Here is a 288,358-nt window from a genome sequence, read left to right on the forward strand (position 1 = left end):
GCCATAATGCCAGGTCTTCTAGTTCCCCCTTCTTGTGTCATTTTCTCTCAATTGTGTGAACATGTCCTGACTTTAAATCTCTTAGACCCACTTCATGCAAATGAACGAGTAACTTTGAGTACAGGGAGTCCCTTCTCTCATCGCACGGTTCCATTATGCCATATGCAAAACCTGACCAAGGTGCAAGGGGTCTGCATCCCTATATTTGCCCCTATATGTGCCCAGCTTGAGATTGAAATCTCCACCAAGGATCGGTCTGGAAGCATGATCCCCTGTATTCTCGAGGAGGGGTGTATTGCATCCTTAAAACTTCCCAAAGGGTAGATCTATCTTTAATGCTGGACTTTGGACTTCACTATGGGCCTCATCACGAGTTGGGGGGTATCCTCGGCTGTATTACCGCCGGGGCTATTAGCGTTACCGCCAAACCCTCCGGCGCTATTAGCGCAGGATCACGGTTTGGCAGAACGTTAAGTCCCCATTGGGTCCATTGAGGAATTTGCAGCGGTAATACTTCCGGCGGTATTAGTGCGCGGTAATAGCACCAAAAATCAGCAAAATCACGGCGGATTTGCCCCCAGCTCAGAGCTGGGGCTAAATCCTGTCGAACCCGTGATTTGGCAGACCCTTAAATGCAGCAGTAATAGCGTTACAGCCACATTTAAGGGCTACCGCCAAACTCGTGATGACCCCCTTTGAGTTTGGATATATTTTCTCTGAAAATACTGCCAAACGCATTTACCGTTACCACAGGCAGTAAGCATGCAGTTACCAGGAAGGGGCCGCATGATTTGAAATCATGCAGACCTACCAGTTATTCCCCATTTTTGAGTTCCATGGGGAAGTACCATCTTACTGAATGCGGGATGACGGCTTGCTGTGATATTGCATGCTGCAACGCTGTTGTTCTGGAGGAAATGTCCTCCACACAAAAGCAGACATAAGTAAAAAGTTCTGCCAACATACCTCAGTTTGGAAGAGCCGCAAACCATGCAGATATTTAAAAAAACAGATGTTTTAGCCATTACGCTACACTTGCAATCACCCCCTGTGTTTTATAGAAATGAATAGCAATTACAGAGGGATCCTCATTATATAGTAAGTTTCACTAAAAGCAGAGAACTGATGGTCAGTAATGTGGTTAGCTCTGTAACATCTAATTTAATTGACACCCACATATGTAGTCCACCCTGTTTCTGGCCTACGAATGGTTTTAATTTCAAGCTATTGTAGATCAATGTGAAGTTAAAACTTCCACCACTCTGTGGCAAATTATCTACTCTGGATATTCTGTCAAAGTAAGAATTCAATCTTTGGCGCTGTTGTGTGGTCTCAAACTTCGGGCGAATACTGGGGTACTTGTTGAAGAGGCTTAAAGTTGGCTTCAATTTTTTTTCATGTTTTTACATTATTGTCTTCTCTTTTGTTTACACACATAAGTTATTCTATGTATGTTGTGATTCCCTTTTTGTTTGTAATGTAAGATGATTTTGCAAATGTATTTATTAATATTGTAAAGTTGATATTTTTCAGCTGTCAATAAAAAAAAAGGTTTTAATTTCCTAGCATTACCCCTCCTAACGGGCATTTCTGAATGTATGTTATAATTTGTTATTTTGGCCGTGCTTTTCCAAATGCATGTTGCCTTTCCTTCAGTGACACTACTGTAACGCTCCATGCACTTTTACTAGGAGAAATGCTGCTAGGCTGAGGCAAGTATTTCTGTTACATCATTCGGAAACTGGAAGGCCTAAGAATGATTACTGCATTCCCTTGCTCCCTTCCCGCCTTGTAGCACTTAGAAGCACTCCACTTGTGTATAAGCGCTGTATAAATAAACAATTACAAAATCAGCAGACACTGCTTTTACTGCAATGACATCACACTACGACTAGGTATCGGTTTTCATTCGGTAACAGCATACTGGAAGCTGCACTTACCGCAGAGGCATCACAGGAAGCTGCATCGAACCGGTTGCCACACTTACTGCAGTCGTATCACACAGGGAGCCATATTTTCTCCTGTGACATCACCCGTACATTGGCATCACAGAGGGCGATTTCTTCTTTTGCAGTGGCATCATTGCAATGGGAGCTGCCATGACTCAGTAACACGAAACAGGTCTGGTAAATGTGACGTCACAACGGAAGCTCTGGTCACTGTTGTCACAGCATTTTAGCTACTAATGAGAGTTCTTGGGAAGAGGGAAAATTATAAAAACACGCGGGGCTTCATTACATGGTAGGCGGTAACCATGGCGCTATTAGCGCCATGGTTGCCACCGGTATTTTACTGTGTCCGCCTTAGTGGATGGCGGAATTACCGCCCTACTCCAAGGTGAGCGGGGGCGGTAATTCCCCATTCACCAAGGCACTTCCCCATTCCCATTTTTGCCCCCATAGGGCATAATGTGAATGGGGAAGGCGCTAATTACGGTACCACAAATTGCAGTACCGTAATTAGCACCAAGGTCCCTTTGCGGCACCCTACTTTAACGGCTGGTAAAACCAGCCATTAAGGTCGGGTCCCGCAAAGGGAACTCGTAGTAAGGCGGTAAGGGTTTACTGGTACCGGTGCCCTTACCGGTACCGGTAAACCCTTACCGCCTACCGTGTAATGAGGCCCATGGTTACAAAAATGAATTTCAATACTTCACTTCATAGATGGAAAGTATGCAGACTGGAAATAAAGCAAAACAAAGACTAACCACTGGAAGATATTTTGCATAGAATAGCTTATCCAGCTGAAAGGCCCTGAAAGAATGCTTGGATTCCAATGTTGCGGTTCTGAGTCATGTATCCCTCCGGGGTAGGGCTGACACTGTGTACCTCAGCCAGCAGAGGTTTGAGGCATGTGTGGTTGTGCAAATATGACAAAGCTGGTATGTTCCAATGCGATGGCGGCGGACACTGCAGGCATCCAGCCAACCAAACACATCAAGAACAGACTCGCCCAAAGGAGACAAGAGTACAAAGAGGAGTTTAGTTGCGACATATTTCACAATGGTTCATGTGTTTTCAACATGTGGCAACCTGATAAAGCATTGATCATTCATGCATATCTCCTGCTCTTGGGAGGAAGAGAGCTTTCCTATAGGGGCCACATGGATGCATTTTTGAAGGCTTCTCCTATTGTGACATACTAAGGACATGTTGCTGAGGAAATGCACAATGGTAATCTCAACGCTGTGACTTAGAATCAGCAGATTTACCTGAAAGCCGAGCCTGACAGTCAACCTGGGCGAAGGTCCTGAAAAACCATTGGTAAATCTCCAAAGGATTAGTTGCCGGCCGCATCTTTCAGAAGCCCACTGGCAAATTAATATTGGGAACCTCTCCCCAGATTGAGAGCTCACTGGAGGATTTGTATGAGATCGTGAAGTCCATGTGGGATTCAATGATTTACGCAAGGATTTGGGCACGTTCAGAACGTGGATTCAACCTATACAACGAACATGCAACTTCCAGTTTCCTTCGTAGGGTGGGTTTGGCTGCAGGGAGGTGAGGTGGGACTGATTCACAGTAGTAGAATCTCAAGAGTATTTGGACGTAGACTAGGCAGCCATTCGATTTGCGCATGTGTGTGTATGTGCGCGCCCGCGTGCGTGTGTGTTTGTGAGTCCTTTTTGTAGCGAAAACTTTTTTTGAGCTGGGAAAGCCATTTTGTTTTGTGATGCCAGTTTGGTTCCGATGCCCCGTTGTTATGGGAAGCCATTTTTTATTTTGATAGTTAAAAGGAAGGAAATGGCAGGGTGGGAGACCAAAGTTATATTGCTGTCCATCAGTGAATACATCACTCTTGATCGGGGGAGGGGAGAGCTGGACATGGAACTGTTGTCCTCCTACCTTTATTCTAAAGGTGGGAGGCACATACAATCTGCTTCCTCCACTTTCTACGGTTGATGGTTGCACTGGTGGTGACACTGGTGTTGTTGGTGTGGCTGGAAATGATTGTGAAAATGACGTTGCTGATGATAAGGGGGAAGAGGAGGAAGGAAGGAAGCAGAACATGGAGGTGTGAGGGTGGTGGCACCTTGTGCCAGGTGCCCATAAGGAGGGGTGGGATCTCAGCCACCAATTTATTGAGTACTGTACCACAGACATTGCTGGCACAGAAAAGTATGACACAGTCCACACCTCAACCCCTAACAAGTGAGTAGGATTAGGCTGACAACTGCCGGGATGCTAAAACACAACCTCACCATTGTAAGTAAAAGAGTGTCCCTCCAGTGAGTGAGGACTATTCCTACAGGATTAGGGCGGCACCCACACACAAAAGGCCCAGACCCATTCAAGGCAGCGTCTCTCAGCATGTACAGGTTTTTGAGTCAGTGTCCCAGAGAGCAGGGACATGCTCAGCTTTGGCCTCTGCAGCTCGGGACATGCTGCCTAATGTGCGGACACGTTATTAGCCTTCCCATAATCTCATTCCCTTCCTTCCTCATTAAAATTAAAAATTCGTAATCAAAAAGATCAAAATGTACAAAAAATATAAAAATGAAAACATGAGTGTTTGGCAGAGTGTTCGGCAGGAGTGGAGATCTCCTGTCGCAAGCAGCTAATTCACGAACTCTATCACAAGAACAGGTAAGGCATCTATATCTTATCCCTCCCCCCTAGCGCTGGAATTGCAGCGTGGCGATAACACACACACACATTTGTACAGCTGCATTGTAATGATAAGTGTTGATTCAGCCAGTGCAATGCATTAAAGCACCAACTTTACCTGTGCGACCGCATAGAAACAGTCTTGCCGAAACCTCCTAAATACACAGACTCGCAGAATGAACAGAACACGAGTAAATGAGATAGCTGTTGAACCCATAACATCTTGGAGATCTAGACAGCGATATTAGAGTCTGTTCATTCCTGTGTAACTCTGCAGTGGACAAGTGCCAGTGTGCAATGGAGCAATAGCGAGGATTGTCCTATGAGCTCCGCTGCTCAACGACATAGTAGTCGCTGTGAACAGCTAACATCCCAAAGGCTCCGAAAAGGCGATAAAAACCATTTACATACATGAGGACACTTCCAACTGCAATCGAAGCGTCTGAGGCGAAATAGTACGTCTAGCCTTAATTACATCTAGAGACACTGCGCACGGGAGCTCTGGAGGAAACGGAAACCAAAAGAAATATATAATAAACAACTAGCCAGAGACTTGTCTCACACGCAACACCCTGTGAATAAATTAAGAAAAAGAATCCATAGAGAGCTGACCTATATTACACCAATAGTGTAACCGAGCGTGAGAGCTCTGGGGCGACTACAGACTCCGCTGCCCGCGATCCTCAGGACACTACTCTTAACGGATTACACAACAATCAGAAAAGTGATCAAGCATAACGGAAAACGAAGACTCTGGGGGGACTGCGGGCACTTTTGCCTTTGACCCCCAGATCTCTAAAATCTCATCGGATTCTACACTAATTAGAAAAGTGAGTGACCATACCACGAAAGCACAACGGAAACGAAGACGCTGGGGAGACTGCTGGCATTCCTGCCTTTAATCCACAGAATTTAACAAATCACAGAAATATGAATTTTGAAGTGGGACTTAACCGCTATTCAGGGCTGTGTGTAAACACGTGTTTGAATTGTAATTTTGATTCCAAGTGGACTTGTGAAATCCTATAATATCCCACAAGGACATTTCATTCCGCCCAGAAAGAAGATAGGAGAAGATAAATCAACAAAATCAACACACATCATTACAGTGGCATCAACTGGACCAAAGACTTGCCACCAGACGAAGAAAAGTAGGAAATCAGATATACTACATAATACCTCGATACTTCCTCACATAATTAAGATGAAAAAACAAACTGGGCAGAATGATATGGAAGTAACAGGAAACCTCAGACAAAATACAATTCTGGAGCAAAAGAAGGGTACCCCACGGAAGACTCAAGAAAGTGAAAAACTGGAATCTGATGGCAGATTAAAAGAGGCCGACGGGAAGGTTGCAATACCTATCCGAGGTGTAAGAAATCAGAAAACAATAAAAATCAATCTCCTGACAAATTAGTAATACAGAAGTCAACAAATAGGAAACCCCCTTTGAGACCTCTTCAGATGGCCATGCAAGAAATGGTTGATGATACCTTCATAGAATACAAGACGACTATCGATGAAGATAAATCAAATCAAAAAGGTGAACATACCAATCTACAATTATCAAAAAATATGGTAACCCCCACTGGTGACATTGAAATTAAGAGTGGAACGTGCCAAACATATATGACAACATAAACGTAATACACTAAATAGCGAAAGAAAAAGAATTTCGCCCAGTTTACAACCGGAAATGAAAAAAATGGCGAGACTGTCTCTGGACATAACAGAAATCGAATCTCTCATGGCGAATCATAAAAAGAGATCTCCACTTTTTGGCCCTAATCCGTTAAATTATGTACTCATTAAGTTAAGAGACATCACTTCTACACCAGCTTGCAAAGACCCCAAACTTATAGAAACAAATATAACAGCACAGCTGAAAAAAGACAAACTGATTCCACGTAAGTAGGCAGACATAGTAACTACAAAGCAAATGAATAAGGAAACAAAACAAGAATGTATAGAAAGGTATAACCATATAAAAATGGAAAGACAAGATCAGCATACAAAAAACGTTGCGAGAAGAGGAAAGAGAAGCAAAACGTATTGTAGCTCTGCACTGCGACTGTAATACTGAGTCTAACATGCCAACACAACCCATACCAACTACGATACTAGATCTTCAAAATTCATTAATGGCGGCAGCTACTCATGCATTAGTGCCATTTTTAAAATTACTGGAAACTCACACAGACACTATGAAAGATCAAGCTACTCTACTCGCACTTATCCACACAAAACAGATCAATCTAGAGGCATTAGTAATTTGCATACAAGAGAGACTGGACAAAGAGGCAGAGTCCTCGGCACAATGGCCAGACACTTCGACATTGCCAGAGCTGATAGAAATGACAAGAATGACTTTACATCAGCCCTTAATAACGTGGTGAAACACATGGGAAATAATGCTCAAAGGAAAAACTGTAATAAACAAGAGAATGAAATAAGACCACAAAACCAACAAGAATTGCACATAGGTAAGACCACTAACAACATGGTATCAACAGGAAATGAAGACGAACAGAGATCGACGGAGTTAAGACCACCAACCTTCCCAATATTTGAAGGCCCTCAAAAGGGAGTAAAACAACAAGAAAAGTCAAAACATCAAGCCCATGGGCTAAAAGAAAAGAATAAACCTTCTAAACTCAAAGGTTCCATGAAAGGATTGCAGGCCTTCTTACGAAAAATAAGGATCCTGCAACAAGTGACAAGGAAAGCAAGAAAAAAAGAAAGATGAACAAAATCATGCACAAAAGTTTCTATTGAAGAGTCCAAAACGAGCTCAATCGAAGACAGCAGTAAACAAGAGGAAATTCTGATGAACTTATCGACATACACCATTGATGGTGGAGAAGAAGCTGTAATAATGCTAGATGAAGAATATATAGTTATTGATGAAGCCAGCTCACCAGGAGAATCAACTCAATCTGGAAATGAAAGCACAAACAATAACAAACACTCCATCAACCAATACCTGGCAACTCTCGCTCACTGCGTTGCCATTTTCTGCTCAAATTTCCAGTGATACGCTGATGACACTCAACTCATTTTCCGGCTGCCCTCGGCCACCGCCTCTCCCTCTCTCATCTCTAACTGCCTAACTGCCATTCAAGATTGGTGTGCCGCCAATGATCTTTGAATGCCAGCAAGACAGAGATCCTCCTCATCGGCACACCTTCTCTATCCTATTCCCTCACTCTCTGGCCAGCCTCCCTTGGCCCTCCTCCTACCCCTACCTGCGAGGCTAAGAACCTTAACATCATCTTTGACTCCACACTTTCCTTCTCGGCCCATATCTCTGATGTCTCTAAAAAGTCAAACTTCCGACTGCACCTCCTCAGAGGTATTCTGCCTTTCCTCTCCTTCCCCCAGAAGCTCATGGTATCCCAAGCTCTGGTTCTCTCTAGCTTGGACTATTGTAACAGCCTCTTTCTAAATCTACCTGCCTCTACTCTCCGCCCTCTACAACTTATCCAGAACAGGACTGCAAGACTTGTCCTTGGCCTCAAGCCCTGGGATCGTATCTCTCCAGCTTTGAAATCTCTCCATTGGCTCCCAGTGGATGCAAGGATTAAATTCAAAACCCTCTGCATTGCCCAAAAGGCTTTCTGGGGCCTGGGTCCAAAATACCTTCAGCTATCCCTCTGCAAATACCTCCCCCCCTTGAGCTCTTCACTCCTCTAAGTCAGAGGGTCAGTCGTTTTGCAAAGAAACGAGCTGGGGGTAGATCTCTATCTTCGGCTGGGGCCTCCCTCTGGAACAGCCTCCCTGCCACTCTAAAATTTGAGGAGAACCATCTCTGGTTCTTGAAGCACCTCAAAACGTTCCTCTTTGCTTCTGCCTTCGCTCCCCTTCTCCCCTGCTGATCTGCTCTCTTGGCACTGTGCACCTGGCCACCCTCTGTCCCCTGGGCCCAGGTACCTGCTCACCCTGCCACCTTCCTGCACTGCCTCCTCGCCACCCCTTGTACTGGGCACTGTATCTGTACCCATACAGCCCCCCCCACATTTTTCTTCTTTTCTGCACTTATTCAGACTTACCCAGTCTGCTGCCTTAAACACAGCACGTGCCACTTGCTGGCTGCACTACCACAGTTTGCCTCAATTTTCTATTTATTTTATTTATCTGCGCTCCTCGGCTTCTGCACTTTCCACTCTCGCCCTTCCATGCACTTTTTCCCTTTTCCCTTTCCCATGCACTTGCGCGTTCTCAATGTCACTGGGCCTAGTAAGATCGTTTTTTATGTTGTGCTGTGTCCTCCCTTGTTCCCATCCCTTGCCTAGTCGCGCTCTGAAACACTTGTGTTTACGAGTGCCATACAAATAAAATATCCTATCATATCTTAACGTGCAAAGATATCTCAGATACAGAACTGACAATCTTCACAGAACCAGAATTAAGTTTTACAAAAAAAGAAAGACAACACAAACAAGATCTACAACATCCGATTCACAGAGAACTGAAAGACTAAAAGATACAAGTTCCCCAGCTTTGAAGATCTAAGAGGATCGTACTCAGACAAAATTATCACTATCAAAACAAAATGGCAGGGACACAACAATATTGTCATGAGTAGAACAAACATAATAAAGCTACTCGATGCAATTCCTAATTTAAAAACGATTGAATCGAAGGATATTCGAACAATTGAATTTCTACACGAACAACGTACTAACAATGTAGCTGTACACTTGCAGTCAAGGAATGTTGCAAACACTGTAACAGATATGGCAAGAGAATTAGACACCCTGGGTTTTGGAATTGTAACTAAAGAAACCACAAACAACACAACAATCAAAGAAACCCAACATCAAAGGAAAAGCATCTCTCCTAGTAGCATATCATAACAAGAGATTAAGAAAGTGGAAGCCGCCTGGAAAATATGCTGCTGTAACACTCGTGGCCCAAGAGCTCTTTTCAGGGGAGACAACCGGATTATCAAAAATTGTGATATATTATGTTTACAAGAAACGTGCATCAGTAAGCAACCATCCTGCGATGGATTTATAAAATACATGAACCCCGGTATCAAGAGAGAAAAAGGTCAACCGTCTTCGGACCTTTTCACTATGATAAGATCGGGACTGAAGACACAGATCATCAAATCTTGCAATCTGAATCCATCTACACAACGTACCATAATAGAACACCCATCTATTGAACAAAGATCTAGAAGGAATAGTAGAGAATTAAAGACAAGGATAATCTGCATATGTAATGTCTACTGGAAACAAGTGCCATTAACGACAATGTATTCATTGCCACCCTATGTACGAAAGTGGACGAATTGAAGATAATATATCCAAAAATGGAGACGATTACATGTGGTGACTTCAATATCCATCTCTTCACAAAAGTAGGAAAGAAATCACCCTTAACAAAGTTACGAAGAAAGCCCATCTGTGGCATAATGAATGCGCAATGAGAGATTTAATCCTGGTTAGTGGCCTGATAAAAGGAGGACCCACTGAGACCAACTTGGGGTAAAGGAAATACAGTCAGCTACCTGGATTATATCATTGGGCCTCATTAGGAGTTTGGAGGTAACCATGGCGCTATTAGCGACATGGCTGCCTCCAAATCCTTACCTGACTCCGCCCTGGTGAATGGAGCTATTGCCGCCCCATTCCAAGGCTGGTGGGGGCAGTAATTCCCCATTCACCAGGGCCCTTCCCCATTCCCATTTGAGCACCCAAAAGGCTCAATGGGAATGGGGAAGGTGCTAATAACGGTACTGCAAATTGCCTTACCGTTATTAGCACCAAAGTCCCTTTGCGGGTACCGACCTTAACGCCTGGTAAAACCAGGCGTTAAGGGAGGACCCGCAAAGGGAACTCGTAATAGGGTGGTAAGGAATTATCGTACCGGTGCCCTTACCGGTACCGGTAATCCCTTACGGCCCGGGTCGTAATGAGGCCCATTGTCTCCAGTTCACTGGTGAAAGAACTTGAATCACTAGAGATCACGGATAAGATCACAAGCAACCACAACATACTTACCCTAACATGGACGGTCACTCTAACTCGCCCCACATCAATACAAAAGCTCCATTAGAAGTGAACCAAGGATTGAACCAATTATGTATATCTGATATGCAGATACAACAACTACCGACGATCTTTGAGAACACCGATATGATGGACAAAAACAAAATTGACCATGAATGGTTATTTCATGAACAAAAAGGTCAGAGATCAAAACAAAGACTGCAATCGGTAGGGCGTACTCATGCATATAATCAGGAAACAGCTACTAAGAAAAAGACACTTAGATTTAAGATCTGAATGGCCCAAAAATTGAATCATGAGGAAAGAAAAATAACCATCCAAAAGCTGAAACAACAGTATAGAAATTGGCAGAGGAATTCAAGAGCGATACATATGCAACGTGATGATGAAACAATGCTGGCAACATTGAACCAACGTAACATCAGAGAGATGTGGAAATTGCTAAATAACAACCATTCAACCAAAGCGCTAGTAACAGCCGATGTACCTGAGACAGCATGGTCAACACATTTTCCAAAAACCTATGGAAAAAAGAAGTGATGAAAAAATGACATCAGAAAAATACAAAAATACAACAGCTCACTCATGGGAATTTGAATGCTCTTATGATGAAATCTGAAAGATCATACATCAACTCAATTACTCCAGGGCCCCTCGCCCAGATGGGTTAAGTAACTTAATCTTGAAGAAAAACCCAGAGGTCTGGTCAAGACTATATGTGAACACTTGTTCCACCTCATTATAAAAAATAAACAAATTCCGAATACCTGGAAAAGCGCTACACTAATTCCAATCTATAAAAAGGGCAACCGAGATCAACCAATCAACTACCAACCTATAGCTCTGTTGGATCCTCTGGAGAATATTTTTTCCACTATACTGCAACGACAGCTGACAAAATGGGCAACGAACAATCAAAGATTTGATGTAAGACAAACGGGCTTTGTAAAAGGAGTTGGAACCAATATCAACTTTTTCACCTTGAACCTATTAAAGCTCAAAGCAATGAGGCCAAAGGTAAAGGTACTTGCATATTCATTGATTTACAAATGGCTTTCGATAGCGTTAACAGGCAGAAATTGTGGAATAAATTGAGAGATTGGAAATGTCCTTCAAATATTCTGGAACCCATAATAGCGCTGTACTCATCCACTAATGTCTGCATTAGACTGTCTCAAGCTGGAGCAGTAGCAGACGTAATTAAAACTTGGAACGGCCTAAAGCAAGGGTGCCCACAGGCGGCTGCTACACTGTTCAGTCTTTACCTGGCTGACTTTGAAGAACATCAAAAAGCTATAATAACGAATCCACCAATCGTGAATGGAACACCCATCAAATGGATGCTGTATGCAGATGATATAGTGCTGCTAGATAAGACCCGAATCGGCATTCAGAAGATGGTGAACGCTCTTTCAAATTATGCAGAAAAGAATGACTTAAGTTTCAACTTAGAAAAAAACAAATTGATGTGCCTAACCAGGAACGGGGAAAAGGAAAGAAAGAACTGGCAATCTATCTTCAACAGACAAAACTTGAAACAGTGACATCAACAAAATACGTTGGACTTTGGATCGATCAAAGCATGAATGGAAATCTATGGAAAGAACATTTATTGACTAAAATCGACTCCCTCGCACGACAAGGGGCGATATTACAGATATTACATAGAAAATACGGCACATTCTCCTGTAAACCCTTGACAATGTTCTACAGACAAAAAGTAACTGCAATAGTTAAATATGGAAGTGAAACCATCCTAAATCTGTCATGGGCAACGTGGGACACGACAGAAGGAAGGTTTTCGAGTAAAGTTTTAGCTTTACCACCCTCTTTCCCAGTACTTCATTTTGAACTTGTCTTACAGTCCCTGGAATCCATGGTAATATTGAAAACATTAGACTTATACAAGAAGATAGTGAACAACAACGACATTCCAGCGACACGGTTCCTGCAGACTCATCCCAATTCCAGTAACTACAAAATATTGAATACATGGAAAGAAAACTGCAAAAATTGATGCAATACAAGAACATCACAGAAGACACATTAACCTGTAGACCAATGGAAGCAAAAAGAAAAATCCAAAGAGCAGATTGGATAAATAATATAGAAAAAAAAAGATTAATACCATCTATCACTCTAATGCATGATAGACTGTCGAAAACTTAATCAGATGCCAGGATATCTAGATCTCTTCCCCTGTCGACGGACACAAGATACATTCCTCAGGCTTTGGCTGAATTTGTTACCGACTAGAGAGATATCCGCAAAAACTAAACAAATCCCAAATGATCAAAAATTCTGTCGATTCTGCAACAACATCGAGCAAATTGAAACATCCTATCATATTTTTATGGAGTGTGAATCCTTGAAGGCAGAAAGAAAAAATGTGCTGCAATGTTACCGACATATCTCTGTCTCAAAACGCGAGAAAAAAGGTGGGAAATTATATTAATAGTCAACTACAAGAGCCTGATTTTTAGAATCGTGCAATTCTGGAACCATATTAGCGAAAAATGAAAAGCAAAGCCTTAAGAAAGAAAGGACAAAACAAGGATTGCATATGACTTCATGGAAACGTGGCTGTAATGAGAGATTCCATACATTTTAAAGAAACTTGATAGTATAAAACTAATGAATTCAAAGACAATGGGTTGAGTGGAAATGTAAAAGTTATAATGCTAATAACTAAATACATTTAAAAAAAGAATTAAAAAAAGACATTTTCAACTTTAGTCAATGTAGTTTGGTGTAATGTTTTGGAGGTTTGGGTCTATTTTACCTAAAACATTTGACCTAATCACATTTGATCAAATTTATTTGACCATTTTCAGTCTAAAATGCAGGGGGAAGACACCCCGCAACTCCCCCCACTCCGCCTCAACCTACTATATACCCTTAACCACCTACATGTAGATATTTCAGTAAATTTGACCATAAAAAAGGTCAAAAAAATGAGATAAAATGTTTAGGTCCAATGCTTTTAGGTCAATTATGCTAATGCCGTTTTGGATATTTAAGAATAAAGATTCAAGTGACGTTATGCTATGTTTACTGTTTTTGCAAAGCACATTTTCACCCTCAAAAGGCGTTTTAGCACTATGTGGAGTCAGCATGTAAAAATAAGTAAACGACTCATTACTGATTGATTGTACCAAGCTCAAAGGGAGGTCTTTAGGTCGCAATTTGCATTTTTCAATGATTTTATTTTCCTAAGCGCAGGATGATGAGAGTTTCATAGATGCAAGACTGGATTGCAAGAGGCCCTGCCGCCCAATCAGAGTTCCTTACTGTTGATTGTGAACGCCAGATGTTGGCTAGAAGATCCTAGGTGGTAAGAAAGTTTGCAGTGTGGCACCTTGTTCTGAATGGACACATGTCCTTGTCCATTGATTACTCGATGAACTGTGCAAAGGGATTCAAACTCCAATCCTGATGATGCTGGAAGCCAATAAAGGCCTCAGAGAATCCCTGTCAGATGATCCAATTGAATGAGGTGTGGAATGTGTTGAGCTGCTGCGTTCTGCATAGGCTGTTCGACCTCAAGTATAAAGCATTAGCACAATCGAGCTGGGAACTAAGGCTATGATGGCGGATGTCCCATTAGAATGGTCCAGAAAAGGGAAGAAATGTTTTAAAGAATGGAGGTAAAATACAATTTTGTGAAACCAATGCCACTTAGGCAGCCAGGGAACAGGGATGTCATTTCACCAAAATGCCTGTGGTAGCGGAAGTGACATCACACGACCCTTGACCTCTGATGATATCACAGGAAGTGATGTCATTTGACCCCACCCCAAAGGAAGCGATGGAACACAATCTTTCACCCCATGACAAAACAGGAAGCGGCATCACATAGCATTGTTTCTAAGTACACTATGAAACATATGGTTACAATATCACTGTAAAGTGATATACATTTCATACAAGAATGGATCCCCATATGTATCATTAATATCAGCGCGTATAGTCCCATATTATCAAATTACTGTGAATGCAAGCAGACGTTCAAGGCCAAACGATAAAGATGTGTTATTATATAGCACTTACGCTTAAGCGCTTTATATAGAACAAATACACATACAATATTACCCAACCTCTGTTGGTACTCATTTATCAACTTCAACAGTATGAAAGGCTGAGTTGACCTTGCCGAAAGTCGAATCTGCAACCTGCATATCACAGACACATTGCAGCAGCGTGCACTCAACCCACTGAGATATCTTACCGGCTATAGCTATCAGAAAACCAGCTATTCCAGAAACAAAGAGCCATGCTGCTGGCCGCAGCCCAGGAGCCTGAAATGTAAAAAAAATAAAAAAATAACATGTTTTTCTTTTTTTAAGGGTAGCAAGGGAGACCACAAGGGTAGCAAGGGAGACCTCGGGGGTCACAGGTGTGACCCCTGGCAACCTCTAAATGACGTCCCTGCCAGGGAAAGTGTCTGATATAACGTTACTCCCAGATGTCTTACTTCCTTTACTGGTGATGGGTGATGTCCCAGGTCTCCTAGCCAGTATTTGCATGTCAAAGATGCACTTCCAGGCTGACTACTAAGATTTCTGCCTTTAAGGGGTTACGTTTAAACAGATTGTCATGCATGGATTAGTTACCATCCAAAAGGTATGATTGAATTGTTATGTAATAGATGCTGGCAAATTCGTACTTTTAAAGAGTGGCTGTGTATCATCCCCACAGCTATATTAATCAACCCCAAAGGTTTTAATAATCAGCATAAGGGTGCGATGTAAACATTAAAAAGCAGGGGTGACAGGGTGAGGCCTTTGGCAGGGACTTCATATGTCTTATATTGGAATGATGAATGATAAGGGGGTAGGAAAATAGCAACAGATTCTCTTAGCCAGAAAAGAGGCCAGACTGTGAAGTAAAATTCCAGAGGGACAAATTTGCCTTGACCCATCAAGCAGAATGTAAGCATCAGCCATATTGAATTCCATTGTTAAATCCAGCAGTACTAATGCTGTGGTCTGGCCTTACTCCAAGTGGGATCTGAAATCATCTGGAGTTGATACTAAAACACACACGGTGTTGTGTTCCGGCCTGATGCTAGATTGTTTTATAGCTAAGACATTGTAGTAATGGATCTGACCAGTCATGGCTCCCTCCAATAACTTAGCCGCAAAAGGTAAGATGAAAAATGGGGTTCTTGCTTATTAAGATACTGCAAATCAGCCCCAGTTTTTTTCAGAAAGATGGATATTTGAAAAGCAGTTGTTCAAATGGGGAGTTAGAGTCCTGTGGATAAGTGTCATATCTATTCAATCCCTGTGTGTGTGTGTGCTGTGCTGTGCGTGCAATGACAGTCATTATTCTAAATAGAACGTTAGCGCGCACGCAGCAAACAAATCTTCAGTTGACAGTTGCTTGGCACTTCAGCACGGTTTGGTGTTGGGGTCTTTTTGCAAATACTTCTATGTATGGACATTGATTACTCACGGATACGACAATAAGCAAGAGGATAGGCCAGGGTAAATCCCACTCCCAAAAACCGGAGAGACCAAAAATGTGACAGACGCCTGTTTTATTGAACAAAACCCATATAAAACAGAGACAGCATGAACATTAGGCAAATCTCTGCTGCTCTCACTTGACTGCAAACGTGACAGTACCTTAAAAAGGCTTATGACATCACAATTGATGTTTCCTTTCACAAAATCCTAAAACGGAAAGGGATTGGTTAGACGAATCAACTATGTATGCATCGTATAGGGGTTAGTACATTCATTGGTCAGGCACTATCTACTAACTCTGCCTGAGACCACTTTCTAAGTTGCTACAGGTGAAGACATGCAAGCTCTACAATATTCCATTGGCTGTTGCAACACTGTGTAGGGCAATGTAGATGGGAGACAGGCATTGGTCAGTGGTGGCTTTCTCAGCCTTTCCTAGCCAGTCGGGATGTTCGCGTCATCGGTATCTGGGAGCATGGATGTCTCGCTATGGTGCAACACAATCTGTGAGTGGGGCGTTTTCCTAAAGAGAAGAAACTGCCCATTTCTCTACAGCCCAGAGATGCATTGTATGGATGCCGTACAAACGCTTTGAAGTTAGACCATCACATCTCGAAGGGTGAACAAATAAACTTCCTAGATCTTACCAGTCTATACCCCACTGCGAACAATGACAAACCATAACCTGTAGGGCACCCTGAGATAATCTGCGAATATTTTGGGGCAATAGACCAGTATTTTGGGCTGATCAGGTGCAAGGTCTACCCACCGTGTGGCCTTTACTTACCCATGTTGCCCTATAGATGCAACGGTAAGCTAATGTTTCCACTTTGTCATACATGCGTTGAGACAAACAGGCAGGGTGTAAGAACAGGGATGAGGAACAAAGGCTGACAGGTGCTTGGTGTACAATTAAATTACAGGTCGCTTTGAAAGAGGGCTAGCGCCTGGGGCACATACACGAGATATGGCAGTTTAAAACAATCACCCTCCAGCTCCTCTGAGGCTTTATTCAGATGTTCCTGCAACAGAAACATGAAGCCTCAGGCTTCCTGGCACGATGTGTAGACGATGCCTCTAAATAGGCCTGCGTAGATGATTCTTTTAAATATCAGGGCATATGCTTGCGTACAGAACACATTGAGGACAACCCCGCTCGGCGGCTGGTGGCAAAACGGTATTACCCAACTTGGTCATTTCAAATTGACCATATGGTACAACTGGCCACCATTTGGTTGTTTTGAAACGACCAATTTGGGTAATCACTACCAAACCTGGGGAGCAGGGGTTGTGGGGGTGTCCCCCGCTCCCCATGTTTGGTAGTGAATGCCTTTGGGGGCAACAGGGTTTTCCCCCGCTTCTGGAGATCCGGAGACGGGGGACCAAAAAAAAAGAAAAGCGGACCCTGCAGCGTAAGATCCAACCCGCGTAGGAGCGTAGGAGGGACGGATCTGACGCTGCAGGGTACAAAAATGCACGAATGGCAAAAAAGTTAAGTAGTGGGTCGATAGGGGTCTGTGTGGGGTAGGAGGGGGGGTTTAATTAGGGCCGTTTTGGCCGTGGCAAAATTGGCTTTGTGGCCGAATTGACCACCGTGAATTTGGCCACAAACAATTGTGCCACGGCCAAAACGTATACATCCCAAAGGGTGCCAGAATAAAGTCACTCGTCTGACTAGATGCAGATATCGCTGCTGGGTCATTTCAACTCCTGTGCTTGCTTTACTCGTGCTCCCGCAGACATTCACAGCACTGCTTGCCCTACTCTCCGCCTGACTCATCATCGAAGATTAGCCACAGCATGAAATGCACTGTTCTCAGCACAGATGCCCCGAAATGACGATGCATCCTGGAACTAACTCGGCCTCTCTTCACATAAATGCATTCTGTCTTGTTAACCCAAATGGGCTGACAGAGAACTGCATGACCCAGAATCCCTTGTGCCTGTGTTTCGCCTGCAAGAATCCAAGTTCCAGAAAGCACTATTTCTAAAACATAGTGCCCAAAACAGGACTAACTTCAAGAATTTAAGTTAGCCGGGACAAGCCCCGGCAGTCTCCAAAAAGTGCTCTGGTTGTTCCTTGAAAAAGCGCTAATCGCGTAACGCTTGTCGTGTGTCAGCTCTCCTGATGCTCCCATTTCCCCTTTTCAATGTTGCTCAAAGTTTATGAATACTCTGCCACTTTAGAACAACCTTTTAATGTTATGAGGCTTTTCTTTACATTATTTTCTTGATATTAATAAATGTATGTAGCTAAAAAATCATTGGTCGCAGTACATGGTAATAATCACATTTTTGGGATCACTTGAAAAACAACCAACAAGGGGAGCAGAAAAATATGCCACCCCACCCAATATCTTCGTGAGCAGCACGGGGTGGGGCGTGGGGCAAGGCACCATGCTGCAAACCAAATTCTGCAGTCTCTTCAGCATCGTTGCCATCTGATGGTGTGAGTAGCTCATTCTGCCCTCTTTTGTGCATTCTGGGACTTGCAGTCCTGCAGATTTTACATGAAAAGCCAGACTACAAGTAACACAATACAAAGAATGTTGCCGGATCTACTCACGTCTGACATGGGATACCTGGAGAGATCTGCACACAAAGCCCACTTAGACAGAGACATACAAAGAACCACATAGACACGCCCACAAAAGCATCTGTGGACAGACCCGACAGTTAGGCAGACACATGCACATATTGAGAAACACAGAGATAAAAGAGAGAGAGAGAGAGAGAGAGAGTCAGAGAAGAAGTTGAGGTTACACGAGAGTGGACGGAAACCCCCTACAATTTTTGGAGGAGGCACTCTGACCACCTTAGGCGGGGCAAAAGCGAAGGAAGAGATCGTCTTTAAGTGTGAGTATGCCTCAGCAGTATCTCATGCTGGTCTACAATTCCTTGTAATCACACCAGCGGTACTTGTTCTGGGTAACATTCATTATCTACACATCTACCCTTTAAAGCCAAATACTGCCCACAACTGGCGTCTCGATATTTACCTGCAATCAAGAAAATAAATCAAATTTAACCTCATCATGCATAACAGCCAGCCCCTGGCCTGTGTTAAAAAAAATGACTACAAGCAGGTGACTATCACACAGGCACCTTTGGAGTGAGTCTAGAATCTTTAAATCAGTAGGTTTACAGAGATTTCAAGTTATCCTTTGTCAGGTGTAGGTTGTTCAGCTGGCCCATCCTATAAAGCACACGTCACTTTGTGTTCTGGTATTTGTAGTGTGTGCATAAAGGGAGAATAACACTACACCTACATCACAGGAAATCAACATACTGTAGAGTAAAATCCAGGGCTCCCAGACCATCACTTGTAAGATCTATATTTTTCATAAATAAGTGTGAATGATAAATGAGTGACATTAGTTGGGAAAAGTGGGCAGTAGTTTGTCAACCTGACTGGATTTACTGGGATCCCGCATATCCTTCTCAGCAGTTACCCGCCAGGCTGATTGCTATGGTGTGTCACATGAGACGTGTTCGACAGCCAATCACGTGAATGCAGCCCATGCTGCCAGGTGCACACGCATTTAATAAACGGTGCTGGCCTTCTTTTGCTCTGACTTTTTGCCCTTTGCCATCGATTTCTGTGACTTTGATAATTACCCCTCCACCGCCCAATATATTGTGTTAGGCGTTGTGGTCTAATAAATAGACCAAAAAAGTCCTATGGTGATCAAACGCTGTGAGATGTAATGCTCTGCCCCCGGGTCCCAACATGTATTTGACTTTTAAATCACTTCTCCGTTTTGCTAAAAGGGTGGATTGTGCATTGATATGTGGAAACACAAGGCTGAAAGAAGAGGACTCATAGGTTTTGCCTGCCCTCTTGTGGCCATTAAGAAAAGTTCTACCTAATCACATTTACCGGGTCCCTGTAAGACCGCCATAGAGCCCGAAGACGTTGGGGTCTCCTTCGGAGCACCCTGTTGATTTTAAAGGTTAACATCTAGGCATTTCGAAAACACTCTTAAGGAATATTTCGCAAACATACGTTTAAATCGTTTTTCTCAAGTCCTAAATAAATACGGGCAGCATATCCCCTGAGAATTTACAAACCCAAGAAAGCCCTTCGATAAAAAGACGTTTTTTTAGTCCCAAGTGTAAAAATCAAAATACGTTTTGTTTTTAGCTGATGCAAAAGATAGGCGACTATTGCTTAAAACAGCCGTACTGGTTTTAATACTGAGATACGTTTGTACGGAGTCATGTTGTGTAGAAATAAAGCAGTTTCCCAGCGTGGTGTAGCACCCCGGGGTATAGTGGGTATCCGCCTGCAGGTATACATTTAATGTAGGCAGCAAAGACGATTCTTCATGTCATCTGAAAACTTGCTCCATGTTACTGAAACGTCCAATATATGTACAGTGAGCAATGCAAACTATTGGCCTACATGGGAGACCCCTTCTTGTATTTCAGTCCTTTTGTTGTGCGACACTGGTGGAGGCCGACATTGGCTTTGGAGGGCTTAAGCCATACCACATTCAGGAATTTGATGGCTAAAGGCAGCACTCTGCCTCAGTGCTCAGCGAGGGGCGCCTTTGGGAGAGGGGCGCCTTTGGGAAAGGGACGGTACATCAAGAGCCCGTCACATTTCTGACCCAGGCAGCAGAGTGTTTAAGCAATCATTAACAGGCAGCAGCAGCCCTGCAGTGGCAGAAGACAGAAGCCTGCTCCTCCCATATCTTTCCACCCCCACCCTATGAAGAAACAAAAGACTTTCACCGGTCTGCTCAGCCCACACAGTGTTTAGCACCTCTTTGGGAAACGAATTAGCCTCAATATTGGGGCGAAAGATGGATCTAATGGTTCAAAGGAGGTGTAATAGACACTCAGCCGCCTGGTCTCTGTGGCAAGGGGGGAGGGGTGGACAGTGCAGTGGGTTAATACACCTACTGCAGCTCTGTGTTACCTGCAGGAAACCCATCCAGATCCTGGTGAGATACTGATGCCAATACTGAAACAGGTGTGCTTGCTAGGCTGGTACCTGGAGTACCACGCATCACCCCGAGAAGGTGCCTCGCTTGATTTCCAGCACAAGTAACTTGTCCACAATGATCCCTAGACCTTACTATTTTCCCTCAATTTGCCTTACATTTGGGAGCAGAGAGACAGCTTATGTAAGAGGGTTATCAATGCCGGAGCGCACAAAGCAAAGGCACAGCTGATATTTATTTATTTTATTTATTGGACATTTGTATGGCCCCTACACAGCAGAAAGTGTTTGAGGCGCCACAAGCAAGGGAGGAGGTAGAGGAGGGCAGCTTGCAGGAAAGCTGTGTGTCATCCACATAACACTGGAAATGAGTAGAGAAGGTGGAAATCAACTGGGCAAGAGGGGCAAGGTATATGTTGAAAAGCCACTGCGAGAGGAACAATCCTGGGGAACGTTGCTGGTAGAGGAGAGAAAGGGGCCCATTTGAACCTGGGAGGGCCGATTCAAAAGGAAAGAGGTCAACCAGGCCAGTGCCAGGTCTGTGATGCCCAGAGTATTGCGGAGACGATTTAAGAGGGTGGTATGATTGACAGTGTCAAAGGCAGAGGATAGATCAAGGAGGATGAGAACAGAAGGAGAGCAAGAGTCGAGATTACAGAGCAAGTTGTTGCGGGTGTTCAGGAGAGTAGTTACCGTGCCTCTGGCTGCTCTGAAGCCAGACTGGTGGTTGTGGCGACAGCCAACAGCTTCATTGTAGTGGGTTACTTGGGAGATAGCCCACTTCTACAATAGTTTGCCCAAGAAGGGGGTAGTGGAAATAGGGTGGTAGTTAACCAGGCAGGAAGTGACCGCAGATGGCTTTTTTAAGAAGAGGTGCACAAAGGAGTGCTTAAGTGGTTGTGGGAAGGAGCCAGTGGCAAAAGAGTGGTTGCAGAACTCAGCCAAAGAGGGAGCGAGGGTGGCAATATTGTCCTTGATAGTTCTAGAGGAGCTGGGAAGCACCTGTTTGGAGGAGACTTTCATAGGGAAACATTCGTGGTGTCCTCATTCTGTGCTATTGGTGACTAGCTACCCACCTCTAACACACCCAAGGGGAAGGCTACTTATCAGAAATTATCCTCACAGTGGAATTTTCATACAATTCTGTCTACCACCACGGTCAAAAAGTTATCTTAAACATATTTTAATCAATATTTACTCCAAACATAACAGTAAAAACAACATAAAAAGCCATATACAGTGTTCATCATTTACGAAAGCCGTAATGGACAAGATGGAGAGAAAACAACACTTCACACTTATGGCTGTAGTTCACATCACAATGTTTACAATCTATCAACATAACTAATGACGCCATTATACCATATTTGTGTATAATAGTTATGTGATTCAGTCACACTATTCAGTCACACTATTACTAACATCACGCTAAATAACCAATGTTGATAGATTGTAAACATTGTGATGTGAACTACAGCCATATTGTGAAGTGTTGTTTTCTCTCCATCTTGTCCATTACGGCTTTCGTAAATGATGAACACTGTATATGGCTTTTTATGTTGTTTTTACTGTTATGTTTGGAGTAAATATTGATTAAAATATGTTTAAGATAACTTTTTGACCGTGGTGGTAGACAGAATTGTATGAAAATTCCACTGTGAGGATAATTTCTGATAAATAGCCTTCCCCTTGGGTGTGTTAGAGGTGGGTAGATAGTGGTTAATGTACTCGCTTGTTTGATGTATCCTTCCTCATATACCACAGCCCCCTTTACAAAAAAATTGAGGAACCTTGTGTGCTCACGACATTTGTTTACCTGTGCTATTGGTGAGAAGGAGCAGAGTAGGAGGGAGGGGGAGAGAGGGGCCAAAGGAGGCCTGAATGCAAGTGGAGGAGAATGGGGAGAGGAGAGTGAGGACAGGATGTTTTTAATTTTGGTTGTGAAGTGGGAGGCCAAGGCCGTGCAGAGGGAGTGGGGTGGGAGGAGTGAAGTAAAGACTGCTATAGGGTTGGCAAGTTCCTTACAGAGTTCAACCGTGCTGTCGGTGGCCCCTGAGATGCGGGCTTGGATATGGGCCCAGTTCTTGGACTGGGTGGAGATTCGGTAGTGCCTTTGGAGCAGGCGGCAGGCCAGTTTGTCAGAGGGTGTGCAAGAAGCCAACCACTTTCATACTAGAAACTCTGCACTTGCTCTTCAGCGAGGTCCGAAGGGCAGGTACCTGGAAGGGCATTCAATACTCATGGCCCCACTTGTGACCTGCATTTTAAAATCTGCCCCCAGATCCAGATCCCACTCCCACAAAATGTTGAGGTTGGCTTCACCCATGTTTTGCAATAACAATATCAAGGGTTTTCCCTTCATTTTTCGTGCAGGATTCCTCCATCTTATAAGCACTGCAATAATAGTTGTTACTATTAACAATGTACTGGTACTGTTTCTAAGTCCTTTTCTGTGTGGGTTCTGTCATGTTAGTCCCAGTTTGGTGTTGAAGGCGCACCTGTGGTGTAGTCCTAGTATCCACTGACCAACTCTAATCCTACTTCTATGTTGCTGCCCTGTCCCATTTTCTGATTTTGGAAATCCAGTCACCCTAGAAAGAGGTGAATGGGAGAAACAATCATGACTTGTTAACTGAGCATCCACACTGTCAGTTTGCACTCAGGCACAGCCAGGACTGCAGTGCAAAGTGAGTAAATGCGGCCTGGCATGTGAGCACCGCGTGCATGGCAAGCATGTCGGGGAGGGGTTCATTTCAGCTAGGCACGCTGCTTACCATGCTTGCATGTCAGGGAGCGTGTACAAGGAGTCCCTGTGGGGTCCACCTGCTGTATGCTGGTGTCTGTGTTTCTGTCCAACAGTCACTGATTTCCTCTCTTTGAAGCCTGGCCATGCTTCAAGACCAAGCACAGGAGTCTGAAAAGCAGTTCTGTTCAAGACATCTCTTTAAGTTGATCACTGATTACTTTTGGTGCTCTCCGGACAACAACCTAGTGGCACTCAAAGCACTCTTGCCGTACCTAGCCCGGCTGGCTCACTCCACTGCACATACAGGTAAAAGAGCTATGACATCCCGAGTGAATGATAATTGGTACACCCCTACCTTTGCTAGGGTAGCTCACGCTAACCGTGAAAATTGGGCTGTATGTTTATCTCATAATGTGGGGCAGGCAGGGAGAACCGGGTGATCTGCACATCCTTTGCCTGAAGGTCAATTTCCGAATGTGCAAGTTGACTTTTTCCAGCTCCCCCTTTGTATGGATTCTGAATACTGTTGTACCCTGGTAGACATTTTCTCGGGCTGGATAGAAGCCTACCCTCGCCGAAAGGCATATGTGATCACGGTTGCAAAGGCATTTCTGGCTGAGTTATTCCTCTCCTCATTGACAGTGACAGAGGAACCCACTTTACTGGACAGGTTATCGGGAAGGTGTGCAAAGCACTTGGAATTTCCCAACGGTTTCACTGTGCCTACCTCCTCAGTCTAGCAGCGCGGTAGAACAATGAAACGCAATTTGAAGCTCAGGCTCTCTAAGGTGTGTCAAGTAACTAGGTTGAGATGGCCTCAGGCACTATCCCTTGTCCTGCTCCACACGTTCAATCCGCCGCACCGCAAGCATGGGTTGGCCCAGGTAAGATCCTAGCAGGTTGCCTAATGCGACAGGTATCACCCTGCATGTAGTCCCTCAACACTTGAACTTGCACCTGGAAGATGAGACTGCTCTTACTTATTGTCATGCACTAGTCAAGACTGCTCTATCTCTCCACTATCAGATCCAAGTACCAGAGCCAGTGACTGAGTCCAGCCACTCCTGCAGCCAGCATGCATCGGTGGAAGTCAGCCTCCAGCCCCACTGACGTGGACCGTAATATGTCCTGCTCACAACCCAGACCACCGTAAAGTGCACAGGCACCACCTCCTGGATGCATGCTGCCCAGTACCCGAAGGTACCAGCCCTAGCAGCCAGACCGAGAACCTCCCCTAGATCAACAATCCCTAAAATGTTGTTTGTGGGTACCGCCATTCATCCCTGAATCTGCCAATGGGCCAGAGAGGCCCCTCCCGATGTGGTAGTACACTGGAAAATATGAACACCATGTCTGCCAACATGCCCTTTCCCGGGGAATCAGATCCTTTTATTTTCACCTGGGAGTCATTCTCTTTGTGCTGATGACCTCTATGTTTCTGTGGCTTTGGTGCTATGCCTATCGCTGATTCTGTGGCCGTGGTCCGTGCTCCCTGTAGCTCTGGCCACAGGAGCTGTCACTAACTTGTGAATTCAATCTTTTGCACTGAACTTCACTCTTTTCCCTCCCTAGAAGAGCCTGCTTTGTTGTGACTTTTACAAACATTTGTTTTCCCTTGTGTATTGAACCATCGACCCTTTCTTTAAAATTGGTGCTTTCGAAGTGACAATCCAGCTTGAGAACCACTGGATGCATGGGTGGTGTGACCGGTGCACCATGTACCACCACATGTCTGCAGCCATCTTTGTCATTCAGCCCACTGCAATTGCTGCCCCCAGAACCATGTTTCCTGAGTACGACTCCCAAGACGCCGTCCCTGGACTCACAATGAGGCAGTGGTCGAAGTGTGCGTAAAGAAGTACTGGAACCAGGTTCACTGCTGGCCTGCCCCAGCGATGCACAAGCCTCATCGCCATGCCCCCTCCCACGTGCAATACAAACCCACAAAGGAATGCATCTGCTGTTTAAGGGAATGTTCAGTGCAGTGCACTGAAGTGCATGTTTCAACTTCTTCCTACACTTTTAATTTAAAACAAAATAATTCTGGAGGAGTTTCTATTAAAAATAAAAGTATAGGAAGGGTACAACCTAATTAAAAAAGTAAAAGAGCACTGTTCCCCACCGCTCCCTCCGCCTTCGACCACTGCAGTGAGAACACTCTCCCACACCGCAAGTGGCAGTATGACTGTTTAACAAATGCACCCGATTGTTGGATCTGTGCTCATCTTACACATGATTTAACATCTGGGTTCCATATAGGTCATGTTCCCTTCAACTGTGGAGATGTCTGCCTGGATCTCCAGCTGGTCATCCAGTCCCAAGGTCCCGGACCATCTGGTAGTCATGATTCCCAGATGGGTTTTACTAGTTCTCTACATTTTTCTACCCAAGGCTAAATATCAAGGAAACCAACTGCACTTCACCTTTCCTCTCTAGTGGCCTTGTACACTTTGTCAACTAAGGTACACTATTCATCGGAAGCAGTAAATGTCAAGGGCACCTTTCAATCAATAGCAGTGTGATTATAAACAATGTTACCTTTGCATTGTCCCCTTGGTTATCATTTTCAGAATCTGGTTTGCCACATATCGAGGGACTAACTATATCTGTGGGAACAGTGCTTAGTCCTGTTTGCCCAGGGACTGAGGAGGGAGCTGTTACATGGGCTATGTCCTGTCAGCCATCCAACACTCCCATACATTCTTGTTCCACTCTCACCGGAACAGGGCCTCAGGTTGGGTAATGTTCATCATTGACATGGGTTATCTCATCCCCGGACTAGGTGAAAAGCTAAACCGGGAAAGACTGTCCCGACTCATAGAAGATGTTGCAAATGCCACCGCCACGTCCCGGTCCCTCCGGTACTGTAAGCAGGCTGCTACCCGCTCCATGGAATTACAACATGATGTGGCGCTGGACACCCCCTTAGGATCAAAAGGAGGCATGTGCGCTCCCATGAAGAGTGAATGTTGCACTTACATGCCAAATTATGATGGTAATATCACTGATACCGTTGCTCACATTCATCAGACTGTAGCTGACCTCCACGAGAATATTAATCCTGAATGGGCTGTTGGTCCTGGATTACTCATCTCCTAGGTTCTTTAGTTACTTCTGTGATCCAAGTCACTCTCATGATAGTCGTGCTCGTTTTGAGCCTGTATTGTTTCATGCTGGTATGTAAATGAGTTTGCGCCTGTATCTGCACTCAATGTGAAAAGCCTCCCAGAATGATACAAATACTGTATTGAAATACTTCTACAGAGGTACACTGCCATGATATGCCATTAGTGTATGTCGCAGTTTTGCAGGGTGAAACGTTGTATGTTTTCCGACTTGGATTTTGATCTGTGAGCTGGAACAGAGAAGTGACTCTTCGCTGTTTACTACCTGGAGGTGTGCCTGGAGGTGTGCGTAGGTCCATTAAAAACAGAAACACAGTGCAGAGACATGTGTTTCGCAGTTTGGCAGGAGAGGAGAGGGGAGTGCCTCGTATTATCATCTTGCAGCTCCCACCCCAAAAAGGGTGAGTGCACAACCCTCTTTCTTATGTCTGTCCGCTTTCCCAGATACAAGGTGGGTTTATATGCGAACATTGATCAATTATATAAAGCATAAAGCTCGTCCAGGAGTGTGGGGTGTTTTCAAATAACCCCATTGCCTGCATGAGCGAACACTCAATAACTGCAGTGAATACTTCTTCAGGAGGGTGTGGCAGTCATAGAAAAGTCTCATAGCCCGGGTTGAAGTTTTTCCATAGCGATCTGTCTCTGGAGTTTTGCTATCTGACGCTAATGTACGACTTGAGCAGTGATAAAGCCTGCAGGCTCATCCAACTCACCTTCGCTGAAATTTCTGACACAGATATGCTGCAGGCGGTTAATCTGCAATTGCCACCTTCACCGGCACCAAAAAAAGCCTGTGAACATGCTATTAACCCCTTGTATGGGAACTTAAGGGAGCACTTGGGGTTAGAATCACCCCTGGCCGAACCAGTGGAAACTATCTCCTTGATGAAACAAAAAAACGCTGTGATCACCTCATACTTCTTTCCACAAGAAAAGCTTAATGTGGCAACTGACTTACTAGCCAACCCGGAAAATCTTGGAATATCTATAACATCTTGTAACGATACAAAACGATTGTTTTGCGTCTATAAAGATGACCAGATCTCGCTGTGTGACTCAGATCACTTAATGAACATGAGTGTTTATGATGAAGCCCATAACGGATCTATAAGAATGGGGCATGACTCTGATTGTTCCTTTTTTTTGGGGCTCGCCGCCGCCTTTGGATCCATTGAGACCTGTCAACTTCAGGAACACATTTTCGATGGTCTCTCCCCACTAGTCAATCGCTTACCAAAATTAATCAAGTATTATGTATTTTGGTTAAACTTTATGAGCGGTTCAAAATGGATGTCAAGGCCAACACAGATCTAGTTGAAAAATTGCTAGTGAAAGCGGGGATAGTACATGATCTATGTGTGTTAAGGATTCCAATTGGGCATCACGCACCAGACCAGGAATCTTGCCACCAGCCTAAGATGCAGCGCACAATTCGAATATTTTTGCTTTATTTCCTAGAGTGTGGATTGAGCTGACACCCAACCTGTCTCACACCCCTTTTTACAAATACCCAGGGTCACAATGGACCATGAACCAGGCTGCTGGGTGGTAATACAATATTTATTTATTTTAAATTCAAAGAAAATCACACAAATTTAATATTGGTCAGCAATCACCAATGGGGTGATAATTACATTGTAGAATTATAGAATACACTTAATTTGACCTTCTACTATAACATATCCAAAGCACAACTGAATGGGAGCAATTTTACTGTTCGAGTAGATAGCACCTGAGTTAAGATTTCCTGATGCAAAGCTCCCTCTAACACCTAATGAATTTGAGTGGATAGAAAGAAGCAGGAAGGAGTCAGGTATACTAGGCAGCAAATAACCTTCCCCCACGAAATGAGAGGCAAAATCGGATTCAACAACCTTTGCATTTGCATAATAACACTCGAAACTGCTAAATATTTAATTTAACTGTGCAGTTAAATGAATGAGGTAAGTATGAATTATAACAGTATCAGGGATGTAGGAACACTAGGAACTACAAGGCAAGGTACCCACAAAGGGCACACAGTTCAAAAACCAACTTTGAAGTGACAACACAGTGCAGCCAAAATCACACGCATAGAAATTGCACTTTCTTACTTTCACGTGTTTAAATGTCAAAACGGTTTGAAAAACGGGTGAAATAGACAGAATTGAAACGCGTTTTTTATGCTGGATGACAGATGCACATCACAGGGATAATCTGCAAGTGAAGGAGTGACTCTAACTTAATGAAAGGATGAGATTCTCAAGGGAGAAGTAAATTTGGTTTTAAAAATAAAAGCAGTTAACAGAGAAAATCGGTTTGGAAAGGAAAAGACCAGTTTCACTTACACTGGATTTTAGTGGCTAGAAAAGAGAAACGCCACCAGTGAATAGAAAAGTTACACTGCAGTTGTAACCCTTCATGCAGTGTGCCTCTTTTTAGGGAGAATTAATGTATTTAATCAAAATATTAATAAGGACTTACAAATGACAGAAATTAGTGGAAGAATGGCGCTAACACTAGGAAATCAAGGACAGGATGCACAGAGAATTTTGATAGTTCTAAACAAGTTATCGGGGTACTGATGGGATTACTGAGAGAGTGGAACCAAGACAAGTTATCAAGATGGGGTATGCTATGTGTTGCTATCGGATGGGGTGATACTCACATCAGCACTTTAGTTTGGGGTTTGGGTCAGCCACCTGGGTTTCTGGACACCAAGGCAATATCTGGTCACTGATCACCGTGGCAGGGCTCTCCTAGAAAGAAACAGCTGGGCCTGTCTGGTCATTGGGTAACGAGAGTACAGCGGCATGCAGGTAGTGGGGCAAGAAGCCGGTCTGGTCACAGGATACACTCAAAAAGGGTACCACAGCTTTTCCCCCTTTCTCCCTGAGTTATTGGAATTTTCAGGGGGGTTTCTTTTTGGATCAGTGGTCCTGCGAGGATAGGGTCAGCTATGCTCTGGCCTGGCAGTGGGATCTGGAATCTGGCAGGATGAATATGGAATATCAGGATACGCAGGAGCTGGAAAATTCAGAAGAGTGTGTCCTTTGTCTCAGTGAGCCTCTCCCTTTTATAAGGCAGGGGACATCACAGGATTTATTGTTGGGCAGAACTAAGCTAGACCTATGCTTAAGAATTGGATAGGTCAGCCTATGTTATGTCACCTGCTCCTTAGAAGCAGATGGGACTCAAGGAGGGCACTCATTTTTATGGGGTTGTGTTTTTATGAGGCACAGAGCCATCCCACAGTCATTTCTTGCCAAAAATCAGTCAGGACACAAATCACACCTTTTTACAGTTGTGGCACTTTTGAAAACCACATAGGCAAATTACAAATTCCACACAGAGCATAACATCCCAACTCCCAGGTCTGTACGACATTGTTTCGTCCTTCTCATAATCTTTCACCATTTTTGGTGGGAAATATTTCACCTAAAATTCTATAACTTTATACATCTGTACATATTATCATACAGCATATTTGCATTAATTTTTAAAGTTCCACCATGGATACTTTTCCCATGATTTACCTTTTTCTGCTGTTGGCGTCCCCTAAATCCTAGGGAAAGCTACAATGTCTTGTTTTAATTCCCCCAAAATTATATTTAAACTGTTAAACTTTTGCATTACTGCGTTTTCCGGTTGCAGAAATAAAAGTCCAAAGTTTATTAATTCAGAACAGTCTTTTGCCCCAAATGGGCTAGCTTTTGTCTCCCATATAAGGACATACTTCCAAATGTTGCTCTGGAGTGGCCTTTGAGGCACCACAGTTTAAGTTGAGGGGAGGTGTTTCTAACAAAGTTGTACCTATGTGTCCCAGAATCTATTGTATCAGGTTGAAGCACTGCCAAAGAGTCTGATGAGCGTGTTACATTCTTCCTCTTGGTCCATTCATAGTTTCCAAGAGGCTGGCCTCCTTGAGGGAAAGCAGATCCTGTTCCCAGAAAGCAAATATCCCTTGAGCCAGGCCAGTAAACCTGTTTTGTGGTTTCAGCACAGTAAATTAATTTATTTATTTATTCATTATTTTTTTTCTGAAGCAGAAAACAAATCTGTTGAAATTAAATATCCCATATATATATTTACCAACAAACCCCCCTCACATTATGTGCAAAGACAGGACCTTAACTCAACATTTCACTTTTAAACAGCATTTACTTTACTTGTCAAAAGCACATTTTACATGTGGGTTAATTCTGCTGGGCTGTCACTTTGAAATGCGGCCTTCTCACATTCATTTCCTGAATCTTTTCAAAGCCCCAGTCATGTTTCCAATGCACAGGTATCTGTCCAAATAAAGATCCCTTGAAACTGACATGAGCTAGGAGAGAGAAAGACCTTTTTTTTTTATAAAGAACTTAGTTATGATATTTTGTTGCAAAGTAAAGGGTTTTGCACACGGCTTGAAGTGAAGTTTTTTTGTTATTTCGCAGATCTTACCTGACACAGCCTGTCATTCAGTGATAAACGTTTTCTTTTGCTGGAGCACAACCGGAATATGGCTGGGCATAGCTGGGTCTTACTGTAACCAACTGTGTACTAGTGAACAGATGAAAAAGTACATCAAGCGCAGTCACTTTAAATGTAAAATATTTCCTTTTTCAATGGGAAATTTTGAGCTAGCAGCAAAGCAGCACTTCTTTTCAATTCTTTTCTTTGATGCACATAAGGAAAACAATAGCAGCCTTCCATGTTCCATCTCGACCAATAGGTTCTTGGCAAAGACAGTGCAGCCATTATTTTTGTCGCTGCAAAACACAGTTTTGATGCAAGGCAAGAGTGCTCAAAGGAGCCAGTGGAGCCATTCTGCTGGTACTGCTGAATTGCAGCTTTTTGATGGAGGGGAATTCTGCTGGGTTGGTAAATGTACCCCACACATACCCTCCCTGACTCTCCCGAGACATCTTGTTGGGGGAAAGTAGGGCAAAGTGGGGTTCATCAGGTGTTCTTCTTCCATCAGGGAGTGGTACACCACGATCCTCCAGTTGTCTTTCGTTGGGGTGTGGAGCGACCCTCCCAGATTTTCCTTCGGTCTTTCCTTGGAGTGTGGAGTGACCCCCCAGATTTCCCTTTGGTCTTTCATTTCCAGGTCCCCGGGGAAGTCTTCCTTGGCCTATGAAGGAGCGGAATCAGTACTAATCTAGTGAATAAATAAAGACAGGTTACAACATTTTGCCGCTGACTGTCTTCCTGGAAGGTTGACAGCAGTAGGACACACATACATTACAGTTATTAAAGCACTCAAACAGTAACAGCAGATAATTCCTTACAAGATACAGATGACTATTGATAATTACACCAGGTTTTTGTGATATCTTTTTGCACTGACAATGAAGAAAAGTACTCCCTGTTAGATAGATTTACCTATGGACCTACCGGTTCCCTCCTGGTTCTTCTTTTTCTTGTTCTCATTCTCCAGATGGCTCCTCTACTTGACTTTCTCTTGGCTCTTCAATCAGCTGCAAAGTGTCTGGGGTGACAACTCTTTAGCTGATTAATGTGGACCCATTTCTCTTCTGCCAGCTCTCCTTTGGGGATGCGGATTCTGTAGGCGACATGTGAAATTTTATCTACAATTTCAAAAGGACCACGCCAGATAGGGAGACATTTCTGCTCCTTAGTCTGGTTCCTTTGAAAATTGTACAAGTGGACCCTGTCTCCTACTTGGTACTCTTTTTGGTTGTTTTTAAATCATATTGAGCCTTGATCCCCTCGGCCGATCTTTCCAGATTCCGCTGAGCGTACGCAAAAGCATGCTGAAGGTGTTTTCTTAGATTCTCAACATATTCATATGTTGTGGAGGTGTTTATCACTGTCTGCTCTTGTGTTCTATAGAGCAGATGATGACGTAGCACCATCCTTCGCCCAGTCATTAGCTCAAATGGAGACATCTTGGTCGCAGAAGATGGTGTAGATCTGATGGCCATGAGGTCAAGCGTTAATCGGACGTCCCAACTTGGCCCAGAATCTGCCACAAACTATTTTAGAATGCTCACAATTGTTTTATTGTACCTCTCAACTCCCCCACTAGAGGACTTCCGGTATACAATGTAAAGTTTCCTTTTTACCCTAAGTATCTCCCACATCTTTGTCATCACTTTGCTGGTGAAGTGACTTCCTCAGTATAACTCAATCCTTTGGGGAAGGCCAAACACAAGAAGATGTGGTTGATCATCAGGGCAGCTGCTGTTTCTGCCTTGCAATTTGGGGCCGGGAGACATTCCAGCCATTTGGTAAACAAGCATGTTACTGTTAACATGTACTTGTTCCCCCCAGAGGAGCGAATCATGGGCCCGATGAAATAAACTTGTAAATCTGACCAAGACAGTGTCATCCCCCTCTTCTGGAGGGGAGCTCAGTGTGTGAGTGAACTTGGCTGAAATTGTTCACACACAAGACACCCCTTCAAATATTGGTCGAGGTCCTACCCCATGTGTGGCCAGTATGCAACCTCCCGCAAGATTTCTAGAATAGTATGAAACCCCTGATGACCGGCTTTGGCAGTGTCATGGGCGTGACTTAGCATCAGGCTTCGGATTGAGGTAGGTACCACCCACTGGTCACAACCAGAGATGAAACTCCTTACCAACAAACCGTCTTGTATTTGGAACATTTTGGGACACTTCATCAACACCCTGAGGTCCTCTTTCCCAATGTAATCTGTATCGGTCAGAGGAAAGTTCTCTGGGTCCTCAATGTGTTGATAACATTTCCCAATAATTGGATCCCCTTTTTGTGCCATGATTAAATCAGCATCTGAGGTCTCCTTACTCCACTGGGCAGTTGAGGGCTCATTGTGAGCATTTGTCTGAGACCTAGTGACAGCAGTGACCTGGATTTCCCCCAACACGGAATCAATCTCAAGGAGATCCCCCTGGATGGCTCTGGTTTTGGCCAGTTGATCAGCTAGGTCGTTTCCAGTTTTGTCTGGCCCCTCTATTCTGAATGACCCTTAATCTTCTTCCAATAGATGGTCATCCCATTAGAGGTGACCAGATCATCAATATTTTGTATTAGCTTGCCATGTTTAAGGGGTTTGTTATTAGCACACAGAATGCCTCTGGTTTTCCAATTTACCAAGTGCTCCTTGACCCCATTCCAGACATAATCTGAATCGGTGATTAGGACCAGTTCGTGGAGTTGGTGTTAGACGGCAGTGAGGATGGCCTGATGAACTTCCATCAACTCTGCCACCTGACTACTACACGGACCCAGCTGAGGGTTCAGGGGCATTATTCACCCAGGCTTTCCCAACGCCGGCCACCAGTTCCTTTTCCCCATTGTTGTCAACATGGTAGGAGCACCCATCCACATAAACTGTGGGCATTCCCTGGCACTTGTCTTCTTCATAGACTTTGTGCAGGGAATTCAGGTAGGCCTCCATGTTGTCATGGGTTTTGAGACTTTCATACTCGAGACAGTTTTCTCTCTGCACAATCATGCAAGTCAGCCAGACCTTGCGCGAGGAGACTCTTCTAGTTTTGGCCTCATCTTACCTCCCTCTGAATCCAGGAAGTAATTCTGGAATTATTCACATTTCCAGCACGGATTCTGTCGCTTTGGAGGTATTGCAACGGCTGGTGTGGAGTCTCCACTATGATGTGTTCCCCCTGGATGAAGGGGCGGTAATTTTTCAATGCCCACACCATTGCCATGAGTGCCTTCTCACAATCGTTACATTTGTCTTCCACAGAGGATAAAGTCATGCTTGCATAGGAGATTACCTTATTGACCTTGTCATGCTTTTGATATATTACTGCTGTCAAGCATGTATTCGAGAACCCTGTCTCCAAGAAGAACTCCTTGTTTTTGACAGGGTAAGCTAGATAGGGCGCTTGTGAGAGACTTCTTTTGAGTTGCTTTACTACCTCAGCTTGTTCTGGACCCCACTCCCACTTAACCCCCACCCTTCAACAGATGAATCAGGGGTCTTGTGACCTATGTGTAATCCTCAATGAACTTCCTACTGTAATTAGTCAGTCCAAGGAGACATCTTAGCTCATGCAGAGTTGTGGGGTCTTTTAGTTTTAGGAGTGCCTCCACTTTCTTCTCCTAGGGACAGAGACCCTCAGGAGTTATGTCATGTCCCAAGAAGTTGACATGGGTCCTGCACTACTGTGCCTTCTGGAAGGACAGTTTTGCTCCGGCAACCCTCAACTGGGTCAGAACATAAAGGATTGCCACTATGTGTCCCTCCACAGTTGAGTTTTTTATCAAGACATCATCCTCATAGGCCAGGTTACCCCTTTCACCCAAGTCGAGCATGGCCTTATGTTGGAAGATGTTGAATTTGTTGCTGGAGTTTATGTATCCGAAGGCAGTCCGGGTCCATGTGTACTGCTGCTCCCGTAGTTAAAGGCCAGCTTGTATTGGCCTCCATACTGACGGGCACGGTCCAATATCCATTTGTCAGGTCAATAGCGGTGTATATCTTTGACCCCTGGATCTGGGCCAGCCTTTGGTCAATATAGGGAAGAGTCCATCGGGACATGTGGACCCGTTTGTTCAGCTCCCTCAGATCTGTGCAAAGTCTCCATTGGCCATTTGGTTTTAAAATCCCCAGCACCGGATTATTAAAGGTGCTGTGGACTGGATGAATTATCCCACGGGACTCTAGATTTTTAATTATTTCCGTCAGGGACTCCATAGATGCGAGAGGCAAGTGATATTGCTTCACAAATACTGGAGTAATTCCAGGGCCCATGGGAACTGTGGAAAATGGATCTCGGTGTGACCAAAGTCATACGAGTCCACAGCAAAGATATTGTGGAAATCTAAGAAAACCTGTTTCATCTTTTGCTCCTCATTCTCACAGGCATCAGCTAGGTTGACCCGCTCTTCAACTATTTGCCTGAAGCCTGGGAAGACTTCGGGTTTCGCTATCTCAGCGGCTTCCTCCAATTGTGTGGAGAGGTCTCTGGTTAAAGTGTTGACCTGGACAGAGGGTTTCAGGTAGGAGAGGCAGTCATTGTGGACCTGGAAGATCACCTCATCCTGCCTGATGTCACAGGTCACTTCTTCCTTCCCATAAGGGCAGGAAGAGTACACCAGGAAATTCCCCCCTTGACGGGTGCAGATCCTGTCTGGTGGTATGTCATTGTCATTGTTAAAGCAGTGCTGGGGAATGGGTCCTATCAGTTCATTTCCTAGATCCATGGAAAAATGACAGTCATCAACCGCCATTCCAATAATGGTGCTTGCGCCCAGAGTGATACTCCTGGGGTCGCTGTTATCCATCAATATTGGAATGGTGTTGTGTTCAACATTCACTAATGGTGTTGGGTTTAACCCCAACCCCTGCTGTTGGAGATGGGCATTGAGATGTGCGTAGGTGTCAGGATTTTGCAGTTTGTCCTCTTTTAATTTTTAATTCAAGTGGGAATTGTAGGGTCCGTCCTGGGATAGTGACCTCCTCTCCAATTTGAACTTCAACCACATACGGCAGCAATTGGGCTGACCAAAATGCTTTCTCAGAATCATCAGAGCCCATAGGATTGCCCCCTAGTTGGGACCAGTCCTTGGGCCTCATTACGACCCTTGCGGAAATGGAAAAATGATGGCGGAAATGCAATACCGCCATCGAACACCGCTCGTTGCGATCATGACCCGTCACCGTAAAGTACGATGCCATTAGCGACACCGCAGTGAACGGCAACGCTAACTGCACCAAGTACGCGCACGCGCGCCTTGCAAAACCGGAATCACCGCCATGGCGCAACGGTACGCGAATTCTGACCCTAGCGGACATGTACTGAACGCCATCAAGCACGTCGTAAAGTACCATTCCGCCATGGCGAGAAATACGGCAACGCGAACCAACCGTAAATGGCCCACTGAGTGCCTGTACTCCACTCCCTGGCCTCATTGCACAACTCCTGGCAGGCGCAATGTACTCACACTATGCAACCAGTGAAATCCACAATTCACCCATGCATGCCAACGTAGAAAAGCATGCAGTGGCTCAAAGCGCCCCGTGAGTGGGCATCCATGTACGGCATGTCACCATAGCCGTACTGACGCAGCACAGGCATGTGAAGGTACAACACATCAAAATGAAAATCAAGAACACATGACACAAAACAACAGTAGTCCCCCATCGCTTGCCACCAGCGCAAGGCAACATCCACAACAGCATCCTGAGGGGGATTGCACCAGCCCTGTACTCATGCCAGTAAACAAACCAACCATCAGCAGAAGCATGTACCACACAAGTCGGCAGAGTGACTGAGCAGCCAGGCTCATCCCAAGAGGGGCCGATGGGAGCTGCAGGGCACAGATGGCATCAATACAGAAGCAATTCCAATGGACATGACCCCAGTCCCCCTCCAACAAACGCACGCAAACACAGCCACCTGTGACCAGCCACATTCTGAACAACCCATCATTCCACCAATCGACCTGGCTGACAGGCACCAGTCGGCCAAAAGCCAATCCCCCGCCCCTGAACAGCACATCATGTAAACAGTCACAATGGCAGCCTCTATCCGTGACCATACTGTGCTACGTAGGCAAACGCGGCCAGTACTGTACCACACAACTCAACTCAGAAGGCGGAACACAAAGCAGATCATCACGCAATACATACCGCCACAAAGCGAAAATCGCCACATCACCTGCAAAGAACAACGCAACACGACAAATATCGGAATACAATTTAAATGCACATCCAAATGACAAAGGCCCCACAGCAATTTGCAAAATACCACCAAAACAACCATCATCACCGAGGGCTGCATCTGCAATAATTGACCGGCTTCCACTTGTGTGACGCCCTGTACCATCATGGCACACAGGGCTTACATCAACGTTCCAAAAGGCAACATGGAAGCGGCAAGAACCGCAGGTCCGTCCCATGAGGCAGGCACTAGTCGAGCTGAAAGGCCGAAATGTTGCACCTAGCCACCAGTACAGCGTAAGGGCATGTGGCCCATTGGCGATCGTCCCATATGATCGAAATGGTGCTCCACTGATTCACCCGAAGCTGCAGGAGTCGAGAGTAAAAACCATCTGGAGGAGTGGCGTAGAGATGGCATCTGCAATAGGGCAGGAGATACCTGTCACCCAAAAGAAACACAAATCAACCGATTGCATTACGGGACTCATGATGCATTACAATCTTCATTCAACACACCAAATCCACACCCATATGCATGCTAGCCCACTCCAAAGGAATATACACACCCCTAATTCAGTATCGAATCACAACGAAACCAATCGAGCTAAATACACCATTGGCAACGTCGGTTACTGTGCATGCGTCCGTCAAGATAGAACCCATGACATGGGATTAGTAACGTGCCTAGACACAAGTGTATGAAGGCGCGTCGAGACAGGGAGGATCCGACAAGGGCAGATAGACGTATGTCCCACTATGGCAGCCTTGCATCACATAACGCAGGGGAAGGGGAGTGAACCAAAAAACCCATGTACATGGCAGACCCTAAACGGATTCATCAGTCCATGCATCCACACATCATTCCCTCATCCCGCAATGAAAACGCATGAATATTCACTCACATAATATGTGAAACTTCCATCGCGTCTGTGCGTAATGCAGTCCGCAAAAACCACTGTGCCCCTGGCCGGATCTGTAGTGTTGTGAAGCAAGATGGATTTGGGAACGTCCTGCCTCATCGTCCACTACGCTATTGCGCATCCCATTCAATTCATATCATTCATTGCCTGCTCGTTATGGGCCATGTCCCAAGGACATTCTACAATAGAACGTTACATTTCCAGCCAGACCTGTGGGCGTATCCTCGCCGCTACTTCAAAACCCAAAATGCTGGCCTTCGAATTCCTCACTTGCAACATTACGTCGAAAAGGCTTCTGTGAACGCTTGCATTCACAATTACATCAATGTAGTGCGGCTGTGTGTCATGATGCTAACTGGCTGCAATCACAAATGGTACGCCACGCCCGTCGGTGAATTACGTTACTGTGCTGCATGAGGGTCGCCCATCGATCGAGCCCTACATACCACTGACTCTTCACAGGTATGTAAGCGGCTGCAATCATAGCATGTGTAACAATGGGAGCATAGCATGAAGATCAGTCAAAGTACATCACACTGCCATCGGGATTAGATACATGATTCAAATCCCAAGATGCCATGCGGCCAAATGCAGCCTTACGTGCGGGCCGTGCTCGACCAGAAGGGATTGCATCTGCCACAGATTCATTCAATCAGCACAGGTGGAGGCCATACAGGCCGACAGCACATATATTGCAGACCCAAACCCCTCCCACAACCACTCCCACTCCAAAATGCTACCGGCAGGACTAGCGATGTTGGGCCTGGGGTACCAGATAGCACTGCAAGTGCTACAACTACAAGAAGACGACGAACAACAACAGGTACAACAACCGGGCGCACAGGGGAGACGGAGGAGAAGGAGGAGGAGGAGGGCAAGGCAGGGTCAGCAAGGCCCACAAGCACTGCCACTACCACCACGCAGGCGGCCCGCAATCCCACGCCTCCGAGCCGATCCGTTCAACCTCACTGCTGAGCAGATCCACACCCTCTACCGTTTGGACCGGGACACCATAATCGCCATTGTGGACATGACACATGCTGACCTCGTGAGCATGATAGATAGCCCAACCGCCATCCCACCCCTACTGAAGGTGGTGTCTGCACTCCACTTCCTGGCCACAGGCACCTACCAGCACACAGTGGGACAGTTGCATGGCATTTCACAGCCACTGTTCTCACGGACACTCTTCCAAGTGCACGATGCCCTCCTGAAGCACGCCGACGACCACATCACACTACCACGCACGTACCAGGAGATTACCAACGCTAAAGTGGGATTCCATGCACTTGGCGGCATCCCGGGTTGCATTGGTGCCATCGACTGCACCCATGTTGAATTGGTTGTCCCACATGCCATGGAGGTCCAGTACCGCAACCGGAAACAATTTCATTCAATCAATGTGCAAATGGTGTGTGACTCCAACAAGATATTTACGCATTGTTGTGCCAGATTTCCAGGATCTACCCATGATTCTATGGTCCTGAGGAACACAAGAATACCACGCTACATGGAGCGACACGCAGGGCACAGATCCTGGCTACTCGGTGAGTCTCATTCCATGCATGACATCGTGGCCCATTTGATGCGTCAATGACCTTGCAGGGGGGGGGGGGGCTACTTAGCACTATCATTCCACTGACACCCTTTATTCGTCTCATACAGGTGATGCCGGGTATCCACTGAAGAGATGGCTCCTTACACCAATCCGGAACCCACAGAACGAGCATGAGGAGGACTACAACCATGCCCACTCACGTACCCGTGTGGTCATTGAACAGGCATTCGGCCTACTGAAGGCTCGTTTCCGCAGCCTCAGCAGGTCTGGCGGGGCACTCATATACAGCCATGAGAAGGTTTCTAAGATGGTCATGGCATGTGTCATGCTGCACAACATGTGCATACGTAGGAATGTGCCCATGCCCCCTGACGCTGTACTGCATGCACCTGAAGATGATGATGATGATGAGGGTGGGGATGTGGAGGCACCTCAAGGAGTCCATGAGGCACAGGATGCACGTGCAATCCGACAGAGCATCATAGATGCATGCTTCTAGCAACCACGCATGGTGCCTATTACACGGAAAGGGGACCTGTGGCACTGTGTGTGTGTAGTACAGGCACATTGTGGACTGTACGCCTATGAAGGCCTCGTACGCAAATATCAATGTCCACACATGTCATTGGATGATAATGAGGTGCTGTATTGTTAATGTGATTTGATTTATACACCCTATGGACCCGCCACCCAGTGAAGCCCAACACACCCCCTCCACCCTACTACCTCCCCCCCCAACACCAGTGTCCAAATATGCATGCTGTCCGTGGGTAGACGCTATTGCAAGCCCCCTCTACGGGTATCAGGGGCACCCCTGCCCGTGGAGCGCAGGTTCCTGCCAGATCTGCGTTGGGGGCTGCCCTGGACGGAACTTGCCACGGATGAGGTCTCTGCCTGCTCGCGTCCATGCATGTCTCTGAGGGTTTGTGAGAGCTCCGAGAGCACACGGCGCACAGCAGCAAGTTCAGCACAAACGTCTTTGGACGTCGCATGCAGTTCCCCCCTCAGGCTCTCGGTGCTTTTCTCCATTTGTGCTCTCAGGCTCTCGGTGCTTCTCTCCATTTCTCCCCTGAGGCTCTCACTACTTTTCTCTATTTGTGCCCTGAGTGTCTCGGTGGATGTTTCCATGGCTGCCCTGGAACCCCCGCATTCATTTGCATGGTCCTTGAGTAGCGTGGACGCTTCCTGCTGTTGCTCGATCAGCAGGTCGAGGGACTGTTGCCTCTGCTGGGCCATGGACATTTGCGGTGGTGTGACAGGGGGGCTGCTCAACACATGTTGCCTTGGCACAGGACTTGTGGGGGTTGGCCAGTCGTCGTCTTCAGGGTGCCCCTGCGTGGTTTCGTCATGGTGTAGGGGATGGAACATGCAGGGGGATTGGGAAAGGTCATGGATGGTACCTACGTCGCCAGCACTGTTTTCCGTGTCGGAGCATGCTGGCATGACAGCTGTGTCACCTATGGTGCTGCTACCACCAGAGGCAGTGCCATCAGATACGTTCTTTGGGGGGACCTGTGGTGCTGGGGTTGTGGACTTGCTGGCTGCTGGGGTGCCTGTTGCAGTCCCCTCCAGTGTGCTGCCACTTGATTCCTGCTGCTGCCGTGTCTTGATCCTTGCACCTGAGGTGGAGGCTCTTGGGACGTTGGTCCTGGCCCTCTTTGCAGGCGTGCTGGTAGGGGTGTCCTGCAGCTCGTCGTTGGTATCGGACCCTGTGGTGGAGTAAAGAGGGGCGAGCGTTAGTTATGGGTCTGTCGGATTTGGAATGGCAACGTATCAAATGCATTGGGGTGGTACATGAGGCTGATTTGGGACTGGGCCTTGGAGGTGGTCTCAATTTCGTGTGGATTGAGGATGCATTCATTTGGCTGCCTGCAGTTAGGGGGTGCATGCTGCACATGTAGGGGTTGTTTATGGCTTCTTGATTGATTTGTTTGTTCATTCTGACTTTTAGAGGGCGCTGTCAGGGCTAAGTATGTATTGCACTATGGGGTCACATGGTACTGCACATGTTCGTGGTTTGTGGATTTCGCATTGTTTCTCTTGGCCAACCTACCTGATTCTCCGGATGTCGGCACTCCTTTCTCCATCCCTCCGACTCCCTCTATGCTCTCCATTCCTATGGTGGAGGCGCAGATTTCCTCCCAGGGGGTCAACTTGATGGGCGACTCTGAACCCCCACCGGTAGCTGTGGCGATGTTCCTGTTCGCAGAAAGTATGCTGCGTACGCGGATCCGCAGGTCGTCCCACCGCTTGCGACATTGCTGTGGCGTGCGGGGTGTTGTCCCCACCGCACTTACGCGCTGTGCCACCAGGGCCCATATGGCCTTCTTGTTGGCAAGGGCCGTCCTGGTCATTTGACTGGAGAAGACGACGGCGGAATTTTCCTGTAGGGTCTCGGTGAGCACGGTCAGTTCCTCTCGGGAGAAGTGTACCTGCCGCTTGCGGTCACACGCTTTCTTGGCTACCTTTCCCATATTTATTTTTTTAACTGGGGTTGCTAACGGGTTGGGATGTGTGTCAGGGTCGGATTTTTTATGGTTGTGTTGGGATTCGGATTTTATAGTTGTGCGGCGTGCTGTTTCCCGTTCCGGCCACATGCTTTTACTTCCGTTTCCGTATATTTACGGTGGCCGTAATTTGCGGTGCACGCTCGTTACGGTGACCGCTCATTACGGTGACCGCTAAGATGGGTGGCGGTATTGCACCTGGTGCAGCGTACGGCGGCGGTAAGGGCCGTTTTGGGGTCATTTCCGCCATCGCAGCCTTTCGGATTCCGCCATGGCGTAATGCTCGTGCCCGATGGGTCGTGATTGGCCGCACTTTGCTCCTTCGTGCAATGGCGGAAACGCTATTTACGCTGTTGCGGTCCGGTCAGTCACTTTCCGCCAGGGTCGTAATGAGGGCCCTTGTAATTTATAAGGTCCAAATTAATTGCAAACCGATTGAGAATGTCACTGCCTGAATAGAATGCAGCAGGGACATCTTGCACGACCCAACAATTATGCTCTATGCTTATGTCACCTATACAAATTTTGAGCATACACCTGCTAGGCAGGATATGTTTTCAATTGGGAGTTTCCAGGCCCATTTCCCACTCATTGATCAATTAAAATGTGGGAATGGTTGGATCTTTTATGAGCTTTCTGAACATGACTTCGCTGATGAAGCTCTTTCCGTTGTTCACACACACTCGGGTGAGAACAGACTCCTTCCCCTTATTAGAATAGGGAGGAACAACTGTTCTCTAATTTTCTGACTGTCAGCTAAACTTTGAGCTGGTTTCTCATCACCTTTGACTATAGAATTGGGATTTTCAGATTGTGAATCAGTATAACATTTCAAAGTATTTCCTTACAGTGTGGAATGCCATTTAAAACTGGAAGGAAGGTGATTTACAGGAATGGAGAGGAGGTCCCATCACCAGTTTGTTGTCCTACAGCAATTACTGTAACGTCAAGTATTTAATTATTTTGGAAATGAAACTCAATAGGATCAGATTTTTGTTCAACCATGTGGCATGTGCTATTTAACCTAAAATGGTTGATACTCTGTTTTAATTTTATTGGCCGGTTAGTCTGAGTCCAGAGGACCTTGTTCACACAGTCTATTAGGGGAGACAACCTGCAAAGGATGTCATTCCCTAATAGGCAGGGGGATCCCTCTGGAGTCACGACTATGACCGGGTGCTTCACCTTATGTCACCCAATTTTTATTTCCGGATCCGCAACCCCCTTAACAGGAATTTTATTCCTGTCGAAGTTCTGGAGTGGTCCAGGAAGAGGGGTGAGAGTAATCTGGTGTCACTCCCCCTCCTGAATTTACCTGCTCAATTGGCCATTTTGACAGAAGACTGGCTTGGGATCCAGTGTCCACCAGTGTTGAAAATGCACATTGCCCTTCCACTCGAAAGGGGGGAATAGTGCATCTAATTGGGTCGCTTGTTCTGAATTATTTTGTTGTTGTAGAACCAAGTTCTTTTTAGCTGTTTAATGTAATTTCCAGATTCTACCTCAGAATCTTGGCTCATTTTCAATTTTTCTTCCACTAATTGTAATTCAGTCTGGATTTGGTTTAAGAGCCCGGACTGGTTTTGCACCAGGCTTCTGTTTTCTTCATGTTTTGCCTGCATCACTCCCATATGGAGATACATGTAGGCTGTGATTCTGACAATTTTAACCTGCTACACTTTAATTTTCGGAGTCATGTACAACTCGCTCAAAGCTTGATTTAATGGGCCACCGTCCTGCCACATATCCATGTCCATGGCGGTGACCTGTTGCATCATTTCTTCTAGCCAGACTGCCTCATCTTGCTCTGCCCATTTCCATCTGACAAATTACTTGTGCAGAAGGTGCTCTCTACCCATGTTGATCTCTACTGTGGTGATTTTGGAAAGTGTTCTTTCTTTATTCATTTATTTATATAAGGGTAACCTGTATTCTGTTGCTTTTGTCTAATTTGAGGTTGCTTTTGCTTTAGTTTTACACACAGGCCTGGTACTTGGGGTTTATGTTTTGGGGAGGCGCTTTCTACAGTGTAACACAACTCCCTAGCCACACACATTATCGCTACCTTGAAGGTTAGCTTGCTGTGTTAAGCTGCAACGGGCAGCAACCCTTGTCTAAAATCCCAGACAAGCCCCCAATCTGTTAAGGATTCCAATCGGGCATCACACACCAGACCAGGACTCTTGCCACCAGTCTAAGATGCGGTACACAATTAGAATACTTTTGCTTTATTTTCTACAGTTCGGATTGAGCTGGGACCAAACCCGTCTCACAACCCCTTATAATAATACCGCAGGTCACAATGGACCATGAACCAGGCTTGTGGGTGGTAATATAATATTTATTTATTTTAAATTCAAAGAAAATCACACACATTTAATATTGGGCAGCAATCACCAATGGGGGGATAATTACACTGTACAATGATAGAATACACTTAATTTGACCTTTTACTATAACATATCCAAAGCACAAATGATTGGGAGCAATTTTACTGTTCGGATAAATAGCACCCGAGTTAAGATTTCCCCCTGCAATGCTCCCTCAAACCCCTATTAATCGAGTTTTGAGTGGATAGAAAGGAGCAGCATACTAGGTATCAAGTATACTAGGCAGCAAACAGATTTACAATAAGACCTTCCCCCACAAAATGAGAGGCATAATCAGATTCAACACCCTTTGCAATTGCATAAATTACACTCCGAATTACTAAATATTTAATTTAACTGTGCAGTTAAATGAATGAGGTAAATATGAGTTATAACAGTATAAGGGATGTAGGAACACTAGCAACTACAAGGCACGGTACCCACAAAGGGCATACAGTTCAAAAATCAACTTTGAAGTGACAACACAGTGCAGCCAAAATCATACGCATAGAAATTGCACTTTCTTACTTTCACGAGTCTAAATGTCAAAACTGTTTGAAAAACGGGTGAAATAGACAGAATTGGAACACAGTTTTTATGCTGGATGATAGATCCACATCACAGGGATAATCTGCAAGTGAAAGAGTGACTCTAACTTAATGACAGGATGAGATTCTCAAGGGGAAAGTAAATTTGGTTTTAAAAATAAAAGCAGTTAACAGAGAAAATCGGTTTGGAAAGGAAAGGACCAGTTTCACTTACACTAGATCTTAGTGGCTAGAGAAGAGGAACGCCACCCGTGAATAGAAATGTTACACTGCAGTTGTAACCCTTTACGCAGTGGGCCTCTTTTTAGGGAGAATTAATGTATTTAATCAAAATATTATTAAGGACTTAAAAATGACAGAAATGAGTGGAAGAATGGCGCTAACACTAGGAAATCAAGGACAGGAGGCACAGAGAATTTTGACAGTTCTAAACAAGTTATCAGGGTATTGATGGGATTACTTAGAGAGTGGAACCAAGACAAGGTATCAAGATGGGGTATGCTATGTGTTGCTATCGGATGGGGTGATACTCACATCAGCACTTTAGTTTGGGATTAGGGACAGCCAACTTGGTTTCTGGACACCAAAGCAATATCTGGTCACTGATCACCGCGGCAGGCCTTTCCTAGAAGGAAACAGCTGGGCCTGTCTGGTCATTGGGTAGCGAGGGTACAGCTAGCATGCAGGTTGTGAGGCAAGAAACCTCTCTGGTCACAAGATACTCTCAAAAAGGGTACCACAGGTTTCCCCCTTTTTCCCTGAGTTATTGGGATTTTTAGTGGGGGTTCTTTTTGGATCAGTGATCCTGCCTGGATAGGGCCAGCTATGCTCTGGCCTGCCTGGCAGTGGGATCTGGAATCTGGCAGGATGAATATGGAATATCAGGATACGCAGGAGCTGGAAAATTCAGAAGAGTGTGTCCTTTGTCTCAATGAGCCACTATCTTTTATAAGGTGGGTGACATCACAGGATTTATTGTTGGGCAGAACTAAGTTAGACCTACCCATAAGAATCAGAGAGGCCAGCCTATGATATGTCACATCCTCCTTAGAAGCAGATGGCACTGAAGGAGGGGACTCAGTTTTATGGGGTTGTGTTTATATGAGGTACAGAGCCATCCTACGGTCATTTTTGCCAAAAATAAGTCAGGACACAAATCACACATTTTTACAGTTGTGGCACTTTTGAAAACCACATAGGCAAATTACAAATTCCACACAGAGCATAACATCCCAACTCCCAGGTCTGTACGACATTGTTTCGTCCTTCTCATAATCTTTTGCCATTTTTGGTGGGAAATATTTCACCTAAAATTGTATAACTTTATACATGTGTACATATTATCATAGAGCATATTTGCATTAATTTTTAACGTTCCAACATGGATACTTTTCCCATGATTTACCTTTTTCTGCTGTTTGCGTCCCCTAGATCCTAGGGAAAGCTACAATGTCTTGTTTTAATGCCCCCAAAATCACATTTAAACTGTTAAACTTTCGCATTACTGCATTGTCTGGTTGCAGAAATAAAAGTCCAAAGTTTATTAATTCAGAACAGTCTTTCTCCCAAAATGGGCTAGCTTTTGTCTCCCATATAAGGACATACTTCCAAATGTTGCTCTGGAGTGGCCTTTGAGGCTCCCCAGTTTAAGTTGAGGGGAGGTGTTACTAACAAATTCACACCTACGTGTCCCAGAATCTATTGTATCGGGTTGAAGCACTGCCACAGAGACTGATGAGATTGTTACATTCTTCCTCTTGGTTCATTCATAGTTTCCAAGGGGCTGGCCCCCTTGGGGGAATGCAGACCCTGTTCCCTAAAAGCAAATGTCCTTTGAAGCTAGGCCAGGAAACCTGTTCTGTGTCTACAGCACAGTAAATGCATTTGTTTATTAATTGATTAATTCATTTATTTATTATTATTTTCTTTCTGAACCAGAAAACAAATCTGTTGGAATTAAATATCCCATATATGTTTACCAACAAACCCCCCTTACATTCTGTGCAAAGATAGGGCCTTATCTCAACATTTCACTTTTAAACAGCATTTTCTTTGTTTGTCAAAAGCACATTTTACAGGTGGGTTAAATCTGCTGGGCTGTCACTTTCAAATGCAGCCTTCTCACATTCATTTCCTGAATCTTTCCAAAGCCCCTGTCATGTTTCCAATGCACAGGCATCTGTCCAAATAAAGATCTGTTGAAACTGACATGAGCTAGAAGAGAGAGAGCGTTTTTATAAAGAACTTAGTTGTGATATTTTGTTGCAAAGTAAAGTGTTTTGCGCACAGCTTGAAGTGAAGTTTCTTTGTTATTTCTCAGATCTTGCCTGACACCGCCTGTCATTCAGTAATAAATGCTTTCTTTTGCTGCAGCACAACCTGAATATGGCTGGGTCTCACTGCAACCAACTGTGTACTGTTGAACAGATGAAAAAAAGCATCACGCGCAGTCACTTTAAATGTAAAATATTTTCTTTTTCAATGGGAAATTTTGAGCTAGCAGCAAAGCAGCGCTGATTTTCAATAATTTTCTTTGTTGCACATAAGGAAAACACTGGCAGCCTTCCATGTTCCATCTCACCCAATAGGTGCTTGGCAAAGTCAGTGCAGCTATCATTTTTGTAGCTGCAAAACGCCGTTTTGATGCGAGCCAATGGTGCTCAAAGGAGCCAGCGCAGCCATTCTGCTGGTACTGCTGAATTGCAGCTTGGTGATGGAGGGGAATTCTGCTGCGTTGGTAACTGTACCCCATATGTGTTAGTAATCAAGGGGTGAAAAAGATCTCTGTATCGAGTCTCCTAAAATTTCCTTTAAAAATCAATGAAAAGGTGTGACTAATGTTCTTTAGGGAAGTGCTATTGTCTCCAACTGAAATGATCTAAGTACTTGTAGAGAAGGTCCCAAATACAACCTGCACTCCATTTGCCCATTTTGAAGCACCAGGAATGTTCACATCAAGATATGTGACGTATGATGAGCAAATAAACCAGCAGAGAGCCGCACTAGGGCTTTGCCCAGTGCCAATCAGAAGAACAATACCTATTGAAGTGCCAATAACCAGACAACCATGGACAGTAAGGTATCAAATGAGACAACCATACCAGCAAATGACACAAAATGAAGATTGCTTAAACACTGTCCCAGAAGAAACTCAAGAGGCCTTAATTGAAGACGAATGATGACGACACGAGGGCCCAGACAGACGTACAGATGAACGAACGACAACCAAAGGAAGACACACAAAGATGAAAGGTGATAAATAAGGATATCGTGAAATTAGAAGGAGAGATGATGTTGAAACATACAGAAACTTGAACTGCAAAGCAGGAGGAAGATATTTAAACCAACTAACGCCTATACATATGCTTGTAACGCAAGAAGCTAAGAAACCAGTGTGGCTTGCGATGCTTAGAAGAAGAATAGAGCGGCATGCGCCATTATACATAATCTACCTCAACGAAGCACATTATATAAGCGCAAGTCCACTTTATACAAAAAGCAGAACTAACCCAGGTTACTAAGGGTCAAACAGGCCAAGATTCGTGTTCTAGCAAACGGCCAGAAGAGAGGCCTGAACCGAAACTCAGCAAGAAGCAGCTGACGCCTGGAAAGTCGAGGTCAAACCAAGAATGGGAGGCGGATAGTAACTTCGGAAAATCGAAACTTAAGGAGCAGAGCAGCCTGCCCCGTGAAGGTCGAGATAAGGAGGCCCAGGCAGGTGGCAGCCGAAAGTATGAATTAAATGCACAAATAGAAGGAAAACAAAGCAAATTCACGGTGTGCTAACACGTGACCAGCCAAGAGCGAAGAGGTACCAACGTCTGATGTCACCCAAAGCCGAAGATACCATAACTTTGCTTGACAAGAAGCTACAGTTTCGAGGCCAACCACAGCCAACCAATTGACACATAGCCATTCGAGTACTAATTGATGGAAGGGAGGCTGTGTGAATCTTGGGGCATCCTGTATCTGGGTGTTTTATGCTTGGGGTTGGAGCCAACCCAATCACAATGGACCAAATAATCTAGGGTCCTATAGCTAGTAGAACCAATGAGACGTCGTACTTGTAGTGATGTTTTACATGAGTAATGTTAGAGGGAAGGGCGTAGATGCCCACCTGATAAGGGTTATCCAATCCTCACACTCTATTAACATATAGAGATATAGCACCTATATGTAAGTTACCTTTTCCAACCAATAGAATTGCATGACAAACTTTTGAGTGTTATACGTCAATGATGACGAGTTTTGAGTATAAATGTTACAACTTGTATGAAGATTGTGGGAGTTGAAGCGAGACAGACCATTGCATCATTGTTGATCTCCATGTTTCCCTGTTTCTTGTACTTGTCATTAAACGGACTCCCCTTTGCCAAACCATTGAGTTGTCCTTATTGATTGATGTTGAAGTAAGAAACCTGCACCCCCATCTACCTCAAGGTGCAGCTATCTCGACTTAAAGTATTCGAGAGCGAGCTCTGATTCTATGGGCCAATCAGTGGTCAATCGCACTGGTTTACACACTGAACACCTGTGTGATAGTAGCAACGGTGTGGAAAAAAGTACTGTGCCAAATGAGTTAAAGCGCTCCTCAATAAATGCACAAAAATGCACTGACCATCGGGTTGACGAAATCAACTGTTCCTTGTCGTAATCAGGGAATGTCGGAATCTGTGAATGTGTCACGGGAGGAGAAAGCCCCTGCAAACGATGATGATGTCATATGTGTGAGATCCTGGCTGTCTCCTTCAACAGAGTCAATCAAAAGGGACACTGTGTCTGTGTCTGTTAATGCCCAAGCTTGTGTGCCAACAATTGTTACACATGTCTCCCGGAAAAAGATCAAGACTGAAGTACAGATTCCTTTACCAACCCAAAAATCAAAAAAGTGCAGAGTTGAAAAAATAAAAACACAACAGACCAAGCAATTCCTATGCAGTTTCTTTAGACAACCCACTGTAAGAAAGGAAGTAGCCCGAAACTATAGTAGGGATACAAATACTAAGGGGGGCTCTGGAGAGAAGAATTCAAAGAATCATTAATCCCTGAAGGAAAAACCATAAACATCCCATGGAATAAAAGCGAGGTTCCCAAGGTTGGAGAGATGGTAGTCAAGCATGGGGCCTCAATAGTGAGATCTCTCCTCCTGGAGGTACAAGGTTCAAAATTAGGGTTATCAGTTACGGCTGAATCCGGAGCACAAATCCTAACAAAACCCTCTTGAAAAAAGACAGAATAATCCTGGGGGGCCCACCGAATGTAAATACTATGTGGTGTGCTGGGAAGGGAAAATGTACTACAATCTTGTGTTCTGTTGTGGAGGAAAAGGGGCTTATTCAACAGGGTTTGGCCAAATCTCAACATTTGACCCCTATCTATTCCCGATGTGTTCCCCCATTACTAGCCAATAGAAGCCTGGGGGCACAAAAGACAGCACAGCCAGAGGGTGTTCCCCCGTCAATGGCTAACAGATGCATGGGTGTACAAAAGAAACTGCTGTCAGAGCGGAACCTTCACTACTCGAATAGTGGGGAGGCGAGCCCTCTGGTCTCTCATAATATAAGAATAAATGAAGTGAGTGGTCGGCAAAGTGGGGAACTACCTGACAGATTTCCAAGGGTTCCTTTACACTCCCAGAAAAAAAATGAATTTGGATCTAATGGTATGAGTAGCGGTCGGCGGCTGCAGAATCGTTCCTGGATTAATCTGGTTAAGAGCGTCATTCCAGAAAATAAGTCATTTGTAATTAGACGAGTTATGATCCTGCAGCTGTTTGCCGAAATCCCTAATTTGTCTTCAACAGCTTCCTGCATATGCATAGAGTGGATTTTTTGGAACACCGGTATACTGAATAGGCTCTTGTAGTCTTAAAATCAAGATAAGTATTTGACTCCATTCTGAAAGAAAGTGATAGTCTGCGCATGCTGGGGTTTGATGTCTGTCCCTATAAGGAACAAGTAAGGGAGGAAAGTTCCACATGGCCTATGGCTCAAATTTTACATTTAAAAAAATAGTTTGAACTCTCAGAAGCCACTACCGACTGGGGTTGGCTGCTGAATGCGACACAGCAGCAATGACAACGCATATGTATTCCCTTCTGAAGATGCTCAGATTAAGCTGCTCTCATGGAATACAAGGGGTCATAGACATCTGTTTGTTGATTCGGGTACAGGGCATAAACTACAAGACTTTCAAATAATCACTCTGCAGGAAACATGGTTGACTCTTCCCCCGGCATTTGACGGATATAATGTGGGTTTTCAACCAGCTAAGCAAAGTGCTAAGGGACGCCCATCAAGAGGACTCCTTACTCTTATTAGGTCTTCTAGTTTGTGGGAGGTGGTAAACTCATCTGAGATAAACTGGGGAGTGCTGGCTTCCCACATCAGGTTTGAACATGGTACATCCTTAGAGGTGTTAATCTTGAATGTCTATTGGCATGAAGGTATGTATAAGTTGGATTTCCTACTGGAGAGCATCTCTGAGTATGTACTTGACTGGTGTGGGAGTGTTGTGGAGGGATATACTGTGCTGGTTGAAGATCTCAACTCTGACTGTACAGATAACCTGGGAAGAAATTGGGAGTAGGGGGGTGTGGAGCAACAATAAAAGGGGGAATGGAAGGTGATGGTTATCGATTATGGGAGGTCTAGGTTATGAGATTTCTAACTGAGACTTATCATAGCAACGTACCATCCCTCCCAACTTCGACGAATGGTGTGAGTAGCTCACAATCCTAGACTATGTATTTGTCGATGAAGGACTGGGGGTGAAATGTTTCAGATACGTAGTTACCAGCACTCCCATTAGTAATCATGTGATGATCAATGTTGGATTTGATTTCGTATGGAGCTGAAAGAAGCAGGTTTTTCTCTCCTTCAAGGCACAGTGTGTAGATAATCTCTTAACGACCAGTGCCGGTAACCGGGTCCATTGAAACTCTTGGAAAATATTTAAAGTGAATTCCCTATTTGGTCGATAACTTGACTCCACGGACCAGAGCTGGAGATTTAATACCTTTACATCCTCTAACTTTGGCACCTTTACAGGATAATTACTACAACAGGGTGCTGCCTCTGATAAGGGCTCTAATGAGAGGCTAAATAAGAATCACATTCTTGGTACAATGGAGGAAGGAAATGCATCGAAAGATTGAGCAGCTAAAAAGATCTGGCTGCCATTCGAACTCTGACATAAGACAGGGAATAAGAAAAATTGAACAGGTCTACAGAAATTGGGTACTTCAATCAAAAGCCAGCAGAATCCAACTAGACGCAGAAGCTATACTTCTGTGTATTATGGATAAAAACTCACAGGCGTTTTGGCAATTTATCAATAATACTGAAGCTCCTCTGGCCCTGGCATAAATTAATGGAGTAGTGGAGGCAGAATGGGTATGGCATTATAGGGAGATCTATGCAGATCCAAACACACTAGGATGCGATGATCAGTGTGTGAAATGGGAAACCCCTGAGCTAACTCCAGATGATTTTGGGGAAAAGATGTTTTTTAGGGTACTCACTGCCATCAGTTCTTCCTGAGCCCCTGGGCCAAGACTTTATCCATACTTTTTGTTAATATTCTAGCGACTGGTATTTTAACATCAACCTGGTCCATGGCATGCATTGTCCCTATTTATAAAAAAGGGAACCAAGCCATTCCTGCCTGCTACCGCCCAATAGCGCTACTCGACGCGGAAAGCAAAGTAGTTGCGTTGACTCTTTTATCTCATTTGGAAGAATGGGTAGTTGGTACAGGAAGAAACCCGAAATGGCAAACTGGTTTTAAGCGTAAGATTAGGACAATGGTCAAAATGTTAGTGATAAACAGTGTCCAGAACTTGGCCTGGGAGGGGAAGTATGACATGATATATGGCGCCTCGTTAGACCTGACCGTGGCTTTTGATTCTTTGGATCATGGTAGGCTTTGGAAAAAACGATTAGCCTGGGGCATTCCCTTAGGGCTTCTTAGCTTGATTATTGGTCTCTATTCAGGAACTGAAATTCAAGTCTGATTGAACAAGTCGGGAGCCCCATAAAGAAAAATGTTAACTGCTCAGGGGTCAGACAGGGATGTGTTTTTACCCCTTGTCTTTTCAATTTACATCTCTCGGATATTGAGGATGTCTTACTGCCTGCCTCATTTATTTCCCCTAGACTGCAGCACTTACAATTTCATTGGTTGGCCTATGCGGACGACTTCTCTCTTTTTGATGTCACTGGTATTGCACTGCAACATCTCATGAAACAATTTGCTTAACACATGGAAGAACATGCCCTAATGATCAATCCAGTGAAGTCTAAGGTGATACAGTTCAGGAGGACAAGAAAGAGGTGTACATTCCAATGGCTTATTGGGAATACAGTGGTCTGAAGTGTTGAATCGATGATCTACTTGGGATTCTTTGTCAACACCAGGCCTTTTGTGAGTAGCATCTGTACATGGTTCAATCATCGTGCCTTTAAGTTGGCAGTGCAAACGAAAAGGATTGACTCAAAATGTGTACAGTTCTCTCTAATACCAGCGATTAGATGCTATGAGACCAAGGTTATTCCCAAACTGCTTTATGGTATTAAAATGTACCCACTTGCCATGTTGGATCACTTATTGGTCCTGGAAGGAAAAATGTGGAGAAGAATTCTGATTCTGCCAACGAGTTTTCCGGTGGCTGCAATAAGATACGACCTTGGTATTGCATCTCTTAGAGCTAGAGTGCACTGGAAAACGCATACAATGTAATGTCCTTTAGAGGAATTCCAACACAGGGATTTCAAGACGATCTATGCAGAAAAGTGTTGTAGTAGGCAAAAATCTATTCAGGATACTTGTAATACCATTTTAGAATCTATAAGTTGTTCTACCGTGGACCTGATTGAGTACCAAGCTGTGGGAAAATAATATCAACTGTTATCTCAGAGCTCAGAAGCCTGCAGGCTCGTAGCACTATATAAAACTAGATATTATTATTATTGTATATGATAGACTGCCCGTGAAGAGTGGATATTCTTTAATACCAACACGATTGGCTTTTAACTATGGATGTATTACACTCATATCCATCCTTAATTCATTTGAGAAATGATTACAAAAGGAATGTTGTTCTGGCACCGTTCCTTGGTATTTATCCTGACAAGCCCACACAAACGCTCTTCTTATGTTTCAGATGGAACCTGCTGCACTCAAAACAAGTCCTGCTAAGATATGGCAGGATCTCGTCTGACCAAAGTATCTGTAGATTATGTAAACTGATAGATTCACTTGAAACCGTTAAACATTGGGTGTTGACATGTGAAGCATTAACGTATTTTTTGTACAGTGTATTTGGGAAAGTTTTTTAAATATAACTCAGAAAACCATCAGGACTTGACCTGGCATCACTGTCTCGTTGGTCGCACTACCTCTAGAGTGATTGGGATTACTAGTTTTATTAGAGCACTGAAATTAGAAGAGTTTTAATGTGATGTATTCTAAGCTATGAGATGATTAAGAAATTTCATTAGAGTATTGAAGGAAGAAGAGTTTTAATGTGAGTTGTTTTAATGATATGAATGTTTATGAAATTGTGTAGTCAACTCTATTTTAAAGTAATGAAATATTTATTGAATTGTGTTCTTAAGATGTTCATGTAATGTTTTCAACCAAGAATACTAAATTAAAAAAGATATGCCATTATGTGCGTATGCTCCCAAGAAGTTGTGAATGGATGAGTCTGCAGTGAAGATCTCATAGGAGGGAGTTATGGTGGAAAAAGTGAAATTGTGACCTCCATTTGTGTAATACTGCAGAGAAGCTGAGATACACTCAATTTTTAGAGTCCAAACCCTCACCTCCAGCATACTGGAAGAACAGCAAGAAAGAACTGTGCATGCCAATACCACATCGAAGGTATGAGAGACGCTATGCGCTCAGACAATCATATCGACTGTATGCTCGAAATGATGTGGTAGACATAAGCCTCTATTGTGGTGAGCCAGTAGCTACATCACTCACCAACTCATTGACTGCACTACGCTTTCAACAATCTGTCACCTCCCCAACACACAACAAAGGCTGCATCCTTGACTGGATTGCTGACCTCAACTGCCATGTCAACATCCTTACTATCGACCCTTGCCCATGGACGGACCACAACATTGTGCACTTTACTATTTCTCCCTCAGCCCACTCCAAACCTACTGCCATCCCCCTACCCCAACCTTAGCTTGTAGCTCTAAGAATATCACCAAATAGCATATCGCCCCAGTGCTTAACTTGTTACTACAGGCCCTCAACCTTATCACAAACTCCAACACCCTTGCTGACCTATACCACAAAACTTTACCAGAAGCCATTGACACCATTGCCCCGCTCAAGCCATGTTAACTCAAACCATCTGCACACAGGAACTCACAGGAAGCAGACTGGAAAAAATCCTGCTCAGAAGCCAAGAAACAAACCTCTCTTGTAACCTCACACTAAAAAAAAGCCATCATCTCCACTAAAGCCACTACCTACAATGCCTGCATCACTAATGCAAAATCCAACACTTGCGAGCTCTTCACCATCATTAGGCATCATTAGGGAACTGGACACCGCCACCAACCTCCCGAAACTATCCTGGAATACGATACCTAGTGCACTCTCCTCCAGAACGCTATGTTACACAAAATCCAAGCTTTCCATCCCATTATGGAGTAACACCACCTTCACCTGTCAAAAGATCTACAAATGTTCCACTTCAGCAATGTCACAGAAACTGATGTCAAATTGATTTTAAAAGGTCTTAAACCTTCCTGTTGTAAAGGAGACATCTGCCCTGCCAGCCTCATAAAAGACTGCGCTGTGATCTTGGCCGCATTCATCGTCTCCTTCATAAATGCCTCTTTTAACACTGGCATTGTCCCATCTAGCCTTAAAGAATGTTGGGTACTCTCACTTATCAAGAAACACTCGCTGGGCACCACAAGTCCCCCAAATACTGACCAATAACCAACTGTCCCCTTCCTTCTAAAAAGTTTGGACCGATCAGCTTCTCTGCAAATTCAAAACTATTTGGAAGAAAATATATTCTTGGCCTGCGCCAGTCTGGATTCGGCCCAGGCCATGGGACTGAATCAGCGCTACTGGATCTAAAAGTCCAGATTGATGAGATTAGAGACAATGAGAAGCCGGCATTACTGCTACTCTTACACTTGCCGGCTGCATTTGACCTGGTGGACCACAAAATCCTAGGACATCACCTCTCATCTGCAGCTAATTTCTCCCTGAAGCCTCATCCTGGATCGACTCCTTCCTAAGCGACAGAGTCATCCGAGTTTTTTCTGAGAGCGCCCCTCCTGCTCCCATAACCTGCAGTGTTCCACAAGGATCCTGCGTATCCCTCACCCTGTATAACATATGCACAAAACCCCTCTTCATCCTCCTTGACTCAATCAACATATCTTACACAAATTATGCCGATGACACTCAGATACTACTTCCCCTCTCAGGAAACTATCTCCAAGACTCCACCACCCTTAATTCCATCTACACCACCATCCAGGCATGGATGGCAACCCACTGCTTGAGCACAAATGATGACAACACAGAAATCTTGCTGGTGGGCACCCCCTCCATGATCAAGAAACTCGATTCACAATATTCCGCCTTTAATAGTGACAGCATCATGATACCAGTCTCACCTTCTGTGAAAACCCTGGGAGTGTACCTAGATGATACGATGTACATCTCTCAGCAAGTAAGTGCCATTGCATCCTCAGGAGCATACACAACAAAATGTATCAATTCTGCCAGACCCTTCCTCTTTCCAGAGAGCTGCCTCACCATAGCTAGGGCCACAATAGAATCAATACTTGATCACTGCAATGCCCTATTTGCAGGTACTTTTGCCTATAACTTTAAAAACTTGCAGATCATACAAAACAATGCACTAAGAGCAGACCTGAATATCACTAAACCTGAGCATATCACAGCTGCAAGAAAACATGCCCACTGGCTCCCCATCCATGAGAGGATCATCTTTAAAACATTCTCCATCACCCACAGATGCCTGTCCAAAGATGCCCCACCCTACCTTGCACAGGAATTCTCAAAAGCCATCTCCTCTAGACCAATGAGAGCGGCTTACACTCATTGCATCATCCAACCCAAAATCAAACGAGCCAAAGTGGGAGGCTCCAGATTCCTTGCCATAGCTGCCAAACACTGGAACCTTCTCTCTCATTCCTGGAGAGCTGAGCACTCATTTTGGACCTTTCGACAATAATTTAAAACTTTGCTATTCACCTAATGGGCCGCTACCTAATGCAGCTTTAACACATGGGCTACGGCCTCCCGGGAAGCAGACTCTGGTTGCCTCGCTACCTGAAATGTACTACTTTGACAACGCATGTGTCACTATGTTTCATATGTTTTATATCTTGTAACAGTGCCTTGATGCCCCCTGGTTTAGCGTGCTTTGTAAAGGTAAATATAAATAAATAAATACATGAACTGGCTGTCAGGGAGGGTCCAGGGTGAAGACCCTGGGGATCGGTGCACGCCTTGCTTGGACTCACCTTCTCCCCCTGCCTCCAATGCCCCTGCACTCCCTGTGCCCTGAACTGGTTGTCCTACCTCTCTGATTCCAGCCGCAGCATGAGCAGCTGCCTGTCCCAGCTCACAGTTGCTAATGGCAGCATGGTGGTGAAAATAGTGTTTGGGGTAGGGGTGTGGCTTATGTAGCCCTCTGGAGTGGATTGGGAACACCTGTGGCTTCATTTCTGACACCTGTGTTCATTTACCTCCAGCCAGAGGCTGGAGGTAGCTGTGCCGTGTTTTCGGCATTATTAGTGCTGGTTTTCGGCGCTATTACCACCATAAATGGACTTGTGATGTGGCTGCGTTTGCGCTTCGTGTGGCCGGCGCAGATACCACTGGCTGTAATACCACCAGCTGTAATAGCGCTGGCTGTAATTGTGCTGGCTGATTTTACGGTCAGCGGTATTTGCGCTGGCTCATGATCCGGCAGAACAGTATTGGCGGTGCTAATTCCATTAGCGCCACTTATAAGGGTTACCACCGGACTCCTGGTGAGGCCCTAAATCTGCTGTGAAACACCAATGGAGAATTTGCCATTGTAAGAAGAAAATCATAGGTCATAGGTCTTGTTTATAACTGAATTTTGATCATAAGAATGCCACAAAGGATAGAACCATAACTGACACTTAGACCATTAAAGAACTTTAACAGATTATGAGACCTTGCAAGAAACACACCAAAGATGTGTTTAATTTTACTTTGCTATTAACAGAAACGTAGTTGCTGAATAGAAAGGAAAATATACGAATGATGTCATGTATTTTTTATTGGAAATATCGATCACTAGCCAGACTTTTTAATAACAGTGGCATACTTCTAAAATCACAAGTAAATACAAATCCTTAAATTACATTAATGTCAACTGTTTTAATTATTTAAGAAATTATATTAGTGAAAAAGAATATTTTTAATAAATTCAGGAAGGCAATGCTAATATGGAATACTAGACAGAGAGTCTTCAGGTATTTGTGTGATGACACATCTTTGCATAAAAAAATGGACAGTACGTTCTTAACCGTCAGATGTAGACGTCAGCAGCAGGGGCGTTTAATCCAGCTCGTACTTTCAGGGATAAGTGCATCAAAATTCAAGTGTTTCGTCAAAAATACACATATAATATACATCGCTATGGGGCACGAAGTGGCTGTAATGTGGACTCATTGAGAAATGTATGGGGCCGACCATTCCTTTAAGTGTGTTTTAGAAATGAATGTTAAAATGCCCCCAGTATCTGAAACAAACTCTAAAGTGGGTCTTCCCTGAGCCAATGTGTATCGAGCTAGGCACAACGGTTGCCCTTTCTCCAATGATGGGCTCCATGTAGCTGGGGTAGCCTTTAAAGGGGTAGTTTACTCAAAAATGTTATGCTTTAAAAATGTTGCCCATAATAAAAAAGATATAGTGGCATGGTTTAAAAAAAGTTCCTATGGAAAATAATGTTTTTAATGACCGTTGAAGCCTTGATTTTGAAGCACTTGGGGGCAGCTATTTTCTAAACTGAAGCAGTTTCCTGTATATTAGTTAATGCTGTGCTCTTGTGGCAGCAATCAGGCAAAAGCCTCCTACCGGGAGCTTTTGCTTATTGCTGCCGGAGAGCAGAGCAGTTTTCAGCAAGCCAGCCAGCAATTTGATTTGGTCCTGCCCATGGGAATTTCTCTGTCACAAATATTAGTCACAGGAAAGAAAGCAAAATTGGAATCTGAAGCTTTCTAGGGTGCCCGGGGGGTTCTTGTGTTTTCCACACTCTGTAAATGGTACCCAAGGGAGGTAAAGTTCCTTGTAGGTTTCGTATGGTAGTAAGGCTTGTGAATGGGAAAGGAGGGAGATGGGCGTCCACAGCTGCCTGCACGGCTAGGTCTGGTTTATAGTGATAACATCGAATGCAAAAGCATCAAAAAAATGCATTGAAAAAAATGCATTTTTTCTCTCTTTTTATGGTGAGTTCCTCCCCAAATCCCTGTTTTTTTACCCGTTAAAACCCATTATAATAAAAATAAAACCTTTACCTTTAAAAAAATGAATTTCTTTGATGCTTTTGCATTCAATGCTTTGTATTCGATGGAATCACTGGATACCCTAGGGCTGCAGTTTCAATAATTAGAAAGTTGGTCTCTGTTTGGATCTGGGCTGTGAGGGGGACTGTGCTGTGTTGAGAGTTTGGTTGGCTTAGGGCCCAGGGACTGGCCTTTGTTAAGCAAACGGCCTGTGTTGTAATCACCAGGGGTATCCCCCTTTAACCTCCTCGTGAGTCAGTCCCCTCAAACTTATGGGAATCAGCGGCCCCCAAGGCTACCACACAAGCAGTCCCTGACGCCAAACAGGGTACTTCATCTCACCCCCATCCTTTAGGGAACCCTCAGAGCTTCACTACAAGCTATCAGCCTCTTACAATGATTGCTACATAGAATGTGTGTATACTTCATGTTCTGGGGCCAAACTCACATAGATAAAAACCCACTTCAATCTCTATCACAAAAAGAAATGCAGGTGTGAAGTGAGTTCTTTTCACTTGAGTGCTCCCCTTAACCACTTTTAAATCCCATTGGCTTGCTCCAGACCTTATCTTCAGATTTAGGCATGTATTGCTTGTTCCTGAAGGCAATATTGTTTAAATAATGAATAGCATATTAATAGAAATCCCACCTTTACAGTTCCTTAGATAATGTCTTCAGTGCACAGTGTATCAGCAAGATTGTGTTTTGGTTAAAGTGTTTGATTGGTTGAGTCTCTACTTCTTTAATGCAATGATAACCCTCTACACCGCCACCTACACCTAATACATAGCACACTCAGTGGATGGAATAAGTTATGTGTATATCAAAACGCCACAACTAGTACTGCTGCCAGGAGCGCCGCGGAAGGTGTCAGAACAGACGGCAGATATCCGAAGAGCCCAGATACGCTGTTGGTGATCGTTGCGTTTGCTGCTGTCATTGTCATTTGTGGGATGGTTTGAATAATCCACTCTGAGTAGGCAGTGACAAGTGTGTAGACACCAGGCCGGTAGGGGGCAGCGCATCCGTCCAGGCCCCAGCTGACAATCCCCGCCAGCAGCCATGTACTGTTCCACTTGCAGACAAGTGGTCCTCCAGAGTCCCCCTACAGAACAGAAGAAGAACAGGGAGTCAGGACTGGCTTTAAAGCAGTTCCCACAAATAGCTAGAGTAACGCATTACATTCCTGACACCAATCATTATAGGCGGTTTACTTATTCTAGAATGGCAGCCCCTTCCTTCACTTTTATATTGTAAAAATAGCTCTTGGTGGTTGAGGTGATTCTTTCCTGAATCCAGACCACCCACCGGGGAACAATTAACTCTTTGTGAAAATGATCATGCCTGACAGCCCCTCCACATCTCTGGAAGGGCAGCCACCTAAAATGACATAAGTACAGCACATCTGCATGAGTATGTAGGGTTCATTTAAGTATTATAGAGCTCTAGCCTAAGGGACGGCATGCTACGTAGGGCACGTTGACCTCCTGTCATTGTTTCAGATGTAATCTGACCCCTGATGTGGGCAGCCTTCACATTCCTTGCCTCTGGGGTAACCAATCGAACTCCCATTTGTGATGGACCCATCGGGCACAGTGCCTTTTGCCATCCCTACTAAGGCACCAGATATATTAGAAATAAGAGGTTGAGGCTTGTGTGATTGCAATCCTACCCATATGGAACCCCTTTACGCCATGGATTGGCGCACTCAGCTTCAGGGGCACTTTGAGGAATCCACCTTCTATCTTGCCAGCCCTTCGCCTCCTCTAACTTCCAGAGAAGAACCCCATACAGCGTTCCTGAATTAATTTCAAACCAACGTTATGGAGCCCCCTCAACACCAGGTGAGTGTGGCAGGCGGGTGTGGTGTTTTATATTTGGCTTGTGGCTGTGGGTGCAGCGGGAGAGGTGTTTGAGACCGTTTGGAAATAGTGGGGTAGACTTCTGAGGGAAACAACCAGGGATTCTGACCTCTGTCCCGATCATTCGACGAAAGCCTGGCAAAAGATCTTAATTGCCTGATGGGCATTGCCCTGATAGGAAAAAGTCCCCAGAAGGCCCTCTCAGCACTGCACTTGAGCAAGTTAGAGTGAAGTTCCATACAGCACTGAGCTGCCCACCAACAAAGGAAGGTGAAGTGAGCGCTTGGGGGTTTCATATCCCGGGCAGCCGTGGCTCTGAAGCAAAGATTCATGCTCCCATAACCCTTAACACTCTTCTTGTAATGAGCAGAGTCCCCAGAATAACCTTTCCCTCAGATGCAAATTCCCAGAAGCTTTCTGCACATGGGGTACAATGTATCTGAGAGTTTGAGGGCCTGATTCTGAGCTTGTGCTAATTATAGTGTTGAAAGCCGACATTCTCCCCTCCAGCTCCCGGCACCACCATTCTGAGGTGGGTGGAAATACTGGAGGGGGAATGGTGCTTCCCAGAAGCAAAAGCTGCATTAAACTACCGTTTACTTAGAAACATGTGCTCCAGGGCACTGGGGGAGTTAACTAAAAGACTGCCACTTTTCTAGTTTAAGAAAGCTTTCTTAAGATTTCATTAAACTAGAAAAGTGGTGCTGCAGTCTCGGAAGAGGCATTTCTATAAAGAAAAGAGTGTGAAGCAGTGTTTAATGTTATCTCACTAGTGTCGTATTTAAACTCCTCTTATTGACGTGCTAAAGCTGTGCTCTTGAGAGCAGAATCCCCTCCCAGTGCCAGCCCTGCATTCCTCATGGTTGCTAAGGCTGTTGTCAAGCAGTAAATCAGGCTCATGCTAAAGTCGTGGCTTTGATGCCAGACCACCACATTAGCACTTTATCAGAATACAGTGCTTTTAAAGAAAGTGTTCATCCTTCATGGATGAATACTTCTTTGTTTTCCATGCACCTAAGAATTAGGCCCTCATGGCCCGATTCATAACTTGGTGCTGTGAACTTGCTAAAGAGCAGGATTCCCTGCGCCAAATGAGGACGGTCAGGCTCCACCAGTATTCTCAAGTGGGCCTGGGGGTGCTCGTAGTGCATGACAGTGCACCTTCAGGATTGCGCCTGTTTTAGTTATAACGGGCGCAATCCTGAAATCTCGGCAGCATTTTTGTAAAATAAAAACATATTCGTTATTTTACAGAAATGCTGCAGAGAACACAGGTGTATATGAACACTTTCTTATACACCAAAGTAAGCAGCTTCAATGTTGAAGGTGCTTACTTTGGTGTATAGGAAAGTGTTCATATACACCTGAGTAAATGAAAGTGTTCATAAATTTACACCAAAGTAAGCAGCTTCAATGTTGAAGGTGCTTACTTTGGTGTATAGGAAAGTGTTCATATACACCTGTGTAAATGAAAGTGTTCATTCATTTACACCAAAGTAAGAAGGTTCAACGTTGCAGACCACGACGTTGAAGCTGCTTGCTTTGGTGTAAATGAAAGTGGTCAGATACACATATACATATACCGGTGTATATGAACACTTTCATATACACCAAACAAGGTTTCTTGTGGCACTCCTCCAGTATAACAGCACCAAAATGGTACTGTATATGTGCGTGATTTTAGCGCACATATTAAACTGCAGGAGTACCACAAGAATACCCTTCTAAAAAGCCAGATAAGGAATGTGGCGGTTGCTAGGTTGGTTTCCAACCCATCCTAGCAACCACCACATGAATTCCGAAAGTGGCGCATTCCTACCGACTTTGGAAGAATGCGGCAACTTCAGAATAGGTCTTAAGTACCGAAAAGGTTGTTAACTCTTTTAACGACCTTTTCGGTACTTAAGGTTGAGAATTGGGCCCCCAGTGTGTGCGAGAGTGGCAAACGGAGAAAGTGCACAGGCCCATGGTAGGGGTGTGGTGGAGAGACCGGTTTATTTTGCTTTGTAAACCCTTTTCATGCTTTGCTATGAACTCTAATGCTTTCTCACATCGTTCAGGCCTTGAATTTATCATCTTATGCCTTGCTATATGTGGTTTGATTGCTTGCGCCCCTCACACACCTGTTCACATTCTACCTTATGCGCTACTGCGCCTCGCATGTCTCACTGTGATTATGCCCACTGGGATTTGCTCTCATGTGTCCCAATTGTAATTTTATTCTTATTTGTTCCACTGTAAATTTGCCAACCTGTGCTTTTTCTTCTGGGTGCCACACTGTAATTGTGACCCTTGGGGCCCCACTGGTGTTTTGCAATGCAATGTGTGGCCTACTGTGCATTTGCACCCCGATTTCGAATGTAATTCCTATGACTGTATCCTAGATATCCTGCTTTAACCTTGTTGGATACTGGGTTGTTTTTAGGAACCCCTCTGGAACTCTCCAACATCCCTACTCTGAACAGTCTTTCAGTAGCTATTCCCACCCAGTCTACTTGATGTCCGCTGCTGCATGCTCCCTGTGCCTTCCACTCCTCTGTATGTTCCCCCACTCACATAAAGACCGGTTTCTGTACAGTGTCCACTGCCAGAGATGCCAGCCCACAGCAGGGTGCTTCAGGAAGTTACCTCACAGGGACCTCGCCTGAAGGGCACCACTACAGAGACATTGGAAAGACCACACCAGGCGAATGCTCCAAGTTGCCCCCTGGGTCCTCCACTAACCTCTCCACACTACCAGCCTGAACGTCAATGCTCAGACACACTATGCGCATGCCAACTAAGCCACTTGCACATGGCAACTGGATCCCCATCCCCACATACATCCTGCAGAAAGCTACATCTCTACGGTCAACTTAAACATCACAGTCTCAGCCAGTTCATCTTAGCACCATGGGTAAATGAGGCTCCCCGCTGGACACAAATGCTTCTATGCTCTCGACACAGGTCACCTAGCAACAGACCTGCATGCAGAGCTCAGGGTGCTTCTGGTCCACACAGATCCACGCAAGAGCAAAGATAGCTTGTGTTTCCCTTACAGCCCCACTAGCCGAAACCCCTTCTTTTTTTTAGGTTCACCAGAGTGCGTGAAGATCATGCAAACAGGAGCGGTGTGTAGTGTAAACAGCAGTAGCATAACATAACCACCGCTTACTTGATGTCTCTATGCACTAACGATAAGGGAGTGTGCGCGCTCGTTGTCACCAACCCTGCAGAACTCACACCATCAGTTTACAAACACAGAAAACGTTTCTTGGCAGAAGAATTCAAGGTGGGGAAAAATAAACATGGAGGCCACAACAATAAAACAGCACACAACTTCAAAAGATGACAAAAGAAGAACTGTGCAGCTGGGGCGGTTTGGGGAAGAAACTCAAAGGCAGACAGGAGACAGGGAAAGAAAGTGAGAAAGGGGTCATGGTGGACTGGGGGTATAGTTGGCTAGGAGAGGTTCTGGAGGAAAAAAGGAAGAGAATGGTGGGATTGACCCCGCCTGATCATTAAATACATCCTAATACGTCTACAAACATCACAAACTAAACATCAATCTCTTTAAAAAGCGTAAAAACATATTTGCATCGACGCACAATGTAATAAATTAGATTAAGATCGATCCCATTTAAAAATGCATCCCACAATTCCAGAAGATTACGATTTCTAACCACATTCGAGTACTGAAGTAAACATTTATATCTTCATGTATGAGTGCTTGATGGATTCAATTACTAGCTCCCCACACAGCCTACAATGTCTTCCAGATCGCAGTATGTTTCTTCGAGCTCCCAAAATGTATTAGTCTTTACTTGTTCCACAGGTTGCTGATCAATAGTCCATTTTGCTTTCCTTATGTGTATGCCCACTGGCTTAAACACCATTATCTTTGTTTTCGTATATATTGATATTAAGTACATTTAGATTTGTGTAATTGCCAAGTGCATGAAGCTTCTTTTGTAGCCTAGTTGGGGTATAATCAATTAAAAGGAGGTCGTCGGCATAGCCGAACCAGGACCAGGCAGCCTACTGACCTTAACGGGATAAAGCTTGTCCAAATCTATTGCTTCATATAGATCAGCCAGATGCATATTGAAAAGGCACAGCGCCAATATACATTGTCGTTTCACGCCTTTCTGTGTCGATATTCAATTCGACACCCTGGCTGTTTCATCCAGTCTCACTCTAACACGGATGTTACTATATAGTTGTTGTATCATGTACTATAGAGTCAATGGATCTGAGTATAACTGCCTCTTGGTGCGCTCTAGCCCTAGTAATATACTGTGTGGCGTGCTGCGCATCTAGTATGATGAGGTTCCACTCTAGACCTCATATGTAGGGTACAGATCAACCAATTATACTCATTAGTCATGCTCTACCCTAAATTAATAAAACATCTGATATGTCTGTAGAAATATAAGGTGTTAAATGATTTGGATTTACTGTGGTCCAATGTTCTTTTGAATACTGTATTACAATACAATATGTGTTGTTTTATTAATTTAGGGGTGAGTGTGACTAACGAGTATAATTGGTTAAACATGTACAATACATCTTTAGGTGCATTCTAACCCATTAGCTTTTTCCATAACCTTCCTCCTAACACTGTGTCGAAATCTGCACTCAGATCTATAGAAGCAGCGTAAACAGATAGGTTTCGTCTGGTATACAGTGTTTATTTCGAATCCTATATATCGAATACCCATATATCAAATCTTTTATCTTGAAAACCCTTATAGTGAATGTATTTAGGGTGGGCTAAAGGGTTAAATAGTTTTGGGAAACGGTCGAGATGGGTTTTTAGCAGCGGGAAACAGGGTTTTTGCGGGTGGACCTCTCAAAAAAAAAAAATCCATTCACTATAAAATTTTCCAAGATATAACATTCGATATATGGGCATTCGTTATAAATGACCTCGATATAAAGACATGTAACCGTTTCGTCTATGTCAGGAGTAGTGAATTAACTCAACTAGCGTCAACGGGTGGGCTAATGTGCTTAACCATCTACGGAATCCTGTCTGATTCACTGGAATGATTCAATGGTTATTATTCCATTCCACAAGCTCAATGAGCAGCACTCTTGCAAACACCTTCGCTGGCATGCCCCGAATGGCCATCATTGCATAGTTTCGGGGATCCTTTCTGCATCCTTTTCTATACACCGGGAGGATAATACCGTCTTTCCATGATTGAGGTACTTTACCGGTGTTAGTAATGGCAATAAGGTGCGAACGCATTGCCTCGGCCCAGAGCATTGGCTCCAATTTTAATAAGGCATTGCACGTCCCGTCCTGTGCACCAGCTCGTGAGGATTCCAGATTTTGTATTATCCCAACCAAAGTCCATTCGTGATATGACACTCCCATTTATCCGTCAGGTAGTGTGCGTACAGCGAGATGTCATTGAAATTAGTATTGAGGGAGAGAATGAGTGAGTACATCAAGAACTGATGAAAGAGAGGGCTGGAAAGAGAGATTGTATAGCAGGAACAGAAGCATGGGCGTAATTTTAGGTGGGGACAGGAGTGTTTGCCCCCCCACCAACTTTCATGGCACACCATTTTGTCCCCATTCATTTGGCTGGGGTACCTTTTTCTTCATGTCATGTACCCCCCAACATTTTCAGCAAAGTTACTCCACTGAACAGAAGAGTTGCAAAAGTGCTTCAAGAAAACTGAAATTAATGATGCAGACTGGTGATTCGGGTGTGGGTGACCCGGACAAATTGAGGTAGGAGGTAAAAAGAGAGGGAAACGGGATGTAAGGGTAATGTGGGGGGCTGTTATAAACCCATGTATATTAATGAGACATCGCTGGTGTTTAGAATTGAGGCTTAAAAAGATGACAGGAGTGTCTGACTGCTGCTTCGGGAATGACTTGGTGACATGCAACTAGTAATGTGATATTGTACATGCATGACCAGCGGAAAGCTCGCTGTACCTCTCTGCTCACCACTGTTGTGTTCTGGTTGTAAGAAACTCAATTAAAAGATGTGTAATAAAAAAGAAAACTGAAACAACAATAATATATTTATAAATGAGATTGTTTTCCCACTATAACATTTGACGGTTAAATTGCAGGCAGTGGGTTCTTCAACAAGAACATTTAAACTAGAGCTAAGAAAAACTTCTATTTACTACATATTTCCAAGAATAGCTAACCTTTGCGAACTCTGGTGTTAATCTCGTAGCATCTGCCTTATGACACGGGTATTACCACTAAGATTTAAAGTTATCTGATGCCAAATATTGCCGGTGGCTGTAACAACAGTTAGCATGCAATGAGAAGTCACTGCGCATGCGTGCGCTCTCTGGGGTTTCTCTATCGTGTATTGCGCATGCGTATTATCTGCTGGCATGGCATTCCACAACCCTGTGCACCATTGCAATCTGTGCAATCTGCGTCTCCTGTACTTGCCATACTCAACGCCGATTCCACACCTCAAATCTAAGGTTAGGGCAGCCGGCAACATGCGTACCAGTGCCTAGAGTTGAGCCAGGGTTGGCATGTGAAACTGCCAGTGCTGACAGGATGTTGTATTCCTCTCACAAGCACTGCGTGTGCAGTGGTGACGGGCAGAGCAGCACTACAGCCGTGTTTAGAGATGTGAGGCAACAGAGCCATCTTAAGCATGACTGAAAACAGAAGGTCCATTAAGCTGTGCGGCTAGGACATTGGCCTCTGCCTGAGGCACATGGGCACGCCAAGTGACGCGTCACGCATGAGGGTGAGGTGTTCTTGCCTGAGAACTGTAATAGGGGTCACGGGGGGGCCAATCACCATGCCCTTCAAGGGTGCAAGATACGCTCGGAAGCTCATTATCACTGTAACCGACTAAGGGGGTAATTCATGGATTATTTGCGCTGAAAAAAACGGGATTTGTGCGCCATTCTGCCTGCAAATCCCCATTTGTTAAACAAGGATTTGCGGGCAGAAAGGCACACAAATCACTTTTTTTTGGCGCAAATAATCCATGAATTACCCCCTAAATGTATGAGGCTAATTTTGTAAAACCCTAAAACAAACCAGAAGACGTCTGTGTTCCCGGGTGCCCGTTTTTGGGGCGGGGATACCCTGTTAGTTTCTCAGAAATCCATCTGATTCTGTTGCTGCTGTCATGTTTTATCGTAGCTGATTCACTGGGCGAGTTTCCACAGAGTTGGTGATCTGTGCATGGATGACTCAATGGCTGAGCAACCTCTCTTTTGCTTTTCATACACTCCAGAATGGAAACGAGGGCCACCTGAAAACAGACAAATAGGGGCTTGGTGGACAGAATAGGAAAATAGGGTCCACGTTTTGTGATACGGTTCTCCGCTAAGCCCTGTCCTCAGAGAATGCAGGGTTGCAGCCAACTCTAATTTTCATGTACATAGTGTTGGGTTGCAATCCCCCACTCCCTGTCCTTTTATTCAGATTTGCGCTTCCCAGGGTACTTTTAGTTTAACAAACTGTCCCATGCAGTGGTATATGTTCAAAACTGTTTATATTTTTAAGGACTTGTAATAGCCAGTAGTCCCATTGTCGCACAGCACACTCTTCTGATCAAGAAACGCCAGTGTAGCGGTGGTCCAGTCTCCTTGTGGTCCTTCCTCGGTCTACTGCCAGTGCTTGCCCTATAAACCCTTGTGCTTTGTGAGTTCGGTGCCATGTATCTTCCAAATGCCTGAAGCTTGTGAGTCGGTGCTCAGAGTGTCAGTGTGCTTGTGTGACATACGTCCCAGTTTTTTGTGGAACTAGCAACATTTTTTCCTCTTAGTTACTTATTTTCCATTGCTGAGAAAGAAACTGCTCTGGCTTATTTGCAGGCTTTAGCCGGTCACATGTTTTATGGAATTGCAGGGGTCCACTCCCATACATGAGCATGGGAAATCTTGCCTCTCTAAAAATAACGCTGACCAGGAAGTGCAACGCCTATGCCTGCAATGATGGTTTGATCCGCTCTAGGGGGGGGTCATCACAAGTTGGGCAATATCCCGGTGGTAAATCTGCCGGGATACCGCCCAACGCCAATATCGTTACCGCAACTCGGTCCAGCTCGGTTAGCGCCGGATCTCAAGTTGTGGCAAGGCGGTAAATCCCAGTTTGTATTGGATCCATTGGACCCAATGGGGCATTTTTGGTGTAATTACCGCAGTGCAAATAACACCAAAAATGGGCAGAAAGTGGCCAGATTTAACTCCAGCTGAAAGCTGGTGGTACATCTTAAATTTCCACCCAAATGCGGGATTGGGCAGAGTGGTAATGTGGAGATATGAGCATTACCGTCACATTTTTACCTCTCTGCCCAACCCCTGATGAGGCCATAGGTCTGCTGATATTCCTTCTGGTCCTAGCACTTCTCATAGTGTAGGCAATTCATACGTCAGTGCTTGTGGACTTGTACGGCTTGGTCTTGTAGGTGTTGCCTCCGGCTCATATGCTTGCTCCAGAAGAGTTCTCATCAGTTGGTAGATTGGGTGTATCTTTGGTACTCTTTTCAATGACTTCTTGTAACTTTTCAAAAAGTCAATCCAGTCCCTTTAGATAATCCAATACACGCCCACTTCCTATTTCTACTCTATTCTTTGTGTTTGCGGTCTGTGATCTGTCATGTTGTCCATTTACCATCTGTAGATGATCTCTAATTCAAATGTGAGTGGAGCAAACGCACTCTGTGACCTTTTTTATTTAGGGCTCCTATCAAATTCTCTGATACAGTAAAAAATCTTGTTTGTATCTGGCAGTCCAGTATGGACTGCAATCTTTATGTTAATCAGACTGCTAAATATGTGCATTACCAACTTAAAATTATAAAACCTGCATTGTCTCTCATTGCTGAAAAGGACTGCCCGATAGTGGTGGGCATTCTCGCAAATTCAAAACTGGAGTATTGCAATGCCCTACTTATGGGTGTCCAAAAATGTCAAACTCAGAGATTGCAAGTTGCACACCTCTGCAATCAGGCTGATCTTCTCATTACCGAGGAAGGCAACTGTTTCACAATATCAGACGAGTCTTCATTGGCTTCCAGTACAGCAGAGAATCATGTTTACGGTTCTAGGTTTAGTTTTCAAGTGTATCCAAGGCCTAGCTCCAGCATATCTGATTTCAGAAAATCCAAACTCATCGGCCAGACCAATCCCTTTGATCTACGGGCCAATGCCTTTTGATAGTTCCATTTGTCAAAATGACAACATGGGGTGATAGGCGTTTCTCTTCCTTTGGACCTCGTTCCTGGAACTCTCTCCCGTTGGACCTCTTTATCCTTCTCAAGGAAGCAACTAAAAACCCACCTCTTCGTGTGATCTGTTGTACCAACTAATACAAGTATCAAGTGATTGCGCAGTGGATTCCATGACTGTTTATTTTAATTTCTGCACCTAGATGCAGTCTCTGCTTTAACCCCATGGGACATGCATTTTATAAATGTTAAAATAAAAATAAAATAAAATCATAGTATGGCATTATTACTTTTTTTTGCTTATTCCTGGTCAAACCCTTTTTCTTCCTTATTTTGGTGGTAGATACACATTTATTGCTGCCTGGTTGGCATGACCCAGAGTTGCAACTTTGTTTTCAGTGTCTTAGCTGGCAGTATTTGGTGTCAGATTCAGTTTCGTTGTAATCAGCGAATGAAGACTGCCAGAGTCTACATCTTCTGTTTTTGGTGCCTGGTGCCATGTTGTGCTTTGGCATTTGTATGTCACCTGCCTGTATATATATCTCAAAAAAGGTAGCAGGCGCTCCTCTCCAGAAAGAACATGGCATGATAACCTGTTCTGAGATGAGAGTTTGCAGCACACACTTGTTGCTCACTGTACCTTTCACAGATGGGAAATATCCATTTGCATATCAGTCTTTGTCCTGCCCACATGGGCGGTCCAGCACCGAAATGCTATGGGAATTCCTCCCTGAACAAGAGTACCAACAGCAACCCCATGCACGTGTTTCAGCCTTGTTGGGCCTCATCAGTGAGGTGAAGCTGTGCCTCTTTGAGCACAGTGAGCAGGAAGTCTACGCCTGGTTGCCCCCAGGTAACTTAGGGTGACCAACCCCAAGTTCCTTGCAAATATTTCACAAAAGGTAGCAGGCGCTCCTCTCCAGAAAGAACATGGCATGGTAACCTGTTCTGAGATGAGTGTTTGCAGCACACGCTTTTTGCTCACTGTACCTGTCACAGATGGGAAACACGTGTATGGAGTTTCTGTTGGTACTCTTGTTCAGAAGGGAATTACCATGTCATTTCGGTGCTGGACTGCCCATTTGGGCGGGACAAAGACTGATATGCAAATGGTTATTTCCCATCTGTGAAAGGTACAGTGAGCAAAAAGCAGGTAGCTGCGAACTCTCAAAGTGGTTAATAACCACTGAACAGGTTATCATGCTGTTTTCTTTCGAGAGAGGGGCACCTGCTACCCTTTTTGTATTTTTGGAAGGAACTTGGGGTTGGTCACCCTAAGTTACCTGGGGGCAACCAGACCTGGACTCCCTGCTCACTGTGCTCAGAGAGGCACAGCTCCATCTCATAGATGAGGCCCAACAAGGCTGAAACATGTGTATGGGGTTGCTGTTGGTACTCTTGTTCAGAAGGGAATTGCCATGGCATTTTGGTGCTGGACTGCCCATGTGGGCGAGACAAAGACTGTTATGCAAATGGCTATTTCCCATCTGTGAAAGGTACAGTGAGCAAAAAGCAGATGGCTGCAAACTCTCAAAGTGGCTAATAATGGTTACCAGACATTTGATCGAAAAAAATTGGTCGACTGGACAAATGGTCGAACCAATTTGGTCGAAAACCAAATGGTCGAATTATTTTTTATTTTATTGTTACCCTTTTTTTGGGGGGGTCCCCCAACCCCCTTTTTTTAAAAAAAACCCTTTTTTACCTAAACTACAACCTTAAAAATATATATAAATAAAAAAAGAAATTCGACCATTTGGTTTTCGACGAAATAACGTCAACCAAATGTCATGTCAACACATTTTTTTCGATGAAATGTCCGAACACCGCTAATAATCACTGAACAGGTTATCATGTCGTGTTCTATCGAGAGAGGGGCGCCAGCTACCTTTTTTGTATTTTTGGAAGGAATTTGGGGTTGGTCACCCTAAGTTACCTGGGGGCAACCAGACGTGGACCCCCTGCTGAGTGTGCTCAGAGAGGAACAGCTCCACCTCACTGATGAGGCCCAACAAGGCCATAGCATCAGTTGCCCAAATACTTCCAGCATTTCAGAAGATGCAGCCTAATTTTCCAACTAGAGTCTCCCATGTCAGGTGCAGATCTGTATACCCAAGTACTCATATGCCAAGGGTGAACCTCGTATATTGAGCTACAATCATATACGCCCAGGCACTGCCATCGTGTCCCAGGTACAAAGTAATATCTCCAAGTGCAGAGTGATATGCTATGATGCAAGCGTGCATGTCCAAATACAACCTCATTTGCCACGGTACACCGTTGCATGCAAAGAAACAATATTGTATGACTAGGTACCGACTAGTTTGCCCAGATACAGGCATGTTAGCCTAAGCACAACCTCATGTGTCAAGTACCATCGTACCTGTCCAGATACAGCCTTATTATGTCAAATACATGCTTCTACGTCAGAGACCTGACATCTACTTTCCCACTCTGCAGTTTAATGACTGAATGTTCCCTTGATAGCTTCCCCTTCCCCCACCTTGCCTACATGGAGTGGTCTTCCCATATTCAGTACTGTCCCCCCTAGACCTCTTTCCCCTCACATCACACTGCACCTTTCCTCAAAAACCCACTGCATTTGTTTTGGTTGGGTAATGTTAATGAATTGCATTTTTTGGGGTTTAAAATGTAATACATTAGCATACGTTTGGAATATTGACAACATTCTTGTGGGGCACAGCCTCATTTGCTGAGGCAAAGCCTCATCTATCCAAGTACATGTGGAGGTGTATATGCCTGTGTGCAAAGTATTATGTCAGGTAAAGACGTCTTTACATAACTGCAGACTCATTCTCCAATGTACAGGCTCAAATGTCGTGTGCAATCTCATGCACCCATGTATTAGCATCATACACTCAGGTGCACACTAGAACCTGTCATGGCCGATACTTTTCACAGGTGCATTCTCATGTGGCAGGGAGGCCTTGTGCACCCAGCTACTGCACCATGTGCCTTTACAGCCTGATTGCCCAAGGTACAGCCATGTTAGCCTAACTGCAGTGCCATGCATCAGGCTAAACTGCATGTGCCAGAGTTACAGCCTCCTATGCCCCGGTGCAGCATCACATGTCAGGTGCAGTCTCATCCTCCAGCCGCAGCTTCATTTAGTACCATGCAGCACCTGTTTCCTAAGTACAGGCTTGTTTGCCCAGGCACAGTCTTCTCATGCACACTGATACCACAACCAGATGCTCAGGATCACATTTATGGCCTCAGATCTTAGATACAGCCCGATTGGCCTGCGTACTGCACCACACGTCAGGCCTAATCCCATTGGCCTAACTAGAGTCTAACATGTCAGGCTGTCGGCGGCAGGGGCAGCCTGATGCAGCACACTGGCTAATGCTGGCCGTGCAGGATGACTCTTAAGAGGAATGTGCAGCAGAGCCTGACCGCAGTTTAGCTTCCAAGCGCTGTTGACTACTCACCACTGTCTGTGTTGTATTGTCAAGAGGGATCCTCAATGCACCTGTTTCTTTTCCTTAAATAAACTGCTTCCCATAAAAAAGGATGTGCGTTGAGAGTTGGGACATAAGATTATGTTGGTATGGCAACCGTTCCATGAATATGTGAAAGATAGGGAAACTCCCTTTTATAAACCAATGCTACTTAAGAATGTACACGTGATTTGACTCTGCAAGAAAGAACTAATGGTAGAGGGGAAGTCCTTGTTGGAAAAGGAGCTCCAGACCTTGAAACGCGGAACAGTAACACTGACACCATACATGTTGGGGTTAGGGAGTGGGGGGGGAGTTACAAGATGTTAACGTGTTAATGTTATATGTTTTGACAATAATATACAAAACCTCATGATCACTACATATTTATGATGAGAAACCAGACAGCTGAAACATACAAACTGTCATGATGCCCGCTCCCGGGGAGCCGGTTCAAGCCCGGCGTCCCCGAAAGCGGACATCCAGTCCCCAAGGAAGGACCCAGCAACCCCATATAGGGGCTCTTTGGACAGTGTCCTGGCGCCTATGGCGCCAGGCTCATAAAAGACATCAGTCCTGGCGCCATAGGCGCCAGGCTCATTATGGGAATGCTTGGGTGCACTTACCTGATGCAGACCATGCTGCAGGATCCCAGCCTCCTTGAGGCCTGAAAGGAACTACTTTACCTGTGGGACTATTTACCATCCGGGCGTGGTCGGGGAAGGATACATACCTGATTGGAGGAAGGATACATACCTGGAACTTCTTCCAAGGCTATTTAAACCCCATCCGAACAGCCACACATGCTTCGCGTTGTTCTGCATCTAGCAGCTGGACGCTCACCGTGTCTGCTCCTGCATCCTGACTTCTGCCACGCCTGCCAGCATCCTGGATCACCTGCAAAGGAAGAGAAGAAGAGAACAGAAGAAGGAAAAGTCCTTACCTGCTAAATCCGCATCCTGGAGACATCTCGCCGACAATCCTGAAAAGGAAGACTTTAATTTAAAAGCTCATCGCGTCGATCGCTGCAGCGCCGCATTCCACTCACCTTTACAGGGCGCCTCCATGTTCAGCAGCGATCATCCGGATTCGCAGTCACGCCCCAGCGCCTAGGGAGAAAAAGACCAGAACAAAAGGTGAGAGAGAGAAGGGAATAAGGAAAGCTAAATCTCCATGTTAAGACTTACCTGTTGATTCATTCCCTCTTCATTTCGGGTCCGCGCCGCATCCTGGCATTTCCGGACCCCGGCCCCTAAAGGGAAAAAGAGACATCAGCGTTAATGAGCGAATGAAAAGACATTACCAAAAAACGCTCATTAAAGACTTACCTGATTTCTACAAGGATTTCACCTCTCATCTCGGGTCGGTGCCTGTTCCCTGGCATTCCGTACCCCGGCCCCTATGGGGAAAAAGACACTAGCATTAGTACATTAATGCATGGACACAAGGGGAACCTCTTATCAAAAAACTTACCTGGAAGCCAAGCAAGTTTGGTTCTCACCAATCCGAAAATCCAGTGAAGTAACTGGATACCAACGCACCCCTGCATCAGAAGCAGGATGGAGAGCTCATCCTTCCAGACCCTAAGGTGAGACGCTACGAGAAATCACAGAAGGGTTTCAAGGAGGGTGAGAGGGGAAAGTGGGGGGCTGATTGCATTACCCCGCAGACAGTTAATCCCCTATTTTCACCTACAGAAGGATACTTCTGCGAGCCAGACAAGCCAGATTTGGGGGCCCGGTCCAGTCCGTCTTGCGAACCCTGCGCATCACCTTAGAAGAGGTCACAGCAGCGCGAACCAGGCCAGCGCCTCCGTGGGAGTCAGGTGAGCGTAACAGAATGCGAAGCCTTCCTACAAATTCCCACCCAGGCGCTATGGAAAGTTCTGAGACTGATCAGTTGGCCCAATTACTGGGGGAATTAGGGGTCGAAGTACATGCCGCTCGTCAAGAGACTAATGCCCTCAGGAAGGAATTAATAATATCAAAGGAAAGAACTGATGACCTGGCCAGACAGCTTTTGCAAGGATAAGCTAGGCAAACTCCTCTACCCGGTTCCGGAGGGAACCCCGCTCCTGTGGTTTCCAGTAACCCTGTGCAGATTAATCTACCTGGAAACATGCCGCTGGCCCCACCCGAACGCTTTGCTGGGGACCCCAAACGATTCGCTGTGTTCATGAATCAGTGTCATTTGCACTTCCTATGCAGACCTGGGGCCTTCCCTAATGATCAGACCAAGGTAGCCTTTGTATTGTCATATCTCAGCGGCTGCGCTGCCGATTGGTCAGTTCCACTGGTTACTCAAGATGACCCGATTCTCCGTGATTTTCAAAGGTTTCAAGCAAGCATGGAAAGGTTATTTGCTCGACACTCTCAGGGGCAGGCTCTGGATGACGAACTTCTATCCCTGCGACAGGGCAATCAGGACCTCCTATCGTATATTGCAACCTTTAATAGACTAATTGTGGAAACGGGATGGCCAGAGGATAAAAGAGTCACGTTGTTTTATCGAGGCCTTCGCGGAGAACTTAAAGATGTCTTGGCCCAAGTTGTAAATCCGCCCCAAGAATGCACAGAGTATATAGACTTAGTGGTCCAATTGGATCACAGACATCAAAACAGAAAAGCAGATCGGTCCAGGTTTGAGACCCGGGTGTTGGTCAAGACCCATGCTAATCCCAAGGGAGTTGATGTCTCTGAGCCTATGAAAATTGGAGGGGTTAAAGGACCCTTAACTCAAAAGGAACGTGAAAGGAGGCGGCAGTTAAAATTATGTCTTTATTGTGGGAATTCTGGACACTTTCTACAAGATTGCCCGGCAAAACCGCCCCGAAAGGCGGTAGGAGCCGCTGATAAAAACCATGAAGACTCTGTTTCGGGAAACGACTCCGCCCAACAAGTGTAGGGGTCCGCTTGCCGAGCTTGAAAACTAACTCTCAGACCTCGCATTTCATTGTGCCAATGGTTCTCGTAGATCCAGAACAGCTTAAGCGGTTGCATGCAATAAAGGCATACATCGATAGTGGGGCTATTGGAAACTATGTGGATCGTGAATTGGTCTCTAGGATTAACCTCCCTCTCCGTCCTAAAACCAGCAAAGATGTCATCACCACAGTCGATGGAACTGAAATTGCCTCTGGACCGGTAACACATTCCACTACTGAGGTGACTCTTATTGGTCCCGACGGCCATCGGGAGGGTGTTGTGTTTGATGTAATCAAGGCTCCACAGTTTCAGGTTATTTTTGGAATCCCTTGGTTAGAGACACATAATCCTCGAATTGATTGGCGAGCTAAGAGAATAACCTTCCCGGATTGTACACAAACCTGCTACCCAGAAAACCTGAAGATTAATCTAGCATCTGTAACCTCTGCCTCCATGCAACTACCTCCGGAATACCAAGACTTTCAGGACGTCTTCCAAAAGGAACAGGCCAACACGTTACCTCCTCACAGATCGTACGATTGCCAAATCGATCTGGTGCCCGGTGCACAACCCCCTTGTAGCAGGATTTATGCCCTTATCGAACCTGAGAATCTGCATTTGAGACAATATTTGGATCAATACCTAGCTAATGGTTTTATTCGCCCGTCAAAGTCCCCGGCATCCTCGGCTTTGTTCTTCGTGCCCAAAAAAGAAGGCGACCTTAGAACTTGTATCGATTACCGCGCATTGAACCAGATAACGGTTAAAAACCGTTATCCTCTGCCTCTGATCACTGAACTCCTTCACCAGGTGAAGGACGCTTGCATATACACCAAGTTAGATCTCCCGGGGGGCTTATCATCTGGTACGAGTTAAAGAAGGCGACGAATGGAAAACTGCCTTCTGTACTAAATACGGATTATTCGAGTACCAGGTGATGCCTTCTGGATTGTGTAACACGCCGGCTGCCTTCCAATACTTCATGAATGATGTCCTTCGGGAACTCATCGATGTTTGTGTTGTCGTATATATCGATGACATTCTGGTGTACTCCTCTTCGGAATCTGATCACAGAAAACACGTCAGGGCAGTACTTGAAAAACTGCGCCAACACAAACTATTTGCTAAATTGGAGAAATGTGTTTTCCATACCACAGAAGTCGAATGTCTAGGTTTCATCCTGACACCCAAAGGAGTCCGAATGGACTCAAGAAAAGTGGATGCCATCCTCAAATGCCCATCACCTAGCTCTGTAAAAGGGGTTCAAAGCATGCTCGGCTTTGCCAATTTCTATCGCAGGTTTATCCCAGAATTTTCACGCGTGGTACAACCCATTACTGCACTCTTGAGGAAAAATAAACATTTTGAATGGTCTGAAGAAGCCGAGCAGGCCTTTCAGGATTTAAAAGCTAAGTTTACCTCCGCACCTATATTGAAACACCCGCGTCCAGATCTCCCTTATGTCGTCGAGACTGACGCATTCAGCCTAGCCATGGGAGCTGTCCTGTCCCAAAGAGATCCCGAAACCAACCAACTGCATCCCGTAGCATTTTGGTCCAGAAAATTCTCGGCACCCGAGGTTAATTATGCAATCACGGACAAAGAAGTGTTAGCCATTAAGTCCGCTTTTAAAGCCTGGCGGCATTATCTGCTTGGCGCTTGACATACCATCACAGTGATCACTGATCACCGGAATTTACAGTATTTAAAAACCGCCAAGGCTCAGTCATCATGGCAGCTCCGATGGGCTTTGTTTTTCGCTGAATTTGATTTCGTGATTACCTATCGACCTGGCTGCAAGAATGGCAAAGCAGACGCCTTATCCCGAATTGGAATGGGAGAATCAGATACAAACTCAGAACCAGTACCAATAATTCCCGAACAGAGGATTCTAGGCATGACTTTGTGACAGACGCTTGAAGACATTCAAGCCAGAGTGAAACAACTCCTGGACCCTACAACCTTACAGGAATGGATACAAAAGGGATCAGACTTTACCATAGATAATGGTTTACCTTATTTCCAAGGACGCTTATTCCTGCCACATAAGGAATTACACAAACTAGTTATTTCCGGTTATCATGATACATTAATAGAGGGACACCCCGGTATTGCCAAGACAGAGGAAAAGGTGAAATGACAATTTTGGTGGCCCTCTTGGCGAAAAGATGTTAAATCTTTTGTGATGTCCTGTGGTGTTTGCGCCCAAAATAAAAGTCAAAAGAAAAGACCAGCCGGTCTCCTTCAACCTCTAGACATACCACCAGCACCGTGGCACACCCTATCAATGGATTTTATTACGGACCTGCCTCCTTGTTCGTGGTACAATACTATTCTGGTAATTGTGGATTTGTTTTCCAAAATGGCCCACTTTATTCCTTTGAAAGGTTTACCTTCAGCTTCTGTCCTAGCCAAAGAATTCCTCAAAAATATTGTTCGGCTACATGGATTCCCATCTACACTAATCTCTGACCGGGGAAGCCAATTAATTTCCCACTTCTGGCGCAAATGTTGTCAAATGGCGCAGATCGACGTAAGATTATCGACCAGTCACCACCCTCATACCGATGGTCAGACCGAGAGGACAAATCAGACCCTTGAACAGTACTTACGGTGTATGTCACAGCAATCTGAAAGCAACTGGAAAGACATTCTTTGGATAGCCGAATACGCATATAATAATTTGGTGCACTGTGGAACTGGCCACAGTCCTTTTTATACTTTGTTTGGGCATCACCCTCAAACCTCAAACCTTGACTCACCTCAGAACCTCGGAATGCCTGCAGTAGAACATCTGCATTCTACAATGACCCAAGCCTTCAAAGAGGCAACTACGCATTTACAACAAGCCAAGAGAAAATACAAGGAGAATGCTGATCTACATCGGAGTGAAGCACCTCCGTATCAGATTGGGGATCAAGTGTGGTTAGCTACCAGACATTTACCACTCAAAGGGCCTCGAACTTTTAACCCAAAATATCTGGGACCTTATTCTATTATGGCAATAATTAACCCAGTGGCTGTTAAACTTGATTTACCAGCTAGTATGCGAATTCACCCTGTTTTTCATGTGTCACTTCTGAAACCAGTGGTACCCGGAACCCGACTACTCAAACCTCCAGAACCTATTCTAATAGATGGGGAGCCCGAATTCGAAGTGAAGAACATTTTAGACTCAAAAATGTTTAGGTCAAAACTGTTCTACCTAATTGATTGGAAGGGGTACGGACCTCAGGAGAGGTCGTGGGAACCCAGCGACCATGTGCATGCACCTCGATTAGTCAGGAAATTCCACCGACTCTTCCCAGACAAACCAAAACCCCCGGAGGGAACAACCTTGGGAGGGGCCTTGGGGGGGAGTGCTGTCATGATGCCCGCTCCCGGGGAGCCGGTTCAAGCCCGGCGTCCCCGAAAGCGGACATCCAGTCCCCAAGGAAGGACCCAGCAACCCCATATAGGGGCCCTTTGGACAGTGTCCTGGCGCCTATGGCGCCAGGCTCATAAAAGACATCAGTCCTGGCGCCATGGGCGCCAGGCTCATTATGGGAATACTTGGGTGCACTTAACTGATGCAGACCATGCTGCAGGATCCCGGCCTCCTTGAGGCCTGAAAGGAACTACTTTACCTGTGGGACTATTTACCATCCGGGCGTGGTCGGGGAAGGATACATACCTGATTGGAGGAAGGATACATACCTGGAACTTCTTCCAAGGCTATTTAAACCCCACCCGAACAGCCACACATGCTTCACGTTGTTCTGCATCTAGCAGCTGGACGCTCACCGTGTCTGCTCCTACATCCTGACTTCTGCTACGCCTGCCAGCATCCTGGATCACCTGCAAAGGAAGAGAAGAAGAGAACAGAAGAAGGAAAAGTCCTTACCTGCTAAATCCGCATCCTGGAGACATCTCGCCGACAATCCTGAAACGGAAGACTTTAATTTAAAAGCTCATCGCGTCGATCGCTGCAGCGCCGCATTCCACTCACCTTTACAGGGCGCCTCCATGTTCAGCAGCGATCATCCGGATTCGCAGTCACGCCCCAGCGCCTAGGGAGAAAAAGACCAGAACAAAAGGTGAGAGAGAGAAGGGAATAAGGAAAGCTAAATCTCCATGTTAAGACTTACCTGTTGATTCATTCCCTCTTCATTTCGGGTCCGCGCCGCATCCTGGCATTTCCGGACCCCGGCCCCTAAGGGGAAAAAGAGACATCAGCGTTAATGAGCGAATGAAAAGACATTACCAAAAAATGCTCATTAAAGACTTACCTGATTTCTACAAGGATTTCACCTCTCATCTCGGGTCGGTGCCTGTTCCCCGGCATTCCGTACCCCGGCCCCGATGGGGAAAAAGACACTGGCATTAGTACATTAATGCATGGACACCAGGGGAACCTCTTATCAAAAAACTTACCTGGAAGCCAAGCAAGTTTGGTTCTCACCAATCCGAAAATCCAGTGAAGTAACTGGATACCAACGCGCCCCTGCATCAGAAGCAGGATGGAGAGCTCATCCTTCCAGACCCTAAGGTAAGACGCTACGAGAAATCACAGAAGGGTTTCAAGGATGGTGAGAGGGGAAAGTGGGAGGCCGATTGCATTACCCCGCAGACAGTTAATCCCCTATTTTCGCCTACAGAAGGATACTTCTGCGAGCCAGACAAGCCAGATTTGGGGGCCCGGTCCAGTTCGTCTTCCGAACCCTGCGCATCACCTTAGACGAGGTCACAGCAGCGCAAACCAGGTCAGCGCCTCCGTGGGAGTCAGGTGACCGTAACACAAACTGCGGAAGCAACAGAAGCAGAACAGTACTGGTTGTAATGTGATTGAAAACTGTCATTATGAGTGAATTAATAAAATATTTTTTAAAAAATGTATAGCCAATGCAGAGGGTATTTAACAGTGTTGTGGACACAGTTTGCCCAGATTTCCCTTCTAATGGCCGGGGCAGCCTAATTATAAGCATCCGCTGCCATCATGTTTTGATCCAACGGAAATGTGATGCTCACTCAATTTAATGACCATATTGTATTATTAATTTCTCCCAGTGCTTTAAGTGGGAAAGCAAATCAGGGGGTGGTGGCTCTGGAAAGGGGCCATGGCCAAATGCTGCTGAGCGTGGCCTAAATGAGGGGCAGGTGGCTTTGACAGGGGCCACCCTGAAAACATATATTTTGGTTCTTTCAGTACTGTCTCGGGTGGGCATGTATGTCTGCATATTGTAGGTAACACGCCCGTTGGTTTCATTTCCAAATAACCTGCTGTCTGCAAGTAAATAAGTCCCTTCCTCACTTTGGATGTAAGCCATCCAATCAGCGGGTAAATCACCTTCATTCTGTGAAGAAATGACCCAGACCCAATCTACTTAATAGCTGTCCTTAAGTGCTCATTTTCGGGGGTTCAGCTCCCCTGCTATCTGCTAGTCCACTGTAGCCATTAACCCCCAAAAGAAAGGGCTAAAAGTATGCATATATTTCCTAGGCAGGCACCAGTCTTTTCAATCTAAAAGCTGTGCCAATTTAAATGTGCCTATTTTGGGCAAATACAGACCTCGGGATGTTAACTTACCCCTAAGATTTTTTACCCTACTTTCAGCTCTTTGGTGTAGAACTGGCTGTTTGCTTATAGGGGAGACTGAAGTACAAGGAGGTTTCTCCAGTGTATTTCAAAGGTCTTTCTTACATAAAATTAACCGTTACTTCAAGGTTTTCAGTGAATTATTTTGTTTTTCAGTGATGCACCCTAACGTATTCACAAGTGGATCTGGCGGCGGATGAAGGTATGAGGAGGGGAACGGTTGATGTGAGGTTGCCTTTGAGTGTGGATGAGGTGAAGGCTGTGGTGGTGAGACGGGTCATGGATGAGTGGCAGGAGAGGTGGGTGAGTGGGGTCAAGGGCAGGTGGATGTTTGGTGTCCGTGGGAAAGTGTCAGTGAAGGTGGATGCGGGAATTCTGGAATGGAGGAGGGGGGAGGAGGTGATGCTGAATCGGTTGATAGGGCATGTGGGGCTAAATGACTGTCTGTATCGAGTGGGGAAGCGTGAGTCAACGGACTGTGCAGTGTGTGGGGTGCCTGAGACTGTGGGACATTTTTTGCTTAGGTATGAGAGACATGTTGTGGAGAGAGAATTGATGAGGGTTTGGTTGTCTGCGCTGGGTGTGGCTGAGATGAGTGGGAAGGCTTTGCTGGGAGGTGACTGGGTGAGAGGCAGGAGGAGGAGCAGTGTGTTGTTGGATTTTGTGAGACAGACGGGGCGGTGGGAGGAGTTGTGAGTTTATGTGGGCTATGTGTTGATTGGTGGGTTGGTGCACATCATCCTATTGGATGGGGAAGCGCATGCGTGGGTCCGTCCACGCATTCCGTAATTAAGAAGAAGAAGAAGAAGAAGGGGGAGTGGCTTGGGAGCCATGGGATAAGTTGTTTCCTATCGTGTCTCCTGCTGATCCTTTAACATCCTGCAGCTTTACGGGTGCACCCGCGCAGCAACAGGACACTACCGGTGCGTGATGGGGCCTGAAATATGAAGATGATATTCATGGACGGATCTGAGGCTTAAATACAGCACTACAGTTAACGGGAGATGCAGAGGAGGAGGCTTGTCTAGGTAGAGCGAAAATGGTGCCCGCTCTGAGACAAAGGACGAGGCAGTGAACTGGGAAAATGGCAAAGGTGATGGGCTGCGGTACGGTATTGAATGTCCGCAGCTATTAGCTCTTAACACAGAAAGAACGTTGCCTAGCGGGGGCACAATCTCTATGATTAGCGATACAGTGTATCAACGTGGAAAGGCTAACGCACAGCCGCTGAGTGCCCCTGTGGTCAGACGCAAAAAAGAGAAGTGAAATGGAGCTTCTGAAACCGGTAAACGAGTACAAGGATTAAAGTACTAACGACCCACGGCAGGCTATTGTAAAAGCACCTAAAAGCACACAAGCGCTCACGGCGTAATGGGACACATGCGGGCTGGCACAGAAGGTTGAGGAAAGCACACCCCAAGGACATAGCGCAGAGGCGCAAGGCTACTGCACAGCTTGGGGCGCTCCCTAGCTCCCAGCGGGAGGAGAAAGGACCACCGGATCTGCACGGCCGTGTACAGCGAACCGTGGAGTGGCCCGGTGAAGCCTGTGTAACAGAAGGAACGGAGCATGGTACGAGAGGCACGGTCAGACACATGGGCATAATTTTAGCGGGGTAACAGGGGTTTTTGTCCCCCCCCCAACTTTCATGGCACACTATTTTCTTTAGATGTCATGTCCTCCCCAAAATTTTCAGCAAAGTTACTCCACTGGTAAGACACCACTATAGTGGCTTGAGTTGGTGCCAGTGGATCATATCACGCTGGTGAACAGGGACAGCAGCACACTTCATGCGAGGCACAAACTACTGTTGAGCTAGCACTGGGGCTGAAGTGTGGCAGATGCGAGTGAAGCCCATGGGAACGTAGACAATGAGACATTGTAAAAAAGAGGTGTGAACGGTTTACGAGGAGATATGACTATACTGGTGGCCCGACAGGTGCAATCGAAAATAGACACATCCCAAGCCTCAGGGTGATTGAAATTGATGAGGATCTGGAGCTCCAGGGAACCCTGCGCACGTTGGAAACAGGGTAAAATACAACACAAACGAGCCCATCGAGGGATCGGGTACACTGCAGATAAAGAGACACAGAATCTGCGTCACTGCTGGGGTGGTGATGCCAAATTGGCCGGAAGAAAGTGCTGCAGCAGAAGAACTGTGACGTGATTTCAGGAGCAAACAATAACGCTTCCCAATATACAGGAGAGCAGGACACGGGCATAGAATTGTGCACAGACCCACCTCGGAGGCCCGGACACTTGAAGTGTCTCGGCACTGCACACCAGGACTAAAACAGCCGGAAACATGAGCATCAGAGGCAGACCAGAACGGCCAATAACAGGATCTGACTAGCACTGAAAGTGTGAAGCGGATTCCCGTCTTCACTGGGCCACAGTAAAATGCTCAATGTGCAAAACGGCCGGAGGGCACCGCAGGACACGCAAACAGTATAAAATCACCCACAGTGCTCGCACAGCAGAAGCTTTGGGTGCTGCAACCCACCTGCGCATGATTGAGAACACTGGGACTGAACAGGCGTGGATGCCAGCTTTTAGGTAATAGACACGAAGCACACTGTGAGCTGTACTCCTTCCTTGGGCACCTCGGAGGCAAGAGAAGGCCTGCATGGTCTACAAGATAGGAAGCAGCGACATAGGAGAGGATGTGGTGTGGAGGGACCTGGCAGAGCTAGAGCCAATTGAGCAGAGATCGTCAGCAGGAGACGTTTGTATCAGCCGCAGGGATTGGAACATTGCCCCCCCCCCGGAAACAACGCAGCTGGAATTAACTGTATATGCAACCCCAATAGGTAAAGCGAGGGAACCCTACACGAGAAGGAAATAGATTATGAAAGTGAGCTGAACTACAGTGGCACTGGCCGCGAACCAGGAGTACGAGGAAGAGAGGAAGCTGGCTAGAAAAGAGGAGAGTCCACTCCCGGAATTGACAAAGCCTGTAAGCTGACTAAAGTAAAGGGGAAGCAGCAAACAATGGAAGAGTTTGCCAAATCGCCACTAACAATGGGGGCTGTTAAAAACAAGGGACAGAATACGCAGGGTGAAGTGATCCCGGCACGAAATGACCAACAGATCCTGGAGGCGATTGAGACTTGAAGGCATCATGGGGATATAAGCTTGCCGCTGCTATAGCTGAACTAAAGACCTCGTTGGAACGTACGATAGATGCTGTAAGTGTGGACGTTAATCTGCTGCAGCAAGATGTGAGGGCGCTGACAGAACGCACAAGCAGATTGGAAACAGAAGTGAAGGCCAACACAGCTACCTGCACTGCGAATACCGAGGAGGTTCATATACTACAACAACAGGTGCGCAACTTGGAGAACAGGGTGGAAGAAGCAGAAGGGCGTGCATGCAGGAACAACGTACGAATTGTGGGGCTCCCGGAGGGAGAAGAAGGAGCAGACCCGACTTACTATGTTGAGACCATGCTGTTACAGGAAATTAAGGGAGAATTGCTCACCCAGGGGTTCGCAGTGGAGAGAGCGCACAGAGCCTTGGTCAGGAAGCCACCACCGGGAGCCCCCCCACGGTCGATCATTGCCAAGATATTGAACAACAGAGACAGAGAGAAGATCTTGGAGCACTTTTGGAAAGGGGGAACAATACACAGAGCGTCTGCGACCATCATAGCGTACCCAGATTACACCTTCTTGGTACAGAGACGGCGACTAACTTATATGGTGGTCAAAAGGCTGCTACGCAAAGCGGGCTCCAAATACATGCTAATGTACCTAGCGAAGATGAAGGTGTTTCACAAGAACAAGGCCCTAGTTTTTGAGACTCCCGAGGATGTAGCAGAGGGGTTGGACGCACAGAACTGTCCAGCAGGAACAGATGACCAGACAGAGGGCAGAATGGATAAGTGAACTTATGATTTACCTGCTGTTATGTTGTGTAGGAAATTGACTCTGGGACTTGAATATAACACAGCATATAATGAGAATAGCGGGAGAGGTGGCACAAGGATGGGGAGAGAGAAAAACTATGCAACATACCGTTAGCTCACCACAGGAGAAACAGGTGCCGCTTAGATAGGCAGCACCAGGAGACATATTATCATCCCCCATTGGTAGTTTAGACGGGGTACTAGTAGTACGGTATCCCCCTGCTGAGCTCCGTGTATCGGTATCACCGGAAAGGGGCTAGATGCGGAGTAGCCTGAGATCCAGGGAGGGAGCTGGGCAACAGTTGGGGAAAGTTTGGGAGGGAGTGTGGGGGAGTTGGGGTAGTTCAGTTTGGGATGGGTCAGGAGGGGGGAGGAGGACACCAATTGGGGACAGGTAGGGGGGGTGGAGGGGCAGTGGGGGAGTCTGAAGAGGTGTTAAAGATTAGGGAGCAAGCTTATACCTATATATCACAGCACATGGGGGATCTTAAGATAGGGACCTGGAATTTCAGGGGGCTCAATAGTTATTTGAAGAGGAATAAGGTCATGATGTATTTGAAGGGACAGAGAATTGACATTGCTTTATTACAAGAAACTCACCTAACGAAAGAAAAACAAGAAGTAGTGGGGAGGAAATGAAGAGGGACCACCATAGGAGCAACATATTCGGCGTACATCAGAGGGGTTATTACATGGATAGCACCACACATCCCCTTTAAGCTGTTACAGTCTACCATAGAGTCAGATGGGAGGATGGTGCTCATAAAGGGATTAGTGGAAAATAGAGAGCTGAGCATTATTAACAAGTACACGCCAAACCAAGATGGTACGGGCTATTTTAGGACCTTATACAACAAGGTCAGCCCATACATTGGTGAGGCAGTTATATGGGGAGGGGTCTTTAATTGCACGTTAGACCCAAGGGTGGACAGATCAGACAAGAAATTGGGAAAGCCTACCCCGGCAGCTAAAGCCCTAGGGACTGTAATGAGAGATTTTAATCTAGTGGATATATAGAGGATGCACCACCCACAAGACAGGCACTATTCTCACTATTCAGCCCCACATAACCTATACACGTGGTTAGGTTACATATTTGCTGCACCGGAGTTGACAGGGGAACTAGTGAGTTCGTAATATAAAGCGAGAGTCCTCTCTGACCACTCGCCACTGGTTATAACATGGCAATACACACCACCCAGAACACGGATCCCGACATGGAAACTTAGGGCTGAAGCTTTGAAAGATACAGTGTTCAGGGAGGATCTGAAAAAGGAAATAGTGGAATACTTTGAACATAACACTGGGAGTGTAGATTCGGCTGGCACATTATGAGAGGTATTTAAGGTAGTAATGAGGGGAGCAGCAATATCTAAATCCAAAGCTCTACAGGGTGGAATAATACAGGAGCTACATGCAGCGGAAAAAAAACTAGAGACAATTATGCGTAAGAGCAGGCATTCCCCTGAGGAAGCTGATGCTATGAAACAATTACAACAGGATTGTGGGGAGTATTGGGAGAGATTATGTAACCTGAACTATAAAAGATACGTGGAATGACAGCATGCAGGGGGAGATAAACCGGGCAGGCAGTTAGCCTGGTTATATAAGAGTGGGACACCCAGGCAAACAATTATAGCAGTACGGGGAATGGATGGACAAATACTGGACACTTAAGAAGGAGTAAACAAAGGCTTCCTAGAGTTTTATCAGCAACTGTACAAGGATGTTGGAGAGGGTGAGGAGATTGATGTGATAGAAACACTGGAAGAGATTGGCCTTCCTAAACTGGGGACTACGGAGAGAGAGAGCCTAGAGGCTTTGATTACGTTATAAGAACTAGAAGCAGTGATCAAGCTTTTGCCTACTAGTAAGGCTCCAGGGGCGGACGGACCTCCTAGAGAGTTTTATAAAACGTACAAAGCGGAGTTCCTCCCCCGCTGTTGGCAATGCTGAATGAAGCGCTGGTAGAGAGGGATGCTGCCGGAATCTCTAAGGGAGGCGATTATAATGCCACTTCTTAAGCCTAACAAACCGTGCACGGACTGTGGGTCATTTAGACCGCTATCCATGCTTAATCAAGATAGCAAGATACTCACGGCGGTGTTGGCAAATAGGCTGAGACAAGTTATCAATAAACGTACACAACCCGATCAGACCGGGTATGTCCTGTGCAGAAGCATATCCGACAATCTTAGAAGGCTCCATCCCGTCATAGGACATATGGAAACAGACCCAAAGGAGGTTGCAATAATTTCACTAGAAGCAGTGAAGGCCTTTGACTCTGTTAAATGGCCTCGGCTGATGGCGGCCTTGAAGGAATATGGGGTTGGGCCCACGTATTTGCGGTCGGTGCAACTGCTGTACAGCGCACCACTGGCCCGAGTTAAGACGGGAGCGACCATCTCAGATCTATGGCAGCTCAGCATGGGTACTAGAAAGGGATGCCCATGGTCCCCGATGCTGTTTATTTTAGCACTAGAACCCCTGGCTATATACCTGAGGCACCAATATGGAGAGCTGGGCATCAGCAAGGAGGGCAACACCTGATATCAATGTATGCTGACGACATGCTGCTGTATTTAAGATACCCCGGAGGAGAACCTACAATATGTTTTCGAAGTACTGAGGAGGTATGCAGTGTTGTCGGGCATAACAGTGAATCCCAATCAATCATGCATATTTCCCCTAGGTAGATATAAAGGGATACCATGGGAGGAACTGCCGTTATTACAAATACAATGGGAGACCAAGACCTTTAGATACCCGGGGATCGATCTATATAATACGGTAGAGGCCGAATATAGACATAACACAGAGAGGGCGGTGGCTAATATTGAAAACAGCATGACGTTCTGGGCCAAGCTCCCTTTGACTATGATGGGGAGAGTGGCATTGTTGATGATAGTGGTGCTGTCTAGGTTATTGCACTTCTTTGTGAATATACCATATATGATACCTGTTATGTTATGTTATGTTAATATATTTGTACCGCGTCAAAGCCCGTAGGCATCCAGACGCCGAGAGCAGAATACTGTAGCAAGAACTACCACGGGATTACTCTAAAAGAAAGAGATAGGTTTTTAGTTGTTTGCGGAAAGTAAGGAGGTCTGAAGTTTTACGCAAGAATGTTGGCAGAGCATTCCATGCTTTAGCTCCTTGGAGGTGGAAGGCTCTACCCGTACCTCGGGTGCGTTTCACTCGATGTTGTATAAGGAGATTGGCGTCTGCTGACCTGAGATTTCTCTTCGGCTGGTAAATGCCAATGATATCTTTAAGGTATGCCGGAGCGCTGCCAAAGATACATTTGTGGCATGTGGTCATCAATTTAAATTGGATTCTATTTTTTACCGGGAGCCAGTGTAATTTTTTTCTGGCTATCGATGTGGGTTCGGAGTACTTCATTTTAAAAATGACGCGAATGGCCTTATTTTGGATTTTTTGTAACTCTTGGATGTCTGCATTGCTTGCTCCACCCAAGAGTGCATTGCAATAATCAATGCGAGGCAAAATAACGTCTCTCACAAGTTTCGTGCGATTCTCGACCGAGACTAGAGGAGCGATTTGCCTAAGCACTTTAAGGTAGTAATTGGTACTGATAGTAATAGCTGCGACATGGGCTTGGCAGTCGACTTCGCTATTCATATATGTACCCAAAGTTTTCACTTTCCGAACCGTATTGATAAAACTACCATCGATAGTGAAACCCACGTACTCTTGTCCCAGCTTAGTTTGTGCCTGTCGTGAGCCAAAAATCATAAGCTCTGTCTTCATAGCGTTCAGGCATAACCAATTGGTGGACATCCATTGTTTTATCGATTGGTAGACTATGTTTATTGCGCCTTGATCTAAGTCATAATCTCCAGTGATGTTAAGAACCAGTTGGAAATCATCTGCGTAGTTACAAAAGAAGGTCTGTAAGAGACCTAAGTCGTAGCAGAGAGGGAAGATGTATATATTAAACAGCAATGGAGATAGACAAGCCCCCTGGGGCACGCCACAAGTAATGGTTTGTGGCCCAGAAGAGCTGTCTCCCCAATGTACCCGTGACTGACGACCCTCAAGAAATGCTCTCAACCAAGTGGTAGCATTCTCAGAAAGACCCCCAACAGACTTCATTCTGTTAAGTAAAATTTTGTGGTCAAGCAAGTCAAAGGCTGCCGATAGGTCTAACAACATCAGCAGCCCTGACTTGCTACTATCCAGTCTTGAGAGCATATGCGTCTGCAAGTCCAGGAGCGCACTTTCAGTGCCGTGGTTGCTTCTGAATCCAGATTGCTTAGGGTGCAAGATGCCAGCCATCTGGACGTGGGCTTGAAGCTGGATAGTAGCTATCTTATCGATAAATTTAAAAAAAAACAGGGTATTTGTGATAGGCCTTAAGTTGGCCGCATCCGTGGGGTCAAGGCCTGCTTTCTTCAGCAGAGGTGAGACTGCTACGTTTTTTATGGTTTTGGGAATTACGCCTGTTCTAAAGGAGGCATTTGCGAATCTACAAAGAAAAGGAGCAAAAAGCTCCTTATATTCCAGGATGAATTTGGACGGGAGTAGTTCGCCGGGGCAATTGGTGGGGTGCATTGACTTCAGAATATTAAGGATATCAGCCACAGAGGATGCTGTGAAGGAAAAATCCAAAGTGGAACCTGATAAAGCATCTCTGCTAGATGTAAAGCTGAACTGAGTTTGGGGTGATTGTGCAGAAGCATAGTATGTCTCGGTGGGCATAGAGGGCGAGGTCACTGATGTCTCGGATTTAATTTTATCTTGGGCTTTCAGAACCTAAGCGATTCTTTGTTAAACTCCAGAGTATATGCAGAGGGTTCATATGGCACAACACTAGAAACAGACTAGCACTATGGAAACTGCAAAACATGTATGACCAAATTGCCCAACTTCAAGATTTACTACCTGGCTAACCAGCTACAATATGTAGTTAGGTTGTTATCGGAAGACTCCACATCAGAGTCCAGATTGTTGAGGGCTGAATGTGTCCCTTTTTTTTTAAAAGAGTGGATATGATAGCCGAAATTACAGCAAGTAGGGAGGACAAGAATGCTAGACCTGGGGTGGGAGATTTGGCAAAGGGCTTGTTGGATCCCATGTTCCCCGCAAATGCCGCTAGTGGCACTGAATGGAGTGGATGAGCAATTGAGGAGGATTATTCGGAAGCATTGGGAACCGATTGGTATAGCAACGCTGGGGGACGTCTGGCAAGAAGGGAAGGCAGTGGAGTTTGACATACTGGTGGAGGACACCAGTCTGCACCGGGGACAGTATATCACTTATACTAGACTGATGCAGAAGATAAAAGACACTTGGTCAGAAATAGAGCTGGAGGGTCCGCCCGACACGGCCATAGAAACATTTTACAACATATCGGACGGAGGTCATGTGGTCTCCCAAATTTACGAACTGCTGATGTCACGGGTGGGGAAGGAAGTGCTCCAACTGAGAAGGGACTGGGAGGAGGAAGTCCGGGAAGCCATAACTGACGGGTTGTGGGTGGGTATCCAGAGATACCACAAAAAAGTGTCCAGGAACACGAGGTTGCAACAAATCCAGCTATATATTACCCATAGGGCGTATATGACCCCTCAGAGGACTGCACGATTCAGGAATGCGGGACCACAAACATGTCCTAAATGTGGGGAGGTGAATGCAGGAATAATACATATGTTCTGGGCATTCCCGGAAATAAGGTGATTCTGTGGGGAGGGAGCCCACCGTTTGACCGAGAAGGGGATTAAGCTGGAGGTGGACTCGCTGTGGGCATGCATGGTGGGGGGTTTTCTAGGCCGCGTAAGCTGGCACAAGTGAGCAAACTCAAAGATCTGGCTTACATACTTGCCAAGTGCAGGATCGCCATGGATTGGAAAGCAAGCAATAGACCAAAGGTAGAAGTTTGGTGGCGCGACCTTCAGAAATGGGTGGATGCAGAAACGGTGGTGTGGAGTGAAGCAGTCACTAGAGGGGGGGGTGAAGAAGCAGTGACATTGATAGCCTGGAGGCACTTAGTGGCAAAACTGTCTGAGTCTGCCCTGACCAGCCCAGAAGACGATGATTCCTTGGAGGGCGCGGAGGGGAGGGCACCCCCAGATAAAGCGGTGGAAAATGGTGAGGTGGTGTAAACTCAGGAAGAGGAAGGGAACGGGACAGCTGTAGATATAATAGGATACTGTTTATAATATTGGAATCTATGATTGATGTTTATTGGAAGGGTGTATTTGGCCGTTTTATTTGTTAAAATCAATAAAAATTGTTCCAAAAAAACAAACATATTCACAGTCCACACTGGGCATTGCCTGCAGGCGGTCTCGGGAAATTGGGCCTGGGGCATAGCCAATGCCATGCACAGCAAACAGAGCCATTGTTTTCATAGGGCATGGCCTGTGACCAAGCCCAGCCTCATTACAAGTTGACTGGTCCAGAAATAAAGTATGAGTAATAAAATATACTGGCATTTTTTGGGACTGGCCAACAACAAGTTTGCCGGTAGGGTGGAGGATTTACCTCCAGCTCTGAGCTGGGGGTATATCCGCCACCCTACTGGCAAATATCTGCAGGTATTACGGCCTGCAAAACCGGTAATACCATTAAATCCCCCATGGAGTTCTAGGCAACTCCATGGAATGTGGATTTGTTTGGCATTTCCGCCACTTGGAATCGGCTGGTAATTCCGTCAAACTAAGTGACAGAAACAATATTGCAGGTTGCCGGGATGCCACCAGTAATACCAGCGAGATACTGGCAAACTCGTGATGAGCCTCTGTGTCCTAGATGTGGCCAATGGAAATACAAAAAATGGCCGCTAACAATTACCGGAGTGCGCTGTTGCTTCCCAGCTTCCCAGCTATTTTCACACTTTATGAATCCCATACATGCATACATACATTGATACAAATGAGGCGGGAAATAGGTTCATTCTGGATAATCGGCATTGACAGAACATGCAGTGTTGTTAGAATGCGGATGGATGTGAGTCACTTACTTGGCAGGAGTCCTTGCCTCCATCTTTGTAGCCAGCGCAGATCATTTCTGGATAAACGATGGTGACGCTCGAGTCCAGAGGAGAGTTGACGTGGTACAGAGAGTCGCACATGGCGCTGTCAATGAGAGGAAGCTGGACCTTCTGAAGCGTCATGGGGGGTGGAAGGTTAACTGCAAAGGCATGGAAGGAACATCAGATATGTGGTGACTGGAACTTTGCAACAGCTCTTTGGTTTTGTGCAGAGAGGGGCTTTGACTTTGAGTTGGCATGAACAGTACAACACAAGCTGTCTCTCTGTTCTCAGGGGCCAGAATGCTGTCGTTCACATGGGGTGCCGTGGCAGCGATAGACAATGCGATTTTAACATGTGTTGGCATTAGAGGTGCTGCTAGCGGGAGGCAGTGAGGGCTATAGCCCCAGGTCTTTTGGTTGTAGACCCGGATAGAAGCTCAGGGGTTACAACCGAAAAGGCTAGCTAGCCCCGAGTCCCGACAGTCCCGACATTGGCGTAGCCCCAGATCTTTTCCAGACCTACCAACACCCCTACGTTGGACGCACAGCTGTACATTTTGTTTTGCAAAGCAGGGCAACCGTAGGGTAGCATCCTTCCCCTGCCAGGGTAAACCTGATATACCCGGGTACTAGGGATGGGCATCAAAATGTTCACACACATTTCCATGCCTACGCACAAGTTCAGAAATGTTGGTTATGGTACATCTCAAGCAGAAGCTTGGTTAATCTTCTAGCATTTTCACTAGAAAGTAATATTAACACAAAGGGCTATGGCAAAATAATAAAGATGGGATTTAAGACACAGGGGTAGTGATGCTACAATTAAAGGAAACAGTGGCAGATAAGCTGAAGTCATTATTTCCTTCCTCAGCCGTCGATGGTCACACCAGCCTACAGTCAGGGTTGCTTGTTTGAACTGTGACATGAACGTCCAGACTACAGGATAGAGGATTACATCACACAGTTGGCCAATAGTTCATCTCTATGATGTAGCTCCGTTTCCTTTTTGTAGCCCCTGTTATGGTAGTGGGCAACGGCCCCAGTATGAGGAGTGGCTGGACTTCCACATCGGAAAGGTGTACCTGTTTAGATGAACAATTGAAACGTGCACTGGAATGTTAATCTGAACCTACACGAACATCTCTCACGACAGTGGCAGGCTGGACAGTCCATCCGGGTGCTTTGTTTGCTTTATTTACAAGGTGGACTGTGTTGCCTGCCTCCGAGCAGGGGCATGTCCCCCAAATATATATATATATATATTTGTTTTATTTTGAATGCTGAGCCCTTAGGGCTACGCAAAATGTATGGCGCGCAATAATGCAAGGCTGGCGCGGCGTAGAAAGTCTGGCCCTGCCACCTCTCGTTATTACACTATTTGCTCAGGGGGATGACTGACAGGAGAGGAGTCCTCTACTCGTTTGTCAGTCAGCGCGCTGTGCGAGGGGTGGCCCACCCGGTCGTGTCTCATGTGGCGGCATGCTGAGGCTGTGAGCAGGAGGTAAGGGAAGTGAAGCTTTCATTTGTATGTGTAATGTGCTTGCATGCGTACATTTACTTTATTTTATTTGTTGATAGGCCCAAACCAGCGGTATCACGGCGCTAGTAGCATGCATGTAAGGGGGGGTTGTCTGACTGAATGTGTGTGAATGTGTCTTCATTTGAATGTGTGTATGTTTGTTTTTAGGTATGCGTGCATGCAAGGAATCGTCTGAGTGCTGTATTAATGTACAGGTGAATGAGTGAATGTATGTTGTATGTATCCGTATGAATGAAAGTGTATGTGATGCATGAGTGTGTGGGCCTGCACTGCATGTGAGGGCGGAAATGGCCAAGGGTCTGTAATTTTAGGGGGACAACTGGAGGTATGGATGTTTTGCTGGGCATTAAGGGTAAAGCAAACATGATAAGTAAAGAAAACACGTGTTATTACGTGGCTAGACAGGCCTACATTGGTGGCACCAGTCTGGCCTTTTATTCTTATTTTGGCATGGCATTTTGTATGGGTACCAAGTCCAAGTGTTGTTACATGGCTAGAATGGCTTACATTGGTGCACCCAGTCTAGTTATGTTTCATTGTTGTGGCATGACATTTTGTACTGGTATGAAAGGTACAGCCAGACTCATGAGTGTTAACACATTGCTAGAGTGGTTTTCATTGGGGCAGTGAGTCTGGATATACATGCTTACTGTAGAATGGTATTATTTACTGGTATAACGGTAAAGCCAGCAAGATGAATGCTATAATATTTCTAGACTGGCCTTCAATTTTGCAGACAGTCTGGATATACTTATTTAATGTGGCATTGCATTGTTTACTGGCACAACATTTTAGGTGTGACCTGGAATGTGTAGGGTTGGAGGGGGGCCTAAATGAGTTGGGCCAGATTGGGGGCTTCAATGTTGTCAATGAGATGACAGCCATGGGGCTAGAGGGGGTGTCAAACGAGATGTTTAGGCCACCAAGAACAGTGAGTGTCGGGTGAGATTGCAGTATTACCAATGCAAAGTCACTCAGGGAGTCTGTATAGGTTATGATATAGCCCAGGGTCTGTACGGGAGTAGGAATCTGAAGGGGAAAGGAGAGGATTGAAATTGAACTAGCAGGGATTCACAGTCATCATTGCAGGGTTGTTTATCCACCTGTAAGGGTGTGAGGTAGGGTTTGTGGAGGATGGCAATACCACCTGCTCTGCTGGCTCTGTTGTGGGTGATAAGGGAGTAGCCTGGGCTGAAGGCCTTGTGTGCAGATGGGAGGAAGTCATCAGAGAACCAGGTTTCCGTGATGAAAAGTATTTCAGGGTTTTCGTTGGAGATAAGGTCAAAAATCATGTGTTTGTTTCTGTTGCCTTATTTGGCGTTGATGGGGATGTAAGAGAGGTGGTTAGGACCCGTGCCTAATGGGTCCCCCTCAGTCAAAAACCTAGGATGGACTTTTAGCTCAGACCTGACCCTCTACCATCACATCAATACATACTCTAGATCGTGCAACTTCCACCTCTGCATCATCAAGCAGATCTTTCCTTATCTCTCCTACTGCCATAGGGTTTCCGCATTCATGGCCATCATTCTGCCGTGCCTAGGTCACTCTAACTCCCTCTACCTAGGCACACCTACATACCAACTGAGAAAGCTCCAACGGATTGAAAATTCTGCAGCAAGGCTCCGCCTCACACTCTCGTCCAGAGAACTCATCTCCCCCGCACTCAGGACACTCCACTTGCTGGCCATCGGCCGTTAATAATGGGCCCGTTGTTAGCATGCTGGACCGCTCGCGGGACCCGCTAAGGATGCCTGGTGAAACCAGGCATTCTTAGCGGGTCCCACGAGTGGAACTCGTAATGAGTCGGTAGGGGGTTAATGGGGCCGGCAGCTCTACCGGCCCCGTTAACCCCCTACTGTCAAGGTCATAATGACCTCCATTGTATTTTTTACAACTAACCAATTTCTACTCTCGTACACCGCACCATAGCAAGTTAGCGGAAGGCACAGGGGGTAATTTTGAAGTAGGAGGTAACCATATCGCTATTAGCGGTATGGCTACCCCCTTACCGGGTACAGGGTCTGGGTTCCTTGAATGAGGAATTACCAGGGCATTCCAACCTTGGAGGGCCCGGTAATTCCTCATTCAAGGAACCCATCCCCATTCCCATTCCAGCCCGCATAGGGTCCTTAGCGGGTCTCGCAAGCAGACTCGTAATGGGCGGTAAGGGGTTGATGGCTCCGGCACCTTTACCGATGCCGTTAATCCCTTAGCGCCTACTTCGTAATGACTCCCACAGTCTCACTCCATACACCATGCGCTCACATATAACACAAACACCATTGCAAATTACCTCTGCCATAGGAATGGAGCTACTTTTAATGATACAAATGTGATCTGTTGCTGCCCACATAAATCTATCTCCTTAAACACAATCCCCCCTTTAGTCCATAGCATACCTGTGCCCAGTGTATACACCTAGACATGGGTGACTACCAGGGTTTACCAGGGTCTTGGCCACCCTCACATAACTTTAAAGGCTGAAATGCACACACATGCGTAATAGCACCTCCCAATTTTGGGCACCGGTTCCTACGAGGGCGTTCAACCCAAAGGGCGCTGGGACATTAAGTATGTTGAAAGGCACTAAACAAATGACAAAATGAATGAATGAATTCCAGCAGGACTACCCAGAGCTAGCACTGCATTTGTGACTTTTCATGTCATCAAGCCCCACATGTCAGGGGAGTATCTTAGCAAGTCTGCCTTTATCTGGCCTGAACCAGGACCGTTGTCACAGTTTTGGGTCGCCAGATCTGTCAAAACCTCACTTTAGGTGAAGGGTTTGAGAACTACCGGAGGACCCAGCCGCCTGCCAAGAACCTTTACCTGCTTCAAGTTGCAACCTTCTCCTAAAGGGTGGGAGGATGAGAATAGACTGAAGAAATGTAGTTGCACCGAGTACCCTCGGAAATTGCAGACTCAACCAAAATGTAGAATTCCAATAGCAATGGGACAGTAATTATATCTTGAGACAATCTATAACCCTCATACGAGGGCCTTTTATGTTAAATTTTGTATAGTATTCCTTTCTTCAGGTGAAGTAGCATGGCGGTGGAATAAAAATGATTTGAGTGTTTGTCTTTGTACTTGCGGTACTTCAATTGAAGCAATTATTCACTTTCTTGTTTAGGCCCATTTTATTGATTTAAAGGAGTAAATAGCTTAAACCCCTACTTAAGGATACTGGTTTTGTTTGCATTAGCCCATTGTATAGGGAGAGGCGGCATTCGGAAGTCGTATCATTCACGGCTTATATTGAGTTAGTAATTGAGGATTTCTGACGACTGCTGGAGGATTGTTGTATTTTCATAATCTTACTCTTGTAAAGGTATTAGAGTGTTGTTTTACTTGTTCGTAAAAGCTGTGACGAATCGCAGGGTTCAGATACTTCTTTCCAGAGGGGAGCCTTTCCTTGTGAGGCTAGGGAGGTGGACATTCCCCCCGGGCCGGCGGTCAGCGGGACCTCACAGGGAGAGTCTCCCATTCTGGGAATAAGAACTCCCATTCCGTTAAGGAACTCCCTAAAACACTCTCTGTTGAACTATCAACAACATTCAGGCTTCAGAGAAGTCCATCAGAACAAACAACTGTTTGTTATTGTAATGTTATTGTAATGTGAGTCAAAGTCCTAACATTCATATTGAAAAAATGCCTGACAAAACCACTGAGACAAATAAGAGGGGTGGGTGAGTGATACAGATGGCATCTGGTCATTGCATCTGATGCCATTCCATCGAAATGTTTGCATCTAAAAAATGTCCATCAAATGCAGATTTTTTTGGGGGTAAAGGGTTAATTCTCGTTTAGGTGCATTATATATGGTAAAATATGGAGGTTGAGGGGGGACCCCCCAAAAAAGACCCCCCCCCCAAAAAAAAGAAAAAAAATGCATTAGATGCAAATTTTTAGATGGAAAAAAATGGATGCAAATGCATGTTGATGCAAGGAATTCGATGCAATGACCATAAACCATACAGGTTACTCTGTCCTCTAAAGTTAATAGAACTGTGATGAAGGGGCCCAGATGAGTAAAAGAGATTACTAATCAAAGAGAGAGAAAATACTTTGATGTTACGCTGGGGAAGACCCAGCACTTAGATATATAAATACAAGAAGGACTGAAGATGGGATGTTGAAACCTGGGAAGAGCTGGGAGCTGCTGAGGACGTAGAGAGCCCTGGTCATGAGAGCTGGCTAGCGGACATACCGGTGAGACACAGGGAAACCAGCGATCCATAATAATAATAATAACTTAGCATTTATATAGCGCTACAAACCCTCAGGCATCAGAGCGCTGCTTATTATTACTCACGGTGTGTGGTGCTCATTTATCGACCTCGGAAGGATAAAAAGCTGAGTTTGGCCCTGCTGGGATACGAACCTGCGTCAGCAAGCTCTGCACAGAAGTCAAAGCGAGTGCTCTACTAGCTGTGCTTTCGGACTGGCATCTTTTGGAGGGGAAAATAGGAGAAAAGAAGAGACATTTGGGTTCCTTTGAAGTGTTGGGGAAAGGGAACCTTATAGAGACAGTTCAAGAGGCAGTAGCCCAAAGGGGTGAACACGTAAATATTGGAAGGAGAACAGGGTCATCTCTAAAAGGAAAGGGGATGCCAGGAGGGTGGAAGAGTACCAAGAAGGATTAATCCAAGAGATGATTTGGAAATCATCTGCTAGGGCTACTAGAGCCTGTCCAGGAGAAGGGAGTCATTCTCCTGGACATTTGTAGTTTCTTTCTTTAATGGTAGGGCCAGAATAGATTTGTTTTGAGAGTGAGGACACACTGTTTACTTTTTGGACGTCACTACTGATGACAATCACATTAGTTGGTTTTGTTGGGTTGGGAAACCCATAGAATAGGGATAGATAGGTCACTTTCTTATTATTTCAATACATCACTTGTTGAATATGAAAAACAAAAATGACTCTGCCTCCTTCTTCGGACCGCCCACAAAGCTCAATTGCTAATGAAATACATTTTAACTTGACTAGACTGCAGAAATGTACCAAGTGCCTTCAACGATGTTTACATCTGGAAAATTCTGACCCGTGGTATTGACAAGGTTACCAACACTGAAAAAAAGAAGCTGCCTTCAGGGATTGCCCACTTTTCTTCCTGCCTTCTCCCCCTCCTCATATTCTATCAAGGCTGTCTAGTCAGGTCTTTATAGATTCAGTCCCATCTATTTCCCTGGTTGAAATGTCAGCCAACATGCCAATGTGCTTGTACTTGGCCTTATGGCATTCATTGTTGGAACAACATGTTTTCCCTCCACTTCCCCATTCCTTCTGGAGATGGACACAGCTCCAGATGCCTGTGGGCAGCTAGAGCCCCATGGGGTGGGCAGCCCTCAGACAGAATCTGCTTGAATGCGGGAAGGCAACCGCTAACCATCAACCCAAATGCTTAGTCGTGGTTGAGTCTTTGCCATTTGAGTGAGCACCTTGAGACGCTAACCCCCAATTCCACTGGTCTAACCAGGGGACGAGTCAAAGGTTGCTCTGGCCCCCACATTGCGGTTTTATGGAGAGGAATGTGATTGAATTCTGCTCTGGGTTTAGACTGTCATATCAACCATCTAACCATCTTCAAAACCTAACGTGAAGAGGTAACTGATCTGACTCACTAAAGATCAACCACAAGCATACTGATGCAGGGGAGTCAGAACACGATCTAGCATTAACCATCCTGAAGCCAGAGGAGAACATTAAAGCACCAAGATCACCCCCATATTGTTGCAGAGCATTATAGTAGCCACAGATCAGGTGAAATGTTGGGCTCATTTGTAAAGTTCATAAATTCTCCTTGATATTAATGCTAGACGCTCTCAGCATTGGCTTCCCACTTCTCAATATGCTATCCTCAAAATTCTAACTCTAGTTTTTAAATGTGTTCATGGTCTATCATCCAAATATTTTTGAAGAAAGATCAAACACTACTCAACATCTCATCTACTGAGATCCTCCAACTATCAATTGCTTTATGTTCAACCAGAGGAGATAGGTGGTTTTCAGTTCTAGGTCCACGCCTTTGGAAGAAACTCCCAATTCAACTTCGCTCCCTGGGCTCCTTATTGTTTGAACAATCTTTTATTTTGGCACCACCACACAAATGTTACATGAACACCAGGGGTTGCTCTTTGATAGGGACATGTTACATAGAGAGGTAGAGAGACATGTGATAGGGGCATGTCAGGTTTTAGAGAAGATGGTTGACTTAAGAAGTTCTCCCGTTGTCACTTTAACCTTTAAAGCAACCTGTCCTGAACAATTCATTTTTGCCGAAATATTGCTACTAAGTTTACATTGTGTAGATGCACTCATTTTGGATTGGCGATTTCCCAGACTGTAAATGGCTGCCACAGAGACGCGCTTCGTTTGGTGGTTTACCTGGATTGGAAGTTTCCAGAAGGGTAATGCAACAGCTAATTTGCTTCTCGCTAATGAGTTAGCCAATTCAAGCAGATTGTGACTGCATGCATACGTGTTTCACTTGGGCTCATTGTGTAAGGCATGTGATTATATCAAAAGCGAGACTCACACAGCCATCTTCAAATCACGTATGCAAAATCACAAAATCTATGCTTACCGCACATTGGGTTACAAGACATAGGCCCTCATTATGACCCTGGCGGAGATCGTGGTGCAATATGCACCATGGAGCACGGCGGAAAGCTGCCGATACCGCCATGGGGGTTGGCGGATTTACCGCCCCATTCCGACCTTGGCGGGGCGGTAAATCCCCATTCCCCATTTTACCCTTCCCCATTCCCATTTTTGCCCCATAGGCTATAATGGGAGTGGGGAAGGCGTTAATTACGCCACCATAAAATACGGTGGCGTAATTAACAACAAGGTCCCGTAGCGCCATGGATTTCTCCGCCCGGAAAAACCAGGCGGAAACCGCTCCATGGCGCTACGGGAACTCGTAGTAGGGCGGAAGGGTCCGCCGCGAATACCGCTGGCGTAAACCCACTCCGCCAGGGTCGTAATGAGGGCCATAGCATTCTATAAAGCACCCACACACACAAACACAGCTTTGTGCCCAATTAACAAATTACCAAAAAAAACAATGCTGCTGTTGTGTGCAGAACTATTGTCGTGATGCAACCACACTAGCACTGACCGCATGGCTCCTGCTGGGTTGTCAATATTAGCAGTGATGTATCCAATCGACCTATAGAAGGAGCCACCGCCTCCCCACCCCCCCCCCGCGCCCTCTGCGTTTGGTAGAGTCTGTCACTGCACCGCCCCAGTACGAGTGCCACCTCGCAGGGTTGATGGGTCCTTCACGTGCCCCTTCCAGAAGACACCCTGGGGATGGCTCTGCAAGTGCCTCACCTCCCGGTTGGCCTCATGCACAGCACACAGCCAGGGCCTAATTGTCAATGTGCATTCTTTGGTAATACAAGGAATGTAGTGGACTGTAGAGGCCTGCTGCAGTTGTCACTTGTGAATGGAAGTATGTGATGCACCTGGAACTTATGATGACCCCCAGATAGCACAACCTCCTCCTACACCTCAAATTCGATTTCTTTTTTATTGTGTTTATGTTCAATATTTGAACTTTTACACATATCCATTACAAAATAGCATTAAAACATAGATAATAAACAATCACATAATTTAAAACACTAAAATACTCATCATTCATAACGCAAACCATACTTTTATCTTCATTTTTCTTAACAAAAATAACAAAATAAAATCAACCCACAATTAATAACTCACTAATAATATAAAAATCTATAAAAGCCAAAAGAAAGAGAGAAAAGAAGAGCGAAAAGAGAGGCCCCTCCTCCGAGTGAACAGGGAGGGACTTCCATGCTGTAGGTATTCTGACAGTGACTTATTTATTTATTTATTTATTTATTTATTGAATTTGTAAAGCGCGCTTACAGCCCATAGGCATCCTCTTACCTCCAGGTCGGATTGAGCCCCAACCAGTGGCCCAGCAGTTCAGACCTGTGGAGAATCTGACAGAGTCCGCGGGCAGGCAGACAGGAAGGATGTAGTCTGTAAAGCTGACTGCTCGATCGAGTTTCACCAAGGCCACATCCCCGCGGAATGTCTGCCAGGTGTACTTGGGGTGTATAACCACCTTCTGCACTGCGATGGACACTGCCGTGGGGACAGAGAGCTGAAAGGCACCAAGAAGCACACCATAATTTGATGTGACCACCGGCCTGAAAGAGAGAAATTGGAGTTGATGCAGCCAGGCGCATGTTAAAGGTCAATCAATATTCTGTGTCACACATGAGCAAACTACTACGGCCAGATAACACTAGCTTCTGATAGCAGTCCATGAAATAATAATAACCCCCATTACATAACAAGCATTAGCAATGCCAAACGTTTTGCCTTTTGTGTAGACCTGGGACAGGCATTTTGCAGGCACTGCCATGATGGTACTAATTGGTCATTAATGGTAGGAGTTGCAAAATAGTGTGAGTACCTGTGCATATAATAGCAGTGCTTGGAAAATGCCTATCTAATGCCTATACACAAACCAAAACTATTGGCTTTGCCAATGCTTGTATGTTACGGGACTTCAATGAAGGCCACAAGCACTGCTTATAATGCAAGTGGCTGAAGGCATATCTTCTTAAGACATTTGTATTACATCAATAGCATGTTTACAGCTCACATTACGTCATTAACTCTCAGAAGACTGCTGTGAAATAACATGAGTAGGTACTTTGACTGTAAAGGTTAATGCTACTGCTTGATAGAGCCAGGTCAAAGAGATCCTAGTAAGATGTGTTTTGGGTAGAGGCAGGAAGTGGGTGGAAATGGCCAAAGGCATTTGCATGTGGGGGAAATTAAGAGCAGTACATTCGTAAACTGTCCCACACCAGGTTGACCTAAAAGGTGCAGATCTGAAAGCACACTGGTGACTGGCAGACAAAATGAGCCGCATTTCATTATCAACTGCAAATATAAAAGGTGTGATTTCAGGAAAGTACTAATTCAGTGTGGCCTGTATACGAAAACCTGAGTACAGTTGGCTAAAACAGAGAGATGCCAGGGTGAAATATGAAATGTGTGTATTTTGCAGCTTGGCAGGAAATGACTAGACTACAGATGAAACTCCACTGCAGAAGTAAATTCAAAGGCAGGCATTACGGAAACTGGTGGCTACAGAAAAACTGTTTTCAAATAAGCTGCGAGAATGAAGATGAAGGAGCAAAAGGCATCTGGTGTGATCAAGACATTGCAGCAGGCATCATGTAATGGAAATAAAAATCAATTTTAAAGCACTTGTTTCTGTTCATCGGAGCACTGAAAACCTGTGTATAAGCCCAAAGAAGCATTCCCCACCTGATTCAAAGGCAAAACAGTGGCCCCTACACTTACCAGGTGCATCTGGGAATTCATATGCAGCTCCCAGAGCCAGGAAGGGGAAGAAGCGTGTGCCGAGGAAGAGTTTTATTGGCAAGAGAGATGACCACTGAGTCAACAAAAACTGCTGCTAATGGATTGTGATTGTGAAAAGCCTCATTTGACGACACTACTCCCCTCACAATGTGAACTTGGGAACCAGAGTTATAATCTAAAATGTGATGGTAGCTTCCCAGAAAAAGTTGCGGAATGGAGAGTCGAGAAGATAGTAGCTTATTGAATTGGATACTTGTCTATCGAATCTTAGGATTCTAAGTTTTATCCTTTTTGAATAAATCACAATAATCGGCCATTCGAACCTGCAAATGCATACAAACATGGAACATAGCGCGTTGCGACCTGCATGATCAGACCAATAAAAAAATATATAGTTTGGGAACCTTATCTATGAATTAAAGAAAAGTGTCATGTTCAAGCTATTTTAACTTCATATCTGTTGTTCAGAAATGTAATTCCAGATGGGTGGAGCCATAACTCCTAGAGATGGAGCCTAGAAACCTAAGTATGAATCAGCGACAGAGGGACTAGGCCTTGTGTAAGGGATAGGACAATAGATATCCAATCCGAATTATGAGCCAATTAACTGGGATAATTAAGAGATTGGGGGCAGGGGGGCTACTAGGGGTTTAAAAGTAGACGTACAACGTGAAAAGGGGACGACTGCTGGGAGGACCAAAATTACGAGGGAGACAGAAAGAGGTGGATGAAACCAGGAGAGAGATAGAAGCTGGGCCATCTATAACCAGAAGGAGTGGCACAAAGAGGGACAGATGCTGGAGGCTATCCATAATGGAGACTGGAGTCTGACCCCCTTCCTATGCTTCCCATGAGATGACCCAGGAATTTTGATGTCTTTTCCTGAGCACGAGACCCAGAGAAATTCCAAGTGATTAATCTTGTCCAACAGAACAAAGTACTGGTGGGAATCTGTTTGAATTAATATCTTCCCCTTATTGATTGCGTAGGCAGACCAAAGTAGATCCCTAGAATTATCTTACTAAATAAGAATTTAGTTAATTCCCACATAGTCAAAGAACGTGGGTGCGACCTCAGGGAAGTTGGAAATCTGTGATCCCTCTTCCAGTGCTGATAATGATGTAGTCTTTTTAAGTAATTGGGGATGCCTATTATCATTTGCGACCCCGAAAAGCCCCTAAAGGGGAGGGGTGCCTTTAAAAATGAAATTTTGACTTGTTCAACAGCCCCCAGACCCTGCATTAAAGAAGAGGGGGTTCCAATGCTAAACTGAATCTCTAGGTTTGTGTTGTGCAGAAAAGTGTCTTCCTGGTTTGACAAAGTGAAACTCACAAGTTAAAAGCACACTCTCTATAGAGTGAACAAGGAACTCTAAATTGAATGAGAACTTTCTCACTGTGTCGTGGCACGGCAAAAGGGGTTCATCATCTCTGGAGAAGAGTCTGTCCCTATACGTTTGTGGTGTTAGAACTTTGCTAGAACTGAAACGTGCGCAGGGAGGTCAGAAATAAAGAGCGATGAGCATGCCGATTCTGTTGCCAAATAGAAAAGCATTACAGTTCATTTTAAGTCTGACCTTTACAATCTTTATAGTAAATCGAAATTGTGAAGTCATGTTTTAAAGCATTTGCATAAATTAACTTTCTATTGAGAGTATTTCTTTTAGTAACACAAATATATGAAATATTCTATAAACCTGTGTTTCTCTTTATAAGTGACAAAGGTGGAAACGAGACCAAGAAGGAAAACTGTATATGTTGTGGGGTTAGAGATTCTGTGATATTTTGTTACTTACCTCATACATACCTCCTATAGAGAACAGCGAGACATTGGTTGGTGGGCTCACCTATCCCTAGCCAGTCTTATTAGGAAGGCCGGTCCTTATCTGATATTGATGAATATTCACATTTACCAAAAAGAAGGGAAGGTGACCGGACCAGTGTGTTGTGGGAGACCAAAAAATGTCATGTGAGTACTTCTAAACCTCTAAATGAATATGATGAGCTTCAGCCTAGGAGGGGCATTTTTAAAGCTTCCACACATTCAGTTGAATTGGTGAATTCCCCCAGTCCGCCTCAAAGGAGCGATAGTGCATATGTTCAACAGTCTGAAGAAGAGACTGTGTATTATCCTGCGCCAAAATGTGACGACAGGGAAAGTGTCGCAGAGAGCTCACAGCGATGCAGGCGAACATAGGAGTCCAGGTCCCATGATTTTGAAAGGCATTACCAATCTCATAGAGATAGGGAGGGCCTAGAAGACAGGGATGGGGGTTCCAACAACAGCACTGATTCTGACAGATAATGGACTTTGCAAAATAGACAACCCCCCCCCCGAATACTCCAGTTTCTTTGCAGCACTAGACGACCAGTATCATTATAAATGGCCCACCTCTACGGTGGCCATTTTGAAGCACTTTAACACATAGAAGCCCACAAGAGGCATGCAAGGATGCCTATAACTTGCAATGTGTGGAAGATCATCCGCCTAGGGAGTTATCACAAGAATTAAAATGTGCCTTTGCGCGCACTTCAAGGCTAGTGAATATAAATAGCAGGGAATTTGTGGTACCGTTAGTTTGAGACACTGGATTGGGTAATAGAACAAGCCACCTGGATTTATGAGGTACAGAAACGCACAGACAATAAAAATAACCCCAAACCGTCAATTCGAATACCACACCTACGTCTGCGAAAGTGGTGGAGGTGAAAATGACCCCTTCTTTGGACTCGGAGATGGGGGGGGCTAATAATACTCCTACAGTTGACAACTAGAGTGAGAGGCAGAGGAGAACCTCTGGCCAGGACCTATCGAGTGGTAGTCAACCAGGGTATCAGAACAATGACCCTTCTGACCCCACCTCCTACATAGGTCCTGATATAAAGGTACTAGGCCCATCCCAGGGTTTGTTTACACACCCCGGCACAACAGGAGGTATTTGATCCAGGTGAGCAATTCTCTGGGGAATTTCCCTTCAGGAAAGAAGTAACACGCCCTCTCCAAACTTGAATTTTTCAAACAGGTACCCTCTAAACCCTAATTTTTTAAACAATCCTTCTCCTTCTCCCCAGTTCCAGGGCAGTAGATCCCTGAACTAAGGAGAAGGGAGAATCAGGACTGAAAATGATGGTGCAAATTGTCCATACCTGAATTACTTCGATAGAATAGAAGGGATAGTTACCCTTTTAGGTAGCAACTGAGGTATCAGCAAAGACCTTACCTACAACCCCGAAGGTAGTGAAAAAGTGACCCTTTTATAGGAGAGGTCCAGCAACTGACGGAAAACCTAGGGCACATACTGAGGGCTTAGTTGAACCCTCAGACCAACCATGTTCCTCAGAATGCCCCAAAATTCTGTCTGCTGCCCCAGAGGTGAAATGACTGGTGGCCAGTCCAGATCATTTACAGGTTCCAGAAGATGAGTCTCCGGTTGAAGGGAGATATAAAGTCCTTGAGGTAGCTTCCTTTATCACGAGAAAAAAAACCCTTGAAACCTCCCAATCTGATAGTGAATCTTCTGCCACCTGGGACCTAGATACTAAAAAACAGAGAATAGATAGAAGAGACCGAAGAAAAAATCATTTTGAGGAGAAACAAAACAAAATAATCCCCTTTGAGAGAGAAGAATCCCCAGAGAGGATTCAGGTATGGCAATCTTCTCTTTCAGGAATGGTGGGGTCTCAAGGAAAAATGGGTCACAAGAGACCCTGAGTCTGACAGTGTAGATATGGATACCGACACAGATAGAGAAACACCTAGAGCCGCAACCATGCAAGCCAGATCATACAAAGACCATAGAGGTGTCCTCCCCGCAAACAGTCCCTGACTACAAATAGCATTACAAAATACAGATTTATTGGTACAGATTCCCAATCTCAGACACTGGAAACTGCTCAAAATCCCACAGTGACGGAGTTCCACAGTAACGATATTGATTGCAGAGCTAGCAACTAACTCACACTTTCTTTGTACACTTGAGGAAAAAGAGGGCAGATTGTATGCCCCTGTCGAGGTACAGGATCAGTGTGAATTATCATCTCTTAAAAAGCGTTTGACCGGTGGCGACATTGTTTGAAACACACAGTGATAGGCGTGACTCCAGAGGGTACTCCCTATTTAATTGGGAACACTTTCCTTCAGAGGTTATCACCTCTGATCGACTGTGTGACCAGGTCCTCTGGACCCAGACTAACCGGCCCATAAAACTGTAGAGAAGCACAAATGATGTGAGCCTGAATGGTACCTGCCATTTGATTGAGCGATGTACTGTGAGAAACCTCTCGGTAATCTCAGTCCTAGGCCGCTTATATCCTCTGAACAGGTGGCCAGATAAAGGCCATCACTCTTGGATCCTGACCCTGGGGGCGGAGAAGCGAGGGAGGATCACCTGGTTGGAGGGTCCTTGGGGACTGGGAGTGGGGAGCCCTTGGACGAAACATGGTGCCCCCCCTTTTTTTGATTGACGACCAACCCAACCCTTCCTCAACCTTCAAAGGTTATTGTAAGTAAGATCCCCTTGTTTCCCTACATGCAACGATTTACATTAGTGGGAGGAAGAAGAGGCAACTAAGAGCAAGAAGACTATGCTTTTTTACCACTCTGGTACTGGGACGGAGAAGTTGCCTGCTAGGAGCTGTGAGGGTTAGGCATGTCCCTTTGATTATGGTCAGGCAGGGCTAATTGGACATTCATACCTACAACCTGTCAAGGGGCTGCGGGTGCATAAAAGGTGATCAGCCCAGCAGTGAAGGGGGTGACAGGAGATGCAACAAGGAGGCAGGTGCAAGCAGCACAGAACCTTATTCGAGCAGGACACCAAGAGCTGGGGCTCCATGGAGCAGACTGTACCTGGTGAAGGGAGCCGTGTGGGAAGACTGCTCCTTTCCCTTATGCTCGAGGTGCTTGTTCCCGTGTCGAGGGGTCAAAACAGGAGTGTCTAAGGGGCAGGAGGTGGAACCATGATCTCAAAAGTCAAAGGCCTTGAGATCCGCGCTGCAGCAAGAACTGTTAAAGCGACCAGTGATTTTCAAATGAATGTGAAAACCGTTGCATGAGTGTGTGAACTCAATCACTAAGGAATACTTTGTATCAGAGTGGTCACATATGTGAGGAAAGACGTTTTCGAAGGTGTCTGAGCACTGGGCAATACATTTAAAGCAAAACAAACAAATATTAAAGCAACAGATAAGGTGAAAATGAGCTACGAACGAAACCCTTAATTATTGAAAACCGAACGGAATCAAAATTTTTCGAACAAAGAGAAATAAAACATTTTTAATCTAAAACTTTGCGAACAGACAGAATTAAGACCTTTTGAATGTAAAAAGGGAACAGCAGCTCAATTTCAAGCAAACCATAGTATGCTGAGTTCTGAAATTAATATAACGTTACAGAGTAAGAAGCCAGTATATGCGAAGTTCTGATGTGAATATACTTTGAAGAATAATCGAAACAAAAGACACTGAAACTTGATTTTCAAATGGAACTTTAAAATTAAACAAGAGAAAGAAGTATTGCTACCAACTTGTGTGAAAGCTATAAACTACACAAATAAATATTTGAAAGCAGAAATAACTGAACTTTGGAATCAAAATTTAGAAGACAAGGATGCTTTCTTTTTAAATGTGTTGTTTAACAAAACTAAATCTTGGTGAAGGGAAACCTTGAGATTTGAAACATTTGCTGACGTGGGGACAGACCCTCAAGGTTACCTTGTGTTTGAACTGTGTTGCTTAGAAATTGGGGAATAGAACCCCGGGTATTGGTTAAGACTATATCACCTTGAATCCAAGGAAGATCATTTTGAGACTTTTTGTGGAACTGTTTTACACTTGGGGAAGGGAGCTGAAAGGAAGCTGCGAGCTGGAAGAATCTCGGAACTTTATGTTGAACACAGTTTTCTTTTGGTTGCTGACATACCTACCCATTGTACAGATTTATTTTTAATGGCAAGTATAGGTTTTGTACAATGACAGATTCTTAAGTTGAACTCTTTGACTCAGACTTTCCTTAGTTTCATTTAGGTAGGGAAACCCCACCTTATTATAGGGCAATTTAGGCATTTTTGCATTCTAACCTTTTAAGGTAATAACGTGTTTTATTTTTAATTCTGAATCTGTTGTCTCTATCTTGCTTCATGATGCCTTCACAGTACTGATCAACTGGAATTTCACTTCCATAGCAACCAAGTCTCAGAAATCACAATCATCGCTGTAGCAGAACAAACTGGCGGTGGGAACTCTTCTCAACTATTGAAAATCAACCTTCCTTCCATTTGTAAGTGGTACTCCACACTGGAAGGGAACATTTTGAGATTTAATACAAATCGAAATCTCGAAGAAACCCCAAGTCCTTTGAATGAGGAAAATGAAAAGCCAGCTCAAAGTCAGACCGATATTCAGAAAAAGGTCAAACACTTGTTTTTCCCCATCCAGACAAATGAGGGGAAGGGGACTGGGCTTGCTAGAGTATTTCTGAATAATGGAACAAGATTAATTAGCAAAGGATTATTCAGGCAACTTCAAAAAGATCAGACCATTCCCACATTTAAATTGATTGATAAATGGGAAGTGGTTTTAAAAACAACACATTATAAGCATTTCCTGCCTAGCAGGTGTATTCTAAACATGCCCGTTGGCAACAAAACTATAGACCATAATTGTTAGGTTTTTAGAGATGTTGCTTCTGACTTTTATTTGTGTCGTCACATCCTCAATCAATTTGCAATTAGCCTAGATCTGATTAACCATAAAAGATGGTCATGACCGGGGATTAACCCCATGGGCTTTGACAACACCGAGAGGGCATTTCAGTCAGCTCAATTGCTGCCTTATGTGGTTGAAGTTCAAGTGGGAGAAGAGGTTACCATTCCAGGACAGGTGTGACAACACACAGTTCCCATGGAAATTAAGCGAGGACAGAACCTCAAATGTCAGGACGCGCACATAAATGTGAACTCTCACCTCCAACAACACGGTCTGTATTTACGTCCAACACCTCTGGTGAATCTAGAAGACCACACCATTCTAATACTGGTGGATAACATCGACCCTCAAAGTATCGCATTGGGCGTGGACACCTATATTGTTATGGCGGTCGATGCCCAACACTACCCCATTGATTTATGGAATTGAATTATAGGACCCATTCCTAACAACTGATATGACACCAGTGACAGTATTCCTCCAGAACAGATTTGTAACCATCATGGGGGGAATTTCTTGGTGTACTCTTTATGTCCTTATCTACCTTGAATTCATGTCCAGGTAAACACCATTAAAAGAGAGAACTGGAGGATACTGCTGAGATCTCTAAGCCCAAGGTTTTCCCAGGTTTCAGGCAGATGGTCGCAGAATGGATCAATCTAGCCGATGCCTGTGAGACTGAGCTGCACAGACATCAGCTGAAACCAGTATTCCTGGACTTCCGGGATATCTTTTCAGTGCTTCCATGTTGTTTTACCACTGACAAAACTCATCAATTCTTTTTTTTTATTTGGGGTTTCCCCTCAACTCTCCCCGTTTACCTATACAAATCCCCACACCCCTTTTAACTCCTTACTCACACCCCCATATAATTTGATTCATTCTTTGGTGGAATTACTTCGAAGTAAATAACTTTGAAGTTATTCCTGTCTGCAAATGGATGTGATACCCTTATCAGTAGATTATTATGACAGTGGATGTACATCTATTCATTCAACTACCATACCCACTGACCCAGAGATGGCTCCAGTTTTTGTGAAACTCTTGTGTCCATGGCGTCACTCACACAGATTATCAAGAAGTTGAAATCCTATGGGATAATTAATCCAATCTACAGTACCTTTAACAACCCGTTACTGGGGATACTAAAACAAATGGGCAATGGAGACTATATGCAGACATGAGGGAGTTAAACAAACAGTCCACATCTACAGATGCCCACTTACCAGCATTTATGATGGGCTGGCACAGATCCAAAGGGGCAAAAGTATACACAGCGATTGATTTGACAAACGGTTACTGGACAGTACCAGTAAGTAGGGAAGACAAGTACACCCTTGCCTTTACCTTTGAGGGGCTAAACACCCTTTAGATATATAAACTTTGGAAATATGTTAAATATATTCCTTCATAAGGCCGTGCCCGACTTGAGTTTGAAAGGGGAAACCTGGCTTATGTAGATGATGCATTGATCAAAAGATCAACAGTGCATGAGCATATTGCAGACATTCGCTATGTTCAGGCCCAGGTGCAGAAAGCCACAGCAAAATTGTCCTTTCAGAAAGCACAATGGTGTAGGGCCAGAGCAAACTTTCTCGGGCAACAAATCACCCCTAAGGGTCTTAACCCCCAGGTGAAGAAAGTAGAAGCATTATTGAGATTAAAAGACCCTACTACTCTGCAAGAATTGAGATGCCTTCTTGGACTCACTAATTGTAGTTAAAAGTTAATTGAAGACTTTGCAGAGTGCACAAGACCCCTGGTCCATTTATTAAAGGCTTTAGTCAAGTGGAAGTGGGATCCGAAACAATCCGAGGCAGTTAAACAACTGAAAAGAAGTCTTTCCCAAGCTCCTTGTTTGGCTGACCCCATTAAAGATAAGGAGTTCTTCTTAGAGACAGGGTTTTCAGATACCTGCCTGACAGCACTACTGTACCAAAAGCACAACAAGGTTAACAAAGTTATCTCTTACTTGAGCAAAATGTTGTCCTCTGTGGAGGAAAAATTCAACAATTGTGAAACAGCACTCCTGGAAATGGTATGGGCATTGAAAATCCACTGCCTGTTTATCCAGGCGGAGAAACTTATTGTGAGACTCCTCACCAACCATTGCAGCATTTACAAAGCGACAGAATACGGGCTGGAAATGTATCTAATTTAAGAATTACTTCCTGGATTCTGTCCACGCAAGGCTTTCCTGGGGAGGTCAGATATGGCCAAAACAAGAAGAGTGCTTTAGCGCAAGGATTGGTGAATTTGCATGACTGTGCTCACGAAAACTGTTTTCAGAATGAAAGTCTAATAACAAAAGACAATATGGAGGCATACCTAGTCTCTCCTCACAAGGTCTATGAAGAAGAAATGTGTCAGGGGAGACCCACAGTTTATGTGGATAGATGCTCCTACCATGTTGTCAACAGCAGGGAAAACAAAACTAGTGGTGCGCATTGGGAATGCCTGAGTAAATGATACCCTGGAGCCCTCTGCTCGTTAGAAAATAGGGCCCCGAAGTAGTGAGTTGTCAGAGTTGATGGCCAGAGAACAAGCCATCCTCACTGTCGTACACCACCAATTCAAAGAACTGGTGATCATCCCCATCTCTGACTATGTCAGGAATGGGTTTGTGGAACACCTGTTTAATTGGAAGAATAAAGGCATGCTTTTTGCTAACAATAAACCCTTAAAACACAGAAATTTGATACAGTACATTGATGATCTGGTGATCTCCAATGAAAGGACCATCTTTTGGAAAAAGATTAGAGGTCATTCCAAAATAGAAGGTCCGGATAAGACTGGTAACGACCTGGCTGACCAGCTGGCTGAAACTGGAGCTCTGCAGGGGGATTTCATTGATATGGAATCCCAGGTCTCAGATTCATGCCAAAAGTGAACTCTCAACTGCTCAGTGGAGTAAGGATATCCCGTATGCAGATTTGATCAATGCACAAAAAGAGGACCCTATTATTGGAAAATTCTGTCAACACATTGAAGACTCAGTGAGTATTCCTCTAACAGAACTCGATGATACCCAAACGAGGATCTCCAGGTGTTGATGAATTGTTCCAAAATGTTCAAATCCAAGACAGTTTTTAGTAAAGAGATCAGTATCTGGATGTGATCAATGGGTGGTTCCCTACTTCATTCCTGTGCCTGATGTTGAATCACACCCATGACACAGCCACTGCCGGTCCTAGGAGTTTTCAAAAGATATTAGAAATCCTGTGAGAGGTTCCATACAGGCCATACATGGGCCAGGGCCTCATATCTAAAGGGGTGTCTCGTGTGTGCTCAATTTCAACCAAATTCCCCTACAAACAGAGCTCCTCTAAATAAAATGAGAATAAAAATGCCATGGTCAGATTTGCAATTCGATTTCATTGGGCCAGCGATTTGCTCCTCTAGGGGAAAGTACATGTCGACTATAAGATGCTTGTTTACAAAGTGGGTGGAATGTCTACCTGCCCCGAATTGTAAGGCAGAGACAGATGTCGTGCTAATTATCAACCACATCTTCTCTCCTCACATTCTCCTGCAAAGGATTGAGTCAGGCAGAGGACGTCATTTTACTAGAGAGGTGATGACCAAGATGTGGGAGATTCTAGGGGTAAAAAGAAAGGTCCACATAGCTTACTGCATGTCATTGACCAGAGGCATTGAGATATATTAAAAGACCATTGTGAGCATTCTAAAGAAGTTTGTGGCTGACTCTGGACTCATTTAGGACATTTGATTACTGCTTGTCCTGATGGCTCTTAGGTCTACACCATCTTAATGTCTCCATTTGAACTTCTGATTAGATGAAAAATGGTGTTACCTCAGCATCTGCTCTATAGAACTCAGAAGCAGATGCTGATTAACATTTGTTAGGAAATATTCCTCTTTACTGCACCTTTCCTTCCATTTCTATGAACCCCACACGTTTTGCTTTTATTTTTGTATCTGACCTGCTCTTAAGCTTCACTACACTGGCTTTTGCTCATCTGTTATGGGGAAACTGACATGTCCTTCTGGCTGTCAGTACTGGGAAACACTCTTTCCCCTAGTTTTGTTACTCTTTTACTACTTTATGTAAGGAAGGCATGGTATAAAGTAGCAGACAAAGACACAATAGATACAAGTTTTGAAAACCTTCATTTGGTATGTTGGTTGAGTTGGTGGAAATCCTAATTTGCCCTAACTCTAGAATGGGAGTAGTCTCAACCATTAAACAAATAATAAAACAAGTGCAAGTCAGTTTAGTCAAAATAAAAAGGCCTATAGTAAAAAAAATTAACGGTGCCCTCCTTTTCAAAATGACAAAAGTGTTAAGGGAATACAAAAGGAAAATAGTGTCTCAAAAGAAATATCAGAATGGGTTAAGTAACAACTCCCTTTCCAACGTTCAGCACTACAGGGCCTTGAGAGTTTCTTAAAAAAGATAGGTGGATGGCACAGTTCTATCAGTCTTGCACACTTTGACTTACTGGTACAATTCAACAGTTCAGGCTTGGGCTTCAAGCTTCTAGTATTTCAATCCCTTCCTTAGGCTTCCTGCACCTTGTCATAAATACACAGTTCTACTTTTCACCTTTACTTTCCCACAATTCAACAAAGGCTTCCCTCCGCCGGGTTTCAGCCTGCCTCTCTTTTTCAGATTCACTTTCTCACCTTATCACAGTTCTGCACAAGCTTCCCACGGCCGGGCTCTTGCCTGTCTATTCACCTTTTCACTTTAGAACACAGTTCTGCACAGGCTTTCCTCTGCCGGGCTCAAGCCTGCCTTTCTCTTGGGGGTTCCCTTACCCACGTTTTGTCCTAGGTGTCTTTTCACTGTCGAAGACTTTTCGAAACTGCAAGGATTTTACGAGGACCTCTGCATGACCACTACAACCTCTATTTAAACAGTTCTACAATCAATAATCTTTCTCATCTGGTACTTATAGTTTCTTATTCTCTTTAGTTTGCCCTATTGGCTCCTTTCAAAGTTCATATGCAACACCAATACTTCTTGGTATCTGTAGTTTCTTATTCTCTTTACTTTGCCCTCTTGGCATCTTTCAAGGTTCATATGCAGCACCAATACTTCTTGGTATTTCTTTCTCTTTGATTTGCCCTCTTGGCTTCTTGGTATTTCTTTCTCTTTGCTTGCCCTCTAGGCCCCTTTCAAAGTTCATATACTTTGCCCTCTTGGCATGTTCAGATTTCCCATACTTTGCTTTTCATATATTCAACTTTCTTTTGCAGTTACTTTCTTGCCTTTTGTTCCCATTGTAATACATTTCAACTCAGAACATTTCACAGAGACTTTCGAATGTGTGATTTCACCTCGCAGAACCACTATGTTACTTTGTATCCTTTCCTTTTACAATTTAGCAATTTTCCTTTCCATTACGTGTTTTATCAGCACACGTGCAACCTTCAACTTTTGGGTTACAGTTACTTTTGCTTTTAGCACAAACCGTGTTTGTCTTGCCTTCGATAACTCATCGGACCTGTTAATTGGTCTTCTTTCATCAACGCATGCATCAGTCAAGGACGTTAGCAATGCCTCCTCTGCTCCTTCCCATCTCTGCCATTCACCCGAGAGGGTCGTGGGCCACTTCCAAGCACCTTGAAGCTTTCTCTCTTCCACTCACTCGGTTTCAGTCTTGGAACGCTTACAGCTTCCTGAAAGTGTGGAATTCTCGCCAGGCTCTCTCTCATTCTTCTCAACTGCCAATCAGCCCCTTGACCTTCCAACTTCCATAGCCTGGTCCGCATCAGCCCAGAAAGAGCTGTTCCTTCTTGTACCCAGCCTCGCTCAGAGTGTGCCTGTGCGCCCCACCTTTTATCCTGATAGGAGTGTTAACAAGTGGCAGGTGTGCATAGTTCGGATTACGTACCTGACCCTGCCTAGCCTCGTTACAGCGACATAGCCACTGCAAGTCAGTACAAGTAATCTTTCTGGCCTCATTCCTCATCTTCCTTGTCTCAGTAGTGTTGTCAATGTAAAGTGGGGAGGAATTATGGTAGCTGTAGTTTCCCATAAAATAAGCCAGAATAGGGGTATAATGGGTTGTGGAAAAAGGGGGATCCTCTGTCTCACCATCGGGTGCTTCTGCCCCAACCCATGAGGATCCCCGACCCAGTTGATCTTCCCACGCTTGTTCACCCCCAGGGTCAGGATCCAGAAGTGATGGTCTTTCACTGGCCACCTGAGTAAGGGGTCCCCGGGGACTAGGTGAAACACCCTCTGGTTTTTCCCATAACCTTCCCCTATGCAATGTGAAGGAATCTGTTTCACATGGGAGCCGTGAAAGGAAATCCATGTTGCTCTGATCCTTACCTTTCCAGCATTCTACTGTGAAACAGTATGGATGTAACTCCAGGAACCATTCCATATACTGTGGATTGGATTCCCTTCGCTGACGTACCCAAATAATGGGAGAATGATCACTTTCAATAAGATGCTCCACCAATTATCCCATAAAAGCCTCTAATAGGTCTTCCTTACCCTTCTTATGCCATGTCTCACCTGAGGTTTTTTGTTTTTGGTACCTATGGACCCCACCCTATTCCACTGGACTCAAGATCCCCTGGGATCAGAGGTGGAAAACCCCCCAGGTTTTCCATATCTTTTCCCCTAAGACTTTGGCTACCCATTCATGGGACATTTGGTCTATTGGATGGATATTTTGACCAATCCCATCTCGGTGCAGTAGGAGAAAAGAAATCTGATTGCCAATTTTTAGCAGAGGGAAATTGAGGGAGTTGTGGTGGTACATCTTGTATTAATGTAGAGAAGTAGGAAAAATCCCTACCAATAATTACCTTTTCCGGAAAGCCTGGTATAATGGCTGCGGGTATGATGATTTGCATTCCTCTAATATTGATAGATACAGGAATCTTGGGATATATCTCATTATCCCCATGTACCCAGGTAACTCTGACAAATTTCTGATTTTCAAGATCTATCTGTGAAATTAGGTCTGCTCTGACTGCTTTTTGCTTGCTTCCTGAGTCTATCAAAGCATTTACTATCCTTCCATTAATGGAAGCCTTTTCATGGGTAAATACAATAGGCGAATGACAAAAACATACATTAACAGGCTTGATATCCTCTTCTGGTTCCTCCCATTCATCTTCCATCAAACATCCTATTTCCATGGGTTCTTCTTTCTGATTCTTGGGGCAGCTTCTAGATATATGACCAACCTCTTTACATGAATAACAGATGATAGGCAATTGGACTTTAGATATTTTTGACTCATCTTTCTTTCCCTCTTCTTTGATTTTAAATTCAGGTTTTTCGAAATTCAGATTTTTCTCTATCCTTTCCTATCCATTCTCTAGTCTTGGGAGGATTTGCCATGCTGTGTGTAAATCCGGCCATTTTAAACTTTGGGTTCTTCGTTTCATTCCTACAGCCAATCATGCCCCGGTGGTTGCTGCCCTGGTCCTCAGCATTTTGGACTATTGCTATTCACTGCATCTGGCCCAACCCGGCTACCTAACTGGGCGCTTGCAGCTGCTCCAAAACACTGCGACAAGATCTATCTTCCGCCCTCTGTTTGGAGTCCATATCACTCCTCTGCTGAGGCAACTGCACCGGCTCCCTGTCACTCACTGGATTATGTTTAAGTCTATGTGCATAGTTCACCGAGCCTTCTATGGCGTCGGAGCAGAACTTCTGCAAGCCAAGTGCTCCCGCTACCTGCCTTATTGTTCTCTTCAATCGCAAGCAGCATTGCGGATAGCGGTGCCCCGTTTCAGGCTAGCCCGAAAAGTTTGACGTGCCTTCTCGGTTGCAGCCGCAAAAGCATGGAATGACTGAACCCTGCCCCTGCGTGAGACTACCGACCACTTTGCCTTCCATCGAAAACTGAAGACCTTACTTTTCTAGTAACAGCAACTAGGAATCACTTCTCACCTTCTCCAGCGCCATGATGCCCTGGGGCGAATGGGCGGTAAACTACAGCTAACATAACGTAACATTTCCCCCCTTGTTCTGATACGAACGGTGTTGGACATGAGGAACCTTTATGATCTTTTATCTCATCAAATATATGTAGAGAGTGCAAAAGTAGTGTCCCCCTGGAGATTAAGTAATTGATGCAATGTTTGTAATTCACCTTTGAGAAATGGTCCCAGGTAACAGATTTTTAAATAATCATCCTACCCAAACTGTACTGCCAATTGTTCGAAGTTGAGGAAAACATTTCCCAAGTCCTCACCTTATAGGTAAGGTTGAATAATACCTTGAGGCAACAGGGGTTTGGCATGAATGGTAATCAGCTGTTCCAAACCAGTCTGAAGGAGAGTTTCTGCTTGTATCTGATGGGCCGCTAATTGGGCTAGTGTGTCTTCAACAGAGGCCATACTTATATGGGGTATGAATGTTCTGTCTGATTCTTCTCCTGACTCTGAGGGGAAAAAGGTGGATCCAACTTCTTCTTCTTCATGATATAGTTTAAAAAATTCAAATTCTTCCGTATCTGAACCAAATTGGAGTATAGCAGATTGAAGGATTAGGTCTGTTACTGGTAAGGCAGAGGTGGAAGGGGAGATACCTGCGAGGAAGAGTTTCCCTTTAAGGTGGGTTTCAGGGCACTAAGTCTAATAAAAGTATGAGATGATCTTATCCTCAGGTATATACAGTCCCATTGTTCAGATTTTCTTTGTGAACTAGTGTTAGGCAGAATCCTGTGCAGTTCCCTTAGGGAGCACTACAGAAGATTAAGACTACAGGTATGAGCAATAAATCCCCTTTGGTATCAGTCTGTACCACAATGATTTAGTTGGTAGCTGTCATGCCTGCGCCATGGGCGCATACATTTACGATCAATATGGACCTTATTTCCCATTTGCGAGACTTTGGTGCTTTTCTATTTTTCCCAACAAACTACACTTACCACAATGCACTTGGCTATAACCATTTTTCCTGGCCATTCCTATTCGCCATCTTCGGAACTACAATCCCCAGAAGCCCTAGGGATTTGCTCTACTTCCACCAGCTCAGGAACAGAGAGGGAGGTGGCCGATTGTCTGCAGGTGTGCTGAGCCAGGTGCAACCAATTAGCCTGCCTCTGTGCTGGGCAGGGCGGTATAAAAGCTGCTGCCTGCAGGGGCTCAGTCTCTTGCATTAAGAGTCCTTCCTGCACCTTTTTGCTTCGAGCTACGGATCTTGTATGCGGTTCCTCCTTACTCCGGCTTTGGATCCAGTGCCCTGCCGGGCTCTCTACATTGTAGCTGATCACGCTCTGCTGCTTTCCAGCCTCCGCCCTTCTCCTGCCGGGCTCTCTGCTTTGCAGCCGATCACGCTCTGCTACCTTCCAGCCTCCGCCTTTGCCCTTCCGGGTTTCTGCCTTGCAGCCGATCACGCTCAGCTGCGACCTTCCGCCCTGGTCTTCCAGGCTCCTGCTCTGAAGCCTGCCTCACTCCGGCTGCCTACAGCCCTTGTCCTCTGGGCTCCCTACCTTGCAGCTTACAGTCCTCTGCAGCCTTCTACAGTCAGCGGCCCTGCTCCTCTGGACTTACTCCTTGCTGCCGGTCCTTCTGGCTCCTTGCCGCGAAGCCCGCTTCTCTCCGCTGCCAACAGCCCTTGTACTCGGCCCTTCCTACCTTGCAGCCGATCACGCTCCGCTGCTTGCTACCTACAGCCTTTGTCCGCTGGGTTCTCAGCCTAGCAGCCCTCTACAGTCCTCTACAGCCTTCTACAGTCAGCGGCCCTGCCCCCCAGGGCTCACTCCTTGTTGCCCGGCCCTTCTGGGCTCCTTGCCGCGCAGCCTGCTTTACTCCACTGCCTTAAGCCTTTTCCCTCTGGGCTCCCTACCTTACAGCCCTGCTCCTGTGGGCTTGCTCATTGCTTTCCTGCTCCTCTGAGCTCTCAACCTTGTTCCATACCGTCCTCTGCTATCCAATCCTGTTATTCAACTTTCCCTTCATTTCCTTCTGCTAGTTTGCTATCAACTTCCTTTTCCTGGATTTGTCTGTAAGTATCTTCACTTGTACTGTTTGTAGACCCTTTTGTACAGAGCTTGTCTGTTGGTTTCCATCAGGCAACCTCTGCCCCTTCCCTCGTCTTGTTTCTATGTTACAGACACCCATAGCTGTTGTTCCAAGCCATGAGCAAACAGCGTGGGCCTCTGTTATAGCAAACTGTGCAGAAGGCTAGAGTTTTTCCTAAGGTCCGTGGAATACTCTTTTCCTATATCTGCATACACCCCTAGAGGGAATCCATTCTGTTGTACCTTATTCCTTGCTACACTTGCCTACTCTTCGTTCTCATTACTTTCAGCTGTGTGTGTACTTATCTGTCCACCTTACTTCGGCACAACCACCCAAACCCTTTCTGGGTGTCCTGTGCCACTCTTAACAGGGTGCCATCCCGTGACAGTAGCTGTGGCTAAGCAGTCAGACTTATCTCAAGTGGGAGATGAGCAATATTCAGGGTTTACACAATAGGGCTATAATACTATGGCACAAGGAAACACTAACCAAAGCTTTGTATTAAAAAGAATATATCTATATATATATATATATATATTTTTTTTTTTTTTTTAAAGATGTTATTACTTGTGTATAATCATTTAGATTTTTACACAGAAGTTTTCATTGGAAAAGTACAGCAGGTGAAAGACGATGAACAGTCTTCCAGTCGACTGTGTTTTCAGGTTGAAATTGTATTGGAGTCCATGTTGCGTTTAATCTTTTCCATTGCGATGTTCAAAAGCTTTGCTGTCGCTGTGGACCATCTGGTCTTGTCCCCTGTAATGAGACGGTTCCACCATGTTTCTTCATTAGCCATGAAAGAGTTTAAGAGCAAGGAGCTGAAGAAAGCTTTCTGTTCTTGCTCAAGAACAGGGCAGGTCATCAGCAGGTGTCTGACTGATTCTATGTTTTCAGGATTTTTGCAAAGTCTACATGCTTTTTCCTTTCTTCCTGTTCTGATTGCTAGGATTTCCTGAGTAGGTAGTAAATTGAGATGTGCTTTCAGTAGGGTTCTCATTAGAGGTTTACTTGGATATTTTTTTCAGTACATCATGGGTTCTTTCAATTTGTTTGTGGTTATTGGGAGATGGGCTAGTAGTTTGTTTGAAGCTGCTTTCTCGTTTGTGATTATCCAGTCTAAACACTCCATTTTTGTTTTAATCCTTAATGGGTTGTTCGCTAGTTCTTCCTCTGTGCAAGCAATCTCCCATAGTTTGTGTTTTTGGGCCTTTACCCAGTCGTTTAGGAAACGGTTGTTTCCTTTAGTAATTTCTTCTGCTATCATTCGATAGATTCGGAGACTCTCGGAATGTTGGATTTTTCTATACAGTTGTATGGTACTTTGGTCCACCACTGCATTTACTGAGAGTAGTCCAAGTTCGTGTCTTATCGCCGCAGGAGATTTGGAATTGGGAAGTCCTAATACCGATCTGCAGATAAAACCTTCAAGTTTTAGCCACAGCAGAGAGGGGATTGTCGGTGTAGCGTCCATCCCGTAGGTCAGAGACGGAATGATCTTAGCCTTGTAGAAATTGATGGCAGGTTGAAGGGAAAATTTGCTGTACTTTCTATGGACTGCTCGTAGTTGGGCAGCTAGGTTCTTAGACTTTGACCAAAGTATTTATTGCATGTTCAAGGCTTTCTTGGTGCTGTCAATTTTGACTCCCAGGTACTTGAAGGATCGAACGGTTTTGATTTTGGTCTCGTGTAGGTACCATTGTAGGGTCTCTTTCTTTTTGTTCCCCGGTTTTTGGAAGATCAGTATTTTAGTTTTCGATTTATTGATCTCAAGGTTGGTTTCTTTGGTGTATTGCATCAAATTATCAAGCTGGCGTTGGATACCGATCTGGGTGAAGTCGAGTAGTATCAGGTCGTCAGCATTTAAGCGTCTTGGGACCGTCTCATTTCCTATGTTGGGTGCAAATGACCTGATCTTGTTTTGACTGTCTTTGAAATCGCTGAGGAAGGATATGAAAAGAGACGGTGCCAGTGGACAACCTTGCTTCACTCTGTGATATGAAGGTATTGATTGGAAAGTAGGCCTTGATGATTTAGGTGGACAGTAACGTTGGTGTTTGAGTGGAGGGCGATTATAGGGTACAAGATTTCTTCTGGGTTGTTCCAGGTCTTTAATTTGGACCATAGTTTTTGCCTGTCCACTCTGTCGAACGCTGGGGACAGGTCGACAAACGCTAGAAAGGCTTGCGGTGCGCCTGACAGGACTCTTTCCTTGAGTATGTTCAAGAGCATTATGTTTGCACTTGTGCTAGCGTTCTTCTGAAATCCTGTTTGAAGGGGATCAGCGCTCGGCAGTGTGTGCGGAAATGGGTCAGAAGTATTGTAGCAAAGACTTTCGCGATGATATGGAGACGGGTTATTGGACAGTAGTTCAAGGGGTCTTCTGTGGGGCCCTTTTTGAAAATCGGAACAATAACAGCTTTGGTCCATGAGTCAGGGATTATTTTTCTTTCTTTACAGTCCTTGAAGATCGAACTGATTAAAATTGACCACTCGCCCGGATGTAGTCAAAGTTTGCGAGGCCGTCAGGGCCTGGGGCTTTCGCCATCTTCAGTTTTAAGATGATTTTTTTTATCTCGTCTTTATCTGACAGGTCCACCCAGTTTGAATCAGTTGGACGCTTGATAACGTGATGGTTCTCTTTCGGAGGTTCGAAAGGTTTCAAGAAGTGCTTGGTCCAGTTTTCTTCTGAGACTGGGTTGATCATTTGGATATTTGAGTGTTTATTTGGTTTGTTGATCAACGACCAAAACTCATAAGATTTTTTATTGATTAGTGCCTTCATCATGGCCTCTGCGTCGGACTGGTATAAGGCAGATCTGGTGTTTTTGAGCGACTGCTTATATTTTCTCGTTTCTGAGTTGAGAGTTTCCCAAAGTGTGGTTAGATTCGTGGTAACTGCCTCTCTTTTTAGTTTCCTCAGGAGTCTTCGTTTAGTTACTAAAGTCGTATTGTACTCATGGTTATGATGAGGGGGGAAGTTGTTGTAACTTTTCTTTGGCTTTTTGAAGACGAGAAGCAGTGGAATGTAGCTGGATCTGAAGGTGGCCTCTTCAGCTACGGTGTCGGTCGTTAGACTTTTGTATTGTTCACAAAGCTTGCGGATATCTGTAGAGGTCATATGGAGACGAGTTTGTTGCAAATTGGTCTCTATAGATGCATCATAGATTTCAAAGTGACGGACGTTAGTACTGCAGATAAGATTCAACAGGTTATGGTCACTGTCCTTGGTTCTGATTACTTCAAAGGACATTATGCTGAGGTACACAGATTCTAACGCGAAAATGTAGTCGAGCGTGGCTGATGACCTGTCGTGCTCCCACGTCGGTATTAGGGTGTGTGCATTGCTAACGGTTGCTGTGTTACGGAGGTTCCTAGATTTCATAAGGGTTGTCCATGCCAATCCCCTGGTTATTGTAGATGTGTTGGTTGACTGTTTCGGTTTAGTGAGGTTGGAGTTAGTGCAGTTCGCATTGAGGTCCCCGCAGATGAGGATGTTGGAAGACTGGTATTTGATTGCAAATTCATCAATGATGTTGGTCGCAGAAATTCACTGTTGATGTTTTTTGGGGATTCCAGTACACATTGATAATAGCTAAGAAGGAGAGGTCTTTTCAACTTGCGTTGACGGAGTCCACGTGGTCAGTACGGCCAAGAGTTCGTAATTTACGCCATTTTCTTTATCATTGATACGCCGGAACCTGTGCGGGTGGCTATCAATAAACCAGATGAAGGGAGGCCCAATGGTCCTTTGGATGCCGGTGATATTTCTATGGTGTAGCCGTCGAGCGCCTGTTTTTTCAGCAACCAGGTTTCCTGGAGGCATAATACATCGTAGGCTCCCAAATCGTGGCTGTCTGGCTTAGTTAGGTGGATGTGGCCTCTGGTGTTCCATGACGCTATACTCAGAGTTGTTTTTAAGTGTTGTTCGTAGTTTTGTCGGGGTGGCTGTGGAGGTAGAGCGACACCCCTTGGTGGTTGCTCTCTTTTGAAACTTGGTGTTAAGACGTTACGGATCCATGTCCGTTTATCTTTCTTTGATGCTTTATCAGGACATGTTGTAATTGACTCTGATGTTCTGATTCGTTCATTTGCGAGGAAGCTCTACAATCTTACTGTCGAGCGCCCAATGGATTTAGGTAAGGTTGCTGTCTTACTCGATCTTGGTCTTTTCAGGCTTCTCCTCTTAGTTCAGTCCTTTCATTATTGGTTAACGTGTGCCTCGATCGGTTTGTTGTGGCTGGCCTTTCTAGTATTGAGGTGTTGTGCCTCTGGCCAGTTTTGCTTGGTGGAAGTGGACTTCTTCTCCTTCTATTAGGTCTGTGTAGCTCCTCTTTTCGTGATTTGTATCTGTCATTTTTATTTGGGGATTTTCTGTAATTTTCTGTTGGTTTGTCGATCGCGGTCGTAAATGGGATCTCGTGAAGGGTGAAACCCAGATGGGCAAGTTCATTGTGCGCTTCTTGCAAGATTTCTTGAAGTGCTCGTTTTTTAATATGAAGGTAGGCTTTAGCTTGATTGTTCCTGTGATAGGGTTCGAGCAGGATAAAGTCATCTGATTTTAAAGTATGAAGGATTTCTACTTTGTTTAATATTCTGAGAACCGTGTTTCTGTTTAGGATCATGTAGTGGTCGTTTGATATTTTTTGTTCTATTTTAAAGAGACAGATCGGTCTTGTTGTCGGACCCTTTGGTTTTCTTTGTTCATCCTTTAAGCATGTCGGAGGGCTTTTCCTCCGATTTGTTCGGTTGGTAGAGGTCGGGCGGTAGGTGGAATTAGCTTATTTTTTTGGGTTTGTTGAGCGTTTTGCAAAAGGTCCAATGTCGGTTTAGTACCTTTGTGATCTAGTTGGCTCGTTTGGGTTGTTAGGCTACTTTCTCCAGCTGGAGAACAATTTGGCGGGCTCGGAACTTGGGTATCCGTTTTTTTTTTAAAGTTTCATGTTGTGATTCCAGGGTCTCAGTTGTGTCCCAGTGTTGAGTTAAGTCCATCAGTGAGCTTTGGGTCATACATTCTTCTGCTATCTTTGGAGAAGTAGAGATGTAAACCACTGAGTTGCTGGGACTTTGTTTTCATTGCAACGATGCACTCTTCTCTTTCGTTACTTCTTTAGGTATTTTTTTTAGGACATCAAAGGGTTGTAGACTGACAATGTTTCTGGGATACAAGTATCTGGATGGGTAGTAGTTGCGACTTTCAACAATGATTGGTTGTTGGTACTCTGCAGTATTTTTTGTTGATTGTCAACTACTCTCATGTGTTTGATGGGTGGTGATACCGGATATAGATGCTTGTCCGCTTGTCTTGTAAATACAGGGTCCAATTCTAGTGGCGGAGATTGTGATTTTGTCTGGGTTTCCTTTTCATGGGTCTTAACTTTGACCGGCATGGCGGGTTTAAGGGACTTTAGTTTGTCTTCTAGAAGGGTCAGCTTTGATTCCCTTAAGTCTCTGGGCTCCTTTCTGATCTAGTGCTGTGATATAGCTTCCCACGAAGATCAGTTTGGTGTGCATCATCACGGTGATAGTGGTGCTATCTTTCCCTGAGTCATTGATGGCTTCATACAACTTCCCAAATGGAGCTAAGGCTATTGTTATTGCCGACATGATAGTTGTGAGGTCTGTTTTCTTTGTAGGTGATTCCTTGTTTCCTGGAGTAGCTATTTTGCTTAATCTTCTGTTTTTGAGAGGAGATCGGGCTCGTGCTGTAGTCGGGAGCGGCGGTAATGGCATGCCGGAGCGCTCTTCTATTTGAGTCTGTCCATCATAGAGGTTCGGCTGGCGTGAGGAGCAGCCTGATGCAAGTTGGGTCAATGGTCTGGTATCTTCAAGGTCGTAGTGACACACGGGTGCTGAAGATGTTTGTTTTTGATGTACGATCGCAGTTTCTTTGGGATTGGTCAAGTTCTCAAGTACAGGGGGACTCCCATCCGTTTTTTATTTAGTTTGCGTCTTGGTTGTGATGGGGTCGCCCGCCTGGTTCACCACTTCTAGGGGCTCTGATTCCTCATTAGCTGCGTCTTCAAGAGGCACCTCGGTGTTGGGTTCGGATAGAATGTTCCAGGTAAAGGGAGCTGACACAGGCGGTATAGGCGCAGTGTTTGTTCCAGTTTGTGGCTTTTGAATTGCTGGTCATAGAGGTGTCTGTTTCAAGGCCGTTGACTTTAATTTTCTTGCTTTACTAGCTGGAGGAAGGATTTGAATAGCCTCCAGGATTTCGGCAGCAGAGAGTTCTTGTGTTTGGTCCAGCTTTCTTTTATATTGCTTGTTGAAAAAGTCTTTGAGAGCGCTGGAAAGAAGTGGTGCTGGAAGAGGTTTTCCCCTGCTTTCTATATTCTGAGTTGTGTGGTTTGGGTTTTACGAGGAACAAGACTTGTATCATTATGCAAGGGTCGTTTTAACCCTTTTTCTCAATGTGTCTGTTTTTTCGTTTTTAATATTTTTTACATTTTTTTTGCAGTTCATGTCTTTGCTCAATTGCCAGATGTTCCGCGATCAGTTGTTCCGGGAGGGTGCTCTGGTATGTTTCTGAATTAAAAGCATGAAGCGGGTCCTTAGGGTTTGGGTGAGTTGCTGTAGCTGCAGCTGGTGTGCTTTCAAGGACAGAGTGGTTTTCTAGATAGATTTTCACCTATTGTCAATGGGAAGGGAGAATCTTTAGTGTTCGGCACAAGTGACTCCATTGCAGCGTGAATTTGTGCTGACACCAGCACTGTCTTTGGGCTCAAGGTAGTCGAGGTAACCCCGTGGAGGTCAACCAGCTCAGGCGACGCTATGTCAGTGTGCTGCGATGGGTGGGGGGAGGGGTCCAGCGTCCGAACAGTGCAAGAGGAACGCAGCACTTCGGGAATCAGGGGAGGGCTGCTTTGCTGTTCGATGCCCATCTCCAGATCTGCAGCGGGACTCTGAGGCAACTCGCTCTGGCCTGTGCGGGCCAACGTGCTTCCACCCTGCGCTGTCAGCACAGGGGCCGAGGTCAGCTGTCCTCCGACAGCCGAAACCAGGGCACCCCTCGCCACAGCAGTGTGGCGGGGAGGCTGAACAGGCTGGGCGAGAGACAGGCCACGAGGCGATGAAGAGCTGATCGTGGACGCGGAAAGTGCCCCTGGCAGTGAGGGCACTGGGGGCTGCTGAAAGGGCTCCGCACCACCGGCCCGTGGCACAGATGAGACGGGTAAGGCAGGAAGCAGAGCCATCTCGATATTGGTACTGGCAAAGCCGTTTTGTGTAATGTCCAAAGATAAATTGGGTGTAACGGTGGAAAACACTTGTGGGTTATCGTCAGAGGAGCTTTCCAGATTGCACAGACTTTTTTTAGTTGTTTTGCTCGGAGAGGAGGTGATGTTAATGTTAAAGTCTGATTTTACCTCCTTCAGTTTTTTAGGAATCGGTGTTGATGCTGGTTTCTGTAATTTCAGTTTGAGTATTTTACAGTTGTTCCGTAGTCTACGGGCGTCTGATGTAGATTCTGGAGGCGAGTTGGCAGGCTGAACTACGGCAGTTATGGCAGGCTCCATGTCTTGGTCCTGCCATGGACTTCTGTAGACTGCTCACCCTCTGCTCACCCTCTGCTCACGCTCCGCTCACCGCTCCGCGGTGTGTCCAGGTGTATGTAGATCCTCCCAGAAAGAAACAGAGTAGAAAGACTGCAGCCTGCTGTAGACTGCTCACCCTCTGGTCACACTCCGCTCACCGCTCCGCGGTGTGTCCAGGTGTATGTCGACCCTTCCAGAAAGAAACAGAGTAGAAAGACTGCAGCCTGCTGTAGACTGCTCACCCTCTGCTCACGCTCCGCTCACCGCTCCGCGGTGTGTCCAGGTGTATGTAGATCCTCCCAGAAAGAAACAGAGTAGAAAGACTGCAGTCTGCTGTAGACTGCTCACCCTCTGCTCACGCTCCGCTCACCGCTCCGCGGTGTGTCCAGATGTATGTAGATCCTCCCAGAAAGAAACAGAGTAGAAAGACTGCAGCCTGCTGTAGACTGCTCACCCTCTGCTCACGCTATATTTATTTTATTTATTTTACACACTTCTAAGTTAACACATTAATCACAGTTATTAAAGCAAGTTAAAATCAGTCAAGAAAAGTATACAAAACTCCCTAGTTAAATTGTAGACAAGTTTGAGCAAGAGTGAAAACGGAGCAAAACGGCACAGTGAAAACCAAACACAAATGGCACTCTAGCATTTTCTCACAAGGGAGGGAAAGCACAAGTTATACAGGAATATATTCTTAGACACCCGAGCAACACTTCCCATAAGTTTGTGAACAAGTTTAGGCACGGCAGTACTTTAGCATATATAATACTCAAATGAAAACCAAGCAAAATGGCACTTCACAAATTTTAAAAGTGGGAAGGAAAAGGTGGTTATAAGATGTAGGTGCACCAACACAGTTCTAGTTGAGAAGCAATCTGGAGAAGGCAGTTCTAACAAATTCAGCCAGAGTCAATAGGCCTGTGCCAGAGTCAGTGGTACAGGGCAAAGAGCCCAGGAGCAAAATGTTCTTGTAGCTGCAGTCAAGTCTTTGTTAAATGAATCTAAAAGATGGATGCAGAAGGTGAAAGACATGGTTAGAGGATGGGACGGCCAACCCAACAGTTAGGTAAAGGTTTTAAAACACCTTTAGCACTACCACACGAAAAGGGAGGCCTGGCAGAACAAAGTACCTTAAAATGTAGAAGAGGCTCCTGTGGTGGCAGTTGTTCCTGGCAGTTCCTGCAGTTTGGGAGATCCAGCAGAGGAAGAGAGACTCTCATCGTGGAGGCAGGTTCGAGTTACTGCACTGCCCAGGGATGAAACCAGCTGCGGTGCTGCCCAACGAATAAAAGGTACGCTCCTTTAAATCGCGGTCCGGATGGACGGGTGCCTGGCTAGATCACTGGCAATTCGACCAAGGCAGGTCCAGAAAGGAGATTGGCAAACTGCTTGGCCCCACCAGCTCAAGGGAAGAAGGCTCTTGCAAATGAAGATCTTCTCTTGTCGTGTGGAGAAAAGTGGTGAGACGCTGCAGCAGGGCTTCACCGGTGGTTCAGTCGTTGCAGATGTCTTAGGCTTCTCTCCTCTTTGGCTTCTTAGTTCCAGTGGCAACGTCTTGCTCTTCCAGTCCTCAGGACCCTGCTTTTATGCAAAAAGATCCCCATTCATACAGTGGAGTAGTCATCCTGGCGGGAGACCCGCTGACCTATCAGGACAGAGTGCGACTTGGGTTGCTGAGGCAACCCTGTCCAGGGGTCCTACTCCCCCTCCCACACAATGGATCCACCCCAGACTCAGTGGCGCCGAAAGGAGGGCTTCTTGGGAGATGCCTGCCAAAAGGACGAACAAAGGATCCGACCTAGGTTAGGAGTTTAGAGAAAGACACGAGAAAGAATGTATATAAAAGTTCTGGCAAATAAAACCTACTAGAGTAAAGTTAATATAGAAATAAACCGGCGGTATGTTAGAGGCTGTCAGTAAATGTGGTAGCCTCGAACAATGGGAAAATCCCATGGGGAAATATTTGCGGTCGAATATTTTTGGTAGTAACCACGGCCACCAGCCAGAAACTTTTGAGAGAGGGATTGTACGGTACCCTCTCGAAAATGAACATAAGGGAAAAATGATTAACCCTTGCCAGTACCTCCATAGTAAGATGGTTTGTACTGGTTTTATTCATAAAGATTGACTAGTAAAGTCAATTGGGACTTTACATGCCCTGGGAGAAAGTAGTCAGTCCCAGGGTATGGAGTCTATGTTTGGGGGTCGCTACGACACTCCTGTGTCACTGCATGGAGGGTCCTGTGCAACACATGTGGATAAAGATGGTTACTATGGAGGTGAAAAAACCCCCATAGACATTAAACACAAAAAAATAGCCTAGAACACACATAGCAAATATGCCTAACAGTGGGAAGAAGAGACACTCTTAGCAGGAGAAAAAAACAAACCCTTCAAATCCAGCAAAGCTGCTGGGGGACTCTATAGGTAAGGGAAATTAGCCATAGAATGAGAATTCTCCCTAACAACTAGAAACTAGTAGGCTGGGTGCAAGTAACCTTCCAACCCCACTTTTTCCGCTTTTGCTTATGCCAGGCACACTACAATTTTCAGAGAAACCAAACCAAGGAGGTGAAGTTTCTTCTGTCTTTGCATGGCAGTTTTGAGGTTGTGGATAAAATATCACCTGTTGCTTATAAGATCTTCAGCCCAAAAGGAGAACAAACGGAAGAGGAATGGGTCTATATCAATCAGTTAACAAGCTTTCATCCCAGACTTGCTTTAAGAGTGATTGAGGAGCCCACTGGAGTTAGAGCCGAGAAACCATCTGAGGAATGAAAGGTAAAATCAAAACCCCAGGATGGAAACTAAACTATATAACAGGGGACTAAAGAAATTAAAAGTTTATCTGAAATGGTTGATGTAAAAACAATTGTTTTAAAAAAAGTATTTTTTTATGGTACAAGTAAAATAGGAAATGTGTTTCATAATTTCATGCAACCTTTTCTGGGGAAATAATGTTTCAACAAAAAACAAATGCAAATTCCTTCCAGCCTGGAGACCGGAAGGAGAGGAGACCAAAGGCGACTCCATAAACTGGGGAAGGAAAGAAAGGAAACCCAAAAGATGGTTGAAAGCAAGGCCTTCCACTATGGCTCAATATAGAGAGAGCAGGACGTTCTCCATTGAATGAAAAGACTTTGTGACTGGAGTAAGACACAAATCAAAACCCCATTCTACTCTGCCTTTTCAAACTAATTTTGATGTGAGAATCAGAACGGGGGGATCTGTGGGGTCCATTCAGCCACCGTACATTAGTGAAATGCCCCTGGCCAGGATGGGGCCCAAGGTGGAAAAATATGAAAGCACACTGGTGACTGGCAGACCAACAGGCCAGCATTTCATTCTCAACTGCCATATAGAAAAGGGCTGATTGCAGGAAACTTGAAATTCAGTGTGACCTGTATTCAAAAGCCTGAGTACAGGTGGATAAAACAGAGAAATGACAGTGAGAAATGTGTGTATTTTGCAGCTTGGAGGGAAATTACTAGACTTTTTTTTTATTAATAGTTGTTTTAGTTGATTAACAACTTTACAACTTATAAAACAGCAATTATTATTACAGAAAAAAAAAAGAAAAAAAAAAGAAAAAAAAAAGATTGGTACATTCATATAAATGACTAGGCTACAGGTGAAACTCCACTGCAGTAAATTCAAATTCAAAGGCACACATTAAAGGAAACCGGTGGCTACAGGAAAATTGTTTTAAAATCAGCAGCGAGAATGAAGATGCAGTAGCAAAAGGCATATCATGGTTTAATATACATTGATAAACAACCATATCCATGTGTTATCTACAGATACACCTCTGGAATTTGAATGATAATCAGAATACGGCAGTATCAGCCCTGAAGAAGGAGTTAATCCGAAATGCGTTGGCATCTTAAACATAACATCATGGACACTGTCCACATACTTGAATCATCTTTAGGCACTAATACAGGACATACAATATTTTGTTGCAAATTGCAATATACATCAGAGACATTTGTGAATTGTCACACTCGATGTGATTATGGAGTGAGAGAGACATTCTCTATGAATTGTATGGCATGACTCGATGAACTATTACTTAGAATTTTGAATTTTGTATTTTGAAATTTCATTAGCCACAAGGAATCATCGGTTTCGAGTACGTTTATTCACGAGAATGTATTTGCGTTATCCATTTTTATTAATTTCTATGTAAATCCTTATGTGAAAAAAGAAAAATTGTTTGTTTATGGAAAAAAAAAATATTGTGTAATGTGGATGTTTTGAAACCCTGTATGGGAGATTGGTTTTGTCTCAATTTTCACTATAAATTAAGTTTGTTTGAAAGATATCAACTGGTTCACAGGGAGTCATTGATATTTCTTTTGAACCATTTAAATGTGTTAATCCTTGTCTTTGTAATTGATGGGAGTCATATCCCATAGGAGTGCACATAGGGACCACCTGTCAGCATATGATAGGTCTTGTTGTTTTTGAAACCAGGAGAGAGGCAGAAGCGGAGCCATCTATAACCAGGAGGAGAGATAATCGAGGCTGCAGTCTGATCAGGTACCTATGCTCCCTGTGAGATGACCCACAAAGCTCGATGGCCTTATCTGACCATGAAAACCAGAGAAATTCTAAATGAGTGAACTTGTCCAACAGAACAAAGTACTGGCGGGGATCTGTTTGAATTAATATTTCCCCTTAGTGATTGGGTGCGCAGACAGAAGTAGATAGCTAGCATTTTCTTACTAAGTAATAATGTAATTAATACACACATAGTCAAAGAACGCAGGTTTGAACTCAGGGAAGGTCAAAATCTCTGATCCCTCTCCCAGCGATAATAATGATATATTCTTTTAAAGTAGTTGGGTATCCCTATACCCAGTTGACAACCCCAAAAAGCCCCTAAAGGGGAGGGGTGCCTTTAAAAACGAAATTTCGACTTGTTAAACAACCCTTAGACCGTGCATTAAAGCAGAGGGGGTTCCAATGGTAAACTGAATCTCTTGGATGGTGTTGTGCAGAACAGTGTCTTCCTGGTAGACAAAGTGAAACTAACAAGTTAAAAGCACACTCTCACTACAGAGTGAACAAAGAACTCTACATTGAATGAGAACTTGTTCATTGTGTAGTGGCAAGGAAAAAGATGTTCATCTCTGGAAAACAGTCTGTCACTATATGTTCGTGGTGTTAGAACTTTGCTAGAACTGAAAAGTGCGCAGGGAGGTCAGAATTAAAGAGCGATGAGCATGCCGATTCTGTTGCCATATAGAAAAGCACTACAGTTCATTTCAAGTTTGACCTTTACAATCTATATGGTAAATCAAAATTGTCAAGTCATGTTTTAAAGCATTTGCAGAAATTAATTTTCTATTTAGAGTATTTTCTGAGTAACCCAAGTATATGAAGTATTCTATAGACCTGTGTTTCGGCTTATAAGTGACAAAGGTGGAAGAGAGTCCAAGAAGGAAAACTGTATATGTTGTGGTGTTAGAGATTCTGTGATATGTTGTTACACTAAACCAACTTGTGTTTTCAATAAGTATGTAAAGTGAAGTGTTAGGAAAAAATAAATGTTTTGCCATGGAGTGAGGTGCTGTGCATTTGATAATTATTGTGTGATAATGATTTTGTCTACTCATTAATAAATATATATTAATTCTGCATACCGGCTTGATTCTTGGCTTGCCTATTGAAAAGGGGTGAGGATAACAGTAGTGGTATACGTATTAAAGACAGTGGGCCGCATTCCGAGATGGGCGGTAGGGGATACCGGGCACCGGTAAGGAGACCGGTACCGGTATTCCCTTACCGCCCGATTCCGAGGTCCCCTTTCGGGACCCGTAAGGTACGTTTGGTCGGACAAACGTACCTTACAGGTCCCGTTAGGGGACCAGGGCGTAAATAACGGGATTGCCATTCGCGAGCCCGTTATTTGCGCTCTCCCCATTCCCATTGAGCCCTGTGGGGACTCAAATGGGAATGGGGAATGGTTTGGTCAGTGGGGACCTACCGGTCCCTCCAAGGTCGGAATAGACCGGTAAGTCCCCATTGACCAACACCGGTGCCGGACCCGTTATTGAGGGCAGTCATGGCGCAAATAGCACCATGACTACCACCAATCTCAGAATGAGGCCCAGTGTCAGTGAAGAACCCAAAAATATTTAGATATTGGTGTGGCACTTTTGATTGGTGGGGGGGAACGAACTCCCTGCATTAATTGCTGCCCCATAAATATCTCCTACAAGCACATTCAAGGGCAGTTAATGGGTAGATAAATAACCAAACAACACCTAGAAGCTTTGTGTCCTTCCTCATATGCCACCTCCTCCTTCCTGGAATCCAATGCAATCATGTTGGCCTATAGGTGGCGCTCAAAACCATAAACATCGCATTTCTCAAGTGGTTTTGGTCGTACCTAGGCAAAGAAAACAAGCATTGGCAAAGCCACGAGTTTTGATGTGTATAACTGTTTATTGCATATCACAGTTAGCATATGAGGAATTTCAGTGTGGAAGGAAATAACTGACAGCAGGAGGGATAATCACAGGGGCTTGAGAGGGAGAAGGAAAGAATAGCAGCACGGGGAATGAATGTGCCACAAAATGCGCCAGAACCAATAACTCTGAATGCACTACACAAATGACCCTACATGGTATCCATCAAGACTGCACTTTAATAATAATTACTGATACTTTTAAATACATTGGTGCCAAATGAAAAGAAACATGTCTCATATGTGCATAGACAAATATTTTGTTGTGCAAGTGAAAAGCTGAGCACGCTGTTGATTCACCAAAGCGCTCACTGGGGATCTGTGTCCAGAGTTGAGTTCCAGAATGTACTCTGCACCTGGACAAAGACAGTTGTGAATAAAGAAGCAGCCAGAGGATGATTTATGCTGAAAGAAATACAGCTATGGATGAACGGATTGATGAATGAATGCAAGTAAAGCTGCAAGTAGTCTCTTCATTTAATGATACATTCTGGTTTCACCATCACCGTCTTGTGGCCAATGCTGGATTTCACTTTTATGGACTTCATTGATTCAGGGTGCATCACCCTTTCTCTCGGTGCCCCTGAATCATGCTGTTCCATCTTCACCTTGTATCCAGACTTGCAACAAGATGTGTTACTACTGACTTCTGCAATTGTATTTGCTCTCCCCTCTTGCTTCTCCATTCTTTTTGACTACTTACTCTCTGTTCTCTCCTCCTCTCCCTTTCTCCCTTTTCCTATGTCCTCCCCTCCTCCCCTTACTTTCTTCTATGCCCTTACTCTATCAGAATTGTCCCTGGACCTAGTATGATAGCAACCTCGTCTGTACCACCAGCACTATCTGAAATGTTGTCAGGCCTAGTATGATAGTCACTTATTTTGTTCCTCCTCTCCTTTTCTGCACCCCTCTCCCTCACCTTTTGATTTCTCCGGCTCTACCAGAAATGTCGTCAGGCCTAGTACAGTAGTCACCTGTCTGTTTCCAATTCCTTCCCACTCTCCCCCTCCCTTCCTTATCTATGTCTTAGCTCTTGCACTATCTGAAATGTCGTCAGGCCGAGTACGATAGTTAATTTCACATCCTTACTGTTCATGACCTGTAAGAACGTTATTGTGTTTTCCCTTGTTCCCTCCCTTTCCTTGATGTGCTTTGAAACACACTGGGCCTCATTGCGGGTACGGCGGTAGGGGGTTAACGGCACCGGTAAGGATGCCGTTGCCGTTAACCCCCTACCGCCGCATTCCGAGCCACTTAGCGGGTCCCACTAGGACCGGCTGGTTTTACCAACCGCCCTTAGCGGGACCCGCTAAGGGACCAGGGAGCTAATAACGGGCCCGCTATTTGCAGGCCGTTATTAGTTCCTTCCCCATTCCCGTTGAGCCTATGGGGGCTTGAATGGGAATGATGGGGAATGTTTTTCAGAATGGGGACTTACCGGGTCCTCCAAGGTTTGAATGACCCGGTAAGTCCCCATTCCGACTACCCGGATACGGGTTTGGAGGCAGCCATAGTGCTATTGCTACCTACAAACTTGTAATGACCCCCATTGTGTATAGGTGCTATATAAATAAACTATCATATCATATCAATGGAACCAACTCAATGCTCAAGACATGCTGAAGGTGATTAATGCAGAAGCCATGGGTTTGATGCTAATGGAAATTGTGATTAAAAGAAGAGTCCATTTTAGGAAGGTTTTGGGTTGGTATGAAATGTAACAGCCAAAAACAAATAATGGCGTATAAACTATGCTCTGCACAAGGGTACTAGTTAATTTCGTTAAAAGGCTTAATGGTCTAATTGAGTAATGCAATTAGTGGCTGATTCAAAGAAGCATTTTATAATGGCGCAATCCCATAGGGAAACGCCCTGCTAAAACAATAATAGGCAGCGCCAATGCTTTTCTGCCCAGCAGCCTCGCCATCATTCCTCCGAGCTGAAGGGCGCCTTATTCCTTGGGCAAGGCGAGAGGCGTGAGGGGGAAGTAACTGCCTCAGACCTGGCTACATTTGAAAATTAACGATGATTCATTGGACGACACAGAACGTTTTCCAATGGGGTTTTGCCATTAAAAAAGGCTTCTGTCAATGATGCCTACAAGCCACACATTAAGGGGCGAGGAGACAGATATCCGGCATATTTTGGCCCCAAAAGGATGCGGGTCTCGTGTTACTGAGATGTGGCGGAGCTAGGCTTTCACAGCACAGTGGACACCGGTGGAGGTCTCCATATTAATGGGAAATATTGATCTAATTGGAGTGTCCCTCTTTCGCGCTCTCCCGCATGCAAGCCCAAGATGGAGATTTTAAGGGCTTCGTTTCATTGCAAATTACATTAGATAACAAAGGGCCACTCCGTGAATTGACTGTAAGGATGGAAAGCCGGCTTACACGCAAGAGCTTCAGGCTTTGGAAAACAAGCCTTGCCATGTAGCAGCCTGGTGGGCTGGGGTTAGCAGAGCGCTTAAGGGGGCCCTGGCAGGGCCCCATCTCAGACAGAATTTTCAGAGCCTCTTGGGGCTTGGTCCCGGCTAGTCCCGGCGCACTTAAAGCCCTGACAAACCCTCTTGCTCTCCCCAACTCGGGCTCTCACCAGTATTCTCCCCTTTTTAGTAGATGATGTGGTTAGGCTCGCACCATATAAATCCCATAAGTACATACAAACATATTTAAATGTTTTCTCTTCTGCCACACAACAGTAATCTGCATGCAAAACAAAGGACTGCACTCTCCCTAAAGGTACTAGTGCAGAAGACACGTCACTGCTCACCTGGCTCAAACATCTACATGATTAGCACACGTGCCTCAATATGCTGAAGAAGAGCTCTCAGGTCATGCTCCCTTCACCCCGGCATTGTCCGTCCATGCCATTTTGCCTTCAAGTAATTTGTTGACATGGGCATGGATTATTTTTTTGGTTTCTTTGCATCACGTGCGTAACATTTGGAGGTGAACAGAAAAAAGTAACACAATGTGTGCACATCAAACGCGCAAATATGCACCCACATCAATTGTCAGGAACACCTTTGAACAGAGCTGTGATGTGCCAGAATGGCAGGCTGAGACCTGACCACTCATGTTCTACACCACTGCATGTTACCACTGCATGCTACCACTCATGTTCTATACCACTGCATGCTACCACTCATGTTCTACAACACTGCATGCTACCATTCATGATCTACACCACTGCATGCTACCACTCATGTTCTACACCACCGCATGCTACCACTCATGTTCTACACCACTGCATGCTACCATTCATGTCCTGCACCACTGCATGCTATCATTCATGATCTACATCATTGCATGCTACCACTCATGTTCTACTCCACTGCATGCTACCACTCAACTTCACCACTGCATGCTACCATTCATATTCTACACCACTGCATGCTACCACTCGTCTACATTACTACACCACTGGATGCTACAATTCTTGTTCTACACCACTGCATGCTACCATTCATGTTCTACACCACTGCATGCTACCACTCATGTTCTACACCACTGCATGCCACCACACATCTACACTACGGCATGCTACCATTCATGTTCTACACCACTGCATGCTACCACTCATGTTCCACACCACTGCATGCTACCACTCATGTTCCACACCACTGCATGCTACCACTCAACTTCACCACTGCATGCTACCATTCATATTCTACACCAATGCATGCTACCATTCATGTTCTACAACACTGCACTCGACCACTCATGTTCTACTTCACTGCATGCTACCATTTTCGTTCTACACCACTGCATGCTACCATTCACATTCCACACCACTGCATGTTATCACTCATGTTCTACACCACTGCATGCTACCACTCATGTTCTACACAACTGCATGCTACCATTCACATTCTACAACACTGCATGCTACCAATCGTCTACACCACTGCATGCTACAATTCATGTTCTACACCACTGCATGCTACCATTCATGTCCTACACCAATGCATGCTACCACTCATGTTCTACACTACTGCATGCTACCACTCATCTACACCACTGCATGTTACCATTCATGTTTTACACCACTGCATGCTACCACTCCTGTTCTACACCACTGCATGCTACCACTCATCTACACCACTGCATGCTACCATTCATGTTCTACACCACTGCATGCTACCACTCATGTTCTACAGCACTGCGTGCTACCATTCACGTTCTACACCACTGTATGCTACCACTCGTCTACACCACTACACCAGTGCATGCTACAATTCTTGTTCTACACCACTGCATGCTACCACTCATCTACACCAAGGCATGCTACCATTCATGTTCTACACCACTGCATGCTACCGCTCATCTACACCACTGCATGCTACCATTGATGTTCTACTCCACTACATGCTACCACTCATGTTCTACACCACTGCATGCTACCACTCATCTACACCGCTGCATGCTACCATTCATGTTCCACACCGCTGGATGCTACCACTCATGCTCTACCCCACTGCATGCTACCACTCATGCTCTACACCACTGCATGCTCACTAACTCAGAAGCAGGACTCAGTAGTAGGCTTAGAACTTTCTGCATATGTCAATCATGCATTTGCAAACATGAAAACCCAATTAAAGGTGCGTCATTATGGAAGAACGAGGAGTGAACCCTACTCCCCAACCTTCACTCTAGTGTCAGAGTGGCATGACTGCACTTACCGGGCAAAGCAGTGAGCTGCTGTTACCACCCACTCGTTGTTCAGCAGGGATCCTCCGCATACGTGCGCGCCGTTCTTACGTAAACTGATCTGCCAAGGCCACTCCCCATTGGTCGCATCCTGTCCGCCGACAATGCGATCCGAAATGACAGGTTTGCCGCATCCTGTAATGCAGAAAGCAAATTGCACTGGTGTAAACCCATCGCGAAATCCGCTGCCAGCCGGGTGATGCCACATGCGAGTACCAGCCCGCCCCACTGAGAGTCACACCACGCATTGCCAGTTCATTGTATTTAGAATGCGCAGTAATAGGGCGGGTAAGTTGAGCAAAAGCAGGCGGTACACATTCCCCGCAAGCTACTCGCCACGCACACAGCTCGAAGCATTCCTATGTTTAGACGTGTTTACGGAGAGATTAGAGCGCAAGCAGCAGTATGCCCACGTTAACTAAGGAAAGCCTAGTAGAGAATGATTTCTTATCTGAGAGACTCCACTCAAAGCGCAGCTGTGTGAGTTTGCCGCAAGACATCTCCCCGGCCTGTCCCCGCAGGATATATTCATACAGCCCAAAGTGCAGTGTCTGTGACGCGCAGGTGTGCCATCCTTACCTGAATAGGCGCGAGTGCTGTTCAGTCCTGAAAAAAGGTAAAAAGATACATGGATGTAAGCACAGCAGTACAGAAACGAGCAGTGCACTCTGAGAACACTGACCAGGCATGCACAACACAAAAATCAGCGCACGGGAACCCGGGTATAGGAGAGAGGGGATGAGTGCATTTGAGCGTCCATGACGTCGACGAAAACGTGGAACTGTCACGTCACCTAAAAGAAAGCAACAGGAAACATGACATGACATGATATGCTATGGCATTTATAACGCGCCCATACACCTCAGTGTTTCAAGGCGCGAGTGTTTCGGGCTGTATACTATAAGGTCACCTTAAGTGGCAATCTGGCCTCTAGGCCTTAGTGAGACTGTTGATTGTATATGAAGTGTGACCTGCAAGAAACCCCAACAACCTGAATTAGAATCCTTCCATGTTGCTCCTGATAGGGCCATCTTCAAGGTTCCCATTGGCCAGACGCAGTCACGTGACCAGACCATGAAACCACTTGGAAAGCAGTATGGGTGGCAAGGAAAGCTCAGAGAGACATATTCTCTGAACTGCAAACATGAAGACGCCTCAGCTCTCCATTAACTTAGTGTATTCAGAATTCAAAAGGACGGGGAAGGGCGACAAGCACTAACTAGTGCTAGTTTAGTTTATTTACCTGTATAGCGCACCCCACCCAAAGGTATCTGGGCGCTTCTGCTTAGGTACATGGTAAGTTACAGTAACACTTTACAGACAAAAATGCCGCTGTTGACGGAAAAACAGAAAGAAAATGGAGGAGGCAGCATGTTAACCGCTGCAGGGTCCTCTCCCAACTTGTTCCCCTCCCCCGGGGAAAGGGAAGGGTGCGGGGGGCGGAACAGCGCCAAAACACCCCGAAGCCCGCGAAGGGCAAAACAAAGGAAAGGGGCAGGGCGAGCCCCTTTATAACCAGCAGGGTCCTATAGCAGAGTCATCCAGCTCCTGCAGTAGGACCCTGCAGACACGTCGTGCTGTGAGGAAGGATTTCATTTTCCACCCACGAAAGGGCAGGGAAGGAGGGTGACACCTGGACGTCGCTGTCGCAGGATGGTCAGGATGGTGTAAGGCGGTGTTTGGGCGACCAAGCACAAATGATAGACTCCGGATGATTCAGAAGGAAACCGGAATGGGTCTTCGCTCTTCCGGACCAGCGCCTCTTGGGGGCCTAACAGCGGGGGCGTCTGGTGGTAACAACTAAGGCTCAGCTTCCCCCAAAAAAGAAACGGTGCTCTCCCCTGCCACGGACACCTGCATGGGCAGGATAGGCTCAGGCACAAAGAGTTGGGGCAGTTGGGGGCCTACTATGGTAACTATACAAAGGTATAGGGGGAAGCAGGTGAGGTCCGACACGGCGCAAGCGCCACACTTACAGACTGGAGTTCACAAAATCTGTACAATAATTCTGTTGTTATGGAAATATAACTGCGGCCAAGTTTGCCCGTTGAAAATACTGTCTCATGCCAATTCATTACTTGTGAAGTAACAATGTGTAGTGAAGGAACGAGCCAAAGAGGGCTTATTGGCAAAGAGGGCAAATGGACAAATGCAGAGGTTAATAACAGGATTCACTAATAATCATTTTCAGCGGATGAGGTGGGTTACAAATCACCTTGCAAACATTCGACGAAAGTGCACATGTTTTTGCTCAGCACAGGCAAACGGGCAGCAGGCACTCTTTAAAGATGTCGTCTATTATCATCCTTTAAGGAGGACGTATTGCCTGTTTGCTTAAATAACGACACTGCAGTCAATGGACGTACAGGGACAAAGGACAGCTGCACCAGAGAAATCCTTGATTCGGTACTGCTATTTCAGCTCTATCTTTCTCTAAGAGCGTTAATCTTAATGTAGCACGTAGAAGGCCGCGATAAGCCTGCTTTTATCTGAGGCAAAAGAGCAAGCATGATTGGACCAAAGAAGTCACTGTTTTGCTTATGCATGGAACCTACGTCATCTGGCCCAGTGAAAGATTGGATTGGTAGCAGTGCTTTAAGTGGGGTAAGGAATTGAGGAGGGGGTGTGTGGCATTTGGGGGGGGTGGCTTGTCTGGTGGGCGTGGCCTAATACTAGAAGGCGTGGCCTAAAGAAGAGCATGTAAAAATGAACAGGGGTTGTCTCGTCTACATAACTAAGCGCATACTGCAACACTGCTGGTACCACCAAAACGTTTTTTTTTCCTGGGCAAATCATTTAATTGCACTGTGTCTTATCTGCAGCACTTAAAAGTCCTGGTGTAGTAAATAGTGACAGAGTGCGATACAATGCTACGGTATACAGCAGTGTAGCCCCGCAGCGTACGCTTGTTTGATGCCAGTGTCCTTGTTCAGTGAAATAACGAAAGACATATCATGAGATTTCAGACCTATGTCCATGTGTGCTGCCTGGGCCTCATGCCCCTGAGCTACACACGAGTTCATGGGCCCTGCTCTCAGCCAGGATATACCTTCATATCCCGAAATGTATGCGCGGGCTAGTTTTACTGTTAGCAGGCATTTCATGGATTATCTTCCCAGCGTTGCTGCACATTGCTTCATTTAATCGAAAATGAGGGTACTTTGTTTAGAAAACACCTCTCAGGCAAGTAGAAGACAAAGGGCCTCATTACGACCCAGGCGGTAAGTTACCGCCTGGGCCGTGACTTTACCACCATGGCGTAAACTGCATTTACGCCATGGTGGTTGGCGGACTTACCGCCCCATTCCGACCCTGGCGGGGCGGTAAGTCCCCAATCCCCATTTACCCTTCCCCATTCCCATTTTTGCCCCATAGGGCATAATGGGAGTGGGGAAGGCGTTAATTACGCCACCGTAAATTACGGTGGCGTAATTAACTCCATGGTCCCTTAGCGCCATGGTTTTTAACACCTGCTAAAAGCAGGTGTTAAATTCGCCATGGCGCTAAGGGACCTCGTACTCAGGCAGTAAGGGTCGGCGCTGTTTACGCTGCCGTAAATGTCAAGCTGATTGGCCCGAGAGGACCGCGTACCTGTAGTCTTGGTGGTTGGTCTCGCAGAGGTCGCCAGTCTGGAGTCCAGGAACTGATGAGATAGCGGCACGAGGAATCAGCCTCTCCACCACCCAAATGAGGAACTGGGTGAAGGATGGACCAACCCCCAATGTCACAAAGGCACTCTCCCAGGTAAGCGTGACAAGAGGATGTAGGCTCAGATGGAGTGAACCATAGTCCAGGTAGAGCTTGTTGTCCAGACCATGAATCTTCCAAGAACCTCAGTGCAGCGACAGTTGATAGATAGACCAGTGTAGCAGAAAGGTATTCGTAGTAGGCAAAGGAGCTTGGCTGGTGCAGATAGTTCCAATGGTACACAGGATGAGATTCGGAGTCAGGCAAGACAGGAAAGAGTGAGGACAGTTGGAACTAGTTGTCTGGCCAATTAGAGAACTGTAGGAACGTGCCCAAGATGGAACAGGGGGAATGCAGGCTAGTGTGGGATAAGTCCCCTCTACACAATGATGACTCAGGACAGAACTCCGGAATGGGCTGAGGGAAGACTGACCCAGGGCAAAACCTAGGTAGTAGCTGGAGGCTGGCTGGCCCAGGGCCGAACCCAGGTGAGGATTGAAGGCAGGCAGGCCCAGGACAGGACCCGGATAAGAACTGGAGTCAGGCTGGCCCAGGGCAGGCCACAGGTAAGGACTGGAGGCAGGCAGGCCCAGGACAGGCCACAGGTAAGGCTGGAGGCAGGCAGGCCCAGGACAGGCCACAGGTAAGGCTGGAGGCAGGCAGGCCCAGAACAGGCCACAGGTAAAGCTGGAGGCAAGCAGGTAGGCCCAGGACAGGCCACAGGTAAGGCTGGAGGCAGGTAGGCCCAGGACAGGCCACAGGTAAGGCTGGAGGCAGGTAGGCCCAGGACAGGCCACAGGTAAGGCTGGAGGCAGGTAGGCCCAGGACAGGCCACAGGTAAGGCTGGGCAGGAACAACGAGGAAAGCGAAGCAAACCGCGTTGAGACGCGGGCAGCTTTGACTAGCGGCCTCTTTTATGGGCCGCCGGCGCCCGAGAGGCCTGGAACGCAAACCGTTCCGTTTCCGGGCGCCGGCGAACCCAGAACGAGGCTTGGAAGGCAAGCCCCCACGGCGCATGCGCGGAACCGAGAGAGAGGACCTCCGCGCATGCGCCGAAGGCCGCCGGCCCTGTAATCCGTTGCTCCCCTCCCGGCGAGTCCCCAGACGCGAACGCGCGGGTAGACTCGCCAGGAGGAAATGGGAGCGGCAGACCCCAGTCTCCCGCGTGACATGACACTATGCCCCCTCCCAGGAAGACCCGGGGCCCCAGGCTTCCAGGGAAACCGTACGTAGAACTCACGTATCAGCCGGGGAGCATGCACGTGCTGGCGCGGTTCCCAGGTACGATCACAGGCCGGGTACCCCTTCCAGTCAACCAAATAGTGGAGCACCCCTCTACGGTACCGGGCATCACAGATCTCGTGTACCTCAAACTCAGGGCCCCCCTGTACCAAAACAGAGGCCGGACGAGGAGAGGTGCGGCCATAATCATCGACCACATAGGGTTTTAACAGGGACACGTGAAAAACGGGATGTACACGCCAGGAAGAGGGTAGGTGAAGACGGAAGGCTACAGAGGACAACCGTTTGGTGATAACAAAGGGTCCCAAATATCGAGGGGCCAGTTTGACGGGCAGATTGCGGAGAGGCAGGTTCTTTGAGGACAACCACACCTTGTCGCCCTCCTGGAAATTAGGTTCTGCACTCCTCTTCCTGTCTGCCTGTCTCTTCATCCGATCCTTGGCTTCACTTAAGATCTTGTGTGCAAGTTCTTGCTGTTCCCGGATGTGTAAGACCAGACCATCAGCAGAGGGAACAGTACTAGACGGAACTGGTTGAAAAGGCATTAACCGAGGATGTAGACCAGTGGAACAGAAGAATGGGCTGACTCCAATGGAGGCATGAACAGTGTTGTTGTAGGATACTTCGGCCAGATCTAGCCCACCTTTCCAATTAGACTGTGTGGCATTGGCAAAACAGCGGAGGTACCCCTCCAAAGTCTGATTGGTCCTTTCGGTTAGCCCATTTGTCTGTGGGTGATAGCCTGAGCTTAGAGCTCTATGTATTCCCAGATGACCACACACCTGTCTCCAAAAGGATGAAAGGAACTGGGTACCTCTATCCGATATGATTTTCTCCGGTAGGCCGTGCAACCGGTAGATGTCGTGCAGAAACGCTGAAGCCATTTGAGTAGCTGTAGGGATTTTCCGGAATGGGATGAAATGGGCCAGTTTGGTGAAGCTGTCCACAACCACCATTATACAGGTGTACCCTTCAGATGGAGGCAAATCCACAATGAAATCGGTGGCGATGGTATGCCATGGATAGGGAGCCACTTCGGTGGGCATTAACAAACCCAATGGTCGTCTTCTGGGAACCTTGCACTGGGCACATATTGGACAGCTGTCAATGTACTTCTGGACCTCGGTCGCCCAACCAGGCCACCAGAACTGTCGGGATATCAACTCTCGAGTGGCTCTGACCCCGCGATGTCCTCCTATGGGTGAATCATGGAATCCGTGTAGAATGCCCCTTCTAATGGCTCCTCTGGGTATGTAGAGTCTTCTTTGAAAAAACAACAGTCCGTCTCGTTCTGATACTAGTTGCCGACTAAGAAGGGACGTTCTTTCTGGATCCGACCGAGTGGCTTCCGCGATGGACTTAAGGTGAGAGGACAAGGCCAGCAGAAAATGGCGAGGAGAAATCAGTGGCTGTTCTGGACAGGGCGTCCCATCTACGTTTTCCAGGGACCTGGAAAGCGCATCCGCTTTCGTATTGGAGGTTCCCGGGATATAAGTAACATGGAACTCAAACGGAGAGAAGAAGAAGGCCCACCGGGCTTGACGAGGAGTCCGACATTGCAGAGAGCGAAGATATTGCAGATTGCGATGGTCTGTCCGCACCTCCACAGAAAAGCGTGCTCCGAGGAGAAAATGTCTCCATTCCTCGAATGCGGTCTTGATGGCTAACAGTTCCCTTTCAATCACCGCGTAGTTTCGTTCGCTGGGACTCAACTTGCGAGAATAATAGGCTACTGGATGTTCTACCAACGTGATAGGATCTTTCTGAAGAAGGACTGCCCCTACAGCAAAGCTGGAAGCATCGGCCTCCACTATGTAAGGCAACTCTTCCTGGGGATGGCGCAGGATCGGGGCAGCCATAAAGGCCGACTTCAATACGTCGAAAGCCCGGGAAGCCACGAGATCCCATTCGAACGTGATCTTGCTGCTGGTTAGCCTGGTGAGGGGCGCCGAGATCTGTGAGAACTGTGGGATAAAGCGCCTGTAAAAGTTTGCGAATCCCAGGAAGCGTTGGAGAGCCTTGATATCGTGTGGATGTCTCCATTCTTGTATGGCTCGCACCTTCTTGGGATCCATCCCAATGCCTTCTTGATTGATAACAAATCCCAAGAATTCAATGCTGGGTTGGTGAAAGCTACATTTCTCCGCTTTGGCGAACAGGTTATTGACGGACAGCCGATGAAGGACCTCACGAACATGTTCCACATGCTCGTCTAAGGATTTAGAGAATATCAATATGTCGTCCAGATAAACCCAAACGGATAACCCTAACAGGTCACCAAAGATGTAGTCCATGAATCGTTGAAAAACAGCGGGAGCATTACATAGGCCGAAAGGCATAACCCTGTATTCAAAATGCCCAAAAGATGTCTTGAAAGCTGTCTTCCACTCGTCCCCACTCCTGATGCGCACCAAATGATAAGCTCCGCGGAGGTCCAATTTGGAGAAGATACGCGCAGTATGCAGGGTTTCAAGGATGCTGCGAATTAAGGGTAAAGGATACCGGTCCTTGGCTGTTATGTCATTCAACTGCCGGTAGTCGACACAGGGTCTCAATGTACCTTCTTTTTTCTTTACAAAAAACAGGGGGAATCCTGCAGGCGATTTCGATGGCACAATGTACCCCTTTTCTAGACTCTCCGACAAATACTCCTGAAGAACTAGCTTCTCGTCACGTGACAAAGCATATAGTTTCCCATGGGGAATAACGTGGTCCGGTAGCAGGTCAATGGAGCAATCAAAAGAACGGTGTGGAGGAAGGGGTATGTTGCCAGGTTCAGAAAACACATGTTTGAATTCGGAATATTCCTGTGGGACCAGAGACGTGGAACATAGATGAACCCCATTGCTGTCCGTTATTAGAGAAGTCGAGACGGTCCTGGTGGGAACGGGTAGCTTGCATTCTTGAGCACACCGTTCGGATGAAAAGGTCAAGGTCTGGGTTCTCCAGTCTATCAAAGGATTGTGGTGTTGCAACCAAGGTAATCCCAAAACCATCTTGTAGTTCGGTGACTTGATAACATCAAAGGCTAGTTCCTCGTAATGATCAGCAATCAGAAGGGCCAGTCCAACTGTGAACTGACTAACGGGTCCAGAAGACAAGGGAGTACCATCAATAAGCTCCACCGACAGAGGCGTGTGTCTGGAAACGAGTGGTATCTTATGTCTGGTGACGAACGTTTCGTCGATGTAATTGCCGGAAGCCCCACAGTCCAGTAGACCGGATACTTCCAGGTTCTTGTCTGGTAGTTTAATTCGGACCTTCAGGGTCTGTAGTACCGCTGGTTGCATGGGCAGACGTATAGAACAAATAACAGAAGGGTCTGAGGAAGGAATGGGACCTGTCGTTGCCCTTCCTGTATACGACAGGTCTCCTAGTTTCCCGACTTCTTCTTCTGCGGACGCAAAGGACACGTACCCAAATAATGTCCAGCTGCTCCACAGTAAAGACACAAACGCAAAGACCTCCTTCGTTTCTTCTCTTCTTCCGTCAAAGGTCCCCTCATGGCTCCTACTTGCATGGGCTCAGGTCCGGACTCGGTCGACCCAAACGAACCAGCAGGTGTGTTGGTTGTCCGGGGACCGCTTCTGTCAAGCCGACGTCTCTCAGCCTTTCGTTCGGCTAGCCTTTGGTCAATACGGAGTACTTGATCGATCAAGAGTTGAAGGCTCTCTGGTTCAGGGATGTGAAGTAACTCATCCTTGTACTCCTCTCTCAGGCCTCGACGAAACAGTGTCTTCTGTGTAATTTCGGGCCACTGGGAGTCAGTAGCCAAAAGTCGGAAACGGCTGATGTAGGTGATGACGTCATTGCTTCCCTGTTTGTAGTCCATCAATTGATTCTGTGCAACGGAGGCCAGGTTCGGCGTCTGAAATACCTCAAGAAAGGCCTTTTCAAAGGCAGCAAAGTCATTCAAAATAGGACTGTTCGTAACCACAAACGGAATTGCCCAAGCTAATGCGTTCCCAGTTAGGTTCCCCAAGATGTAACCAATCTTGGCCCTATCAGTGTTGAAGTAGGTAGACCTGAAGAGAAAGTGTATTCTGCAGTGGTTACAAAACTCCGCCACCCGTCTAGGGTCTCCGTCGAATTTGATGGGTGTTGTATGAGCCAATGATCCCTCTCCTTGAGAGGTACTAGGTGCTCCTTGCGTTATCATTTGTCGTAATGTTTGATTCTCCTGACGCAGGGCGGTCATCTCGGCCCTGAGCGCTAGCAACTCGTTCCTCATGTCCTGCGATTCATCCATCTCTGAATCAGGAGGATGGCGTCTCAATCTGTCAAGCTGATTGGCCCGAGAGGACCGCGTACCTGTAGTCTTGGTGGTTGGTCTCGCAGAGGTCGCCAGTCTGGAGTCCAGGAACTGATGAGATAGCGGCACGAGGAATCAGCCTCTCCACCACCCAAATGAGGAACTGGGTGAAGGATGGACCAACCCCCAATGTCACAAAGGCACTCTCCCAGGTAAGCGTGACAAGAGGATGTAGGCTCAGATGGAGTGAACCATAGTCCAGGTAGAGCTTGTTGTCCAGACCATGAATCTTCCAAGAACCTCAGTGCAGCGACAGTTGATAGATAGACCAGTGTAGCAGAAAGGTATTCGTAGTAGGCAAAGGAGCTTGGCTGGTGCAGATAGTTCCAATGGTACACAGGATGAGATTCGGAGTCAGGCAAGACAGGAAAGAGTGAGGACAGTTGGAACTAGTTGTCTGGCCAATTAGAGAACTGTAGGAACGTGCCCAAGATGGAACAGGGGGAATGCAGGCTAGTGTGGGATAAGTCCCCTCTACACAATGATGACTCAGGACAGAACTCCGGAATGGGCTGAGGGAAGACTGACCCAGGGCAAAACCTAGGTAGTAGCTGGAGGCTGGCTGGCCCAGGGCCGAACCCAGGTGAGGATTGAAGGCAGGCAGGCCCAGGACAGGACCCGGATAAGAACTGGAGTCAGGCTGGCCCAGGGCAGGCCACAGGTAAGGACTGGAGGCAGGCAGGCCCAGGACAGGCCACAGGTAAGGCTGGAGGCAGGCAGGCCCAGGACAGGCCACAGGTAAGGCTGGAGGCAGGCAGGCCCAGAACAGGCCACAGGTAAAGCTGGAGGCAAGCAGGTAGGCCCAGGACAGGCCACAGGTAAGGCTGGAGGCAGGTAGGCCCAGGACAGGCCACAGGTAAGGCTGGAGGCAGGTAGGCCCAGGACAGGCCACAGGTAAGGCTGGAGGCAGGTAGGCCCAGGACAGGCCACAGGTAAGGCTGGGCAGGAACAACGAGGAAAGCGAAGCAAACCGCGTTGAGACGCGGGCAGCTTTGACTAGCGGCCTCTTTTATGGGCCGCCGGCGCCCGAGAGGCCTGGAACGCAAACCGTTCCGTTTCCGGGCGCCGGCGAACCCAGAACGAGGCTTGGAAGGCAAGCCCCCACGGCGCATGCGCGGAACCGAGAGAGAGGACCTCCGCGCATGCGCCGAAGGCCGCCGGCCCTGTAATCCGTTGCTCCCCTCCCGGCGAGTCCCCAGACGCGAACGCGCGGGTAGACTCGCCAGGAGGAAATGGGAGCGGCAGACCCCAGTCTCCCGCGTGACATGACAGTAAACCCCTTACCGCCTGGGTCGTAATGAGGCCCAAAGGCCGAATTGCACGTGTATACACACAACGATAAACACGTCATACTTGCATTTGTGGAAAAAAGCGGTAGTCTGTAAATATGCAACCAGTGTCAAGATTGCGAGCAGTGTAAAGCAGTGTTCTAATGACCCGCAGAGAGTTCAGTTTCCAGATGACTTGGAACTTACAAAGGCAGCGAGCATGTCATCACCAACCTGGTGTGCATGTGACCTGCTGCACCAGGTCATTTGCAAAAGGAAAGAGGTGATGGCAGGGAGGTGATGGCCTTTCCCCCTGAAGTGAAGGCTTTCAGAAGCTAATGTCTCTGCCATGGGGTTAATGGGTCAAACATGAACACCGTTTTGTCTCCACTCCTGTAGTGCCTGTTACAGTGCACGGCTGAAACGGAATTCTTACTCTCAGCCTTACACTGTAAAAGGCACAACAGGGAGTGGAGGCAAAAGGGTGTTAATGGTGGGGACGCCGTGTATTTCCAGAGCTGTGACTAACACAAGTGCCAGCCAGCCGCAGCTTTGTGCTAACTAGTTTGAGGGAAGCTGTGACTGCCCTGCACTTCCGTCAATCACAGCTGCCCGACTTGATGATGGTGGGCTCATCTCCCGTTGCGGCTTTTTGGAGATAGCTGGGTGGATGGACTTATAGATCGAAAGACAGATGTGGCGACGACACTAATGGAGAGGCCGCTGGGTTACAGTCATCTTTTTCTCCTGGCCCGTCCTGGATGTCTCTTTCATGGTCCGCAGGTTCTCCAGAATACGGCTCCCAGGGTGGCCACTGGTACCTTCTTGCGCGTTTCCATCTCTCCTATAGGCCGATCCTGTCATTGGCTCCCGGTTCCTGAATGTGTGGAGTTTATGGCACTTTGCATTGTTCATCGCGCCTTTTATGGCACAGGCCCCGAATCTCTGCCAGTGATATTCCGTCCGTACGTTCTTTCTCGTTCCCTTCACTCCTCTGATGCCTGATTGATTCAGGTCCCTCCCGTCTGTTGCTCCCGGACTGGTGGTCGCGCCTTTTCGGCTGCTGCTACTTGTTATTTTCAGGCTGCACAGAATCACCTTGCATTTCGTCGTTCTTTGAAAACATATCCGTTTTTGGCTTCCTCCGCTCAGAGTTCCTTGTTCTGTTTTTAGTGCCATGATAACCTCGCTGGTGATAGTGGCGCTTTAGAAGTTTGGATAAGACAAGATGAGGATAGATATGGTGATCGGATTGAATAGATAGATATAGAAAGAAAGGAAGGAAAATGTGAAATATGTATATGGATATTTGCATATATTTACACAGGATTAAGGGCTAGAATTAATGTGTTCATAGATGCGATGGAAGTGTACGATAGCTAGAGGAGATGCTGGCAAAGGAGCCATAGATGGAACAGATGCATGTCTAGGATACATAGAAAGGATGGGGTAGATAGAAGAGGCACAGGGATAGAACCAATAGAAAGGATTGGATAGATGGAAAAGATGCATGGCTAGGATACATAGAAAGGATGGGGTAGATCGAAGAGGTGCAGGCATAGAAGAAATAGAAAGGATTGGATAGATGGAAATGATGCATGGCTAGGATACATAGAAAGTATGGGGTACAGAGGTTCAGGGATAGAACCAATAGAAAGGATTGGATAGATGGAAAAGATGCATGGCTAGGATACATAGAAAGGATGGGGTAGATCGAAGAGGTGCAGGGATAGAAGAAATAGAAAGGATTGGATAGATGGAAAAGATGCATGGCTAGGATACATAGAAAGGATGGGGTACAGAGGTTCAGGGATAGAACCAATAGAAAGGATTGGATAGATGGAAAAGATGCATGGCTAGGATACATAGAAAGGATCTGGTAGATAGAAGAGGCGCAGGGATAGAACCAATAGAAAGGATTGGAGAGATGGAAAAGATGCATGGCTAGGATACATAGAAAGGATCTGGTAGATAGAAGAGGTGCAGGGATAGAACCAATAGAAAGGATTGGAGAGATGGAAAAGATGCATGGCTAGGATACATAGAAAGGATCTGGTAGATAGAAGAGGTGCAGGGATAGAACCAATAGAAAGGATTGGAGAGATGGAAAAGATGCATGGCTAGGATACATAGAAAGGATGGGGTACAGAGGTTCAGGGATAGAACCAATAGAAAGGAATGGATAGATGGAAAAGATGCATGGCTAGGATACATAGAAATGATCTGGTAGATAGAAGAGGTGCAGGGATAGAACCAATAGAAAGGATTGGAGAGATGGAAAAGATGCATGGCTAGGATACATAGAAAGGATGGGGTAGATACAGAGGTGCAGGGATAGAACCAATAGAAAGGATTGGATATATGGAAAAAATGCATGGCTAGGATACATAGAAAGGATCTGGTAGATAGAAGAGTTGCAGGGATAGAACCAATAGAAAGGATTGGATAGATGGAAAAGATGCATGGCTAGGATACGTATAAAGGGTGGGGTAGATAGAAGAGGTGCAGGGATAGAAAGGATTGGATAGATGGAAAAGAGAAATGATATCATCCAAAAGCATCTCTCATCCCATCCGAGTTGATGATTTTCGCGTCTAGAAACCCTTGTGTACAGGCGTGTTATAAATGCCATATCATATCATATCCCTGAACACCTTACACGATTTTCTGTTGAAAGAGCCACGGGGCCCTGAAAAGGCCCATCGGATGTTCATCAAGAACGGCATGCCAGCATGCCCAAGAAAGGCATTGCCAGCTGCTGTAGGAGGTTGAGTTGCCACAACATGGCCCGAGTTGGAGATTTTCAGGAAGCATTGCTTGTTTAGGCAGACACAGCAAAACCTGAGGGGGGATTCATCAGGTAAATGGTATGTTTATTGTTTATTTTACTTGTATTTGGGTGCTGTGATGCTCCCACCCATAGGGTCTCGAGCAACTTAAAATGTTCACAAGGGAGGAGCTGAAAAAGAAGTTACAACATTTTCAGGACAAGATAGGAAGACCAAGATAGCCAGAGGATGGCAAGGGAGTGGTCTTTCTAATGTAGGTGTGGGGGGAAAAGCCCATGTTTTGAGACTTTTGAGTCTAGCCTTGTAATAACTCTTATGATGCTTTCTTTATCAAAGAAGCCCAGTAAAAATGCCATGCCTGCACCCTGGTACGCCAGCGCCTCGCACTCACACATAATCACATGGATTATGAATGTGATTATGTGTGTGTGTGAGGCGCTGGGGAACCTAGGGAGCATATTATGTGTGTGAGGCACTGGGGTGGCAAGGGACAGCCAGTGCATTTTATAGTGGGCCCACTGCGCCTCGCAGTCACATATTATCAATTGTCTGAATGTGAGGCACTGGGGGCACAGGCTAGGCCTTTTTTACTGGGCATCTATCATAGATGTCCATTGAAAAATGGCATGCCTTTACCCTATGTCCACCAGCGTCTCACAATGGACAGATCATCAATTATGTGTGCATGCAAGGTGCTGTGGGGCTCTGGGGTTAGACATGGAATTGCATGCAAGGCACTGGGAATCCCAGGGGTCTGGTATGGCAGTCTTCACTGGGCATACTGAGTACAAAATGCCATGCTTGCCTCGTGGGCTGCTGAGCAGCGCAAACACGCACACAATCAATGTGATTATGTGTGTATGTGAGGCGTTTGGAGGCCCAGGGGACAGGCATGGTATTTTTTACTAGACATCTATCATATATGCCCAGTAAAAAAAATGACATATCTGCCCCTGCCCCCCCCCCCAGCACCGCACATGCGCACAATCATTGTTATTATGTGTGTATGTGAGGCGCTGGGAGGCCCAGGGGTCAGTCATGTTATTTTGTACTAGGCATCTATAAAAGATGGCCAGTTAACAAATGACATGCCGTCCCCCTCGTCCCCCAGCACCTTACAGAATTTGATTATGTGTGCATGTGAACTTCTGGGGGGTCCAGGGAGCTGGCATGGAATTGTGTACTAGGCTTCTATCATAGGTGCCCAGTAAGAAAATGCCATGTCTGCCCACTGGACCGACCAGCACCTCACCCGCTCACGATCAATGTGATTATGTGTGTATGTGAGGCGCTTGGGGTTACAGGGGTCAGACACAATCATAAATGGGCAGTAATGAATGACATGCCTAACCCCTGGATCCCCCCATCACCTCGCACGCACACATTCAATGTGATTATATGTATATGTGAGGCGCTGGGGTGCCCAAGGGTCAGGCCTGCTATTTATACTAGTCATCTATCATAGATTGCCAATAAAACAAGCATTGGCAATGCCAACAGTTTGGGCTTTTGTTTAAGCATGGGAAAGGCACTTGCCAGACACTGCTGTAATGGTGGCCCTTGATATTAGCAGGCACTGAATGGTGTGAGTGCTGGGCATCTAATTGCAGTGCTTGGCAAATGCCAATACTTATACACAAGCCAAAACGGTTGGCTTTGTCAATGCTTGTTTTTAACAGGACTTCAGTGATGGAAGGGCATATTGTTTATAAATCAAGTGGCTGATGGCAGACCTGGCTACGAAATGTTTATTATGTCAGTAGAACGTTTACAACTGAAATTACGTCATTGATTCTCAGAAGACTGCTTTGAAAAAACTCTGGCTGGCACTTGAGCGCAGACTTTGATGGTAAGGCTTGAGTGAGCTCAAACAGTTCCCATGAAAAGGTATTTTGGGCATGAACTAGGTGGGACTGGCCATAGGGATTAGCATGGCCATGGGCAGTGAATGGGTGGTCAAATGACCAAGCAACACCTACAAAGCTTTTTGCCCCTCCTCATATGCCATTTCTCCCTATCTGTGTTCTAATACAATAGTTTCGGTTTATAGGTGGCGCTAAAGCACCACCTGATAGTCTAAACTAAAAATGACATGCCCGCTCCCTGGGCCCTCGATCTCCTCACACACACAGACACACACAAAATGAATGTGATTATGTGTGAATGCAAAGTGCTGGGTGGGAAAGGGGGCAGGAATGTTATTTTTTACTAAGCATCAATCATAGATGCCCAGTAAAAAGGAAGGGGAGATGATTTTGACCCATGAGGAGGAGGGTTGTGCAACAAAGGCATTTTTAAAATGCTGTTGTACAACGCCCTCCCTCCCAGCCCCCACTGGGCAAAATCAGATCCCCAGTCAAGCACAAACGCACAGATATACACAACATTCACACACAGCCTGCAGTCACTCATTCACACGTTCACCCATCATCATAAACTCACTAATAACTCAAGCATATAGGCATCCATACACACGTCTCGGTCGTGAAGTTTCCTATCACCGCTCCAGCTCCCACATAACACAAACAGGAAGCAAGCGCTTCCTGGTTCCTGCACAAAGGAGCCAGGGCGCTGATGATGAAGTGACCCTCTTGGTTTGTAGGTGCGGGGAGGCGCAGTAGCACCCCCTTGCACATACAAACATGCAGTTTTCCAGCCAGCAGTCCCAATAGGCCATGCATGAGTAGGGAAGCAAAATGCCCCGCCCTTGTATGGCTCATTGAGTATGCGCAGCTGGGGAACAGAGCTGTCAAAGGGAAATTCTGTTTCCCTTTAACAGTTCAAGCCAGCCCAGGAGTGCTCCCTCAGCTGCAAAAAGCAGCAATGGGAGCGCTCAGTGTTTACACTGGATGGGATCCTCGTCTCCTCCATAATTGGTGGAGGTGCCCTTGGGGTTGGCGCCCCCTCACCCATTATGGAAGAGCCGCCACTGAGAGCAGATAGCATTTCAGTAGTCCTGCTTGGACAGAACTAGTGCCTGGCTATAGTGGGGAAGTCTTCGGGGGGAAGGCTGTGTCTTAGCTTGCAGAGAAGGTGTACATTTAGGTTGCATGCTTTGATGACTGCAGCTATGTGGCCTGGGAAGGAAAGGTGGGGGGATCGATGTTGAACCCTAGGGACTAAACAGATGTGGAAAGGGATATGTTTGGGGAGTTATTTGATACAGTGAGAGGTTGGGCCCAGGTTTCTGCCTGGGGGACAGATGAGGAAGTATTCTGTTCATGATGGGCTGAGTGGAAAGTGGGTGGCCATCCAGGAGGTGATGGTGGCAAGATAGGGTGTGGAGTTGGGGGAGGTGGGAGATTTGGAAGTTTATAGTTCCAATGTATTGTTGGCTGTGTCATAAAGGAAAACAGTGGAATTGGTCTATTAGTTGGTACATTTGAAAGTACTGCAGGGGTGCTTCCGTCACGTTAGGTGTGCCTGGCATATAAATTGCTTAAATGCCTTAAAGAATCCCTAATCTCTTTGTATGTTTCCATTGTGCTTCTGCACAGGGTCACTGTTCAAGCCGAGCCTAGTAAAGGTAGGATTTGTGGCCACAAAAACCCTCTGCATTAGGGTTTAACATAAATAGATTTTACTCAAACAGCATTCATGATATATGTTAATATTTAAACATTATTGTCAAACTGTATCAGAATCGCTATCTGGTGAGGCGACGATTGCCTGAGCTTTTTTGATTTTTATTAACATAAAATAAAGAAGGTCAGTCTGTTTCTGAAAGGTAGGTCTGCTAATCAGAGCCCCCAGACGAAATCCTCTCCTTCTCTGATTCATCTTTTGACACTTAAAGAACAAGAAGAAATCACTGGACCTCTGTTGTAGGCGCAAACCATTTCAAAGTCCTCCACCAGTGAGGTGAAGACAGAAGGCATCCAAAGCAGAGGGGATCTCTGTCCCCTAACCATCTTCAGGAAAGAGTGGGGTAGAACTGCTGCTGGACCAGGGCCACTCTGCTGGCTGCACTGAACCCAGGCTGCTGCTAGCTGGAGATGAAGGATCGCCTGTTGATGCCAACCAAGGCCCCTGCAGTGAGAGTACAGAACAGAAGCACTCACCTTTTTTTACTAGAGCCAATAAACTCCCAGCAACCCAGAAGCTGCTGGAATCCTGTTTCACTGGCGCTAGACATTTTTGAGCCAGATAGGCCGCATGCTTAGGGAACTTTAAAACAGTTGCTGCATGTCGAGTGGGCTGACTTATTTTGACCCAATCGCAGACTCGACCTTGTGGGAGCAACTGACTCAACTTCCGACTCAATGGCTGGAAGCTATCAAACTAACCCATCAAAAAACAACACAGGCATCACAGGGACGTCATTTCACCAAATTGCCTGGGGTAGCGGATGTGACATCATATGACCCTTGACCTCTGATGACATCACAGGAAGTGATGATATTTGACCCCAACCCGAAGTGACATCACAGGAAGCGATGGAACACGACCTTTCAACCATTGCCAAAACAGGAAGTGGCATCACATAGCATTGTTTCCAAGTACACTAAGAAAAATATGGTTATGATATCACTGTAAAGTGATATACATTTCATACAAGAATGGATCACCATAAGTATCATTAATACCAGTGCATATAGGCCCATATTACCAAATTACTGTGAATGCAAGCAGACGTCCAAGGTCAAACGATAATGATGTGTTATTATATAGCACTTATTTAAGCGCTTCACATAGAACAAATATACATACAATATCACCTAACATGTGTTAGAATTAATTTATCAACCTCAGCAGGATGAAAGGCTGGGTTGACCGTGCCGGGAGTTGAACCTGCAGCTCACACACACATTGCAGCAGCCAGTGCTCAACCCGCTGAGCTATCTTACCGCTATAGCTATCCATAAACCAGCCACTCCAGAAATAAAGAGCCACATGCTGCTGGCCACAGTCCATGAGCCTCAATATAAATTTGTTTTTTTAAATTTTTTTAGGGATAGCAAGGGAGACCTCAAGGGTCGCAGTTGCGACCCATGGAAATCCCTAAACAACGCCCATGAGCCATCGTCTCTCCGCCAACTGAACACGGCCCCAAACCTGATTGGAAGCCATTGTCTCACTGTCTTGAAAGCTGACCTGACCATTGGGAGCCTGCTCCATCAAACTAAGTCGACACTGACCAGCCGTGGGAACACATTGACTCAAATATTTCAGCACCAGCTCAACAATGGCAAAAGCTCCTAGGAGCTCAGCTCAATGCTGTCGAGCACCGAAGGCAAGATTTAAGGTACTGCGAAGAGGCCCATACCTCTGGTGCACTTTTGGGACCATAATGAATGTTGCGCCCCATTCTTGACCTATTCTTTGAAGAACATAACTTTGTACATTGATATTCGTGCCTAATCTGAATGCCTGAACACTCCTGCACATCTACACAAAGTGCCCTTTCACACAAGTCTGCATTCTCTGGTGTTCTCTAGAGGGGTGATGTTTTCTACTGATTTTTAATTGATTCTTTGTATTGTATTGTTTGATTAACAGTCTACATCTTTATAGGCACATCTAATCCGATTTAGGGAAACCTGTCTCAAACCCACATCTCATACCGGTCTATTTATCAAACTACATACACTAGATGTGGGGTATATATGCAGCATGTAATTTTCAATTTTATATTACACAAAAAGATTTTTTATCAAAATATTGTTTACATTTAATTCAACTTTATAAGCCACTTATACAATTACAACCACATTCATTATCATATATAAAAACTATACCTACATCGACAGTGCTAGTGCTTAAACTGCTACAGACCTGCTTAAATTGCTACACAATTCGATGGATATTATAATAAATTGTACAATTCATTATACATTCATTAAGAACAATCTGTTAAAAACCACACACTTCATATTGCATATTTTAATATATTCCTTATTGTCTTCCCTTATGAATGCTTCAGACTGTTATATTTTCTAATGTATTCTCATTTATAAGACCTGATGAATTTCCTACGAGATGAAGGTCTGATGATATCCTCAAAATTGAAGGAGGTACTAACCGGACCATGGTCAGAAATAATAATGTTGGAGATGGTAGAGTCAACAATAGTACCTGTTAGAGTTTTAGAAGAAAAAATGTAATCTAGGCAGGATAGTGTGTTATGTGGAGGTGAATGGAAAGTGTAATCGGGTTGTGTGGGATGCGAGAGCCTCCAGGAGTCAATTAGGCCAGTTTCAGAGAGACAACCCAGGAAGGATTTGTGAGATTTAGTGGATTTAAATACACAATCAGATTTCCTGTCCAAAAATGGGTCAATGATCTGGTTGACATCTCCACACATAATAAGGTTATTAAAGTTATTTTTGAGAATCATTTTTTTTAACCGATATCCAGAACTTGGTGTCAGGTTGAGGGGACCATAAATGTTCAGAATCAAAACTTGTGTAGAGTCAATCAGGAGCTTAACCCACACCCAACGTCCTCCAGTGTCAGCATCCTACCAATATCTTAAATGGTAAGCGTTTACTAAACAGTATAGCAACACCATTCCTCTTGGCAACAGCAGGGCTAGCAACAACCTCCTTGACCCATAGGGATTTAAGTTTCATAGCTTCTTTAATGAATACATGTGTTTCTTGTAGGCATGCCACAGATGGTTTAAGTTTATTGAGATGAGAGAGAATTTTACATCTTTTGATGGGGTTGTTACAGCCCTTGCTGTTCCAAGTAACACATTTAAAAATAATTCACTTGAATAATTATTGTTAAAGACATGGTATGCACCAAGAAAGGAGAAAAAAATAAAAATATGCCTAGAGGGGAGAAGACTCATCGGATTAGCCCATTCAACCGATATGAGGATGTAAATTAAAATCCGAATACCAGGGGGAAAACACAAGGTGGAGACACATAAGGAGTCGAGGGAAGGGATAGGAGGTCTGAAAAAAAATCTGTACATGTTGAGGTGTACAAGAAGAAAGAGGCCTAAGGTAAGATAAATCACAAACCTCAAAATACAAGGATACGGGATAAAAAGGGAGATCATACCAGGAAGTGGGGATAAAAAAAGGGAAGAAAAATGTAGCAGGGGAGGTGAACCCCTGCAGGGCTGTCAAACGGAAAAAGACAGCACACAGCAGAAGAGGGGCACCACACCAGCAACCGTCTCACTAAAGTTACGGCATAAAGAAATTCACAGCATTAAGTGTTGCAGATGATGTAGAAGGCGTCGCAGGAGAGGATGTGTCCATACTTTCGATCTTGATGGATTGTATGAAGGCTTTCAATTCAGCAGGATCATCAAACATGATGGAACAACCATTATGTGTGACTTTGAAGGAACATGGGTGATACAAACCATACCAGATGTTGAGTTGCTTCAGAGCCGGATGAAGAGATAAGAATTCTTTCCTACGCAGGGCAGTACTTTTAGCAACATCCTGAGATATATATAGCTTGCTTCTGTGCCAGATAAGAGATGTTCTTTCATAAACTGATGACATAATAAGTTGAAGCTGGGTGAATTCAAATAAATAAAAAATGTGTGCTCTCGGGGAAGTAGGAGATGAGACAAAGACTCTTGGTTGACCAACACGATGAGCTCGCTGTATATTAAGTGGGGTATCAGGGGGTAAGTGAAGAATGGCATGTAGTAGTTTTTGCGGGAAAGCAACTAGAACAGATCCCTTGCAGCCCTCAGGCAGGCCTGATATTCAAAGGTTGGTACGTTGACTCCTGTTTGTGTTTTTTTAAATGGGGGAGGGGAGATTGCATCCTAACAGCCGATCTAACAAACACACAACATATGAACAGGAAAGAGGGACTGAACTTGATTTGAGAGCCTTTCGGTGTATACATGAAAACAAAACACACACAAAATATTGGACTCAAGTGTACGCCCGAGAAAGGGTGAAATTGATTGATTGATTGATATTTATTTCTATCGCGCTTGTACACAAGTGTTTCAGAGCGCGACAAGGCAAGGGAGGGGAACAGGGGAGAACAAAACAGCGATCTTACTAGGCCCAGTGACATTGAGAACGCGCAAGTGCATGGGAGAGGGGGAGGGGAAAAGTGCATGGAAGGGGAGAGAGGTGGAAAGTGCGAATCAGAGGAGAAACAGATAAATAACAATAAATAAATAATAAAGGCAACAAACAGTGGTAATGTAGCCAGCAATTTGCAAGTGCTAGGTTTAAGGCAGCAGACAGGGTAGGTCCGATAAGTGCAGGAAGAAAAAGGGGGAGCTGTATGGGTACAGATACAGACCCCAGTGCAAGGGGTGGCCCGGAGGCGATGCGGAGGGTGACAGGATGAGCAGGTACCTGGGCCCAAAAGACAGAGGGTGGCCAGGTGCACGGTGCCAAGAGAGAACAGATCAGCAGGGGAGAGGGGGAGCGAAGGCAGAAGAAAAGAGGACGGTATTGAGGTGCTTCCGGAACCGGAGATGGTTCTCCTCAAGTTTTAGATTGTCAGGGAGGCTGTTCCAGAGGGAGGCCCCAGCCGAAGACAGAGATCTACCCCCAGCTCGTTTCTTAGAAAAAAGACTTACCCGAGTGAGTTGGAGGTAGAGGAGCGAAGAGCTCGAGAGGGGAGGTATTTGCGGAGGGATAGCTGAAGGTATTTTGGACCCAGGCCCCAGAAAGCCTTGTGGACAATGCAGATGGTTTTGAATTTAATCCTTGCATCCACTGGGAGCCAGTGAAGAGATTTCAGAGCTGGAGAGATACGATCCCAGGGCTTGAGGCCAAGGACAAGTCTTGCAGTCCTGTTCTGGATTAGTTGCAGAGGGCGGAGAGTAGAGATAGGTAGATTTAGAAAGAGGCTGTTACAATAGTCCAAGCTAGAGAGAACCAGAGCTTGAGATACCATGAGCTTCTGGGGGAAGGAGAGAAAAGGCAGAGTACCTCTGAGGAGGTGCAGTTGGAAATTTGACTTTTTAGAGACCTCAGAGATGTGGGCGGAGAAGGAAAGGGTGGAGTCAAAGATGACCCCGAGGTTCTTAGCCTCGCAAGTGGAGGTAGGAGGAGGGCCAAGTGAGGCCGGCCAGAGAGTGAGGGGAAAGGATGGTGAAGGTGTGCCGATGAGGAGGATCTGCGTCTTGCTGGCATTCAGACCAAGATCATTGGCGGCTCACCAATCTTGAATGGCAGTTAGGCAATCAGAGATAAGAGAGGGAGAGGAGGTGGCAGAGGGCAGCCTGAAAATGAGTTGAGTGTCGTCAGCGTAGCACTGGAACTTTGAGCAGAAAATGGCAATGCAGTGGGCGAAAGTTGCCAGGTATTGGTTGAAAAGCCAGGGCGAGAGGTTAGACCCCTGGGGAACACCACAGGTAGAGAGGAAGATAGATGAAAGGAAGGACCCAAGTTGAACCTGGGAGGGTCAATCTGAGAAGATACATCAGTGCAGCAGACTGTTGTTTATGTCTGTCTGCTTACACCTGTTTTTAAGATGGAATATTTAATACAACTTTAAGATGAAGTAGTCATCTGTGGTGCTTTGGAAGAAATCAGTGCTATGAGAAGTGAGGTACAAATCATTGGAGAAACCCAGAAGTATGGAAAAACGTTGTTAAAGGACGTTATAGTTAAGTTGCACTAATAAAAACCTATGAAATTCAGTAAAAAAACTTTGTTAAAGGGATGTTATTGTTACAAGTAAAACGTCCCTTTAACAACGTTTTTTCACTGAATTTCATAGGTTTTTATGAATTAAAATGTTTCATGATGTTACATCACTGTATATAAATTATTAATAATTAATCTTTTTTGGGAAATTTCAGTTTTATTGGTTTTACAGAAGAAAGTTTCACAGGTTTCACGTGAGCAAAAATGCAGAATTATATCATATAACATGGAAGGAACAACATAGGAGTATGACATACAATGTGTTGGTTAGAGAAAAAAAATTGGAAAAACCCCTAACCCCCTCCCGTTCAGTTCATGCCCCCGATGAGAGCAGAGACAGCTTTCTTGACGTATCTCTTTATAGAGTTTATGTGGCGAGATTAGGCACGATTGTTTGAGAACTCTCAGGACAATTTGACAATAGCACATTCATCAAGTAGATTGTTGTGTTTACATTTGCGGCATTATGCACAAGTTCTCTCATGTGATGTATTTTGCATGGAAGTCCGTCCATTCCATTTCAGCAGAGGCACCTTTTCCATGTAGAGCGGCGGTCAGGGCTTCCATTCTGAAGATGGTTCGCGTGACATTCACCCATTCCTCCTTGGTGGGGAGGGATGGTTTCTTCCAGGCCATTGTAAGGCAGGCTCTTGCGGCCATCAGGAGGCCCAAAATCATCTTGTGAGCTTTTAGGATCGTTTCTTCTTCCTCGAAAAGGCCGAAGAGGACCAGTAGGGGGTGTTTCTCCCTTTCTTCCTCGTCGAGGCTGAGAACCTCGTCCCAATAAGCCTGAACTTTATTGCAGCCCCACCACATGTGCCAGTAATTCGCTTCTTGACCACAGCCCCTCCAGCATTGCGGGTTTGCTCCTTGGTACATTTTCGCCAGTCTAAGCGGGTCGTACTGCCACCTGTATACGAGTTTAATTGCATGGAGTTTATATTGGCACGGAATCGATGATTTGGCCGTCTGTCTACATATGCGCAGCCACATGTCATCTTGGAGAGGTCCACCCAAATCAGCTTCCCATCTGTTCCTCAATTTGCTTGTGGGAGCTATGTCTGTCGTTATCAGAGCATTGTACATGGATCTTATCAGGCCTCTAGAACCCACGAAGGTGTCCAGTATTTTTTCAAAGGGCGTGAGGTCCCTCTGTAGTTGGTCTTTCCATTTCTCGCGAGACATCACTCCCTTCAACTTTAGGTATTGGAAGACAGACAGCGGGCCAATGTGAAGTGCGTCCTCAAGTTCTTGCATAGTTATGAAGGTCTTGTTTCTCCATAATTGTCCAGCTCGTCCCAGACCTGCTTCATACCAAGACTGGTAGCTTAGCGGTTCAGATATGTCATCACATATCCCTGGGACCCAGATATGTCCTAGGGGGGAAGGCCAGGTTGTGATCCCTTTCATGGTTTTATTCGTTTTCCAAATTGCCCAGATGGTTCCGAGTATAGGATGATTTCGGATGCTGTGCCGCAGTTGGGGTCCCGGGACCCATAGCCATTCACCAACAGTGTACGGACGGAGGTGGAAATTGTCCAGGGCTATCCAGTGTAAATCCGCTTGCTGTCTCAGGTGTGGGATTATTATGCGTAACTGGGCTGATTTGTAAAATGCTTCCAGATTGGGAAGACCCACTCCTGCGTCGTCTTTCTTGAGGTAATGAAGGGATTTGGGGACTCTTGGTATTTTGCCTTGCCATAAGAAAGCCATCATGGACTTCGTTATCTCAGTAAAGAATTATTTGGGTATCCTTATGGGGAGCATCTGAAACAGGTACAAGATTTTGTGGAGAATCACCGTTTTGATGGCGTTTAGGCGCCCCATCCATGAAATCGTAAGTTTAGCCCATTTTGCCATATCGTTTCGCAGTGTCAATAACATGGGGGGGAGGTTGGCATCATACAGGGTGTTGAGGTCTCGTGTAACGTTGTTGCCCAGTTATAGCAGGGTAGTGAAGCTCACTTTCAATCCTAGTGGGGTGAATCCCTCCACCTGATTGTCTCTGCTTTTGTCGAGCGGGAGGAGGATTGATTTCCCTGTATTGATTTTCAGGCCCGCCATCTGCCCATATTCCTCAATGATATTCAGAGCTGCCGGTATGGATTCAAGTGGGTGAGTGAGATGTAGCAGTATGTCATCGGCGTAGAGGCCTAGTTTGTATTCCTTGTCTCCCACCCTGATCCCCCGGACACCGGTGTCTAGTCTCAGTTGCTGCGCTAAGGGTTCGAGAGATAGGACAAACAAAATGGCAGACAGCGGGCATCCCTGCCTTGTTCCTCTTTCCAGGGGGAACCATCTGGAGTAGCCTCCTTTGACTGAGAATGATGTTCGCTGGGATGTATAGAGTGCTTTTATGGCAAGGCGCAGCTTTGGGCCGAGGCCTACCTCGACGAGGACCTTTTCCAGGAAGTCCCAGTCCAGCCTGTCGAAGGCTTTCTCAGCGTCCAAAGACAGAAGGGCTGGGTCCCCCGGCATTTTCCGAGCCTCGTGAATCAGATGGAGCGTTTTCCTCATGGTGTCAGCATCTTGTCTTCCCATCACAAAACCCACTTGGTCTGGGTTCCCCAATCGTGGTAAGTGGACTTCTATACGGGCTGCTATGACTCTTGCGTATATCCTGGCATCAATATTGAGGAGCGATATGGGGCGATACGATCCACATAGTTTCGGGTCTCTGCCTTCTTTGGGTATGACAGTAAGTAGAGCTTGTTCGAAGGAAGGGGGTGCTTTGCCTGTTTCGAAGATATCATTGAAGAGTGTTGTTAGGAATGGAACAATATACGAGGAGAACGATTTATAGAAGCCTGGGGTGAATCCGTCATCTCCGGGGGACTACCCTGATTTGAGCCGCTTGATAGAGTCGGCGACTACCTCCTCAGTGACAGGAACGTCGAGAGCTTCAGATTCTGCACATGTTAGTGATGGTAGTTTGACGTTTTTGAGGTATGCATCTATGGCATTTGGCGGGGAGGGCGGGTCACACGTGTATAGATCTTCATAGAAGAATGCAAAAGCTTCCTGAATCCCCTGGGGAGAGGTTTCTGTGGTGTCCAGGAGTGTGCCGTCAGTCCTTTCTATGGTTTCCACCCATCTCTCGGCTCTCTGTGCGTGCAGCCTTGCCGCTAGGAGAGCGTCCGTCTTATCACCTTTTTCATAGAATTTTTGCTTTAGGTATTGTAGGGTTTGGGTTATTTTACCGACTTCCTGTATTTTGAGCTCTTCTCTAAGTTCCTTGGCTTCATTGATATATCGTGTTCTTTCAAGCGGTTTTGATTGGGCTTGCTTCTCTGCCAGATTCAGTTTCTTCCTAATGTTTTTTTCGATTAGGGCTCGCTCTCTCTTTTTGTGGGCTCCCTCTCTGATATGGACACCCCTCCAGGTAGCTTTGGCTGCTTCCCACACTGTGATCTTCGAGACCTCCCCTGTATCGTTCAATGTGAAAAATTGTTTGATTTCGTTTTTCAAGGTCGTCTCTGAACACCGTGTCCTTCCATATGGAATCATTGCACCTCCATTTTGTGATTAGGGGAATTCGATTCACCCAGTCTATTTCTGCCAAGACCATGTCATGGTCGGACCATGAGATCGGGTATATGTCTATGGCCGTGGTTTCTCGCACAATGCCTTCGTATAAGAACAAGTAATCAATCCGTGTGAGAATTTCATGTGGGATGGAGCAGAAGGTGAAACCACGGTCCGTGGGGTGGAGATGACACCAACTGTCACTTAAGCCAAATGTTGAAAGAGCCACCTTTATATCAGCTGCGTCATTCGTGTGAGATGGTTTGGGTGTGTCGGTCTTACTTTGCTTGTCTAGAGAACTGTCCACCCACAAGTTGAAATCTCCACCAAGGACCGTGTGTCCTTGTGCCATGTTGAACACGTTTTCCATCGCTTTATGGAGGAACCTCTTCTGGCCCTGATTGGGGGCATAGACTGTAGCTAGAGTGACAGGAGTATCCTGTATGAGCCCCATTATAACCGCCGCTCTACCCTCCGTGTCGACCCAGGTGCTGTGAATCGACATACGAAGGTTCTTCCGTATTAGTATCCCTACCCCTGCCTTTTTTGATATTCCGGAGCTCCACAGGGAATAGCCGATAGCTCCTGTCGGAATAGTTATTTCCATTCCCCTGAGGTAGTGTGTCTCTTGAATGAACAGAATGTCAATTTTGGAGCGCTTGAATTCTATCGCCACCAATGAGTGCTTCGTGGGGGAGTTTAGACCCTTAACGTTAACCGTGCATATGCGTAGACAATCGTTGTTAGGTGTGCTTGCCATCGAGGATTTTTAGGGAACATTTTATTGATCTCTGTGCCTGTCGTGGTGCCTCTGTTAGTCTTCGTGTCCGTAAGTTCAATGTGTGTGCTTCGCCATTAGAAAGAAGCAGAGTCAGTTCAGCATCTTTTCGCACGTAGGCCCTGCATTCTGAGCAGAAAGTCTGTAAAGGTCCAACATTTTCATCCCAACCCTCTCCCCACCCTCCAGGAATAGGGCGGCCCAATATAGGGTCACCCACGCCCATCTCCTCCCGCGGCATCCGATTCTGCTGGGTTGACTTCACCCAACCGATATCGAACCACCAGTACGAACCACACAACAATCGGTCCAATGAACAAGAAAACACAACATAACTTTAACTTTTGAGCCCCCCAATCGTATCACTCGAAACCTGGAAGCAAAAGGCTTTCCATGTCATCAGGCAAGATTATTTCAGCAGTAGCCCCTTGTCCAGGTGTAAACAAGTTCATCAACATTTCCCCCCCTTGACCCCGGCCTGTACCTCATTTCAATGGGTTCACCACAGCATATGTGTCACCCACTGTAGTTCCGCCGTTTGAAATGTCACATTATGGTGGGCGGTCGAGATGATGGAAGCGTCAGTGTTCCATATCCGAGGAAGCATTCATCCTCCTGAATTTCCTAGAGCCCTGCATTCTCCTTCTTCGAGGGCCTTTACTTTGCCATGGGCCTTCAGCATTTTTCTGTGCCGGCACGTCAGCTCCGTCTGCCTGGGGACCTAGTAGATCTGTGATGGCGTTGGCAATGTCTCTTTCAGAGGTTACTTTCATCCCTGTGCCCTCCCATTCGAATGAGAGGGAGAATGGGTAGCCCCATCGGTATCTGATGCCTTTGTCCTTGAGGAGTTTCGTAATCGGTAGGCACTTCTTTCGTAGCGCCAGTGTGAGAGAGGACAGGTCCTGGAAGAAGACAATCGACAACCCCCCCAAGGAGATCTGTGGTGTGAGTCTGGCCTTCTCCAAGATCCGGGCCCTGTCTGCATAATTGTGGAACCGGGCTAGGACCGATCTCGGGCCGCCTGGTTTTCCCCCAGCTCTGTGGATTCTGTCAATTTTTGGCTCGTCTATTCCATCATCTTCAAATAATAGTTTCAAGATCTCATGCAGAGTTTTTTTAAGATGAGTTCCTGTTTCCTCATCTGTTTCAGGGACGCCAAAGACACGTATATTGTTTCGACGCTCTCTATTTTCCAAATCATCGACCTTTAGACAGAGTTCCTCCTCCTTGCTCTCAAGTTCTGCAAGGCGATGATCGATCTGCATTTCCAGTGTGCTTGATGAGGATTGGTTGTGCTCGACCTCCTCAAGCCTCTCCTCCATTTTATCAATTCTGTTTGTGATCTTGTTGATTTTGTTTCCAATGTGTGCCCTCATCCCTTTCATCTTGGAAAGGAGATCAGCAATATCGCCCTTGGTCAGTGCCTCTTCAGCATTCTTGGAAGCCACGTTCGAAGGATCGCGCCGGGGGAATGCTTCCGAGGACTGTACAAACTTGAATTTGGCCAGTTTTAGTTTAATGTTCATGAATTCAAAATGCACCAGCGGTCCATTGAGCAAGACCAATTTAGTACCAGGCCACACCACGGCCGACTGGTAGAAGGGTGGATGAGGATCTGCGACACGGTGGGGACCATATGGGTACGAGGCTTATGTGTCAATTATTTTCCCACCGCATACATGGGGCATGGTTAGCTCAAACAGCTTGGGCATGCTCGATTCACTGGCGGAGTGGGGACAAGGGCCGTGTAATGGATCCACTCTTCGGTACAAGTGGGATTCAGCTTTGGTTTCCGGATGGAGGAGGATGCTTTGCGTGACTGAGGAGGGCACACGCCCCAGGATTTGGAGCCCAACCCTCAGGTTGCCGGGTGTCTTGTGCGTCGATAAGGCTGAGACCACCGCAGAATACGGCCAGGAGGAGGGGGGGTCCAGCCAAAGGATTGATTCTCCTTCCAGTGATGGGGCCCAGAGTGTAATAGCTCAGGGCACTCTGTTAACGGCCTTATTTCAGGCCTCCTGACCAATGGCGTAGCTCAGGGAGAGTCAGATCCCCACCAGGGCTCCGGTTCTCAGGGGAAATTATGTACTCTACTCACGGTTGTGGCCAGTGGGCCCCGGAGGGAGCGAGCATCCTGCTCTGTGCCGGGTGTCTGGGTGGTCCAGGGCTCCACTGCGCTTCGGTGCCGTATTACTTTGGCAGGCCGGACGTGTGTTCAGGGCCACGAGTGTGTCCTTCCGTTCTAGTGGCGAGCCGGAGCCCTGAGGCCTCCACACCAGTCCGAAGTCGAGGTTGATGTACGTGGGGGTGGGAGGGTGCCAGTTCCACGCTGCGCCTCAGCACTCCTCCGCTGTGCGAGGCTGCTCCCGGTTCGATGCAGGACTGTAGCGGAGCTTCGGCTGGGCGGGACTCGAGTTGCGCGCGAAGCTTGGATTCAGGTGCGGGGACGGGGGCCGCCTCAGTTGGTCGTTTTGAAGTGAAGTCTTCACCGATTCGTTCCGGGATTTTTGCCACTGGTGGGGGGGGGCGTTCCTAGAGCTCTGTGCCTGATGTCAGCCATGGGGGGGGTCCTCAAAGCGGGGGCTCAGACCTACTATGAGATCGTTGTGGCGCGAGTTCAAGCTGAGCACGACATCATCCGCGCGCCCCCTGGTGGCCGATCAATAATTAATCTTTTAACATATATCAAAGAACTATAAACCTCCTTTAAAAAAGGAATTTTTTGCAACACATTCAGAGGTGTGTCATTATCAGCAGCATATGCTGGGGAATCAGAGTAGACATTTGTCCTTGCCGAGGGCCAGGCCCACTGCCCAGGCAGCAAAGTTATATCACAATTTGTGTAACTTACTTTTTGACACTTTCAAAAAAGTAAAACACAGGACAGATTTGCAAAAGCATGCTTTCAGGTCTTTGCTGATCCTCGCGCAGGTTTGTTGTAATCTAATGCTGCCCTTGAGGCTGTAGCCACAAGCAGAATATTTTTTCTCATTCAAACCTATCCCAATTTCGAAAAATATGGCTGGGCCCTGGTGACCATGGCTACCTTAACCCTGCTGCTGGTCCCTTGTGGTCATGGCCAGTAGCCAGATGGTCCGGGCCTTGGCCTTTGGCCATGAGTGAACAATCTGGCCACTTCCCATGGCCACAGTCACCAAAGCTATATCACAATTTTGTGTACCTACATTATGACATTTTTCCAAAAATAAAACGCAGACACATTTGCAAAAACCATGCTTTCAGGTCCATGCCAATGCTCCTTGCACGAGTTTGCTGCAAATCCGTCCATGTTTTATTTTTAGAAAAGTGTCAAAATGTGCATACAAACAATAGTCACATCTATGGGAATAGTTGCCCCACATGACCTGCAATCATGAGAATCCCTCTCGATCAAGCTACCACTAAAGGACTCCCAAGCACTTACTATGCATGTAATTTACAGACCCCCTGGGCCCACTGGCACATTTGAAGAGGACCTGCATAACTCAATTGCTACTAATCTCAAACCCACCTCCCAAGTACTGTTGCTTGGTGACTTCAACCTGATCCCTCGGACAAACAGGCCCTGCAAATAGTTAACTCCCTTAATGCATTAGGATTAACACAAAAGGTGCACGCTCCCACCCATATCAAGGGCAGAACCCTGGACTGGGTAGCCGACCACAACTGTATAGCTCCTATTACCTCTATTTCTCCCCTATCCTGGACTGACCATTTCCTCGTGTCCTTGACACTCTCCACTACCAGACAGAGACTCGTAGCTCCCCAAGTAGCGCCACCTTGTCTAACTAGATAAAAAAGAATATAACAGTGGATAGTGTGATCCCCAATATTCTACCCACCCTAAATTCTCTGCCAGACAGCCTTGACCCAAGTACTTTGGTATAGGAATATAATAAGATCATGCTCTCCACTCGGGACAAAGTCGCCCCTCTCAAACTGAGAGCTATTAAAGCAAAATGACACCCTAACAAGTGGTTCACCCCACAACTAAAGGACCCGCGACTGTTAAAAAGAAAATGTGAAACTGACTGTCGGCTTTGCCCCTCCAATGAGAACAAAAAGAAGCTAGCGTCCACTGCATCAGATTATAAAAAAGAAATCTGCCAGGCAAAAAGAAATTCCTACAATGAACGTATAGCCAATTCCAACTCTAGTATGAAAGAATTATTCACAATCCTAAAAGAACTAGAGTGCCCCATCTCCTCACCTGATATCTGCATCAAAGACAAGAACTGGTGCTCAGAGATACAACAAGCACTAACCAATAAAATCATTGCTCTCCAAACCAAAATAAAAAACAAGAAAGACTCCCTGAATTTACCCCAACCAACTCACTATCCCCTACCAAATGTAAGTATCTCTGATCCAAATATCACATTCTGTTTCACTAAAACAACGATCCTTGAAGTGGGAAAAAAGATCCTTTCTCTCAAACCGTCTAACTGTAAAGGAGATGTCTGCCCAGCACACATTATAAAAGAGGCTGCAAGAGACCTTTCCCCTTTCATTTCCAAACTAATTAATGCCTCTTTTTCCTCTGGCACCTCTGGCACCGTCCCAGCCAATCTCAAACAATCCTGGGTACTCCTGCTTCTCAAGAAGCAAACCTTAGACCCAGTTATCGCTACCAATTACCGCCCTATCACAACGGTACCATTTTTACTCAAAATCTTTGATAAATTGCATACTTGCAGATCCAAAAACAGAACAGCACAAACTCCAAACTCCTAGGGGTCCGACAATCAGGAATCCGACCATTACATGGGATGGAAACTGCACTGATAGATCTGAAGACTCAGATCGATGAGTTGAGAGATAAAGGTAAGACAGCATTACTGCTGTTACTTGACCTCTCAGCTGCATTTGACCTGGTCGATCATAAGGTCCTCTGTAGGCATCTTGATACAGCAGCCCATTTCTCCATAGGTGCTGTTAAGGGGATAGAATCTTTCTTGAGCGACAGAACTAGCCGAGTATTCTCACTCTCAGCAGCTGCTGATCCTACCCCTATCATGTGCGGGGTCCCTCAGGGGTCCTGTGTGTCTCCCACTCATACAACATATTCACCAAGCCACTGTTCAATGATTTGGACCTTCTGGGTGTTACCTACACTAACCACACAGATGACACTCAGATTCTCCTCCCACTTTCAGGGGATCATGGCAGGGACTTGGCGTTGGTGAATAGAATCTATCTCATCATTCAGGCATGGATGGCCACTCACGGCCTATGGCTGAATGATGACAAGACAGAGTTGATAATCCTTGGCTACCCCTCCAACATCTCCAAACTAGGTCAAGAATACGCCTCCTTCATCATTGACGGTAATAACACCATTGTCTCTAAGGAGGTAAAAACACTTGGTTTTTACCTAGACGCAACAATGTCCTTTAATAAACAACTGAACTCTTTGGCTTCTACCACAGCCTACACATGCAAGCTTATTAGAGCAGGTAGGCCCTTCCTTTCTAATGACAGCTGCATCATACTGGCCAGAGCATTAATTCTGTCACGATTAGACTACTGTAACGCTCTCTACGGCAGTGCTAATAAAACCATTATCCAAAAACTCCACATACTACAAAACAACGTCATTAGAGCTGCACTAGGCATCAACAAAAGAGTGCACATCTCCGCAATCAGATGCAAATCAGATGCAAATCAGACGCCATCACAACAAAATACAACTAAAAATCGCCTCCCTGACACATAAAGCACTACACAATGTCGCACCTAGTTACCTAATTGACAGAATAACTAGAAGAACTTCCAGTAGACTGTCTAGAATTGTCAATACCAACTGCCTGCTAGTACCCAGATTCAAATCTTCTAAGATCGGCGGCAATAGTTTCCCTTTGAAGGCCGCTAAACTTTGGAACTCCCTGCCACATATGCTGAGAGCTGACCTTCCCTACTCTTTCTTTAGAAAGAACCTCATAACCCACCTCAATCTGACTGAGAATTAGTCTCCTCTGAAACGTTTGTACTCTAGCACGGCCCGCCTCCAGAATGTACATTTTTATACATCCTTATATACTATGATGTAAATAACTCTGCCTTCTGCGCAACTCGAAGATTTGTTTATTGTATATTGTACTTTCTTTTGTGTAATGTGACTATATGTATATTGCTTGTACATTATGTAACTTTTGTAAGCTTTGCATAACCTTGCTGCGCCCTGCTAGTGCCGGGTCTGGTGCGCCTTATAAATTCAATAAACAAACAAACAAACATAATTTGGCCCCCACTTGACAGAATCCATTCAGGCTTTGCACAAATATTCAAAGTTGGGTCTATAATCTGTATGCAAACATTTGTGCAGATTCATCAAACGTCACCAAATGTATAAGTCTTTCATATATTTGTGGCCCCCCTCTAATTTTGCGTCCTCTTGGTGAGACAGCGCCAACCTTTGCATAACCATTCAGGGTCAGGTCTAAAATTATATTGCAAAGTTACATGCAGTTTCATTGAGTGGCGCCAATGTTATAAGCCATCCAAAAACTGCTTTTCACCGACCATGTAATGCAGAAATATGCATGGATATCCCTAAACATCTGAGATGTTCGCGAACATCACTGGAAGATCCCTGAACATCTGAGATGGTTGTGTATATCAGAGAGGAAAAAACACCAGATTTTGGGATTTTTATGGCCATATCCTTCCCATTCTCATAACCCCCACCTCCCTAGAGATAGTTTCATTTGTTTGACAAGTGCAATGTTGTGTTTTTTAAATATGTTTTACTGCGATGTCTCCGGACCACAGGCGCTGTTTGCAAATCCAACATGGCGTCCATTTAAAAAGTTTTGACGCATCTCACGTTTTTAATCGGCCAATCAGTGGGCACATTCAATGTCCACGAATGTCACGCTGCTCTCTGATTGGTCCAGAGGTGTCTGCGGACTCCGAATCAGGAAATGAGTCAGTGGACCAGACCCAGATATCACTAATTATTATTTTGTACCTACTTTTTGCCAATTTATTTTTAAAAAATAACTGGACGGATTTACACCAAATTTACAAAAGGGTGCTTCCGGGACCAAGCCGCCACTCCTGGTGTGAATTTGCTGAAAATCCCTCCAGCGGTTTGGACTGTAGGCACGAGCGCATCTTTTTTTCCATTGAGCCTATAAGGATTTCCACAAATTTTGGGATGCCCCTATAACTTTGCCCCCCCTGGATGGAACCACACCAAACTTCACAAAACCATTCTGAGGGGGCCATATACTTTATTTGCAAAGGGGGGGGGCAAAGTTATGAGTCATCCAAACGTGCTCTTTCTGTGAGTTGAGCAACTTAACTATAACTGCAGGGCCGCTATATATATGTTCGACTGGGAACAATACATTATTAATGTGCAAACGAGGAAAGTGACCTCTTTACAAAAATTTCAAATGAATTTTGTGAAGTGAAAAGCCAGGACCTTCAGCCACTTAAATGTTACACCACATTCACTACGATGCTTAAAAAGGAGTTAACATTACCTTTAAAACTAAGTGAAGTGCTTCAAATGAATAAAAACTTAAACAGCAACGAGTATGTAGACTGAGGGAAGGGTGTTTTATAAACTCCAATCTTTAATGGCCTTTAATATACTAGAGAGGGTGTGTGGGTAGCTATGCAGGAAAGGTGGGTACAGAGTAGTATGTCCCACCTACAGTTGGGAAAGAAGTGTAGTAGGGGACGGCCTCCATTCCATACAGTAGGGAAAGTTACAGAGCAGGGGTTTCTTTTTTGGTGTGCATTTTAATTTGTTACACACTCACAATATTGTTGAAATCTTGTGTCACTGCAGGTATTTTTAAAAAGCACTATGTGAGAATTTGACAATTATATGTTCTTCCACAAAGTGTTTCTTTTTATTATTCACTGCAGGATTTTTTGTCTGCAAGAATATGATATAGAACGTTTAGCTCATCACCTGTCCTGGACATTCCTCTGTACCTGAGGTCTGAAAGAGAGTTAATCACCGGAAGTACTGCTGTGTGACAATTACTACTGAGCAAGTGGAAAATGGAATGATTACTTGGGCATGTGATGTCAGTAGCTGGCAAATGTCTGTCTAAAAACCGTTGTCTTTGACTCTGCTGGATTTTAACAGGACTTCCGTAGATGGAACCGATATGTAGCGGGGTGATCTTCCAATACACCTTATTGGGCGACAGGTGTAGGCTGGGCACCCAATACACAGCTTAACCCTTCACTTATACCTTGACCCGCCTCTTACCTGTTTCCAAACCCTGCTCTCCTGGGTTCAAGATCACCCCAGTGTACCTCACTAGGAAGGTGGTAAGGGTAGGGAAGATCAAGAGGTTAGGGCAGGCCGGTTCCCCCACAACCCCCAAGGAGAAAATGCAAGGTTAGAGTAACTGGAGCACAAAAAGAGAGGCAGACAAAAGGAATGCTGGTGTACAGTACTTTTTAGTTGGTAAACTTACTTATATACTTTTTCGGTACACCAGCAGGGTTGTGCGAGTTTTTACAAAAAGCGGCAGAACACAAAACACTATATACAACTTAAGTTACTCCTAAGCAGCTATGGTACTAAAAAAAGAAAACACAAAAATATAAAAAGAGTCCTTTAAAAATATGAAAGTGTCTTTAAAAATGTATACAAAGTCTATACAGTGCACTATATTAAAAACTATTTATAAAGACCTTACTTGCAAGACAGACTGGCCATGGCTGTCTCAAGGTCTCTGGCTGCTGCTCTCTCGATCTTCTGTCTTCGTGCGCTCCTCTGTGATGGCTGTCGGGGCAGATGACGGCAGCAGACAGAAGCAGACAGCAGCACGGGTGGCAGCAGGCAGCAGCAGTGTGGGGGACCCCAAAAGTCCTTGTTTGGGCTGGGCTGCGTAGCCAGCAGCAGCCCAGCACTTATATTCAGCTTGTGCCCTCCCCCACAACTCCACTCCACCTGGGCCACGTCGGTAAAGTGTGGCCCAGGGAGTTCAGGTGGGGCACCTACAGGGGTGGGCTGGCAAGAGGTTCAAGGGGACAATTGCCCCCCAAGCTGGTTGGGCTGTTGATGCATCGGCCAGAGCTCCAAAATGTAAAAGAAATGATCGAAGAAGAGAAAATTCTTCAGAATCTGGCCTGCCATAAAGGAACCGAGTGCTGCAAAGCCTGCTCAGATTCTCTTTAACTGTGCCAAGGCCTTCATCTGGATTTCAGCAATGATGTAAATGTGCCCGTATGGTCCCCACACATGGGCCTCCACAGAGAGTGATAGGGAGAGGAGTCTAGGCTGAAGAGGCATGTTCATGCCACCCAGGAGCAATGTATGCATTTAAAAAACAGATTCTATGACCCTTAAGGGTAATGTTGGCACCACTGCTCCCCAGACACCATTGGTCTGTGACAATCCGCAGCAGCTTATCACGACTCCTACTTGCCAAGGAAGCAAGGGTCCATGCCTTAGAGTTTGCCCTCAGTCGATTCGATACGAACGCTTCACCTATATTCTGGTGAATTTCTTGATCATCATTGTGTTCATGCAAAGAGAATTTAATAGCACCCTTAATAGCACCCATGGATGTTATTTATATAGTGGTTATAGTAATGGCTGTTGGACTGTTTCGGATACTTACTTTTGTACACAGTTGGAAAACACACATAGAAAGATGTAATATTCAGGCATTAATTATTAGAAGACTACACACTAAGGTGGTCATTCAGAGCTAGGTGGATTTTAAAATACCTCTGAAGAAAATCTCCAGCTCCTACCATGGTATTACTCAGTTTACCATCAGTAGAGGTGGTATTTCTGGAATACCTCAAGTGACATTTCAGAAATGCAACCTCTGATGGCAGCATTGTAAAATGTTTTTTTAAACATTTTCTTTCAGCCATTTTCAGTATCAAGGTGGAGGTAAAAATAGGTGGAGGTTCTGCAAAATGTCTGCCAAAAATACTACAGGCGGTATTCCCATGGAATACCAGTTATGGTAGTTGATCAAACCCTGAATTAGGTGGACAGTAAAATCAACAGTATTTGTCAAACACTGACGATTTTACTGTAACCACCCAACTCTAAATGAGCCCCGGTCTGTGATAGCTTTTCATTGTCTTGTCCAGAACACTCTTCTCTTGTGTGACCACAAAAGACGCCCATGCAGATCAACACCAGATTCAGATATAAAGACGCCCATGCAAATCAACACCAGGTTCAGATATAAAGACGCCCATGCAAATCAACACCAGGTTCAGATATAAAGACGCCCATGCAAATCAACACCAGGTTCAGATATAAAGACGCCCATGCAAATCAACACCAGGTTCAGATATAAAGACGCCCATGCAAATCAACACCAGGTTCAGATATAAAGACGCCCATGCAAATCAACACCAGGTTCAGATATAAAGACGCCCATGCAAATCAACACCAGGTTCAGATATAAAGACGCCCATGCAAATCAACACCAGGTTCAGATATAAAGACGCCCATGCAAATAAACACCAGGTTCAGATATAAAGACGCCCATGCAAATCAACACCAGGTTCAGATATAAAGACGCCCATGCAAATCAACACCAGGTTCAGATATATAGCTACAGAGTCAAATGAACACAGATACATCCTTCCACATATACTTTACTGTCACAAATACTCTCAAACACATTACCCCAGTCACAGAAACTGACACAGACACACATGCACCTTATTGGAAAAAACACATAAATATGATAGGCCCTCTCCATCACCAGGTCCAAGGCGTATTCCCCTCGCAGTTGTCTCTGCTTCTGTGAGTTGGAATATGCAGCCGACTTTCCAAGAAAGTGCAACTTGGGAGCACAGAAAAAGTCCACTCACCGTTTTTCGCTCTGCATTATCCAAGTGCAGGCCCCATTGCCACAATTACCAGCAAGTCCCTTACCACGGCTTCTTGTCGTGTCTGGCAGAGGATGATTGGCAAATCAAGGTGGTCTACTGTCTAACTGAAAGCAAGGCAACAGAAGGTGGTGAGGGGCAAGGAATGGGCTTGGTGTGATGGACAATAAAAGGGCATGGGTGGCAAGGAATCAGTGATTGAGCAATGTGGGCAAGGGAAGGAGGTGCGTACAAGGGAAGGGAAGGGGATTGAGTTAATAGGATGGAGCAAAAGGAGAAACAGGGGGTTAATTGTAAGAAACGCTGTTAATGTGGTGCAAGGGAAGGACACTGGAGGAGGATGGGTAAATGAGACAGAGGAACACATTTGGAATGGTAGGTCAGCAGTTTGACTGTTGCTGAGATCTGTGTTTGACCTACATGCTAATGCAACCGATTGCTGGACTGGCATGACCCCCTTTATTTTTTCTAAGTAATGCACACTTGCTTTTTGAGCATATGTTTCAATTACTACTTTTCTTATATTCTTCAGGTCGCTTTATCATGTGACTTGTTGATTTGAAAGTACATACTAAGATTATAGTGATAGCACATTTTCATTATAATTATAGTCTTAGTCTGTTTCTCATATGTATTTGCCTCAGGATACACATGATTAATAGGCTTCGCTCTTGCAGATACATTGGTGCTTCAAAAATCAGATTTATTGAGCAGTATACTAGTTTAGCCATGGAATAACAACTTTGCAGACGGCATTTTCTTTTGTTTCTAATATTGAGGATGGAACAGGAGTAGATGAAGTCTCTGCTTCTTTCTGAATTGGAAACTTTGGAACCAGGAAGACAGAGCTCAAATCCCACCTTTCACACTTCATCAATTATGTGATCCTGAGCAAATCATGTTTCCTCACTGTGCCTTATTTTCCTTAACTATCTGTAGAGAAAGCCTCACTCATATGGGTTTACACTCTATAGTGTAAGTCTATAAATCTTTTAAACAATGTATGTTAAGCATGCGCGTGAGGAGGCAAGATGACATGAGCTTGTGTTGTAGGGGTTGGGTACAGAGGGTGCAGGAATGGGTTTTATGTTGTGAGCTTGGGAGGCAGAAATCCAGGTGTGGGTATTTTTTCCATGCTAGCTTGTGTTTGATTCTGCCCAAACCCAGACCCCTGCTTCAGCAATGGCTCTGCACAATCAATTAATTCTCTTCTTTACATTGTTCTAAAACTAAATATGAGATGGGATGTAAGGAGGTGTAGCTTGCTGTCAAATTACAAATTGTAAAACATTGAAAACTGGCCTCAAATCCTATCTCTCCTATTTTACCAATTATATAGGTTGGGGAGGTAGCTCAGCGCCAACGCGTTTGTCTTGGAAGCAAGACAACGCATAGCAACACAGGTACAAATCCCGGTCTCCTGCTTAGAAACAGCACTCCTGTATTAAGCGTGTGATACAAGAACGATTATAATCATATTATCCTGGTGAAATAATGTTACTATGTTGGGTATGTGGGAGAATTTCCAATGGTCCGGGTCTGTAAGAAACCACAAACATAACTGAAAAATATGCTGCATACAGGGAAAGTAAAGTCAGTAATGTCGTACTATGTATACTTGAGGTTGTGCGGGAGGGGGAAAGAAGTCGAGGAACCGCGCAAGTGGACGGGGTTGGTCTACTTTTTTCAGAGGGTGGATGCCGCCCTCACACCTTGTGTGTTTAAGAAATAAACAAAATAAAAATAATATTAACGGGCCGCATTCGGGAATCGAATTCTGGCCTTGCCGCAGCAATTGTTGGTCGTGGAGCTGCAAATTGTCTCATATTTACATCTTACTATACAGGACATGTTGTGTTACAGGTTCTCAGATTTAAAAGGTGCATGCATTTTACACTTCACCAGCAAGGTAATATAAAATATGTTATCTTAGCAAATGCTTTTTGTCGTGTGTGATTTTTTTCAATCGTGACAGACACGCCTAAATGAACTGTGCATATTTTACTTTGCCGCCCCCTGACGTAACTTCCCAATGCTTGTCATTTACCACCACTTTTTTGTTTTTAGGACCTGAGGCCTGGCAATGATATTACTTGTTCTGGAAGTTAGGGCTGCTCTACTGGGGGCTCGGAGCATAGCAATATGGGCCAGAATAGTAAGCTTTTCCCCGAGGCCAAATGTTGCCGGTCCTCCCCTGGCCACCTATCAGGGAGAGGTGGCCTTTTGATTTAAAACCAGCCCCATGGGGCTAAAAACACATTTGGCCCTCTCCACCTATGGGGAGCTCCAGTCATCAAAGTGCCTGGGGCACAGCAATCAGTGACCACCTGGGAGGTGGCAGCAGCAGTGTTCACAGTGCTCCCCTAACAGGGGGAGTGCCAGCATCGATGCCCAGGCCTTGGCGGTGTAACGCATACATGCCAACCCCCCCGATTTAGGTGGGAGACTCCCGATTTTTTGATGAAAAATAGTGCTATTTTTTTACTTACTCCTGCCTAAAATAATGAAATCCCCAATACAATCCTATGGGCAAATTCCTGTCTCCCGCTTTCTGTTTCAAAATCTCCCTCCCAGGTGGTCGAGAATGTTGGCATGTATGGTAACGGCACAGAGCACAGTGCCTCTAACCCTTTAGCAGGGTTTTTACGTTATATCTGGCACTCATGCCAGCTTTTTTAAAAAAAAATTCAGAGTAAAGAGACCCTCACATGCACGCGCACACACGAGGGTCCCTTACTCTAGCTTTTCCCTTTAATCCATGGTGTGGCTCTCACGCTGGGGTTCCGATTTGTTTGCTTTTCTTATATGTTGGTGTCCCCGGCATGGCTTTATGGGCCAGGGATCCTTCCTTCAATCCCCCAACCGGGGGTTACAGATATAGCTCAAGCGGCAGAAGGCACACCTGGTTCCACCAGTAACCATTTACAGCTGAAATTAAGCCAGTAACTCCTCTGAGCAAACTGCTTAGAAATACACTGGCAGGCTAAAGTTTGATGTACTGATTTATTTAGAGAGGTCAAAGAGATCCAAGGAGGATGTGTTTTGGGCAGGAAGGGGCAGTTAGTGGGTGGGAAAGGCCATATGGTTGTCATTGCAATGGGCAGTCAATGGGTGCGTAATTAACGAAAAAACACCCACAAGCTCTGTGTCCCACTTCAAATGTCATCTCCCCCCCCCCCATCTGTACTCCAATGCAAAGGTTTCGTTTATAGGTGGTGCTTAAGCGCCATCTAATAGCCTAAACTGAGACTCTTATTCTGGCCATTAGCCTTTCTAACATTCCAGACTCACCCATTATGAGGAACAAGAGGACAGACCGGCGTGAGCAGTGCCCCATGATGTCAGTCTCGGATACTCTTCTGGGGTGTCTTTGTTGGTGAGTCGGCTCAATCCAGCGAAGAAGGCTCCCTTCCTTCCCAGTTTGTGTGCAGGAATGATGGGTCAGCCAAGATGCTGCCAGCCTCTTCTGGAAGATCAGGTCTCGCCCCTCCAGTTTTATCTCCCCTGCCCCTGTTTGCTCCTCCCCTACATCCTCTTTTATGGGTTCTCCTCTCGCCCCTCCACACCCTCACCCTTTTAATCTCCTCATCCGGTGACGGCCAGGCCCTTGTTTTGGGACCAGCCACATAGGTGTAACCGGGCGCAATCGTTTTCCTCCTGGAAACAGGGATGCAGACAGAGGCAGGCCGAGGCCGCCAGAACTCACTTAAACCACTAAGGCAACTCTGGGGGGTACTAGGTTCGGCCAATCGCTCTCTGATAGGGTCCTTTTCGCAGGTATCGTAAATCTGTGCCCGTTTATTTCCTAGTAATGAGCGTTAGGTGTACAATAATTAAATGTACACATAAAAAGTTCAGGTATTTCCAATAACCATTTTCAGGAGGAGATTTCCTGGAGATACAATGCTGGCAACGCCCAGTGGCTCAGACACACACATGACATTAATACACGAAGTAATACAGCAATTAAAACTGAGTGACGGTCACCCAATGGTAAAACGACTTTAAAAGCAGTGACTGATCCTCCAGGACTTTACTAAATCCCAGCTTTGCACACTTCCTTGCTGGTGTGCTCCACGCCTGCCTGTAAAGGATGCCTCACGGGCCACCTGCCCTGTGACATTGCCCCAGTGCAACATGGGTCAGGACTTCCTTAATGACAACACCTGGGCCTCAGCAGTGTCACGTGGGTTAATGCGTGTGCACGTGAGTAACTTTGCCTGACTCCATTGCATACTCTGCGATTGGGACACTCAGTGCAAACCAGTAACTCAAGTAATCATCTGAGCTTTCAATAAATAGATACAACTAGCAAAAACTACCTGTACCCCGCACTGGTTCTGTAGACAGACATCATAACACTCTCATCAACTGCTGAAAATCAATGATCCTATAGGTCACTGTTCGAAGTTGCGTATCTAGTGATGCGCTTTGCACTCTGAAGTAAACTGCACTGAGAAGGGGTGCGTGTGGCTTGCTGACATATCCTGCACGATGCGTGGAGGTGAGAGTAGGCATGCTGCAGCATACTGGGACCTTCTGTGCGTTCTCCCACCTGTCGCCTCACTCTCGCCCCTTGTGGTGCATTGCAGTGCAAATATCTCAGAAACGGTGCATCCTAGAGCCCTGTAGTGTGGTTTTTCGGTCCTTTGAGTTTTGTTCCTCACGTCGAGAAGCTAAAATTAGCCTTGTCTGGTCCTTCGACGACCACATTGATGTTTTACCGATTTCAGGTAACCATCTCATGTGTGAAGCGGTGGAAATCCGGGGAAAGGGGTGGGGTGTCCAAGTGTCAAGTACCCAGTAATGTTCGGAAGGTCCTAACAGCTATTCAACATGTGGTGCAGATTGGTAGAACGGTGTGGAATTGTATAAGGAACAAACAACACATGTTCTGCTTTATAGAGATAGAGATTAGCACATGGAGATCATTAGCGACCTCCTCGCAAACAATGTGAATATTTGAGCGCAGTCAATAACTAATAGTATTGACTGCATTCTGACCATTCCTCTTTGCAAAGCAGATAGGGAAACAACAATGCAATCCGCAAGCATGTTTTCTGTCAACAAGGCACTTCTTTTCTGGGAGGACCTTTTTTCATGGAAACATCCTATTTAATACTCAAAAAAGGAAGCTACAACATGGGAATATGCTCTCACTTTCTGACAGATAAACCATTTACTTTTACATGACATCTCATGCATGTGCGTGTCAAACTCAATTCAGTCTAACCACTTTTTCAATTAATATTCTTAACTTATGAAGACAACCTTCCTATTTAAACCTACGAACTAGAACAACATCCAATTTACTGAGTTTGTCTACTTACTTTACTCACTATAAAAGTAACGTTTTTACCTCCCCTCAAAAACTCTAAAACATGTGTTGCTAAAACCACTATTTGCTTATAGCCAAGCTGAGTGAGGTAGAGAAAACATACTTGTAGTTCCATATATTTGTTGAGGGTAAAAGGTGCTTCACCCAGAAATGCTTTACAAAAGCAAATAGCCAAAGGATGGGCAGTCCTGGGCCAGGTGTCATACATTGGTGAGACAGACAGGGAGCCATTGAAGAGTGGATGTTCGGAAATGAACGGAAGAGCTATCAGGGACAAGACAGACATGATACAGACAGTGGCATGTGGGAGGGCATAATGCAGAATGGAGTAAGAGGTGATAGGAAGGCAGGTAGGGGAAGTATCTTGGGGGTGGGTAGTGTGAGAAACCAGAAGTTGTCTCACCCACTAGTCCCCAGGGATCTGTCATCCAGGTGGCCAGGACACAGCCATCGCTTTTGGATCCAGTTCCTGGGGGTGGACCAGTGCGGGAGGATCACCTGGGTGAGGGGTCTTCAGGGAGTGGGAGTGGGACACCGGATGGTGAGACGTGGTATCCCCTTCCTTGTAACACCTTTACCCCGTCCTACCAGGTAGGATATTTAGGAACTCTACCCCTCACGCCCTTTACAACACAAACACTTTCTCACGGACAGCCTGCTATGAGAGAAAACAGACTAACAACCGAGCAGCATACCTGACGTGTCGCAACACAATGGTCAGATGAGGTCAGGCAATTACTGACCATCGCACACACCTGACTTCCATTACACTTCCGCACACGAATAAAAGGCGGAGCACAAGAGCACACTCTAAGTGAGGCAAAGCACACGAGGAAACAGCAGTTTCAAGACGGCAGCTGAATGAGAGAGGTAAGACAACAAAACAGGAGGGGATCGCAAGGAGGGAAATTCCCTTGACCTTTTTGACAAGGAACTGTTACAAAGAAAGCATAAGACCACGAAACCAGGCTTAAGAATCCTGCATTGTGTGTCGGAGATACCCAAGGGCCTCCCTCATCAGTACTCAAGGTGGGGAGAATCAACAGCTGCCATGGTACCGTCCTTGGGTACAAGAACAAAGCAGCTTCAGTGAAGTCAACACAGCCGGTGAGTTGGGAGACCAATACAAAACTGGTCTGTGTTGAAGCCAAAGTTGCAAGCAGCAACATTTTATGGTGAGCTCCTGAACAAACATTGTTAGAATACGTGTGATAAGAAAAGCCAGTGAAGTTGAACTGCTGATCAGTGATTGAACTTTAAAGCAAGCTGCAATTCCTTTAAGAGAGTAGTCAAGCACTGTGTGGGTGCTCAATCGAAGGTCTCTGTAAGGTATCCATCCGAGAAGTGATAACAGTAGATAAATCTGGTCCGAGGCCGGTTTAGGGAGACCAATTAAAAAAGAACAAATAAATGTGAATCGAAAGTGGTCCTGCGACGGGTCAAGCAAAATCCTGCACACAGTCAAAAGTTTTTGATTTTGATGAAATACAGAAAGTTTGGAAAAGTATATGAATTTGGTCTGAGCCCAGCAGAGGGAGACCAATTGAGGGAACATGGCATTGAAGCAAAAATATAGTGGAGGTTAAAAAGACAAACCTACTATGTCTTGTGATTATTCAGAATGTGCAAGTGCAGAGGGAAGAGTGGAAGTGGGGTAGGTGCTGGGGTGTCCGTGCTCATGGGTGAACAGCAGATGTAAGTGCCTCGTGTTGGTAAGTGCTATGAGACGAGGTGCCACATTAGGTGCGTAAGTGCAAGTCTACAGGATGCAGGCAGGTGGGTGCTGAGGAAAGTGCTGTGAGTAGGCAGAGGCGGGGGAGATTGGGTGTGGAAGGCTGGGACCCCGAAGGACACATAAGGGCCCTGGTCACCAATCACAGCGACTCTGAGATTAAGAGCACCTTGCTTTCTTTCTCTCCAGCATAAATGTGCCGGAAAGAATACACGCTTACTACTGCGAGGTGAGGCTGCCTCCTTGGAGCGGCCATTATAAAGTCTCTTACTGATTATTGTGCTTTTATCTTTATGCTACATTGTTACTTTGTTTTTATTTCACATCTGTTTAGCTAGTTTTGAGAATCTACTATTTTAATATTGCTGGTCCTCTGTGAGGATCTAGTTTTGCTTTGCTCGCATTCTCCCAAGTCCTCTCTCTTTGTCGAGGGTTGCGTGTCCCTCGCCTTACTTTCTTTCTCTCCAGCATAAATGTGCCACAGAGAACACCTGCACAGCAGACGGGCGCAGGGGGCACGCCATCAGCATGCCAAAGGGCGCTTAAGGCAAGCCTGTCTGTGCCCGTCCGTGCACAGACCGGGCCATGGATGCTGCCATCAAGTGGTTCTGTCCCTTCTGTGCAGAGTATATCGCAGGCAGATCCTCTTGGTCTGGCCCCAGCAGACACTATTTTTCCTTTCAATTTTGACAGAAGGTCTGTTCACAGTGTTATTTTAATGAATGACTCGAAGTCCATTATGAACAGTTTCTTGGTCAATGCGCACTCTTTGGCAGCGCATGCTCAAAATTGTAAAAACCTGGTCAAAGACTATCCCCGGGATGTTGTGTTTATTTCAGAAACCTGGCTAGGTCCTCATTCTGAACCTGTTGTGATTCAAACCCTCCCCCCCAACTATGAGCTGTAGCGCTGTGATCGCAGGCCACCACGCCCAGGCGGTGGGGTTGCTGTAATTTTTCATTCAGATTTTAAGGTTCTCCCTATCCAATTTGATCATGCATTAAATATGGATGGGATCCTTAATGTATTACACTTTCAGCTACCAAAACCTTATTTGTTCTTTTGATATACCTCTCTCAGTGCTAAGACCGCATGTTTTGTGATGAGTTTCCTGATGTCGTTGCTAAGTTGCATAAGAAATACTTTAACCTGATTAATGTTGGTATTTTCAATCATCTTACTAATAAATCCTACTGCTATAAAGCTGCTTTATTTTTGGCTACAACGTCTGATCTGGGTCTCTCCCAGCTGGTTACTTATCCTACGCATCACCTGGGGAATACCCTGGACCGTATTTTTGCTACTTGTGCAGCTTTGTCTGTTTTTCCTGCATTTCCTATCATCTGGCCTGATCATATGGTGGTCCCTTTCTCTACGACGGCGGTAGTCTCTCTTCCTCCTCACCCTCTGCAGTTTACCTTGAAGCACGGTTTGCATTCTTTTTCTCCTCAGAATCTTACTTCTCTGATCCTTGAGGACTGCATTAACGCCCCCCTCTGCATTCTTGAGACAGTTTGCCACACGTATGAAGGAATGGTTCGGTCAGAAAATGTTATTGGCCAAAAAGATGGCCAATAATAAAACAAATACCTAAAATATATATTTTTTTAAGTCCCTATGCAAAGTTTTGAGCAAATGAAGCTCAAACTTTAAAATTGCAAACACTAGGGGGCATCCATTTTGTGAAATGGATGGCGCCTGTGCTTGCGTTTGCGGCACTAAAGAAGCAAAAGCCAGCCAGCTGTAGTAAACAAAAGCTACCACTGGGTGGCTTTTGCTTCATTGGTGCCTGACTCGGAGGACGGGGACCAGAGACTACAGGCAGGAAAGCTGCAGCTGCATCTCGGTAAGTGCTATTTTCTTTTAAAAAATAAGCACTAGCTGCGGTTTTTTTTCTAAGTTTTCCGGGCTGGAGGAGCCCGGAAAACTTAGAAATAAGACCACAGCTTTTAAAACGTTGTATTTATGTTTGCGGTAGCTTCAGCTTGGAGCCCTCTGTTCTAGCTGCCATGTTCCACAACAACTGCAGACGCTGGAGCAGATGCTGTGGGATAGCTAAATATAAGGCATTACAGTAATCAATATTACTGATTACCAAGGAAGATGCCATCGGAGCATGGAATTTCAGTGGAATGCAAGGGAGAACTTTCTAAGGGTCCACAATTTGAATAGAGCCTTCTGACAGGAAAGATAAACCTGATCAGCCATGGATATCAAGGCCAAGATTTTGACACCTAGGTCCTTCACCGAAGAGACCAGAGGGGGAAAAGGACCAAGGCTTTCGGGCCAGAACTCATGGGTCCAAAACAGAGAGGGGGGGGGTGGTGCCCACCACCAAGACTTTGGTTTTCTCACAGTTCAATTTGAGCCAATTCAAGGTCATCCAATTGCCAACAGCCTTTAAGCAGCTCCACAGACGACCAGCCGTCTCAGGCTGAGTTAAGTCCAGCAGCACAATAATTTGCGTATTATGCCAAGAAGTGGCTGAATTTACATATTGAACAAGGTGGAAGACAACGAATAGCCCTGAAGGACTCCACACAGCAGTGGAACTGAAGGAGAGCAAATGGGAGGAAGGGACACAGATTGAGAACACCCTGCAAAAAAGGAAGAAAACCAGGCCAACAATTGACCAGAGAAGGCCGCAGAGAAAAGGCGGGCGATCAGGGTAGGATGGTGAATGGTGTCAAATGCCGCTGACAGATTTAACTAAATCAGGGCTCCCACCCCACCCTGGTCTACCAGACGAGCCAAATCATCAACAACTGAAACCAACACGGATTCTGTGCCTCAACCGGGGCAAACCCTGACTGAAAAGGGTCAAAGAAGCCAGATGATTCCATAAAAGCACTAAGGAGAGGGGAAAGCAAAGACTTGAGCAGTTTCATTAAAAAGGGGAGCAAAGAAATGGGGCAAAAGTTGGAAAGGACTGAGGGGTCCAAACCTGGCTTCTTCAACAATGGAATTATAAGGGCATGTTACGGTTATCAGGGATCACCCTGGAGAAAAAAGGAGTAATTGTCAGCACTGGTGAGCCAAGGGGCAATGTCGTCAGAAACACTCTTCAAAACTGAGAACGGAAGGGAATCGCTAGGGGACACTGATTTTAGACTTTTAATGGCTGCCAAAACCTCCTTAACTAAAAACACTGGAAAGGAGGACCAGAGATCAATTGCTTTGCCCAGAGGAGTGGGCGGGCTAGAAAATGGCCCAAACCGCCCCTCTTGACGGCATGTCAGATGAATTGCTTTACAAACAGTGGTTAGCTTATCATCAAAGAAGGACAACAGAGAGTCACAAAGTTCCTGAGAAGAAGGAATAGCAGGCTGAGATTTAGCTTACACAGTTAAAGATTGAACGACCGCAAATAAGGCTGTAGGTTGATCAATGGCCTGTTCAATCTTAGTGCTAAAATTGATTTGTTTAGCTACCACTATTGCTTTTCAGTATTTTATGGTAGCAAGATGATAAAGGACTCTGTCAGAAGGCAAATAAGTCATTCTCCATTTTCTTTCTGCCTGCCTGCTGTCGAGTTTAAGAGTTTTAAGTACTACTATGAACCAGGGTTCAGAGTGATGAGGTTTCACAGGACAGTGTTTATAGGGTGCAAGAGTATCTGCCACTGACTTAAAGGAATGGTTCGGTCAGAAAATATTATTGGCCAAAAAGATGGCCAATAATAAAACTAATACCTAAAATATATATTTTTTTAAGTCCCTATGCAAAGTTTCGAGCAAATGAAGCTCAAACTTTAAAATTGCAAGCAGTAGGGGGCATCCATTTTGTGATTTCAGGCAGCCTCCTCAGCTCTGCCTTTGCAGCACTAAACAAGCAGCAAAAGCCCTCTACTGGGAGCTTTTGCTTACTGCAGCCTAAGCAGAGCTGAGGAGGCTGCCTTCACTTTCATTTTACGTTTTCTGTGCTCCCCAAGCCCAGGGAAGCACAGAAAATGTAAAATGAAGGAAAAAAGCAGAGGCGCACCAATTAAAAATATAACGTTGTTGTATTTGTGATTGCCGTGGTTGGAAAACCACCCAAAGTGATAGCCACGGCAGGCAGAAACAACGCGGTTGTGTTTCAAAAACGCTGCGGTTTTTCTACGGCTTGGAGGAGCGCGAGAAACTTAGAAAGAAAAACTGCAGCAGTTTTGAAACACAACAACGTTGTATTTATGTTTGTGGTAGCTTCAGCTTGGAGCCCATAGTGCGTTAACAGTGCGTTAAATTCAAATCAATGTGTCTGGTTCAGAACGCTTCTATGAAATAGGAGCAGAATACCTTCAAACGAAGTTCTGCTCCTATAAACCCTGCAGGTCACTTCATTCTCATTCTCTGAAAACCATTCAGCCTCCATGGGCTTCTCGGGTCGGGGGCTGTGCTTTCTCAGTGGCCGTGGCAAAGGCCTGGAATTCTCTTCCTCTCTTTCTACGTGCCATTAAGGCTCACTGACCATTTCGCCAGGCTCTGAAAACTTTTCTCTTTTAGTACTTTTGGTCTCCTTTTTGGTTGGTTCCTACCTCTGCAGTTGTGAGCACCATGAAGCCTTTGGGCGAACGTTGCGCTTTATAGGTTCAGATAAGTTAAGATAAGATAAGATAAGATAAGAGAGGAGGGAGGAAGGGAAGGAGGAGGTGAAGAGGAAAGTCTTGAGGAGCTTCCGGAATTTGAGAAGGTCCTGCTCAAGACGGAGAGGGAGGGGGAGGCTGTTCCCTATGAGGGAGCCAGCTGAAGAAAGTGATTGGTCTCTGACCCTCTGAATAAGACCATCTAAAAACAATGCCAATTCAGCCCCTGTTCCTCCCCAAAGGCCGAAAATGTCATCAACATAACAAGTGTAAAAGAGCAAACTCGTTTGGGCTCTGGTGTCTTGTAATATATGGTGGTACTCAAATTAATACATAAACACATTTGCATAAACAAGGAGCCATACTGGCCCCCATTTAAGGAGAAACTATTGCATTGCAGCTATCCCCTCAGCATATGGTATTGAGGTATATGGACTGACTACATCATATGCAAACAGAGTCACATGCGTTAAGTCAATTGTCAAATCATTACGTTTGCATAGAAAGTCATTGGTGTCTTTTAAATAAGTTGGAGTGTTCATAATCAAGGGATGCACAGTAAGGTCAATGTATGGTGCAAGAGGTTCCAAAATTGAGTCAGTAGGGGCCACGAAGTGGCGGCCTGGAGGATTAAGTAATGTTTAATGCTCCTTAGGAAGTGTGTAAAAAATAGGTGTCAATGGATCAAATTTAGTCAGGAAATTCTTGGTGTTGTACGTTATTAGGCCCCCAGATTCCGCTTTGTCACTAACATCTTTAATCAATATCTGTAGCTGCTGGGTAGGATCTGTATCTAATCTCATGTAAGTGTCATTATCATCAAATTGACTAATCCAGCTATACTTACTCATGCCAAAGACCATCCAAGGGGAAAGGAGATGGACAGCATCCTCAAGAAAATTACTCTGCTGAAAAGCTTGACATCCTAGGAGAGCTATCGAAGCCCCATAGCCAGTCCCAGACCGACAGTGTGGAAATTAGCACCTGTAAGGGAATATAATGCAGTCAAAGTCAAGGTAGTCGAAAAATGAGAAAATACATCTTCTTCCTGGGTGCAGAGGCCAGGGAAAACATTTGATAATGGGATGTAGCAGCATGGTGCGCAGAAGTCCCACAGACACAGAGGTTTCCCCAAACAAAGAAGAAGCAATTTATCTGTATCACACCAGTGAGAAAGTTAAGAGATTCCATTCACTACTCTTCACTAGCATTGCGGGAATCACAGGACTGCAAATTGTCTGCGACAAAAATGTAGTAGCAGCAACAGGTAACTCTCCTGACTCACCAGAGGATATCAGGGTTCCAGAAACATAATCGGACAGCACTGCAAGATCCAGATCAACACAGGCAAGTGCGGCAAAGATCCAAGTCAGAGGGAAGCAGACTCCACACAAATTCTTGCCCTCACTAAATTTCAAGATAAGGGCAGGCCCTTAAATAATCTGAGGTCAAACCCCTTCCAATCCTCTTTACTGCCACTTTATGGTACAATAACAAGATAACACAGCTTTGAACACAGGAGTTTCCTCAATACCCTCAAGCACCACTGAGGGGGAGGAAGCTGGCAGTGAGCCTCATCATGAGTTGAGCAGTATCCCGGCTGTAATACCGCCCAACTGTAATAGCTTTAGCGCCCACTGGTCCGGCGGGATTACCGTTGGATCACGGGTTGGACGTTAACGGTAAATCCCCATTCCCCATTGGGTCCATTGAATCCAATGGGGCATTTACGGCACTAATACTGCACGCTAATACAACCACTGGTAATACAGGGCGCTAAATGGGATTTTCACCTCCAGAAAAAAGCTGGAGGTAAAACAGCCCATTTAGCACCCAACTCGTGATAGGGCTGGCCCCTAAATGCAGTGGTAATACCGTTACCGCTGCATTTAAGGGCTACATCACAACTTGTGATGAGGCCCAGTGTGGGAAGCTCAAGTAGGAGTTGAAGGAAGGAGTTGATCAAGGTGTAACGAGAGAGAGGGGTACTGAGGAGAGAGCTTGAGGATGGGGATGCTCTGGAGTGGGTTGGATATAGAGAGAGGGGTCATCAGGAGGAGAGGGGTTACTATAAAATTCAGAGTTGAACCATCAAAAATAGAAAATGAGTTGTGAGGAGGTTGGAAGACACTCAGTACCATTCAGATGCAGAGTGTGCTGGAGAGTAGGGGAAGAACCACCCAGATATCAATTCAGCTGGAGGGGGGAGGAGGTGGAAAGCATCCGTAGCAGAGAGAGAGCGAGGAACAGGAGGGGAAGATACCATAATTATAGATGAGGAGGTGGGAAGCGAAGAACTATCTCTTTTAGGAAACGTGAGCAGGGAGTTTCCAGTTGAACAGGTCAGTTCAGGACAGAAATTAGGAAAGACAGAAGGCGGTATGAGATGGTACCATCTCACCAGGGTCAGGGAGATTTCAGAAGATGTGGTCAGCGAAGAGGTTTCCCAGGGACCAGGACCCTAGAGAAGGAATGTGGATGAATGCCATAAAACATTGCAGGTCCTGCCCCAAGAGCCTGGGAAAGTAAGTCAGTGATGGCCTCTCCCCATGCCTTAATCTCCTCGAGAAGACTTACAAACTGGTCCAAGCAATGAGAGTATACCGTCCACATAAGGCCTGACATCATACTGAACTGATGAAATTTCTGGAACCCTGGAAAAACAGCAATCCAAAGACAAACGCAAGGGATATTGTTTGAGGCGATATGCCCTCGGTGTAGGGCTGACCCTGTAGTTAATAGCCACTGCCCAAGTTAAGGGACACTTGTGAGGGTCCCTTAACGAGGGTGGCAGGCCATTACCTACAGGGTCTGCCCGCCACAGAGGGGCATAATCCCATTAGCACCCTTATAGTTCGCTACACAGGTGCTAATGGTTTATTTATTTTTTTTAAATGGAAAGGATTTTCTCTGTGAATGGGGTGCCTCACAGTATCCCTTTCACAAGGAGAAAATACTAAACCAACATGGCCACCATGGAATTGGAAGATGGGACTCCGTATAGATCCCATGTTCCATTTCCATGGTGGCCAAACGGAGCAGGGACAGGAGCTCCGGGAGCTGCAGGAGCTGTGGTGACGGGTCCTGCCACTGCAGCAATCAGGTAAGTGGAATTGGGGAGTGATAAAAAAGCAGGGTCGGTAAAGGAAGATGGGGGAAGGGGAACCGGCCATCAGGCAGGTTGGAACGCCGGCTAACACTAGAAGCGTCATCCCACATTCAGTGCCTCCTGATTGACTGGCTCCCCCACTGAGGGTGCTAATGATCATTGAAACAGAGGTGGATGGAACCCCTCTTGGCTAGATTATTGTTAGAGACATTCTTTCTAATTTGTGATAGAAAACCATTACTCAATTCCTTTTGGTTATTTTTGTGAAAACAAACCGTCCTATTGGAAATTAATCTTGTCTCAGCCTGTTTGTTCATCCCACATGGCCACTCTGTCACACATAGTGAAATACATTGTAAACTTCTCCTTAATAGAATAATAAATGGCATGGCATTCCTGACACCTTAAGTAATTCCAATATTTTATTCAGTGCACTCTAGAATGGATCCAAAACAGTTGGTTCAATATAATATACAGTATGTAAATAATATTAGATGAAATAATATCTTCTTTAGAGATCTCTCCCAGTGTAAATCATCCGTTAGTTCCAGGTTTAGTTTTCTTTCCCCACACTTCAATGATTGTACAATTATTAGTCATACTTAGCTCTACTGAGCTCTATATTATTATACTAATTTAATATCCGCTCGCCAGTACTCCAAAACATGTTTCTTAATAATTAAAAACTCTCTTCCAACTTACAATGTTTAATTAAGGATATTTGGTGAACTTCTCTGCCTGACTTTGGGGATATCTAGTGGCTGTGCACCTCCCTAAGCTAGCAGATAATGGGTCCAGGTGTGGAATGGGAGACAACCATGGTTACTATTACTTAGTCCCCTTCGTAGGGCAGGGGACAGTCACATGGGCACTAGAAGCACAACTGACCCCTTTAGGAGCACGTAGAAGACTCTCGGGTCTCTGGATTCACAGAGTTCTCTTTTAGGCTTCTCCTCAGCCTATTTGAGTTCCAGCTAATACTGTATTTTCCTTTAGCACTGCTTGCTGCACTGTTGGTTTTCTTCCCAACCTCAGGTATTTCATGCTATCTGATATGTCTCTTCAGGAACTATTGCTGCTTAGCAATCATGACAGGCCTCTCCCAGACCTCTGAGCTTTCCAGTATTCACAATTTTGGTCTCTCATAGACCTCAAGTTTTAAGAATTCAATATTCACTTGCTCAGGTATCTTGTAGCGTTCTGCTTCCTCACTGTTCACTTGGTTAGGCATCTCACATTTCACTTTTTCAGGTCTCTCTTAGACCTCTGGTTTCTCGACATTCATTTATTCAGGTCTCCCCTTGACCATTGCCTTATTGGCATTCAGCATTTTGGTCTTTCCTAGGCCTCTGACAGGCTTCACACCCTTGTATTAGGGTCTGCGTTGCTAGTAGCTATGTCGGCAATGTGGCCATCTTGGACCAAATGGCAGTCTTGCTGTCTCTGCAGGGAACGTCGAAGAACACTCCCTGCTGCTTCCTCTGCTGCGTTCACCACGCTCCTTTATAGTGCCTTGATGGTTTCACATTTGTACAACCCCTTGTGTTTGGCTTATTGGAGCTCTACGAGGTCAGCCCCATCTTGCATTTTCACCCATAGTAGCTCTTTGGACCACAGCATTCTGCATTGCCTCAGGTTTGACAATCTGTTGCATTGTTTCCTGGATCTCTCATTGGGTAATTTTGGGGACTGTTACTATCAGAGTTTGTGGACTCTGAGGGTATACAACTGAACACAGAGCACGTGTTGCCCTTCCTCTGTATAAATACACTAACTGTTCAGGCAAGGTCTGAATGAGTCTGCAAGTTACACTCCTTGTTGGGAGTTGGGGCCTTAAACATCCCTGGTGGGGTAGTACTGCATCTTGGGGGGTTGGCGTGCCTGCAGGATCCCACTCCACCCATCCTATGGGAGGCACATCCAGTCGCGGCTAGACCTACCCAGTCCCTGGTGGCTCACCCGCTTCACATATGAGGATGGGGAATTTATTTTACTGACCACAGGACCAATCTTTCAGGAGATTTGCCAACACTTCACCATAATCTGTGTTGTGTAAGTAATGATGGAGAAGGTTGTCCATACTTCCCCTAAAATTCTGTTTCTGTTAAAGTAAAATCTGCTTATTCAAGAAGATCTATGTACCCATGAACCTTAATTCAGGGCCTTCTTACAGGAATGAAGAAGTAACAGGTAAATACATCAATATGTAAGGAAGACCTTGATTAGTGTACCCATGCCACAGCAGCTCAGGCTAGTCATGTAAGTTCCGCTCTCACCATATTCTACACACTTACTGCTCCATTCACACTTAACTTTTCCCCTTTGGCGCTGGCCTCCGTCCCTGCTCACCCTATCCATCACAGATCATAAACTAACCCCACACCCATACTTGTAATCCCCTATGTACAGGGCTCTGTTGTTTCCCAGCAAGGTTCACCCTTTATAGATCTCATACACACATCCGTACATATATGGCATTAAAACTTTGGTCTTCACAGAGCAGCTCCCAGTCAGGAAAATGAAGACCGAATGTGACACATCTTCCGCCCATATAACTCAGAAGAGACTCAGGGTATTTTAAGGGTTGTAGGTATTGCACCCAAAACAATTTAAGAAACCACAAAAAGATCCCAACTACACTGCACTGTTTGTAACACCAATATACAAATATCTGTGTGAATCGACACAAGTTAGGATGATACTAATAGTTTGACCACCCTAACTTAGTTACAATTCATATCAATATATTCAATCTATATGGGACAATAGGTTATAGAATTGATTTTGTATTCAAGATTAAAGCGTAAAAACGGTTTAGGTATGTTTGCCTGAATTATTTTTGTTTGCAGCAAACTGACCGAAAATTATTTGATCAGGGCCAAATTTAAACACACATGTGTTTTTTTTGTTGGTGTTTTTGTCCCGCCTCCATTTTTAAGGAAGCAGGGGACACCCCTGCAACCCACAAAACGGCAAAATACCAACCATGCGGAGCGGGGGCACCCCCCGCATCCCCTGCTCTCCAGGGTTGGTATTTTGCAAAATATGCGACCAAATTGCCCTGAAGGCCAAATCACCCATGCAAAATTCGATCAAATTGGTCACTAGGTCATTTGTTTTAGGCCAAATTGGCTAATAACGTAAAAAACAGTAAAAATACAATCAATAAATAATTTAAAGTGACTAAAGTGACAAGTGCTTTATAACAACAATTTAATACATATATTTAAAATATTTAAAAAGATAGATAAAAAAGGAAGGAGTTTTTTAGGGAGAACTTTGGTAAGAATTAATTCACTCACCAAAATGTTAGTATTAGAAAAAGTAAGTACCTAGAGGTAAACAGGTGTACTTCACTATAAAGAGCGAGTAGTAAAATGGCAGCCTATTTCAAGGCCCCTCTAAGCATTGATGCAGAATTAGTTTCTACTGCTAGATAATGTAGTAGGCAAAACCCAGCATGTTCCGCTCTTAAATGCGTTTATGTACAGATGAAAGAACTTCTTCAGGGGATTACATTCTTATAACGTCAGGGTTAGTTCTCAGCACTGGACTCTCTTCAAGCAGATGCCCACAACACAAGGTACGGGGGACAGATTCCACAATCCTATGGTGTTACCTCACCTACAAAAACAGTGCAAACAGCTTTAATTAATGCTGTTATCTATTGTGTCAGTCTAGAAAAGAAGACACCCCTCGAACATAAGGCAATGCAGGATAATTGGTTGGCCGAAGACCAACCGCCTCATTTAAAGTATAAAGAATATATGACCATTACTTATTACGTAGCTATTAGTTCAACTAGAGTGCGGCCATTTTAAGGTAACCAGAATCGCCATTTTGTTTTCTCTATGTTTCTCTTTAACATCGCCACTTTTGCCTCATTTAAAACTGCTTTGCTGTAGATATTATTCCGCTTCAATGGTCCAAGGTTATTAAAGACATGTTGAAACATTGCGCGAGGAGCCAGACAGAAAAGCCTGTTTTCCTCCTTCACATATCCTTGGAAGCAGGGAGCAAGGCATTCTTATCAGTACACGGATGTCAGTGAGTCTCCTTAAAAGAATAGCAATGCACGAAACTAATATTAAAGGGTTTGAATTATGTTCTTCTATACGGCCCCCCCTCCTGAGTGCTCTGAGCCGCCGGAGAGCAAGCTGACCTCTAGAGCGTGAATCGAAACCAGGAGATAGTAAGGCCTGGAATGTGCCAGTCCCCCTACACACAGCTTGTCCATGAAAACAGAAGCGCTGTGTTCTCACAAATAAAGAATAGTGTCTGTAACTTCGAGATTGCAAACTGTTACTAAATATGGTGATCTAAAGTGTCATATTGGTCACCATGGTCAATCATCGCCTCCACTTCAAAGGGAATGAATTAGGGGCGGCATCGAATATGTCAAATGTGTCATTACTGATTGTAAGATGCTCATTTTGTATATATGTAACTGATTTATGATTTTTGCTTGTGTCCCCCGAGGTCTGTTAGACACACGTCACGGGGCGTGGGACCATTTGGCCAACTGAGACTATTTGTTTTTGCAATAAACCCTAGATTTTGGGAAAACAACCTTGTGTCTGGCGTATCAGTTCGTGTGTGGTGATTTTGCCTTGTTTCCACATCCGAGGATCCCTCAGGGGCCCCTTCAAGATGGTGCCCGGATAGGGACCCTCTCCAACTTGTTCCATTGTGTACGTTGCAAATTGATGAAGGCGACAAGAACGGCAAGGACGGGAGCGATCGAGCCGGGATCAAGAGGTGTACGGGGCGCCCTGCAAAAGTGATGAGACTCCTTTGCAGATCTGCACACAGCTGATCCCTGATCGACGTGCCTGACCAGCGAATAAGGGGGCGAGGGTCCCGAAACGAGGCAGTGCCGAGATACGCAGACACAACGTCATTGGTTGCGTCAGTATATGGACGAATTGTGTCTTGAAAAGACAAATTGACTAATCAGGTCAGTCGTGCCCCGATTCTTAAGTAATCCTGATATTGGTCGAGAGTTGATTTTGCAAAATCAAACGGCCAGAGTGAGTTTGATTAGCCACGGGTAAGGTTAAAACATGCCTGGGGCATTGTCCACCTTAGCGTCTTTATTCCGCTGCGGCAAACAATCTTTGGAAACTGGCCAGATTGCGCCTCCGGGGGAACGCCGGCTTATGATATGTATGTGAAGTATGGTGTGGGAGCGATAATGTTTTGTGAAATTTGGCATAAGCAAACCAGAAAGCAGGTAGACCTTCAATGGCCGAGGAATGATAGTTTTGAGATGGATCGGATAGATAACCTGGAAAAGGTTTTGATAAGTAAGAAAGCGCGTCCTGCGGCCCTTGATATCCTTAGGGATTGGAGGAGGGAAGCAATGCTCCGATTTAGAAGTAGAGAGAAACATGCGCGGGCATAAGTCAAAAGCAGAGAGAGCGGAGGAAAAAGAGGACGAGGAGTGGAGCAATAGTTTGAGAAAGGCAAATAGACGCAACCAGTTGAATATTGAAAAAATATATCCACAGAGAGAGTTACATTCATCAGATGAATTAATAAACAAAATACTAACCGAGACAAAACAAGGCCCGAGAAGTGAAACTAAGAAGACCACGTCAGTAGCCGCCACCCAACCCCCTCCTATTGCTCAGCCTGTCCCAACTCCAATACAGTCACAGGCAGCGTTAGTAATTGTACCGCCCCCTAGTCAGCCAGCCCCGAGTGTTTTGCAACCATTACAGCCCCAGCAGATCTCTCCCGTACCCACTGCCCCTTCCACACCTTCCGTTCAAGGTGGCATTTCTGTTCCGACTGCGCCCACCATAAGCGAATTAGAACAAAGCGAGTGTGTGAGAGTGACCCGCAGCGCGATCAGCAAGGAGAGAAAGCGTGAGCTGCAAGAGCAGGCGGAAATGTATATAGACGAGAACGATGGGACGGCCACGTTAGCGTCAATACATGACTTCAGGAAGAGCAACGAAAAACAGGTATTGTTGGAATGCATGGGGGAATATTTGTCGGCGCAATGGAAAAAGTTAGTTGGGAAGTTACCACCTCAGCGATTGTTGGATTTGAATACATTGGCCCGTTGTAGAGGTAGAGATGTGGAAATAGAAGAGCATGTGAAGCGAATGTTTGAATTAAAGAATGAACTTGATGAAGAATATTCTGAAATACTTGCCATATTGGGGTATAGGACTAAAGACATTGAGAGGGGTTAGTCAGCAGCGATTCTTGTCACCAGCAGCGGAAATTAGTGCGGAACTAAAAGTATGTATACGAGAGGCACTAAAATGGATTTCAGATCCTAGTACTCCCACAATGGAAATACATGGAATATTTGATGAATACACTCTATCAATGAAAAGGAGAGTGTTACAGACAATGGTTGAATATTTGATAAAGATATAAGCGAGAGAAACGTTAGCCCTCCCTGAGCTGTTGGCGGTATATAAGAGGGCAATGGAACGGGGAACAGGAGAGACAGCTTTATCCCTCGATTTGGGAATATTATTGCATATGAGAGAGGGTGGAGGAACAGTGAGTATGGCATTCCCCATGAGAGAAGTGCCCCTACCTTTGTACCAAAGGTAGAGACTCCCGGGGTCGGCAATGCGCCACCTCAGGTAATTCCAGCACATTACACAGCCCAATATGTGCACGTTCCCTTCTCTAGACAGGAACTAAATAATATAAAACAAACAATCCCTGACTTACGGAAAAATCCATCGGTTTTTATAAAGAAGTAGAGTCTTTATTGCAATCCTCGGTGTTCACTATGAGTGATATAGATCTGATATTGCCCGTGATTCTGCCAGCGGATATATGGAAACGAATAAGGAAGGTAGATGATGAGACGGCCTTTTGCGCCAATTGGGTAAATTTAATACTGGAGAATAGAAATAAAGAGGTGGGTGCACAGCCATGGGCGAATATGTTAGCATTAACGGCACGAATAGTACAAAAGTTAAAAGAATTTGTCCCCGAGAAAAGAATTCAGTGGGATAAAATGACTTTGTGCGTTCAAGGTAAAACGAGCTGGCCACAGATTATTTTAACAGATTCAAATAAGTATTTACAGATTTCAGTGGGCAGGATGTGAGCACGGAAGCAGGAAAATGGTTATTTGTTGATAAATATGTGAGGGGATTAATACTCCCGATTCAAAATTTGATAATGACATCAGAAAGTGCATGGCAAGCAAATACGTTAGGAGCAGTATTACACATGGCCCAATATTATGAGAACCGGGTAAATACTGAGAAAGAAAGAGAAGCGAAGGATAGAACGAACTTGAAAACAAGAGTGTTACTTCAGCAGGTAGCAGGACATAACAGGGGAAGGGGAAATGTGTAGAGCAGGGGCAATTTGAATATGTATGGAGGGCATCTGGGGTTAAACCAATGTGCATATTGTAGAGAGTAAGGACACTGGTGGGCACAATGTCCACACTTGCAAAATAGAGGCGGAAATGGTCAGAGGAGACAGCACAGAGGGCATCCAGGAACAAACGGCCATAATAGAAACCATATACAGCAGCACCAGAATAGTCAAGGGAATGGTGCACAAAATCAGGGCCAGGTGCCGAATCAAAATGCTTTTACGCAGAGTCAAAATCATCAGGCCAATCAAAGTGGAAACAGAGGAAGAGGCGGGAATATTTTTGATACTCAGACATGTGCATACTATAGTAATAGTAGTGATTACACCTCGGATGATGTGTTGTTACCCCAATAGGACAGCCCAGGACAGGGGTCGGAACTAGTATATCCATTCCCGTGAATCAGAAAGGACCCTACGTAGAAATGAAAGTTGGGAATGAAGAGCATAGATTCCTCGTAGACACAGGGGCACAGAGGTGCTCGATAGATCATCACTTGGTTCCAGATATACCTCTGTCAGGGCGACAAAATATCTCAGTAGGGTTCGCAGGCAACCCAGTAATAAATCCCCAGTCCAAATCAGTAGCAGTGAAAATAGGGCCTTTTACTGAACATTGTCCATTTCTATTGACAGAGAATTGTGGGGAAAATCTCCTAGGATTGAATTTATTGAAAAAGCTAAGCGTGGTTATCCACTGCACACCAGATGGGGTATTTTTGACTATTTCTCCTCAGAGTGGGCCAACTTCTCAATTTGTGACAAAATCTTTAACAGGGGAATTGAGTGAGGTGCCAACTTGTATTTGAGTAATGAATGACAATGATATGGGATGCTTGAAAATAGAGCCAGTGGAAATTGTTTTGAAAGAAGGAATGACGTTACCACGTATTCCACAGTATAAAATTTCAGCAGAAGGGGAGAAAGGATTGAAAAGTATTGTTTCTGATTTGATGAAATTGGGAGTGATTGAAGAAATTACAGGCAGTGTATGCAACAGCTCCATTCTTCCAGTGTATAAGAAAGGGGGTAATGAGGTACTGTACCATTTCATAATTGATCTCCGTGCACTAAACAAAGGAGTAGATCCCCAAATTTGCATTAGTGCCAGATGTCACTACGATATTGACAATGACCCCTGCATCGGCAGAATACTTTAGTGTATCGATTTGAAGAACGCTTTCTTTAGCATTCCAGTACACAGAGAAAGCAGGTATTTATTTGCTATCACTTTAGGAGGACGATCATTCACATTCACACAAATTCCACAAGGCTATATTGAAATAACAGCTAGACATGTTAGAATTACCGGCAGACTGTGTGTTGTTGCAATACATTGACGATTTGTTAATCGCTGCTGACACAGAAGAGATTTGTAAAAAAGGTACTGGGCCTCATTACGACACTGGCAGTACGGAGTGAATGGCGCCGTAAAGGGTGCCGGCGCCGTTCACTCCGTACCGCCGCATTACGAGTCCCCCTCGTAATGGCCCGTTGTTTGCTCCCTCTCCCATTCCCATTCAGCCCTGTGGGGCTGAAATGGGAATGGGGAAGGACCGTGTCCGGGTCCTTGGAGGGAGGAATTACCGGGCCTTCCGAACTCGGACTGGCTCGGTAAGTCCTCATTCCGAGGACCCGGACCCCGGCGCGATTTCGGCAGCAGCCATGCCGCCAATAGCGGCATGGTTACCGCCAAACTCGTAATGAGGGCCACTGTCTCATTATTGACCCATCTATCTGTGCATGGCCATAAAGCAAGCTTAAAGAAATAGCAGTAGTGTCAGAAAGAAGTGGCTTATTTGGGTTACCTTGAAAGGAAGGGAGAAGATTAACGCCATAGAGGATAGAGAACATTTCTGGTATGCCTATTCCAAAGACGCAGAAGGAAGTCAGAGCTATAATTGGCATGGCTTCATATTGCCGTCAATGGATTGTGAACTTCACCTTAATTGTAAAACCAATGGTGGAATTGACAAAAAAGGATGCTGTGATGCCTTTGCAGTGTAATGAAAAATGTCAGAAAGCATTTGACTCGCTAAAAACCACTTTGAGTTCTGCTCAAGTTTTGGGCACACCAAATTATGAAAAGGTTTTTAGGCTGTTTGTGCATGAGAGCGAAGGATGTGCGTTGTCTGTCCTAACACAGGAACAAGGTGGAAGAAATAGGCCGTGCGGTTATTTTTCTTCCGTGCTGGACCCTGTAGCGCGCACTACCACGATGTTTGCAAGCTGTTACAGCGGCTGCTGCGTCAGTGAAACAAACAGAAGGGATGGTATTGGGGCACACTTTAATTCTAATGGTGCCACATGCTGTAGATGTTCTACTCAATAGAACGCAGACACAACACATCACCTCTGCTAGATTGACTAGATATGAAATTGTATTGTTCGCCCGCCACATCCAAATCATGAAGTGTAGCGCTTTGAATCCAGCAGAATTAATGCCAATGCCCGGGGAAAACATTGATGAGACTGAATCACCTCCCCATGATTGCTTAATGGTTACTGAGGAAGAAACAAAAGGGAGAATTGATCTACATGATACGCCACTAAAAGAACCAGATGGAGAACTGTTTTGTGATGGATCTTGCTTTAATTTACCTGACAGCACTTCAACCGCTGCATACGCTATCACCACGTTAAAAAGCATTGTGGAGAGTAAAAGAATGCTATACAACTCTGCCCAAGCAGCAGAGATAATTGCCTTAACAAGGGCTTGTGAAATTTCAGAGAACTTGAGCGTAAATATCTACACTGATAGCCTTTGGCGTGGTTCATAACTTCGGCCGACTGTGGGCCGAGAGAGGTTTCCTAACTTCACATGGGACTAGAATTCAACATGGCCCTTTGATTGTACGATTACTGTCTGCACTTACGTGTCCAAAGCACCTGGCGATAGTGAAATGCGAGGCGCATAAAAAGATGACATGCAAAGTGGGAGAAGGAAACGCATTTTCAGACAGAATTGACGAAAACAACCTGCCACTGATTTGAATACAAATATGTTAACAGTACAATCGAAGGAAGTACCCTGTATGTTAGAAAATGAAATTGTAACTGTTAGAGAGATGCAGGCGGAAGCTACCGCCAACGAAATACAGGGATGGGCCAAGGGATCTGCAGAACTAGACTTGGCGGGTTGTTGGGTGGACAAGAAGAGCGGGAATTGGATGTTGCCGAATGCTTATGTAAATGCGATGGTAACAATGGCTCACAGTCCCATCCACATCTGTGCGAAGAAAATAGTCCAACATTTAGCCACGTTCTGGGAAAATCCTCTCATAAAAAAGAATGCCGAAAGGCTAGTACAGAACTGCATAACGTGCCTACAGCACAATGTGGGGAAGGGAACGATGACTCAAACAGGAAGTTTCGGACCTCCCTCTGTGCCATTCGAAGTGATCCACTTTGACTTCATATAAATGGAGAGATGCCAAAACCTGAAGTATGTTCTAGTGATCATATGTGCATTCAGCAAATGGGTGGAAGCGTATCCATTGAAAGACTGCACAGCCATGAGCACGGCGAAAGTAATGCTAAAAGAGTATTTCTCTCGCTTCGGTCTGCCCCGTGTCATATGGTCGGATAATGGTCCGCATTTTGTAGGTTCAGTAATATTGCAGATTTGTGCAGGTCTCCAAATCGATAAGCGATTCCATTGCTCCAGGCATCCCATGAGTGCCGTCATAACGGCATCCTGAAATCCAAAATAAGTAAGATTTGTGCAGGCAGCAAGCTAAGTTGGGTAGATGCATTGCCAATAGCATTACTGTGTATGCGAACATCAGTGCATGCCAGAACTGGGCTCTCCCCATACGAAATCATAATGGGAAGACCGGCGAATATGTGGTGTGCCCCCAGCCGAAAAGAATGAGAGAGGTAGAATACCCTGTACTCAGCATTTATTGTAATCTGTTAGTAAAAAAACTGTGTTTGATTCATCAGCAGGTGCAGGAGGCATTACCGGTGACGTACACTGGTCCAGGACATGCATTGGAGCCTGGAACCTGGGTGCTGATTAGAAATTATGAGCGGAAAACATCGCTCGCACCCAGGTGGCCTGGGCCCTACCAAATCCTTTTGACCACGCAGACAGCGATACGCGTGGATGGGCGGAAAGCGTGGATCCACGCCACACATGCCAAGAAAGTCCCATCGCTATTTGACACTTCGACTGATCGGGACAAAGACCAGAAAGAGACAGCAGCGGCTCCAGAAACAAAAAATGCAATTGCCAGTTCTTTGCCACAAAATCTGCCTGATCCTGAAACAAAGCCTGATGAGATTGCCATAAGAGAGGAAGGGCAAAGGGCGCCCCAACGTTGTCCAGCAGATTCTGCATCACTGCTGGCCGATATCAAGCGTATACCTCTGTGGCGCCCACCATCTCCTGTTGCGCCGCAGCCTGCATCGTCGCCTGGGCTCTCATCATCATCTGCCATTGTGCCCCAGGCTGACTCCAAGCTTGAGACCGAAAGTGCACCCGCACTATTTGTTGACCACACGATACCGGGAGTAAATCGTTATAACCTGCCAAGCAGAAAAAAGGAGTGATCACATCTTCAGCTTTTTGTGATTTTATTGCCTCTGTTTCCTATTCTCGGATGAAGTAGGAACCGGAGGCCTAGAGGAGAATGGCGTGAGAGTTGTGCAAGCTAGACAGCTCAACAAACGCAACTCCTCTGTGTTAAATCCATGTGTCCGGAACCCGAGCGAACAAGCAGGGCGCACATGGTACAAAGGCAACTGCTCTGAAACTCTACAGCAATGTGCAAATGCACGGGAATCTTACCAAACAGATAAGCAATCTAGGCTGAACGAGAACTGGCATGGAAGAACTGTAGACATTTATCGAACTACCTGACATCCCAACAAGCGCATCAGCAGGAGTTATTCACGACGAACACGGCGAGAGCAGAACGACGAGGGAAGATGCCGGAGCCAGCCAACGTCTCCTTCTGCACCAATGCTGATAGCGAGTTAAATGCAGTACATAGACAGGTGAAAAAGGGACATGGTCGAATGAATTGTATGTTGGGTTTAACGATAATAATGTGTATAATGAGTATATTAGCCCCAATATTGACCATATCATTAATATGGTACCTAGAAGAAATGCACCCCCTTGAGGTACTGTTGCCTATTGTGAACATTTCCACGACGGAAAGCCCAGTCCATGTGATTTCCTATACCTTGTCCCCAATGGAAGAGAGACATAGGGAAGGATATGGGAACAACACATTACTATTGATAATGAACGTGACACACTCAATACTAAGAAAGAACAACTGTTGGGTCTGTGCCCACCTGCCGCAGCATGGTGGTAAGGGAATAGGATGGTATGTACATCCCCTGCCATTGACTTCTGCATGTTATGCTTCTCTGAGTGCCTTATATTAAGGGAAATGGAACGAAAGTGAAACTGGTCAACTAGACAAAACAAACATGAATGAATTCGAGGAAGTGATTATGAAACCGGTGGATTTCTCCATATTCCATAAAAGACGATTAATTACACCAGCAATAATGCCACAGGATAGATTGTCTGTACCTTATGAATCTTCTGTGATCACGTTCCACATGAACCCAGAAGGGAATACGGATGCGGAACCCCCTTCATATACAGTGAATTATAACTCTCATTCTGTCCCATTCTGTATAAAGAAAAAGGGTTCTTTCCAGGTAGGAACATTTACCAGATGCAGGAACATAGCATTCCTTGTTAAAGAAGTGGAACCAATATATGTGAGAGATCCTGTGTATCCTTGGTTACCTAGGAACTGGGGAGGCACGTGTTATTTAGGCTTTCTGTTTCCTGGGGTGTTTCTTTTAGAAACATCAGACATAACCAAATTGAGCAGGTCACAACCTCGCCGGAATATTGAAGACGGGTTGATTGTAGGGGACATAGCAAAATCATTCATACCATTTTGGGGCCAGGCGATAAACTCCTATAACATAAGACGACTGTCTAGAATATTGGAAGAAACAATAAATGGAACCACCGACATATTATATAATATGACTCTTGAGGAAAAAGGAATTAGATTGCTGTCGCTGCAAAACAGAATGGCCCTTGATATAATCTTAGTTGATCGCGGCGGTGTTTGCAAAATCGTGGGATCAGCGTGTTGCGTATTTGTAAGTGACTCCTCCCTCACAATTTTCGAGGCGATAAGAAAATTGCATGTATTAAGCTCTGACCTTCACCCTCCTGAGAGTGGTTGGGAGTTAAATATAAGCTCCTGGTTCTGGGAAGTGTTACGGTCCTGGGGATGGAAGCTATTTGCACTTAGTAGCAATTTTAGGAATATTCATGACGTGTTGTTGTTGCATACATTGTCTCCCCATAGTATGCACAGAAATTAGTGAGGAATGTGTTCAAATGGTAGAACGAAAACCCATTACTAGACCAAATGCCCACAATTATAATGAACCCAAAACAATTGAAGAATTCATGGCAATCAATATCGATGATGAAAAGGAGGAATCTGAGAGCGTATATGAGTCAGTGTTGGAATCAGATTCCGAGTCTGATCTAAACACTTACTGGTCGATTCATGGAATTAATGTGCGCCGAAAATTCCAGCGCGGGGGTGCCAAAATGTGCGATTCGCAGTAAAAGTGCGAAAATCACAGTGCAACTGCGAAAATCGCAGGGAAACCAGCGCACATCGATTCATGGAAGTCCGTGCGCGAGAAAAACATTGGATGTGCGCTGAAAAAGTGCGCGGCCACTGCGAAATCGCACATAGCGCGGCGCACATCACAAAAGTAGGCGGAGCACGGGGCATAACACTCGGAATGGGAAACAATGCGTGAAAATATGGGCATCACGGGGGAAGTACAGGAGGCAAGTGCGCGGAACGCCCACACGCTCGCCTACAACACGTATTCATGGAATCAAATAGCGCAAACCAGCGCACGGTGAAAGACGCGCACAGGGCCAAACAAGTATGCTACAAGAAAGCAGGCGGTAGCGTCCCTGCGCCTGAAATAAATGTGCGCCAAAATATGCGCTAACAAAAAGCACCCATATACAACTATGATGAATGGTCCATACAGTGGCCCTCTATGACAAATGAGGTGCAAAGGGGTGCCGACAAACACGGACACCCGCTGTGAGAAAAATAGTGTGTGCGTGTATTACGGGGTTCGTGGGAAGTTCCACACGCGATTCGCCTGGGCACGTGTATTCCGGGGTGCGCGGGAAGTTTCACACGCGAATTTGCAGGGTACGTGTATTACAGGGTTCGCGGGAAGTTCCACAGGCGATTGTCCTGGGTCCGTGTATTTCGGGGTGCGCGGGAAGTTTCACACGCGAATTAGCAGGGTACATGTATTTCGGTGTGCGGGGGAAGTTTCACATGCAAATTAGCAGGGTACGTGTATTTCAGTGTGCGCGTGAAGTTCCACACGCAATTTCAGCAGGGTACGTGTACTCCGGGTGCGCGGCAAATTCCACACGCAAATCCAGCAGCCTACATGTATTTCTGGGGTGCCGGGGAGTCCCACACATGAATTGCCCGTGTGGGTCCTTCCAGCTGTTCCCTCTACACCCTCCACGGCCCCTGCAGGCAGCCCACACCACAGGGGACTACCCTGCACCCCTGCACATGTCCCTCAGGCAGCCCATCCACCATGGCCAGGCCCCCCAGCCAACCCACATGTCACCTTGCACTATTGCCCACCAACGCATGTCTCCCAGCACCTCCATCCCCCTGCATCCAGGGGCACCCTCCACCAGTCCCCCACTCATGACTCCCAGCACCCCACCCCCCGGCATCCAGGGGCACCCTCCACCAGGCCCCCACTCATGTCTCCCTGCACCCCCACCCACCACCAGTCAGGGGCACCCTCCACCAGGCCCCCACTCATGTCCAACACATGTCTCCTTGCACCCCCACCAGTCAGGGGCACCCTCCACCAGGCCCCCACTCATGTCCAACTCATGTCTCCTTGTAACCCCACCCCCCACCAGTCAGGGGCACCCTCCACCAGGCCCCCACTCATGTCTCCCTGCACCCCCACCCCCCACCAGTCAGGGGCACCCTCCACCAGGCTCCCACACATGTCTCCCAGCACCCCCACCCTCCTGCATCCAGGGGCACCCTCCAACAGGCCCCCACTCATGTCCAACTCATGTCTCCTTGCACCCCCACCCCCCACCAGTCAGGGGCACCCTCCACCAGGCCCCCACTCATGTCCAACTCATGTCTCCTTGCACCCCCACCCCCCAACAGTCAGGGGCACCCTCCACCAGGCCCCCACTCATGTCCAACTCATGTCTCCTTGCACCCCCACCCCCCACCAGTCAGGGGCACCCTCCACCAGGCCCACACTCATGTCTCCCAGCACCCCCACCCCCTGCATCCAGGGGCACACTCCACCAGGCCCCCACTCATGTCTCTCAGCACCCCCACCCCCCTGCATCCAGGAGCACCCTCCACCAGGCCCCCACTCATGCCTCCCTGCACCCCCACCCCCCACCAGTCAGGGGCACCCTCCACCAGGCCCCCACTCATGTCCAACTCATGTCTCCTTGCACCCCAACCCCCACCAGTCAGGGGCACCCTCCACCAGGCCCCCACTTATGTCCAACTCATGTCTCTTTGCACCCCCACCCCCCACCAGTCAGGGGCACCCTCCACCAGGCCCCCACTCATGTCTCCCAGCACCCCCACCCCCCTGCATCCAGGGGCACCCTCCACCAGGCCCCCACTCATGTCCCCTTGCACCCCCACCCTCCACCAGTCAGGGGCACCCTCCACCAGGCCCCCACTCATGTCTCCCTGCACCCCCACCCCCCACTAGTCAGGGGCACCCTCCACCAGGCCCCCACTCATGTCCAACTCATGTCTCCTTGCACCCCCACCCCCCACCAGTCAGGGGCACCCTCCACCAGGCCCCCACTCATGTTCCCTGCACCCCCACCCCCCACCAGTCAGGGGCACCCTCCACCAGACCCCCACTCATGTCCAACTCATGTCTCCTTGCACCCTCACCCCCCACCAGTCAGGGGCACCCTCCACCAGGCCCCCGCTCATGTCTCCCAGCACCCCCACCCCCTGCATCCAGGGGCACCCTCCACCAGGCCCCCACTCATGTCTCCCAGCACCCCCACCCCCTGCATCCAGGGGCACCCTCCACCAGGCCCCCACTCATGTCTCCCAGCACCCCCACCCCCCTGCATCCAGGGGCACCCTCCACCAGGCCCCCACACATGTCTCCCTGCACCCCCACCCCCCACCAGTCAGGGGCACCCTCCACCAGGCCCCCACTCATGTCGAACTCATGTCTCCTTGCACCCCAGCCCCCACCAGTCAGGGGCACCCTCCACCAGGCCCCCACTCATGTCTCACAGCACCCCCACCCCCCTGCATCCAGGGGCACCCTCCACCAGGCCCCCACTCAAGTCTCCCAGCACCCCCACCCCCCTGCATCCAGGGGCACCCTCCACCAGGCCCCCACTCATGCCTCCCTGCACCCCCACCCCCACCAGTCAGGGGCACCCTCCACCAGGCCCCCACTCATGTCCAACTCATGTCTCCTTGCACCCCCACCCCCACCAGTCAGGGGCACCCTCCACCAGGCCCCTAGTCATGTCCAACTCATGTCTCCTTGCACCCCCACCAGTCAGGGGCACCCTCCACCAGGCCCCCACTCATGTCTCCCTGCACCCCCACACCCCTGCATCCAGGGACACCCTCCACCAGGCCCCCACTCATGCCTCCCTGCACCCCCACCGCCCACCAGTCAGGGGCACCCTCCACCAGGCCCCCACTCATGTCCAACTCATGTCTCCTTGCACCCCCACCCCCCACCAGTCAGGGGCACCCTCCACCAGGCCCCCACTCATGTCTCCCTGCACCCCACCCCCTGCATCCAGGGGCACCCTCCACCAGGCCCCCACTCATGTCTCCCAGCACCACCACCCCCCTGCATCCAGGGGCACCCTCCACCAGGCCCCCACTCATGTCTCCCTGCACCCCCACCCCCACCAGTCAGGGGCACCCTCCACCAGGCCCCCACTCATGTCTCCCAGCACCCCCACCCCCCTGCATCCAGGGGCACCCTCCACCAGGCCCCCACTCATGTCTCCCTGCACCCCCACCCCCCACCAGTCAGGGGCACCCTCCACCAGGCCCCCACTCTTGTCTCCCTGCACCTCCACCCCCCACCAGTCAGGGGCACCCTCCACCAGGTCCCCACTCATGTCCAACTCATGTCTCCTTGCACCCCCACCCCCCACCAGTCAGGGGCACCCTCCACCAGGCCCCCACTCATGTCTCCCTGCACCCCATCTCCCTGCATCCAGGGGCACCCTCCACCAGGCCCCCACTCATGTCTCCCTGCACCCCCACCCCCCACCAGTCAGGGGCACCCTCCACCAGGCCCCCACTCATGTCTTCCTGCACCCCCACCCCCCACCAGTCAGGGACACCCTCCACCAGGCCCCCACTCATGTCTCCCTGCACCCCCATCCCCCACCAGTCAGGGGCACCCTCCACCAGGCCCCCACTCATGTCCAACTCATGTCGCCTTGCACCCCCACCCCCCACCCGTCAGGGGCACCCTCCACCAGGCCCCCACTCATGTCTCCCTGCACCCCACCACCCTGCATCCAGGGGCACCCCCCACCAGGCCCCCACTCATGTCTCCCAGCACCACCACCCCCCTGCATCCAGGGGCACCCTCCACCAGGCCCCCACTCATGTCTCCCTGCACCCCCACCCCCCCACCAGTCAGGGGCACCCTCCACCAGGCCCCCACTCATGTCTCCCAGCACCCCCACCCCCCTGCATCCAGGGGCACCCTCCACCAGGCCGCCACTCATGTCTCCCTGCACCCCCAGCCCCCACCAGTCAGGGGCACCCTCCACCAGGCCCCCACTCATGTCCAACTCATGTCTCCTTGCACCCCCACCCCCCACCAGTCAGGGGCACCCTCCACCAGGCCCCCACTCATGTCTCCCTGCACCCGACCCCCCTGCATCCAGGGGCACCCTCCACCAGGCCCCCACTCATGTCTCCCAGCACCCTCACCCCCCTGCATCCAGGGGCACCCTCCACCAGGCCCCCACTCATGTCTCCCTGCACCCCCACCCCCCACCAGTCAGGGGCACCCTCCACCAGGCCCCCACTCATGTCCCCCAGCACCCCCACCCCCCTGCATCTAGGGGCACCCTCCACCAGGCCCCCACTCATGTCTCCCTGCACCCCCACCCCCACCAGTCAGGGGCACCCTCCACCAGGCCCCCACTCCTTCCTACCACCCCCCCACCCCCCAGCAGTGCGATTCGCCTGTGTACGTGTATATCAGGGTTGCGCGTGTAGTCTGACACGCAATATCAGCAGGGTACGTGTATTACGGGGTTCGAGGGAAGTTCCACACGCGATTTCAGCAGGGTACGTGTATTTCGGGGTGCGCGGAAAGTTTCACACGCGAATTTGCAGGGTACGTGTATTTCGGTGTGTGCACGTGAAGTTACACACGCGACTGTGCCTGTGAGAGTGGGGTATGTGTATTCCAGGGGTGCGCGGGATTATTTACTCGCGACTGGGCCTGGGAGAGCGTGTTACGTGTATTCCTGGGGTGGGCGGGAAGATTTACACGCTCGCCTACAACGCGCCAAAAAATAAAAGGACCAATCCTGAAACACGTACACCAGCATGAAGCAGGCGCACGTCCCGCACAGCATAAAAGAGTGCGCAAACAACAAACAAGCTCAGACGCCAGGATGAATATACCGTTCCTAGCAGCAGTGGCCCTGGGATACCGCAGGAGGAGGAGAAGGATATTCAGGGCCAGAATCTTCACACCCAGAACCAGCCTATTTGGCATGCCAGATGACCAGGTGTATGGGAGGTACATGTTTCCACCACACATAATATTCGACCTGGTCAGTGAGTGGGAGGATGACCTCACATCACCCACCCTGTGCTCCCAAGCACTCAGCCCCCTGGAGAAGGTCCTCAATGTACTGCACTTCTTGGCTACCGGATCATTTCAGCGGACAAGTGCCATAGTGGGGGGGAGGGGAGGGGTGTCACAGGCCACGCATTCACGGTGCCTACACCAGGTGTTGTCCATCATCACTGCATGCCCATCAGTCCGCAGGCACATATACCTGCCCAGAACACCTGCAGAAAGGCAGGCTGTCAGCCAGGATTTCTACAGGGTGGCACAATTCCCCAAAGTGCTAGGTGCCATTGATTGCACCCATGTGGCTCTACGTCCCCCCAGGGCATCTGAGCACATCTATAGAAACCGCAAGCACTGGCATTCCATCAACGTCCAGGTAGTATGTGATGCCAAGGGAATCATCACCTCAGTATATGCCAACTATCCAGGGTCCACCCACAACAGCTTCATTTACAGGATGTCAACCCTAAACCGGGACATGGAAGCTGGGCGGCATGGTGATGCATGGCTACTTGGTGAGTAGAAATGCCACAGCACACGCATGCATGACAGAAACAGAGTAATGCCAATACCCCACTAATGATCCCCATCACCACCTCCCCAGGGGACAGAGCCAACCCTCTGAGCACACACATGATGACGCCAATTCGGAACCCCATCACCCCTCCCGAGGTAAGATACAACACAGCCCATATTGCAACACGGGGCATAGTGGAGCGCACATTCGGAGTGCTCAAGTCACGCTTTCGCTCCCTTGACCGTTCTGGCGGGCAGCTGTTATACGCTCCCCCAGTAGTGTGCAGGATCATAGTGGCAGCATGTGTCCTGCACAATGTTGCAACACGCCGGGGCCTGGCTGTGGACATGGTGGTGCCGCCACATCCCCAACCACATGCACGCCCGCTGTGCATCGGAGGGGAAAGGGCACGGGGTGAGGCAGCCCGTACGCAGCAGGTGGCTAATTACTTCATATAGAAAGCACACCACTGTGGAGTGCACACAGCCCTGGCACATACCATCTGACAATCAATGATGACTCAATCTGACAATTATGATGAACAAAGGGACAGTCAACTGTCAGAACCATAGCAGCCTGAGATTGTTCATCTGGAAGTGTCACAATGTGTGCATCCCTACCTACACAAACACCACCAATGCAGTGTCATCAAAAGACACACTTCCATGCAGCAGAAATGAATACTCACTTGCAAAATACAACATGAGAACAGTGGCATGTCACCCAACCCCTCCCCGGCACAGCCACACGACACACCATGGCATGTCATGCAATGTGAGAGCAAACAAATGAATCCCCACAACATGCCCCAAGTGTCACCAACTACAGTGTCCCTAATGGAAACTGGCCACACATGAAATGCTCCCAGTAATGCAGGACCAACAACACACATTACCAAATACTTACCAAGAATACCAATCACCTACACAACCTCCAACCTACCATAAACATGACAGTACGGACTTAAAAAATTGGTAGCCTCACTACCTGATAATGGCAGCACTTCGAACACTTCCAAGTATACAGTGTTAGCGCCACGCAAGAGTGTAGGTGCACTGCTCACAACATGGACTCCAGTCCCAAAGTAGACCACCTTGTGAAGACATGAGAAATGGACCTGCAAATTAGGAGGATGAGATGGATGCAGAGGCACATATCAATACACCATGCAGTGTACAATACAACAACAATATGCACTAGGAATGTATACACAGTATTGACTACAGGCTGCCCACACATCAAATGGGAGTCCAACGTCACTGTGTAAGTCAATGTCACTTGGGCACACCCTTTGCAAGCCCATGGAAACGGTAAGCAGGAGGGGTGTGTGTCACACAAACCCAAGCATCTGACCCAAATTCAGGATAAGCCTGCATGTGCACAGCCACAATACAGCGTATGCCCACGGGAGCCACACAAGGCAACACACTGTCCAAAAAATCAAAAATCAAAAATAAAAAAAATAAAAATATCAAAAATGGCCATTAATGGGCCCGGGGGGGGGGGGCGTGGGGGAGGCCACCCAGGAGGTCCGAGACAAGGTGCACACCAAAACCCACCTGTGTGGATCTTGCGAAAAAAAACACCTCCATGGGCTCATGGCCTGCACGGCTACCCTATTGTGGGAGAATCGCTGCTGTCGCTCTCCTCTCCCTCTGCAGCTGCATCAGGAGGTGGTGGCACTATGGGAGGCAGCCCACGCAAAGCCCTAGTCTGGTCCTCCATGGCAGCAAGCATGCGGGTGTGGAAGGTCTGGTTCTGGAGGATAATTGTGCGGAGGTCCCCATGCAACAACTCACGGGATGCCCGGACCTCCGCCCTAGTTGCCTGCATCTCAGCTGAGAGTGTACGTGTGAGCCGCTCCAGCTGCTGTTCTGTCCTCGTGTTAGCTGAAGCCTCAAGCTCAACCAGAGTTGGCCTGAACTGACGGAGTTCCACCCTCAGGGCTTCCCTGTGGCCCTGGGACTCAATGGAAATGGCTTCCCGCAGAGTCTCCACTGCCGCCCGACTGTCCCTGTTGGACGCCAACATGTCCTCCCTGTGTGACTGGCTTATGGAGTCTGTTGCCTGCTGTAGTTGTTCAATTCGCCTTTCTTGGGGGACAATGGAAGTGGCCACCCTATCCATGGCCTGAGCCATCATCTCAGTTGATGCTGCCTGTTGGTTTGCCATACCGTATATGGATTGCTCCCATGCGGTATTGCCAGGTGGCGTACGGCCACCGCGTCGGCGGGCACCACACCTGTCTGGGGCAAGGCGAACTGCGCCTTGCTGTGCCGGCACTGCCTGAGGCTGCAGGACTGCATTCCCCCTCTGATCTGCTGGCCCAGGAACAGGATCAGATGTAGCGGAATGTGACCCTGCATCCGTAACCACCAAAGGCTGACCTACCAACACTGACATCCCCATTGAGGGTTCTACCCCTGGTGCAGGTGGGTTGTACAGTACAGAATCGCTCCCAGAGACACTTACCAGTGACGGCACATAGGTCTCATCATCCGAATCGACACCTGAATAGAGCTCGGGGGAGGTGCACCCAGAGACACCCCTTGAGATGACGGCCTGCAGCAAGTGTGGGTTCTCACCCACCACCACACCACGCCCCTCACTGGTGCCCGGTCGGGCCTGAGACCCCTCCTGGGTCTGCACCATCTCCACAACCCCAGCAGTATCAAGTGCGTCATCCCCTGCAAAGACATGAAAGAAAAGAAATGGGAACAGGCATTAGCAACATGGAACACAATTAGGGCTGAGAAGCAACAGAAACAGTACTTCATTGACAAATGTCCCACATGACTATAACCCTCCCATGCATGCACTGTCACTGCGTATGAAGGGGAGGCAAATGGCACACATTGATGACACCAAGATGGAAGACCAACAAATTTGCTGCATGCTGCCTAGCAATGCCATCACACATTGGCCTGTGATTGGCATGTCCAATACACATACATGACACATGCCATCACACAGATGGCATGTACCCTAGCCATGTCACACATGTGACAGTAGGACTGAGAAATGCCTAGTGAAAGTGGTGGAATGCAGACAATCAGCCTGAATGAACACAGAATAACATGCAACTATGTTGTGGCAAGATGACAATTCAAGGGCAACTGGCGTGAGGTTGGGCTGAATGTCTATTGTTGCCAGAAGGGATACTGCAACACCCAAATCCTGGTGCGCAGAATGTTTTGGATGAAGCACATGGGTGACCCAAACCACTCAGGCACACACCCCCTCACCTGGCACTCAATCAGAAGCACTCACACACACGCCATGCACATGGATGACACACACATGCATGTGCACTCACCGGACAATGCCTCGTAATCTGGCAGGTCTCCCACGCCTTGGATCTGTTCCTCTGTGACGTAGATCCCAGCAACATACTCATGTGGAGTGAGTTCTATGTCCTCTGCCGGAGACCCACCTCCAGTCACTAGAGTTGCGGCATGACTTGAGGCCAGCTTTTTCTTTGCCCTGCGCTTAAAGTCATTCCAGCGCTTGTAGCAATCATTAGCTGTGCGCCTCACGAATCCAAGGGCACTTATGAGTTCCGCAATGGTCTGCCAGTGTGCCTGACGTTGTGCAGGTGTGGTCTTGCATCCTGCAGTAATCACCATTTCGCTGTCATGTGCGGACACATACTCCACACGTGCATCAAGTTCGACCCGATTGAAGCAGGGCTTCCTTGCTGGGCCGGACTGTGCAGCCTTGTCTGGGGCATCAGCCTGTACTGGACGAGCACTCTTCCTCTTCCGCTTGGAAGGTGGTGGTGATACTGAGTGTCCTACGCCGCTCTGGACACTAGGGGCAGGAGCCCCGGTGGACTGTGGACTAGGAGTGTGGGAATGAACACTCACCATGGGAGTTGGTGCAGGCATTAGCTGAAGTGTGATGTGGTCAGGGGGAACGTCAGCAGGATGGACTAGGACCGACACTGTCCTGGCTGGGACACTCAGAGCTGGGGTGGATGGAGCCGCAGCTGCCCCTGCAGCCTCCCCACCCTGCCTACTCGGGGCAGCAGATGACATAGCTGCCCCTGATCCACGTGGGCTGGTGACACCAACATGCACCGCCACACGTGGCCTAGACCTGCTGACCTGGAAGTCAGCCATGGAGTCACCCAGTGCCAGGTCTGGTGCCACAATGGGCTGGTCCAACAAGGGCTGAGCAGGGATGGTGTCAGCCACGTTACCCTCAACCAGGGGGGGGGGGCATGGGTGTCCCTGACTGGTCACCCACACATGGGGGGCTAGGGGCACCCTGCAAGTCCTGGCCACGTCCCCTACCATATCCACCACGGCCACCTCTTGTGGCTCACCCACCTTTGCCACCCTTACCGCGTGCTTGCCTCCCAACCATGGCACTGATGTTGTTGTGCGTATGGGAGTTGCAGTAAACTATTGTCCTGGGCAATTGCGGGTCAAAGGGGTAGGGTACTAGATGGAATTCATACCCTAGTGCTCTAGCAAGGCTGTATGTGACCCCTGGGGGAAGATGACGGGTCACGCAATGCACAGGCACCCCGAAAAAGGGAGATAATGTGCACGCAACCCCTCCTAGACCACGTGCGTGGAAAAAAAAACCTGCACTACGCTGTGGCACCCAGAAACACAAAAATGAACGTATGCGTGTCACACGCAGCCTAGACTGGCCTCTGAATGGTAGGCAACACACGGGGCAAGCACAGATGTCAAATACGTGTGCAACTCACCGTCTGCCAGGAAAAATCGCGTGTAAAATACGCGCGTGTGCGCGTTGGCAACACCCCCGCCAAAAGAAGAATTGTACGCTGCCTGAGGAGGCAGGACAACAGGAGAAGTGAACGCTGTTTGAGGAAATAGGCCCAGGAAAAAAACAAGAAGAGAAAAAGCTGTCAGAGGTAACAGGGAGTACGAACTTGGAACGCCGTGAAGTAAATCGCGTGTGAACCGACAAGAAGTACAGATTTCACCCACTCGCTCTCCACGAAAAGCACGTACAAGGAAATGGCGTTCTACACGTACCTTTTAAACATGCCCACACATCCAGCGTCACTTCCTCCAATTACACGCGCTGACACTCTGACGTGCAGTCATTGGACGTGTAACATGCACCCGTGTACAGGGAAACACCCGTGCACGCACGTCACAGATGCGCATACGCGCTGTTGGCCTTTGGGCCAATGAATTAGCGTACGTGTGCTGACGCGCTTACACGCTAAGGCCCTTTCCATGAATTACACGCAGACGTGCTGGATTTTCACGTGCCAAATCACTCTGTATCAAGCAGGCCACGCGTAAGCACACGGAAGACCACACTCCTGCCCAGAAGGCCGAATTACTGCCCCCCAGAGCCCCGAGCATGCTCCCACCTGCCATCTGCTGCTGCCTGATTGCCTGCTGCCCACATGCCCTGCCATTTGCTGCCTGCACATCAGCCAGGGGTGCTGTTGCTGTGACCACCCCTGCTGGAACCGAAGACTCCCGACTGGGATTCCATCGCTCCACAGCCCAGCCCCAGGACCCAGTTGCCCACCCACTCCTGCCTCTGGGGTTGTCATGTCGGGCACTGCAACATCTGGCACCACTGACAACCCCCGGCCAGAGAGGCAGAGGGGCATCAGCTTCACTGCCACCAAAGTTGGTGTCCTGGTGGAGCAAGTCCTGGGGCAGTATGATGCCCTCTTCGGAAGTTTGTGCGCCGACATGGAAGGACGGACTCGGATCTGGACGGACATCGTGACTGCCATCAACGCGGAGGGGGTGGCAGTCCGCGACTTCCAACATGTCAAGAAGCGCTGGGAGGACTTCAGGTCCAGGACCCTCAACAAGGCCCGGCACCTCTTGAAGGCAGCGGATGCTAAGGGGCGCCGGGGCCACTTGTCGGACGATCAGATGAGGGTCCTGGAACGCATATCCCCAGCGCTCCACGTCCAGGTCCTTGAGAGGCAGACCCGTCTGGAGTCGAGCGGTAAGTGTACATGCATCATGATTGTAAGCTGTGCGTGTGGTGATGTGCCAGTAGTGTGCAGGTTGCACATCTGTTTGTATGGGGCCAGGTATGGGTGGGGGTGTACAGGGCCGTGAGGCTAACACATGCGAGGGCTGTCATGTGTGAGACATGGATGGTGCTTGTGTGTGTAGGCTTGCATGCCAAATGCAGTTGTGTGGGCACACATGTTTGGATGAATGTGTATGTAAGTAGGCATGTTCGTGATGTCACACATGGATGTTGTTTTCAGCTGCATGTATCAGCACTGTGTACATGTGCATGTGTGTGTATTTGACAAGGGTGCAACAGTGATGCAACATGGATGCATGTGACAGCGGGATGTGGAAGCCTGATTGGCAGATGTGACATGGATGCCCATCTGAACACTGCGACAGTTGGCAAAGGTGTACACATGCATGCAAGTGTGGTGGTGTGTGCATGTTTAGTGCACTCCCTGTGTTGTCTGGCTCACCTTTGCCTGCTCATGCTGTTGTATGTGTATGGATGGTGCTGGCAGTTGCGATATGGCTGTGGTATGGCTCATGTGTGCAAGTTGAAATGACATGTGTGTTGACGATTGTGATGCCATGTCTGAGGTTTGCCAATGCCACTCATGTACAACTGTCATGTGTGTATGTGTCCATTGTACAGTGCCCTGATGCCTGTGTTTTATTTCTCCCTGTCTGCAGCGTCAACTGTTGAAGAGGACGGAGAAGGTGCTTTGTAGCACAGCGGCGGGGATCGCACCGCCAGCCGGAGACGCAAGGCCCGGCTCCCCTCCCAGGTTGTGATCTCGTCGGGGAATGAGGAGTCCGGTGCCGCGTCCCAGGCCGCAGCTGCCGGGGGGAGGTGCAAGAGGCAGAGGTCGGAGTTGGACTCCTCGGCAGCAGAAGGGGCAGCTGGGACCCCACAGGGCCCAACGGGGGAAGATGGCACGGAGTCATCCAGGTTGGTGGGGGGTTTGGTGAAGGAGGAGGCCGTGCAAACAACAGAGACGGGGTCTGGAGGTGGGGATTCCACTGGTGATAGTGGTGCAGTGCAGGACCAGGGACAGGAGGCAGCACAGGCCGCCGCGGAGGTGCCTGTGTGCAATCCTGTCCCTGATCCTGTCCCTGCATCATCTTGCACCAGCAGGGATGCCTACGTCCAGACCCATTTTCAGGCAGGGGATGAGCTCACAACAACTGGCCTTCCTCTGCCTGCAGACGTGGCTAATCGGGATCTGGGTTGAGCCTGTCCTGACTGGTGTTGCGTTGCGTCAACGGGCCATGGGAGGTGACCTGCAGTCTTTTCATGAGGAGACTGCACGTCATCTCGAATGGCTCGTTGACCGCGTCGGCCTACTGGGACAGGACACCCAGGCCGGATTCCTCCGTTTGATGGGGCTTGCTCCGACCCCCTCCTCAACTGAACCCCCTATGCGCCAGTCGTCCTCCGTGCCATCTTCCCACCCATTAGTCACCTGGGTGCCCTGTGGAGCTGCCTCTGACGGTGCGGCCAGGCTGGTGGAGGAGGCATCCCTGCCACAGTCGGGAGTCGGACGTCCAGCAGGGGTGGCCACATCAACGACTGCACCCCAGCCAGTGGAGGATGTGCAGGCAGCAGGAGGCAGGGCACCGGCAGAGGTACAGCAGCAGCAGCAACGAGGTGGGAGCCATGATGGCTCGGGGCAGGCATCGGCCGGAGGGCAGGAGGACCCAGGACGGGAAGTGTCTTCCATGTTGCAGTGGTTGGGCCACGCCATAGATGCGGAGCAGCAGCGGGCGGAAGAGGCACGGCTCACGATGGTTAGGGCGGAGAACTCCATGCGGAGGGCCCTGAGGCGGGCCGAGTGCCTCAAGGCAATCCGCAGGGAGTTGGAGGTGAACATGTCGACGGCCCTGCGGACCCTCGGGCCATGGAGGAGGACCTCCTCCGGGACATTGAGCAGGAGTTTGATGATGCCCTGGCCCGGAACATCCCGAAGTGAGCCGTCGGACTAGCCCGCTGCCCTTGTAAATAGTTCTGTAGTTAATGTTAGGTTTCCTTTGGTTTTGCATTTTTTTTGGACCTTTTGGACAATGGGCCACATTTTTGTATATAGTTTTTTTTATTAGGTAGTGTTATTAGATAGGTTTCATTTCTTCTGTTGGGATCATGGACCCTGGATCGTTTATCTGTATATAGTTGACTGTTGGATTTTCATATTTTTTTATGATTTACCCATGGAGCAATGGTTTTCGATTTTAATTTTCCATTGGATTTACTTTTGTGGACTGTGACTTTGGACACCTTTCCTTTGGATTATGATTTGTGGTTTTGCATTATTTCACGGACATGCTGGGTTTTTTTTTTTAATTCCCATTTTTGTTTGTTTATTTTTGATTCAATTTATGTTGCTTTTAATACATATTTTTTCTTCAAACTTCAATGTGTAGTATCATCTCATTGGTTTCATGCATATCATGATATGGGTTTTGACATTCACTGACACCCATTGTGTGTATGTGAGGGAAATGTGTTCATTTCAAAACTTGCAATTGGGGTTCTATCATGTTATTGCCATTTCTAAGTGGGTGGATGCAATACTCGGGTGGGTGTTTGGCATTTGGAGGCTGACCATAAAGGCCAGGGATCTAGATTGTGATGACATGTTGGCTGGGGGACATGTGTGGGGGCCTGGTGGAGGGTGCCCCTGGATGCAGGGGGTGGGGGTGCTGGGAGACATGAGTGGGGGCCTGGTGGAGGGTGCCCCTGGATGCTGGGGGGTGGGGGTGCAGGGAGGCATGAGTGGGGGCCTGGTGGAGGGTGCCCCTGGATGCAGGGGGGTGGGTGTGCTGGGAGACATGAGTTGGACATGAGTGGGGGCCTGGTGGAGGGTGCCCCCGACTGGTGGGGGGTGGGGGTGCTGGGAGACATGAGTGGGGGCCTGGTGGAGGGTGCCCCTGACTGGTGGGGGGTGGGGGTGCAGGGAGGCATGAGTGGGGGCCTGGTGGAGGGTGCCCCTGGATGCAGGGGGGTGGGGGTGCTGGGAGACATGAGTTGGACATGAGTGGGGGCCTGGTGGAGGGTGCCCCTTGATGCTGGGTGGTGGGGGTCCTGGGAGACATGAGTGGGGGCCTGGTGGAGGGTGCCCCTGGATGCAGGGGGTGGGGGTGCTGGGAGACATGAGTGGGGGCCTGGTGGAGGGTGCCCCACAGTGCTGGGGGGTGGGGGTGCAGGGAGACATGAGTTGGACATGAGTGGGGGCCTGGTGGAGGGTGCCCCTGACTGGTGGGGGGTGGTCGTGCAAGGAGACATGAGTGGGGACCTGGTGGAGGGTGTCCCTGGATGCAGGGGGGGTTGGGGTGCTGGGAGACATGAGTTGGACATGTGTGGGGGCCTGGTGGAGGGTGCCCCTGGATGCAGGGGGGTGGGGGTGCTGTGAGACATGAGTTGGACATGTGTGGGGGCCTGGTGGAGGGTGCCCCTGGATGCAGGGGGGTGGGGGTGCTGGGAGACATGAGTGGGGGCCTGGTGGAGGGTGCCCCTGACTGGTGGGGGGGTGCAGGGAGGCATGAGTCGGGGCCTGGTGGAGGGTGCCCCTGGATGCAGGGGGGTGGGGGTGCTGGGAGACATGAGTTGGACATGAGTGGGGGCCTGGTGGAGGGTGCCCCTGGATGCTGGGGTGTGGGGGTGCTGGGAGACATGAGTTGGACATCTGTGGGGGCCTGGTGGAGGGTGCCCCTGACTGGTGGGAGTGGGGGTGCTGGGAGACATGAGTGGGGGCCAGGTGGAGGGTGCCCCTGACTGGTGGGGGGTGGGGGTGCAGGGAGGCATGAGTGGGGGCCTGGTGGAGGGTGCCCCTGGATGCAGGGGGGTGGGGGTGCTGGGAGACATGAGTTGGACATGAGTGGGAGCCTGGTGGAGGCTGCCCCTGGATGCTGGGGGGTGGGGGTGCTGGGAGACATGAGTGGGGGCCTGGTGGAGGGTGCCCCTGGATGCAGGGGGATGGGGGTGCTGGGAGACATGAGTGGGGGGCTGGTGGAGGGTGCCCCTGGATGCAGGGGGGTGGGGGTGCTGGGAGACATGAGTGGGGGCCTGGTGGAGGGTGCCCCACAGTGCTGGGGGGGTGGGGGTGCAGGGAGACATGAGTTGGACATGAGTGGGGGCCTGGTGGAGGGTGCCCCTGACTGGTGGGGGGTGGGGGTGCAAGGAGACATGAGTGGGGGCCTGGTGGAGGGTGCCCCTGGCTGGTGGGGGGTGGGGGTGCTGGGAGACATGAGTGGGGGCCTGGTGGAGGGTGCCCCTGACTGGTGGGGAGTGGGGGTGCAGGGAGGCATGAGTGGGGGCCTGGTGGAGGGTGCCACTGGATGCAGGGGGGTGGGCGTGCTGGGAGACATGAGTTGGACATGAGTAGGGGCCTGGTGGAGGGTGCCCCTGGATGCTGGGGGGTGGGGGTGCTGGGAGACATGAGTGGGGGCCTGGTGGAGGGTGCCCCTGGATGCAGGGGGTGTGGGGGTGCTGGGAGACATGAGTGGGGGCCTGGTGGAGGGTGCCCCTGACTGGTGGGGGGGTGGCGGAAGGCATGAGTCGGGGCCTGGTGGAGGGTGCCCCTGGATGCAGGGGGGTGGAGGTGCAGGGAGACATGAGTTGGACATGAGTGGGGGCCTGGTGGAGGGTGACCCTGACTGGTGGGGGTGCAAGGAGACATGAGTGGGGGCCTGGTGGAGCGTGCCCCTGACTGGTGGGGGGTGGGGGTGCAGGGATGCATGAGTTTGGGCCTGGCGGAGGGTGGCCCTGGATGCAGGGGGTGGGGGTGCTGGGAGACATGAGTTGGACATGTGGTGTGGGGGCCTGGTGGAGGGTTCCCCTGGATGCAGGGGGGTGGGGGTGCTGGGAGACATGAGTGGGGGCCTGGTGGAGGGTGCCCCTGACTGGTGGGGGTGGGGGTGCACGGAGGCGTGAGTGGGGGCCTGGTGGAGGGTGCCCCTGGATGCAGGGGGGTGGGGGTGCTGGGAGACATGAGTTGGACATGAGTGGGGGCCTGGTGGAGGGTGCCCCTGGTTGCTGGGGGGTGGGGGTGCTGGGAGACATGAGTTGGACATGTGTGGAAGCCTGGTGGAGGGTGCCCCTGACTGGTGGGGGTGGGGGTGCTGGGAGACATGAGTGGGAGCCTGGGGGAGTGTGCCCCTGACTGGTGGGGGGTGGGGGTGCAGGGAGGCATGAGTGGGGGCCTGGTTGAGGGTGTCCCTGGATGCAGGGGGTGGGGGTGCTGGGAGACATGAGTTGGACATGAGTGGGGGCCTGGTGGAGGGTGCCCCTGGATGCTGAGGGGTGGGGTGCTGGGAGACATGAGTGGGGGCCTGGTGGAGGGTGCCCCTGGATGCAGGGGGGTGGGGGTGCTGGGAGACATGAGTGGGGGCCTGGTGGAGGGTGCCCCACAGTGCTGGGGGGTGGGGTGCAGGGAGACATGAGTTGGACATGAGTGGAGGCCTGGTGGAGGGTGCCCCTGACTGGTGGGGGGTGGGGGCACAAGGAGACATGAGTGGGGGCCTGGTGGAGGGTGCCCCTGACTGGTGGGGGGTGGGGGTGCGGGGAGGCATGAGTGGGGGCCTGGTGGAGGGTGCCCCTGGATGCAGGGGGGTGGGGGTGCTGGGAGACATGAGTTGGACATGAGTGGGGGCCTGGTCGAGGGTGCCCCTGGATGCTGGGGGCTGGGGGTGCTGTGATACATGAGTGGGGGCCTGGTGGAGGGTGCCCCTGGATGCTGGGGAGTGGGGGTGCTGGGAGACATGAGTTGGATATGTGTGGGGGCCTGGTGGAGGGTGCCCCTGACTGGTGGGGGTTGGGGTGCTGGGAGACATGAGTGGGGGCCTGGTGGAGGGTGCCCCTGACTGGTGGGGGTGGGGGTGCAAGGAGGCATGAGTGGGGGCCTGGTGGAGGGTGCGCCTGGATGCAGGGGGGTGGGGGTGCTGGGAGACATGAGTTGGACATGAGTGGGAGCCTGGTGGAGGGTGCCCCTGGATGCTGGGGGGTGGGGGTGCTGGGAGACATGAGTGGGGGCCCGGTGGAGGGTGCACCTGGATGCAGGGGGATGGGGGTGCTGGGAGACATGAGTGGGGGCCTGGTGGAGGGTGCCCCTGGATGCAGGGGGGTGGGGGTGCTGGGAGACATGAGTGGGGGCCTGGTGGAGGGTGCCCCACAGTGCTGGGGGGTGGGGGTGCAGGGAGACATGAGTTGGACATGAGTGGGGGCCTGGTGGAGGGTGCCCCTGACTGGAGGGGGGTGGGGGTGCAAGGAGACATGAGTGGGGGCCTGGTGGAGGGTGCCCCTGGCTGGTGGGGGGTGGGGGTGCTAGGATACATGAGTGGGGGCCTGGTGGAGGGTGCCCCTGACTGGTGGGGGTGGGGGTGCAGGGAGGCAGGAGTGGGGGCCTGGTGGAGGGTGCCACTGGATGCAGGGGTGTGGGCGTGCTGGGAGACATGAGTTGGACATGAGTAGGGGCCTGGTGGAGGGTGCCCCTGGATGCTGGGGGGTGGGGGTGCTGGGAGACATGAGTGGGGGCCTGGTGGAGGGTGCCCCTGGATGCAGGGGGGTGGGGGTGCTGGGAGACATGAGTTGGACATGAGTGGGGGCCTGGTGGAGGGTGCCCCTGGATGCTGGGGGGTGGGGGTGCTGGGAGACATGAGTTGGACATGTGTGGAGGCCTGGTGGAGGGTGCTCCTGACTGGTGGGGGTGGGGGTGCTGGGAGACATGAGTGGGAGCCTGGGGGAGTGTGCCTCTGACTGGTGGGGGGTGGGGGTGCAGGGAGGCATGAGTGGGGGCCTGGTTGAGGGTGTCCCTGGATGCAGGGGGTGGGGGTGCTGGGAGACATGAGTTGGACATGAGTGGGGGCCTGGTGGAGGGTGCCCCTGGATGCTGGGGGGTGGGGGTGTTGGGAGACATGAGTGGGGGCCTGGTGGAGGGTGCCCCTGGATGCATGGGGGTGGGGGTGCTGGGAGACATGAGTGGGGGCCTGGTGGAGGGTGCCCCTGGATGCAGGGGGTTGGGGGTACTGGGAGACATGAGTGGGGGCCTGGTGAAGGGTGCCCCACAGTGCTGGGGGGTGGGGTGCAGGGAGACATGAGTTGGACATGAGTGGGGGCCTGGTGGAGGGTGCCCCTGACTGGTGGGGGGTGGGGGCACAAGGAGACATGAGTGGGGGCCTGGTAGAGGGTGCCCCTGACAGGTGGGGGGTGGGGGTGCGGGGAAGCATGAGTGGGGGCCTGGTGGAGGGTGCCCCTGGATGCAGGGGGGTGGGGGTGCTGGGAGACATGAGTTGGACATGTGTGGGGGCCTGGTGGAGGGTGCCCCTGACTGGTGGGGGTGGGGGTGCTGGGAGACATGAGTGGGGGCCTGGTGGAGGGTGCCCCTGGATGCAGGGGGGTGGGGGTGCTGGGAGACATGAGTGGGGGCCTGGTGGAGGGTGCCCCACAGTGCTGGGGGTTGGGGGTGCAGGGAGACATGAGTTGGACATGAGTGGGTGCCTGGTGGAGGGTGCCCCTGACTGGTGGGGGGTGGGGGTGCAGGGAGACATGAGTGTGGGCCTGGTGGAGGGTGCCCCTGACTGGTGGGGGGTGGGGGTGCAAGGAGACATGAGTTGGACATGTGTGGGGGCATGCTGGCAGGTGCCCCACAGTGCTGGGGGGTGAGGGTGCTGGGAGACATGCATTGTTGATCAGTAGTGCAAGGTGACATGTGGCTTGGCTGGGGGGCATGGCCATGGTGGATGGGCTGCCTGCGGGACATGGGCAGGGGTGCAGGGTGGTCCCCTGTGGTGTGGGCTGGCTGCAGGGGCCATGGAGGGTGTAGAGGGAACACCTGGGAGGACCCACACGGCCAATTTACGCATAGTGCTCCCCGCGCACCCCTGAAATACACGTGCACTGATGGAATCGCGTGTGATACTTCCCGCGCACCCCTGGAATACACGTACCCTGATGGAATCACGTGTGATACTTCCCGCGCACCCCTGAGATACAAGTACCCTGCTGATTTTGCGTGTGATACTTCCCGCGCACCCCTGGAATACACATACCCTGATGGAATTGCGTGTGATACTTCCCGCGCACCCCTGAAATACACGTACCCTGCTGATTTTGCGTGTGATACTTCCCGCGCACCCCTGGAATACACGTACCCTGATGGAATCGCGTGTGATACTTCCCGTGCACCCTGAAATACACGTACCCTTCTGATTTTGCATGTGATACTTCCCGCGCACCCCTGGAATACACGTACCCTGATGGAATCGCGTGTGTTACTTCACGCGCAACCCTGATGTACACGTACCCAGGACAAACGCATGTGATACTTCCCGTGAACCACTGAAATACACGTTCCCCGCTTGGCGTTTGCTGTTTGGCAGCCCTGTGAACTGGTCCAGGATTAGCGCAGCCCTTTGCGATGAATTGGGAATTTTGAAGGGTTTTCCTTGCGTGAGGGCGTTCTTGGGGGCGTAACTGGCGCTGCTGCAGGGTCGCTGCGCCACTCTGCGCCACGGCTGGTTTTGGAGGCTGGAATCCATGAATACGCTGTGCGATGAAATGTATTTTATCGCACGCGGCTGGCGCAGTGTATCGCACCGGGAGGGGACACTGTGCGCCAGCCGCATGCGCCACTTTTGTGCGAAATTCTATGAATTACCCTGTTAGTCGGAGGAAGATGCAATGTATGGATGAGGCGTTTGGCATTCGGCCAAGAGGAGGGTTTGTCAGTCTAGAAAAGTAGACACCCCTCGAACAGAAGGCAATGCAGGATAATTGGTTGGCAGAAGACCAACCCCCTCATTTAAAGTATAAAGAATACATGCCCATTACTTGTTAAGTAGCTATTAGTTCAACTAGAGTGCGGCCATTTTAAGGTAACCAGAATCGCCATTTTGTTTTCTCTATGTTTCTCTTTAACATCGCCACTTTTGCCTCATGTAAAACTGCTTTGCTGTAGATATTATTCCGCTTCAATGGTCCAAGGTTATTAAAGACATGTTGAAACATTGTGCGAGGAGCCAGACAGAAAAGCTAGTTTTCCTCCTTCACATATCCTTGGAAGCAGGGAGCAAGGCATTCTTATCAGTACACGGATGCCAGTGAGTCTCCTTAAAAGAATAGCAATGCACAAAACTAATATTAAAGGGTTTGAATTATGTTCTTCTTTACGGCCCCCCTTCTGAGTGTTGTGAGCCCCCAGAGAGCAAGCTGACCTCTAGAGCGTGAATCGAAACCAGGAGATAGTAAGGCCTGGAATATGCCAGTCCCCCTACGCGCAGCTTGTCCATGAAAACAGAAGCGCTGTGTTCTCACAAATAAAGAATAGTGTCTGTAACTTCGAGATTGCAAACTGTTACTAAATATGGTGATCTAAAGTGTCATATTCGTCACCATGGTCAATCATCGCCTCCACTTCAAAGGGAATGAATTAGGGGCGGCATCGAATATGTCAAATGTGTCATTACTGATTGTAAGATGCTCATTTTGTATATATGTAACTGGTGTACGATTTTCGCTCTCTTGAGTCCACCGAGGTCTGTTAGACACACATCGCGGGGCGTGGGACCATTTAGCCAACTGTGACTATTTGTTTTTGCAATAAACCCTAGATTTTGGGAATACAACCTCGTGTCTGGCTTATCAGTCTGTGTGTGGTGATTGTGCCTTGTTTCCACATCCGAGGGTCCCTCAGGGGCTCCTTCAATTGAATTTGTACTCAACAAGAAAATGAATAACTTGAGGGGTTCTTACCGCAAAATTCTCAATAATTCATACAGTAAGAAGTCAGGAACCCTTACTATTAGCCATTGACCTGTGCACACAATTAAAAGATAACAATGGTGTAGTGAGTGAACCACACGCTTCAAAGATTTGAAGCATTCTAATCATATTTAATCGATAATCTCAAAGCTGATTTTAAAGAAATGACAACATATTTATTTTGAGAAACGAGTTGGGAGCTCCTCAAGTTGTATGAGACTAGTCATTTTTTATTTCATTTCAACAAAACTGGTAAAAGCTATCTACATAAACATCATCATAACTCTGCTGTCTAAATAGAGTTTCTTCCGTTAGGAGGAACATTATCCTGTTACTCAGATACAAAACATGAATACATCTCAAGCTATTTCCACACTGACATAAGGGGCCTCATTACATGTTTGCCGGTCCAGAAACAAGGGTGCCGGTAAGCTCACCAGCACCCTTGTTTCCAGACCGGCAAACTACAAGTCTGCCTGCCGGAGCCGCAGGGCCCGACAGGTCTGACCTTGCCGGGCACAGCGGCCACGGTAGGCAGACTTGTCACGGGAGCACCAGCACTGTTGTTATGTACAATTCTTTTCACTATGGAGGTGTATGCAAGCATGGGGCATTCAACTATGGTATAGATTGTCAATCATGGATGTTAATGTAGAATACTGCCAATTGGCTACCACAGGTAGTATCAATTGCTCAACCACATTTTTATATATATATATATATATATATATATATATATATATATATATATATATATATATATATATATATATATATATATATATGTGTTTATATGTGTTATATATGTTTCTGTCGTTGTAGAATGTCTTGCTAACCCCCTGATGAAGACGTGGTGAAACAAAACCCTTACGTCTAAACCGGTCGGTCCTGTTTGGGTCTTGGAAATGCCATAATACGGATAACAACTTAGATTCATTCCAAGACACAACAAAACTGAAAAAAGAAAAAGGCACATTTATTGTGGATTTGTTTTTGGTTTTCAATAGTTGCAATGTTTTGCAGATATATTCTGTTCTTGTATATTGTGTCATTGTGATTGTTAAATTGATACTGGATGAGTGTAGTAGGATAGTTGTGCGTGCTTGATGGGTGAGAATGAGTTGTTACCTTTCCTTGTCCTCTTCTTTGTGTGTGGTCATTGCGGTGTTTTTACCTGTAATAAATTGCTCTTTTTCTAGATTAATTGATGAATATTCCTGCATCGTATGATTTTGTATCACTTTAAATAAATAGTTTGGATATCTTTGTAATAAAAATTACGTACTCTGGTATTCTCTTTCAGAAATTTACAAATTGTTGATTCTCAACTCCAGAGAGTTGAGATCCCCTGCTCTTTCAGCATAAAAGTTCACCAGGCCTATTGTTAGGTTCTGAGGAGTTAGATCAGATGTGACAACCTCCTGGGAGTCATGAAGATTTGTCAACTTCCCTTTGGGAACCAGTGACCACCTTCCCCAAAGGATTCTACAGGTGGGGGAAGCTGGAACCCAAATAGAAGCGACTTAGGATATTCACTTCTTGATGGGGTACACAGGCACCTCAGACAGAAGCTACAGAGGGAACAAACAATAAACAATGATGAGCTATGACTAGGGGTTTAACAGGAAACAACATTTGCCATCCTCACAGTGAGGTGATTTACCAAAAGGCTCCTAGCTGTTTCTTGAACCACCCTTGTACCCCTGGTTAGTCACTGTTCCTTCACAGAGACTCAGGCGAGGTATTCCAGTCGAGTGGGTAAATGCAAACACAATGACTGGACCAAAAATATATTAAAGTCTACCGAGGTACAGAACCCAAAAGACTATAGAGTCTTGACAAAAAAAGAAACATTAAATACCTAAACAGGACATGGTTCTGGTGGTGTCTGGGCTTGCATTTGCAAGATGCAGCCATTTGTATCTTTCTCCCTTTTAACAAGTCTGAATGGACGTGGTTACGCGTTAGCGTCGCACAACGTGGTCGGCCATGTTGGAATGGAAAGGGAACCGAGCCTGGTGGTCATCTTGTAATGGGTCGGTAATTACATAATGCGTTGTATCAAGAAAACATCCTGGTAGCTGCCACATAACAACGAGACCAGTGTGGTTCCAATGGGCGGCCCGGCAGAAGCAGGGCATGTTGACTTCTTGTAGGTGGAATTCTAACAGTACCACCCCTCTTAGGGCCTCCTTCCTGGTAAAATAGGGAATAACAGCCAGGTTTACCCAGGTTGTGTTTATGGAATAGTTTCAGCAGTTTTGGGACGTGAACATCCCTGGCGGGGCCCAAGATCTCTCTTCAGGTCCATAATGTCTTGATATTGGGCAAAATCTTCCTCGGGGCCAGCCCTTTGAGAGCAAAAATACCCAATTCAGCCCAAAATACAGGTTCTATTGTGCTGAGCAGTGATCTCATGCTAGTGACAAATGACACCCTCAAAGTGTTAGCATATTTATTCTAAGCAGTGAATTTCATATACATTTGGGATTCAAGTTAGAGAATATTACAAAGCATAAAACAAAGAGCAATGCAAAATATAGTGAAACATGGAACTTAGATAAACATAGAGAAACATAGAGAAATATAGAGAAACATAGAGAAACACAGTCTTACGTCCCTTAATCAGCCCTGGGAGACCTGGGTTTTTCATAAGCTAGCTGTAAAACAAGCCCCGCTCATAGAAAAACAAGGCTGGAGGACACCGTGAGAGCCAATGCCGGGCACCTGACTGTACACGAATCAAGTCCACAGGACGATCTCCCCCTGATCCATGTGTGCATGGATATTTTATAATCTCTTGCTGTCAGTCACCATGACGCACAGTTCCAGAACTTTCCCTGTGCAACTGGCTCATGGAAAAAACCCAGCTCTCTCTGAGATGCTCCCTGCTCGCTCCTACCCCCTCCCTTGTTCCCATCTGCGCTGGCTGAGGAATGTCTTATCAGTACCTTCCCAGAGAAAAGGAAGATTAGCTTGGAGCCAGGGCTACCGTTAGTGAGGCTGAATATTCTAAGGGAAGCAGGGATGTATTAACCCCATCTGCAAGCTCTAAAAGGCATGCACTCATAGCTTAGTGTTTATAGCGCTTAAGACTGGCTATCTAAGCGCTATATAGGTGCCATGATGTTCCAAACACTCCAAAAACCTATTAGCTACATAGCTAGGGGCCCTCCCTGCCTGTCTATCAACAATGCTTAATTTGACCTATTTCATACTAGGCCTGCATATCCCTTGTAGCTCACTACTGCATAATGGAAGTGCTACAACAGACTACTGTCAGCATTTTTAGCACATACTTTGAATACACTATTGGCTTTCAGCGGCTAATGCTGTCATCTAAAGCCCTGATTGGCAAGGTTGCAATTTCGTGTATCACTACATTCCACCCCTATTCAACGTTTGTGCGACAAATGCTGACTAATACCTATCAATATAGTATTTAGTGCAGTGATAAAGACCTAGGGGCTTTGCAAGAGGTTTAAGCAAACTATCTTATAGCGGTTAGTTAGCGTGGCATGCAAGGTAAAACACTACCTAAACAAAAATGTACACAAAGTGAACAGTGACATATACCCTTGCCAAAACCTGGCCTACACAAAAAATACCTACACCAAGTGAACATGGACATTTACTCTAGCCAAAACATGGCCTACACAAAAATACCTAAATCAATTTTGTATAACTGATTGTCAGTTAAAAAGCAGCATGCAGTTAAAATGTCAAGGCAATCCAGTGTAGTCTAATCTACAATGCACTATTGCATTTATGTATGGTTACCAATTCTAAAACCTGGCAGCCTTTCACCCTAAGGGCCTACCCTCCCCCTGATCCCAGGGCATTCAAGCGTGACTATGGGCTGTGTGACTAGACACTTCCCCCAGGTAGGTGGAACCCAACCAGAAACCATCTAATTTCGTGAACAAGGTGAACCCATGGGCACCAGGTTGTCTAAATAAAAACAATTCTACTAATTTACATCAAAGCATGGCATGTGTTATTCATGCAATCAAAAGCAAGCAATTCAATCCATATGTATGCTGGTAACTGTAGCTCTGCGTGCCAGTGTGTGGAGGATGGTCGCCCCCACCCAGTAAAAAGCCAACACCTGCTGATTTAACAATGTTTGCCATACAATGCATCGTGTGTATTTAGCAGTCTTGTTGACCTGCCCTATGGCAGACAAAAATGTCTTCATGTCTAAAATTCTGTCATCTTCAATTGGCTGTCAATACTTGTAGCAGTGCTGGGCATATCAATGGGCCCCACTAGGCCAGAAGTTCTATAGCAGAGCTGGCATCAGAACCCATAGTGGCTAGCTTATTGTGCACAGTTTCTATGTCACAAGCATATAAAGCTCCTGCAATTAATGAATCTAGCTCCCTAGCTACGCGCACTCTAGTGATGGGCCATAGAAATGGACTCCATTTGTAGCAGCTTGGTAGTACTAAGGAAACATTGCCTCATGATAAATCTATGTCTAAGTGTAGCACTGTAATAATGAAGGTGTGCATTACCAGTCTACAATTTACATGTTGTCTTACCACTGGAAAATCTAACAGGTTCACAGTGTCTACCTTCTGTGACTTGGAGAATACCCTTCTTCAAGTGGGATATCTACCATATACAATATTAACTTTAGCCACAAACACCATACTACTATCCGGCAGTGGCTGTTTCATCACACCATGGAAAAAATTCATTTAGTCAAGTTATAGTTCATTAAATCTTGGCGAGAACACTCGCTGCAGTTCTTGGTCAGAAAAACATCACATTAGACAAATTAAACAAATGGTATCCATTCAGTGACAAAAGATGCCTGACAATGTGCCAGGCCAGTACACTAGCAATTCCATGTGGATACTCATTTGTAGCGCTTTTCCAAAGAATTATTCCAAATGTTTACAATCAAAAGGTGACTCTTTGCATTAGTGTGCTGGAGACAGCTGTCCCCACAAAAACATGAAACTGGTTGGTTTAACAAAAAACCGTGTCACACTCTGTGTCATAAAATCAAACATCAAGTCAGTCATGGTTTCATTTACCTGCCTTAAGCTGGCTGTAAAAGTATCCAGTGTTTCAAAGATTACCATTTCAAATTATAGCTCATACACTTGGCAGCATTACTTCAATTAAGAATCTTAACCTACGCACAGGTGACTTTGATGTGCGCACTCATCTTATCTCAAAATAAATTACGCTCCTGCTTGCATAATTCTGCTGCCCCAACAGTTCATAAATCATTCTCCTGCCTAGGTGCAATGTAGAATATTTTTTTTTCTTCAAAAAACAAAACATCTCTGGTTAAAGCCATTCAGTTGGAAGAGTAAAACCATTTGGTTTTTTCAGATTCATCTCAACAGTGCATTTAAAAACCATTTTTCAATGTGTTAGCATTCAATTGCTGTGTCACACAGCTGTATGTGGTGCCTGATGTTACAGTCCACAATTCATTGTCCATAGTCCTTTAAACAAGAAAGGGCAAAACATGTCATTTAAATGTGTAGCATCAAATACTTGATAATTAGCCAAGTCTGCATCGTGCCAGTTCAGCAAAAGTTATTACTCTGTTGGACACTATTCGCAGGTTACAGCATTGAGTGCGGTGCAGGGCACGTTAAAGTTGAAATAGCATGTCGCAGTGGCTCGCTTTCTCTGAGAATGCGTCTGACCCTTCTTTGATCAGTGTCACCCACAAACTGCATATTAATTTCTGATATTATGAAATGTCTTGTCGTGCTTTGCCTAGGCAAAATACAAACAGAAATGTTAGGATTTCATCAAAACTTCAATATCAGCGTTATCCACCCCTTCCCATAATACCACCCCCATCTTCAAAAAGTCTCATCAGGTAACTACACACTTTGTCATTGCTACTGCAATTATTTATCACCTTTCTGCATGTTTCTGGGGGCTTATTTACACTCAACCATACGGGGTGTAACTGCCTAATCACAAACTCATTTGTGCAATGCAATCATAGCTGGTCAATGGTACCTCAGACTGATCTGTGCTTTTACAAAGCCATATAGTAAGTACCCAGGTCGCACAATGCTTTTCTTTTTCACCAAAGCGATCACAAATGCCAGGCGCCAACTTGCTTCCAGTGTCCCATGATCTTGGTTTAGGTTGCCCTGCTGGCATCACTCCATTTTTCAAAGGTAAAGTCTTTCAGTCCAATACCGCTTGCAGTTGTACGAGCAGCTTTGTTTATTTATCTTTCTTTTCTTAGCAGTGTCTTTTCAAGCCTCTGGTTTTTTCACTTGTCATTTTTTCAAAGGGCGTTTGCTGTTTTTGAACCACCCCTTTGAGTGCGATAGTCTAAGCCAGTTTCTTTTGTTGCTTCAACAAATCATTCATTCTTGCACTAAGCCGTGTGGCTTCTGGATCATGGCTAATGTGCAGTGTTCATGTTGTACTTCAAAGCCCCGCTCTGCATGTTGTCTCTTGCAAACCGGCTAAGCACTTTTGTCAGTTTTGCTTCCATCTGGAATGCCATAATGTCTTTGTCAGTTACTCCATCCCCTGGCAATGTAGCTTGCAGTTTGCCAGATGTGTATTTTCTCTTCTCAAAGCGCCTAGAGGTTTCTTCTCCAGTGCACAGCGCTTTACTTCAGTTCACATCACATGGAGCATTGGAATGCAGCTTGCACAGCAATAGTGTTTCACTTCACTTCACATCACATCACATGGGAATGCGGTTTGCACAGTAATGTCTGTTGGAATGGGCAGCTGTCTTTTCTTGGCCCATTCACAGTTGCCTAGGTAAATGTTCAGATGTGATGTGCCCGTCTGCCATCCTACATGAAGCCTTTGCTCCGTACCACAGTTTACTGGGCAAATTCTTTACTTTTTGAACAGCTCTCTGTTTTTGCTCCCCCTTCCTCAGGAATGCAGGCATGTTTATCTTTCGTGTGCACCTGGCAGCGCCATGAGCACGCAGCTTATCTCTTTTGCCTATAACTCTTATACTGTGGCGGCTTCACTCGTTTCAGACAATTCATCCAGATTAACTCTTTCTTGTACTGTTTCTGCTTTTGTTTGCCTTCACGCACCTCGCCCAAGACAGCTTCAAGGCACAAGCTCTGCACACACAGCAAGACTCTTGTTTTTCAAAAGCGGCACTTTTCTTGTCATTTTTCTACTCCATGTAATTTTGCAAAATGTCAAAGCGTCTTTTTTTTCTTGTAATGTGCGATCTTTCAAGAGAACTCACAACCCATTAAATCTTTGTGCTATCTTATCACACACAGATGTTTCATTCTGTTGTACCATTGCCAAACTATAACCACTCAGTTCAGTGCATTTAAAAATAAAAATGCCAATGTTTAGTGCAGCTCCCTGCACGTTTTTTTTTCTGCAAGAACAACCCACACTCTATTGCTTGTGGGCTGTTTAATGTGTCAACAACATTTTTCCCCATGTATCACAGTCAACAGGACACTATTTCCAAATCATACATCACTTATAAGGCAACAGCACAAATCCATGGCATAGCATGGGGACAGTCAAAAATACTCCAGGGGCAATTTAGAAAAATATAAATTGTTTTTCCCCCCAACCATTGCAAACTGATTCTGCAATTTCAAATCAGTACACAAAAATCGAAAATCCAAATAACATTCACTCACTTTCCTTTTAAGTGAGTCTCTCACCCAATATAAGCATGGCACAGCCTAAAATGCAATATAACCATTTTAGTGTGTTTCCTTTAAACAGAATTTGCCACCATTAGCACATGGAATTTTACAGTTGCCAAAAGAAAGAAAAAACTCTTTAGGCTCTCAGCACAGATGTTACTCATTCTCCTAAGCATGGCTCATTCCCCTTCAGGAATGCCAACACTCAAAAGCATACATCAAAAAAGCGAACCTTCGCCTCCGAACATTACAGCCCCCACTCGCTAGCACACTGGGGCTGAGTCAATGGTTAAATCACTATTCACAATTTGCATGTCAAATCCCTGCAATTATTTTTTTTTTCCTGCCCTCATGACAGAATAGAGATGAGAACTCCGTCTCATTATGCATTCCAAATTACAACTTTAAACTTGGGAAACCACATGATAAAATTCTTTTTCTAATTGAGCATACATCTTTCTTAACCATTCATCGGAGTGCTTTAAACAAAGCCATTTCCCGCTCGTTTATTGCCTTGTACTCCCTGGCACCAATCCCATGCAATAAGTCAGTCACGACTGATTTACTGAAGGGAGTCTTAACCACACAAGCTATCGGCCACGGCAAGCCGACACAACATTGCTGCCTTTTGAAGTCTCAGAGCTGCAGTGAGACCATCAAGGAAATGCGACAGCCTGCTCCCCACTCTACACTGTGTTCTCTCACACCATTTGTCATGTCAGCATGGCACTGCTCTTCACAAATCCCACCGCTGCCACCAAATGTCTTGATATTGGGCAAAATCTTCCTCGGGGCCAGCCCTTTGAGAGCAAAAATACCCAATTCAGCCCAAAATACAGGTTCTATTGTGCTGAGCAGTGATCTCATGCTAGTGACAAATGACACCCTCAAAGTGTTAGCATATTTATTCTAAGCAGTGAATTTCATATACATTTGGGATTCAAGTTAGAGAATATTACAAAGCATAAAACAAAGAGCAATGCAAAATATAGTGAAACATGGAACTTAGATAAACATAGAGAAACATAGAGAAATATAGAGAAACATAGAGAAACACAGTCTTACGTCCCTTAATCAGCCCTGGGAGACCTGGGTTTTTCATAAGCTAGCTGTAAAACAAGCCCCGCTCATAGAAAAACAAGGCTGGAGGACACCGTGAGAGCCAATGCCGGGCACCTGACTGTACACGAATCAAGTCCACAGGACTATCTCCCCCTGATCCATGTGTGCATGGATATTTTATAATCTCTTGCTGTCAGTCACCATGACGCACAGTTCCAGAACTTTCCCTGTGCAACTGGCTCATGGAAAAAACCCAGCTCTCTCTGAGATGCTCCCTGCTCGCTCCTACCCCCTCCCTTGTTCCCATCTGCGCTGGCTGAGGAATGTCTTATCAGTACCTTCCCAGAGAAAAGGAAGATTAGCTTGGAGCCAGGGCTACCGTTAGTGAGGCTGAATATTCTAAGGGAAGCAGGGATGTATTAACCCCATCTGCAAGCTCTAAAAGGCATGCACTCATAGCTTAGTGTTTATAGCGCTTAAGACTGGCTATCTAAGCGCTATATAGGTGCCATGATGTTCCAAACACTCCAAAAACCTATTAGCTACATAGCTAGGGGCCCTCCCTGCCTGTCTATCAACAATGCTTAATTTGACCTATTTCATACTAGGCCTGCATATCCCTTGTAGCTCACTACTGCATAATGGAAGTGCTACAACAGACTACTGTCAGCATTTTTAGCACATACTTTGAATACACTATTGGCTTTCAGCGGCTAATGCTGTCATCTAAAGCCCTGATTGGCAAGGTTGCAATTTCGTGTATCACTACACATACCCCTTCCAGTCCACCAGATACTCTACTCTACTACGGTATCTTCGGGAATCTAGGATTCTAGAAATGTCATATACTTCATCTAATCCTACGTCTGGGATTTTAGCACATAATCTATCATGGAAGGAAAGAGAATGTGTAACAGGTTTCAGTAAAGTTCTGTGGAACACATTGTAGTTTGGAGGAAGAGTAAGTCGCATGACCACTGGTTTAATGATTGTCTCGATGGGGAAAGGCCCGATATATTGGGGCTTGAGTTTATGTGGACAAGCAGGAATCCTAATATGTTTGGTCGATAACCAGACCAAATTATTCTTAACATATACAGGACTGGGTGTCTTTTTCCTATCTGTATATTCATTTGCTCCATTCTGCGCTTGTTTTAGGGGTTGTAGTGCCTTATTCTGACCTGCCTTCAATTTGTTTAGTAGATCCTGTACTGCCGGTATGGAATGGGTGGAATTAGTGATCACAGGCAATGAGGTGGGATGTAAGCCATACGACAAATGGAATGGCGTGCCTTGTAGGGAGGTATGAAAGGCGTTGTTATATGCAAATTCAGCCAGTGGTAGGATGGAACCCCAATTGCCATAGTGTTTGGTAGAGTAGCATCTTAAATATTGACCAAGAGTCTGGTTTACCCTTTATGTTTGTCCATCTACCTGGGGGTGATAAACGGAAGTAAACCTTAAAGAGACAGAATGTTTTGCCCATGGTTTTCCAGATCACTGAAACAAATTGTGACCCTCTATCAGAAACGAAGTTCGTGGTTAGTCTGTGATGTTTATAGATGTGTTGGATAACCACATTGTGCCAATTGTGCTTCGGTACGGACCTAAGGTAGGGCAATTAAATGTTCAAATTTGGTAGAAGAATCTACCACTGTCCATATAACAATACATCCTTCTGTCAGAGAAAAATCAGTTAGAAAGTCCATCTAACAGGTGTGCCAAGGATGTTTGGGTAGGGGCAGAGGCCTTAGTAAACTTTCTGAATGTGCACATACACCACAACCTTGTAAATAGTATTTTACATCTCTTCTCATGGTCTCCCTCCATACATGTCTTTCCAGGTTCTTGAAGGTTTTAGTGATACCAAAGTGTCCTGCACTAGGGAGATCATGACACCATTTCAGACCTGCGAGATGCTAGTCTCTGGTGTGTAAGCATAAATGTTTCCATTCTAAAACATAATCCCTGCTGTCGGGGATGAGAAGGATGTGCTGTCACAAACCTTTCCTTTTGACTAGGAGTGGAAGCTCGTTCCAATTCGTTTTTGCAGAGGGAACCAGCTCCGCAGAGAGACATTAGTATCTTATCTCTGGAGATGAAAAGGATACCTGTCTGTTCCTCAGGCTCATTATGAAGATGTCTGGAGAGTGCATCAGCCTTAGTGTTGCTACCTCCTGGTCTGTAAGATATTACAAAATCAAAACGGGAGAAAAATATAGCCAATGATTTTACCTTTGATTGCTTGCGGTAGCTGTCTTTAGATATTCAATGTTTGTATGGTCAGTAAGTACAGTGATGGGATGTTATAGTTTTATTCTGCCCGAGAAAGGGTCTGTGAATGATATGCCATTGGATGCATTGTACTGTTGTCCAAATCCCTTTGTAACCGTAGGCCCCCCAAAGCATGATTTGATGCATCTGCTTCCACTACGAAAGGTAGACTGGGTTCAGGGAGTTGTAATATAGGGGTAGAGGTAAACCACTCCTGCACTGTCGAAAAAACGTCTTGAGTGCTTTGATTCCATATAAAGGGTGTATTTGTCTTGAGAAGGAGAGTGAGGGGGAGTAACACCTTAGAATATTCATGAATTAAACGCAGATAAAAATGTGTAAAGCCTACGAAACTCTGTAGGTCTTTAACCTCTCTAGGAATGGGCCACGGAGGATGGCGTCAATTTTGGCTGAGTCCATCTCTATGCCTTGTGGGGATATACCCTAGATATGCAATGCAGGATTGATGAAAAAAGCATTTGGAGACTAGCATAAAGCTGATGTTTTAAGAGTCATTTACCAAAAGACTCCTAGCTGTTGCTTGAACCACCCTCATAACCTGGCTGGTCATTGTTCCTTCACAGAGACTCAAGCGAGGTATTCCAGTCTAGTGAGTAAATGGAAACACAATGACTGGACCAAAAATATAATGAAGTCTATTGAGGTACAGAACCCAAAAGACTATAGAGTCTTGACAAAAATAGAAACACTAAATACCTAAAGGAGACAAGGTTCTGGTGGAATCTGGGTTTGTGTTTGCAAGACGTGGTTGTTTGTATCTTCCTCCCTTTTAACAAGTCTGAATGGACGTGGTTACACGTTGGCGTCACCAACATGGTCGTCATGCCCGGGAACGAGAAAATGCCTTGTATCGAGAAAACATCCCCCCGGTAGCTACCACATAACGTTGAGTCCAGCGGGTTGCCATAGGCGGCCCAGCAGAAGCGGGGCATGTCGAGTTCGGGTAGGGGGATTTCTAAAACCTATGTAGTCCATAGAGGTCTTTTCCTAACTGCTGGGTTTCTTCCTCATTCTCTCAGGTCCCACTGCAACCTGGTTGCCAATCACTCAGGTCTCAACACAACCTCGCTTTTTCAGAATTCAGTTGTTGGAGCTCAGCACAACCTAGCTTCTCAGGGTTCAGTGTTCAGGTCCCCACCTGGACCTCAGACACCCAATTCTCTCATCAAGGTTGCCACCTTTTACCAGGCACCCACAGGAACGGGTGAGGAACACACTCTCCTGCCTGTGGCCTGCCGAGGATTCTGATCCAGCTACCACTTGGACTGGGCTTATCCCGTCTCTTTTATTCATGCCATAGAGCGTGCTCTATCTGTGTCCACCCTCGATAGCCTAGCATATGTTTACAACTGCTGCATGTTCTGAGTTATTTGCTGATGGCACAAAACACTCCTCTTTGCGAGGTGTAGACTTGCAAATCATTCATGAGTATGTTTTAGAGACTCCTGATCTTGGGAGTTTAACACCACAAAAGGAGTAATAATGTACCTTGATGAGGGTGGGGAGACTGCAATATCCCACCACTTCCACCCACTGGGAGGGACATTTGGGAGAGGCTGGCCCCCCTCACATAACAACACTTGGATCAAAGTCAATTCACCTCATTGAAGACTAGGCAATTGCTTCGCAAAATCACTTTGAATTTTTTATTTTTTATTTGGGGTGTTCCCCCCAGAACCCCCCCTCCTCCCCATCAATAGTTCCCCTACCTCAAGCCCATCCCCACCCTTTTCAACCCCTTAACACACAACCCCGGTAAAGTTCGCAGTGCATTCAAAGTAATTACTTTGATTTAATTGCTGTCGGAAAACCCACGGCATACCAAAGAATACATACCACGACAGGGTCCGTACATGGAACAACCCACTAAGTTTCCCAAGTTTACCCTTAAATGCCTGTAGTACATGGACTTTTCACAATATTTGCCACGTTGGATATACATATCAATAGTTTGAGGAGTATTTCACATATGCCAGCAAGACCTAGGGCCTGCTTCACAGAACGTTTTCCCATGGGATTGCGCCATTATAAAACACTTGTGTGAACCAGGCCCATATAGTGGCGGTTTCAGAGATCAGGGATCTAAGCATCCGAGCCCACCATCTCCAATATCCTGTTACTCCAATATCATTTTTCTTCTTGTGTAAAGAGATTGCCAGTCAAACTATCCTAATAGGATGACGAATGTACATTCTTCCTGTATTTTTGTTATTATGCCAACCCTGTAATGAATAGAGATGGGAAGCTCCAAATATACCCAGGAATTCACACAATGCAGAGGGATTTATGGCAAGCTGAAGAAGAGGGATGAACACACACCCCACCCAGATCTTTGTGTGTCCTGTTTCACACACTAGAGCCCGAGACGCGCGGTATCCGGAAGTCAGGCACTATTGTTTCCAGTAGCATAACGCTTTCCTTGTAGCCCCAAAGATTAACTAATGTGGCCAGCATTAGCATTACTGTTATTATTTATTTATTTGTGTATTGTTACGCGCCAGGAGCCCATGGGCCTCGGGGCATAGCTTGCTAGACGTTTTTACAGAATCCAGAAATCTGTTGCTAGCATTTCCCGTATCAGACGTGCCTGCTAGTAGCTCTTGCTGTCACAATTATATACCAAAAGTATTCCGTTTACCAAGGGCACAACATGGCTGCAATCTGGACACCAAAGCCCCAATGCCCTGGACATATACGACCTAGAAGGATATCCTCATACCGTACCCGGGTACTTCCGAACAGCAATCTTCCACACAGCAGCGGAGCTAGCTTGCACTGCCCCACTCTCCCTGACAAGCTAAGCCACTGCTGGCCTCTCTGCCAGATCCAGCAGGCAAATAACAGAACAGAACAGAATGGTATTCTAAAAAGTCTTTCCTGTATTTACAAAGCATGCTTCTTATGCTTTCACTATCAAAGTATATGTTATGAGTATTGCCTGTATCGGCAAAAGCTGCTGCTAGTGCTTACTTTCTGGTTCAGAGTATTTCCTTTACCGGAAAAAGCTACTGCTAGTGCATACTTTCAGATTCTGAGTATTTCCTTTATCAGAAAAAGCCACTGTTAGTGCTGGCTTTCTGGTTCTGAGTTTTTCCTGTATGGAAAAAGCTCCTGCTAGTGCATACTTTCTGATTCCGATTATTTCCTGTATCGGAAAAATGTACTGCTAGTGCTTACTCTCTGGCCCTCATTCTGAGTTTGGAGGTAAGTACCGTCCCTTACCGGCATGGTGAAAATAGCGTGTCCGAGCTGGCAATAGACTGCTAAAAGCGCACTATTACGATTTTGTGGGCACAAGCTTTGTGCCATGCCGGTAATGGACATAGCGGCATGCCGCAAAAGGGCCCGAAAACCCCCCAGCCAGCATGAACCGCACCGTAGACAACACTATCGGCATAGATCAACGCAGCATTAGCGGTGACCGTAAATAGCGGTCACCGTTATTTACGGTTACCGTTAAATTGTGGAGCCGGAAATAGCGTCATCGCACAGGAATGGGAAGGAACACGGAGGCCATCTTTAAAAACACAATCCATTGCCATCCTCACCAGAAAGGACCCCTGGCACACTGGTGACCTACCGGAAACTAACTGCAACCACCCAGGAATGCCCAAAGCACCAAAGAAGGGAGCTTCCCGCCTCCGAAAGGAGCGGTTCAGCCCACATGAGCTGCAAATGCTTGTAGATACCCTCCACGAGCATGCTGGGACTGTTTTTAGCAGCAACATGCAGAAGGAGGTGGTGCTGAAAAAAAAAAAGAAATCTGGGCACTAGTATGCCAGAGGGTGAGCGCAGTGGGCAGCACCCCCCGCACTATAAAGGATTGCCGAAAAGGTGGGATGACCTGTGGCTGAGGGTGCAGAGCATCCTCTCTGCGAACAGAACCCAGGCCTTGGAGACCGGACAAGTTTGCCAATAAAACTCATGCCATGGGAAGAGACATGTGCGGCCATGATAGGGGCCGAATCCATTGAAGGGTTCGGAGAAATGGAGTGTGGCGCGATGTCATCCGCTGATGGAGGTGAGTGTCCAAAGTAAATACTGCTAACGCAAATGTTATGAAAGTCAATGCTAACGTCTGGCCAAAGAGTCACGGCATGGTCGGCCACACACCCGACCTGTGTACATCATGCGGAAGCAAGTGAGACCCAAGCCAGTGCCAGGTGCAAGGCCGTAACGTACATGCCACATACCACACAAAGTTGCCCATCCCGTGAGGCACACAGGGTAGTTGATGTTAACAGTGTGCATGTTAGACAGCACAGTACCTGGCCAACATGAGTGACACCGACATATGCATGCATTGACCACTCAAGTATGGAATGACGTGCCATTCCCTACACAAATACCGATTACCCACAATTGTCTGAATGTGCTATCGTAGCCATGTATGAATGCTGGCTATCCAACCATCACTCATGCCGTCCCTCTCTTCCACCACCCCAAAGGCAGTGAGCATGACAGTGAGGAGCAGGATAGCAACCATCCCAGCACTTCCAGGGGCCAAGGCAGGGGCCGCCGTCTCCCAGCGACAAAGTACACCACCAGCACCAGCAAGGCCCACCCCCACCCCTCCCTGCACTGCCTGCAGACAACTGCCCAACTCCATGGTCCGAGGAGTCAAGTGTGGCTGGGGAGGTGGCAGCCACGGCCCCCCTCGAAGTTGAGGACAGCCCCAATGACATCTGGGGAGCGACTGAGGACGACACAGTGGAAGTCGTGCACACCCCTGAAGACTACTCAAACCCCCAGCTATCCTTCAGTGACTCTGGTGAGAACGACACACTGGAGCAGTCTGGCCAAGGACAGACACAGGGACATGGCAGTGCTGTTTACAGTTCCCTTGAGGAAGCGCCGGCAGGACATGTCAGCCCGATCCTCAGCAGGGCCACTGCTTCATCTGCCGATGCACAGCGGGCTGACCAGCTCACAGCCCTGATAACAGAATTTGTGCAGGACAATCGGCAGGCCAGGGAGGAGTGGTGTGCTGAATTGAGGGAACTGGGCCAGTCCATAATGGAAAGCACCTACCGTCTCTGCGAGGTGCTCGGCCGCATAGCCGATGCTCTGGAGGCTGCTCATCCTGGCCAACAGCCTCAGCATGAGGACACACCTTCAATGAGCAACTCCACCCAGACCAGCCCACTCCGTCAGTCGCTCCGTGTGCTGCGCCGCCCGGACATGCCTCCCCCTGGCTCCGGGAGCGCAGAGTGACTCTATTGCCAGCCACATGTGGGCTACGTGGACCCTATGGGACTAGTGTGGGGTTGTTGTGGTGGTAGGGAGAGAGGGAGGGGGCTGAGGGTGTGTTGGGGAGTTGTGGGGGAGGGGGAGGGGAGTGAGGGTGTGTTGGGAGTTGTGGGGGAGAGAGAGGGGGTGAGGGTGGTGGAGGGTTTGTTTTTCACATTGATATTTTCACTTTCAATACACCGGTTGTTCATCAAAAAAATTACGAGTGGACATTCATCATTGCGCATGTGTCATTTATTCTTGCACAGTGCATAGTGTACATGTATCCCCACATCCAGTGCCCTATGTCCTAACATTATGTCACCCTTTGCTGACTTGTGTGTCAGAAATATTGTGCAATCAATGACTGCCGCACAACACGTCCCTCCTGTGCATCGGCACCGTGATGATGTCCTGCCACATCTTCCTCCTCCCTTTCATCATCATCAGATGGTAGCAGTTCCATGTCAGGGGGCAGGGACACGTTCCGACGGATGCACATATTGTGCAGAATTACAAATGCCATGGTGATCTTGGCCACCTTCTCATGGCTGTAGAGGAGAGTCTACTTGACTGAGAACTTGCCCTAGAGGTCCATACACATTTCCCAGGATGTACATTCGGGAACAAGTGGCCAGTTTCAAGGTTGAGATATTGGTAAATTTGATAATTTAATTATTTAACCATGTTTTCTCCCATTATTTAGTAAGGAGGTTTTTTTCCGGACAGTTTTCTATGGGGGCGGGGAGGGGGTTATCCTGTTCGTCAATCACAGATCAGTATGTTTTAATCATTATGCCCTCTGTTTTCTTGATTTGATTTAGTTTTGCAGGTCGATACACAATGTATCCTCGGTGTTGTTTTGATTAGGTATTTACTGTTTATTATTTGTTTTTCCCTCTTTTTTGTTTGGTTCTTTTAGGTAAAATTATGGATTCAGTTTGCATAATTCTGTATTCCTTTATGTATTATTGCCTTATTGCTACATTAAAACCTTCAAGTGGCAAATATTCCAACGGGAGTGCGCCATCCTGAAGAAGATGGGCATCAACCGTGAAACAGCTTAGATGCTCCGCACCATCGAAACTACTTCCTGTGTATATGTCAGACCTAGTGTATATAGTAGGTCATGACAGTACAGTAGTCGACGTATGGCACCCCTTTTTCTAATTAGGAACTACTATTGCCTTGTCCATATATTTTTGTGGTTTTCTCTACATTGTTAAATGTGGCCATAGCCTCTGACCACCAGCCGGGTGACCCTCTTGAGCCGACTTGAGGTTCAGACAGCTTGGCAACATTAAGTTAATACTGACTGAATTTTCAGTCTGGTTTTATATTGGCACTTTGTTTCACTATGCACTTTATTCTACAACAATATGCTGCTATTTAGAGATGAGCTTGTAACAAAATTTAAAATTTAATATGTATGTTTTAAACAAATGAAATTTAAATAAAATATTCATGTTTTTCAATTATTGTTTGGTTTATATGGCCTGATCTGTGATTCCGAATTTCGGGGGCCCCCTCTCTCCCCAACCCATTGCCGGTCACCACTTTAACTTGAATTTTGTTTCCGCGGACACACTCCCTGTTCACTACATTTGTTATTTCCTCTTTGTCAGCGAAGTAGAGGTTTACCCATCTTTTGTTTTGCTTGTAGAGGAGAGTCCCACCCGACCGGCTGAGGCAGCGAAATCGTGCCTTCAACAGGCCAAAGGTCTGCTCTATCACCACACGTGTACGGGTATGGGAACGATTGTAGTCCTCCTCGTGCCTGGTCTGTGGGTTTTGGACAGGGGTCATGAGCCACGGCTTCAAGGGATAGCCACAATCACCTGCATGAGAGTGGAATAAAGGTAAGTGATTGCACATTCATGTAGGACAACTGTCCTAGTCTCACATGGAAGAAGGTAATTTGTGCCCACACGCACATGTCCCTGGATGCATTGACCCCATTTCTGGCCCCGCTATGTGCCCTGTGCAATGGACTAATGGTGTGGGTTGCATCTTCAAGATGGGTCATGGTGTGCACTGACATCTTGTTGCACGTGCATCGTATATGCATACAGCAGTGTTGGTGTAAAATGAGTGATGAATAGTGTTCTGTGGAATTTGGTAGTAGGGAGCTTTGGCTGTAGTCAGTTCTATATTGGGCATTCTGCACTGATCAGTTCCATGGTGACATGCAGCACTCCTATGGGTGTGCCGAACCAGTGACACACTGTGGTATCCCAGGTCGACTCAGTTCAATGCACGGCCAGGGAGAACTGTCCTGTGTGGTGAAATGTGGCAGTCAACAAGATAGCGCATATGCAGTGCAGAGTGCTGGATGACCTTACGATGTGTGAGGGCCGGTGATGAGTTGTGCATGTGTTGTGGGATGTGGGCTGGTTACCTGTTAATCATGTAGTGATGGTTGTCGGCCTTACTTCATCACTATGGGATTTGGTTGTCATGTACCATTTCAGTTGCTTTGGCGCACAGTGTTCAGTGATGTGCACATCGTGCACTGACGTCAACCATCCCACCCAGGTGGAGTATGCATCCCCCGCATTCCCACCCAGGTGGAGTATGCATCCCCCCCATTCCCACCCAGGTGGAGTATGCATCCCCCCCTTTCCCACCCAGGTGGAGTATGCATCCCCCCATTCCCACCCAGGTGGAGTATGCATCCCCCCCATTCCCACCCAGGTGGAGTATGCATCCACCCACCTCACAACCCCAATGCACTGCCATGGCCCAGTCAGGCAACTCACCAAGCAGCCAGGCACATCGTCCAACATGTCGCTCCATGTAGAGTGGTAGTGTGGAGTTCCACAGGACCAAAGAGTCATGAGTTGATCCGGGATATCGGGCACAGCAATGTGTGATGATCTTGCTGGCGTTGCATACCATCTGCACATTGATGGAGTGGTATTGCTTGCGGTTGCAATACACCACCTCCATGGCATGCGGCACCACCAACTCCACGTGGGTGCCGTCGAGGGCACCTACACAATTTGGCATGCCTGCCAGTGCATGGAAGGCAGCTTTTCTATCGAATATCTCCTGGGGAGTCCGTGGTAGGGATATGTAGTCCCTTGTGTGCTTAAGGAGGGCATCCAGCACTTGGTTCAGTATCCGGGAAAATAAGGGTTGTGATATGCCATGCATGTGCCCCACTGTGTGCTGGTAGGTGCCTGTGGCAAGTAAGTGGAGCACAGACACTACCTTCAGTAGAGAGGGGATGGCAGTGCGTATTTCTATGAGGCTCACTATGTCGTTGTGTATCAGGTCCACTATGGTGGTGATGGTGTCACGGTCAAGCCGGTACAGGGTGTGGATCTGCTGCGAGGGATTGGGGGCCACCGGCGTAGTAACGGTGGCTGCACTGGTGGGGCATGATGGGCCTGTCTCACCCTCCTTCTCCTCCTGCGTCTCCTCTGTGGTGGCAGCTGTTGTTGTTGAGGCATTGCAAGCAGGGCCTCCAGCTCCAGTAATGCTACTACTATTGGTATCATCTTGGTGTGGGAGGGGGTGTGGTGTGTGGATGTGCTCCTTTTGTACTGGCCCTGACTCCATTGCCTCCACCTGTGCTGATTGTGTGCACCTGTGGCACTTGGAAACACTGGTCAGGGTTCTTAACGCCTGGTCGGCGATGCCGGTATTTACGCCAAGCCGGTAAGCACTTTGTCGACCTTCAGGAGGCCGTTATTTGAATGTCTGCATCACCTGTGATCATCTCCGGTTTACGGCAAGCCGCTAATGCCGGCATGGTGTGTCGCGTGCGCGTGTCCAAACCGCTATTTACAGCATCGTAAAGTACAATGCCGTAAATAGCGGTCTGGTTGGTCAGAATAGCCCGTAGCGGTAAGCGATGCCAGTAATCCTTTACCGGCATCGTTTTTCCCTTACCTCCAACCTCGGAAGGACCCCCTCTGTTTCCGAGTATTTCCTGTATCGGAAAAAGCTGCTGCTAATGCATACTTTCTGATTCCGAGTATTTCCAGTATCAGAAAAAGCTACTGTTGGTGATTACTTTATGGTTCCTAGTATTTCCTGTATCGGAAAAAGCTGCTGGTAGTGCATACTTTCTGATTCCGAGTATTTCCAGTATCGGAAAAAGCTGCTGTTAATGCTGGCTTTCTGGTTCCGTGTATTTCCTGTATTGGACTGACCGCTAGCATCGTGTCCTGGATCCGAAAAATGTGCTGCCAGCAACTCCTGTGTCCATATAATCTGTCCGTAGCATTTCCTTCAGAATACTCGCTACTAAGTTTTCTGTATATGAAGAATGTGCTACTAGCAGATGGGCCAATTGTAAGAAGCAAAGTATGCTAGAATGTGCTACTTTTATTTCTGGCGTCAGACTCATTTTACCGCTGTTTTTCCGATGCCCCTCTCATATGCAGCCGTTCTTTCCTGTCTTGCCAGCTATATACTGTACAGTCTGGATTCACCTTGTGCACAGTGGTTGCCTGATAGCATGGGCTTTCCCATCTACAATCTTGGAACAGAATGAGGGTCCGTGTGGCCATTCTGCACTGGAGACACTTCCTGGCTCCTACAGTAACCACACTCGCCGAACTAAGTCAAACACTCCCTGTCCTTCTGCAGAAACCACCAATCGGAGCAGGAACTCCCAGCGGCGGCTGGAGAATATGTTTACTGGTGAGGGGTACGTATTTCCAAGTTATTCATGTGAGCGACTGAGCATAATGTCGGAGCCCAAACGAAATAGAGTGATTTGGGATCTAGGGTTTCTCTTCATGCAAATTGTTTTTCAAAAATGGGTTCAAACAGTGCATTTTACAGCTCACTTTAGGGTAAAATGGGGTGAAAAAGCAGTACAATGTACAATCTACTCTATAGATTAATGTATAACAAAAAACAACAGATGCCAGATCACCAGCATTACACAGTAGCATATCCAATGCAATTTAAGAACCGTTTTAGGAACAACTTATGCTGTTCACACTCAATAATGCTAGGGTTGCCACCGTAGGAACACGCTCATACTGTCCATACTCACTAATGCTAGGGTTGCCACTGTAAGAACACACTCATGCTGTTCGTACTCAATAATTCTAGGGTTGCCACTGTAAGACCACACTCAAGCTGTTCAGGGTTGCCACTGTAAGAACACACTCATGCTGTTCATACTCAATACCGCTAGGTTTGCCACTGTAAGAACACACTCATGCTGGTCATATCAATAATGTTAGGGTTGTCACTGTAAGAACACAGTCATGCTGTTCAGGGTTGTCACTGTAAGAACACAGTCATGCTGTTCAGGGTTGCCACTGTAAGAACACACTCATGCTGGTCATATCAATAATGTTAGGGTTGTCACTGTAAGAACACAGTCATGCTGTTCAGGGTTGTCACTGTAAGAACACAGTCATGCTGTTCAGGGTTGCCACTGTAAGAACACACTCATGCTGTTCATACTCAATATTGCTAGGGTTGCCACTGTAAGAACACACTCATGCTGTTCATACTCAATAATGCTAGGGTTGCCACTGTAAGAACACACTCATGCTGTTCATACTCAATAATGCTAGGGTTGCCACTGTAAGAACACACTCATGTTGTTCATACTCAATATGCTAGGGTTGCCACTGTAAGATCACACCCATGCTGTTCATACTCATTAATGCTAGGGTTGCCACTGTAAGAACACATTCATGCTGTTCAGGGTTGCCACTGTAAGAACACACTCATGCTGTTCATACTCATTAATGCTAGGGTTGCCACTGTAAGAACACATTCATGCTGTTCAGGGTTGCCACTGTAAGAACACACTCATGCTGTTCATACTCAATAATGCTAGGGTTGCCACTGTAAGAACACACTCATGCTGTTCATACTCAATAATGCTAGGGTTGCCACTGTTTGTCATGCGCCGCCAGCATTGGGGGATATGGTCGCGGTGGAGACTGCGCCGCCATTAGCAGCCCATCGCGTCTCGCCGCGTACTGGGAGAGCGGTCTAGTTGTTTCCGCGACGTCAGCCGCGGAGCGCCTTATCTTCCCGTCGCACCCGGAAGCCTGCGCGTTGCAACCCTCTCGCGTCAGGCTTCGGGTGAGACGCTACGGTTTTCCTCCGTGTTTTTCTTCGCCTTCTCTCTCTCTCCCTGCTATATTTGCATACTCTGCCGTGTTCAACACTCCTCTTCCCTGTACTCCTGTTCTACTAACTCTGCCATTGTCAATACTTCCTCAACCGGCACTCCTGCTCCTGTAGTTTCGTTTTGTTCCCCAGTTGGCTTTCCTACCAGTCTGCTTGTTTTGACTCCGGTCCATCCTGCCTTCCTATTGTTTTCCCTTCCTTCACTCCGACGCTCAGTTCCCTTCTACCTCGGTTTATCTCAACCGCTCAACCTGCTTTTCCGGCTTCTACTCTATGACGGTACCCGCTCACACCAGCTTGGATTGGGGTTTTTTTATGCCATTGGGCTTTTTCCCCCACTTTGTCTGCTCCGGCAGGGAAGTCCCCACTAGACCTCTTTGTACCAGGTCAGGGTGGCTTCTTTCCGGGGTAGGCCCTATCCTCCAACAAAAAAAACAGCTTGGTGGAAGAAAAGGTTGGAACAGCCAGAGGAGACCAGCTCTACAGGTGAGGAGGTGGTTGGAGGGCTGGAGTTAGGAGAGGAAGAGGACGATTTGGAGCTTGGCGGTGACACGGTGACAGTTTGCAACGCCAGAAAGACAACATGGCTAACCCTGAACAGCTTCAAGAGCTGATCCAAGCAGTGCAGGGAATGAACGTAGAACTGCAGAATGTTAAAGCTGAAAATGCCGTTCTGAGACAAATGGTTACGGCTCGTGAATCTAGGGAGACGGACCTCCCCCCCATGCCCCTGTCCTCTGGAAAATATGATGGATCGCCAAAACGCCTCAAGGAATTCCTTGAATCCTGTGCCATATATTTTGCCTTCCGCCCACATTCTTTTGCTAGCGCCCACACCAAGGTGGGGTTTATGATCTCGAACCTCACCGGTAATGCCTTGGCCTGGGCCTCCCCTTTGGTGACGAACAATAATCCGGTACTCCAGGACTACGGTGCCTTTGTCACCTTGTTGAAACAAACCTTCGAACAGGCCGAAATAACCCATATTGCCGCGGAAGAACTGCTAGACGTTCAACAAGGCAATAGTGATCTCAGAACCTACATCTCTTCTTTCAAACGCCTTGCTACGGAGGCTGGGTGGCCCGAACACGCGCAATTTACAATCTTTCGTCGCGGCTTAAAAGAAGAATTGAAAGATGAATTGGCTCGCATTGCACTTCCTACTTCTTTGTCTGATTTGATGTCTATGGCGCTTCAGATCGAATTCCGTCTCAGTGAACGCCGGGCCGAAAGACGAAAATTCCGCCTCCCGGCCAACTCACCCTCCTTTGGAACCCCTCCTCCTCCATTGCCCTCAGGGTCAGGCAAAGAGGAACCCATGCAGATTGGAGCCACGAGAGCCCCATTAACTCCTGAAGAAAGACGAAGACGGCGAGATACTGGTCTCTGTATGTATTGCGGGTCAAAGGCTCATCTTCTACGGAATTGTCCAGAGGTCCCTCCTCGCAGGTCGGGAAACGACAGACCTCGGAACTGATGGGGGTCGGTTTCCGAGGTAAATCTCCTTGCCCCTATGTTACCTTAGCAGTCACTCCTCAAGATGATACCTTGGACTCTCGATTGATGGTGGTCCCTCTTCTTATACAAACTGCAACCAAAAAACTAACTACTCTCGCCCTCATAGATTGTGGTGCAGCAGGGGTGTTTATGGATACGGTTTGGGCTAATCGACAAGGACTCCGGTTAGTTCAACGCGAGGATTCCCAGAAGGTGGAAGGCGTAGATGGAACCCCACTTTCCTCTGGTCCTATTACTCACACAACAGAACTTCTCACAGTGGTTATCCAACATCATACTGAATGTTTGAAATTTGACCTCATTCGAGCAGCCCACTTCCCGGTTATACTGGGCATCCCATGGCTGAGAAGGCACAACCCCTCCATAGATTGGTACAGGAATACCATTACCTTCGAGTCTGGATTTTGTAAGGAGTCTTGCATACCTACTCGGTCACAGGAAATGGTCAATATTCCCTCTTCCGAATCTACCGCCGCTTGCGACATGTGCTGCATTCCATCAGAATTAGAGGAGTTCCACGAAGTCTTTGTTAACAGAACCATATTGGAGCTACCTCCGCACCGACCAGAGGACTGTGCCATAGAGCTTGCCCAAGATGCATTAGTCCCTTTTGGTCGGATGTTTCCGTTGTCTTTTACAGAGAAGGGAGCTCTACGACAGTACTTGGACGCCCACCTGGCTAATGGATTGATCCGACCTTCAAGATCTCCTGCTGGGGCCCCGTTGTTTTTCATCCCCAAGCGCGATTCTGCTGAATTGAGACCTTGCATTGACTATCGCGGCCTCAACAAGGTCACAATAAGAGACAGATATCCCATGCCTCTTATAGCTGACATCCTGGAGGCAGTGCAAGGTGCTACCATTTTTTCCAAGTTAGATCTCCGTAGTGCATACCATCTTCTCCGTATACGCGCGGGAGATGAATGGAAGACGGCATTCCGTACTCCTTTTGGGCTCTACGAGTATCGGGTTATGCCCTTTGGCTTGGTGAATGCCCCAGCAGTTTTTCAGCGCTTTATGGATCGTTTGTTTTCAGACGTCCTTTACATCTTTGCGGTTGTTTATTTGGATGATATTCTGATATTCTCCCGATCCCAACCAGAACATAACCGGCATCTTCAAAGCATATTAGAATGTCTTCGGACCAACTGCCTCATTGTGAATCCTGAGAAGTGTGTATTCAAAACCAACGCCATTTCCTATTTGGGATTCATTCTGTCTAAGGAAGGTATCTCTATGGATCCCCGTAAAGTGTCTGCCATACAGCAATGGCCCACTCCCACCTCTCTGAAGGAAGTACAACGGTTCCTTGGATTGACAAACTTTTATAGGAAGTTCATCAGTCATTTTTCCCTTATTGTATTGCCTATCACAGCTTTATTAAAGAAGGAAGCAGGTCCTTCTTTTTGGACTGATCAGGCCAACAATGCTTTTGAGCAGTTAAAGAATTTGTTTTGCTCTGCTCCAGTGCTTCGCCAACCAGACCAGACAAAACCATTTATAGTAGAGGGTGATGCCTCCGCCGAGGCTTTGGGGGCCGTATTACTGCAGGAACATCAGGGAATGGAACACCCAGTGGCCTACCTCTCAAAGACCTTGTCTGTCAGTCAGAAGAATTATTCAGTAATCGAGAAAGAACTGTTAGCACTCAAGACAGCTTGTGAGGAGTGGAGACACTTATTACAGGGTAGCTCATCACCCTTTATTCTACGTACAGATCATAAGAATTTGAAAGTCCTCCGGGGAATGGACTGTATCAATTCCCGACAAGCACGATGGGCTCACTTCTTTAGTCAATATGACTTTGTCATAACATACATCCCGGGCTCCCAAAATGGGCTGGCCGACGCTCTTTCCCGGAGGAATTCCTCTGAGTCGAGTACCTCTCATCCAGCAGAGGCTCTCATTCCCTCTAACAAGATAGTGGGTGTAATAACAACCTTCCTGCAAGAATTGAGATCTGCAACTACGGAGGAAATGGAAGATCAGTTGCCTCTGAATAAGAGGAAGGAGTTGAGAAGGACGGAGGGGCTCCTCTGGTACAAACAGAGGTTGGTTGTCCCCACACAAGCCTTGCGAGCGAAGGTGCTAGGTTGGTGTCACGATCATGAGACAGCCGGTCACCGAGGACAGAAGGGTACTTTGGAGCTAGTATCCCGTTCGTTCTATTGGCCCTCGATGTCTAAGGAAGTCAGGAGGTATTGTAAGGCCTGCCCAGTCTGCGCCCAAAGCAAGGGTTCAGTAAACAAACCGTTGGGGTTACTAGAACAACCAGAAACCCCATCGCGGCCTTGGTCCCTTATCTCAATGGATTTCATAGTCGAATTGCCGGTGTCCCAGGGTTGTACATGCCTCATGGTTACGGTAGACTCTTATACTAAGTTAGCTCATTTCTCCCCTTTGGTTGGTATACCTGCAGCTCCGAAACTAGCCGAGGTCTTTCTTCGGGACATATTTAGACTACATGGGCTCCCGGATAAGATAATATCTGACAGAGGGAGTCAGTTCACTTCTCGTTTTTGGACTGCCTTGTGTCATCGCTTGAAGATCAACCGAGCTCTGTCTTCGGGGTTTCATCCCCAGACAAATGGCCAAACTCAACGGCTTAACGCCACTTTGGAACAATATCTGAGGTGTTACATCAATTACCATCAAGACAACTGGGTTTCCCTTTTGCCCACCGCAGAATACGCCTATAACAATTCTGTACATTCGGCTACCAACCTAAGCCCTTTTTTCTGCACTTACGGGCTTCATCCCCGGGGAATACTGCCCCTACTCAGTACCCCGACCAACATACCCTCAATCGAGTCCACATTGGCGGACATCTCCACGGCCCATAAGAGCGCCCTGATCAGTTTGTCCTCAGCCAGGGATAGGTATAAGTCTCAAGCCGACCGTCATCGACAGCCCTGTCCCCTGTGGAAGGAAGGGGATTGGGTTTGGCTCTCCACTAAATACCTGCCTCGTTGGGTACATCCTACAAAGTTATCCCCCCGTTGTGTGGGGCCGTTTAAGATTATTAAACGGATAAATCCAGTGACCTTTGAACTTAGGCTTCCCGAGGATATGCGTCGCATTCACCCAGTCTTCCATTCTTCTCTTTTACGCTCTGTGGACTCCAATAACCCCAGTAACAGAAATTTACATCTCCCTTCGGATCCCAACCCCGTTCCTGAAGAATACGAAGTGTCTCATATCAGGGATTCCAGATTCAGAAGGGGAAGATTGGAATATCTAGTGGCTTGGAAGGGATATCCCCGTTCTGAAGATTCCTGGGAACCAGAGTCCTATGTTCATGCCCCCCTCCATACCCAGAGGTTCCATCGCTTCCACCCAGGTAAGCCTGGGTGGTCCAGACATAGAAGGGGGCATACTGTCATGCGCCGCCAGCATTGGGGGATATGGTCGCGGTGGAGACTGCGCCGCCATTAGCAGCCCATCGCGTCTCGCCGCGTACTGGGAGAGCGGTCTAGTTGTTTCCGCGACGTCAGCCGCGGAGCGCCTTATCTTCCCGTCGCACCCGGAAGCCTGCGCGTTGCAACCCTCTCGCGTCAGGCTTCGGGTGAGACGCTACGGTTTTCCTCCGTGTTTTTCTTTGCCTTCTCTCTCTCTCCCTGCTATATTTGCATACTCTGCGTGTTCAACACTCCTCTTCCCTGTACTCCTGTTCTACTGTAACGCTCACCTGATTCTCGCAGAGGCGCCGGTCTTGACTGGGCGACTACCGTATCTTCAAAGGTGATGTGTAGCACCCGGTTGGCTCTTTGGGCTGGACCTCTGTGCACTGTATGCCTGTCGTGTAGAGTAAGATGTCTGCAGATAGAAAATATGGGGTTAATGAACTGGGGTTATTGGGGTGTCCCTATCTCTTTCCTCTTCTCCTCTCCTGTAGACCCCCAAAGGTTAACGCTCTCACCTTAGGTAAGTGAATGCCGAGCTCTCCATCTGCCTCGGGGCAGGGTGCTGTAATCGGTTTCTTCACTGGATAGGTAGCGCAGGCCTCTTGACTTCAGAGGACTGCTGTCCGTCGTTTACTGCACGAACGGTAAGTTTCGAGTCATTCAAATGTCTTTAAAGTCTTTAGTAATGATGTCTCTTGTTTTGCAGGGTTCCGGCGATGGCGGATGACGGGCTGAAGTGAGTTGAAGATGGAGCCCGTGTGATGAATAGAAGCGCCTGGAAGCACGTAAGTAAGCGCTTGTTGTCTGCTTCACTATGCGCTCTAACTGTCTTTTTATTTTGCAGGTACGAGTTCGGAGCGGCTGCAGGGTGCCGGAATACCCACTGGATTCGATGTGGAAAGGAGTAATGGCACGTGAGTATTAAAGTTCCCCAATGTCTTTAAACGCACCTTGTTTTGTCTTTCAGATGCGGGATGCAGCGCCGAAGGCCTCCGGAGCGTACGAAGAGTAGGTAAGCCTTTGCCTTTCAGATGCCGGAATGCTAACCTGTTCTTTCTTGTCTTTATAGGTGTTGCTGAAGACTGGATTCAGGATGGTAAGCCTTTGCCTTTCAGATGCCGGAATGCTAACCTGTTCTTTCTTGTCTTTATAGGTGTTGCTGAAGACTGGATTCAGGATGGTAAGCCTTTTTCCTTAGGCCCAGGACCGGATGCAGAAGACACGATGAGCGTTCTGCTGCAGAGGTTGCAGAATAACGCAAAGCAAGATTCATCCACCGGGTGTGGTTTAAATAGCCTCCTGTAGTGCTTAGGTGTCTCCTTCCACAGCCACGCCTAAGTAAGAAAAGAGTTCCTGGTAAGAAAAGAGTTCCTGCCTTCCAGAACAGTTCCAGTGTTCTGAATCTAGGGAGTGGCTCCAGCCCCACCCAACAGGAAAAGTAGTTCCAAACAGAAGAGGATCAGAGGCTCAACTGGCAGGCAAGTAAGCAGCATGGTCTGCTGAAGGTAAGTCCACCCAAGCATTATGAGCCCGGCGCTTCCAGCGCTGGGACTGGGCATATTTATGAGCCTGGTGCCACTGGCGCCAGGACTGGGTCCAAAAGGTCCCAATTGGGACTGGTTGGCACTCGGAACCTGGGTTATGGATCTGCTTCCAAGGGAGTTGGGAAAACCCTGACCTTTTGGAAGCAGAGATCATGACAGTACCCCCCCTCAAGGCCCCTCCCAAACCGGGCTTCTCCGGGGGTTTTGGCTTGTCAGGAAATGTTCGGTGAAATCTTTTGATTAGGCGAGGAGCGTGGACATATTCAGCAGGTTCCCAGGATCTCTCTTGGGGGCCGTAGCCTTTCCAGTCAATTAGGTAGAATAGTTTAGATTTGGAGATCTTGGAGTCCAGAATGCTTTTGACTTCAAACTCGAGTTCTCCATCCACTAGGATAGGTTTTGGAGATTTGGTTAGTCGGGTTTGAGGTTGCACGGGTTTTAATAGAGAGACGTGGAAGACCGGATGTATCTTCATGTGCGGGGGCAAGTCCAACTTGACCGCTACTGGGTTTACTATGGTAGTGATGGAATAGGGACCAAGGTATCTTGGGTTGAATGTGCGTGGCCCTTTTAGAGATAGATATTTGGTGGATAACCAGACTTGATCCCCTACTTGATAGTGAGGGGCTTCCTTCCGATGTTGATCTGCTCCTTTCTTGTATTGTTCTTTAGCCCTTTGAAGGTGAGAAACAGCTTCCTTAAAGGCTTGGGTGATTGTAGAATGCAGGTAGTCTACTGCTGGTGTTTCAAGATCTTGGAGGGGATCCAACTCCGAGGTTCGAGGGTGACTGCCGTACAAAAGAAAAAACGGGGTTTTCCCAGTTCCCGAATGGACAGAGTTATTGTAGGCATACTCGGCTATCCAAAGGATATCTTTCCAAGTTTTTTCAGTTTGTTGCAGCATGCAGCGTAAATACTGTTCCAGAGTTTGATTGGTCCTCTCGGTTTGTCCGTCGGTCTGAGGGTGGTGACTGGTCGATAGTCTCACATCAATTTGAGCCGACCGACAGCAACTTCGCCAAAAATGAGAAATAAATTGACTACCTCGATCCGAAATTAGAACTGAAGGAAAACCGTGCAGTCGGACAATGTTTTCGAGAAATTCTCGGGCCAGAGTTGCTGCTGTTGGCAAGCCTTTGAGCGGAATGAAATGCGCCATCTTGGAGAATAAGTCCACGATTACTAGAATCGTATTGTATCCGGAGCATGGAGGTAGATCGGTGATGAAGTCAATAGAAAGCGTATGCCAAGGGCGAGGTGGGATGTCAATAGGGCGAAGAGGCCTGCTGGTCTTTCCTTTTGACTCTTGTTTTGGGCGCATACTCCACAGGACATTATAAAGTCTCTGATATCTTTTTTCCAAGACGGCCACCAGAAGTAGCGCTTGATCTTTTCTGAGGTCTTGGCTATACCGGGATGACCTTCCATTAAAGAGTCGTGATAACAAGAGATTACTTTTTTCTGTAAATCTGTGCTGGGTAGGTATAATCGTTCTTGGAAATACAATAAGTTGTCCTTTACTGCAAAGTCCTTTCCCTGCAGATGCCAATTCTGTATGTCTGCTGGAGTTACAAGTTGCCTGGCTTTATCCTTAACTTCCTCTATGGATTCTGTGGCGATTACACCCAGAATTCTTTGTTCGGGAATGATTGGTACAGGTTTAGGGTTGACCAAGTGTTCTTCCACTCCCATCCGAGAAAGGGCATCGGCTTTACCGTTCTTTGTACCAGGTCGATAGGTAATTATGAAGTCAAACTCGGCAAAGAATAATGCCCAACGGAGTTGTCTAGAGGATTGGGCTTTTGCGGTCTTCAAATATTGCAGGTTTCGGTGATCCGTAATCACAGTAACGGTGTGTCGGGCCCCCAGCAGATAATGCCGCCAAGCCTTAAAGGCAGACTTGATAGCCAGAAGTTCCTTGTCAGTAATCGTGTAATTGATTTCAGGAGGCGAGAATTTGCGGGACCAAAATGCCACGGGATGCAACTGATTGGTTACCGGGTCCTTTTGTGATAGAACTGCCCCCATGGCAAGGCTTGAAGCATCAGTTTCCACGATGTAGGGGAGTTCGGGGCGAGGGTGTTTTAAGATTGGTGCAGAGATAAATTTAGTCTTCAAATCCTGGAAAGCTTGTTCCGCCTCGGTAGACCATTCAAAACGTTTGTTTTTCTTTAACAAGGCAGTGATGGGCTGGACTATTCGAGAGAATTCGGGGATAAACCTGCGGTAAACGTTAGCGAAGCCTAACATGCTTTGCACACCTTTTACGGAGGATGGTGATGGCCATTTGAGAACTGCATCGACCTTCTTTGAATCCATACGCACTCCGCCAGGTGATAATATGAATCCCAAGAATTCAACTTCAGTCACGTTGAAAACACATTTTTCCAACTTAGCGAAAAGTTTGTGTTGACGCAATCTTTCGAGGACCATTTTCACGTGTTTCCGATGTTCAGATTCCGATGAAGAATAAACGAGGATGTCGTCAATGTAAACAACAACACATACATCTATGAGCTCTCTGAGGACATCGTTCATAAAATATTGAAAGGCGGCCGGGGCATTGCAAAGTCCGAAGGGCATGACCTGATATTCAAATAGCCCATACTTGGTGCGGAAGGCCGTCTTCCATTCATCGCCCTCTTTTACTCGTACCAAGTGGTAAGCTCCTCTAAGATCCAGCTTTGTATATATGCATGCTTTTCTGACTTGGTCCAGGAGTTCAGGGATCAAAGGTAACGGATATCTATTCTTAACGGTGATCTGGTTCAGGGAGCGATAATCGATACAAGTTCTAAGGTCTCCTTCCTTTTTTGGAACGAAGAACAAAGCTGAAGAAGCAGGGGACTTGGAAGGACGAATAAACCCATTTGCCAGGTATTGATCCAGGTATTGTCGAAGGTGAAGGTTCTCAGGCTCGGTGAGGGCATAAATTCTACTACAAGGAGGAGTAGATCCAGGTATCAGGTCTATCTGGCAGTCATAAGACCTATGAGGAGGTAGAGAGTTAGCCTGATCCTTCCGGAAAACATCTTGGTATTCTAGGTATTCGGGAGGTAACTGGGGAGTCTCTGAAGAAATTGCGGCCAGTGCAACACCAGGTGGAGGGTGACAAGTAGAGACACATTCTGGAAACTGGACCGTTCTTGCTCGCCAATCGATCAGAGGATTGTGTTTCTCTAACCAAGGTATTCCTAGAATAATCTGAAACTGAGGGGCCTTGATCACATCGAACACGATCTTCTCATGGTGTCCATCTTGACTTACTAGCGTCACCTCTTGAGTGGTATGCGTTACTGGCCCGGAGGCTATCTCCGTACCATCCACCGTAGTAATGACGTCCTTTACAGCCTTGGGACAAAGAGTTAGATTCATCCTCAAAACCATTTCATGATCCACATAATTGCCGATGGCACCGCTGTCGACGTAAGCTTCAATTGCATGTAATCGATCCGGATTATCAGGGCTAATGAGGACCATAGGTATCACGAAATGCGAGGTCACGGAACTGGTTTTCACGCTCGGCAAGAGGACCTCTATTCTTGTCGGGCGAGGTCGTTTCCCTGCTCAGAGTTTGTAACTTTGGTAACTGCAGCTCCTACTGCCTTCTTGGCAGGTTTCACCGGACAGTCTCGAAGAAAGTGCCCTGAGTTTCCGCAATATAGGCATAATTGCAACTGTTTCCTCCTTTCCCGCTCCCTTTGTGTAAGAGGACCTTTCAGACCCCCTATTTGCATGGGTTCCCCGGAGTCTACTCCGTTGGAAGGAGTTGACGGTTTGGAAAATACTCGAGCATCAAACTTGGAACGATCGGCCTTCCTGTTCTGCAGCCTGTGATCTATTTGAACGACCAAGTCTATATAATCCGAACAGTCTTGTGGGGGATTCACTACTTGGGCTAAAACGTCTTTGAGCTCTCCACGTAGACCTCTATAAAACAGCGTAATCCTTTTGTCCTCAGGCCATTGAGTTTCCACTATTAGTCTATTGAAAGATGCAATATAAGCCAAAAGGTCTTGATTACCCTGTCGCAACGAAAGAAGCTCATTGTCCAAGGCCTGCCCCTGTGAATGTCTTGCGAACAGTTTTTCCATACTAAGCTGAAAGGCTTGAAAATCATGGAGAACCGGATCATCTTGATTAACTAGAGGGATCGACCAGTCTGCCGCATTGCCACTAAGGTACGAAAGTACAAAAGCTACTTTTGCTTGATCAGTTGAAAAGGCTGCTGGCCGGCATAAGAAGTGCAACCGGCACTGATTGATAAATACTGCAAACCTCTTTGGGTCACCAGAAAATCGTTCGGGCGGAGCCAGAGGTACATTCCCCGGTAGGTTGATCTGCACTGGATTCATAGAGGATGTTGAAGGAAGATTTGCCCCTGATGCGGGTAACGGGGTCTGTCCGGCTTGTGACTGTAGCACTTGTCTAGCAAGATTGTCTGTTCTCTCCTTGGAAATAATTAGTTCCCTTCTTAGAGCATTCGTTTCCTGACGAGCTGCATGCACTTCTGCCCTTAGTTCCCCAAGTAACCGGGCTAGGGGGTCAGTATCCGAGGTTTCCATAGCGCCTGGGCGAGAGTTTTGCGGTAGGCTTTGCGTTCTGTAACGCTCACCTGATTCTCGCAGAGGCGCCGGTCTTGACTGGGTGACTACCGTATCTTCAAAGGTGATGTGTAGCACCCGGTTGGCTCTTTGGGCTGGACCTCTGTGCACTGTATGCCTGACGTGTAGAGTAAGATGTCTGCAGATAGAAAATATGGGGTTAATGAACTGGGGTTATTGGGGTGTCCCTATCTCTTTCCTCTTCTCCTCTCCTGTAGACCCCCAAAGGTTAACGCTCTCACCTTAGGTAAGTGAATGCCGAGCTCTCCATCTGCCTCGGGGCAGGGTGCTGTAATCGGTTTCTTCACTGGATAGGTAGCGCAGGCCTCTTGACTTCAGAGGACTGCTGTCCGTCGTTTACTGCACGAACGGTAAGTTTCGAGTCATTCAAATGTCTTTAAAGTCTTTAGTAATGATGTCTCTTGTTTTGCAGGGTTCCGGCGATGGCGGATGACGGGCTGAAGTGAGTTGAAGATGGAGCCCGTGTGATGAATAGAAGCGCCTGGAAGCACGTAAGTAAGCACTTGTTGTCTGCTTCACTATGCGCTCTAACTGTCTTTTTATTTTGCAGGTACGAGTTCGGAGCGGCTGCAGGGTGCCGGAATACCCACTGGATTCGATGTGGAAAGGAGTAATGGCACGTGAGTATTAAAGTTCCCCAATGTCTTGTTTTGTCTTTCAGATGCGGGATGCAGCGCCGAAGGCCTCCGGAGCGTACGAAGAGTAGGTAAGCCTTTGCCTTTCAGATGCCGGAATGCTAACCTGTTCTTTCTTGTCTTTATAGGTGTTGCTGAAGACTGGATTCAGGATGGTAAGCCTTTGCCTTTCAGATGCCGGAATGCTAACCTGTTCTTTCTTGTCTTTATAGGTGTTGCTGAAGACTGGATTCAGGATGGTAAGCCTTTTTCCTTAGGCCCAGGACCGGATGCAGAAGACACGATGAGCGTTCTGCTGCAGAGGTTGCAGAATAACGCAAAGCAAGATTCATCCACCGGGTGTGGTTTAAATAGCCTCCTGTAGTGCTTAGGTGTCTCCTTCCACAGCCACGCCTAAGTAAGAAAAGAGTTCCTGGTAAGAAAAGAGTTCCTGCCTTCCAGAACAGTTCCAGTGTTCTGAATCTAGGGAGTGGCTCCAGCCCCACCCAACAGGAAAAGTAGTTCCAAACAGAAGAGGATCAGAGGCTCAACTGGCAAGCAAGTAAGCAGCATGGTCTGCTGAAGGTAAGTCCACCCAAGCATTATGAGCCCGGCGCTTCCAGCGCTGGGACTGGGCATATTTATGAGCCTGGTGCCACTGGCGCCAGGACTGGGTCCAAAAGGTCCCAATTGGGACTGGTTGGCACTCGGAACCTGGGTTATGGATCTGCTTCCAAGGGAGTTGGGAAAACCCTGACCTTTTGGAAGCAGAGATCATGACATCTACTAACTCTGCCATTGTCAATACCTCCTCAACCGGCACTCCTGCTCCTGTAGTTTCGTTTTGTTCCCCAGTTGGCTTTCCTACCAGTCTGCTTGTTTTGACTCCGGTCCATCCTGCCTTCCTATTGTTTTCCCTTCCTTCACTCCGACGCTCAGTTCCCTTCTACCTCGGTTTATCTCAACCGCTCAACCTGCTTTTCCGGCTTCTACTCTACCACGGTACCCGCTCACACCAGCTTGGATTGGGGGTTTTTTATGCCATTGGGCTTTTTCCCCCACTTTGTCTGCTCCGGCAGGGAAGTCCCCACTAGACCTCTTTGTACCAGGTCAGGGTGGCTTCTTTCCGGGGTAGGCCCTATCCTCCGACAAAAAAAACAGCTTGGTGGAAGAAAAGGTTGGAACAGCCAGAGGAGACCAGCTCTACAGGTGAGGAGGTGGTTGGAGGGCTCGTGTTAGGAGAGGAAGAGGACGATTTGGAGCTTGGCGGTGACACTGTTAGAACACACTCATGCTGTTCATACTCAATAATGCTAGGGTTGCCACTGTAAGAACACACTCATGTTGTTCATACTCAATATGCTAGGGTTGCCACTGTAAGATCACACCCATGCTGTTCATACTCATTAATGCTAGGGTTGCCACTGTAAGAACACATTCATGCTGTTCAGGGTTGCCACTGTAAGAACACACTCATGCTGTTCATACTCATTAATGCTAGGGTTGCCACTGCAAGAACACACTCATGCTGTTCAGGGTTGCCACTGTAAGAACACACTCATGCTGTTCATACTTAATAATGCTAGGGTTGCCACTGTAAGAACACACTCATGTTGTTCATACTCATTAATGCTAGGGTTGCCACTGTAAGAACACACCCATGCTGTTCATACTCAATACGGCCAGGGTTGCCACTGTAAGAACACACACATGCTGTTCATACACAATAAAGCTATGGTTGCCACTGTAAGAACACACTCATGCTGTTCAGGGTTGCCACTGTAAGAACACACTCATGTGATGGCTGGCCCCCATAATGCCAGTATTGCCCATCTACCTACACATCAGTGCATGCCCACCTACATATTGCTGGATGGCCTTGTGCAGTACACTACAGGTTCTTACAAACAGCCACACCCACTGCATGCTTCCCCAAACATATTAGCCCACACCACCATGACCACTCCTTTTCATGAGTACGATATCCTCGGCTCGCCTTAGAAACTCCTCACCTCATTCAAAAACCTTGTTAAAACTTCTCACTGAGGTACAAATTCCTCCATCCTAAAAAATTCCCCCTCCCGGATCAAAACGTCCTTACATTAAGTATTTCTTTTTCAAAATAAATTACATATCGTGACTTATAAAGTCCCAGGTTCCAAATCACAAACTCAAGAGCTCCCCAAGTTGAAATAAAATGGAACCTCCTGACTTTGAAACTCCTAGGCATTGTTCGAAATTACATCGCGTCTTAGACAAATACCTTTTAGACAACCAGTGCCGTTAACACGCTACATCTCTATGTAATCTTAGTCAAAAACTCCTGGTCCTCATTCAACATCAGCCAAAAACTTTGCAATATTATGTTAACAATTCCTTTATTATGCTCCAAAATCCTTGAGACTTGCAAACAGTATCCATCCCCAGCGATCACATGCACTCGAGCGTGTCTGTCCCTGGAATCGTAGAGGCAATCAGAACTTAAGGTGGGACAGGCGACTTCTCTGGCTTTGACCCATTCCGCGCACTCCGCTGCTCCTTGTCTATCTAGCATGCTGCCTCCCGCATGCAAGAGAAATAGCAGCCAACCCAAAAACCGCAGATCTCCCGCAGTGCTCCAGTCCCCGAGCAAAGGACCTCTCTCTTGAGCCAATCCATGATCTGAGGGCTTTAATGAGCTTGTCATGATGAGTGATGCTGGATACCACGAGGCCTCCTACAGCTCATGACGTGGCTCAGTGGATTAATACATCCACACCAGAGATCTGTGTGTAACCTAAATGTAAAAGGTTGAAATCCTTGCTGGTTCACTCAGCCTTATTCTTCCCAGGAAAGTACCATCTTCGGCCACCTCTCCTCCCGCCTTCTTTGCCTTTCCCCTGTTCTCCCCCGATGAGGTTTCTAGACAAGTCTGATCTATGAAATTCTCGTCAAAACAGGTTCTTCCCTGTTCCTCCAAAACCATCAAGGATCACATTGACTCCCTGGCTCCTGCTCTGGCTGATGTCTGCAACCACTCCTTCGCCACTGGAGTCTTCCCCTCACCCCTGAAGCACTCTCTTGTGCACTCTCTTCTTAAGGAACCTTCTGTCAACTCTTCCTGCCCGGCTAACTATCGCCCAATCTCTATCACTCCTTTCCTGGGCAAACTCCTGGCAAAGCTGGCCATCTCCCAGCTTAATATTCAGACTGAATCCGTTGGGTGTCTCCATGACCATCAGTCTGGCTTCAGAGCTTCCAGAAGCACGGATACTGCTCTCCTGAACATCCGTGAAGACCTGCTCTCCAACCTTGATTCCAATTCCCCCTGTGTCCTCATCTTACTTGATCTCTCTTCTGCCTTTGGCACGGTCAACCATGTCATCCTGCTCAACCGTCTCTGTAATAACCTGGGGATCACCGTTCAGGCCCTGGCTTGGCTGACTTCTGTTCTCTCCGATCAACCCTCCCAGGTTCAACTCGGGTCCTTCCTCTCCTTCATCTGCATCTCTACCTGTGGTGTTCCCTAGGGGTCTAACCTCTCTCCCTGGCTGTTCAACCAATATCTGGCACTTCCTGCCCACCGCATCGCTACACTCTTCCCCAACTTCCAGTGCTATGCGGATGACAACCAGCTAATTTTCAGGCTACCCTGAGCCACCTCTTCTGCCTCCCTCATCTCTGACTGTCTGTCCGCCATCCAGGAGTGGTGTACCGCCAATAATCTCTGCCTTAATGCCAGTAAGACTGAGATTCTCCTCATCGGCACACCAACACCCTCCTTTCCTGTCACTCTCTGGCCGGCCTCTCTTGGCCCTCTCCCTGCTGCGACCTGTGAGGCTAAAAACCTTGGGGTCATCTTCGACTCCACACTCTCCTCTCCTCACATCTCTGACATCTCTAAGAAGTCACACTACCAACTGCACCTCCTCAGAGGTATTCTTCCTTTCCTCTTCTTCCCCCAGAAGCTCACTGTCTCCAGAGCTCTGGTTCTCTAAGGGCTGGACTATTGCAACACCCTCTTTCTAAATCTGCCTGCATCTACTCTCTGCCCTCTGCAACTCATTCAGAACCGGACTGCGAGACTTGTCCTTGGCCTCAAGCCCAGGGATCGTATCCCTCCAGGACTGTAATCTCTGGAATGGCTCCCAGTGACTGCGAGGATTACGTTCAAAACCCTCTGCATTGTCCACCAGGCCTTCTGGGGTCTGGGGCCTCAATACCTTCAACTCTCTCTTCCTAAATATCTTCCTTCTTGAGCTCTTCGCTCATCCGCCTCCAACTCCCTCAGGGTCAGTCACTTCTCCAAGCAACGAGCTGGTGGTAGATCTCTTTCTTTGGCTGGGGCCTCCCTCTGGAACAGCCTGCCTGCCCCCCTGGAACTTGAGGAGAACCATCTCCAGTTCCAGAAGCACCTCAAAACCGTTCTCTTTGCCTCTGCTTTTTCCCCTCCTCTCTACTGCTGATTTCCTGGCTGATACTGAAACTGCACTGGTTTACCTGGCCACCCTCTGACCTCGGGCCCAGGTCCCCTTCTCCACCAGTCTCACTCCTGCCCTCCTGGCAACCCCCGCACTTGGGGACTATTTTTCTGTATCCCTACAGTCCCATTACCAGCACTTGACACCTGATGCCTGCACTTACCCTTGCACTTGCCTTGTTGGCCGTACCTTACCATTTTACTATCGTTATTTATTCTATCTTCCCATGTACTCCACTGTCCCCTTCCCCCCTGCACTTTTCCCCTCTTAATTTTAGCCATTTTACCCTCCTTTCCCATGGTCCCAGAGTACAAAAAGAGATTTTTTAACAAAGAGTAAAACGGTGTATGCCTAGTTTAACACAAACATCACAAAATCGCACGGAGGCCACTGCAGGGCCTGTATGTGCACAAGTTAGTAATTTTGTTGGAGCAAGCAATTAAGGATAGCAGCATGTCTACCTTAGGTAATTGTAAAAGGGTACCATGTTGGGCAAATCGTCCTATTTTTATTTCTCCAATTTTTCTATACAGGATTCGAATCCTGGCAGATCGCGCTCTCAAAAATGTTGCCACACTATATAAACAAAACACATTATAGCAAGGTGATCGCGATATTCTGTTTTGTATGATCACTCCTTCAAATGCCCTCACTCACCAACACGCTCGATCGCTCACTCACTCACATTGGCGTTACAGCAGGATCAGGTGGCCCAGCAGAAGAGTGGTTTCCTCAAGGATCTACAAAAGGCCTCTAGGAACAATGTGGAAAACTTTCCCTACCCTGGCGAGGTGACTTGGGAGTTCTGAAAAATGATCGCCTGGCCACTGGAAGGCAAATCTCCTCTTCAAGAAGGCGATCATTGACTTTCAGTGGCCACTGACTCACTTTTTTAAGTGCCCCACACTCACACTATGCCATTAATGGTTGGTTCCATGTAATAATGTCCCTGCAAAAATGTCTCCTGGCAAAAAGGTTGCAGTTTTTTGGGAAGACATTATTACATTGAACATGCCGGGGACCCCCCTGCAATCCCTGGATTTCTTTTTTTACAAGGGGTGCAAGGGACATCCCCGCAACCCGTCCCCATACATAATGTCACCATATATAATGTCGTCAATGGCTTTTCCCGGCGACATTATGTATGGCGACGTTATTACCGGATGCCTAATGGTTACTTGATGACTTGTTAAGTGCTTGTTGTTAATGTTCTGCTCTATGGACTGTACAGCACTGTTGCTCTGGAGCTAGGTTTGTCCTATAAACATATTTAATAATAATAATAATAATAATAATAATAATAATAATACGTCTGAGCAGCAAAGCACCGAGCTGCACACTGTCTGGGCAGCATAGAAGTCCACCGACAACTTAAATCCTTGTCTGAAAATTAATGAAGTGTACTTCCTTCCAACACCACTGGGAGGCCTCCGAGCTCATGCCAATCCCTTTAAGCTCCTCGGTACTGAAATTCATATAATTCATGTATGCAGGTAGCGCTGTGAACAGGTGGCCCTGTTAGCCAGGCTCCATCTTTACCTTTTCCAATTATGAGAATTCCTTAATGTGAGCACTGTATACTGCTCCAAAGGGAAGCCCTTTATACAATTCCAACAGTAAGCACTTTATAAAGATCCTAAGGTGGGCACTGTATAAAGTTCCCAAGAGGAGCACTGTATAATGTTCTTAAGGTAATCACTTTACAAAGATCCTAAGGTGGGCACTGTATAACTCTTCCAAGGGGAATACTGTCTAAAGTTCTTAAGGTAAGCACTTAATAAAGATCCTAAGGTGGGCACTATATAAAGTTCCTAAGAGGAAGTGTAAGGTTCCTCAGGTAAGCACTTTAAAAAGATCCTAGCGTGAGCACTTGATACAGTTCCCAGGGCGAGTGCTCTGTAACGTTTCTAAGCGGAGTTCTGTGTAAAGTTTCTAAGGTGGGTGCTCTGTAAAACTTCCAAAGGGAGCACTTTATAAGGTCTGAAAAGTGCACACTGTGTGAAGCTGTTCATGTGACCACTGTTGAACGTTTCTACTGTGAAGACTGTGCAATTGTTAATCTGAGCACCAACATGACATTCATAAATTGAGGTATCTTCTTTACATGAGCAATAGATGGGGGGTACTCTAAAGTTTGCGGGCCTTGTAGCAGAAGGACACGAGTTCCTAAGTGCACTACCTTGTACTTGGATGGTGCATTACTTGATACTAGGGAGCAGCCAAACAGGTACTTCAGCAAAGCCTGGCCAAATTGCACATCAGCATATGAGTGAGTGGGGGAGTGAAAGTAGGGTGACTGAGGGAGAAGGTGTGGGTGGAGTGAGAGTTGTAGTGTGGAGAGGGGTGGGTAGTAGCAGTGTGGGGCAGGGAGAGTAGGAGTGGTGTGGAGAGGGGAGAGTAGTGGTGATGTATAGATGGGGAGTAGAACTGCTGTGGCTAAGGGAGAGAGAACATAGTATGCAGCAGGATCAAAGGGTGGCGGTAAGTAGTAGATCCAGGAACTTCTGAGGGATAGATGAAGTGTGAAGGAGAGAGTAGAGACAGTGAGTGGAGTAGTAGGGATGTAATAAAAGTGATAAATGTAACAATGATCTTACAATTTAAACAACTGGCAGGTTACCCCAAGGACTCACCGTTAGCTCTCTTCTTGTCCTGTGACTGACACCTTCTAGCAGGGGAAGACTCTCCTTGCTCCAGGCGGGGAGATGAAAGTGAAAGCCTCCCAAGTACCTCTTCCCCCTCCCGGATAAACCAGGTAAGAGAAGAAGTCCCCGGGAAACCCTCTGGGGAAGAAAACCCTGTGCCGATGGTAGCGGTAAGATGTCTTCAGGTTTCAGGTGGAGATTCCGGTGAAGTCCGGAGGACGCTTGTCTTGAAAGAGAAAGAGACTGGTAAGTACAGGCAGGTAAGTGGAAAAATGGATATATGAGATATATAGGTATGGTGATTACCCTTAAACAGGAATGAAATGTGGGTAAAGGTGTCAGCCAGAGACTTCAGAGGACTTCTGAGAAAGTAAGGAAGGTTTTGATGAGAACAAGTAAGATAACTAAAACGGAATAGTGAAAGCCACTGGGAAGTCTTTACCTGAGAGGAATGGAGGGCGGAGCTAGGAGTTGTTTCGATAGAACAGAGTTTAGCACGGGCGGTCTCAATACCGGGGTAACATAAGCCTGTAGCTATACGAAGGAAAAGAGATCAGTAAGTCGGGAAAGGAAGAGAAAACGGGCATTTGATATGTCGGAGAATTCCGAAATAAGCTTACCGCCCTCCGAAACGAGACCGGTAGGCAAACTTTGGTGAGAAGGAGATGGAGTCCGTGGAATCGGGAGACAGAGAGGCAGTGGAAAATGCACTGAAATTCAGACAGAGCAGAACAGTTTAGAATGTTGAAAGGTAGTGTTTTAGCAAGCCGTATCAGGATTCCTAGATGCAAACTTACGTAGCGTTGTTGAAGCAGAGTAGCAACGCAATTGTGTGCTGATCACAGGAACAGATATACCTACACTCGGGTAGGGAGACAGCACTTCCTGGAAACCGAGTCGTGCAGAATCTAGACCCGCAACTCCAGTTACGGCGGCCATCTTACTAGGAAAAATGGCCGCCACCTGTCGTCCAACGGTCCATCGATGCCACAAGGACCACCGCCTTTGAAGGGGCGTGACAGTATGCCCCCTCAAATGCCCCGGGCCACCCGGTTTATTCGGATGGGACCGAAAAAACCGGCGGACCAGAGCCGGAGCATGTACAGCCGATGCAGGTTCCCAAGAACGATCAGCTGGAGAATACCCCTTCCAGTCAATCAAGAACTGCAGACGGCCCCGAAAGAGACGAGAATCACAAATACCAGCCACTTCGTATTCGGGACCCATCGGGGTGATGACAGGAGGGGGTGCACCCATCCGTACTCGGGAAAAACGATCCATCACGTCCTGCTTCAATTGCGACACATGGAAAACAGGATGAATCCTGGACCAAGACGGAGGGAGCTTGAGCTTGTACGCAGACGACCCCATTTGTTGCAAAACAGGAAAGGGACCGAAGTATCTCGGGGACAATTTGGACGGCACCAGATGACGAGGCAAAAATCGGGAAGCCAACCAAACCAAATCTCCTGGCACCATTTTTGGAGCTGGAGTGCGATGTTTATCAGCAGAGCGTTTGACACGGGCCTGGGCATCCAGAAGAGACGATCTGGCTGTTCGATGTCCCAGCTGAATAGTATTGATGAGATTGTCTACATCGGGAAATCTAGATGCGGAGACTGGACCGCTGGGAAAGCACTGAGGGTGGTATCCGTAGGAACAAAAGAAAGGGCTGTACCCCAAGGCTGAGTGTCGAGAGTTATTATATGCAAATTCTGCCAAAGGTAACAATGAACACCAGTTGTCTTGCGATGAAGAGATGTAACAATGCAGATAACCTTCAAGGGTCTGATTTAGACGTTCCGTCTGACCATTTGTCTGCGGATGGAATCCTGAACTCAATGCTCGGGAAATATGCAAACTCTTGCATACCTGCTGCCAATAACGAGATGTGTATTGGGAACCTCGATCAGAAACGATGGTCTCAGGAAGTCCGTGAAAAGAGAAAATCCGTGAAAGAAAGACTTTTGCCATCTGGGATGCGGTAGGAATTCGCGGAAGTGGAACAAAATGTGCCAATTTCGTGAAGTAATCTATTGTGACCATGATTACTGTGCAACCGTCCGAGAGTGGCAGATCGACAATAAAATCTGTTGAGATCATTTGCCAAGGACGGTTAGGAACTGGCATTACTGAGAGGAGGCCCGAAGGGGCAGATCGCGGGCATTTAGATTGCAAGCAGATGGCACAAGCGGAAACATAATCTAGGATGTCTCGATTCATTTCCGGCCACCAGAAATTACGCCGGATCAATTCTTTAGTATTATCCACACCTCTGTGACCAGCTAGGTAGGAGTCATGACAAAGATTTAGAACCGTTCTTCGTAGTTCACTCGAAGGGAGGAAAAGCCTTTTGTTATTATAAGCACATCCTTGGACCAAAATGAGTTTCCAGGTTGTCAGAAAACATGGATTCAACTGGATAAATTGCAAAGTTGAGTTAGCCACGTTTTGCAGAAATGTGGTAACTACATGCACAAATGTGGCTCTGGGAAACAGAGGCTCTGTTCGGAAAGGCGTAGGGGAGTTATAATCCTTTCTAGACAACGCATCTGCCTTGAGATTGACTCTTCCGGGAATAAAGGTAAAAACAATCTCATACGGTGAAAAGAAGTGTGCCCAACGTGCCTGTCGGCTATTTCGGGTCTGAGCATATTGTAGAACACGTAAATTACTGTGATCAGTTCTGACCTCAACTGGGTGTCTTGCCCCCAACAACAGGTGTCTCCATTCTTCAAATGCCCTCTTTATGGCGAGTAGTTCCTTTTCAAGCACTGAATAATTTATTTCAGAGGGAGACAGAGTCTTAGAAAGATAGGCTACAGGACATTCCATTCCTTGATCATTTTCTTGGAGCAGAACTGCACCAAGGGCCTGATGAGACGCGTCAGATTCAACAATGAATCTCTTGGATTGATCTGGAGTAATCCGAATGGGTCCTGTGATGAAATGCTCCTTCAATCTCTCAAATGCCAGTTGAGCCCCCTCTGACCAAAAAAATCTTACATTCTTTTTAAGAAGAGCTGTCAGTGGGAGAATTTCTTGCGAATAATGTGGGATGAAACGTCTATAAAAATTTGTAAATCCCAGAAATCTCTGTAGATCTTTGATGCACGTCGGTATCGGCCAATCAGTAATAGCTGAAACTTTCCTAGGGTCCATGGCTATCCCATTTGCAGAAATTATGTATCCTAGGTAGGCAACCTGGTTCCTGTGAAACTCACATTTCTCTAGTTTGCAATAGAGATGATTGTTAAATAGTCTCCGTAGGACTTCCTTTACGTGCTGACAGTGATCCAATGGGGATGTAGAGAACACCAGAATATCATCTAAGTAGACAATTACTGAATGAAGAAGAATGTCTGAAAATAGGTGGTCCATAAAGCGTTGGAAGACAGCGGGGGCATTGGACAAGCCGAACGGCATTACTTTATATTCATAATGTCCCAAAGGAGTACGGAAAGCCGTTTTCCACTCATCGCCAGCTCGTATACGGATGAGATGGTAAGCCCCGCGGAGATCTAGTTTTGTGAAAATGGTAGCTCCTTTAACGGCTTCAAGTATATCGGGTATGAGAGGCATAGGATAGCGATCAGGGATAGTGATCTTATTCAATCCCCGATAATCTATACACGGTCTGAGTTCCGTAGATTCTTTCTTGGGGATGAAGAATAAGGAAGCACCTGCTGGTGAGGTGGATTCTTGAATAAGTCCATTGTGAAGATTCTTTTGAAGATATTCCTTAAGAATTTCACGTTCTCGTCCTGATAGGACGTACATGCGACCGAAAGGAATCGGTGCATCAGGAACTAGTTCCAAGGCACAGTCATCTCTCCGATGTGGGGGTAGTTCAGCATATTCTGAATCAGAAAATACTGTCTGAAATTGCTTGTATTCGAGGGGTAATTCCTGAATATGGTTCAACATAGAGATGGAACCCGTATTTTGCAATACGGAAACAGTAGGACGAAACCCAACAGCTCCGTCCAAGAGACAGTGCGTCAAACAATGTTCAGAACCCAGAAAAACAGTGCCCGCCTTCCAATTGATATAAGGATTATGGGTACGAAGCCAAGGTAACCCTAAAATTACTGGATAGTGTGCTGTACGGATTACATCAAAGACAACAGATTCTTGATGAGAGGAAATATTCATCCGCAAAGGTATTGTTTGTTCCTTTATGGGTCCTGAAGTTAACGGACTACCATCCACGGACTCAACTGGTATTGCCAAGGTCTTAACAGAACACGGTATATTATGAGCGGTCTTCCAGAGGGTATCAACAAAATTCCCTGCGGCCCCACAATCTATTAAGGCCGTGACCAGAATGGGAACAGAATCACCCCATTTGATTTGGACTTGCAAAGCCATCATAGTAAGATCGGGGATCTCTGTTACTTGAGATGGTAACATAGAGGATGAGGAACCTGTTACTGATTCCCTAGCCGCGGTTCCCCTTGCGGTTGGGAAATGGCGTTTCCCTGTCTTTTGACTGGGATTAGAAGACAATCTTGTATAGTGTGTTCCTTGGAACCACAATACATACATAGCCCCTTGACTCGACGTCTATTGCGCTCTTCTGGAGTAAGACGACCTCTGGTAGTTCCTATCTGCATAGGTTCTTCCGTCTGAGATTTTCCTAAATTAGGGTAGTATGTAACAGGTTGTCTCACGGGACGGCCGCGACGTCGTTCCTTTATTCTTTCTTGCAATCTGTAGTCCATCTGCATTACCATGGTGATTAATTCTGCCAGATTTGGAGGTCTGGGTACTCGGGAGATCTCATCCTTTAATTCCTCATTTAACCCCCTGCGGAATATAGTGATCAGAGCATCGTCAGCCCAAGACGTGCCAGCTGCTAACTGCTTAAAATTGGTGATGTAGGACAACAGATCTTGAGATCCTTGTTTGAAATCCAATAACTGTTCTTGGGCTGAAACCGTGATTTCTTGACGGTTAAACATGGCTCTTAGACTATTCAAAAAGGCAGGGTAAGAATCTAGCAAGGCATTATTTGTAGTAACAAGAGGCGTGGCCCATGCTAAAGCAGGACCTGTTAAATTTGCAATCATGTGTCCTACTTTATCACGGTCACTATGAAAAAAGGCGGTCTTGAATGAGAACTGAACGGTACAAGCTTCAATAAAGGCCTTGAGTTTATGAGGATATCCGTCGTATAAGCCACCCGGAATTGGGCCAGGAGGTATCTCAGAACAACTAGGGACTCTGCCTACCTGTTGTCGGAGATAGGCATTCTCCTGTTTTAGAGCCTGCACTTCGGCCGTCAACGCTTGTACAGCGGTGATTATTTGTTGTTGTTGGGATGCGTCCATATTTCCTTGTAACCCTGAACCCCTGAGATAACCTGCTCAGAATTTCTGAAAGCTCAGTTTATATTTCGAATCTCAATAATATCTTCTTTAAAGTAGGCGTTGCTAACTGTAATAAAAGTGATAAATGTCACAATGATCTTACAATTTAAACAACTGGCAGGTTACCCCAAGGACTCACCGTTAGCTCTCTTCTTGTCCTGTGACTGACACCTTCTAGCAGGGGAAGACTCTCCTTGCTCCAGGCGGGGAGATGAAAGTGAAAGCCTCCCAAGTACCTCTTCCCCCTCCCGGATAAACCAGGTAAGAGAAGAAGTCCCCGGGAAACCCTCTGGGGAAGAAAACCCTGTGCCGATGGTAGCGGTAAGATGTCTTCAGGTTTCAGGTGGAGATTCCGGTGAAGTCCGGAGGACGCTTGTCTTGAAAGAGAAAGAGACTGGTAAGTACAGGCAGGTAAGTGGAAAAATGGATATATGAGATATATAGGTATGGTGATTACCCTTAAACAGGAATGAAATGTGGGTAAAGGTGTCAGCCAGAGACTTCAGAGGACTTCTGAGAAAGTAAGGAAGGTTTTGATGAGAACAAGTAAGATAACTAAAACGGAATAGTGAAAGCCACTGGGAAGTCTTTACCTGAGAGGAATGGAGGGCGGAGCTAGGAGTTGTTTCGATAGAACAGAGTTTAGCACGGGCGGTCTCAATACCGGGGTAACATAAGCCTGTAGCTATACGAAGGAAAAGAGATCAGTAAGTCGGGAAAGGAAGAGAAAACGGGCATTTGATATGTCGGAGAATTCCGAAATAAGCTTACCGCCCTCCTAAACGAGACCGGTAGGCAAACTTTGGTGAGAAGGAGATGGAGTCCGTGAAATCGGGAGACAGAGAGGCAGTGGAAAATGCACTGAAATTCAGACAGAGCAGAACAGTTTAGAATGTTGAAAGGTAGTGTTTTAGCAAGCCGTATCAGGATTCCTAGATGCGAACTTACGTAGCGTTGTTGAAGCAGAGTAGCAACGCAATTGTGTGCTGATCACAGGAACAGATATACCTACACTCGGGTAGGGAGACAGCACTTCCTGGAAACCGAGTCGTGCAGAATCTAGACCCGCAACTCCAGTTACGGCGGCCATCTTACTAGGAAAAATGGCCGCCACCTGTCGTCCAACGGTCCATCGATGCCACAAGGACCACCGCCTTCGAAGGGGCGTGACAAGGGAGGAGAGTAGGAGGAGAAAAGGGAGAGCCACAGAGAGACATAGACAGAGGAATACCAGGGCATGGAATGAAAAGACTGAGTGATGCATGAGTGTCTGTAAGGCACCAACCCTAAGATTATCCTTCAAGGGGGAACTTAGGTCAGGAACCGGCTATCTTATGCACAGAGGGAGTCCAGATAGAGAAGGTTTTTGCCTTCAGGCCATCACAACTACACAAGACAGGTTCTTTGATAGTAGGGGTTACCGATCTCTAGTGCAATCCTAGGGTTGAGGGTCACCTGGGGTATGGTGGGAAAGGCCTGCATTAGGATAGAGAGAGAGGGACAGCATTTAGCAAGCCGCTAATCTATTCTAAACATAAAAACTCATGATGTATCTTCATGAGTTGGTGTGTTCTTGATCCCATCTGTGTCACATGGTGTCATCCATTCCCCAATACAGAGGTCGCTGCCAGCCAAGGGAGATGCTGAGAATAACATGCTGGACCAAGACCACCTAGGTCTCTCCCAGATCCACGCTAAAGGACACTAGATCTGATCTGTATGTGGAAGAGGAGATTGTACTTCCACCTTGTGGCAAGGCCCTACTCAAAACTGGTTTGTGAGTGAAAGCACCAGAAGAAATCTATGGGCAGATTGCATCAAAATCTGGATTGGCCCAAAAACATTCCTTGGATGTCGGAGTTGGCGCTTCGATGGGGGCTACCAGGGTGAAGTAAAGGTGGTAATATTTAACCTTGGGATTCTTTCCTAGATAATAAAAACTGGGCAAATGATAGCTCGACCGGTGTGCAAGGAGATCTTCTTACCAGAAATCAAAGAAGTGGAAGATTTGGACGAGACTGAGAGAGCTGCAGCAGGGTTTGGAGAGATGACATAGCCACAAGGAGAAGACTCACAAACTCTATGTGCTCCAGGGACCACATCATAGGAATCTGCTGAAGCTCAGAGAAAGGATCCTCTCTTGGAACAAGCCCCCAAGAATGCAGTTTCCAAAGCTGTGAGCCAAAGTCATAAAACCCTCGATTTTATCGAGAGGAAAAGGCTCTGGTACAGAATCAATGTAAACCCGAGCAGGGACGATACCAACCATTATCAACTCCTGGTACAGAAGGAACTCCAGAAAGTAGTGATGGAATTGTCTCACTCCAACCTGAAGGCTCGGCTACTGGGACTGGAGAAGACACTGAAGACGATCCTCAGCTGCTTCTACTGGCCCGGGGTATACACCCAGGTCAAACAGTTTTGTATGACATGCCCTTCCTGCCAAACGTCCTCACGGGATGATGTGCTATAGGCCCATCTCCATCCACTCTCAATCATCGAAGTCCCATTCTACTGAATAGGCATGGACATCATAGGGCCACTTCAATCTCCTAGGACCGGGAACAAGCACATCTTAGTGATCCTAGACTACACCACCTGGTATAAGTAGGCATTGCCGTTAAGCAGTGCCACAGCCAAGATGATCCTCAAGGTGCTTATACCATCCTTCACCAGAGTTAGCTTCTCAACGGAAATCCTCATTGACTAAGGCAGCAGTTTAATGTAAACGAGGATGGGAAAATGAAAGACCTCATGAAGATTAAGACCCTGAGAACATCGGTGTATCACCTTAAAACTAATGGACTGGTGGAATGATTTAACCAGACTCTTAAGCGCATGCTAAGGAAGTTGGTGGTAGAAGATGGGAAGAATTGGGATGACCTGGTTCCCTGGGTTCTGTCTGCTGTGAGAATGGTTTGTGATGTAGTGTGTTGAAGTGTTTGCTCCATATCTTTATTGAGGCTGCTTTTTACAGTTTTTAGCTGTTTAGCATTGTAGCATTATTAAACTGCCTTGTTCTTATCTGCACTTCACGTAGGGTCTTGGTAGGTTTTACACATTTTGGAAATCATTTGAAAAAACGTTTGGGGATGGTTGGGGACTACATTTCCCATAATCTGCACTAGTTTGGGCTAGTATCTATAAGCTCAACGTGCTCCGGGCGCGACCGGTTTGTGCTGGAGTGTGTTGAAGTGTTTGCTCCATACCTTGAGTGCTGCACAGTGGTTTGTGTATACTCTGACTGGCTTTTTTATTTTTTACAGTTTTCAGTTTTTTATTATTGTAGCATTATTAAATTGCCTTGTTCTTACCGGCAGTTCACATAGGGTATGACACATTTTGGAATGCATTTGAAAAACGCTTGGGAAGGATTGGGGACTACATTTTCCACAATCAGCACTAGTTTGAGCTAATATTTATGAGCTGAACGGCACGTCACCACCGGCACGTTATCAAGGCACTGGCAGTTTGTGCTGGTTCGGGCAAGGTTTGTGCAGACTGTGAATAGGTTAGTTTATTTTCATTTATCTTTTTGTTATTTCTTCCTTAGTTTAATTGCACAATGAATGATGCAAGCAAGGATCCTCTTGGCCGGCATTAATTTATTTTAGTTAAATACCTTGACTTAGGCCCTCATTCCGAGGTTGGTGCTAGTCATGGCGCCATGACTAGCACCAATACCGGTACCGCCACCGACTTGGTGGTACGGGGACTTACCGGTCTATTCCGACCATTGCGGGACTGCTAAATCCCCATTTGAAAAGCCATTCCCCATTCCCATTTGAGCCCCCATAGGGCTCAATGGGAAGGCGTCAATAACGGTACCGCAAATTGCGGTACCGTTATTGACCCCGGTATCCCTTTGCGGGTCTTATCCATAACGCCTGGTAAAACCAGGCGTTAAGGGAGGGACCCGCAAAGGAACCTCAGAATAGGGCGCAAAGGGATTACCGGCACTGGTGTCATTACCTCAGCCCGGTATCCCTTTGCACCCAGGTCGTAAGTATTTCTTCCAGTTAACAAAGTATCACCTGGAGGGCTTACCCCTATGGACGGGGACTGTTGTCTGCAGCCTCTGATAATAAAATTGTTATATTTAGGCCAGTTTTACTATTTGTTGTTAATAATAGTGATGGCGAGAGTTCCTCACTTGTAATTACACCCTGTCGTTCTCCTGGTGATATCTATTCAATGTCACTTCATACCTCCGGTGTGAATTCATTATCCGGTAATGTGCACTTGGAGACGGTTGTGACACTTAATGATAATCAATCCGGGGAGTTAATGCTGATTGATAAGTTGGTTGAATGTTCCCAAGCTAATGGTCCTTCCGACTCTTCTAAGCAGAAACTTCATGCATCTATCTTAATATCCGCTCCCTCCCCGAGCATACACTTGACATATCCGATCTTATTCTGGAGAATAATATTGACGTTGGTCCATTCTCTGAAAATTGGATCGCTGATACCATCGGCCCTGATCTAGTCTTAGCTGTTCGAGCCGGGTATCATGTTATATGCAGAAACAGGTGAACTGGTATGGCAGTGGGGGTAGCAGTGATATTTCGCTCCTCTCTCAACATTTACAAAGCTGACCTGGAAGAGCCAGAGGCTGTTTAGTTGCTGTTAGTTAAATTACAGCTTAATCCCTGCACCACTTTCAATCTCATTGTGCTGTACAGACCCCCTCACAATTTGCCTGACTTTGAGGAACAGCCCATGTTTTCTTTTTCAATGCTACCACCAAGGGTTCGAACTTTTGGTGTTCGAGCCTTTGGTGGTAGCATTTTTAGAACTTTTGGTTCATGCGAACCTTTAGATGTGGGAAAAACGTCCTAAACCCTAGGATAGTAGCTCTTCTGAAACGGAAAGCCCATGTTACTGAGGCCAGATGGGCTCTTCACTGGCTCCCAGTGAGGGAACATCATCCGTGTAGACTGCTCACCATTGGACATAAATAATTTTTTGGCATGAGCCCAGTTTACTTGAAGCAGAAACTTGGTTGCAATGTACCTGCTCGAATTCTTAGATCCAGCTTTTAATAATCTTGTTCCCCACCATTGGAATAATTTGCCTCATACTCTGTTCAGTCATTGCTTGCCTCTTTTAAGAAAGTGCTGAAAACCTTTCATTTTTTTTACCTAACATGGCTGTTTTCGTTTTTATCTGCCTTCTAATGATCTGCCCATTTTAGCTGCTCTTATGCCCCTGGGGTTTTATTGTCTTATGTTGCCTACCTGTTTTTAGTGTTGCTTTTATGCGCGTTTAACACGTGCTGACATTTTTTATTCATTGGTTCCTTGATCGCGTTTGTTTGTTTGTCTGTCCTGTTTGGTTGGTGTTTTTTGTTACAGTGCTAATTTGCTTGCAGGCCTAAGTTCTTTACAAGTAATTAAATAAATAAATAAATAAAGCCCCCCCCCACCCTTTCAGCTTGTGCGTTGCAGGGACATCCTAGAGATATGATGGATATCATGAGGAAAGAATGGGAAGAGCCAGAGAGTCGGTGCAGACCAGCAACCATCCTACGATCCAGAACACTAAGGAATAGATGGAGAAGGAACATAAGCTGCTCAAGGAACACCTCCCAGCAGCTCAGGCCTGTCAAGAGAAATCCTACAATAAAAATAGCCAGGCTATGCATATTATGAGTGGGAGACAAGTTCATGGTCCTGCTATCCACCCTGCAAAGAAAGCTACTTGCCAGGTGTCATCACTGAAGTAGTGTAGAACCTAACCGACAAACACCATCAGGCCAATAGAAGAAAGTCATCCCACCTCTATCAAATCAATTAACTAAGGGCATGGCGAGAGAATAGCAACACCGAATGTCTCATATTATATGAAAATAGCCCCCGGGACACTCCCCTAACAGCTCAAGTTCATGGAGTCACTATACCGACTGGTCTCCCCACACCCCGCTCCAAGGAACAGGTCAATATGCTAGAGAGATGCCCAGATGTGTTTTCAAAAAAGTCCTCTAGCCTTACTGTCTGCCAGAAGCATGGAAGAGAATCGTCAGGGAGGAGTTAAAGAGGAGTTAAAGAAGATTGATTGGTTGATTATTTATATAGCGCCTATGGACAATGGCCCTCATCACAAGGTTGGCGGAATGGGTTTACTGGCACCAGTAAAGGTGCTGGTGCCGGTAAACCCATTCTGCCCTACCACGAGGTCTCTTCGCGGGACACGCAATGGGTGCCTAGAAAAACCAGGCGTCCATTCCGGGACCCGCGAGGACACCAGGGAGCCAACAACGTCATTAACGGGCCTGTTGTTAGCTCAATCCCCATTCCCATTGAGCCCTATGGGGGCTCCAATGGGAATGGGGATGGACCGGGTCTGGGTTCCTCGGACGGGGAATTACCGGGTCCGCCAAGGTTGTGATGGAATGCCCGGAATGCAGTAAGGAGGCAATCATGCCGCTAAAAGCGGCATGGTTACCTCCAACCTCCTGATGAGGGCCAATGTGTTTCAAAGCGCTTCAAGGCAGGGAGGGGACAGGTAGAATACAGTAACATTCTTACAAGTCCATGATACATTCAGAATGTGAAATTACCTATCATGCTCGGCCTGGCGACTTTTCAGATAGTGCCAGAGCTTTTGACTATGATAAGGAGGGGAGGGAGGTGGGAAGGAAAATGAGACAGGCAAGCGCTACCTTACTAGGCCTGATCACAATGTTGGTAGTGCCGGAATGTAACAAGTGGTGAGGGGTTTGGGGGGGGAAAAGAAGAAGGAGAAGAACAAAACAAGCAACTATCGTACTAGGCCTGACGACATTTCAGATAGTACTGGAGGGGGAGAGGTTGAAAAAATAAATGAAGGACGGAGGACAAACAAGCTGCTATCATACAGGTCAAGCGACATTAGTGATAGAGTAAGAGCTTTGAAAAGGATAAGGAGGAGAGAGTGGGTGGGAAGGAGAATGAGACAGACAAGAGACTACCTTACTAGTGCCTGACGACAATTCTGGTATTGTGTGAATTAAACAAGAGGTGGGGTGGGGGGACAGCGAGAAAGAGAGGAACAAAACAAGCAACTATCAATGTTCTCCGAATTGGGAGCCCCCTTGACAGACAAGCTGACCAAGTCTCACCCAACTTCATAAAGTGGTAACACAGACCTCACCTGTCCTTTGTGATACTTAAAAATGATCATTGTAACAGTCCAGTCTTGATCATTCTATATTTCTCCGAGGATATCGCGTTACAGGCAGATTCTTCCTAAGTGGGCCTGGGCGAGAATCCTCTCACAAATCCACGAGGGGGAGGAGAAATCAGTTCTATTCATCAGTAGCAAACCCTTTCCAAGGGAAAAGTGTTATCCAGTTGTGGAATTAGAACGTGTAGCAGTGTCTCATACACAGTCTAAAATGTTATCTATCAGGGTAGAAATTCAGGATGATAACAGACCATGCTCGCCTAGTATGGATGGCCCGGAACAAGGACGCCAACCCACACATTTAAGAAAGTTCCTGGGACTCCAACTATATTCATTTGTGGTAGATCACTGGGACAGCTCTAAGAAATCCATTGTCGATTTCCTATCATGGCATCCACTTCCAGCAAGAAACATAGTGCAGTAGGGAGTCTCGGAAGAAAGGGTAGATCTCTCTGACAGGGTCAGAGAACTGACCCTGTGATGAGAGAATGGGGACTTCACTCATCCTGGGGTTAAGGTCTACTACAGAGATTTTCAGAGCAGTACTGCCCGAGGGGTGGGAGGTAGGAGTTTGGAATGCCCAGTCCCTGTCCATTCTTCTTGTTCCTGTATGTTTGAATTAAGAAGCTCTGTTGATCACCCCATACCTGCACTTCCCAATTCTGGCCAGTTTCTTTCTGTTTGTTTGTTTCTGTTTGTTCAATAGGACTTCAAATAGCAGCAGCCCTAGCAGTTTTTGCATATTTAAGTAACTTTGAGTCTCACCCTCAACGTACTGATGAGGTCCAACCAGACTGAAACATTTGCCTGGGGTTGCTGTTGGTACTCTTGTTCAGAGAAGAATTGACTTGAATTTCTTTACTGGACTGCCCTTGGGCAGGACAAAGCCTAATATGTTTGGGATATTTCTCCTCTGTGAAAGATAGTGAGCTAAAGAATCTGGCTAAGGCTTTTGCAACCAGGACTAATGTCTGGCAGAGAGACTCTTAGTTCACCCCTTGATTTTTGCACATAAATCCAGACGTGGAACCCTTGCTCGCTATTCTTAGAAAGACACAGCTCCACCCTATTGATGAGGTCCAACCAGACAGAAACACGTGTCTGGGGATGCTGTTGGTACTCTTGTTCAGAGGAGAAATGCTTAGCATTTCGGTGCTGGACTGGCCCAGGGCAGGACAAAGACTAATATGTTTGGGATATTTCTCCTCACAGAAAGATAGTGAGCTAAAGAATCTGGGTAAGTCTCTCGCAACCAGGACTAATGTCTGGCAGACAGACTCCCAGGACCCCCCTTGTTTCTAGCAGTGGAACAGCTAGCGAACAACCCAACCCAACCCAGAGAGAGATACAGCGAAGAGCCCAATAGACACAGATCAAACTGCGCAGCAGCCATGTCCAAGCTAAGCAGCTACGCATGCCGCACCAGACCAACTCCAGCACTAGCAAGGGCATAGAGTGCTCCAGTCATGTACGCCCATAGAGACATTGTACTCACCTGCAGGGGGCAGTGGAGCGGTTCCCTCCTCAATCCAGCATCTCTATCAGGCTGGAAAGCCCTCACATGAACTTAAGCATTGAATGCAGAGGGTCGTCATTGCCTGAAACCAGCTGACCCACATACTAGAAAGGGGTGGGGCTCAGGACCCTTTTTATAGGTTTTCTTGCCTTCAATACCTTCTCGGAGAAAAGGACAGTCAGTGTTTGGCCCGGGAACCAACTGAGGGAGAGAGTTGATGGAGGGGTAAAGCAGGAGATAACATGGGACACAGAAAGCAGGAAGGTGTGATTTGTTTGGCTGAGGTCAAGGCAGGTGAAGGTGTACCAAGAAACCAAGCAGAGGAAGGACGGAGCAGTGGTGAGTGGAGGAGAATTGCTGAAGGAGTGTACAAGGTGAGGTATTGTTAGTGGGAGAAAGTGGTACTTGGGTATGAGTGTGCGTGCAAGGTGAGTGAGTTAGAGTAATAGAGAAAGAGTAGGGCATGAATGAGAAGGTGACTAGAGAAGTGAAAGAAGGGTGACTGTCTGGGTGGAGCCCCTTGACGATTCTTGAACTGTCTTTGGGAGTTGGTGTGTTCTTAAGGCCACCTGTGACAGTTACCATTAAAGCCGTTTTTCCAAGCTGCTGCAACAATGATTGCATGTGAAGGGAAAGGGAAGTCTGATTTTGTATTGCTAATACTAGTAGTAGCCTTGCACTGGCTACCTTTGGATGTACACATGGATGTCTTATTTCTGAAGCGCCGAGGCCGGAGAGACCTATCTACCTGGCCAAATTAGTGAACATCTCTTGTGGCATGCCATAGGAAATGAAGCTTATAGCTTATAGAGGAAGAGTCTTTTGCATAATACTCCCCTGCTCTAGAACTCCTTCCTGTACTCACGATGCCTAACTTTATCATTATTCATTTTTCATAAGGAATTGAGGACATGTATTTAAACGGTATTTGGGATTTTGGGTGTACTTATTCCCTAAAATAGAATGGTTATTGCTGTACCTCTCATGAAGAAAGATTGTATATTTGCACCTCTTATTAGTCAATATTTTGTATTGTTAGATTTGTTATTGTTTTTATGACATCAATGTTTTAGCACATGTTTAAACATGTGTACAATGTGTTTTATGTGTTGCATGGCACTCTGTTGGTTCCCAAGATAGCTAGGTTAGCTCCATGTGAACTTTATATATATATATATATATATATATATATATCAACAAGCCCCCAAATAAAAAAAATAAAAAGATTAAGTGTTTTTTTCGGTGTTATGGCTGCAATGAAATGTACCACTCTGAAATTTGGGTCTGTAAAATCACATATAACCATTTTTTGTAATGCGCATTTTTAAGAGTGCTGACTGCAATGCACTAGCAGGGTGCTTGGGCACCTATTTTGTGATATATATATATATATATATATATATATATATATATATATATATATATATATATATATATATATATATATATATATGTCCTGCGGTGGTGGCCATGTAGTTCTGGTTAAGTTGCTCAACCCATAGGAAGAGCAATTCTTTGGCGGCTTATAACTTTGGCGCTGTCTACAAATCCTCACCAATCTTTGCATACAAAGTATATGGCCACCTCTGAATGACTTTACCAAGTTTGGTGCAGTTTCGTCAAGGGAGGGCAAAGTTATTTTATGGATCCCAAAATGTTTGAAATCCTCATAGACATACTAGAAATAATTTTTTGCCCGAGTCTACAGCCCAAACCACTGGACGGATTTGCACCAAACATGCACAAGTAGCAGCGACTTGGTCCCGAAAAAGTGCTTTACCAAATTTGGTGTAAATCCACAGAGTAGTTTTTTTTGTAAATGAACAAAAAGTAGGTTAAACAAAATTAGTGAAATCTGTGTCTGGTCCGCAGACTCACTTCCCGATTCGGTGTCCGCTGACACTTCTGGACCAATCAGGGAGCTGTGTGACATTTGCAGACATTGTACCCGCACGCTGATTGTTCAATAAAAAATGTGAGGTGCTTCAAACCTTTTCAAATGGATGCCATTTTGGATTCACAAACTGTGCCCATAGTCTGCAAACATTACAGTAAAAACATAAAAAAACACAACATTACACTTGTCAAACTAATGAAACAATCTCTGGGGAGTTGAGGGGCAGGGGAGTTGCTAGGGGGGCTGAGGGCACTACAGCCCTGGTCTTTTGGTTGTAGATGCGGCTAGAAGGTCAGGGGTTACAACCAAAAGGTTAGCGAGCCCCACGTACCAACAGTCCCGATATAAGTATAGCCGCAGATCTTTTCCAGACCTAGCAGCACCCCTGGTGAGCCGCGATGAGGATGGGATATCGCCATAAATAGCCAAAAATCTGGTGTTTTTTCTTCTCTGAAGACCGTGAACATCTCAGATGTTTGGAAACATTGCTGCGATGCTCACTGACTTGGCAAAAGTTAGTAGACATCATGCGTATTTCTGCATTATAGGATCAGTGAAGAGCAGTTTTTGGATGGCTCATAACTCTGGTGCCATTCCATGGAACATCATGACATATTGCAATATAATTTGAGACCCATCTCTGAATGCATCTGCAAAGTCTGGTGCTGTTTTGACAAGAGGGGAGTCTGGACAAAGGTTGGAAAGAGATTAAAGACTCAACCCTGAATGTTTGTGTAAAGTTTGAATGGATGTTTTCAAGTGGGTGCTGGATTGCATCACTATGTTTTGAATGCACATTTTTCCACTTTAAAAAAAAAATGAACGGATTTGCGGCAAAGTTGTGTGAGGAACATTGGTAAGGACCTGAAAGCATGGTTACACTAACGTGTCCGTGTTTTATTTTTTGAAAAGTGTCATAATGTAGGTATAAAAATTGTGTTATACCTTTGGTGATCGAGGTATAGCCTGTGGCCATGGGCAGTGGCCAGATTGTACACTCTGGCTACTGCCCATGGCCACGAGGGATCGGTAATGGGGTTAAAGTGGGTATGGCCACCAGGGACCAGCTATGTGGTAAACTTTTTTTAAATCCAGGTAGGTTTGAATGGGAAACAAATTCTGCTTGCGGCTAAAGCCGGAAGTGCTGGACAGGATTGCATCAAACTTGCGCGAGGAGCATTAGCAATGACCTGAAGGCATGATTTTGCAAATCTGTCCTGTGTTTTACTTTTTTGAAAATGTCAAAATGTAAGTACAAAAAATAGTGACATAACTTTGGTGCCTGAGCAGTGGACCTGACCCTCGGCAAGGACAAATGTGGACTATGATTTGCGTATTGGGGCATGCAGGATGGCTGAAGCCCATTCCCCATGAATTTTGTAAACTGGCCATGGCTCCAAGCCATGAGAACTAGTTATTGGTCACATTATGAGGGTATAGTGGAACGAGGATGCAGGGTAGGTGCGATGGATAACAGGGGATGGTTTGGTGGGGCTGGGGTCATGGTCGAGCCTCATGCCTTAGACATTTCAACCATGACTTGCATCCTCAGCATACGCTGCTGATAACAACACACATCAGTATGCATTGAAATAAATATGGTTGTTAAAGGAGGTTTTTTAGTTCTTTCATGTTAAAAGAGGAATTATTCATAGCTTATACAAAGTGAGGTAACGTCATGAAACATATGAAGTTCACTGGAAAAACTTTGTTAAAGGGATATTATGGTAAAGTTGTGCTAATTAAAACCTATGAAATTCAGTGAAAAAACGTTGTCAAAGGGACGTTATGGATAAGTTGCACTAATAAAAACCTTTCAAATTCAGTGAAAAAACTTTGTTAACGGGACGTTATGGTTAAAAGCAAAAATCAAAAAACCCAAGAAATTCTCCAGTTATGGTAAGCTATACATCCATAACTCGCATCACCACCGTGCACTGCAAACAATAACACTCAGGACATCAGAGATGACATCACAAATAACATCATCAATGACCTCACTGATGACATCACATATGATATTACTACTGTGTAACAATGCAAATGGAAGGTTTGTATAAGGGGTACCGCTTACAGTGTCATTTGCAACATATCAAACGTAATCAGTAGCCTTGTAATAAACTTCTCCACGTCACATAAAAGGTGGGTTTTTGAAAAATAAACTTTGTACTGAAGTTTTTTTGTGAATACAGCAATCAAATAATACATAAAGAGATGCAATGAATGCAGTATGGATCATAGAACTAAAGTATTCTTAATATGCTATGTTTAGGTAGTACAATCATAAGTCGAAGCATATCACATTCTTGAGAAATGTATTATCTCTGTGGGACCTGCTTTTTGTTCTATACATGTGCATTATGACCGCCGGGAAAACCATTGGGAAAAAAACTTCAGAATATAGCACAAGGTCAAGCTCTGCATGCACAGTACCTTTATACTATGTGTATCATGGTTTCAGTGTAATATAACGGCATGAAGTCCTCAGCTTAAAATGAACACTGTCACCGAGCAAAAACAACCACTCCAGATATGTGATGTCATCGATTATGTCATTTGTGATGTCATCTTTGATGTCCTGGTTGTTACTGTTAGCAGTGCATGGCGGTGGCGTGAGTTATAGTTGCATAGCTAGGCATAACTCGTGAATTTCTTTGGTTTTCGATTTTACTTGTAACCATAACGTCCGTTTAACAACGTTTTTTCACTGAATTTGATAGGTATTTATTAGAGCTTGCCACCATGTCAAGTGGCATAACTATTGAAGGCCA

At 46.6% G+C, this 288,358-nt stretch overlaps 1 protein-coding gene across 1 annotated transcript; it reads right to left on the reverse strand.

Moving 5' to 3' along the window:
• Positions 1-58,728: 58,728 nt before the first annotated feature.
• Positions 58,729-181,709, reverse strand: LOC138580876 (serine protease 33-like). The gene is made up of 6 exons (XM_069651766.1): positions 181,502-181,709; positions 140,763-140,789; positions 140,156-140,318; positions 103,328-103,593; positions 93,853-94,022; positions 58,729-61,079 (listed from the first exon to the last, which is right to left on the reverse strand). Exons 1-6 carry the CDS (start codon positions 181,545-181,547, stop codon positions 60,798-60,800), a joined length of 954 nt encoding a protein of 317 aa, XP_069507867.1. The 5' UTR covers positions 181,548-181,709; the 3' UTR covers positions 58,729-60,797.
• Between the last annotated feature and the right edge of the window lie 106,649 nt (positions 181,710-288,358).

Source organism: Ambystoma mexicanum, chromosome 3p (assembly GCF_040938575.1).
Source record: "Ambystoma mexicanum isolate Mex_15411 chromosome 3p, UKY_AmexF1_1, whole genome shotgun sequence".
NCBI classification, from domain to species: Eukaryota; Metazoa; Chordata; class Amphibia; order Caudata; family Ambystomatidae; genus Ambystoma; species Ambystoma mexicanum.

Bases quoted from the DNA above. Each gene is read 5' to 3' on its own strand.
- LOC138580876 (XM_069651766.1), bottom strand. From the start codon at position 181,547: ATGGGGCACTGCTCACGCCGGTCTGTCCTCTTGTTCCTCATAATGG. The intron at 140,790-181,501 runs GTGAGTCTGGAA...ACCTTTTTTCAG, and splicing joins CCTCTTGTTCCTCATAATGG to GACTGAACAGCACTCGCGCC. The intron at 94,023-103,327 runs GTAAGAGGATGC...ATGCCTTTGCAG, and splicing joins GGGCTCAATCCGACCTGGAG to TTAACCTTCCACCCCCCATG.